At 49.5% G+C, this 284,495-nt stretch overlaps 6 protein-coding genes across 7 annotated transcripts; 3 read left to right on the top strand and 3 right to left on the bottom strand.

The window, feature by feature from the left end:
- The first annotated feature begins 2,962 nt into the window (after positions 1 to 2,962).
- Positions 2,963 to 3,797, top strand: LOC142422323 (intraflagellar transport protein 20 homolog). Its single transcript, XM_075527728.1, has 2 exons — positions 2,963 to 3,383; positions 3,546 to 3,797. Exons 1-2 carry the CDS (start codon positions 3,067 to 3,069, stop codon positions 3,553 to 3,555), a joined length of 327 nt encoding a protein of 108 aa, XP_075383843.1. The 5' UTR covers positions 2,963 to 3,066; the 3' UTR covers positions 3,556 to 3,797.
- A 64,363-nt stretch (positions 3,798 to 68,160) lies between these two features.
- On the top strand, positions 68,161 to 189,341 carry NELFCD (negative elongation factor complex member C/D). 2 transcript variants are annotated; one of them, XM_075528368.1, is made up of 15 exons: positions 68,161 to 68,289; positions 75,442 to 75,560; positions 75,764 to 75,873; positions 76,455 to 76,564; positions 184,227 to 184,334; positions 184,606 to 184,758; positions 184,892 to 185,022; positions 186,039 to 186,204; positions 187,287 to 187,421; positions 187,671 to 187,810; positions 188,108 to 188,222; positions 188,404 to 188,499; positions 188,589 to 188,729; positions 188,874 to 189,003; positions 189,088 to 189,341. In XM_075528368.1, the coding sequence occupies exons 1-15, from the start codon at positions 68,203 to 68,205 to the stop codon at positions 189,120 to 189,122; spliced, it is 1,776 nt and encodes a 591-aa protein (XP_075384483.1). In that variant the 5' UTR covers positions 68,161 to 68,202; the 3' UTR covers positions 189,123 to 189,341. The 2 variants fall into 2 exon arrangements, with proteins under 2 accessions (XP_075384483.1, XP_075384484.1); XM_075528369.1 differs by having other exon boundaries at positions 68,165 to 68,289; positions 75,445 to 75,560.
- A 65-nt stretch (positions 189,342 to 189,406) lies between these two features.
- CTSZ (cathepsin Z) lies at positions 189,407 to 198,403 on the bottom strand. Its single transcript, XM_075528370.1, has 6 exons — positions 198,130 to 198,403; positions 197,547 to 197,710; positions 193,100 to 193,279; positions 191,695 to 191,845; positions 190,593 to 190,755; positions 189,407 to 189,786 (listed from the first exon to the last, which is right to left on the bottom strand). The coding sequence occupies exons 1-6, from the start codon at positions 198,279 to 198,281 to the stop codon at positions 189,676 to 189,678; spliced, it is 921 nt and encodes a 306-aa protein (XP_075384485.1). The 5' UTR covers positions 198,282 to 198,403; the 3' UTR covers positions 189,407 to 189,675.
- Positions 198,404 to 222,185: 23,782 nt separating this feature from the next.
- TUBB1 (tubulin beta 1 class VI) lies at positions 222,186 to 227,683 on the top strand. Its single transcript, XM_075527685.1, has 4 exons — positions 222,186 to 222,242; positions 225,301 to 225,409; positions 225,978 to 226,088; positions 226,623 to 227,683. Exons 1-4 carry the CDS (start codon positions 222,186 to 222,188, stop codon positions 227,681 to 227,683), a joined length of 1,338 nt encoding a protein of 445 aa, XP_075383800.1.
- Positions 227,684 to 230,697: 3,014 nt separating this feature from the next.
- Positions 230,698 to 234,776, bottom strand: ATP5F1E (ATP synthase F1 subunit epsilon). The gene is made up of 3 exons (XM_075528366.1): positions 234,619 to 234,776; positions 232,217 to 232,343; positions 230,698 to 230,800 (listed from the first exon to the last, which is right to left on the bottom strand). Exons 1-2 carry the CDS (start codon positions 234,648 to 234,650, stop codon positions 232,220 to 232,222), a joined length of 156 nt encoding a protein of 51 aa, XP_075384481.1. The 5' UTR covers positions 234,651 to 234,776; the 3' UTR covers positions 230,698 to 230,800; positions 232,217 to 232,219.
- A 547-nt stretch (positions 234,777 to 235,323) lies between these two features.
- Positions 235,324 to 243,538, bottom strand: PRELID3B (PRELI domain containing 3B). The gene is made up of 6 exons (XM_075528365.1): positions 243,385 to 243,538; positions 239,739 to 239,907; positions 239,151 to 239,240; positions 238,632 to 238,702; positions 238,406 to 238,508; positions 235,324 to 237,213 (listed from the first exon to the last, which is right to left on the bottom strand). Exons 1-6 carry the CDS (start codon positions 243,414 to 243,416, stop codon positions 237,094 to 237,096), a joined length of 585 nt encoding a protein of 194 aa, XP_075384480.1. The 5' UTR covers positions 243,417 to 243,538; the 3' UTR covers positions 235,324 to 237,093.
- Positions 243,539 to 284,495: the final 40,957 nt, after the last annotated feature.

Genomic DNA, 284,495 nt, shown 5'->3' with positions numbered 1-284,495 from the left:
AGGTCCAGGTCATTAATGGATTGACCTTTAAATGGTGGAGATGAAACAAATCGAAGCTGCTAAAGAAAAATGATAAAAGGTGAAGGAGAAACCAGGCTGTCAGTACCTATGATTGTGAACAAAGATCCAAGTTTTCTTGACTAATTCTCAAAGATGAGAGTTATTATCATTGGAACACAGCTAAAATATTTCTTATTTGTCTCCACGGTACGAATCAAATGTAGAAAGGACCACATTTCACAAGAGACCTTTCCTTAATTAATGAGTAATTGGAAATCTAAAAATCAGCAGGTAATACAGGCTACATGAAGAGGGACAGGATGTGATAATAAGGCATTTAACCTTTACCCATAAAATTACAGACCTTGTACAACCCACTGAGAAGTTATTCCATGTGAAATTTTATAATTGCCTCCATGCCCAACCGTCAACATTTCCATGATCTTGTTATAATGGTTAGAAAATTCTTATCATGGTTTCCGCCATAGGTTGAGGTTGTGATAGCCGGTTATCTTTCACTATCCACCATTTACTTCTGTTAAGTAGGAGAGAAGCCATGGAGTTTCTGCATCCGCGTCTGTGACAAGGCAAGTTCCCTCACCAAGCTCTAACCCTTGTGTTCATCACAAAGACAGAATGTGCTTTCAAATTAAGCACGAAGGCATTGTATTTATTTCTATGTAAATGATACAGGGTTTCTTTTACAGCCACATGCCTCGTAGCAAAGGCCTAATATTTTATGATTTTTTTTCCAATTTGGAGTTACATTTCAACTAGGAATTAGCTTCTCCAAGCAAAATTCAGTGCATCTGCAGAGATTTGAAAGTTAGTTTCTGTCAATGCCCACACAATAAGCATTTCTAGCAAATGTGCCTGTACCTTTTACTGTGGACTCTATGCAGCCAAGCGAGTCCAACAACCAGGTAAGGGCAGGAAGGACACCACTGTGTTGGATTTGCTTCTTGACTACCCAGTCCTAAAAGGATGCTGATGCACCGAGTCTCCTTCCTCTGTACTTGGCTCATGTCATTATGCAATAAGAGGGGAGTGAACAGACAGCAAACTAGATTCAGGCTGTGTGCATCTGGGTGCACCATGGGGAATAAAGTATGAGCGCTATACAATAGGCCAATATAACACTCCATTTTCATGGGGCAAAAGAGAAGATCCATTTGACACTCAATTGGTGCTAATAAGGCATTTGGGAGTCTGGGATACCTTCCAGTTTTCTTTTAAAGCCTTTGATAAGTGGCAATAAAAATATGTGTGTACCTATACTCTTAGTAGTTGGCAATATTTTAAAGATTTTATTGAGATGTAATTAATATACTCTATAATTCATCCTTCTAACAGTGTGCAATTGAACAGACAGTTCCACTAGTGCATTCTATACCACATTCAGAGAAGACCTGACACTGATTCTACCCAACTCTTCTAGAGTAGGGGAATTCCCCAATCATTTTGTGAAGGAGCAAAGCCCTGGTCTTCCACACAGGCAGAGACATTACCGAAGAAAGAAAACTATAGACCACCATCCCTCAGGAACACGGATATAAACATTCTCAATAGAATTCAACAATATCCAACAAATATATATATTATGACTAAGTGGGGGTCCTACCAGCTATACAAGATGGCTCCACACGTGCAAAACAAACAAAAAGTTTCAAGATTAGAAAAACAAAGGGAAAAAAAAACACATGGTCCTATCAACTGATACAGAAAAGGAATTTAACAAACTCCAATGTTTGTTTCTAATTTTAAGAAGCTCAGCAAAATAGGAACAGAAGATAAATTCCTCGACCCAATACAGAGTATATATACAAAATCAATGGATGTCATTACTCTCAGCTGAGAGAAACCGAAAGCATTCTCCTTGCAAAGGAGGGCCAGACCAGGATGTCCTTTATGACCAACCCTAGTCAGTATTGGGCTGGAGGTCTTAGTAAGGGCTAGAAACTAAGGAAGGGCAACCAAAAGTATCCAGATTGGCAAAAAAAGAAGCAAAATGCTCTCTATTTGCAGATGATGTGATTACATACATCCCAAATCCCAAAGGCTCAGCAGTAAAGTCATTAGAACCACTTAGAAGATTCAAGAAAGTAACAGGATACAAGGCCAACCTACAAAACTCAGTGGGATTTCTTGATGCTAACAAAAGAGTTCTGAAAACCAAGTAAGGACAACACGGTTTGCAACGCTCAGCAAAGGATAACATACTTAAGGATACATTTGAACCAGAGAAACGAAAGACCTGTACAAACAAAATGACAAAACACGTCTACAAGAAACCAAAAGAGGTCTAACTAGATGAAAGACTATATTATGCAAAGATGTCACTACTCAAAATGATTGACAGAGATAATGAAATTATGATCAGGTTCCACACCGTTTGTTAAAGGATGGAAAATGTCATCTCCAACTTTTAGTGGAAAGGAAAGAGATCCTAGACAAACAGAGGTCTATGCAAAAGAATAGAGTAGGAGGCTTCTCCCGCCCCAATCTTAACACCTGTTACACTGCCACAGCAGTCAGAATGGTGTGGTTGTGGCACAACAGACACATGGCCACGGAAACAGAATTCAGACCCCAGAAAGAAATCGATCCACTTACGCACAAGGCCCAAACACATTCATTGGGGACAAGATCGTCTCCTTAACAAATGGCGCTTACAAAATTGGATGTCAATTTGCAGAAGAACAAACCACCACTCATATCTCACACCATATACAAAAGTAAACTCGAGATGGGTCAAAGACTTACATGTAAAACCAAAAACTATAAAGATCATCAGTGAAAGCACAGGTGCACAATTAGGGGCTCTAATACATGACATAAATACAATATTGAACATAATAAAAATACACAAACACCAGACAACACAATAGATGACTGAAACCTCCTAAAATTAGACACTTAGGTATAGTGAACGCGGTCACTAAAAGAATTAATAAGGGTGGCAGCGGCCGAGGCAGCCAGACTGGCAGGGAGGCACCGGCCCGAGGGCTTAGCTGGCACAGGCAGCAGCCTGGCCCGCAGCGCACCCCTGTTACGTGTCTTGCAGCTATGGCCAAGGACATCCTGGGGGAAGCAGGGCTGCACTTCGATGAGCTGAACAAGCTGCGGGTGTTGGACCCAGAGGTCACGCAGCAGACCATAGAGCTCAAGGAGGAGTGCAAGGACTTTGTGGACAAAATCGGTCAGTTCCAGAAAATAGTTGGTGGCTTAATCGGGCTGGTGGACCAACTTGCAAAAGAAGCAGAAAATGAGAAGATGAAGGCCATTGGTGCTCGGAACTTGCTGAAGTCTATAGCAAAGCAGAGAGAAGCCCAGCAGCAGCAGCTCCAGGCACTAATAGCAGAGAAGAAAATGCAGCTAGAAAGGTATCGGGTTGAATATGAAGCTTTGTGTAAAGTAGAAGCAGAACAAAATGAATTTATTGACCAATTTATATTTCAGAAATGAACTGCAATGTGATTCATTTTTATAGCAGGAAGGCAAAAACTAAAGTAAAAGAGACCAAACAAACCTCTGTGCCCTTCCAGTGATGGTTGAGCCACGCCACGTGGGCTGCGCATAAGGAACCCTTCCCTGAAGGCAGGGATACCCGCTTGGGGAAGCCTGTTCTAGAGTGCCAAAGCCTCTGCTGCAGATGGAGGCGTGGTGGCCACCAGCCGTCACAAGTCCCCACCTCTTCATGCTAAGTCTGAACTAAGCAATCTGTAAACTTTTATCTTTTTTTTTTAAGTCCACAAAACTTTTGAGGGGAAAGCAATGAATGACTTTTCAAATGGAAAAAAAAAAGAATTAATAAGAACTCATTTTACTGAAGAAAAAAAACTGCTAATGACATCCATGTCTGTCCAAGGATTAATCTCTAAAACTGGTAGCAAACTTCAAAACAACAACAGCAAAGACAAGCAATGCAATTAAACAATCAACAGAGGACATGACAAACACTTCGCCAAAGAAGATGTTCAGGTGGCCAACAAACATACGAAAACATGCTTGCAGTCATTTGTCATTCGAGAGATGCAAGTCCAAAGAACAGTGAGCTATCGCCTCACTGAGGCATTAATAGGAGAGTAGATCCATTCAATGATGGCAGTAGTGACGAATATTGAAATGACTGCCTGCTACAACAAGAGGAGACGACTCTGTCTTGATAGAATTGCAGCACGGATGCGCCTAAAAGTGAGGATGGGAAGTCCTTTAGACATGAGATCAGGAAAGACGAGTCCCTGGGAAAGGACATCGTGCTTCGTAAAGTAGAGGATTATTGAACAAGAAGAAGACCCTCCCCTAGATGGACTGACACAGGGGCTGCAGCAATGGGCTCCAACATAACAATTGTGAAGAGAATGTAGGACTGATGAGTATTTCATTCTGTCGTGCATAGGATTGCTACGAGTCAGAACTCACTCTACACAACGCTCGCTGAAAGAACACTCACCTAAAAACAACACCCACAGGGGAAGGAGGAAAAGGGAGGGAGGGAAAATCACAGATTAGAGATAGACAAGTCTTTACTTGGGTGAAGGGAAAGGCAGTCTATGAGGAAGGTTAGGGGGAAATAGTGAAGGCAGTGGAAAACACTGGGGAAATTTGTAAGAGCTAAAGGCAATAGAAGCAATTACTGGAACATATATAATCCTGCAATAGTGGAGACCTATAAGAACATCCTTGGTATTATTGTCTCTGCATATCTATCTAGATAAAATAGGCGGGATAAACAATCCGAAGGAGAAAACAACTGGACCGATGGTTCTGGGGGGACACAGAGAGGGTGGGGGGGTGGGTGTTAAAAAACCCAGAGACAAGGGAACAACAAGTGATCTAAAATTGATGGTGAAGAGGGTGTAGGAGGCCTGGTAGGGACTGATCAAAGGCAATGTAACTGAGAGGAATTACTGAAACCCAAATGAAGGCTGAATATGATGGTGGGACAAGAGGAAAGTAAAAGGAAATAGAGGAAAGAACTAAGAGGCAAAGGCATTTATAGAGCTCTAAATACAGGTATGTACATATGTAAATACATTTATATATGACAATGGGGAAATGGATCTAAGTACATATATTTACAGGTTTAGTATTAAAGTAGCAGATGGACATTGGACCTCGACTCAAGTACGCCCTCAATGTAAGAACACTTTGTTCTATTAAACTGGCATTCCATGATGCTCACCTTCACAACACGATCGCTGAAGACTAAGTGGGTGCATAAGCAGATGTGGTGAAGAAAGCTGATGGTGACCGGCTATCAAAAGATATAGCGTCTGGGGTCTTAAAGGTTTGAAGGTAAACAAGCGGCCATCTAGCTCAGAAGCAACAAAGTCCACATGGAAGAAGCACACCAGCCTGTGTGATCACCAGGTGTCGATAGGGTCAACTGTCAGGCATCAAAGACCCAGAACAACAACAACAAAACCACCCAGAACAAATGGTCATATCATTGTGAATGAGGGGGAGTGAGGAGTGGAGACTCTAAGCCCATCTGTAGGCAACTGGACATCCCCTTTCTGAAGAGTCTCGGGGATGAGATGAGCCATTCAGGGTACAGTGTAGCAACGATGAAACATACAACTTTCTTATAGTTTTTTACTGCTTCCTCCCCCTACCCACTATCATGACCCCAATTCTAGCTTACAAATCCAGTTAGAGCAGAGCATGTTCACAGGTACAGATAAGATCTGGAAACAGGGAATCCAGGATAGATAAACCCCTTAGGACCAATATTGAGAGTAGCCATACCAGGAGGGTAAAGGGAAGGTGGGGGAGAAAAGGGAAACCAATTACAACGGTCTACATATAACCCCCTCCCAGGGGGAAAGACAACAGAAAAGGGGTGAAGGGAGACATCAGTCAGTGTAAGACATGACAAATAATAATAATTTATAAATTATCCAGGGTTCATAAGGGAGGGGGGGAATGAGAAACTGATACCAAAGGCTCAAGTAGAAAGAACATTTTTTGAAAATGATGATGGCAAAAAATGTACAAATGTACTCGACACAATGGATGGATTTATGGATTGTGATGCGAGTCATATGAGCCCCCAATAAAATGATTAAGAAAAAAAAGGGGGGGAAGATATTTACCTGTGTTAAGTGACTATGCAAAAGCATTTGGACTAATAGACAACATCATGATAAATAGGGAAAAGACTGAAGTTGTCAAGGATTTTCTTTAACTCGGATCCGTGGTCAATGCCCATGGACAGCAGTCAAGAAATCAAAGGACCATTGCATTGGCAAAGCTTCTGCGCAAGACCCCCTTAGTGTTACAGGGAGAGATGACCCTTGAGAACTAAGGTGTCCCTTGCACAAGCGATGGTATTTTCAATGATGTCATGTCCATGTGACAGCCAGAAAAAGAATAAAATAAAAAAGACCAAAGAATCCATGCATTTGAATTGTGGTGCTGGTGACAAATACGGAAAGTACCACGAACTGCCAAAAGAACAAACAAATCTGTCTCAGTTGAAGTACTGCCAGTGTGAAGTTCCGCCAGTGTGAAGTACCGCCAGTGTGAAGTACCGCCAGTGGAAAGTACAGCCAGTGTGAAGTTCCGCCAGTGTGAAGTACCGCCAGTGTGAAGTACCGCCAGTGTGAAGTACCGCCAGTGGAAAGTACAGCCAGTGTGAAGTTCCGCCAGTGTGAAGTACCGCCAGTGTGAAGTACCGCCAGTGTGAAGTACCGCCAGTGTGAAGTTCCGCCAGTGTGAAGTACCGCCAGTGGAAAGTACCGCCAGTGGAAAGTACCGCCAGTGTGAAGTTCCGCCAGTGTGAAGTTCCGCCAGTGTGAAGTACCGCCAGTGTGAAGTTCCGCCAGTGTGAAGTTCCACCAGTGTGAAGTACCGCCAGTGTGAAGTTCCGCCAGTGTGAAGTTCCGCCAGTGTGAAGTTCCGCCAGTGGAAAGTACAGCCAGTGTGCTCCTTAGAAGTAACGATGGAAAGACACCAGTTCACATTCTTGTAATTCTATCAGTAAAGAGCAGTCCCTGGAGAAGACATCATGCTTGGGAAGGTAGCGGGGTCATTGAAAAAGAGGAAAGCTCTCAAGAAGATGGATGGATGGACACAGTGGCTGCAACAATGGACTCAAACACAGCACCTGTGAAGATGGCGGAGGACCGGGCACTGTTTCATTCTGTTACCCATGGGGTTGATGTGAGATGGGACTGCTTTGCTGGCAACGGACAACCTTTCTTCCTCTGGTTTTCAGTTAAAGACCATGTGCGGTCTGGATAAATAATTCCGTTAAAGCACATTAAGAATATTGTGTATTGATCAAATGTAGCTCAGTTGGGTTTCATACTCTAAATTATTTCATCCATCAAGCTTTTAAAAAAAAAAACTTCTTTGTATCCTGTAGGTTAGCGCCACTCAGTCCATTCCAAGCTGGTTGTGAGGCCATTCCGCCATAGTTTGCCTTCCTCCTCCAGTACGATGGTCAAGGTCTCAGTTCCAGTAAGATCAGCTGTGAATAAAGTGTTGTCAAATATGGGGAAGGAAATGGGAATTCCTATTTTTTTTAATATTCAATATTCCTAATATTCAAATGACTTTTCTTCTTTACACAGTCTTGCCAAACCAGTTTCTTCATTGATCGTCACTTCAGGTACCTTTTGCATGAGGCTTTCTACTGCTGGAAAGAGTTACAATTTCAGGAATCCCAGGGGGCAGCTTGATCCTGTCCTACATGGTCCCTCTGAGTCAGAAATGGCAGTGAGCGTTTAAATCAGCAAGCATACAGGTAGGAATCCCAAAGCCTGCCACCATCACCAAGGCAGAGGGAACCACCGTCTAGAACCCATGCTAGTACATCCTCTTTCTGAATGATTTATGCCTTTTCAATGACATCAAAACGGACTCCCTAGCCACTTGGGCCACCGCCCCAGGCAGTCCAGATGGAAATCTCAATGAACACAGGAGTGCCACATGCCCTTGATCAGGGACAGCTGTTGGTGACGTGGCACATTCTGCTGTCTTCTCACAAACTCCTGCAGTATTTCCTCACGTCACTGAAGCAGAACCATCTGCGGTGCTGATTGAACCTGTGTTGACGGTGGTGGTCCCGAATTCACCACGTTTTCTTCCATTCTCAAATCTCATCTAACGCACCAGAGGCTCCACGGTGGTTAGTAATTGTGCACACTTAACCCTCTGCACGCCTCCTCAGACAAGCTCAGGAGGACCCCGGTCCTCGACGGCATCTGTATTTGACGTGAAACATCCAGAAACTGCATCAGAGCTCAAAGCATCGGCATCGACCCGACGCACGTGATTGTTGTTAACAAAAGCAGTCAGTGTTTGTGTCCCTGGGTGTTAATTGGCGTTCTTGGTGCGCGTTGTTTAAACCTTTTGCAGCTGTTTCGAGCGTTTTGCTATGATTTTCTTAGTTTTTTGTGACTTTTTGTACTGTTTTAGATTAAAAAAAAAACAACTCATGGGTCCTAAGAAAGTTATTTTAAAAGAATCATCATGATAAGGAACTGATTAACCATGTTAATGATATTGCTGATGATAATTCAGTGAACCCTTTCAGAAAGCAGTTAAGGAAACGCTAACGGCAGACCACGTTACAGAGATTTTCTTTTAGAGAAAGCCAACCGGGTCCTAGTGAAAAAAGGCAAAGAAGGGGGAAAAAACCCTCCTGAAAAGCAGCTCCCAGTTGATTTTATGGAAGGGGATTCCCCTTCCAAACAATCTCAATCAATCTCTCTCTCTCTCTCTCTCTCTCTCTCTCTCTCTCTCTCTCTCTCTCTCTCTCCATACCTTTTTTCCACAGCTGAGTCCAGATCCTCATCAATCTCAAGGTATGGGCCAGACTGTAGTTGTTACATATTTTTATTGTTATGTTTCTTATTTAAATTATATTATTTAACTCTGAACTAATTTACTTTGAAATTTCTGTGTAATGTTTTGTATAAAAAAGGAAGATTAGTGTAAAAACTTGGTGGTCGTGAATGGATTGATCCGTGTCCAGTTACTTCTTATGGGAAAAATTGATTCAGAACTCGGCTGCATTGCATCTCAAGGCTCCTTCTAGAATGGATTAGTGGCAAGGCCCAGGCTTCTGCTCTATAGGATGAGACCAAAACCTTTGGGCATCTTTAAAAATGGACTGATCTAGGTGTTGAAATAACCACGGCATTCACGCAGTGAGGCTAACTGTTAACTCTCAGCGGGACACCACAGAGAGCTTTGCTTTGCTATTTTAGTTGCCTTCATCTCCTTATTTGAAACTCCAGTAGTCACTAGAATCACCAGTTGATCTTGTTGCTTATGTTAGTCCATTCTTAAAGCACACGGGTTCTCAAATCTAACCACCATTTTCCCCAGTCTCAATTTTAAATGGTTGAGGAAAGTCAAAAGTAGATTTCTTAACACATGAGAATTACACAGAATTCCACCTTGGACAACTATAAATATATCTTATTGGAGCACAGCCACACTCTTTGTTTATGTTCTAGGGGGTCTTTAAAAAGCTCTTGGGGAAAAAATTTTTTTGAAAAGTTCTTGGGAAATAGAATTAAAAATAGAAATAAAATATATAAACTTTACTTCCCAATATGAGTTCTATCAAGATCAACATGATTTTGCACCAGCCACTTAGTCTAATGAGCTGGGGGGTCTGGGATTTAACCATGTCAACAGGGACTTCTTTTACTTTATTAACAGAAGAAAGAGAAATGTCTTTTAATATAGAACCCAAGTCTACTTTCCTTGAGAAATGCATGTCTTCTTTCTGAATTACCTGTGACTTTTCAGTGACATCAACAATGAACTGGTTAGCCACTTGGGGCCACCTTTTAAAAGATTTTTTTTTAAGGTCAGGAAACAAAAAGAAGTCAAAAGGTACCAAATCAGGGCTGTAAAACCCAAAACCTCACTGCCATCAAGTTGATTCTGACTCATGGCAACCCCATAGGACAGGGTAGACTGCCTCTTTTGTTTCCCCAAAACTGTAACTCTTCAGGGGAGGAGAAAGCAGATCGAAATGACTGATCTTGTGTTAGCAGAGCCAGCACGTAACCACTGCCACCAGGACGGCAACCGAGAAAGTTCTAGAAAGGTTTCCCAGTTTGATGATGAGGGAGAGGAAAAGGGGCACTGTGGTGGTGGAGAGGAACTCTCTGGCGAAGCTTTCTGGATATTCTTTGACTAAAGTTTTGGGTAGCTTTCTCAAAACTCTCTTCTATAATAATCTGATATGATCTCTCTTCGGACCTCATAAAGTCAACAAGCCAAATGCCTGGCTATTGTTGGTAGGCGCCTCATACTGGTTCCCACTGCTCACGACCCTCCGTACAACCGAATGAAGCACTGCCTGGTCCTGCGTCATTCATTCTCACAATCATTACTATGTACACGCCCATTGTTGCCGCCACTGCATCAGGCCATCTCCTTGGAAGTCTTTCCCTTCTTGGCTGAAATGCTCCTCTCCCAAACAGATGTTCCTTTCCAGGGACTCGTCTCTTTGGATAACATATCTGACGTCTAGGAGACTAAGTTTCACCAGCCTCACTTCTTTCCAGAAAATTGTTTGTTCTTCTAGCAGCCCATAGTACTTTCAGAATCCTTCATCCACACTGTGACTGAAATACACCGCTTCTCCTGCACTTGCCTTATTCGCTGTCCAACTTCCACGAGCAGATGCGGCAACTGAAACCGCTAAGGCTTGGGTCAGATACACCTCAGTCCTAACGTGACATCCTAGCTGATCGAAGATTTAAAGAGATCTTGTGCAGACAACATACCCCATGCAACATGTCTTTTGATTCCTTGACTGCTGTTTCCATAAGTATTGACTGTAGATCCAAGCAAAATGAGAAATTTAACAACTTCATCTTTGAGCCATTTCTCCTGATGTTGTCCATTGGTCCATTTAGCAGTGTTGGTTCCCTTACATTGACTGCAGTGCATCTAGAAGGCCTTGATCTTCACCCATTGCTTCCGGCAAGCAAGATTGTGTCGTCTGCATCCCATGAATTGTTAATAGCCTTCCTCCCATCCTGTGCCACATTCTTCTTCCCATAGTGCTGCTCTCAGTTGACTTGCTCAGCACACACATGGCTCTTGGTTGAATGTTGACCCGTTCTTTTAGATGCAGGCACTGAGCGCATCCCTGCCATCTTCCTGTGGCGCCTCCTGCATTGGACAACATGCTGAGCACAGAATTCTTTAGAAGCATCTGAGGTTCAAAGTTTTTCTTCAGTTCATTCAACTTGAAATACACTGAGCATATTCTTATTCCTTTTTTTTTTTTTTTGCTGCAGGTTTTCCACATTTTCTAATAACCCTTTCCTTTGTCTTCCAGAGCTGCCCGATGGCATTTTGTGTTCAGCGTTGACTTCATTGTTTCTTTCTTTGCTCAGCTACTCTCCATTCAAGAACAATTTTCAGAGTCTCTCCTGACATCAACTTTGGTCTTTTCTTGCCTTCTTGTCTTTATAATGACCGTTTGCTTTGTTCACATGTGACGTCATTCTACAGCTTGCCAGATCTTCTGTCATTCTGGCTCAATGGGTCAAATGTGTTCTCGAGAAGCTTTATAAATTCAGGTGTGATATACTAACAGTTGTATTTTGGCTCTCATGAACTTGTTATAATTTTCTTCAGTTACAACATGAACTTCATATGATCGATTGATGGTCTATTGCATAGTCAGCTTCTGGCCTAGCTTTTTTATTTTTAAGAAAAGTTTTTTTTGGCACATAATCTACATATCATACAGTTCAATAATTCAATTATATAGAGAAGAGTTGTACAATCATTACCACATTCATGTTTTAAACATTTTCTTTCTTGTACTCATTGTCATTAGTACCCTATTTTCCCGTCAACTTCCCGTGCCGTACTCCCAAGAAACCATTAAGACAGTTACTCTCTATATAGATTGACCTGTCCTGGATTTCACATACAGAAAAATATCCAAAAGAGAACAACAAAAGAACTGTCAATAACAACAAAGTAAGACAGAGAGAAACTTCAATAGAATAGAAAGCAGAAAATGTTTAAAACTACAACAAATTTAAAATGGGTCAAAAGGGAGATCAGATGATAAGGTGCTAACTTCTAATCGAACTGCATCTTCAATAATCCACTTTCCAACTCACTCTGCATGACAACAAAGCTACTCACATCCTCCGAGGGTCAGAGGGGGTTCACGCAGAGGCTTAAGCCACATGGATTTCCCCTTCAGTTTGATTTATTTTTTAAAAAACGGACACAACTTTTAAATGGGTCAAAAGGGAGATCAAATGATAACACGTTACATTTTCACCTCTATTTTAACATTGTAAAGCCTACCTGCCATAATCGACTTTACAATGCTCTCTGTTTGACAACAAGCAGCCCTGGACGGCGATCGGAGGGGACTCACCGGAAGCATAATCTATATGTGGACCCTACAAAGGACTTTGAGCTTCCACTGTCAGCGTAGTCTTCTGCCAGCCAGATGTTCCTAATTTAAACTCTCACACCTTCCTTCCTTCAGGCGTGGGTTATATTATTTATCATTCTGGGATCACACACTTAGATGGCTGCTTGTTTGAAGATAAGCCTTTAAGACTCCAGAGACTGTTCTTTCTGCTAGCTGGGCACCATCTAGTTTCTTCACTACCCGTTGCTATAGCACCCCAGAGATCATCTTCATTGATCTCTCCATGAAGGTGAGCATCAAGCAGGTCTGGCCTGGTTTGGGGTGCGGATACTAAGCTTCTCCAGTGTCTGCTCCCACAGAGATAGTCCATTGAGTCCTTGTGCATTCCATCTGCCAAAGTCTGTTTGTACATTTGCTGTTTATGTTGTTGAAAACGGTCTTTGTCAATAGGTGGCTGTTCTTGAAAAATTCTATTATGGGATCTTCCAGCATGGTTTCTGTCACCAAGGATGTATTTTCCAATGATTGTTCCTTCCTATTTGTTTCCAAATTTTGCATTACAGTTGCCGATAATTACCGATGTGTCTTGGTTGCATGTTTGATCAATGTATAAGTTGGTGGAGTCCTTGAATTTCTTCATAATAGTGCTAGAGTAAGAATTCACTCAACGACAGTGAACTTGGTTTGAACTCTAGTGGTCGCTGCATGAAATTGAATAATAATTATATTGATGCAATCGAAATGCATTGATAATTATTGTTAATTGGACTGCCGAAGTTGGAAGCAAAGAGGAAAGTACAACAGTTGAAAAATATGGTCTTTGTGCCAGCATACGCCAGAATCAAATAGACTGCTCTGTGGGTAATAAAATAGCTGAACAGAAAACTCAAAGGCCTAGTCGAGAAGCCAAAATCAATGGTTATAAAATGGGGAAAGACCGGAGTTGGAAAATCACGAAGGAAGTCCACACTTCCAGCAGATCACACGCAGAAAAAAACTGAAGAAAAGATTAATTTCAAGTTACATTATTGAAGAATCTTGTGGGGAAATACTGAATGATTCAGGAGATATTAAAGGATGATGGTAGGGGCAACAGATGACAAGGATCTACATAAAACCTCCAATACAATGAAATTTTAAAAAGACGATGGGAGGAATACAGAGTCACTGAACCAAAAAGAACCGCTGGACATAAAGCCATTTCGAGAGTTAGCATACGACCAAGAGTGAATGGTACTGAAGCAAGAAGTCCAAGTTGCATTATGGAGAAACAAGGCTCCAAGAATGGATTTAATTAACTCATGCCTCATATGCTGGCTGCAAGAGCTTCTCTTTGGTGAGCTGTGTGATATTAGCTGGTATTGATGATTTCTTGGGGCTTTCATGGTCCACAGGACAGAAGTTTCCCATTTCTGTACTACTCTATGCCAAGAAATTTGGAAGACAGATACCTGGCCAGCTGATGGGAAGAGATCCATATTTGTACACGTTCCAAAGAAAGGTGATCCAACAGAATCTGGAAATTATCTAACGATACCATTACTATAACATGAAAGTAAAATTTTGCTGAAGATGATCCAACCATTTCTGAGGTAGTGCCTCATCAGGGAGCTGCCAGAAAGCCCAGGTGAATGCAGAAGAGGATGTGACAGTAGGGCTATCTTTGTTGATTTCAAGTGGATCTTTTCTGAAAGCAAAATACTAGAAAGATGTTTACATGAATTTTATTGACTATACAAAAACTTTGGTATTTTTCTGGTTTTTTAAATTTTTATTTTGCTTGCTGTGTGTGCATATGAGGGTTGAAGTCACTGTGTTCCATTACTTGTGCATGCCTCTTTCGTCTTGATTTTGTTTGGCTTTGTCAGCAATTCCTTCTTGTCATTGGCTATTGCTGCATGACCAGGCATCCAAGGACTTCCAACAGCTGCCACTGCTGGTCAGGAAACAGAGCGTTTTCTAACAACATTATTAACAAATAAAAATAAACACAAAAGCAATACGCTCTCTCAAAAAACAGCAGGCAATCTTGGTACAAACAAGAAAGCAAGATAGGGTGCACAAACAGGTGGCCACAACACAGACCCAGTGGGATTTTCTGAGTAAGAAAGGCCATTGGAACTAGCCAGGAGGGAGATCAACAAAACGATCCTCAGCAGTTTTCAATGGATGGAGGAAAAGGTCAAGCTACCGAAAAACAAACAGATAGAAGAGAAGAGAGAACTCAGGAAAACCCAACAACGGCAATCTAATTAAACAAATGAAAATTTAGAGATCAGACACTCCAAATGTAAGTCCAGAAGATAAATACTACGATATTAGAACTAAATGGCTCTCTGAACGATCCAAGCAAGAGAATTGCAGCAATGGTAACCCGAATTAGTGATCCTGAAGACAGATGAATCACGACCAAGCTACGCGAAGAACAGTTTATACAAAAAACAACAGGAGAGGGAAGGTAAAAAGAGGAGCTGATACCAAAGGCTCAAATAGAATGTAAATGTTTAGAAAATAATGGTGGCAACATAAGTACACATATGCTTGATACAATTGATACATGGATTTGTGTAAGAGCTGTAAGAGCCCCCAATAATCTAAAAAAAGAAAAGAAAAGAACAACAGCAACAAAATCTTACCAAAACCTAAGAAGCATGTGAAACACCCTCAGAAGGAAGCCTTGCATCTGGAAATATCCGAGAACAGGAAGGAGCAAAAACAGAACAGACAAAATGCCTCGGAGCCACTGGGAGGAAATGCTCTTACCATCATGACAGAAGATGAAACAGCCGTTCAAGAAGCTGAAAGAGTCCAAACAGGATTGACCCCCACACACCAAAAAACCCACAGCCCCCAAATCTCCATGACATATCACAGTCAAACTTTGCAACATCAAAAAAAAGGAAAGAACTCTGAGTACGACCAAACTCTGGGAGTGTGGGGGAACCCCAAAACTATCAATCGATAATCTTATATCCAGAAAAAATCAGTCCTTAAGCAAAAGAGCAAAATTTAAAAAATTTAGTCAAGGAAAAATTAAATAATTTGTAAATATATATATATCAATCTTTTAAAAAATTACTAAAGGGAATGATTTGAACCACAGCAGACAGCAACTTGAAACTAAAGACTCTTTCATCAAAAAATCAAACAACTAACGCAACATCCAAAGGGAATATACGTACAAAACTGAAAAGAAGGAATCAGAGACAACATCCCACGGTGAAAACAACAATAAAGAACTAGAAGGAGTAGAACAGAGATAAAGAATGGGGTGGGGAGTTAAGTAGTTCACAAGAAAAATAAGCTCCCTTAAATCTAGAAAGAAAATAATTTGAAAACAAGTTAACCTTAAAGCTTGCTTACCACTGCAAACCCCTGTCACAGTAAGAGAGAAACCACAGAAACCTAGTACATAGTAAAATAAAAACACAGAATAACAAACAATGAACTCGGCACACAAAATCATAATGAATAAAGAAACCAAAAATACCACAAAACAAAGTGCCAGCAATAAAATCATACCTATCAATAATGACACCGAATGGACACTGATTAATTGCATCAGTCCAGATACAGAGTACAGAGTGGAGAAATACACATTAGGTATAAAGAAAAACAGGTTAAAAATCAAAGGATGAAAAACATATCAAGCTAATGGCAACAATAGCAAAAAAGCAGGAGTGGCAATATCAATTTCTGATAAAATAGACGTCAAAGTCAAATCCATCAGGAGAGACAGAGAGACATTATATAAATGATTAAATGTACAGTTGAACAAGAAGACATAACTATAATACATACCTATTCACCCAATTAAAGACCCTTAAAACACCATAATAAAACTCTTTTGGAGAAGAAAGAGACAATACTACAATAATAGTAGGAGACTTTAATACATCACTCCCATGTAGAACAGATAAGTTAGAAGGAAGATCAACAAAGACACAGAACTAAACAACACAACTAATGAAGTTGATCTTTTAGACATATTTAGAATATTCCATCCCCAGACAGTACAATATACATTTTTATACAGCGAACATGGAACATACTCCAAAATAATCATATGTTAGGCCACAAAGCAAACATGAACCAAATTTAAAACAGAGCTATAACAGGGGAGCGGGAAGGGAGAGGGGAAAATGAGGAGCTGATGCCAGGGGCATACGTGGAGAGCAAATGTTTTGAGAATGATGAGGGGGTAATGCATGTACAAATGTGCTTTATGCAATTGATGTATGTATGGATTGTGATAGTAATTGTATGAGCCCCCATTAAAATGATTGATAAAAAACTTTTTAAAAAGAGCTATAATAAACTATTTTTCAGGTTACAATGCTGTAAAATTTGTAATGAGAAGATTGAGCAAAAGAAACAAAACAAAACAGAAATACATGGATTTGAACAACACATTGCTTAATAACTACTGAGAAATTGAAATAAAGAATATAGAAAAAAATTCCTTGAAACAAGCTAGAACAAAAATAAAATATACCCAAACCATTGGGACACAAAAAAGTAGTGCTCAGAGGACAGTTAATAATAACAAGTATTCATAGAAAAAAAATAAGAAAGAACCAAACTCAGCACCTTAACCCAACATCTTTAACAATTTAAACAAGAACAGTGCAAGAAACCACTAGAATTAAAGAAATAATAAAGATTAGACTAGAAGTGAATGCAGCTGGAAACAAAAACAATAGAAAAATCAACAAGACAAGAAGTTGATGGCTTGAAAGGATGAACAAAAACGACAGACTTAACCAAAGAAAACAAGAAGATCCAAATAAGTAATAAAATGGGTGACATAAAAACAGAACCAGCTAAAATAAAAATATCATCACATAATATCCTGAAAGACTGTACTTCAACAAAGTTGACAACCTAGATAAAATGAACACATTTCTAGAAACACACTACCTTCCTAATTAACCGATGTAGAAATCTTTAACAGACCCTGTCATACAAGAAGAAATCCACCGAGTCCTTTAAAAACTACCTCCTCCCCCAAAACTCAGGGCTAGACAGTTTCATGGGGAATTGTACCAAGGATTCAGAGAAGAGATGATACCAATTCTACTCAACTATTCCAGAATATTAAAAAGGATAACAGACTCCCAAACCAATTTTATGAAGCAAGTATAATCCCAGGCAAAGACATGAGAAGAAGAGAAGGTACAGACCCATGTGCCTTACGAACATAGATTTGAAAATTTCCACCCAATTTCTAGCCAATGGAAGGCAACGCAGCATTTAAAACAACGCAGTGTGATGACGTGGGACATTCCAGCTTTACAAGACTGGTTCAACATTTTTTCTTAAATGAAATTTACCATATAAAGGAAACAAAAGGACCATATGGTCATATCAATCAAGGCAGAAAAGGCATTTGACAAAAGCCAAAACCAATATGTATTTTACCAAAACCCCCGATAGAAATAGGAATAGAAGGGACGCGTTCTAACATAATAATGACCATATATGCAAAACCAACATACAGGACTTCACTCAGTCGGGACAAACGGAAAGCGTTCCCCCTGAGAACGGGGACAGAACTGGGGTTCTCTCGGTTACCATTCTTGTTTATTGTGATCCTGGTAGTCTTAGCCAGAGCTATTAGATAACACACAAAAATCAGACAACCTAATTAACAAAGGCGGAGCGACACTGTTTGCCGATGATATGATACTACATGAAGTGGAGAACCCCAAAGATTTGACCCCCAAAAATGCTGTGACTAGGCAATGAAAATGTTGGCAACAAGGCAAGCCATAAGATCAATCCCCCAAACCACTAAGATTTCTATGTATTAAGGAAAAGAACTTGGAAAAGGAAATTCAGAAAACAATGCCAGTTTCCCAGGATTGTCCTGCTTTTGTATCATGTCCAATGCATGCGAGGCAACGTTCTGGAAGTTCATGGTACTTACGAAGTTATTTACCAGCACCGTGATTCCTACGTATCCGCTCTTCTGTCTTCTTCATACCTTGTCCGACCTTCACATGTGTCTGAGGTGATCTAAAATGTCAAGGCTTGGGTTCGGCATGCCTTCGTCCTCAAAATGACGTCTTGGCTCTTGCAGCAGATTTGCCCAACGCAACATGTTGTTTGAGCTCCTGGCTGCTGTTTGCATGAGTAAAGGGAATTCTTTAACATCTTCAGCCATTTCTCTTTTTATCATGATGCTGTGTGACGGTTCAGTTACGGGGATTTGCTTTTCTTCACCTTGAGGGGAAGGCTGTATACTTTTATCTCCGTGAGTACATGCTTCGCGATCTTCAGCAAGCAAGGTTGTGTCAGCGGCATGTCGCAGGTTGTCAATGATGCTCCCCCTGTTCTGATGCTTCGCTCTTCTTCATATAAACCCAGTTTCCCTGATTGCATGCTCGGCGTACAGGTGTAATAAACATGGCAAAAAGATCCAACCTTAATGAACACCTTTTTCTTACCCCTAAATCATGCAGTATCCCTTCTATGCAAATGACTTTGGGGTTTTTGTACAAGTTCCACAATTAAGTGCTCTCATTCTTTACAATCCTATCCACAGTTTGGTATGGCCCACAAAATTAAATGCCTTTGCACAGCCAACCAAATACAAGTAGATCTTTCTTTCTGGTATTCTGTTTGGGGGCCAAATGTATCTGACATCAGCAATGATAAATATCCTCTTCTACTCCGGCTTGGATTTCTTGTAGCCCCCTGTTGATAAACTCTGCAACTGCTTTTGATTTATCTTCAGCATAATTTTACTTGCAAATGATATTGTTTGATAATTTCCACACTCCATTGAGTTACCTTTCTTTGGAATGGGCACACATAGGGATCCTTTCCAGTCAGTTGGCAAATTGCTTGGCATAGACAAGGGCTGCATCAGTTTGTTGAAATATTTAAGTTGATTTTTCATCAATTCTTAGAAATTTGCTGTTTTCAGTCATAGCCAGCATTGTACTTGAAGATAGATCTTGAAATGTTCTTGGTGATGCTGAATGCAACACCAATTCTCTTTGGATGTGTCACTCCTTGCACAGTAAACCATATTGGTGTCACATTCAAATGGCCGTTATCAGCCCATCTCACCTCACGAATGCCTAGTATATTGATCTTTATGCATTCCACTTCATTTCTGATGACTGCCAATTTTCCTGAATTCACACTTTCCACATTCCAATTATTAATGGATAGTTGTACCCATTTCTTCCCGCTGTAAGCGCGACCCTACCAGCAGAACTTCCAAAGGCTTTGCTTCATCCATGTCTTTAAAGCTGACTCGACTTTCAGGCGGTAGCACTTTCTCAGTTATGCTCTGAGGGCTTTACAATGTGAGGGCGCATCTGCAGGCACTGTATCTGACAATGCTCGGCTGCTCTACGCACAGTTGTCAGTGGCTAATCCCACAGAAGCCAACCTTCCCTTCCTTCTTTCTAGTTTGTTCTTAACCTGGACGCGCCACAGAAAGCTGTTCACCATGGGTGACTCTGCTGATCTATCTATCCATCCAACTATCTATATGGAATTTTATTTATTTATAGTTTACATTTTTCCCAACAAAAATACTCTAGATCTAGTGAAGTCTACAAAACATTCGAAGAAGAAATAATACACATTTTCACAGATTCTTCCACAACATGTTCCAACTCATTGTACGAAGCCATTGCCCCAGTGCTAAGTCCAAAAATAAATACTACAAAAACAAAACAAACCTCTACATTTTTTTCTCATGAACTTGGATTAGCAAATTTAATCCAGAAATATTTGCAAAAAATATAATACAACGTAACAAAATAAATTGGGGCGGGAGGTTAGCCTGGGAATTCAAAGTTGCTTCAATATCTAAGAATCACTGAATTAATCCAATCCAGTTGACCAAAGAAGAAAAGCCATATGATCACCTTAATACAAACAAGCAAAAAAACATGTAAACACTAGCGTGACAAAATGCAACATCTATTTATGATAGAATTCTCCATAAATGAAAAATAGACGGGAACTTTCCCCGCTTGGCAAAGGGGAATTATATTTAATTGCAAAGGACTGAAACTTTCCCCTAAAATCAGACTACTCCTACCACTCCTATCCAAACCATGCTGGAGCCTTCTTCCAGTGGAATAAAGCAAGAACAAGAAATAGAAGTCATCGAGATTTGAGATAAAGAAACATCACTATTTCTTTTCACAGATGACATGATTGTCTCAGTAGAAAATTCAAATGATTGTACAAAAGCTAGAATAAATGCATTTAGCAAGGTCACAGGATACAAAGTCAATGCAATCAATTTAATACTAGCAATGAACAATTAGAAAGTGAAAACTTATAAAGTACTATTGATGGAAGCATCAAAAATAGTTAAATACATAGGCTAAATTCTGTAAATATGTACAAAGTCTGTGTGCTGAAAACTACCACACCCTGATGAAAGAAATCAAAAGAGACTTAAATAAATGGAAAGATACTCTGTAACAGTGGATTGGAAGCCTCCACATAATTATTATGTGAATTCTATTAAGGTTGATTTATATATTGAATATGATTTCTATCTAAATCAGACAAGCTGGCTCTAAACTGTATGTAGAGACACAAAAGAACTAGGATTGCCAAAATAATTTTGGAAAAGAAGAAAGTTGGAAGATTCAAAAGAACTGATTTCAAGACTTGCTATAAATTCACAATAGTAAATACAGTGCAGTATTGGTGGAAGGATGGCATAGAGATCAAGGGAATTGCATAGAGTCCAAAAGAAGATCCCTCTATAGAGCCAATCAATTTTTTACAAGGATATAAAGGCGATTCGACAAATGATGGTGGAATAATTATACCTCCATATAAAAACTATGAAAATTGACTCATGCTTGATACCATATTTTAGAAACACAATAAAAATGGATAATAGACTTATAAGTAAAATCCAAAAGCGTAATACACCTAGGTAAAAACATAGGTGAAAATATCAGTGACCTTGAGTTAGGCAACATTAAAAAGACAATCCAAAGGGAAGGGATATATTGGAATGAATTAGTAGGTCAATAAAAATATTATATATAAAAAGTCCGGATTTATTAACTAGTTGAGACTAAAGGACAACTCAAAGCTATTGCCCTGAGATACTCTTTAACCCTTAAACCGAACCCCTCCACCTTGAAGTCACTGTAACTAAATAACGGATACCAGGCTCACAAAGAATACCACCCATGAGCAATGAGCTCCCTTAGATCATCCATATAAACCAAATCACACAACAGGGGCCCAGGAAGCTAGAGTGGAATCCTGGAAATGATTCAGCCACAATGAAATGAATGAGGATGATCGCACACTGTGAAACAATAGAACCAACGTTATGGAATAATTTGTGTAGAACTGTTCAGAGGAATCAAATTGTGTAAATGAACCTTACACACGATAAAATATTGTTTAAAAACAAAGACACAATCCATAAAAGAATAAATTGATTAAATGCATTGCATGAAAATTTAAACTTTTGCTCTTTGAAAGATCTTTTTTTTTAAAAAAAGAAAGTAATTCCATGTGGAAACCCCACTAAAGTGAACTGGGCTTTACCTCAAACTCACCTGTCGGCCTTTGGACTTAAGGCGACACTCCAAGTGTAAGAAGATGCAGCGACTGTACCCCATGGGTACAGAACTGATGGTCATTGGACTTTGGTTTGGCGCTCTGAGGGGGCCAATGACTGGTGAGCCAGGACTACCACCTGCTTATGTTGTAACATATGTTCATGCCGTCCTCATTTTATCAGGACATGTATTAATCTTGTAAGTGAAGTCTGATCATTGTTAATGACTATTATTGAAAGTTTTGCCCTATCACCAAGCCTCCATTGTTTGTGTAAATAATGTTCAGTCACTTAAGAATTTAATCTGTACAAGTCAACCGTTTACATATTGTCATTCATAGTTGGCTTGTTCTTGTATAATTCCCTCTTCTCAGCTGTGGTCTAAGTTTTATGTGCCGTTGGGTGCCAATGAGTCAGCTCCAACCCATAATGAGCCGGGGCGCAGCAGAAGGAAACACTGCATGGCCCTGCACCCTCCTCACAATTGGTCCCAATCCTGAACCCACTGGTGAAGCCACGGGGTCAATTCTTGAGCTCTTCGTGGCAGCCATGGTGCCAATCTATCTCCTTGAGGGCCTTCCCCTTCGTCACTTACTGTCCCCCTCCTTCCCCAACAGGATGGCCTGCTCCAGGGACTGGTCTCTCCTGATGATAGCTCCCAGGGAGGTAAGACGAAGTCTTGCCCTTGTTGCCTCTAAGGAGCACTCTGGCCGTACCCGCCCACTACAGACGGGTTTGTCCTTCTAGCAGTCCACAGTGCTTTCAATATTCTTCTCCAGCACCACAATTCAAATGCCTCGATTAGTCTATGGTCTTCCTTAGCCAGTACACAACGTTCATTTGCATAGGATGCAGTGGAGAATACCGGGCCTAAGTCAGGTGCACCTTTGTTCTCAAAGTAACATCCTTGCTCGTCAATCCTCTAAGGGGTTGGGAGCAGCAGATTTACCCAATGAAACAGGTCTTTTGACCGCTTGACTGCTGCTTCCATGAGCATTGATTGTGGAGCCAAAGAAAACAAAATTCTTGATCACTTCAACCTTTTCTCTATTTATCAGGATGTTACCTATTGGTCCAGTTGTGAGGTTTGGGGTCTTACTTACATTGAGTTGAAATCCACCCTGAAGAGCTTTATCTTTGTCAACAAGGGCTTCGGTTCCTCCTCATTTTCAGCAAGCAAAGTTGTGTCTTCGGCACAGCACAGGTTATTAATAAGTCTTCTTCCAGTCCTGATGCCATACTTGTCTCCATATAGTCCAGCTTCTCTGATGATTTGCTCAGTAAATAGAGTGAACCAGTATGGAGAGAGGATACAGCCGTGATGCACACCTTTCCGATTTTAAACCATGCAATGCTCCCTTGTCCTGTTCGCGCAACTGCCTCTTGATCCATGCCCAAGTTCTGAGGCAGCTCAACCAAGTGTCCCAGAAATCTCACTTCTCGTCCACACAGTCAAGTACCTCTGCATAATCAGCGAAACACAAGTAAGTGTCTTCCTGGTATTTTCCTCTTGGAGCCAAGATCCATCTGCCATCAGCAATGATATCTCATGTTCCAAGTCCTCTTCTGAATCTGGTCTGAACTTCTGGAAGTTCCCTGTGAAAGCAGTGCCGCAACCAGTGTTGGATGATCTTCAGCAAAGTTTCACTTGTGTGTGATATCAAATATCATTCTGTAGTTTGAGCATTCTGTTGAGTCACCTTTCTTTGGAATGGGCACAAATTTGGATCTCGTGGCCATGTAGCTGTCTTCCAAGATTTCTTGGCACACAAGAGTTATGTGCTTGCAGTGCTTCATTAGCTTTCTGAAACATTTCGATGGGTTTTCCATCAATTCCTGGAGTCTTGTTTTTGGCGAATGCATTCAGTACAGCTTGACTGTCTTCCTTCAGCACCATTGGTTCTTGCTCATATGCTCCCTCCGGAGATGGTAGGGTGTCTGCTAGGTCCTTTTGGTAGAGTTACTGTGCATTCTTTCCAACTTCTCTTGATTCTTCGTGCATCATTTCATGTTTTGCCTTTAGAATCTTTCAAAATTGCAATTCGAGGCTTGCATTTTGTTCTTGAATTCTTTCCGTTTCAAATATGCTGAGGGTTTCCTTCCCTTTTGGTTTCCTAATTCTAGGTCCATAGTTAAGGCAAATGGGAGAAAAGATGAGGTCAAGGTGCTAAAGAGAACACATTAAGGCTCAGCTGGAGGCGACAAAGGAAATGTTAAATTCTGTACCACTGCCTAAATGAAAGCCATTATCGACAGAACTACCTTATGCTACAGGGAGATGATTAATAATATTCTCTAACATAAAATTATAATGATGTCTCTAAGGTGATCCAGAGACATATATAAATCATAGATGTATTGATGGATTGGGGGCTCACACTGAATTCTAACCCCAATCTAAGAACAATTAGCTTTTATGACATAGCTCTGCTGGATACTTGGCGTCATGAAGAGATCACTGATGTTATAGGTGCTATAGAAAAGTGTGCAGAAACTAGATGGTGCCCAGCTGTCAGGAAGAATAGCATCTGGGATCTTAAAGACTTGTCTTCAAATAAGCAGCTATTATAAAAAATTATTTTTAAGGATCATTTTATTGGGGGTTCTTACAGCTCTTATAACAATCCCTATATCAATTATATCAAGCTTATTTGTACATGTGCTGTCATCATAATTTTCTAAACATTTACTTTCTATTTGAGGCCTTGGTATCAGTTCTTTTTTTTTTCTCTCCTTCCTCCAACATCTCACTCTCTCTCTCTTTTAAAAAAATTATTTTATTAGGGGATCATACAATTCTTATCACAAGCCATACATACATCAATTGTGTAAAGCACATTTGTACATTCATTGCCCTCATCATTTTCAAAACATTTGCCCTCCACCTAAACCCCTGGCATCAGCTCCTCATTTTCCCCCCTCGCTCCCTGCTCCCTCCTCCCCCCTTCCTCATGAACCCTTGATAATTTATAAATTATTATTTTGTCATATCTTGACCTGTCCGACATCTCCCTTCACCCACTTTTCTGTTGTCCATCCCCCAGGGAGGAGGTTGGTTCACTCCTCTCCAAGCCACCCTCCCTCCACCCCTCATTCACTATGATAAGGTTTTTTGTTCTGATGATGCCTGATATCTGATCCCTTTGACACCTCGTGATCACACAGGCTGGTGTGCTCCTTCCATGTGGACTTTGCTGCTTCTGAGCTAGATGGTTGCTTCTTTACCCTCAAGCCTTTAAGACCCCAGAAGCTATATCTTTTGATAGCTGGGCACCATCAACTTTCTTCACCACATTTGCTTATGCACCCGCTTTGTCTTCAGCAACCATATCAGGGAGGGGAGCACACAATGATATGATTTTTTATTCTTTGATGCCTGATAACTGATCCCTTCGGCACCTCGTGATCATGCAGGTTCCACCCTCTCGCTCTCATGAACCCTTGATAAATTATTATTACTTTCATAGCTTACATCCACTGCTGTCTCCCTTCACCCATGTTTCTGTTGTTCATCCCCCTGGGGGGTGGGGCAGGTACGTGTTTATCATCGCGATCGTTCCCACTTCCTCCCCTCCTCCTCCCATCTTTCCCCTACTCTCCTGGTATCTCTACTCTGATTTCTGTTCCGAAAGGTGTATCAGACCGGGAATCCTGTTTTGTGAGCTCTTATCTGTATCAGTGTATGGGCTCCGGTCTACCCAGACTGAAAGGCAGGACTGGGGTCATGATAGTGGAGGGTGAGGAAGCCTCAAGGAGCCAGAGGAATAGTGTGCATTTCATCTGTGCTTTACTGCACCCTAGTCGATTCAACCCTTCCTTGTGACCCTTCTGTGAGGGGATGGGGTATGGGGTCTCTGCTCTAACCTCCTTTGTTCTCAACAATATGGTTTTTTGGGAGGGATGTCTTCTGCTGCCTGTTATCTGATCCTGTTGACACCTCGTGATCACACAAATTGGTGTGCTTCTTCCATGTGGGCTTGTTGCTTCTCAGCTAGATGGCTGCTTGTTTAACTTCAAGGCTTTAAGACCCCAGGTGCTATATCTTTTGATAGCCGGGCACCATTAGCTTTCTTCACCACATTTGCTTAATGTGCCCATTTTTCTTCAGCAATTGTGTCAGGAGAGTGAGCATCACAGAATGTCAGGCTGCTAGAACAAATTGTTCTTGTGTTGAGTGGGGGCTTGATCAGAGGTCCAAAGTCTGTCCACTTCCTCAATGTATTGCCATATAAAAATTGCCATATAAAAATATATGTACACATATGAGGGCTGGAGGTACAGGGAATCCAGGGTGGATGATACTTTCAGGACCAAGGGTGTGAGGGACGATGCTGGGAGAGTGGAGGGTGAGTGGGTTGGAAAGGGGGAACTGATTACAAGGATCCACATGTGACCTCTTCCCTGGGAGAGGGACAGCAGAGAAGGGGGGAAGGGAGACTCCGGATAGGGCAAGATATGACAAAATAACGATGTATAAATTACCAAGGGCACATGAGGGAGGGGGGAATGGGGAGGGAGGGGGAAAAAAAGAGGACCTGATGCAAAGGGCTTAAGTGGCGAGCAAATGCTTTGAGAATGATTGGGGCAGGGAATGTATGGATGTGCTTTATACAATTGATGTATGTATATGTATGGATGGTGATAAGAGTTGTATGAGTCCCTAATAAAATGTAAAAAAAGAAAAGAGGAGAAAAAAATGATTAGGGCAAAGACTGTACAGATGTGCTTTATACAGTTGATGTATGTATATGTATGAACTGTGATAAGAATTGTATGAGCCCCAATAAATTGTTAAAAAATATATGTACATAGGCCAATACCTCTATTTTATTAATTAAATATATTTCCATATGTACACACCTATGTGTATACCTCTACCCATAGCTTTGCTTCCTAGATCTTTCCTCTGTTTCCTTTTACACACTCAGCTACTTAAGTGCAGAATCAACTAAGTCCACATGAAAGAAGCACCCAGCCTGTGTGACCAAGAATTGTAAATGGAAAAAATTCCAAATTCGAAGGGGAAACACTATCAGAGCTTAAATGGTGAGCGTTCATTTGCGGAAGGCTCTGGATGACAGTGGAAGCCGACATGTATTTGCAGGGTCCCCACAGAGAGTATGCTCCAAGGAGTCCCTATGCCAGTAGCTGAAAGATGGGAAGAGGGATGCTCAGACAGAGGGCCTTGTAAAGTCACCTGTGGGAGATACCGTTAGGTGACAATGTGATATTTTATCATTTGATCTCCCTTTTGACTCATTTACAGTTGTCTCAGTATTTTTTTTTTCAGTGAAGGATCAATACTCATGGGTTAAGCTTCCAGTGAAGCGCTCTTACCAGGGACGGGAATTGCCGTGTTCTCATGCAAAGTGCACTGGAAAGTGGATGATTGTAGATGTAGTTGGGTTAAAATTTAACTCCTTATCATTTCATCTCCTTGACCCATTTTAAATGTGTTCTAGTTTTCTTAATATTTTCTACTTTCTTTTCTATTGAAGTGTGTCTCTTTCACTCTTGTTATTGTTGTTAGGGTGTTTTGTTTGCTTGGGGTGTGCGCATGCTTTTCTGTATATGAATTCCAGGGTGGGTGAATTTATAGAGGCAGTAACTGGATTAATGATTTCTTGGGGGTACGGTAGGTGAGGTTGGGGGGAAATGGGGAGCTAATAATAATAAGCACAAGAAAGAAGAAAATGGTCTAAAATGGATTGTGGTAATAATTGTACAACTCTTCTTGATATGACTGAACTGTTGAATTGTATGTTATATGGATTATGTGCTGACAAAACTGTTTTTTAAATAAACATTTTGAAGGCTCGTACAGCTCTTGTAACAATCAATTGTATCACATTTGTGCATATGTTGCCATCATTATTTTCTAGACATTTATTTTCTTTTTTTTGTATAAGAAAGAACTTTATGTATAAGAGCAGTTGAATATTGAAAAAAAAAATCCCAGCTTAGTACAGATCAAGTCCATAAGTCTGATATTAGCCCATATGTCTAATGTGAAAACACATGCAATGAAGCCAAATGCAGGAAGATCACAGACCAGTGGGTGGGAAGTCTTGTGGATCCAGTGGTGGTAGAAGAATCTCATCACTAGCAGGGGTCTCCACGTGGCTTCTCCAGCTCCCAGGGCCTGGGGTCTACCAGTGCAGTGGATTTGTCTCGTCAGTAGAGCATCTCTAAGGGAGTGAGCATAGAGAGAGTGTCTTCCACATCCAAGGAGGAAAAATAAAAATTCCCCAAATTCTCAGGGGAAGGCCATGCCGACACAGAGGTCTCATTGGTTATACCTTGATTCGCAGGCCAGACTCCACCCCTTCACTCATAATCCTCTCACATTGACACCAGCTTATGTAACTCCCACAGTCACCATCCATTAGAATCATCTCCAGGACAGCTAGTTATCTTTGTTGGTAGTGGACAGTTGGATGACTAGATCACAACATGATAAATGGAGAAAAGATGGGACTTGTCAAGGGTTTCATCATGCGTGGAGACATTTATTTTCTATTGAGCCCTTGGTGTTAGGTCCTCCCCCCTCCCCCCACAGCCCCTTGATAAATTAAAAATTATTATAATTATCATATCTTACACTGACCTCTATCTCCCTTCCCCCACGGTTTCTGTAGTCCCCCCCCCCCCGAGTGTGTGTGGTTATGTATTGATCATCGTGATTGGTTCCCCTTTAATAAAACTGTTTTTAAAACACGAGTAAAAAACCCTCAGATTTGGAGAAAATATTTACAATACATGGATATGAGTTTTTTTTAAACTTACATGTATAAAGAATGATCCAAATTCAGAAATAGGAAAATGGGCAACATATTTGAACAGATGCTGACTTAAGATCGAGTCCATGTTGTCTCACAGCGATCCTCCCATGGGTTTCTGAGACGGTGGACAGCAGTAGAAAGCCCAGTCTTTCTCCCACGGAGCTGTTGGTGGTTTGACTAGGTGGCTCCCAGCCTGATGCATAGCCATCACACCACCAGAGCCCCAGTAAGATAACATGCAGATGGCAAATGAAGGCATGAAAAGATGTTCAAATGTTTCCCATTTACCCGCGACCGTCGAGTGGATTCTGACTGAGTGATCGGATCGGGGTTTCTTAGACTGTAAATCTTTATTGGAATAGACAGCCTCACCTTTCTGTCCAAAGGTAGCCAGTGGGTTTGAAAGGACAACCTTGTGGTTACTAGTTCAATCCCTAACCTACAACATCACCAGGCTCCTAAGTCATCATGGAAAGGCAAAGTAAAACCGCCCTGTGATACCGTTTGGGCAAAACCCAAATGAAACAACATAATCAACCTAACTCAAACAGCCATTCAGATCTGGGAAGATCAATTAGCAAGGCCGTGGAGTCGCAGAAAAGGACAGCTAGCTGGGGTGGAGTATGGTGGACCCCTTTGGGAGGGCTACGCCAATTCTTTTCTCTTTTCCTCTGGAAACTCAACTCTATGTGGTAAACAATAATGTTGGGGCCCTGCCAGCCGTTTTGTAGAACAAAGTACTGTCTCCTGACCATTGCTGATGGGCCTAGGTGTAGACACCAAATCTAACTTGGGCCAATGAGAAGCAATTTCTCTCTGGAGGGTTCCTGTCAGTCATTTTTTATCACATCATACTTGCCCCCAGCACATTTCCTTGATTCAGGTAGAGGTCTATTCGAGATTGGAAGATTCGTGGGAAATTTTAAAGCACTAGGTAAAAACAAAGAGCAACCAGTCCCGTGCAGTGAGGGCAGGACTGTGTTCCACGGGGCTTTGAAAGCTCCAATTTCAGACGCAGATCATCAGTCAGGCCTTTCTTCCAGGACACTTGCAAATAACGGTAGACTCCCGCCTCTAACCATGTGGTCAGCAGCTGAGCTCATCAATTGTTTGCAGTAGCCGGGGACCCAAACCCAAGCACTGTCACCACTTTTGACAATAATCAACCCAAGGCTGGTCTTGTTCCATCTGTAGCCCAGCCTCCACTGGATTCTTTTAAAGCCAAACCAAGCATCACTTTATCTTATGTATCAAAGAGTTGTAAAAAACACAATAGCATCAGATTGTAGCAATCACAGTACCATTATCACACTAAAAGATTTAACAAACACTCCTGACACCATCAAATATTCTCTCAGGATTCTCGTTACGCCCACTTCCTCAACATTTTAAACATTGGGTTCTAATCAAGAATCCCCACACTCTTGGGTGTCAGTGTGTTATATGGTGGTGGCTGGTCTGTGGCCGTGATCCTGAAAGTTAGGCTTCCAGGATTTCAGTTACCAGCAAGATCACCCAAGGTGAGCAGATTTCAGCACTTTCCTGCCTGAGAATAGACGCAGAAGGATTACTAGGTAGTCCACTTCGGAAGGATTCGGATCTGCACACCTCATGAATAGCATCAAGCTATTGTCTGATTTAGTTCCAGAAGGTGAGCCCCGTGGATTGGAAGGCACATGAAGAATTATTGGGGAAGTTGCTGCCTTCCCACCCCTCCTACCCACCAAAGTCTGTTTCTTTGGGTATGAAAACCTGTATCTTCATTTGGTTTTATAACAATGGACTCATACAATATTTGTCCTTGGGTGGTCGGGTAGCCTCCATCAGCGTAATGTCGTCCAAACCCATCCGCGTAATGAGGCGCTCCACAGTTGCATCGTTTGTCTTTAGTATGGTGTAGTAGCTTGTTGTGCGTATGCATCAAGGGTTATTTGCTTATTCTCCCACTGGTGGGCATTTTGGTCATCTTTATCTTCTTAGGAATTTACTAGTGCTGCGATGAACACGAATGTGCTTGTATCTGTACATGGCTTCTTGTTTCTTCAGGGTGTGCACCAACTAGAGGGATTGCCTGGTTATATGGTATTTCTAGTCCATTAGGAGAGAAATCACCAGACCGCTCCCCACCGTGGTAGTAGTTTTACAGTCTGACCAGCAGTGTATGAGGTTTCCAATCTCTGTGCACCCAACAGCGGTTCTCAACCTTCTTCATGCCGCGTCCCTTCCATACAGCTCCTCATGTGTGGTGACCCCAACCATCACATTATTTTCATTACTACTTCATCACTGTCATTTTGTTACTGTTCTGAATTGGGCAACCCCTGGGAAAGGGTCGTTTGGCCCCCAAAGGGGTCACGACCCACAGGTTGAGAACTGCTGCTCTACTGTGTGTGTGTGTGTGTGTGTGTGTGTGTGTGTGTGTGTGTGTGTATTTAAATCACTACCAATGCCGGTCAGAAATGGAATGTCCTCATTGTTTTGATTTGCATCTCTCCAATGGCTAGTGATGTTTGAGCATTTCTTCATATATTTGTTGGGCACCTGGATGACTTCTTTGGTGAAGTGTCTGCCCCCTTTTAAAGAGATTATTTGTATTTTTCTTGCCAACATTTTCCAGTTCTCTGTGGGTGTGAGAGCTCAGACTCTGGTCTGAAGTCTGTGCCCCAAAGTTTCCCAGTCTGTGGGTTGTCTCTTACTCTGTTGGTGAAGTCTTTGACACACACAAAGACCTTATTTTTAGGAGGTTCTAAGGTCAGCTATTCTGTTACCTACTGTGTGTGCATTTTTCATCAAATTTGTTTTTTCGCTTCTCCTTTGTGTAGGGTCCTTAAGTTTGGCACTGTCTTTTTCAACGATAATCTCTATATTTGTAGGGTTTGTATTTAAATAGTCAACCCATTGTGAGTTCACTTTTGTATATGGAGGGAGGTGTGGGCCATGTCGCACCCTTTTACAAAGGGAAATCCATTTTGCCAACACAATTTGTTGAAGAGACCATCTCTTCCTCATTTAATGTGCCTTGGTCCTTGGTCAAAAATCATTTGTCAGAAAAACACATCAGCTGTTGGTAAGCAAATGGACTTATATCTGGGTTCTTTATTCTTGATTTTTCTTTATCCTATTAATTGGTCTAAATAGCTGTTGTTGAACCAGTACCAACTGGTTTTGATTAGTGGTGCTGTGTGGTATGTTTTGAGGTTGGGACGTGAGAGGCGTCCTGCTTGGTTCTTTAGAGTTGCTTAGCTTATCCCAGACCTCTTTCCTTTCCATACGATATTGGTGATTAGCTTTTCCATCTCTTTAAGAAATAACCTGGATCAGAATTTCACTATATTTATAGATCACCTTGGGAAGGAATGACATTCTCACAATATTCAGTCTTCCCACCCCTGAATATGGAATGTTCTTCCACTTCTGTAGGTCTTTCTGTTTTCTTGCGGTTGTGTTTTGCAGGTTCCTTTGTAAATTCCTTTGTTTCTCTGGTTAGGTTTATTCCTAAGGATATTTTGGGCGGGCACTGTAAATTACACTGGTTTCTAGATTTCCTTTCTCGACTCTCTTTGATCATATGCAGGAATCCAGTTGATTTTGGTATACTGAGCTTGTACCCTGCTGAATCTTTCAATAACTTCCAACAGTTTCTTTTTTCTTATTGATTCTCTAGAGTTTTCTACAAACAGAATCATATCATCTGCAAAGAGAGCTTTACTTCCTCTTTGACAATCTGGATGCATGTTATTTCTTTTTGTTGTCTGATAGCCCGGCTAGAACTTCCAGTACCTCACTGAGGAAGGGTGGTGTTTAAGTGCACCTTTGTCTCGTTCCTGTTCACAAAGCCAGTGCTCTCAGCTTCTCCCCATTGAGCAAGATTTTAGTGGTAGGTTTTGTGTACATGGTCTTTATTATGTTGAGAAAATTTCCTTCTATTCCTATTTTGCTGAGTTCTTTGATACAGAAAGGGTGCTGGATTTTGTCAAATGTCTCTCTACAGCAATTTAGATGATCACACAGTTCATAGCCCTTGTTTTATTTATATGGTGGTTTACACTGATCGTTTTCCTAATGCTGAGCCATCTTTGTATGCCTGGGACAAAACCCCACGTGTTCATGATGCATTTATAAGTATATCCGGTGCTATTCCACTGGCTAGGATTTTGTTGAGAGCTTTTGCATCTGTGTTCGTAAGGGATACTGACCTGTGATTTTTCTAATCTAGTATTGCCTTTGCCTGGTTTGGGCCTCAGAGTGGTGCCTGCCTCACAAAACAAGGTGGGGTTACGGTTCTTCTCTGCATTCTGGAATAGTTGGGTGGGGCTGGAGTTTAACTCTTCTCTGAATGCTTGGTAGAATTCCCCAGTGAAGGCGCCTGGTCCTAAATTTTTTCTGTTGAGAGTTTTTAATGACTGGATCTATTTCTTATTTTATTACGGGGCTATTGAGGTTTTCTACATCAGTCCGTATTAATGTAGGTAAACAGGGTTTCTAGAATTTCTTCTAGGTTTTCAAATGTGTGACGTATAATTCATTGTCTTGGATTTCTTATTTTATTTCAGTTGGGTGTTTTTTCTGGGGGGGGATATCTACCTTTGCATTTCTTTTTTGTGATATTTATAAGTTCTCCTTTTTCAAGTATGTCAGTGTTTTTAAAAAATATTTATTTTTATTAGTCTTTTCAAAAAGCCAACCTCTTGTCTTATTGATGTTTTGGTTATTTTTCTGTTTTCTGCTTAATTCATTTCTACTCTAATCCTTGTCTTTCTTTTCTGGTGGCTTACGTGGGACTGTCGTTTTATTCTAGTTGTTGGTGGCTTACGTGGGACTGTCGTTTTATCCTAGTTGTTGGTGGCTTACGTGGGACTGTCGTTTTATCCTAGTTGTTGGGTTAAGGGGTTGATTTTGATCCTTCCGCCTTTTTTGGAGGAATCTGCCTCTCAGGACTTCTTTTGCTGCGTCACCAAGGCATTGGGATGTTGCAGGCTCATTCTCATTTATTTCCAGCAATTTTATGTTTTAATTCCTTATTTCTTCAATCACGTAGTACCTTCTAAGCAGGGTGTTGCCCGGCTTTCATGTATTTAATTTCCTCCCTTGATCTTCCTATTGTTGATTTCTAATTTTATAGCGTGTGACCCAAGAAAACGTTTATAATATGCGTGTACTGTAAAACGTCTTACAGCGTTCTGTGGACCTTATTGTGCGCCCTTCTGGAGCGTGTTCCAGGCACCCCCGGAAAGAGCGGTAGATGGAGTGTCAGGTATAGTCCTAGGAGGTCAAGTTGATTAACTGCGGTCTTCAGTTCTTCTGTATCTTTAGTGAGTGTTTATCTTAATAGAGATTAATATTGCCACTTCTGATATTTTTGCCATTAACTTGATCTATCTTTTCCATGTTTTGATTTTTATCTTTGTGGTTTAAGGTGTTCTTCTGAGAAGTAGTATATTGCCAGGGTCTATTTTCTTATCCAATCTGCTACTCTTGATCTGTAAGCCAAGGCATTTAATCCATTTACATTCAGTGTTATTATTGACAGGTATGAACTGAATGCCATCATTTTACTGTGTGTTTTTGGTGGAAGTATAGGTTTTTGGCTCCTCAAATTTTCTGTGCTGAATTCACATTGTCAATGCATTTTGGTGTCTTTCTTTTCTTAACTGTATTGTTTACTAAGTCTTGTTATTTTTCTCTTTTTTCATTTTAATAAGGTTTCCTCGTTTTCTTTGAGTTCAATTTGATTTTATTACTTTATTCCCAAGTGAGTAAGTCACTTTTCTTTTGCCAACTAGTTGACTCACTATCCATGAGAATGTTTTCTATTTACACAGTTCTACTCACTTTGTGATTCTCTTCACCGTGACACGATCTCTCTCCCTCCTTATGTCCAGTCTTAAAGCTTGTCTTGAATACTGCTTCCGTGGCTGGATTTCAGATTGGTGGTGTCTTGTATGTTGATCTCAGGCTGATGTATACTGCTTTGGCTAATTCTCTGACCAAAGAACTTTTCTTAGTATTTTTAAAGGTTTGTACTTTTTTATTGTTGTTTTTAATCATTTTATTGGGGGCTCATACAACTCTTAACACAATCCATACATACATCAAAAGGTTTTTATTTTTAAACAAATTCCTTTAATTTTTTCCTTATCTGGAAAGGCCCTAGTTTCTTCCCTGTATTTTGGATAACTTTGTTGGATATATGACTCTTGGCTGACACTTTTTCCTTTCTGAGTTTCATATACATCAGCAGTTCTCAACCTGTGGGTCACGACTCCTTTGGGGGTTGAACAACCCTTTCACCCTTTCACAGGGGTCACCTAAGACCACCAAGACACCACTCCTCTGTCTGTTCCAGGTGGGTCTGCCCACACGCAGGCATGCCAACATAAGAGTACCCAGTGTGAAGACTGATATCCATGCTAGACCATGCTTCAAAATTTCATTAGAAATAAATATTTCACAATATATAAATACATCTTGTTTTTTTGTGATGAATCACTATGCTTTGATTAGGTTCAATTTGAAACAACGAAAATATGTCCTGCATATCAGATATTTACATGGCGATTCATCACAGCAGCAAAATGACGTAGCAATGGAAATAATTTTATGGTTGGGGGATCACCACAACATGAGGAGCTGTATTAAAGGGTCGAGGCATTAGGAAGGTTGAGAACCACTGGTATACGTCATCCCATTGGCTGTATGGTTTCTGCTGAAAAATCTGAGCTTATTATTATCGGTTCCCCTTTGTAGGTGAGTTGTCTTTCTTCCTGGACACGTCTCAGGATTCTTTCCTTGTCCTTGATACTGGACAGTCTGCTTGTGATATGTGGTGAAGATTTTCTTTTGTGGACTATCTTGTTTTGGGTTCTTTCAGCTTGATTGGTTATTTCCCCTACCTGTTTTGGTGTTACGTCATTTTCTCTCAGCGGTTCTTGGATTTTTTTCCCTGTGTTTTTATTGCTGTTGGTTTGTCTTTTCCTGCTCTGTACTACTCTGTTCTTGCGATATTTTTTCTCTTTTTGTTGTTTGTTTCTTCTTGTTGACTGACATCAATAGATTTGTCTCCAAGTTTACTAATTAGGCCTTCCATTATGTCCTTTCTGTTGCTTTGCTTTTCAAAGTATTGTCTATGTCTAATATCTTGGCATTCATCTTGTGTATTTCTGTTTGGCGTCTTTGGAAAGATGTGACTCATCATTTATCCTGTCACCGTGCTCCCATGTGCTCCCCGAATTCGTCTGCGGTTTCTCTAGAAAGTGCTGGAGGAGCCACTGCGGTGCGACCGGGGAGCGTGCGGCACTGATGCAGAAAGCGCTTTCAGTGAGAAGAACACACTTGAAGAATCTAAAAACATCAAAATATCAAAGAGCATCTCCTCAAACCACAATACTATAAAATTATAGATCAATAACAGAGAGACGAATGGAACAAATTAAGTATATTGAACCTGAATAACACTCTGCTTAGGAATTACTGGGTAACAGAAGAAAATTTGAAATTCCTTTAATCAAATAAGAATAAAAACACAACATACCAAACCTTTAGGATACAGCAAAAGCAGTGTTCAGTGGGAAATATATAGTAGTTAATGTGCACATCAAAAAAGAAGAAAGACCATCATGAACACCTTAACCCAACACCACCAGCAATTAGATAAAGACCATCAAAATAAACCTCCAGCTACCAAAAGCAACAATAAATAGTAGTACAGAAATAAATGATCCAAAGTGAGAAAGAAAATCCGAGGACTCAACAGAACAAGAAGTTGGTTCTTTGAAAGGATACATTTACAAACAACTGTCAAATCTATTAAAGGGAAAGAAGGAGAAGATAAACTGACATGAGTAATGTGTGAAATGGCAATGTTACAACAGAACCCATGGCAATAAAATGGATAATATCAGAATAGTCTTAATAACGATCATAGGGAATGTGGAGAAGAATCCATGCATTTGGATTGTGGTGCTGGAGAAGAAGATTGAAAGGACCATGGACGGCTGAAAGGACAAACCCGTCTGATTGGAAGAAGTAAGGCCAGCATGCTCCTTAGAGGCCAGGCCGGCAAGGCTTTGTCTTAAATACTCTGGACGTATTGTCAGGAGAGACCAGTCTCTGGAGAAGCGCATCATATTTGGTGAAGTAGAGGGCCAGTGAGAAACAGGAAGGCCCTGACCGAGATGGATTGCCACCGCGGCTGCATCCATGGGCCCGAGCAGAGGGCCGATTGTGAGGACGGTGCGGGACTGGCCAGTGTTTCCTTCTGTTGGGCAGGGGGTCGCAATGGATTGGAGCCAACTCAATGCCGCCTAACAAAAGCAACAACAACCCTTAACTCTTACCTGTACCCAAAGCAAACCGTTTTTAAAAGAACCGTTTGAATGGCAAGTTTTGTCTCTATAAAGAAGCTTCAAATGGCCCACGTCACTCAGTCAGCATCCGAGAATTCCTCCCCCTTTCAAGTGGCAAGGTTTTAAACGCCAAGTCAGATGTATCACTTTAATCTGCTATAGTCGTCTCTCCGATACTCTCTGACAACTAGGCTATTCCCATCCCTCCATTATGGGCAGAGGCAAATCCCTGGAGGCGTATTCCCCGTGCTGATCCTGCAAATGTATTTTGGGCTTTCACTGCACCCCAGATTCTCACACTTTAAGCTCTGACACTATTGGCTTGCTCAGATTGGATTACCTGTATACTCGAGTATAAGCCAACCCGAATATCAGCGGGACAGCGACTTTTACCACAGAAACGGCATTAAAAATGTGCTGGGAAGCTCGGGTTATACACGAATGTACGATGTACAGTCCTTGGATCAGGGATGTTGGTGTGCTTCTTCTAGGCAGGCTTGCTAACGGCTCACTTCTCGGGGCTGCTTGTTTGGAACAAGCCTTTAGAACCCCTGACATGATTCTTTCTGATAGAAGGGCACCATCTGGTTTCTTCAGCCCACTTTGCTATAGCACCCTTATCTTCTGTATGTGTGATTTCAGTAGGGAGACATGAACATCTTTTTCCGTTACAAGAGGCTTTTCCGGGTTGCCCTCTCGTTGTTATTCTAGAAGCAGGTCGTCCAGCAGCAGGGGGTCGGGTGGGGCAGCGGGGTCTGGGCCTCTCTAAGCCCAACACTCAGAGGATGGCTGTATAATGGTGCAAACCACAGTCTGTCGCTCAAGAACTTGTTCCTAACCCCGGTGCACACGTTTCTCCTGATTGATTTGATCACTCAGGACGGTTTGTTTGGTGACTGCTGGTTGTCACTGAGTTGGATTCGATTCACAATGGCCTTACCCGCAACAGAATGAAGGATGCCTGGTCCGGCACCATGGGCACCATCGTTGCTGTCTTTGGGTTTATTGTTGTGCCTACTGCGTCAGCCCATCTCCTGAGGGTTTCTATCCCATCCCTCTTCCTTACCAAACATGCCGTTCCTTTCAGAGAGGCCTTTCCTAATGACCTGTCCGAAGCAAGTGAGGCTAAATCTTGCCATCCTCACTTTTAAGGATCGTTCTGATTTTTTTCCCCCTCCAAGACCAACTTTTGCATTCTTCTGGCCAAAAAACCAAACTCATTGCCTTACAGTCAATTCCAACTCATAGTGACCCTACAGGAGAGAGTAGAAAGTCCCCTGTGGGTTTCCTAGGCTGTAAATCTTTATGGAAACAGACAGCCTTGTTTTTCTCCCCAAGGAGTGGCTGGTGGGTTTGAACTGTTGACTTCATGGTTAGCAGCTCAATACATCACCCACTAAGCCAACAAAGCTGTCCTGTCAGTCTACCGTATATTCAGCATTCTTCACTAACATCACAGTCTAAATGCATCAGTTCTTGTCTTCCTTTTTTTGGTCCAGTTTTTGTATCCATTCGAAGTGCCTAAAAAGACCGTGACTTGGGTCAGGTGCACCATGGTCAGCAAACTGACACCTGTGCTTCTTAAAACTTGATTGACGTCTCTTGCATTTACCCGGTGCACCATGTCGCCTGATTTCTTGGCTCCACTTGGGTTTTCAGAGTAGTGTGGCGAGACCCCTATAGCTCCCTCTCCCCTCTGCACATAGTTGCTCCTATCCCTGGCATCTCGCATTCCTGTGGGACATTTGTTACAGTTGGTGAACCAGTGTCGATGTAGTATCATTAACTAAAGTCCATAGTTTACATCGAAGGTCACGCTGGTTGTTATACAGCCCTGCGGGTTTTGACCAATGTATAAGGCCATGTGTTCACAGATACAGTAGCATACGGAGCAGTTTCACGGTCCTGAGAACAACGCGCTCCGTCTATTTATCCTTGCTCTCACCTTGAGCTCCTTGCAACCACCACTCTGGTTTTGCCTTTTCCCAAAGGTCAGCTAGTTAGAACCCATTTGTTTTTCAGGCTGACTTCATCCACTTAACAAGACACCTTTCCTGTTTTTCTGACCTCTATCCTAGGGTTTTTGTTTGTTTGTTTTGTAATTTTAAAATGCTATAAAAACGAACAGAATAGTATTTCCTGAATTTTATTAAGCCTAACGTATTTACAATCTGACCTTCTGCAGAAAATATGGGTCAATGCCTGTTTTAGAAAGAATGCTTGGCATTTAATAAACGAAGAAAGAATAGCAGGCAGCAGGCACAGCGGGTCTCAGGAGTGGCCCTCGGCGCTGCTGAAGTCATTTGGCAGAACCCTGATAGGAAAGCCTTAGACCAACGGCGCCAGGGACCACACCTGGGCCTTTCCCACGGTTCATATAACACAAAGAGATGGCCACACTTCACCGGGGCCTTCGTGTGAGCTTCCAGGAAGCAGCCACTCCATCTGCAAGTGTGCTCAACTGTAGAGGCCCCCGAGATGATCGCTCAAGGACAGACAGAAGAAAGCGCAACAAAGCACCAGGAGAAGCATCAGTAAAACCGAGGGGGCGAGAGCTTCGGAGGGCCCATTTGTTTCTTTCCTTTTTTAAAAAGAACAAAGATCGTTTGCTTTTGTGATTCATATTAGTGGGCAGCACCGTGAGTGCACTCATAGGCTAGCAGACGACAGTGCTGTGCGCTGTCACTCACGTCGGGGCCGAGGAGCAGGTTCTGGTTCGTAGCCAGCCTGTACACCGGCATGAACTACGGCCTGGGACAGCCCCATCCTCACAAACCTCGCTCGGTCTGAGCCACTGTTGCAGTCTCCGGGCCAATCAGTTTCGCTGAGTCGTCCTTGTCTTTTATCCACTTTCTCCTGTACCAAGTATGAGGTCCTTTCCACGCCCTGCTCTTCCCGAAGAACGTCTCCAAATTACGTGAGATACAGTTTTACTAGTCCCACGTCTAAGAGACGTTCTGGCTGTCCTTGCACCAAGCTGGATGCGTGTGTTCTCTCGGCAGGCTGGGGAGCCTTCGGTATTCCTTCTAGCACCATCGTTCCAATGCGCCCCCTTCCTGCGGTCTCCCTGAGGGCCCGGCCTTCAATGCATAGGACGCGGTCGAAAGCACCAGGGCTTGAGTCAGCTGCACCCTGAACCTCCATGTGGCTTCCTGGCTTTTCCACACGCGAACGAAGTCTTTGCAGCCCTTTTGCCTCACACAGTACGTTGCCTCCTTTGTGACTGCCGTTTCCATGGACCTTGATTATGGATCCACTTAAAGTGAAATCCTGACAACTCCCGAGTCTTCCCTGGGTGTCCTGATGGTGTCTGTTGGCCCCGTGGTGAGGACTTTGGTTTGATTGACATTGAGTACTAATCCATGCTGAAGGCGCCGTCTTTGAGTCCCACCAGCCAGTGCTTCAAGGCCTTCTCTCTCTTTCAACACGCAGGGTTGTGTCATCTGCACGCTGCTTGCTTTCAATGTTGGAAACCACATTCTCTTCCATGTAGCCCAGCTTCTTGGATGGTTTGCTCCATGTACAGGTCGGATAATTATGATAAAAAGGATGCAGCCCGGAGGCACACCTTTGCTGATTTTAAACCACGCCCCATGCCCTTGTCCGAACGACTGACCACCTCTGGGTTCGTGTCCAGGTTCCACGTCAGCACAATGAAGGGTTTGGGGATTCCCATTCTCAAGGTTATGGCAGCTAATTATGATCCACACAGTTGAACGCCTTTGCATAGTCCACACACCACAAGTAAACATCTTTCTGGAAACGTCTGCTTTCAGTCAAGATGCATCCGATGCCAGCAATGGTCGCTTTCCTGCCGCAGCATCTTCTGAATTCATTTTTGACCGCTCTCTGTCCATGTACTGCTGAAATAGTTTCTTCAGCAGAAGTTTACTTCCATGGAAACGAATAATACTGTTCAATACTTGCTGCTTTCTACTGGATCACCTTGCTTTGGAATAGGCACCAATACGGATTTATTCAAGACACTTCCACATTTCTTATAAGTGGGTGAATGCGTCCAGTGCGTCATCAGCTCGCTGAAGCATTTCAATGCTATTCTGAAGTTTCTCGGGCTCGTTTTCCCTAGAGACTGCAGTGTAGTGTGGACTTCTTTTCGTGCCGTTGGCCCAAGCTCTTGAACTCGTGCAGCGCGGCCAGTGCTTTGTGTACTGAGACCCCGCGTGCCCCTCCTGGTGTCTTCTGATGTCTCTGTATCACTCGGACGCTCTCCAGAGTTGCCGCTGGGAGCTGTTTTTCTTCAGCCCTTTCAGCCTAAGAGACGGTGCGCGCGTTTGTCCTTTTGGACCTTCTAACTGCAGGTCTGTGCATATTTCATTATAAAACCTGCTCCTCTCTCAAGCTGCCTTCTGAAATTGCCTGTCGAGCTCTGAGGGCGTCCTTGCCTCCATGGGCTTTGCCTGTTCTACATTCAAGGCACGTGTTAGAGGCTTCTCTCACTTCTGCTTTGGTTCTTTCGTGTTCTTAGATGACTCTGCTTTCTCGCCTTGATGTCAGCTGACGGGTGTTTGGGGTCAGCGTGTCGAATCTGTTCCCATCACGTTCTCTAACTTCAGGTGGGACAGATTCAAGGTGGTGTCTTGGCCCACAGGGCCTTGTTTTCCTTTCCTTCAGCCTGGCACACAAGCTCCTGCGGTCCTTCCTCTGGCCGCTCTTGGCCTCGGCCGCCTGCTGACACTGAGCTTCTGCTTGAACTTTCCCCCAAAGGCGGTGAATTGGACTCTAGTGAGGCCCCGGTGGCGAGTCGTCGCGGCCTCCTTCCTGCCAGAAAAGTAGGAATCCCAGGGCCTCGCCTTGAAGAAAGCGATTCACAAAGTAGACATATGTGAGATCCACAAGAACAGAAGAAATAGAACTAAAACGACTGTGCCGTTTCAAAAACTGTTTGCAAAGAATACGTCGTTGGTCTCGCAAGTTCTTAGCATTCAATCTGCAGATTTGTCTCTGTCCCCACGGCGATGCTCTCCGGCTCTATTCCTTCCTCTTCGTTCCCACTGAGGAATTCCAAGCTCCAGTCACGGTCAATACCCACAGTCTTGAGGGAGGGCAAAGGACCCAGCAACGTCTCCTTTCCTTCCACGGCGGGTTCCTCTGAGCTTGAACCAACTCAGACACAGCGACCACCACAGCCACAGCAGGGGGCCACCGGGGGAGCAAGGAGAGTAAGCGCATCCTCTGGTCCACGGGCAAGTGTGAAAGTGCAGACAAGGTCAAAGGCCCCACGGAAAAGGACTTGCCTCCTGCACATTCTCTTCCCAAGCATCGCGTGCTCCTGACTTCCCAGAGGCTTCCATCCAAGCATCTAAATAATAAGTAAACTGCAGGCAATCGGCACCATCATCTCTCTCTCAGCAACTAGTGGGGTAGATCAAGGGTGAAGGGTCACACCTGGCCCGTGGTTCTCTGGGGGCAGCGTAACTGCTTTGCACCGCTTGTCCTGGGCCAGCATGAGCTGGACGCCACTGCCGTCAGCCAACCCTTCTTGGTCCAGACGCCACAACTGAGTCCCTCTTGTTACCGGATCCTGCTGGCCCCAATGGGCTTCAGATAATGGGGAGAGAGAATTCCACCGTGAACCCAAACCAGTGTTTGCCAAGCCAGGCAGCTGCAGGAGGTGGGAGAGGGAGAGATCAGGGAGACAGCCCTGAGACATTTGCCTATCACGACACACATAACCGACGATAATATTCTGTGACCACGCCCATTCAGGGTTCAGGGATGGGGACGTTCTGGAGTGGAGGACCGGCAGTCCCCATTCCTGGCCAAAGCTCCTTTTTTCTGCTCTGACTGTGCGTGGGAAGGGCTGGGAGGGGGTCATGTATTCACTCACCGAGGGTCTAAATGCTCTTTGCTGGTTCACCTGCAGAAACGCACTGTGGGCTGCAGGATGCTGAGTTCCTCTGAGGCTTGATGTGGACCAGATAACTCACTGCCAGGAAAGCAGCTCCCACCTAGCAACTGACCGGAGTCCCTCCGTGTGAGCTGCGGGGTCCCCGTGAGGTCGTGGCTGGGCTTGAGGTCCCGGAGCCCAAGGAGGGAGGGAGCTGCAGCGGCTTGGGGACCCTGACTTTAGAAGTCCCACACCAGCACTTCTCCTTCATCTACTCACTAGAAAAGACTCACAAAAGGCCCCCCATTCCCACGAGGAGGGGCACTAGGCTCCACCTCTTGAAAGGAAGAGGGTCCCAGACCTGCGGGCAAGTCTTAAAACCACCACAGTCAGAAGGTGACAAGACTTCATTTTTGTTTTTTAACCCTGAAATACCCAGCTGCAAACAAGAGCTCCAGAATCTTATCAACTTGGACATTTTGTGCTTTACTTTCTCTTTTCTACTTCTCGGAGGCCATACCCCTTCCATTAAAAAACAAAACAGAACCAACAAACAAAACCCGCTTTAGCCAAAGAAAGACAAACTGGCCCCTGGTGTTCCTACTCCTCTGGGGGATGGGAAGGAAATGAAATAAACTCACCAGCCCTGACATGTGACAACCCAAAGTTTCCGAGGAGACCGCGCTCTGTCTAGTTTTCAGTGGCTGTTTTTAGGGAGGAAATAGCTGGGCTTTGGTCCCCAAGGCACTCTGGGGTGGACTCTCACCTCCGCCCTCCAGGGAGCGGCCAAGTGCACCGGTGTTGGCAGCACACAATAACTCCCGCAAGACATCGCGGGTTTCAGAAGCCTAGCTGCTGCAAGATGAATCTGGAGGCCTTGAGTCCACGTTACTGGAACCAATTATTAGAAATATGAAAGTTGAGGCCAGCAATCAAGAGCTAGAAAGCCCTGATGCTTTACAAGGACTTAAAATCAATAGTTTTAGAACGGGACTGAAAGAAAGGGAAAAAGCCTCACATTTCGAAGTTGAACCGGCGGCTGACATTCCAAGAAAGATCTCTAGTCGTGGGATGATGCCCTGCGTCCGCACACGTCCAATTTCATGTAGCTGCGACCAAAACAGCCTTCAAAAGCCATCAGATGAAAGAACAACTACTTCAGACACAGCACTAAGAGATGCTTTGGAGGAAAATTTCCATCTCCCGGAAGCATAAAGCTGCTCTCACAAGAAACCAAAGGATGGAGAGAGAAAGCAAGTAAACTTATGATAAGGGCGTGGGGGTGGTGGTGGGGGAGTTAAAATAAAACAAAACCTTCAAAGAGAATAAAATTGAGTCTCTGAGTTGGTACTTGAGATTCAGCTGCTTGCTATCCAAGTAGAAAGCAAGACCAATGGAGGGTCGGAAGGCCATCGAGCGTCGGAGGACCATGGAGGGTCAGAAGACCATGGAGCGTCGGAAGCTGGGACTAGATCCTTGGCAGAACAGGCACCAGAACATGGAGACTCCCAGGAGGGGAATCAAAAGGAATTTTGAAAAAGTTGACTGATGAGCTAAATATTCATCTTGAAAACTCTTGAAGATGAGAGGCACTGATTGTACACTAAATTAGCTGAGGAAGGTACAGTAATTAGGGCAGGGAAGATCACGTTTAAAGTCTCCCAACGAGGAAGCCTCCCTGCACCCACACGAAACACTGTTTCGATGGGAGAGGCACAGCGTGGGAACTTTAGTCACTCCTGAGCTGGAGAATGAAAACGGACTAACCTCGAGTGAACTGACCCGGAGCCGACAGACGCGAATCTCTCTGCAGAGAGCGACGCGCTGTGTGAAGAGCGTCTGAGGAGCATCCAGGCCGTATGTACTTCCAAGACAGATTTGGTGGTTCTTTTGCCAGGCCCTGGGATTTTCAATGTTCCTCACCAGGACTCTAATTCAAATGCCTTGATTCTTTGGTTTTCCTTGTTCAATGTTGGACTTGGACATGCATACAAGGTGACTGACAACACCGTGGTTTGGATAAGGCACACTTTCATTCCCAAAGCAGCATCTTTGCTTATCAACAGTGTAAAGAGGGCACATGCAGCAAATCTGTCCGGTGCACCGCACCATCTGCTCTCTTGACTACTGGTTCCGTGAGCAACGATTGTGAATCCGTGCAAGACAGAATCCTTGACAATTTCCTCTTTTCCCTGTCTATCATGATGCTACTTCTTCTCAAAGCTTGTTGTGGTCCACCCAGTAGAATACATTGTCATAATACAAAGTAAACATCTTTCTAGGATTCTCTGCTTTGAATCAAGATACGTCTGATGTCAGCAATGCTATCTCTTGTTCCAGGTCCTCTTCTGAATCCAGTCTGAGCCTCTGGCAGCTCCCTGTCAATGTATTCCTGCAACCATGAATCTCTGGAAAAAATTTTATTTATTTTATTTTAACAATTTATTGGGGCTCATACAATTCTTTTCACAGTTCATACATATACATACATCAATTGTATAAAGCACATCTGTACAGTCTTTGCCCTAATCATTTTTTTCTCTTTTCTTCTTTTACATTTTATTAGGGACTCAAACAACTCTTACCACCATCCATACATATACATACATCAATTGTATAAAGCACATCCATACATTCCCTGCCCCAATCATTCTCAAGGCATTTGCTCTCCACTTAAGCCCCTTGCATCAGGTCCTCTTTCCCCCCCCCCCTCCCTCCCCTTCCCCCCTCCTTCATATGCCCTTGGTAATTTATACCTCGTTATTTTGTCATATCTTGCCCTATCCGGAGTCTCCCTTCCCCCCTTCTCTGCTGTCCCTCTCCCAGGGAAGAGGTCACATGTGGATCCTTGTAATCAGTTCCCCCTTTCCAACCCACTCACCCTCCACTCTCCCAGCATCGTCCCTCACACCCTTGGTCCTGAAGGTATCATCTACCCTGGATTCCCTGTACCTCCAACCCTCATATGTACCAGTGTACAGCCTCTGTCCTATCCAGCCCTGCAAGGTAGAATTCGGATCATGGTAGTTGGGGGGAGGAAGCATCCAGGATCTGGGGGAAAGCTGTGTTCTTCATCGATACTACCTCACACCCTAATTAACCCATCTCCTCTCCTAAACCCCTCTATGAGGGGATCTCCATTGGCCGACACTTGGGCCTTGGGTCTCCACTCTGCACTTCCCCCTTCATTTAATATGATATATATATACATATATACACATACATATATACATATACACATATATACACATACATACACACACTTATATCTTTTTTTTTTGCATGATGCCTTATACCTGGTCCCTTGGGCACCTCGTGATCGCACTGGCCGGTGTGCTTCTTCCATGTGGGCTTATTTGCTTCTGAGCAAGATGGCCGCTTGTTCACCTTCAAGCCTTTAAGACCCCAGACACTATCTCTTTTGATAGCCGGGCACCATCAGCTTTCTTCACCACATTTGCTTATGCACCCATTTGTCTTCAGCGATCCTATCATGGAGGTGTGCAGTCAATGATATGATTTTTTGTTCTTTGATGCCTGGTAACTGATCCCTTTGGGACCACTCGATCACACAGGCTGGTGTGTTCTTCCATGTGGACTTTGTTGCTTCTGAGCTAGATGGCCGCTTGTTTATCTTCAAGCCTTTAAGACCCCAGTCACTATCTCTTTTGATAGCCGGGCACCATCAGCTTTCTTCACCACATTTACTTGTTCACCCACTTTGGCTCCAGCCGTTGTGTTGGGAGAGTGAGCATCATAGAGTTTCTGGAAAAATTTTTACTTGCATATGCTATTGTTTTATAATTTGAGCATCCACCTTTCTTTGGAATGGGTATAGATATGGATCCTTTCCAGTCAGTTGTCCAGGTCCCTGTCTTTTAAATATCCTGATAGAGGCTGGTGCTTGCTTCTAGTGGTTCATCAGCTTGTAAAAATATTCCAGTTGGTATTCCAGCAATTCCTGAAGCCTGGGTCATGGCTAGCACCTACAGTGGAGCTTGGGCTTCGTTGGTCAGTACCCTTAGTTCTTGCTCATTTGCAACCTCTTGAAATGGATGAATTTCGACTAGTTCTTTTTGGTCCAGTGAATCTGTGTATTCTTCCCATCTGTGTTAGTCTGTTCACCTAGAGAAACAAATCCATAGACACTCATATGTGTAGAAGACAGAGCTTTATATAAAAGAGCAATTGTATATGAAGAAAACACCCTAGCCCAGTCCAGATCAAGTCCATAAGTCCAATATCAGCCCACGTGTCTGATACCAATCTGTAAATTCTCCTTCAGACTCACGAACACATGCAATGGCCCCGAACGCAGGAAGCTCACAGGTCAGTGAGTGGACAGTCTAGTCATCCCGTGGCAGTGGCAGCATCTCAGCACTGGCGTGGTCTCCACTTGGCTACGCCAGCACCTGGTCCCATCAGCATAGCTCCATGTGGCTTGTCAACGGGAAGAGGAAGCGGAGTATGGGTCTGGCTTCCAGCGAGCTATTTATCTCCACAGCGCCTCCAAATGAGGTCATCAAGCGGTGACCTGATTGACAGGCTAAACTCCACCCCTTCACTCTCCATAGTCTCAAGTTGACACCAGATGATGTAACGACCACACCATTGTCTTTTGGTGCTCCCTGCCATCACTTAATATTTTGCTGAGAGAAACCTTCAATATTTCAACTTGAGGCTGGAGTTGTTTCTTGAGTTCTTTCATTTTAAGATGTGCACACTTCGTTCTTCCTCTTTGGTTTTCTAACTAGGACTTTGAACATTGCATTATAATGTTTGATTTTGTCTTCTCGGGCTGCCCTGTGAAATGTTCTGTTCGGCTCTCCCACACCATTGTCTCTTCCATTTGCCTTAGCTACTCTATGTTTCGGAATCTCTCCTGACATCACTTTATTTTTAATGAACTTCTGTGTTCTTCATGGACGATATTCTTGATGTCCTTCCATAGCTCATCAGGGGTTCTTCGTTAGTTCTTTCAATGCATCAAATCTGTTCTTGGATGTTCTTGACATTCAGGAGGGTTAGACTCAAGGTCATATTTTGCCTCTCATGGACGTATTTTAATTTTCTTCAGCTTTAACTTGAACTTACATATGAATCATTGATAGTTTACTCCATAGTCAGCCCTGGTCATAGTGGCTGATATTAAGATGTGTCATGGTCTCTTCCCACCGATGCCTGGCTTTTGCTGCTGATATTGAACTTCTTTATTGCATCCTCCCATAGATGCAGTCACTTTGATTTCTGTGTATTCTACCTGGAAAAGTCCATGTGGAACTTCAGTCTTCTGTAGGGTTTAAAAAGTTGGTATTTGCTGTAAAGAAGTCATTGGTCTTTGAAAATTTTATCATGCAATCACCAGTCCCATTTCTATCACCAGATTACATTTCCAACTAGTGCTCCTTCCTCTTTTGCATCCCAACCACCAATAATTATACCCGTGTCTCAATTGCATGCTTGGTCGGTTTTCAGACTGAAGATGTTGGTAAAATTGTTCAGTTTCTGCATCCCTAGCTTTGGTGGTTGGCGCATAAATGTGAATAGTAGTTGTATTGACTGGATTTCCGTGTATGGGGATAGATATCATACCATCAGAGACAGCACTGTGCTTCTAGATAGATCTTCAGATGTCTGTGTTGATGACTGCAGGGCCTCCTTCTTCTTGAATCTGTCTCTCCCAGGATAGTAAACCACATTGTTTTCTCTTTCAGAATGGCCAATACCGGTTCACTTCAGCCCACGACTGCCTATAAGATATATCTTCATATGTTTCATTTCATTCTTGATAACTTGCCATTTCCCTAGGTTCAAACTTCGTATATTCCAAGTTCCATTTAGTACTTGATGTTTAGTCTGGACCCATCAGCCAATGAGGGTCCCAAAGGCTTTATTCCACCCACATTATAATCAACTCTACTTTGAGAAGGCACCTTTCTGTCAGGCATATTTTGAGTGCCTTCGGACTTAACGGCCTCATCTTCTGTTACCCTCTCTTCCACGGCTCTCCTTCTATTCAGGAGATTTCCAGGACTTGACAAGGCTTTACCCAGAAGGCCTTCAGAGACGAATTCCTCAGACACGGGCAGCCTGTTCCTTTTTCGTAGCTTGTTCTTAGTCCGGAAGCTCTGCCGAAACTTGCCCACTTTGGTCTTGTGCCATCCTCACAACTGTTAACTTTGAGCCCAGGGTTGCAGCCACCGTGCCAGTCCGTCTTTCAGAGGGTCTTCCTTTTGCTTCCCGTCACCTTTACCAAGCGTGATGTCCTTTTCCAGGGCCTGCACTCTCCTGACGACATAGCCAAAGCATGTGAGATAGAGTCTCGCCATCCACACTTCTGGCTATACGTCTTCAAGACAGCTCTGTCTGTTCTTCTGGCAGTCCATAGAACTGTTCTTCGCCAGCCCTGGAATTCAAATGCGCCCAGTATTCTTTGGTCTTCCTTAGACAATGCCAAACGTTCGCATGCATATAAGGTGAAAATATCATGGCGTGGGTCAGCTGAACCATGGACCTCAAAGTAACAACCTGTGTTTCAACACGTTAAGAGGTCTTAGGCAGCAGATTTCCCCAAGGCAATGTGACATTTTCCCTCTCTTTTAAAAAAAAATAATCTTATCGGTTTATGATTCACCTATCATACAATTCATTAGTTCAAGCATATTAGAAAAGTTGTACAATTGCCACTTGATCTATTGACTGCTTCTTCCATGAGCATGAATTGTGGATCCAAGCAAGATTAAATCTGATTTGGGAACCTCCCTAAGTGAGCCAGACTACCTTAAACACCCTAGTTGCAGATTAAAGGAATGGATAGCCAACTTTGGACTTAAAACTGAAATGCCCTCGTGTGAGAAGAAGGTGAAAGTCATGGGACTTTGGTTCAAATCTCTTTCTTTTGAGGTTGTCTAGTAATTGGAATTTTCAGACTGCCATGAGTTTGCCACCCTCACCTTTCCTTTGCCTTTTGTAGCACGCCTGAGTTCGTACCACAGTGTCACCTGAGAATGAGCTTCATGCAAAATTTCCCTGTTGTCTAATACTCATTGTTTTCTTTTTACAATTCAATGTTTTAATGTATTAAAATAGTAGTGCAATCATCACCACAATCAATTTTAGATCCTTTCCTTCATTCTTGTTTCCATTACTATTAGCTCCCCGCTTCTCCCCAACTTCCCCTATCATAACCCTGAGGAGATTTTTTCATCTAGCTACTGTCGCTATACATTTGCCTATCCTGAATTTCATTTAAAGAAAACCATATTTTAAAAAGCCTAAAAAGCAACAACAACAACAAAATAAAACACAGGAAAATAATCTCAATCCAAAAGGGAGCAGAAAACAATAAACACGAGATCAAGCTATCGATGGTTCAAAAGCGGAGGCAAAGGGGAAGATGATGACTTCTTACCTAACGAGATCCCGGTCCACTTCCATTTTGCTTCCCCCTTTTCAGCCACTGGGACCAGTATTTAGATCTGAGGGGTTAGGGATCTGGAGGATGTTTTAAAAATTCATGTAGCTATTTATTTATGTTTCCTGTTAAATCCTCCATTTGCTGTTGTTGTTGTAACCACACTTCCTGTCCCACCACTCACTTTCCCCATCCCTGGCCTCCTTGCATCCCTCAGAGTCTTGTCTGTCCCTGTATAAACCACACTTCTTCTTTCTTTCGGCTCACAACAATGGTGGGTGATGTTAAATCTTTATCCTTGTAGAACAAAAAATCATATCATTGAAAAGGTGGGTGAGTGCAGAGTGGTGACTCAAAGCCCATTGGCAGCCAACTGGACACCCCTTAATGAAGGGTGGTGGGGAGGAGATGAACCAGTCAGGGTGCAGGGAAGCAATGATGAAACATATAACTTTCCTCTAGTTCCTAAATGCTTCCACCACCCCCTCTCTATCATGATCCCAATTCTACCTTACAAATCTGGCTAGACCAGAGGATGTACATTGGCACAGATAGCAACTGGACACACAGGGAAACCAGGACAGATGACTCCTTCAGGACCAATGGTGAGAGTGGCGATGCCTGGAGGGTGGAGAGAATGTGGGGTAGAAAGGGGAAACTGATTATAAGAATCTATGTATAGCCTCCTCCTTGGGGGAGGGCCAGCAGAGAAGAAGGCGGGGGGGAGACATCGGGCAGTGTAAAATATGACAAAATAATAATAACTTATGAATTATGAAGGGTTCATGAGGAAGGGGGTAGTGGGGAGGGAGGGGGAACATGAACAGCAGATATTAAGGGCTCAGTAGAAGGCAAATGTTTTGAGAATGATGATGGCAACAAATGTACATATGTTCTTGACACAATGGATGTATGTATGGATTGTGATAAGAATTGTATGAGCCCGCAATAAAATGATTAAATAAAAAACAAAAAAATCCCCCAAAATTATACTTGTAAGATATGTATGTTTGCCAAGCATAGTGCTCTCTGGTTTTATCCACTACATGTCATGCAGTGTTTAAGAGATTTGTTGCTTTTTATGGCTGTATAAAATTCCATAATATAAATATACCAGGGTCTGTTAATCCATTCTTCTAGAGCTGGGGCTTTGGTCGTTTCCATGTTTCTGCCGTTGTGGAGATTGCTGCAGTGAGCACGGGTGTACATGTGTCTGTCCAGGCTATACTCTCAATTTCTTTGGGGACTACATCCAGTAGAATGATGGCTGATCATAAGATACTTGGACTTGAATTTATTTAAGGAAATGCCATACTGATCTCCAAAATGGCTGAATATTTCTACTGTCCCCCGAGCAATGTAAGGGTTCCTCTCTCTCCACAACCTCTCCAGCGTTTGTTGTTTCCCGCTTTGTTGAATTTTACCACAAGTGTCTATGTGAAGTGGTATCTCATGGTTGTTTTAATTTGTATTACTCGTATTGCTAATGTCATGGACATTTCTTCATAGGACACTGTAAGAAAAGAACACCTTTACAGTCATCACTAAGGGGAGTTATTTGAACTGAGAATCAACAATAGCAGACATCAACCTGAGATCAAGACCACCCAGAATCCAAATGGCTTTTAGAAGTACCCAAAGTAAAACAGTCTTATAAAGCTGAAAGTAGGGAACCGGAGATGTCAATCTGCAATGAAGACAACTAAAAAGTAAGCAGAGATAGAAGACATCCGAACAGAGAAGAAGTCACACAGATTCCAAGAGAGGTCAGACTGCTTTATGCTTTCATACCTAAAAGGTCACTTCAAATAAAATGGGTAAGCACAATAAACATTAAAAAGACTTAGAAAACACTAAAACAAAAATAGCAAGAAAAGACACAATCTAAGTGAACTCAGAACCAAAGGTTATCAGGAACAAAGAAGCAGCACCAACGACTACACACATGCACACATGCACACATGCACACGCACGCACACACACATGCGCACACACACGCACACATGCACACACACGCGTGCGCACGCACACACACATACACACAGAGTAAAATGACAGCAATCAATTCATACCTATCAATAAGGACATTGCATGTAGCTGGAATGAATGCACCAGTCAAGATAGGGAAGTCAGAATAGATAAAGCACAGGCCCTATCAATATGGGTTTTTTTGTTTGTTTTTTACAAGAAAAACACCTTAGACACAAAGACACAATTTCGAGTAGTAAAACATGACATTATATGATGATTCAAAGGACACCTGAAGAAGACATAACAAAATAAATATCTATGTACCACTAAGACCTTCAAAATACATTAATCAGCCTCTGATAGAAATGAAGAGAAAAATACACAACTCGATAGTAGTAGGAGGCCCTAATACACTGTTCTCCAGAAAGGACAGAACCACGAGAAACCAACTAAAAACTAGAAAAAAACGGAAAATCACACTCACCGCTCTCGAGTCAATTCTGACTCATAGTCACCCTACAGGACAGCACAAAACTGCTTCTATGGGTTTGTGAGACTGCAGCTCTTCCCGGGAGCAGAAAACTTTGTGTATCCCAAGGAGCGGCTGGCAGTTCTGAACTGCAGTTGGCAGCCCCAACATGTAACCCTCTGTGCCACACAGAAGAGCTAAATAACACAATCCACTTGGCATCTTAGGCATATGCAAAACACTTCACCCAACAAAAGCACAATACATTCTTTTCCAGCCACATGGAATTTCTCCAGAACAGACCATATGTTAGGCCACAAAGCAAGCCGTAATAAAAATTAAAGCATCGAGATAGGACCAAGCATCTGCTTAGCTTAGTGTTCACTATGGAAACTGAACAGCACCTGGCTTTAAAACTACTGGGTAATGAAGACATGAAGAAGGTAGACATGAAATCCCTGGAAACAAATGAGAATGAAAATGCAACGTATCAGAACCTTTGGGACACAGAAAAACAGGACTCTGAGCAATTTACAGTTCTAAATGCACGTATCAAAAAAGAAGAAAGAGCCAGAACTAACACCTTAACCCCAAACTACCAACAATTAGATTAAGAGCAGGAAATCAGCCTTCAACCACGAGAAGAAAAGAAACAATTGATTGGAGCATCAAGAAAGGAATCAAGAAAGAATCAAGACAAAAAGCTGGCTCTTTGAAAAGCAAAAGCAAAAACCAAATTCCCTGGGATAGAGCCACTGACACTCACAGAGACCCTGTAGGGCAGGGTGGAGCTGCCCATCTGAGCTTCTGAGAATGTGACTCTGTACAGGAAGAGAAAGTCCTGTCTTTCTCCCGAGGCGCTGCTGGTGGTTTTGAACTGCAGACGTTGCTGTTAGCAGCCTAATTCATACCACTATGCCACCTGAGCTCTTTTTTTCCCCTTTCTTTTTTAAAAATCATTTTATTGGGGGCTCATACAACTCTTATCACAAACCATCCATCCATCCATCCATCCATCCATCCATCCATCCATCCATCCATCCACTGTGTCAAGTATCAGCTCCTCATTTTCCCCTCCCTTTCCACCACCCGCCCTCTCATGAACCCTTGATAATTTATAAATCATTATTATTTTGTCATATCTTACACTGCCTGACATCTCCCTTCACCCACTTTTCTGTTGTTCATCCACCAGGGAGGGGGTTATATGTAGATCCTTATAATCAGTTCCCCCTTTCTACCCTCCCCTCCCATCACCATCCTGGCATCATCACTCTCACCACTGGTTCTGAGGGATTCATCTGTCCTGGATTCCCTGTGTCTCCAGTTCCTATCTGTACCAGTGTACATCCTCTGGTCTAGCCGATTTGTAACGTAGAATTGGGATCATAATGGGGCGGGGGGAGCACTACACTGCACCCTGATTGACTCATCTCCTCCCTGGGACCCTTTTGTAAGGGGATGTCCAGTTGCCCACAGATGGGCTTTTGGTCCCCAGTCTGCCCTCCCCCCTCATTCACAATATGATTTTTTGTTCCTTGATGGCTGATACTTCATACCTTTGACACCTCTTGATCACACAGGCTTGGTTCTTTGAAAAGAGTCATTACATTGACAACACACTGGCACACTTTGTAACAAAAAGAACTAGCTGACAGTCTACCATCTCAGGAGGTAGCATATGAGCAAGAACCAATGGTGCTGAAGGAAGAAGCTCTAGCGGTACTAAAAGCATTAGCCATAAATAGACTCTGGGAATTGATGGCATACCAGTTGAATTGGTAATTGAAATTTCAGGAAGCTGATAAAGCCATGGAAGCACTCATCGTCTATGCCAGGAAATTCGGAAGACAGCTACTTGGCCAACTGACTGGAAGAGATTCATGTTTTGCCCATTCCAAAGAAAAGGGACCCAACAGAATGCTCAAGCTACAAAACAGTATCATCGATATTGCATGCAAGCAGACTTTTGGTGAAGGTCACCCAACAACAATGGCAGCCCAACCTGGCCAGGGAACTGCCAAAAGTTGAGGCCAGCTTCAGACGAGCACGCGCAACAAGGGACACCATTGCTGATGTCGGATGCATCTCGGCTCAAAGCAGAGAATACCGGAAAGATGTTACTTGTGCTTTCTTGACTATGTAAAGGCATTTGACTCTGCGGCCCATAATAAATTATGGATAACCTTGAGCAGAATGATAATTCCATAACACTTGGTTGTGTTCATGAGGAACTTGTACGTGGATCCAGAGGCATTTGTGTGAACAGAACAAGAGAATACTGCATGGTTTCCAGTTGGGAAAGGTGTGTGTCAGGGCGGTGTTCACTCACCAGACTTGTGCGATCTGTACACTGAGCAAATCCTCAGCAAAGCTGGATTATCTGAAGAAGAACGTGGCTCAAGATTGGAGGACGCCCTTATTAATCAACCTGTGGCATGCAGCTGACACAACCTTGCTTGCTGCAAATGAGGAGGACTTGAAGCACTTGCAGATGAAGACCAAGGACTACAGCCTTCAGTGTGGATTACAACTCAATGTAGAGAATACCCAGGTCCTCACAACTGGACCAATAGGTATCATGATTAATGGAGAAATGGTTGGAGTGGTCAAGGATGTTGTCTTGCTTAGACCCACAATCAGCGCTCACGGAAGCAGCGGTCAGGAGAGCCAAAGATGCACTGCACGAAGTATTTCTGCTGCACAGACCTCTTTAGAGGACCGAAGAGCAAGGATGCTACTGTAGGGCCTAAGGTGCACCTGACCCAAGCCAGGGTATTCTCCATTGTCTTATATGCGTGTGGAAGTTGGTCATTGAATAGGGAAGACCAAAGAAGCATCGATGCATTTGAATTCTGGTGCTGGAGAAGAATATTGAAAGTACCATGGACTGCCAAAAGGACAACCTGATCTGTCTTGGAAGAAGTACAGCCAGAGTGCTCCTTAGAGGCAAGGATAGCAAGACTTCTTCTTTCAACCTATTGTCAGAAGATGACAGTCCCTGGAGAAAGGACATCATGCTGGGTAAAGTGGAGGGACAGTGGAGAAGAGGAAGGTGCTCAAGGAGATGGATTGGCATGGTGGCTGCATCAATGGGCTCTGCCATAGGAAGAATGGCCAGGGTGAAGCAGGGCCGTGGAGTGTTCTGTTGTCTTGTGCATTGGGTCCCTATGGGTCAGGACCTACTGGATGGCCCCTCACAAGAAGAACTGATCAACTTCACACCGGAAACAAGGAGAATATGTCGATATCATGAATAAGAAAAGAAATGGGCAACATCACCACAGAACCCACTGAAATCGAAAAAGATGACAACACCATGAAAGCCTGTATTCAATAATTTTGATAATCTAGAAGAAATGGACATTTCTAGAGAGAGACTATCTAGTTAAACTAACAGATTAATACAGAAAACCTCAACAGACTCATTCCTAGAGAAATAAATGACAAAGTCATTTTCAAATCCATACCCCCTCCCCAAATGTCCAGAATGAGACAATTTCACCGGGAAATTCTACCAAGGAGTCAACACCAAATGTGGAGTTGACACGAAGCCTACTCCAACTATTCCAGAAGATAGAAAAGATTGGCAAACTCTCAAATGTGTATGAGGTGAGCATAACCCTGAAGCCAAAAGGAGGCAAAGACACCGAAAATGACAGCCCAGTATCACTTATGAACATGGGTGCAAACACTCTAAACCAAACCCAATCCGCGAAAATCCAACAACAGTAACAAAAATACATCATGAATGCGTAGCATCTATACTGGGTGTGCAAGGATAGTTCAACATCAGAAAAATAACAAAGTAACCAATCATATAAACAACTATCAATTAATGTAAAAAAGATACTGACAACACCCAGCACTCATTCCTGATAAAAAAAACAATTGACAAAATAGAAACAGAAGGGAAATTCCTCAACATCATAAAAGGTATACAGGAAAAACCAATGGCCAGCATCTCACACAATGGAGAGAAAATGAACGCATTCCCTTTACAAATAAGACCCAGACAAAAATTGCCTGTATCACCATTCTTATTCAATATCGTGCTAGAAGTTGTAGGCAGAGTTTCTAGGTGACAAAGGGAAATTACATTTGCCAAAAAAGAAAGAAAACTCGATTTGCAGATGATCTGATTCTATACATGAGAAACCCCAAAGACACAACATAATCATTGTTGGAACCAATCAAAAGATTCAGCAACATGGCACGCTACAAGACGGGCATTCAAAGATCAATTGAATTCCTGTATACTCAGGAAGAGAACTCTGAAAAATCAATCAAGAAGACGTTACACTTACAGCAGCCACCCGAGAGATGAGCTATTTAAGAAGAAACCTAGCCAGAGAAACAGAAGACTTCTACAAAGAATGCTACAAAGCATGACTACAAGCAACCAGCGTTAGATTATAACCATAAGTCTACATGTACGTTTAAAAAATGAAATACATGTGCCCATTCTAGACCATGTTTACTGTTTAAAGCCTCCAAGATTGCCAGATGCTGGAGGTGACAATACACATGATAGAAAGCAGTGCTCATGCGCTAACCAACTTGTGAATGTCCTTCTGTTATGACTTAGGGCAGTACCGTGGACACAGAATGAGGAAGCAGCCTTTGAGCAGTATTCCTCAAGACTGCTGAGGTTCGTGCAGAAGGGCAGCAGGATGCAAAAGGGGGAGTGTATTCAGGTGTGCCCACATTTGCATATTTAGGACAACCCCTGATGTGTGTGCGTGCGTCTCTTGGCTGTACTACAGGACTACCTTACGCTCAGTGGAAACACCTTGGTGATATTTTAGTAGTTCTAAATCTGTTCATTCTCACGGAAGAATTACACTTAGTGTGTTCTTGCTTTGTCTCACTTTAAAGCGAGCATTAAGGGAATGCATTATGCTCACTGTAACTCTGCCAACAGCCTTATCCAGAGGCTTGCTACCATAACTGTCTTTGGTGCATTTCTTTCTCCCCACCAAAAGGATTTCTTGTCTGTTTGTTTTTCCTGATGGAGTCAGTATATTGTATTCTTGCTTGTCAAAACACTCCTGGTTTGGGGACTTTGAACTGGTAAATATTCTTGATGTGTGAATAAAAACATGAATCCATATTGTGTGACCGCATCCTCCTAAAGTTGTATGCTCAATCATTTATAAGCATACATAGAATGGAGAAAGTCACGGCAAACTATCACATCACCAAAATGGTTTTGGCTGTATCTTGTGTAATTTTTCTCTTTGTTTTTCAGATTTCTTTAGTGTGCAAAAAAACAACAACCCTTGAAATGAAAAAAAGTTATTTTTAAAACTTTCGTAGAGTCCTGATTGCCTATAGAATAAAGTTAGCTTGCTGACAAAAAAGGAACCCTAAGAGACACGCATCCCTGGAAGACTATGCCGTGTTCGGGGATAGGAAGACTTAAGATTATGAACATATCAATACTGGCCCAAGCAATCTATAAACATAAAGCAGACACCACGGTCACTTTTTAAAGAAATGGGAAATTAACCAAGTTTATCTGGAAAGAAAAGAGACTCAGAAGGAGCAAAGTACTGCTAAACAAAACACAGCAGGAGGGCTCTCCTTTCCCTGGCTCAAAATCTACCGCGCGACCGTGGTAGTCACGGCAGCCTGGAACTCATACAAGGATAAACGCAGAGACCAATGGAACAGAAGAGTAAACCCAGAAATAAATCCATCTATCAACAACTGATTTTTTTTTTAGACCACTGATTTTTGACCAAGAGTCGAAACATAGTTTCTAAGGGAAGAGCTAACTTCAACAAATGGTGATGGAAAAACTGGATAAATATGTGCAGAAGAATGAAACAGGACCCATATCTCACTCCATATACAAAAATGTATTAAAGATCTAAATGTAAACCCTAAAAATATAAACATGATCAATGAAAGAAAACATAAGAACATACTCAGAGTCCCGAGGACATGCCATGAACACACTATTACACACAATGAAAAACACAGACACAATAGAAGACTAAATAGATGGCTGAAACCTCCTAAACATAAAAATATATGTGCTTGAAAAGACGTCACCCAAAAACGCAAAAAGAGAACTGAGACTGGGGGTAAAAATGCTTGGCAGTGACATCTCAGACAAGTGACTAATATCTAGAATCTATAGACAATGTCAACACCTCTACATTAAAAAACCACATACGCCAATTGTAAAGTAGGCAGAGCAAACAAATAGACATTTCCCAAAGGAGACATTCAGGTGGCCAAGAAACATTTGAAAATATTCTCACAATCACTAGCCCCCCTGAAAGATGCAAGTCGAAACTATGTGGAGACACCATCTCACGCCAGCGAAGTTCAAAGACACCGAATATAACAAATCCTGGAAAGAATGCCGAGAGATTGGAACCCTCGTACGCTGCTGTGGGAACTGTACAACAGTATCATTGCTGTGGAAAGCAGGATGGCACTTCCTAAAATAAAAAAAAAAGAAGAAAAATGGAAATACCACATAGCCCAGCAATCCCTCTACTTGCTATATACTTTAACAAAATAAGACCTGAAGCACCAACTGATACATGCTTACCTGTGTTCATCGCACCACTATTCACAGTAACAAGGAGATGGAAACAAGTTAAATGTCCAGGGGTGTAAGGTTGTATGCTGAGCAAGTGATCAGAGAAGCTGGATTATATGAAGAAGAGCATGGCATCAGGACTGGAGGAAGGCTTACTAAATAACAACTTGCAATATGCAGATGACACAACCTTGCTTGCTGAAAGTAAGGAGGACTTGAAGCACTTGCTGATGGAGATCAAGAACTGTAGCCTTCAGAAGGGATTACAACTCAATGTAAAGAAGACCCCAATCCTCACACCTAGAACAATAGGTAACATCATGATTAATAGAGAAATGGATGAAGTTGTCAAGGATTTTGTCTTACTCGGATCCATAATCCATCCTCATGGAAGCAGCAGAGATCAAAAGACATACTGCATTAGGTCCATCTGCTGCACAGACCTCTTTAGGGGACTGAAGAACGAGGATGCTACTCTGAGGACTAAGGTGCACCTGACCCAAGCTGTGGTGTTCTGCATCGCATCATATGCATGTGAAAGTGGGACATTGAGTAAAGAAGACCAAAGGACAGATGCATTTGAATTGTGGTGCTGGAGAAGAATTTTGGAAGTACTGTGGACTGCTAAAAGGATATACCAATCTGGATTGGAAGAGATACAACCAGAGTGCTCCTGAGAGGCAAGGTTTGGATACGTTGTTAGGGGAGATACCATACTGGTTAAGTGGAGGGGCACCGAAAAAGAGGAAGGCCCTCGATGAGGTGGGCTGACACGGTGGCCCCAACAATGAACTCAGCATGGGCACACTGGGGAGGATGACACAGGACCAGGTAGCGTTTCATTCTGCTGTGCAGAGGCTCGCCGTGGGTCCAAACTGACTCAAGGACCCGGAACAACAATGACAACACACTGTGGTACATTAAATGTTAAAGAATAATGATGGACCTGTGAAACCCCTCGTGGCATGGAGGAACCTCAAAGATCTTTATTGTGTTGAGTGAAATTGGCCAATCACAAAGAACAAAGATTGTAAGAAACTTCTGTTAGACTTCAAAAATCAAGAATCAGGCTTTGGTGGTTCCCAGTGGCGGGAAGGAAAAGGGAGGAGGAGAGAATCAGAGGTTGGAGGGTGGGCAAGTCCGACGGGGGAAGAGAATATGCAACAGGAGGAGCATGGACAAACACATGGGGGCGGGGCAAGGGACAGGTCTAATGCTGAAGACAAAACTGCTCACCTGCTCTGAAAACTTCCACCTGATTCTCAATGAAAAGGATTTAAAAACAATAATAAAAGAACTAGGAAACAGACATGGCAAGTGTAACTTCTCTCTGAACAATGGCCTCTTTGTAACAGGCCAGGGTTAGATAGTGCTTGTCTACCAGTAACAAACATTTTGGATCAAAGATTCCATAGAAGAATTCTGCTCAAAAGGGGAGAGATGTGTAGCTGAAGTTCAAATTCTCTGAGCGCCAGACATCCTAAAGCCACGAAAGTTGAATAAGCTCCTAGAACTATGGTCCTGAAATCATCTTAAAATTTTTAGCCAAAAATATTTCTTGAAGTCTTCTTAAAACCAAGCAATATCTCATAGCTTAGCTAATAATAATTTTTTAAAAAAATCGTCTTCCTTGAACATTATGATCATTTAAAAGCTCTCTCAAACCCACTGCCATCAAGTCAATTATGACTCATAGTGACTCTATAGGCCAGGGTAGCTCTGCCCCTGTGAGTTTCCTGGACTGTAACTCTTTACGGGAGCAGAAAGCATCGTCTTTCTCCCCCAAAAAGTATCTATCTAGGATCAAACTGACAACATCGACTTGAGTCTTTAATTCTTCTGGGGCAGTGAGTTTACGGAATGGGAGGAACAACGGAGCAATGGAAGGTGAGAATGATCACAGGCACAGAAGAATGAGGTCAAGGTTATTGACTTGTACTTGGAGAAACTGTTGGGAGAAATCTACCTCAGCCAAAATCCTTTCCGAAAACCTTGTAATAATCCTGGTCTGTAAGAGACTGATGGAACTCTGGAAACTATGATTCTTCAATACCCTTCAGGACTAGAGCTGGACTTGCCCCCACTCATGGCTCAACTGTCAGTCAAATTATTGCTGCCGATACAAGATCAACAAACAGAAGTCCATTGGACTGCTACACACATTGGATAAGACCACAGAAGAGATCAAAAAGGCGGTAACGTTCACAATAGCCAAGCACAAATTGAAATATCTAGGGATATACCCGACTAAAAGAACAAAAGATCTATATGAGCAAAACTACAGAACACTATTACAAGAAACCAAGAGCGACCTCAACAAATGGAAGACTATCCCATGCTCGTGAATTGGAAAGCTCAATAAAGTCAAGATGTCAGTTCTGCCCATGGCACTATATAAATTTAATGCAATCCTGATACAATTACCCTCACCTTTCTTCAAAGAAATGGAAAAACTGATTACCAACTTCATATGGAGGGGAAGAAGCCCAGAATTAACAGAGAACTCCTCAAGAAGAAGGACACGGTGGGAGGGCTTGCTTTACCTGACTTTAGCACATACTATACAGCCATGGTTGTTCACACTGTCATTGGTACAGACCAATGGAAAAGAACTGATAACCCAGAAAGAATATCATCAGCACACGGACAACTTCATCTTTGATTAGGGCCCAAAAAATACCCAATGAAGATGCGCTCTTCAACAAGTGGTGCTGGAAAAATTGGATATCTACCTGAAGAAAAATGAAACAAGACTCTTATCTCACTCCATGCACAGGAATAAACTCAAGGTGGATCACAGACCTAGAGGTAAAACCCCTAACTATTAGGGCCATCGATGAGGGAATTGGGACCAATCTGAGAACCTTGGCACAGGGAATACATAGGCTATCGGAAATAGGGAAGGACACAAACACAGAGGAGGCAGAAATTGACAAGTGGGATATACTGAAGATAAAACACCTGCGTCCATCGAAAGATGGATTGTGATTAAGAGTTGTACAAGCCCCCAATAAAATGATTTTAAAAAAACCGATCGCTGCCATCCCGTCCACTCTGACTCGTAGCAATGATGCCCCGTGGGTTTCTGAGGCTCACCTTTCTCCCATGCAGCTCCGGGGAGCGTCAATGGAGTGATGACCCTGTGGCTAGCAGCCCAGCCAAGCGCCCAGACCTATAACACAGGCAGTTCCCAGGAGGTGCACACTCCTTAGGGCACGTCAGTCATGTGAGAGCAAAAGGGCAGCGTTTGCCCAGGGTTGTGAAGTTCAGGGGGCGGGGATAGGGAGGAAGGGCCCATGGGAACAGCAGATACAGAGGAGACGTGGGAGGAGACCTGTTATATGGCGGGGACTGCAGTCAACGCCACAGATCAAAATGCTTCCGCACCGTGAAGAGCAAAGCGAGCAGACGGCTGGCCCCACTTGCGCCCAGACCACACTGCAAAGCGAACAGGAAGAGAAAGGATGCCAGCAACGTGAGCGGCAGCACAGGACCCGCTTCCAAGCCCAGTGCCTCTCCATGTGGGGCTGTCTCTACAGAGCGCTGCCCCTGCTGGCGCATCTGCCCTCTTCCAAGCGCCAGCTCCAGCAGAGAGCAGGGGGGCTGGAAGGCACGTGTCTTCTTGTGGCCTGTCTTTGAAGCATCACCGCTGCTTTCGCCTCTCCATGAGAAGTTCAGCCCACACTCTAGAGCGGGGGAGCTAACCCCCACCCCTGAAGATGCCAGTATATATATGACGTTCCTGCTTGGAGAATAGACAGCATGCGTAGCTGTCATGGTGCTATGACCCCGTGCAGATGGTCGTAAGGACGTGCAATGGCTGCGCCAGACCGTGGAAGTGGAGAAGAGGTCCAGGGATGGATCTGGGGACACTGAAGGCCAGGAGGTGAGGTCAGCCGTTTGAAAAGGAACAGCTGATTCGGTGGGGGAAACCGGAACCGTGCGGGGCTGTGGTGAAGGGAAGGGCAGCGTCTCCGGAAGAATGGGGCTCTCGTCGGTGTGCGGTGTGCGTAGGCACAGGAGCTCAAAGAGCATGAAGGCAGACATGTAATGTCGGCGTGGTGTGAAGAAAACGGTGACACCGCAGGGGTCGTTCCGTGGTGTGAAGGGGACAGAGGGCAGGTGGGAGCAGGCTGAAGGCTGACTGGAAGGTGGAGAAGTTAACCATGGGGCCTGCATTGTATCCTGGGGAGCCCTGGTCGCGTAGCAGGTTCGGCATTGGGTTGCTAATCCAAAGGTCAGAGGTTTGAACTCACCAGATGAGGCAGGCCGCTCGGTGCCGCCAAGATTCACAGCCTTGGGAGTGCGATGGAGTAGTCCTCTGAGTAGTGGCATTAGGAGTCAGAATGGACTCAGGGCCCTGTGCTTGGTTCGATTACACAATCAGCCGGTAGGACCCTCTAAAGCCATCTGACTGGGGTCCACGTCATCCTGACGCCACTGCCTTCAGCGCCGGCACTGTGTCTGCACTGGACATCCTGCTAGCAGCCGGAAGGAGCCTCTGAACCCCACGTTTGGTCATATGAAGAAGCCTCAGTGGCTCCCGAGACTGACCTGGAAGCCCTGAGCCTAAAGCCCCCTAGTTCCTCAATAGCAGGTGAGCCCAGAAGGTCCTGAATATCACTGTGGAGCTCTGCGCTCTTTAAAAAATAACCAAACCAAACCACCACCGATATGAGCCCAAACGGCCGCCAGTACTTTAGACCCGGCCAGGCCGAGGGAGCCTGGGACTCAGTCACAAGTAGCACAGAATCAGAGCGAACTTGACACAATGTTAGCAATGTACCCAACAGTCCTGCACAGTGTGTGTGGTAGAAATGGTCAACTGAGAGCCAGCGTGTGTTTCCACTGGAACACAGTGAAATACGAATTCAATACTAATTCATTAAAAAGAAAAAAATCTGGGGCCATCCATTACCCTGGGCTACATCTCAAACTGCATGCAGGTGGCTACGTTACCTACCTCTCTGTAACCTTCCGTCAACCCCCCACCCCACTACCTTTCTCTTTTTCTCTCCCTCCCTCCCTGCTCCTCTCTCCTCTTGCTCCCTGCACCCAGGTCCTTACATTGTACTTGGGTCTTTCCTTTCCCCTGGGCCAATTCTCTTAGCAGCCTGTCTCAGGGGACGGTCCTTGCCCGGCCAGGCCCTCCTAGCCTCTCCTTTACGTCCAGCCCACCCCCGCTTTCCCCTGTCACCAATGCAGCCTTTCTCTTCTCCCCTGAGATTAGCACGAGGCGGACTCCATACCGCGTCCGTGACCCTGAGGAGATGCGCAGGACTCTCCCCTGGACTGGATTAAACCATGGCTCTTTCTTCAACAGGGACGTATTTCCGGTGGCTATAATGTTTCTTTTAAGCAACACAAGCTCCTGTGGACATTTTATAAGAAGTTTCTTTTTCAACAACAACTGGGCAACAGTCACCTCAGGAGAGAAGACCCACAGAGGGGATTCTTCTGAATCATGGTGACTTCTTAGGCTTGAATGGAATGCTTTCACGACAGGCTGTTTGGTAATCCATTGAAATAATGAGTAACCTTTGGGTTACCGAGGGCGAGGCGAGTTAAAGAATCCCGGATGCTGAAGGAGCAATTAGCTACATATATAGTAATTGGCCTGCTTTCAATTCAGGCACTATTAAAAAAAATCCAAGAAGTCTAAGCACTGTCCAGGCTTTCAAGGTTTTCAGAAAGCAAATGAAAAGAAGCCGGAGCCCAGCCAGCAGCAGGGAGACTCATTAGCTGCATACATGTTAATCCTGGGGATAGAAACTGGAACGCCATCTGTGGAACCCAGAGCCCCAGGCGCCCATCTCCAGCCACCTGCAAGGCATCCCCACCTGGAAGTGCTGGGGCCAGCTCAGCGCTCAGCACCTCCCAATCTGAACTCATTATGGTCCCCCACAGACACCTGCCTCCTCCAGGAGCCCCAAGCTCGGCTGTGCAGCAGCCCGGGTGTCAGAGATTCAACTGCATCCCCCACAGTTATGTGGGGCGACCCCCCCCCCTCAAGGTATATAGAAGTCCTAGCCACTGGGCCCGAGCCTGTTCCTCTGCCCTGAAATAAGGGGCTTCTTAGGTTGTGTTACAGAAGTCCTCGTGGCACAGCAGGCTACTAATCACAAGGTCATCAGTTTGAAACCACCGACTGCTCCAGGGGAGAAGGCCTCGATGCTGTGGTCTCCCTGCTGTTGTTTGCGTCTCTGCTGCATGCCGGGAGCTGCGCTGAGGGCTGCGGAAGCATCCTTTCCTTCTTCACAGCTACCCCATGAGGAGGTAGGTCAGCTTTTCCAGGAATGAGGTCTGACTTTTATGGGCGCGAGGCACTCGGTCTTTTCCATTGCCTCATATGCACGTGGAAGCTGGGCACCGAATAAAGGAGGCTGAAGAGCATCAGTGCCTTTGAATTGAGGTGCTGGCAACGCATATCGAAAGTAGTGTGGGCTGTCAAAAGGACAAACAGGTATGGCCGAGGGAGGAAAGGATGGAGAGACTTTTTCCCAGGTACTTTGGACATGTCTGTTGGGAGAGCCCAGTCCCTGGAGAAGGGCGCCATATTTGGTACCGTACAGGGGCTGCAACAAAGAGGAAAGCCCTCAGTGAGATGGGCGGACACAGCAGCTGCAACAGCGGCTGCAACAGGAGCTTCCAGAGGAGGAGCCATGGTGAGGACGCTACAGGACCGGGCAGTGTTTCATTCTGCTGTGCGGTCAGCATGCGTCAGACCTGACTAGATGGCAGCTAACAACAACAACAACAACAAGATACTTTTAAGGTTTCCAGGAGGCAAAGCAGCCCTAGTGGTGCAGTGGTTAAGGAGATCACTGCTGACTGAAAGGTTGGTGGTTCAAATCCACCAGCCACTCCAAAAGAGAAAGAGGTGTCCATCTGCTTCCATAAAGATGGAAGTCCCCTGGGTGAGTCCAAATCGACTGGACAGCAGTGAGATTTTTTTTTGGAGGGGTGGTGGTGACACAAACAGTAAGTGCTTGTGGAGAATGAATCCACTGAGAGAAGAAAGGCCTGATTATCGGCAGCCCTAAAAAAGATGTCATTCATGAAAACATCTTCGACATAACCAAACACCTGGGGGTCAGGAGCATGGTCAATTAGCAAAACTGTCTACTTCGGTGCATACCCACTGAGGCCTTAAAAGCTCATGATCAGCTATCACAGGTGCAATTGTGGGTCTCTCTCCATCCAGAGGGAAGGAGGGCGAGGAAAATCGAAACATGTGGACCCAATTAGCGCTGTGGATTAATGGGCCATACAGACTTCAGTCTCAAGGACGCTGAGACCAGAAGACCCCAGGGCAGTGGTTCGCAACCTTCCTCACACCGCGACCCTTGAATACAACTTCTCATGTGGTGGTGACCCACTAACCATAAAATTATTTTCGTTGCTACTTCATGACTCATTTTGCTACTGTTGTGAATCGGATGACCCCTGTGAAAGGGTCGTTTGACCCCCAAAGGGGTCGCAACCTACAAGTTGAGAACTGCTGCTCCAAAGGGAGGAAAATGTGGACCCAAGTTCAAGTTCATAAAAACCAACAGGAAACAAACAAACGAGGCTCCCTGGACTGATAGAAGAGTGCGATCCCTGAGAAGGTGGGCTTGTAATCATCCGTCAGCTCTAGGTTTGATCTCCGCCCAATTTTTGGTCAAATAAAAGGCCTCTAAGGGTGACAAGGACCCTGGAGGAACACCTACCTTGGGATGATCCAGCCCTTGGATCAGGACAAGACTCGGCAAGGTTTCGGGAGGAGGCAGAGGACCAGGTCACATGGGGAGGAATACCAGCCATTACTCAGTGGGGATTGCCATCAGTGTTACAAAAGTAGGTGTGGAATGGAGAACTGCAACACCTCCCCCATTTCACAGTGAAAGCCATTTGCTTTGTAAATTGCTGCCAGTGGGGTGCTGTTGAATTGATTTCCAATGACCCAAGGTGAGGGCAGACTGGCCCCCTGAAGTTCTCTAAGCAGCCATCTTCTCGGGAGCAGAATGTCAGGAGCTTCTGGGTAGGCTAGAGCCACCACCGTTTCATTTCGGGGAGAAGGTAACCACAGGTCACCGGAGCTCACAGCCGGGGGAACCCTGCGAAGATGCTCTGTCTGAAACACGTGGGATTCACTCCAGGGCTACCGGCTTGTGTTTTTCATAGGCACGTATACCTGGTGGGCCTTTCCTCGACGAAAAAACGTTTACAGCGCTATTTCATGACTGCATTTTTATCATTATACTAATTATAGTTACACAGATATAATCTAAGTTGGACTAATTATTATACTCCTCAATTTCCTCCCCTTCTGATTAAAACACAATAACGCAAAACGTTCTCGTGGGCTCCGCAAGGGTCCCTGGGGGGTTAAGTGCTTGAGCGAAAACTCGGGAAGGCTGGTGCTGTTCCGCAGAAGAAAGGGCAGACGGTCTGCTATGGGAAAGGCTACAGCCTAGGAAACTACTTTTGCTATAATGTTGCTCTGGGGCGGGCGTGACCCACGCAATGGGTCTGGGTACTTGATGGGCAATGGCCCTTATCCACTGTATGCACTTATGTGGTTAGATAGCGACCCGATGTACAGCAGAGGGAAACACTGCCTGGTCCTCCACGGGCGTCACCAACCTCGATAAGCGGGAGCCCGGCTAGTGAGGGAGGAGCCAGGAGCCCGCGGCAGGACTTCCCTGCACCGGAAGGTCGCCGACCTCGCCCCTCCCGCCAGGCCCCGCCCCTCCCGCCAGGCCCCGCCCCTCCACCCGGGCTCAGGCGCGCGGCCGCGGGGGGCGGGGCGGCGGGCCGCGCGTGCGCACTCCCGGCTATTCCCGCCGCGCGCATGCGCGCTGCGCTTGCTCTCGACCAGGATGGCGGGGGCCACGCCGGGTGCCGTCGCGGAGGAGGACTTTTTCGGGAATGTGGCCGAGTGGGGCGACGAGGCGGACGGCGGCCAGGTGAGGGGACAAGAATGCTGGTTCCGGTCGCCGGCGGGCCGGCCCGCGAGGTCGCCGAGTAGTTGAAGCACAGCCCGTCCCGCCCACTTCCGCGGCCGACGTGCCCCGGCCGCGCCCCCGCACGCCACCGGCCCCCCCCCTTGCCCCAGGGGCACTGTGCCCTCACTTCACCTGTAGGGCTGGGGAGGGGCAAGGGGGGACTGCCTTGCCCCGCCTAGGGGGCCCAGAGGCCCCCGCAGGGCCGGTGCCTCAGTTTCCCCTGGTGACCGTCGGGCCATGATTGGCCCATTCACCTGGAGTTCCAAGGCGAGCAGCCACCAACTCAGGAGTCTGGACCCACAGCTGTGCAGGCACCATCCCCAGGGGAAGGCCCACCTTTGGACACTACAGTCATGGGCCGACTCTCCTACCCCCTTGGGGCAGAATGATACGGGAAGGGGGCCGGGAGAGGGGCCCCACTCTGCTCTGCCCTGAAGCCTTTGATTCTGACCCTTTCACAAAAGCCATCCTTTTAGGCACATTGGGTGGGTTTGGAGCACCCATGCTGGCCTAGTGACTACTAGTTGGACGGCTAACCACAAGGGCAGCAGTTCGAAACCACGGGCCACGGAAACCACAGGGCCAGTTCTATATGTCCTCTAGGGTCACTGTCGAGGTGGAATCCACCCCATGGCATTGATAGGGCTGATTCAAACTGCCAACCCCTTGGTTAGCAACCTGGTGCTTAACCATTGCACCCCCACTGCCAGTCTCCCTGATGTTAGGGTTTAGAATGCGTACAACCTTACTCTAATGGTAAGACTCCCCTGGGGTCTCAGTGAGAAGTGCTCAGCCCCACCTGGGGACTGGGGACCAGTCACAGTCTAGGGCCCAGCCTGGGAAAGTACCTGCTCATAGGAGTTAAGATAAGCTACCTCTGGGAAACAGAAGCAGGCCTCAATTGTGGTTGCATCTGCCTTATGATGGGCTGCCCTTTGGATGTTCTGGTTTTGTTGTTGGGGTAGACGTTAGAGTTAGCAGATAGAGCCCTGGTGGCACAGTGGGTTACCTGTTGGGCTGCTAATCACAAGGTCTGCGATTTGAAACCACCAGGTGTTCCACAGGAGAGCGGATGCTTTCTACTCTTGGAAAGAGTTTACAGCCCCAGCATCCCACAGGTGCAGTTCTACCTTGCCCTATAGGGTCGCTGTGAGTTGGAATTGACTTAATGGCCTGCGTGAGTGTGATACTAATGAGGGGCCTTGGTGGCATAGTGATTTCACGTTGGGCTGCTAACCCTGAGGTCAGCAGTTTGAAACCACCAGCTGCTCCTGGGGAGAAAGAAGGTTTATGCTCTTGGAAACCCTTAGGGGCAGTTCTGCCTTGTCCTGTGGGGTTGCTGTGAGTTGGCATCAAGTTGAAGGCAATGAGTTGGTTGTTTTGTATTTTTTTTTACGGCACTTCATCCACATGTCATACAATTCAGTACTTCAATCATACCCAGAAGAGGTGTACAATTATCACCATATTCAATTCTAGAACATTTTCTTCTTCCTTGTAGTCGTTGTTACTCCTGTAATTATTTTTTTTCTAATTGTGGCAAGAATATACGCAAGAGAACGTTCTCCAGTTCCACAACCTCCACTTGTGTAATTCTTTTCATTTGTTTGCTTTTTTATACTTAGCAATATGTACTAACTATGATGCTGTGGTGCATTATTTGCTGTTGTTATTGTTCTCATGCTAACCCCCAAAGACCAAGATGAGATTGATGAAGACACTGGTAACAGAAGGCAGTAATAATGAAAACTAAAGAAATAAAAGGAGGTGTTTGACTTCACATCAGGACTGTCTTATGATGGATGAGTCATCGGATCTGAACCCTGTCGGTCAGGGCTTCGCTGTAGGATTTTTGGCAGTCCCTGGTACTTTCAGTCTTCTGCACCAGCACCGGGATGCAAATGCATTGATGCTTCTTCAGTCTTTCTTCCTCACATCCACAGGAGGGAGAGCAAAGTGTTTAGTGGGCTGCATGATGGAGCCTCCCATGGCATCATTGGAAGATTAAAGTTGAGTGGAGAAAGGGCCAGGTTTGTGCCATGGAGAGCTGGGCCAGGTGTTTCATGCACTGTCTCTTCCCGCTATCACGGTGCCCATGGTGCAAAAGCCAAGAGAGGCACACAGGACTTGGCTGTCTGTCCAAGGTCACAGAACTCATCACCAGGGGAATAGGGCACCAAACCCAGACCCACGTTGATGTCCTTGCTGGCCCCTGAGATGGTCCGTGGTGCTTTGGTGTTGGGGACATCCTGTTGAGAATGTCATAGTATTTGGCACAATGAGCCTTCAGGTCAGAGTGTAAGAACTGTAAGTGTAAGCGTCTTCAAGGCTGTCTAGACCAGTGCCCCCATTTTAGAGCTTGAACACATAAGCTACCCCAGTGTACCCCAGTGGGAATGGCAGAGCTGGGCATGGTCCCGAGGATGGACAACTTTCTGGGTGACTTTGCTTTGGCTTGTTGATCATAGAGGTCACTCATTGATGAGAGAGGTGGCCCTGATGTTCTGGTCTCATTCATTCTGGTAGGACTCTGCTTAGAGGATGGAGAGGAAGGTGACAGAAAGGTGGCAGGAGCTGGCTTTTGAAAGCTAGTGGTGGGTCAGTGTTTATGTCTCTCACCCTGTGCACTTGACTCTGTTATCTGGTTTCTTGGAGGGAGGAAGGAGCCCACTGGGATGCTAAGCCCAGAAGGCAAGCGTTCCTAAAATGTCAGGCTGCCCCAGCAGAAGCGAAGCAGCACGAATGAGCCTGGGCTGTGAGCAGTGAGGCGGGAGAGCTGTGGTTCCAGAAGATAACCGAGGCCAGCAGGGAAAGATGATTGAAGGCAGGCCAGGGCGGTAGGGGAGGATTACTAATGTGCATAAAAGCCAGAGATAAAGAGCTATGGGGCAAATATGGAAGAGGGCCAATGGGCATGATGTGTGGGCAAGATGTGGGGCGGGACATGGTGGGAGGAACTGAGGTCGGTCCCAGGTTTCCAGCTTTAGGGTAGCAAGCCGAAGGCGGAAGCTGGGGTGAGGCCGGCTGAAGGCCTGCGGAGTGAGGGCTTTGAGCAGAACAGACTGGTGAAGACATGAATCCAGAGCCCAGGGGCGAGAACGGAGCTGAATTTCCGCTTCATACACAGGGAGATTGCCAAGGGGAAGATGCGGTCTTAGCAACTGGACAGGACAGAGTCTGGGTGAAGTAGTATTGCTAAAGTCTCCCCACAAATGCCATCTTGGAGGAGACACCCCAGGCTCCCCGTGAAGACTTCATGCCCTGTCTGCACCCACAGCACGTTGGATCCCTCAATGTTTTCAACCTTGCTTCTACGACTGGTCTTGTGCATTCTCCTGGTAGCCCACGGGACCTCCATGGGTCTCTTGCAGATAGTTCATCTAGACCAGCGGTTCTCAACCCGTGGGTCGCGACCCCTTTTGGCGTCGAACGACCCTTTCACAGGGGTCATCCTGTTCATAACAATAGCAAAGTTTCAGTTATGAAGCACCAGTGAAAATAATCTTATGGTTGGGGGGCGGGGGGTCACCGCAGCGTGAGGAACTGTCTTAAAGGGTCGCGGCATTAAGAAGGTTGAGAACCACTGATCTAGACCAAGGTTGGACAAGCTGTTCTGGGAAGGAACAGAGGGTAAATACCCTGGTCTGTGGGGCTCTCCCTGGCAGTGACCGAGCTGTGTTATCGTAAGGGGTAGGCAGGTGATGCAGCTGCTGTGAGGGCCAGTGAGTCCACTCCAACTCCCAGCCACCCCTCTGACCACGCAAGGAGGCACTGCCTCATCCTCCACCGCCTGTGCAATGGCTGGCACTTTTGAGCACTGTGTTGATCCATCTCATCGAAAGTCTTCCTCTTTTTTGACGACCTTCCCTTTACCAAGCATGATATCCTTCTCCAGGGACTGGCCCCTCCTAATAACGAGCCCATCGTTTGTGAGACAGAGTCTCACAGTCCTCATTTTAAGGAGCATGCTAAAGACAATTTTTTTTTGTTATTCTGGCAGCCCACGGTTTCTTTGATATTCTTTGCCAGCACTACAATTCAAGAATGTGTCCACTCTTGGGGCCACTGAAAGTGCCACAGCTTGTCCGGTGCATCGGAGGGAGCAGCCCTCAAAGTGACATCTGTACATTTTGACACTTGAAGAAGGTCTTTTGCTGCAGATTGGCCCAATGTAATCTGCTCTCTGATACCTTGTCTGCTGCTTCTGTGCGTGTTGATTGTGGATCATAGAGGAACATGACATCCTTGACACTGTTGAGTTTTCCTCCGTTCATCGTGATGCTGTTGATTGGTCCAGGTGTGAGGATTTAGACAAGAGTGCGAGAATGAACATGGCTCTCCCAGTAAAACTTCATGTACAAAATGGGAAGGGGGGCTATATTTCACCCGGGGCCGTAGTTTGCTGACCCCTGGGCCAGTTTGTACTCCAGACGCGTTTGTGAACTCCTCGGATGGACAAAAGTGTGTCGTGTACAGTTCTCACACGTACCCTGGGATGATGAGCCACTGCTCAGGACAGAGGGAGTGTGCACAGAACACCTGCTTGTCGGTGAGCACTTCAGTCTCCAAGCTAGACAGCGCCTGGAGCCAGCACCTGGCTGTCACTTGCAGATAAAGGAGCCTGACCCTTCGGCTTGGAGCCTTGCTTGAGGGCAGTTGCCCACAAGCAGATTGAGGCAGAAATCAACCCAGCCTGCTGATGATCTAAGGCATGCCAGCGCCACCCGCTTCCTGACAGTCAACAGTGTGGTGCCTCCAAGGATCACTTTGTAAGCCTGTGGTTACGCACTGACTTCTCACAGCGGCCCTGCAGGGCAGAGGAGAGCTGCCCTGTGGAGCCTCCTTGGCTGCTGTCGGGATGGAAGCAGACTGCCGTGGCCTCCTTGGGATTGCCCAGCTTTGGGTTAGCAGCCGAGCACTTAATCACTGTGCCACCGGGGCGACTTAAGAATTTGTTTAGAAAACAAAGAGCTCTGTCTGAAATACCGGCTTTGAAAATCATCACAATAGGCCATGTATGTTGGACTCTCACATAGAATTGTATACTGTGCTAAAGCACCCACTGCCCACAAAGAAACTCTGACACGCAGTGGCCTTAGATGGGTCCTCCGGGACACTCAGTCTCTATGGGAGCAGACAGCCCCACCTTTCTCCCACCGAGTGGCGGCTGATCCTGCTAAGCATCTCCCGGTGCCCCCCGAGCTGTGCTCAGCACTTGCAGATTGAGTTCCTGGCACCCGCATAGCAGCCTGGTGGGAGGCAGGCTGTTGTGACCTTTAAGGGACAGGAGGAAGCAGAGGTTGGGTCACGCGTGCGGGCTTGAATGCAAACCAGTGCACAGGCGTTTCTGTAGCCACTCCGCACTTGTCCTGCCCACATACCTAGAGGCTTGTCCAAGTCCAGTACATTGCGTGCGTGGAGCCTTCACTGCAAGAAGCTCCACAAGAAGTGGGAAGGCTCTATGGTCATTGGTCGACAGTCCACCCTTTCAAGAGGCAGCACATGAACAACTGTTGGTGCTGAAGGTAGAGGTCCAAGCTGCACGGAAGGCATCAGGGAACAACAAGGCTCCAGGAATAGACTGAATACCAGTTGAAATGTTTCAACCAGCGGATGAAGCCCTGGAGGAACCCAGCTCACCTCTGTCAGGACATTTTGGAGACAGCTACCAGAATGCAGACATTGCCTAGCAGCATCATTAGCATCACATATAAGTCAAAGTTTGCTGAGGATAATTTAAAAACGGTTCCACCAGTGCATCAATAGGGAGCTGCCAGAAATGCAAGCTGAAGAGGATGTGGCAGGACGGAGGTCATTGCTGATGCCAGGGAGGCGCTGGCTAAAGTGCTTACTCGTGTTGGATTGGCTGTGCCATGGCATTGGGCTCTGCTTCACCACACACGATGGGTGACTTTGAAAAGACCAGAACAATTGATTTTGCTCATGCCGAATCTATTGTTCAAAAAGAACAAGAACGCTGCATGGGCTAAAATCACAGGAAAGGTGTGTGTCAGGGTTCTATCCGCTCCCCATACTTCTTCCATCTATATCCTGAGCAAATAAAGAAGCTGGAGTATATGAAGAAGAATGTGGCATCAAGATTGGAGGTAGACTTTTTTTTAGCAACCTGTGGTGCACAGGCTTGCTGCAAGTAAGACGCACTGGAAGCAACTGCTGATGAAGATCAAGGATGGCAGCCTCTGTGGATGATGACTCATGTAAAGAAGACGAAACCCTCACAACTAGACCAGCAGGCAACATCACGATAAACAGGAGGATTCACCTTGCCTGGACCACAAGCAGTCCAGAGATCAACAGATGCATTTCATTAGGTCAATCTGCTGCACAAGTCCGCTTTTGTTGCTTTGAGGATTGAAGTACGACTGATCCAAGCCATGGTATTTCCCATCACCAAGTCAGACATTGAGTCGGGAAGACTGAAGAAGAATCGATGCATGTGCATTCTGGCGCTGCTGAAGACTGTTGAAAGGACCACCAACAGAAGGAACACAAATAGGTCTGTCTGAGAAGGAGTACAGCGAGAATGCTCCTTTAGAGACAGGGGTGCCGAGACCTCGGCTCAAGTAGTGTGGACATGTCTCAGGAGGGACAAGTCCTAGAAAAGGATGACGTGTTTGGTAAAGTAGAGGGTCAGCAAGAGAGAGGTAGTCCTCTAATGAGGTAGGTGACCTGGTGCCTCCAACACGGCTCAGACACAGCAATGAGTGTAAGGACGCTGCAGGACCGGACAGTGCGTGGCTCTTGTACGTGGGGTCACTGTGGTCAGAACTGACTCAAGAGACCTTGCCACCACAGCAGCGTGGACACTTGAGAAACAAACAGGACCCAGATAGCCCAAGGAGCCCTGGGGGTGCAAATGGCTGAGCTCTTGGCTGTGGACGGAAAGGTTGGTCGTTTGAACCCACCGGCGGCTCCCTGCTCGCAAAGACGTGGTGATCACAGAAAGGTGACGAGCTGGGGCAGATAGATCCGACTCTCCCATGGGGGGGGGGGTGTGTGCCACTGGGAGCAGGGACTGTCTCAGCAGCACCCAACAAGCCACAGAGCCAGGGTGCTTGTGTCAGTGAGGTCCCCAGCTCACGGCATTTACAGCAGCAGGAGGAGGACTTTGGAGAGGGCGAGGACGACACCGAGGTCCAGCTGGAGTGTCTGCACAAGTTCTCCACCCGGGATTACATCATGGAGCCGTCCATCTTCAACACGCTGAAGAGGTAGGAGGCGTGGGTGTGGCTGAGGGAGGAAGGTGGGCGCTGCCGCAGGGTCAAAGTGAGAGGGCTGTGATGTTGGCATGGAAGGCACCGGGGGTGGCACTTGAACAGTCTATGTCACCTGCCGTCCTGCTGGCCGGTCGTGGGGCCAACCTCACGCCCCAGCGCTCCATGTGGCAGTGTAGCCGCCCCCTCTCCTTCTGTAGGTATTTCCAGGCCGGAGGGTCTCCTGAGAATGTCATCCAGCTCTTGTCCGAGAACTACACCGCTGTGGCCCAGACTGTGAACCTGCTTGCTGAGTGGCTCATCCAGACAGGTGCGGGGACCATGCCCTTGCTTAGCCCTCCCCCCACATCCCACCACCCCTTTTATTAGACCCTGGGATCGTCCCCAGGTAGAAGGAGGTCTTGAGCCTGTAATTGGAGGATAGAGAGCTCCTGCCATCTGAGCCCCTTGCCATGTTGGAGGATTCTTGGACCCCAAGTGGCCCACTCGGTAGGTCCTTCCTGAGCTCTGCAGTCCCAGGAAGTCCATGAGCTGACTTAGTGCAGTGCTCACATCACCCCTTTTACTCACTGTAAGCCCAGTGGGCGGTGCAGATGGCCATGCTGAGGCTCGGCCTCCAGGAAGCCAGGTGTCAGCCTCGCTGCCCTGCAAAGCCGGCCAGCCTATTAGATGTGAAGACCCTCCTGGTTCGTCTCAGCTGCACCCCATCCCACTCCCTACCCCCGCCTGCTTTGAATGTTTGTGCTCAGTTAGGTGTTGGGGGCTTCTCACTGAAGATACTGAGTAAACACCCATCCGTGAATGATTTTGTGCCACGCAAGCCCCCTATGTGATGTAAGTCTGCTCTCGCTGGCGGGCTGAGAGACAGCCGTCCTTCCTGCTCTCCTTCAGGTGTGGAGCCTGTGCAGGTTCAGGAGACGGTGGAAAACCACCTGAAGAGTCTACTCATCAAACATTTTGACCCCCGCAAAGCAGATTCCATCTTCACGGAGGAAGGCGAGGTGAGGAATGGGTTCCTGCCTTCAGGGCTGGTCCCCAGAGACAAAAGCTTCACAGGGTCGGCTTGGGCCCACAAGTCACAGCCAGATGGAGGTGGCCAGGAAGAGCAACAAGCTCCAGGTCACAGTCCTGTCCATCGGAGAAGCAGGGGGAAGTGGGCGAGAGATTCTACACAGCCATGAGGGAAAGTGCTGGGGGCTGGCAGAGGCCAGGATGCTCTCAGGAGGTGGGACAGTTGGTGGATCTTGCAGAGGGTCTAGGGCCCATGAGTACCTCACACACAGGCCCCCATCATCGGGCTGTGCTTACCGGGAGTAGGCTGGCCACAGGCCCAGCCGTGCCTTGCCATGGCTGTGGTGGCGCAGAGATGGCAGAGAGCTCTGGGCAGCCCTGTGCCTCTGTCACCTGGGGAACTGCTTTCATCGCCGTCACGCCTCTGGGAAAGCGGGGATGAGCTCCTGGTGGGAAAGGAGGGGCCAGTGAGCTCAGGTGAGTGGTAGGCATCCAGGGACTGACAGGTGTGATCATGGTAGGAACCCAGGGACAGTGGGATAGTGTTCATGGGGGGAAATCTAGTCCCAGTGGGCTTATGTTCATGGAAGAAAATCTAGGGACAGTGAGCTTCATTCATGGTAGGAAATGTAGGGGATGTGGGCTTACGTGCATGGTAGAATTTCTAGGAGCAATGGACTTATTCTCATGGTAAGTGTTTGAAGGGCAGTAACTTAGGTTCATGGGAGGAAATCTACAGGCAGCGGGCTGATGAGCATGGTAGGAAATCAAGGGCAGTGGGCTGTTGTTCACGGTAAGAAATCTAGGGGTAGCGGGCTTACGTCTATGGTAGGAAGTGTGGTAGCAGTGCACTTAAGTCCAAGGTAGGAATTCTAAGACTAGTGGACTTTTGTTCATGGTAGTGATTATAGAGACTGTACTCTATGTTCATGGTGGGAAATCTACAGGCCAATGGCTTGTCTGCATGGTGGGAAATCTAGGGGAAATGGGCTTATGTTTGTGGTAGGAAATACAAGGTCAGTAGGGTTCTGTTCACGGTAAAAAATAGGGAAAGAGGGCTTCTGTTCATAGTAGGACATGTGCGGGTAGTGGGCTTATGTCCCTGCTGGGAAGTCTAGGGGTGGTGGGCTGCTGTATGTGGTAAGAAATCTAGGGAAAGGGGGCTTCTGTTCATAGTAGACATGTGCGGGTAGTGGGCTTATGTCCCTGCTGGGAAGTCTAGGTAGGGGTGGTGGACTGCTGTATGTGGTAAGAAATCTAGGGAAAGGGGGCTTCTGTTCATGGCAGGTATTCGAGGAGGAGTGGACTTATGTTCATGTTAGGAATTCTGAGAGCAGTTTCCTTAGAGTTCGTGGTTGGCATTGTAGGGGCAGTAACTAACGTATGTTCTTGGTAGGAAATCTACAGGCAGAGGGATTATGTTCAAGATGTGACATCTATAGGCAGTGGACTTATGTTCATGGTGGGATAGCTATACACAGTGGGATTATTATGTTCATGGTGGGAAATCTAGTGTCAGTGGGCTGTTATTCCTGGTAGGAAATCAAGGGGTCATGGGCATATGTGCATGGTAGGGATCATAGGAACAATGGGGACATCTGTTTATGGTGAGATTTATAGAGACAGTAACTTATGTTCATGGTAGTGAATCAACAGACATATCTTATTTTCATGGGGGGAAACCTATGGGCTGTAGGATTAAGTTCATGGTGGGAAATCTATGGGCAATGGGTTAATGTTCGTGGTTGGAAATCTAGAGTGGGTGGAATTATGTTCACAGTGGGAAACCGAGGGGCAGTGGGCTGTTGTTCGTGGTAAGAAATCTAGGGGCAGTGGGCTGTTGTTCATGGTAAGAAACCGAGGGGCAGTGGGCTGTTGTTCGTGGTAAGAAATTTAGGAGCAGTGGGCTGTTGTTCGTGGTAAGAAACCGAGGGGCAGTGGGCTGTTGTTCGTGGTAAGAAACCGAGGGGCAGTGGGCTGTTGTTCGTGGTAAGAAATCTAGGGGCAGTGGGCTGTTGTTCGTGGTAAGAAATCTAGGGGCAGTGGGCTGTTCGTGGTAAGAAACCGAGGGGCAGTGGGCTGTTGTTCGTGGTAAGAAACTGAGGGGCAGTGGGCTAATGTTTATGGTGGGAATTGCAGGAGCAGTGGACTTCGGATCATGAGGAATTACAGTAACTGATGTTCATGGTGGGAAATCTATAGGCAGGGGGATTATTGTGTTCATGGTGGGCAATCTAGGGGCAATAGGATTATGTTCATGGTGAGAAATCTACAGGGAGTAGGCTTACATTCCTGGTAGGAAATCTAGGGGTAAGGGGGTTAACGTTCTAGGTAGGAAACCTAGGGGCTGTAAGAGGTTGGTCTGGTGGAGAATATAGGGGCAGTGGGCTCTTGTTCATGGTACAAAATGTAGACATTATGGGTTTGTTTCCCTGGCAGGTATTCTAGGAGTGGCGGACATATGTTCATGGTAGGAATTCTACAGGAAGATGGCTTATCTTCACAGTGGGAAATCTATAGGCAGTGGGTTTATGTTCATGGTAGGAAATCCACAGGCAGAGGGCTTACGTTCATGGTAGGAAATCTACGGCTTATGTTCATGGAACAAAATCTAGGGACAGTGAGCTGTATTCATGGTAGGAAATGTAGGGGCAGTAGGGTTATGTTCAAGTTACAAAACCTAGGGGCTGTGGGAGGTTGTTCACAGTAAGAAATCTGGGCATTGTGGCCTTATTTCCTGGCAGGTGTTCTAGAAGCAGTGGACTATGTCCATGGTAGGAATTCTACCAGGAAGGTGTCTCATCTTCATGTTGGGAAATCTGTAGGCAAAGGGATTGTGTTCATGGTGGGCAATCTAGAGGCAGTAGGATTATGTTCATGGTGAGAAATCTAGACGTAGTGGGGTTATGTTCATGGTAGGAAACCTCGGCCCAATGGGTGATAGGTTTGTTCGGAAACCTAGGGTCTTAGGGCTCTAGTTCATGGTTAGAAATTGAGGGAGAGTGGGTTTATGTTTATAAGGCAGGTATTCTAGGGGCAGTGGGCTTATGTTCATGTTAGGAATTCTAGGGGCAGTAAGGAACATGTGAATGGCAAGACATCTGCACGCAGAGTCTGCATGGTAAGAAATCCAGGGCAGTGGGCTTATGTTCATGGTGGGCAATCTGCAGGCTGGGTGATTATGTTCATTGTGGGAAGTATAGGGCAGTGTGGCTCATTTTCATAGTGGGAAATCTATAGGCAGTGTCATTCTATTCCTGCTGGTAATGAGCTTATGTTCATTATAGGAAATCTAGGTAGTATGGAATTTATTTATTGTAGGAAAGCCAGGGCCAGTGGGCTTATGGTCACAATCAGAAATCCACAGCAAGTGGGCTCATATTAATGGAAGAAAATCAGGGACAACGAGCTGTATTCATGGTGGGAAATGTAGAGGCCGTGGGCTGTGTTCATGGTGTGATACCCAGGGTCAGTGGACTCTGTTCATGGTGGGAAATGTAGAGGCCGAGGGCCGTGTTCATGGTGGGAAACCCAGGGTCAGTGGGCTTAGGTTCGCGGCGGGATATCTGTAGAGAGTGGACTTCAGTTCATGGTATGAAAACTAGGGGCAGTGGGGTTACGTTCATGGTGGGAACTCTAGGGGAAAAGCATTTTGTTCACTGAGAAATAGGTGGAGCAGGCTAACGTTGATGGTAGGAGATCAAAGGGCAGTGGGCTTATGTTCATGGTGGAAAATCTAGGTTGGAAATCTAGGGTGGATGGGATTCCTGGTAGTGGGCCTTATGTTTATGGTGGGAATTGTAGGAGCAGTGGACGTCTGATCAGGTGGGAGTTATAGAGGCAGTTACTTATGTTCAGGCAGATGGCACATCTTGATGGTGGGAAAGCTGTAGGCACTGGGGAATCTAGGGCAGTAGAATTAAGTTCTTGGTGAGAAATCTATGGGGAGTTGGCTTACGTTTATGGTAGGAAATCTAACGGTGGTGATGGTATGGTATGTTCATGGTCTGGAACGTAGGGGCTGTGGGAGGTGGTTCTAGTGGGAAAGCTGGGGCAGTGGGCTGTTGCTCATGGTAGAAAATCTAGGGGCAGTGGGCTAATGTTCATGATGGGAAGTCTAGGGACAGTGAGATGATGTTCCTGGGGGGAAATGTAGTGGCAGTGGGGTTATGTTCATTGTGAGAAATGTAGGGGTCATAAGCTTATGTTCCTGGTAGGAAATCTAGGGGTGGTAGACTTACACTCATAATGGGAAATGTATAGGTATTGGGATGATGTTCAAGTTGAGAAATCTAGGGGCAGTGGGCTTATGTTCATGATTAGAAGTCTAGGGCGGGTGGAATTTTGTTCACAGTGGGAAACCGAGGGGCAGTGGGCTGTTGTTTGTGGTAAGAAATCTAGGGGTAGTGGGCTTATAGAGGCTTATAGAGGCTGTAACTTATGTTCATGGAGGAAACTAGTTGGTTCATCTTGTTGGTGGGAAATCTAGGGTCAGTGGGATTATGTTCTTGGTGAGGAATTGACAGGGTATGGGCTTAAGTTTATGCTAGGAAATCTAGGACCAGTAGATGTACCTTCATGTTCAGAAACCTAGGGGCAGGGGAAGATTGTTTTGGTGGGAAAGCTAGGTGCAGTGGGTTGTAGTTCGTGGTAAGCCCTAGTGGGTTTATATTTATGGTAGGAATTGTAGGTAGATTGGATTTATGTTCAACTTAAGAATTCTAGGCACAGTAGACTTCTGTTCATGCTAGGAATTATAGAGGCAGTAACATGTCCGTGGTAGGAAATCTATAGACAGCTTATCTTCATGGTGGGAAAACTATATACCACTGCCTATAGATTTCCCATCATGAAGATAAGCCATACTCCTATAGAATTCCTACCATGAACATCAGCCCACTGCCCCTAGATTTCTCACCATGCACATAATCCTTATTATGTTCATCGTTGGAAGTCCACAGGCAGGGGACTTAAGTTTTGGGGAGGAAATCTTTAGGGAAAGGGGTTACCTGCATGGTAGGAAATGAAGGATAGTTGGCTTCTGTTCATGGTGGGAAGTCCATAGGCGGTGTGCCTTCCATTCATGGTAGGAAATATAGGGGCAGGGGGATTATGCTCATGGCAAGAAATCTGAGCACACTGGGCTCTTACTTGTAATAAGAAACCTATGGGCAGTGGGATCATGTTCATTGTGGGAAAGCTAGCAGCAGTGGGCCATTGTTCATGCTAAGAAATCCAGGGGAAGGTAACTTACGTTCATGGCAGGTTTTCTTTCTTTTTTTTTATTGTTAATAAATAATTTTATTGCGGCATCTTACAAATCTTATAACAATCCATGCATCAGTTGCATCAAGCACATTTTTAAAAAACATTTTATTACGGGCTCATACAACTCATCACAATCCATACATACATCATCTGTGCGAAGCACATCTGTACATTCCTTGCCGTCATCATTTTCAAGGCATTTGCTCTCCACTTAACCCCTTGGCATCAGGTCCTCTTTTTTCCCCTCCCTCCCCGCTGCCCCCTCTCTCATTAGCCTTTGATAATTTATAAATTATTATTTTGTCATATCTTGCCTGTCTTCCGTCTCCCTTCACCCCCTTTTCTGTTGTCCGTCCCCCAGGGAGGAGGTCATATGTAGATCCTTGTAATCAGTTCCCTCTTTCCAACCCACTCTCCCTCTACCCTCCCAGTATCGCCACTCACACCCCTGGTCCTGAAGGGATCATCTGCCCTGGAATCCCTGTGCCTCCAGTTCCTATCTGCACCAGTGTACATCTTCTTCTCTATCCAGACTTGCAAGGTAGAATTCGGATCATGGTGGGGGGAGGGAAGGGAGGAAGCATTTAGGAACTGGAGGAAAGTTGTATTCTTCATCAGTGCTACATCGCACGCTGACTGACTCATCTCCTCCCCTAGACCTTTCTGTGAGGGGATCTTCAGTAGCCAACAAATGGGCTTTGGGTCTTCACTCTGCACTTCCCCCCTCATTCACTATGGTAAGATTTTTGTTCTGATGATGCCTTATACCTGCTCCCTTCGGCACCTCATGATCGCACAGGCTGGTGTGCTTCTTCCATGTGGACTTTGTTGCTTCTGAGCTAGATGGCCGCTTGTTTACCTTCAAGCTGTTAAGACCTCAGACACTATACCTTTTGATAGCCGGGCACCATCAGCTTCCTTTGCCACATTTGCTTATGCACCCGTTTGTCCTCAGTGATCGTATCACGGAGGTGAGCACCTAATGATATGAATTTTTGTTCTTTGATGCCTGATAACTGATCCCTTCGGAACTTCGTGATCACATAGGCTGGTGTGTTCTTCCATGTGGGCATTGTTGCTTCTGAGGTAGATGGCCGCTTGTTTATCTTCAAGCCTTTAAAACCCCAGACGCTATCTCTTTTGGTAGCCAGGCACCATCAGTTTTTTCCACCACATTTGCTTGTTTACCCACTTTGTCTTCAGCGGTTGCGTCGGGAGGGTGAACATCAGTTAAATAGAAGAAAGTATTCTTGCATTGAGAGAGTACTTGAATGGAGGCCCAATGTCCATCTGCTACCTTAATACTAAACCGATAAATAGGCACATAGATCTATTTCCCCATCCTTATATATATTTTTTCATATGTACGTGTCTTTGTTTAGGCCTGTATAAATGCCCTTTGCCTCTCAGCTCTTTCCTCTATTTCCCTTGACTTTCCTCCTGTCCCACTATCATGCTCCATCCCCACCTGGGTTTCAGCAATACCTCTTTGTTACATTACCCTTGATCATGCCCTACCAGGCTTCCCATACCTACCTCACCACCAATTTGAATCACTTGTTGTTCCCTTGTCCCTGGGTTTAACACCGCTTCCTTTCCCCCCACTTCCCCCTATCCCATTACTTCCCTCTATCCCAGGAACTGTCGGTCCTGTTGTTTTTCCTCCAGATTGTTCATCCAGCCTATCTTACTTAGACCTGTGGAAATAATAACATGCACACACAAAAAAAGACAGAGCAAAACCAAGCAACAATATACAATAAAACAACAACAACAAATCACTGACAAAGAACAAAACAAAACACAACAAGAAAGAAAAGCTTGTAGTTAGTTCAAGGATCATTTGTTGGCCTTTAGGAGTGTTTTCCAGTCCAGTCTGTTGGGGCACCATGCCATGTCAGGTTTTCTAGTAGCAGTGGACATGGTAGGAATTTGGGGGTGGTTTCCTTATGTTCCTGGTTGGAATTTTAGGGGCAGTAACCTATGTTCTTCATAGGAAATCTACAGACAGAGGCATTATGTTCAAGATACGAAATCTGTAGAGATCAGGGGTATGTTCAAGGGCAGTGGGCTGTTTTTCTTGGTAGGAAATTTAGGAGTATTGGGCTGTGTTCAGAGTAGAACAGCTATAGGAAGTGGGATGATGTCATTTTAGGAAGTCTAGTGTCAGTGGTTTTATGTTCATGGTGGGAAATCTAAGTTCATTGGGTTTATGTTCATGGTGGGAAATCCAGGAGCAGTGGGTTTATGTTCGTGATTGGAAATCTAGGAGCAGTGGGGTTACATTCCTGGTAGGAAATCTGGGCGCAGTGGGGTTATGTTTAAGATGGGAAATCTAGGGGTAGTGGGATTAGGTTCATAGTGGGAAATCTAGGGGAAGTGGGATTACATCCTTCGTATGAAATCTAGGGGCACTAGGATTACATTCCTGGTAGGACACATAGGTGCAATGGGGTTACGTTCTTGGTAGGAAATCTAGAGGCAGTGGTAGATGGTTCATGATATGAAACCTCAGAGCAGTGGGTTTACTTTTATGGTGGGGAATCTAGAATCTGGGGGCATTTGTTCTGGTGGGAAATCTAGAAACAGTACGATTATGTTCATGGTTGGAAATTTGGGTGTAGTAGTGGTACATTCATGGCAGGAAATCTAGGGGCAGTGGGGTTAAGTTCACCATGGGAAATCTATGGGCATCGGAGCTATGTTTCTGGTTTTAAATCTAGGGACAGTGGTGTTAAATTCTTGGTAGCAAATCTAGCTACAGTGGGCTCACGATCCTGGTAGGAAACCTACTACGTGCATTCGGAGGAATTGCCTTGTGGAAAATCTAGTGACAATGGTGGTGAGTTCCCGGTAGGAAACCTAGGGCTTACGTTCACGGTAGGATATTGTAGACAGCTGGTTAGGTTCATGGTTGGAAATGTAGAAGCAGTGGTGGTATATTCAAGGTGCAAATCTAGGGGGGTAGTTGTGGTATGTTCCTAATGGAAAATCTAGGGGTACAGGGGTTACGTCCATGGTAGGAAATCTGGTGGCACTGGGGTGACGGTCGTGGAGCAAGTCCAGAGGCATTGAGGTTACGTTCATGGTCAGAAATGTAGGTGCAGTAGTGGTACGTTTAGGGTTGGAAATTGAGGGACAGTGGGGTACTTTCATGGTAGGTAATCTTGGGGCAGTCGGATTACATTCATGGTGGGAAATGTAGGTACCCTGGGGTTACTTTCATGGTAGGAAATCTGGGGGCAGTGGTGGTACGTTCATGGTGAGAAATCTAGGGGCAGTGGGGTTATGGTCTTTGTAGAAAATCTAGTTAAAGTGGGTTTACATTCCTGGTTGGAAACCTAGGTGCAGTGGGGTTAAGCTCCTGATAGCAAATCCAGAGGCAGTGGTGGTACATTGTTTTTAGGAAATCTAGGGGCCATTTGATTCTGTTCATCATAAGAAATATAAAGGCAGTTGGGTTATGATCATGGTAGGGAGTCTGAAGGCAGTGATGATATATTCCTGCTAGGAAGTTTAGGGGCAGTGGGGTTCCATTCATCGCAGGAAATCTAGGGTCAATGGCGGTATGTCCATGGTAGGAAACCCAAGATCTGTGGGAGGTTGTTCTGGTTGGAAATCTCGGGGCAGTGAGGTTAAATTCGTGGTAGGAAATCTAGGGACAGGTGGGATACGTTCATTGTAGAAAACCTAATATCTTGGAAGGTTGTTCATGGTAAGAAATCTAGGCATTGTGGGTTTATTTTCCTGGCAAATTTGTTAGAAACGATGGAATTTTGTTCATGGCAAGAATTGTCCCAGCAGTGGACTTATGTCCATGGTAGGAATTCTGCCGTGAATGGGTTTCATCTTCATGGTGTGGAAACTGTAGGCAGTGGCATCGTGTTCATGGTGGGCATCTAGGAAACGTTCATGGTCAGAAATCTGCGCGGAGTGAAGTTACGTTCATGGTGGAAAATCTAGGGCCAGTGGGGGTACATTCATGGTAGGAGCTCTATGAGTAGTAGGGTTACGGTTGTGGTAGGGAAACCTAGGGGCAGTGAGGTTTCGTTGTGGTAGGAAATCTAGGGACACTGGGGTTTCGTTCAAGGCAGGAAATCTGGCCACTGGGGTTACATTCATGGTAGGATATCTAGGGGCAGTGAGGTTACGTTCATTTTAGGAAATCTATGATCCATTGTTTATGTTCATGGTAGGAAATCTAGAGGCAGTAGGGTTATGCTCAGGGTGGGAGATCTAGGATCTGTGGAAGGTTGTTCTTCTGGGATATCTTGGGGCCATAAGGTTATGATCATTGTTGGAACTCTAGGGCCAGTGGTGTTACCTTTGTGGTGGGAAATCTAGGCACAGTGGGGTTACTTCCATGATAAATCGTGGGGCAATGGTGGTAGGTTCATGGTGAGAAATCTAGCGGCAGTGGGGCTACTTTTATGGTGGGAAATCTATTGGCAGTTGGGTTACATTCCTGGTAGGAAATCTCGGGGCACTGGGGTTAAGTTCACAGTGGGAATATAGGGGCAGAGGTGTTACATTCTTGGTAAGAAACCTAGGGGCAGTAGGGTTATGTTCCCGGTAGGAAACCTAGGGGCTGTGGGATTGCATTCTTGGTAGGAAATCTAGAGGCAGTGGTGGTAGGTTCATGGTAGGAAATCTAGAGGCAGTGGTGGTAGGTTCATGGTAGGAAATCTAGAGGCAGTGGTGGTAGGTTCATGGTAGGAAATCTAGAGGCAGTGGTGGTAGGTTCATGGTAGGAAATCTGGGGGAAGTGGTGGTGTTTATGGTAGGAAATATAGGGGTATTGGGGTTACATTCCTGCTAGGAAACCTATGTGCCGTGGGGTTCAGTTCACTGTAGAAAATCTAGAAGTAGTGGAGGTACGTTCGTGGTAGGAAATTTAGGGTCAGTGGGGTTCGTTCATTGGAGGGACTGTAGCGGCAGTGGGGCGTGTTCATGGCGGCACATTGAAGGGCATTGCTGTTACGTTCAATGCCAGAAATGTAGGTACAGTGGTTGTAAGTTTAGGGTAAGAAATCTAGGGCCGGTGGGGTTACTTTCATGGTGGTAAATCTTGGTGCAGTGAGGTTACTTTCATGGTAGGAAATCTAGGAGCAGAGGTGTTAATTTCATTTTAGGAAATCTAGGAGCAGTTGGGTTATGTTCATGGAAGGAAATCTAGAGGCAATGGGGTTATGTTCAGGTGAGAAATCTAGGATCTTTGGGAGGTTGTTCTGGGATATCGTGGGGCCATTGGGTTTCGCTCATGGTAGGACATTTAGGAGCAATTGAGGTATGTTCATGGTGGGAAATCTAGGATCTCTGGGTGGTTCTGGTGGGAAACCTAGGGCCAGTGGGGTTACGTTCCTTGTTCGAAACCCAGCAGCAGTGCAGTTCACATATGGAAGCAAATCTAGGGACAGTGGGGTTATTTTCATGAGAAATGTTGGGGCAGCGGTGGTACGTTCATGGTGGGAAATATAGGGACAGTGAACTTACGTTCATGGTAAAAATGCTAGGGGCAACGGGGTTACGTTCATGGTGCGAAATCTAGGGGCAGCAGGGTGACATTCTTAAGTACTAAATCTAGGTGTATTAGGGCTATGTTTCTGGTAGGATACATTCTCGGTAGAAAATTTAGAAGCAATGGTGGTAGGTCAATGGTAGGAAATCTAGGGGCAGTGGGATTACTTTCATGTTGGTAATCTAGGGGCAGTGGGCTTACTTTCATGGTAGGAAATCTGAGGGCAGTGGGTCTATGTTGATCGTTGGTATTCTAGGGGCAGTGGGCTTACTTTCATGGTAGGAAATCTAGACACACTGGGGTTACGTTCCGGGTGTGAAATTTAGGACCTGTGGTAGGTTGTTCTTCTAGGATAACTTGGGTCCAGGGGGTTACGTTGAGTGTAGGTAATCTAGGATCTGTTGGCGGGTGTCCCCGTGGGAAAATGAGGGGAAGTGCAGTCAGATTCCTGGTTTGAAATCCAACTCCAGTGCAGTTGGGTTCATGGTAGCAATTCTAGGGGTCTGGGGTTAATTTGATAGGAAATCTTGTAGCATTGGTGGTGTGCTCATAGAGACCCATCTAGGGACAGTGCGGTTATATACCTGCTAAGAAACCTAGGGTCAGTGGGGTTGCATTCATGTTTGGAAACCTAGGTGCAGTCGGGGTAAGAGACTTGTAGGAAATCTAGGGGCAGTGGTGGTAAGTACCTGGTAGAAAATCAAGAGGAAGTGGGGTGACATTCTTGGTCGGAAATCTAGAGGCGGTGGGGTTACATTCTTGGTAGGAAACCTAGGTGCAGTGGGCTGGAGTATCTTGTAGGAAATCTAGCAGCAGCAGGGGTAAACTCTTGGTATTAAATGTCAAGGCAGTTGGGTCACATTCTTCGTTGGAAAAATACGGAGAATTAGCTGATGTTCCTGGTAGGAAACCTAGGTGCAGTGGGTTCACGTTCTCGGTAGGAAATGTAGGAGTTGTCGGATGTTGTTCTGGTGGGAAATCTGTGGCAGTGGGGTTACATTCATGGTGGGAATCTAGAGGCAGTAAGTCAACTTTTATGCTGGGAATCTAGGGGCAGTGGGGTGACATTCCAAGTTGGAAATCTAAAGTGAGTGGGCTTACAGTCCTGCTTGGAGCCGTAGGTACTGAGCGGAAATCTAGGGGCCATGGTGGTGAGTTCCTGCTACAAAATCTAGGGGTAGTGGGTTAAAATTCATGGTAGGAAATAACTGGGCAGAGGGCTCACGATCCTGTTGGGAAATGTAGGGGCAGCGGAGTTAGGTTCCCAGTGGGAAAACTAGGGGCAGTGGGGTTACATCCTGGTAGGAATCCTCGGTGTAGCGGGATTACGTTCTCGCTAGGAATCTAGGGACCTTGGTGGCTCTTTCCTGGTAGGATTTCTAGAGTCAGTGGGGTTACGTAATCGGTAGGAAATGTAGGATTTGTGGGAGTTCGTTGTGGCAGGGAATCTAAAGGCAGTGCGGTTCCGTTCATGGTAAAAAGTCTAGGGGCTGTGGGGTTACGTTCATGCTGTGAGAAATTGGGATCATGGGGTTAGGTTCATGATAGGAAACCTAGGGTTGGTTGGGTTACGTTCATGGCAGGAAGTCTGGGCCCCTGGGGCCACGTTGATGGTGGGAAATCTAGGAGCAGTGTGGTCACATTGTTGGTAGGAGATCTGGGGGCAGTATGGTTACATTCCTGCTAAGAAACCTAGGTAGAGTGGGCTGAAGTTCCCTGTAGGAAATATAGAGGCAGTGGTGGTAGGCTCATGGGAGGAAATCTTTGGGCATTGGGTTTACTAGCATGATAGGAAATCTAGGATCTCTGGGAGGTGGTTCAGGGGGCAGTCTCGAGGCAGTGCGAGGACGTTTATGGTGGAAATTTGATGGCAGCAATGGTGCATTCACAGTAGGAAGTTCAGGGCCAGTGTGGTTATGTGCTTGGTCTTAAATCTAGTGTCAGTGGTGCTACATGATTGGGAGGAATAGAGGGGTAGTGGGCTGACTTCCAGGGTAGGCGATTTGGGTGCCGTAGTGATACATTCGCGGTAGGACATCTAGGGGCCGTGTGTTCATCTTTCTGGTAGGAAATGTAGGTGCAGTTCAGGGTAGGAAATCTGTAGGTAGTGGTGGTAAGTTGCTGGGACGAAGTATCTCGGCAGTGAGAGGTTATTCTGCTGAGAAATCTAGGTGTAGTGGGGGTATGTTCACGGTTGTAAATCTATAGGCGGTCGGCTTATGCTCATGGTATGAAATCTGAGTGCACTGTTGTTAGATTGATGGTGCGGAAGCTCGGGGCAGTGGAGCTGTGTTCCATTTGGGAAATCTAGGTGGAGTGAGGCTACGTTCCCGGTAGGACATGTATGGGCTGTAGGGTTTGTTTCATGATAAGAATGCTCGGGGCGGTGGTGGTTCGTTCAAGGTGAGCACTCTAGGGGCACTGGGGCTACTTTTATGGTGGCAAACCTAGGGGCAGTGGGGTTACATTCTTGGTCAGAAATCTAGCGGCAGTGTGGTTACCTCCTTGGTAGGAAACCTAGGTGCAGTGGGCTGGAGTACCTTGGAGGGAATCTAGCAGCAGCGGAGGGAAGCTCTTGGTATGACATGTCGGGGCAGTTGGGCTACATTCATGCCTCGAAAAATACGGACAGTGGGCCCAAGTTCCTGGTAGAAACCCTAGGTGCAGGGGCATTACAGTCTTAGCAGGAAATCCAGAGGCCGTGACGGTAGGTCCATAGTAGGAAGCATAGGGTCATCGGTATATGTTCGTGGTTGGTAGTCTGTGGTCACTGGGTTTCCATTCCTGGTAGGAAATCTAGGGACAGTGGGTTTACATGGCTGGTGAGAAACGGAGGTCCGGTGGGGTTAAGTTCAAGGTCGTTAATCTAAGGGCTGTCGTGGTGCGTTCCCGGTAGGAAATCTCGGGGCAGCGGGGTTACATTAGCGGTATGATCTGTGGCAGGTTGTTCTTAAGGGAAATCTAGGGGCAGTGCGGTTACTCTCATAATAGGAAATCTTGGGGTTGGGGGGTCACGTTCGTGGTAGGAAATCTAGGGTCAGTCGCGTTACGTACGTTTTAGGAAATCTAGGAGGAGTTGGCTTATATTTGTGGGAGGGAACCTAGAGGCAGTGGGGTTCCGTTCAGGCTGGGAAATCTAGGATGTGTGGTAGGTTGTTGTTCTGGGATATCTTGGGGACATGGGGTTACGTTCATGGTAGCACATTTAGGGGCAATAGAGGTAGGTTCATGGTAGGACATGTATGGTCTGTGGGTGTTGTCCTGGTGGGAAATCTAGGGGCAGTGGGATTAAGTCCCTGGTGTGAAATCTAGGCAGAGTGGGCTCACGATCATGGTTGGAAATCTAGGCGCAGTGGGGTAGTGTTCATAGAGGGAATGTAGGGGCAGAGGGGTTACATTCTTGGTACTAAATCTAGGGGCTCTAGGGTTCTGTTCCTGGTAGGAAACCTATGCTCATTGAGAGTACATTCTCGATAGGAAATCTAGAGGCAGTGGTCGTAGGTTCATGGTAGCAAATGTAGGGGCATGGTGCTAATTTCATGATAAGAAATCATGGAGCTCTGGTGGCATGTTCGTGGGAACCCATCTAGGGGCATTGAGGTCATATTATTGGTAAGAAATCTAGGGTCAGTGCGGTTCCATTCATGGTAGGAAACCTAGGTGCAGTCGGCGTAAGTGTCTTGTCGGAAATGGAGTGGCAGAGGTGGTAAGTGCCTGGTCAGCAATCTAGGGGCAGTGGGATTAACTTCATGGTAGCAAATCTAGGAGCAGAGGGGTTAGTTCATGTTGGGAAATCCAGGGTCAGTGAAGTTAGGTTCGCAGTGGGAAATATCGGGGCAGTGGGGTTACCTTCTTGGTGGGAAATCTGGGGGAAGTAGTTGGGTTCTTGGTAGGAAACCTAGGTGCAGTGGGAATACATTCTCGTTAGGGAATCTAGAGGCAGTGGTGGTAGGTTCATGGTAGGAAATCTAGGGAAGTGGGGTTACGTTCATGGCAGGTAATCTAGAGGCACTGGGCTTGCTTTCATGGTAGGAAACCTCTAGGCAGTGGGGCTATGCTCATGGTGAGACTGGCAGGGGCAGTGTGCTCTGTTTCTGCTTGCAAACTAGCGGCAGTTTCCTAAACTTTTGGTAGGCAATCTAGGGGCAGTTGGGCTATGTACATGTTTGGAAATGTAGGGGCAGTGGGGTTAGACTCATGGTAGGCAATCTAGTGGATATGGGTTTACATTCCTGGTAGGAAATGTAGTTGCAGTGGGGTTATGTTCTCGGTAGGAAATCTAGGAGATGTCTGATGTTGTTCTGGTGGGAAATCTAGCGCCGTGCGGTTACAATCATGGTGGGAATCTAGGGGCAGTGAGTCAACTTTTATGCTGGGAATCTAGGGGCAGTGGGGTGACATTCCAAGTTGGAAATCTAGAGTGAGTGGGCTTACAGTCCTGCTTGGAGCCCTAGGTGCTGAGCGGAAATCTAGCGGCCATGGTGGTGAGTTCCTGCTACAAAATCTAGGGGCAGTGGGTTAAAATTCATGGTAGGAAATAACTGGGCAGAGGGCTCACGATCCTGTTGGGAAATGTAGGGGCAGCGGAGTTAGATTCCCAATGGGAAAACTAGGGGCAGTGGGGTTACATCCTGGTAGGAATCCTCGGTGTAGCGGGATTACGTTCTCGCTAGGAATCTAGGGACCTTGGTGGCTCTTTCCTGGTAGGATTTCTAGAGTCAGTGGGGTTACGTAATCGGTAGGAAATGTAGGATTTGTGGGAGTTCGTTGTGGCAGGGAATCTAAAGGCAGTGCGGTTCCGTTCATGGTAAAAAGTCTAGGGGCTGTGGGGTTACGTTCATGCCGTGAGAAATTGGGATCGTGGGGTTAGGTTCATGATAGGAAACCTAGGGTTGGTTGGGTTACGTTCATGGCAGGAAGTCTGGGCCCGTGGGGCCACGTTGATGGTGGGAAATCTAGGAGCAGTGTGGTCACATTGTTGGTAGGAGATCTGGGGGCAGTATGGTTACATTCCTGCTAAGAAACCTAGGTAGAGTGGGCTGAAGTTCCCTGTAGGAAATCTAGAGGCAGTGGTGGTAGGCTCATGGGAGGAAATCTTTGGGCATTGGGTTTACTAGCATGATAGGAAATCTAGGATCTCTGGGAGGTGGTTCAGGGGGCAGTCTCGAGGCAGTGCGAGGACGTTTATAGTGGAAATTTGATGGCAGCAATGGTGCATTCACAGTAGGAAGTTCAGGGCCAGTGTGGTTATGTGCTTGGTCTTAAATCTAGTGTCAGTGGTGCTACATGATGGGGAGGAATAGAGGGGTAGTGGGCTGACTTCCAGGGTAGGCGATTTGGGTGCCGTAGTGGTACATTCGCGGTAGGACATCTAGGGGCCGTGTGTTCATCTTTCTGGTAGGAAATGTAGGTGCAGTTCAGGGTAGGAAATCTGTAGGTAGTGGTGGTAAGTTGCTGGGACGAAGTATCTCGGCAGTGAGAGGTTATTCGTGTGAGAAATCTAGGTGTAGTGGGGGTATGTTCACGGTTGTAAATCTATAGGCAGTCGGCTTATGCTCATGGTATGAAATCTGAGTGCACTGTTGTTAGATTGATGGTGCGGAAGCTCGGGGCAGTGGAGCTGTGTTCCATGTGGGAAATCTAGGTGGAGTGAGGCTACGTTCCCGATAGGACATGTATGGGCTGTAGGGTTTGTTTCATGATAAGAATTCTCGGGGCGGTGGTGGTTCGGTCAAGGTAAGCAGTCTAGGGGCAGTGGGGCTACGTTTATGGTGGCAAACCTAGGGGCAGTGGGGTTACATTCTTGGTCAGTAATCTAGCGGCAGTGTGGTTACCTACTTGGTAGGAAACCTAGGTGCAGTGGGCTGGAGTACCTTGGAGGGAATCTAGCAGCAGCGGAGGGAAGCTCTTGGTATGACATGTCGGGGCAGTTGGGCTACATTCATGCCTCGAAAAATACGGACAGTGGGCCGAAGTTCCTGGTAGAAACCCTAGGTGCAGGGGCATTACAGTCTTAGCAGGAAATCCAGAGGCCGTGACGGTAGGTCCATAGTAGGAAGCATAGGGTCATCGGGATATGTTTGTGGTTGGTAGTCTGTGGTCACTGGGTTTCCAATTTGGTAGGAAATCTAGGGACAGTGGGTTTACATGGCTGGTGGGAAACGGAGGTCCAGTGTTGTTAAGTTAAAGGTCGTTAATCTAAGGGCAGTCGTGGTGCGTTCCCGGTAGGAAATCTCGGGACAGCGGGGTTACATTAGCGGTATGATCTGTGGCAGGTTGTTCTTAAGGGAAATCTAGGGGCAGTGCGGTTACGCTCATAATAGGAAATCTTGGGGTTGGGGGGGGTCACGTTCGTGGTAGGAAATCTAGGGTCAGTCGCGTTACGTACGTTTTAGGAAATCTAGGAGGAGTTGGCTTATATTTGTGGGAGGGAACCTAGAGGCAGTGGGGTTCCGTTCAGGCTGGGAAATCTAGGATGTGTGGTAGGTTGTTGTTCTGGGATATGTTGGGATCGTGGGGTTACGTTCATGGTAGCACATTTAGGGGCAATAGAGGTAGGTTCATGGTAGGACATGTATGGTCTGTGGGTGTTGTCCTGGTGGGAAATCTAGGGGCAGTGGGATTAAGTCCCTGGTGTGAAATCTAGGCAGAGTGGGCTCACGATCATGGTTGGAAATCTAGGCGCAGTGGGGTTGTGTTCATAGAGGGAATGTAGGGGCAGAGGGGTTACATTCTTGGTACTAAATCTAGGGGCTCTACGGTTCTGTTCCTGGTAGGAAACCTATGCTCATTGAGAGTACATTCTCGGTAGGAAATCTAGAGGCAGTGGGCTTGGTTCATGGTAGGAAATGTAGGGGCATGGTGCTAATTTCATGATAAGAAATCATGGAGCTTTGGTGGCGTGTTCGTGGGAACCCATCTAGGGGCATTGAGGTCATATTGTTGGTAAGAAATCTAGGGTCAGTGGGGTTCCATTCATGGTAGGAAACCTAGGTGCAGTCGGCGTAAGTGTCTTGTCGGAAATGGAGTGGCAGAGGTGGTAAGTTCCTGGTCAGCAATCTAGGGGCAGTGGGGTTAACTTCATGGTAGCAAATCTAGGAGCAGAGGGGTTAGTTCATGTAGGGAAATCCAGGGTCAGTGAAGTTAGGTTCGCAGTGGGAAATATCGGGGCAGTGGGGTTACCTTCTTGGTGGGAAATCTGGGGGAAGTAGTTGGGTTCTTGGTAGGAAACCTAGGTGCAGTGGGAATACATTCTCGTTAGGGAATCTAGAGGCAGTGGTGGTAGGTTCATGGTAGGAAATCTAGGGAAGTGGGGTTACGTTCATGGCAGGTAATCTAGAGGCACTGGGCTTGCTTTCATGGTAGGAAACCTGGGGGCAGTGGGGCTATGCTCATGGTGAGACTGGCAGGGGCAGTGTGCTCTGTTTCTGCTTGCAAACTAGCGGCAGTTTCCTAAACTTTTGGTAGGCAATCTAGGGGCAATTGGGCTATGTACATGTTTGGAAATGTAGGGGCAGTGGGGTTAGACTCATGGTAGGCAATCTAGTGGATATGGGTTTACATTCCTGGTAGGAAATGTAGTTGCAGTGGGGTTATGTTCTCGGTAGGAAATCTAGGAGATGTCTGATGTTGTTCTGGTGGGAAATCTAGCGCCGTGCGGTTACAATCATGGTGGGAATCTAGGGGCAGTGAGTCAACTTTTATGCTGGGAATCTAGGGGCAGTGGGGTGACATTCCAAGTTGGAAATCTAGAGTGAGTGGGCTTACAGTCCTGCTTGGAGCCCTAGGTGCTGAGGGGAAATCTAGCGGCCATGGTGGTGAGTTCCTGCTACAAAATGTAGGGACAGTGGGTTAAAATTCATGGTAGGAAATAACTGGGCAGAGGGCTCACGATCCTGTTGGGAAATGTAGGGGCAGCGGAGTTCGGTTCCCAGTGGGAAAACTAGGGGCAGTGGGGTTACATCCTGGTAGGAAACCTCGGTGTAGCGAGATTACGTTCTCGCTAGGAATCTAGGGACCTTGGTGGCTCTTTCCTGGTAGGATTTCTAGAGTCAGTGGGGTTACGTAATCGGTAGGAAATGTAGGATTTGTGGGAGTTCGTTGTGGCAGGGAATCTAAAGGCAGTGCGGTTCCGTTCATGGTAAAAAGTCTAGGGGCTGTGGGGTTACGTTCATGCTGTGAGAAATTGGGATCGTGGGGTTAGGTTCATGATAGGAAACCTAGGGTTGGTTGGGTTACGTTCATGGCAGGAAGTCTGGGCCCGTGGGGCCACGTTGATGGTGGGAAATCTAGGAGTAGTGTGGTCGCATTGTTGGTAGGAGATCTGGGGGCAGTATGGTTACATTCCTGCTAAGAAACCTAGGTAGAGTGGGCTGAAGTTCCCTGTAGGAAATCTAGAGGCAGTGGTGGTAGGCTCATGGGAGGAAATCTTTGGGCATTGGGTTTACTAGCATGATAGGAAATCTAGGATCTCTGGGAGGTGGTTCAGGGGGCAGTCTCGAGGCAGTGCGAGGACGTTTATAGTGGAAATTTGATGGCAGCAATGGTGCATTCACAGTAGGAAGTTCAGGGCCAGTGTGGTTATGTGCTTGGTCTTAAATCTAGTGTCAGTGGTGCTACATGATGGGGAGGAATAGAGGGGTAGTGGGCTGACTTCCAGGGTAGGCGATTTGGGTGCCGTAGTGGTACATTCGCGGTAGGACATCTAGGGGCCGTGTGTTCATCTTTCTGGTAGGAAATGTAGGTGCAGTTCAGGGTAGGAAATCTGTAGGTAGTGGTGGTAAGTTGCTGGGACAAAGTATCTCGGCAGTGAGAGGTTATTCGTGTGAGAAATCTAGGTGTAGTGGGGGTATGTTCACGGTTGTAAATCTATAGGCAGTCGGCTTATGCTCATGGTATGAAATCTGAGTGCACTGTTGTTAGATTGATGGTGCGGAAGCTCGGGGCAGTGGAGCTGTGTTCCATGTGGGAAATCTAGGTGGAGTGAGGCTACGTTCCCGATAGGACATGTATGGGCTGTAGGGTTTGTTTCATGATAAGGATTCTCGGGGCGGTGGTGGTTCGTTCAAGGTGAGCAGTCTAGGGGCAGTGGGGCTACTTTTATGGTGGCAAACCTAGGGGCAGTGGGGTTACATTCTTGGTCAGTAATCTAGCGGCAGTGTGGTTACCTACTTGGTAGGAAACCTAGGTGCAGTGGGCTGGAGTACCTTGGAGGGAATCTAGCAGCAGCGGAGGGAAGCTCTTGGTATGACATGTCGGGGCAGTTGGGCTACATTCATGCCTCGAAAAATACGGACAGTGGGCCGAAGTTCCTGGTAGAAACCCTAGGTGCAGGGGCATTACAGTCTTAGCAGGAAATCCAGAGGCCGTGACGGTAGGTCCATAGTAGGAAGCATAGGGTCATCGGGATATGTTCGTGGTTGGTAGTCTGTGGTCACTGGGTTTCCAATTTGGTAGGAAATCTAGGGACAGTGGGTTTACATGGCTGGTGGGAAACGGAGGTCCAGTGGGGTTAAGTTCAAGGTCGTTTCTCTAAGGGCAGTCGTGGTGCGTTCCAGGTAGGAAATCTGGGGGCAGCGGGGTTACATTAGCGGTATGATCTGTGGCAGGTTGTTCTTAAGGGAAATCTAGGGGCAGTGCGGTTACGCTCATAATAGGAAATCTTGGGGTTGGGGGGTCACGTTCGTGGTAGGAAATCTAGGGTCAGTCGCGTTACGTACGTTTTAGGAAATCTAGGAGGAGTTGGCTTATATTTGTGGGAGGGAACCTAGAGGCAGTGGGGTTCCGTTCAGGCTGGGAAATCTAGGATGTGTGGTAGGTTGTTGTTCTGGGATATCTTGGGGACATGGGGTTACGTTCATGGTAGCACATTTAGGGGCAATAGAGGTAGGTTCATGGTAGGACATGTATGGTCTGTGGGTGTTGTCCTGGTGGGAAATCTAGGAGCAGTGGGATTAAGTCCCTGGTGTGAAATCTAGGCAGAGTGGGCTCACGATTATGGTTGGAAATCTAGGCGCAGTGGGGTTGTGTTCATAGAGGGAATGTAGGGGCAGAGGGGTTACATTCTTGGTACTAAATCTAGGGGCTCTAGGGTTCTGTTCCTGGTAGGAAACCTATGCTCATTGAGAGTGCATTCTCGGTAGGAAATCTCGAGGCAGTGGTCGTAGGTTCATGGTAGGAAATGTAGGGGCATGATGCTAATTTCATGATAAGAAATCATGGAGCTTTGGTGGCGTGTTCGTGGGAACCCATCTAGGGGCATTGAGGTCATATTGTTGGTAAGAAATCTAGGGTCAGTGGGGTTCCATTCATGGTAGGAAACCTAGGTGCAGTCGGCGTAAGTGTCTTGTCGGAAATGGAGTGGCAGAGGTGGTAAGTTCCTGGTCAGCAATCTAGGGGCAGTGGGGTTAACTTCATGGTAGCAAATCTAGGAGCAGAGGGGTTAGTTCATGTAGGGAAATCCAGGGTCAGTGAAGTTAGGTTCGCAGTGGGAAATATCGGGGCAGTGGGGTTACCTTCTTGGTGGGAAAACTGGGGGAAGTAGTTGGGTTCTTGGTAGGAAACCTAGGTGCAGTGGGAATACATTCTCGTTAGGGAATCTAGAGGCAGTGGTGGTAGGTTCATGGTAGGAAATCTAGGGAAGTGGGGTTACGTTCATGGCAGGTAATCTAGAGGCACTGGGCTTGCTTTCATGGTAGGAAACCTGGGGGCAGTGGGGCTATGCTCATGGTGAGACTGGCAGGGGCAGTGTGCTCTGTTTCTGCTTGCAAACTAGCGGCAGTTTCCTAAACTTTTGGTAGGCAATCTAGGGGCAGTTGGGCTATGTACATGTTTGGAAATGTAGGGGCAGTGGGGTTAGACTCATGGTAGGCAATCTAGTGGATATGGGTTTACATTCCTGGTAGGAAATGTAGTTGCAGTGGGGTTATGTTCTCGGTAGGAAATCTAGGAGATGTCTGATGTTGTTCTGGTGGGAAATCTAGCGCCGTGCGGTTACAATCATGGTGGGAATCTAGGGGCAGTGAGTCAACTTTTATGCTGGGAATCTAGGGGCAGTGGGGTGACATTCCAAGTTGGAAATCTAGAGTGAGTGGGCTTACAGTCCTGCTTGGAGCCCTAGGTGCTGAGGGGAAATCTAGCGGCCATGGTGGTGAGTTCCTGCTACAAAATGTAGGGACAGTGGGTTAAAATTCATGGTAGGAAATAACTGGGCAGAGGGCTCACGATCCTGTTGGGAAATGTAGGGGCAGCGGAGTTCGGTTCCCAGTGGGAAAACTAGGGGCAGTGGGGTTACATCCTGGTAGGAATCCTCGGTGTAGCGGGATTACGTTCTCGCTAGGAATCTAGGGACCTTGGTGGCTCTTTCCTGGTAGGATTTCTAGAGTCAGTGGGGTTACGTAATCGGTAGGAAATGTAGGATTTGTGGGAGTTCGTTGTGGCAGGGAATCTAAAGGCAGTGCGGTTCCGTTCATGGTAAAAAGTCTAGGGGCTGTGGGGTTACGTTCATGCTGTGAGAAATTGGGATCGTGGGGTTAGGTTCATGATAGGAAACCTAGGGTTGGTTGGGTTACATTCATGGCAGGAAGTCTGGGCCCGTGGGGCCACGTTGATGGTGGGAAATCTAGGAGCAGTGTGGTCGCATTGTTGGTAGGAGATCTGGGGGCAGTATGGTTACATTCCTGCTAAGAAACCTAGGTAGAGTGGGCTGAAGTTCCCTGTAGGAAATCTAGAGGCAGTGGTGGTAGGCTCATGGGAGGAAATCTTTGGGCATTGGGTTTACTAGCATGATAGGAAATCTAGGATCTCTGGGAGGTGGTTCAGGGGGCAGTCTCGAGGCAGTGCGAGGACGTTTATGGTGGAAATTTGATGGCAGCAATGGTGCATTCACAGTAGGAAGTTCAGGGCCAGTGTGGTTATGTGCTTGGTCTTAAATCTAGTGTCAGTGGTGCTACATGATGGGGAGGAATAGAGGGGTAGTGGGCTGACTTCCAGGGTAGGGGATTAGGGTGCCGTAGTGGTACATTCGCGGTAGGACATCTAGGGGCCGTGTGTTCATCTTTCTGGTAGGAAACGTAGGTGCAGTTCAGGGTAGGAAATCTGTAGGTAGTGGTGGTAAGTTGCTGGGACGAAGTATCTCGGCAGTGAGAGGTTATTCGTGTGAGAAATCTAGGTGTAGTGGGGGTATGTTCACGGTTGTAAATCTATAGGCAGTCGGCTTATGCTCATGGTATGAAATCTGAGTGCACTGTTGTTAGATTGATGGTGCGGAAGCTCGGGGCAGTGGAGCTGTGTTCCATGTGGGAAATCTAGGTGGAGTGAGGCTACGTTCCCGATAGGACATGTATGGGCTGTAGGGTTTGTTTCATGATAAGGATTCTCGGGGCGGTGGTGGTTCGTTCAAGGTGAGCAGTCTAGGGGCAGTGGGGCTACTTTTATGGTGGCAAACCTAGGGGCAGTGGGGTTACATTCTTGGTCAGTAATCTAGCGGCAGTGTGGTTACCTACTTGGTAGGAAACCTAGGTGCAGTGGGCTGGAGTACCTTGGAGGGAATCTAGCAGCAGCGGAGGGAAGCTCTTGGTATGACATGTCGGGGCAGTTGGGCTACATTCATGCCTCGAAAAATACGGACAGTGGGCCGAAGTTCCTGGTAGAAACCCTAGGTGCAGGGGCATTATAGTCTTAGCAGGAAATCCAGAGGCCGTGACGGTAGGTCCATAGTAGGAAGCATAGGGTCATCGGGATATGTTCGTGGTTGGTAGTCTGTGGTCACTGGGTTTCCAATTTGGTAGGAAATCTAGGGACAGTGGGTTTACATGGCTGGTGGGAAACGGAGGTCCAGTGGGGTTAAGTTCAAGGTCGTTTCTCTAAGGGCAGTCGTGGTGCGTTCCCGGTAGGAAATCTCGGGGCGGCGGGGTTACATTAGCGGTATGATCTGTGGCAGGTTGTTCTTAAGGGAAATCTAGGGGCAGTGCGGTTACGCTCATAATAGGAAATCTTGGGGTTGGGGGGTCACGTTCGTGGTAGGAAATCTAGGGTCAGTCGCGTTACGTACGTTTTAGGAAATCTAGGAGGAGTTGGCTTATATTTGTGGGAGGGAACCTAGAGGCAGTGGGGTTCCGTTCAGGCTGGGAAATCTAGGATGTGTGGTAGGTTGTTGTTCTGGGATATCTTGGGGACATGGGGTTACGTTCATGGTAGCACATTTAGGGGCAATAGAGGTAGGTTCATGGTAGGACATGTATGGTCTGTGGGTGTTGTCCTGGTGGGAAATCTAGGAGCAGTGGGATTAAGTCCCTGGTGTGAAATCTAGGCAGAGTGGGCTCACGATCATGGTTGGAAATCTAGGCGCAGTGGGGTTGTGTTCATAGAGGGAATGTAGGGGCAGAGGGGTTACATTCTTGGTACTAAATCTAGGGGCTCTAGGGTTCTGTTCCTGGTAGGAAACCTATGCTCATTGAGAGTGCATTCTCGGTAGGAAATCTCGAGGCAGTGGTCGTAGGTTCATGGTAGGAAATGTAGGGGCATGATGCTAATTTCATGATAAGAAATCATGGAGCTTTGGTGGCGTGTTCGTGGGAACCCATCTAGGGGCATTGAGGTCATATTGTTGGTAAGAAATCTAGGGTCAGTGGGGTTCCATTCATGGTAGGAAACCTAGGTGCAGTCGGCGTAAGTGTCTTGTCGGAAATGGAGTGGCAGAGGTGGTAAGTTCCTGGTCAGCAATCTAGGGGCAGTGGGGTTAACTTCATGGTAGCAAATCTAGGAGCAGAGGGGTTAGTTCATGTAGGGAAATCCAGGGTCAGTGAAGTTAGGTTCGCAGTGGGAAATATCGGGGCAGTGGGGTTACCTTCTTGGTGGGAAAACTGGGGGAAGTAGTTGGGTTCTTGGTAGGAAACCTAGGTGCAGTGGGAATACATTCTCGTTAGGGAATCTAGAGGCAGTGGTGGTAGGTTCATGGTAGGAAATCTAGGGAAGTGGGGTTACGTTCATGGCAGGTAATCTAGAGGCACTGGGCTTGCTTTCATGGTAGGAAACCTGGGGGCAGTGGGGCTATGCTCATGGTGAGACTTGCAGGGGCAGTGTGCTCTGTTTCTGCTTGCAAACTAGCGGCAGTTTCCTAAACTTTTGGTAGGCAATCTAGGGGCAGTTGGGCTATGTACATGTTTGGAAATGTAGGGGCAGTGGGGTTAGACTCATGGTAGGCAATCTAGTGGATATGGGTTTACATTCCTGGTAGGAAATGTAGTTGCAGTGGGGTTATGTTCTCGGTAGGAAATCTAGGAGATGTCTGATGTTGTTCTGGTGGGAAATCTAGCGCCGTGCGGTTACAATCATGGTGGGAATCTAGGGGCAGTGAGTCAACTTTTATGCTGGGAATCTAGGGGCAGTGGGGTGACATTCCAAGTTGGAAATCTAGAGTGAGTGGGCTTACAGTCCTGCTTGGAGCCCTAGGTGCTGAGGGGAAATCTAGCGGCCATGGTGGTGAGTTCCTGCTACAAAATGTAGGGACAGTGGGTTAAAATTCATGGTAGGAAATAACTGGGCAGAGGGCTCACGATCCTGTTGGGAAATGTAGGGGCAGCGGAGTTCGGTTCCCAGTGGGAAAACTAGGGGCAGTGGGGTTACATCCTGGTAGGAATCCTCGGTGTAGCGGGATTACGTTCTCGCTAGGAATCTAGGGACCTTGGTGGCTCTTTCCTGGTAGGATTTCTAGAGTCAGTGGGGTTACGTAATCGGTAGGAAATGTAGGATTTGTGGGAGTTCGTTGTGGCAGGGAATCTAAAGGCAGTGCGGTTCCGTTCATGGTAAAAAGTCTAGGGGCTGTGGGGTTACGTTCATGCTGTGAGAAATTGGGATCGTGGGGTTAGGTTCATGATAGGAAACCTAGGGTTGGTTGGGTTACGTTCATGGCAGGAAGTCTGGGCCCGTGGGGCCACGTTGATGGTGGGAAATCTAGGAGCAGTGTGGTCGCATTGTTGGTAGGAGATCTGGGGGCAGTATGGTTACATTCCTGCTAAGAAACCTAGGTAGAGTGGGCTGAAGTTCCCTGTAGGAAATCTAGAGGCAGTGGTGGTAGGCTCATGGGAGGAAATCTTTGGGCATTGGGTTTACTAGCATGATAGGAAATCTAGGATCTCTGGGAGGTGGTTCAGGGGGCAGTCTCGAGGCAGTGCGAGGACGTTTATGGTGGAAATTTGATGGCAGCAATGGTGCATTCACAGTAGGAAGTTCAGGGCCAGTGTGGTTATGTGCTTGGTCTTAAATCTAGTGTCAGTGGTGCTACATGATGGGGAGGAATAGAGGGGTAGTGGGCTGACTTCCAGGGTAGGGGATTAGGGTGCCGTAGTGGTACATTCGCGGTAGGACATCTAGGGGCCGTGTGTTCATCTTTCTGGTAGGAAACGTAGGTGCAGTTCAGGGTAGGAAATCTGTAGGTAGTGGTGGTAAGTTGCTGGGACGAAGTATCTCGGCAGTGAGAGGTTATTCGTGTGAGAAATCTAGGTGTAGTGGGGGTATGTTCACGGTTGTAAATCTATAGGCAGTCGGCTTATGCTCATGGTATGAAATCTGAGTGCACTGTTGTTAGATTGATGGTGCGGAAGCTCGGGGCAGTGGAGCTGTGTTCCATGTGGGAAATCTAGGTGGAGTGAGGCTACGTTCCCGATAGGACATGTATGGGCTGTAGGGTTTGTTTCATGATAAGGATTCTCGGGGCGGTGGTGGTTCGTTCAAGGTGAGCAGTCTAGGGGCAGTGGGGCTACTTTTATGGTGGCAAACCTAGGGGCAGTGGGGTTACATTCTTGGTCAGTAATCTAGCGGCAGTGTGGTTACCTACTTGGTAGGAAACCTAGGTGCAGTGGGCTGGAGTACCTTGGAGGGAATCTAGCAGCAGCGGAGGGAAGCTCTTGGTATGACATGTCGGGGCAGTTGGGCTACATTCATGCCTCGAAAAATACGGACAGTGGGCCGAAGTTCCTGGTAGAAACCCTAGGTGCAGGGGCATTATAGTCTTAGCAGGAAATCCAGAGGCCGTGACGGTAGGTCCATAGTAGGAAGCATAGGGTCATCGGGATATGTTCGTGGTTGGTAGTCTGTGGTCACTGGGTTTCCAATTTGGTAGGAAATCTAGGGACAGTGGGTTTACATGGCTGGTGGGAAACGGAGGTCCAGTGGGGTTAAGTTCAAGGTCGTTTCTCTAAGGGCAGTCGTGGTGCGTTCCCGGTAGGAAATCTCGGGGCGGCGGGGTTACATTAGCGGTATGATCTGTGGCAGGTTGTTCTTAAGGGAAATCTAGGGGCAGTGCGGTTACGCTCATAATAGGAAATCTTGGGGTTGGGGGGTCACGTTCGTGGTAGGAAATCTAGGGTCAGTCGCGTTACGTACGTTTTAGGAAATCTAGGAGGAGTTGGCTTATATTTGTGGGAGGGAACCTAGAGGCAGTGGGGTTCCGTTCAGGCTGGGAAATCTAGGATGTGTGGTAGGTTGTTGTTCTGGGATATCTTGGGGACATGGGGTTACGTTCATGGTAGCACATTTAGGGGCAATAGAGGTAGGTTCATGGTAGGACATGTATGGTCTGTGGGTGTTGTCCTGGTGGGAAATCTAGGAGCAGTGGGATTAAGTCCCTGGTGTGAAATCTAGGCAGAGTGGGCTCACGATCATGGTTGGAAATCTAGGCGCAGTGGGGTTGTGTTCATAGAGGGAATGTAGGGGCAGAGGGGTTACATTCTTGGTACTAAATCTAGGGGCTCTAGGGTTCTGTTCCTGGTAGGAAACCTATGCTCATTGAGAGTGCATTCTCGGTAGGAAATCTCGAGGCAGTGGTCGTAGGTTCATGGTAGGAAATGTAGGGGCATGATGCTAATTTCATGATAAGAAATCATGGAGCTTTGGTGGCGTGTTCGTGGGAACCCATCTAGGGGCATTGAGGTCATATTGTTGGTAAGAAATCTAGGGTCAGTGGGGTTCCATTCATGGTAGGAAACCTAGGTGCAGTCGGCGTAAGTGTCTTGTCGGAAATGGAGTGGCAGAGGTGGTAAGTTCCTGGTCAGCAATCTAGGGGCAGTGGGGTTAACTTCATGGTAGCAAATCTAGGAGCAGAGGGGTTAGTTCATGTTGGGAAATCCAGGGTCAGTGAAGTTAGGTTTGCAGTGGGAAATATCGGGGCAGTGGGGTTACCTTCTTGGTGGGAAAACTGGGGGAAGTAGTTGGGTTCTTGGTAGGAAACCTAGGTGCAGTGGGAATACATTCTCGTTAGGGAATCTAGAGGCAGTGGTGGTAGGTTCATGGTAGGAAATCTAGGGAAGTGGGGTTACGTTCATGGCAGGTAATCTAGAGGCACTGGGCTTGCTTTCATGGTAGGAAACCTGGGGGCAGTGGGGCTATGCTCATGGTGAGACTTGCAGGGGCAGTGTGCTCTGTTTCTGCTTGCAAACTAGCGGCAGTTTCCTAAACTTTTGGTAGGCAATCTAGGGGCAGTTGGGCTATGTACATGTTTGGAAATGTAGGGGCAGTGGGGTTAGACTCATGGTAGGCAATCTAGTGGATATGGGTTTACATTCCTGGTAGGAAATGTAGTTGCAGTGGGGTTATGTTCTCGGTAGGAAATCTAGGAGATGTCTGATGTTGTTCTGGTGGGAAATCTAGCGCCGTGCGGTTACAATCATGGTGGGAATCTAGGGGCAGTGAGTCAACTTTTATGCTGGGAATCTAGGGGCAGTGGGGTGACATTCCAAGTTGGAAATCTAGAGTGAGTGGGCTTACAGTCCTGCTTGGAGCCCTAGGTGCTGATGGGAAATCTAGCGGCCATGGTGGTGAGTTCCTGCTACAAAATGTAGGGACAGTGGGTTAAAATTCATGGTAGGAAATAACTGGGCAGAGGGCTCACGATCCTGTTGGGAAATGTAGGGGCAGCGGAGTTCGGTTCCCAGTGGGAAAACTAGGGGCAGTGGGGTTACATCCTGGTAGGAATCCTCGGTGTAGCGGGATTACGTTCTCGCTAGGAATCTAGGGACCTTGGTGGCTCTTTCCTGGTAGGATTTCTAGAGTCAGTGGGGTTACGTAATCGGTAGGAAATGTAGGATTTGTGGGAGTTCGTTGTGGCAGGGAATCTAAAGGCAGTGCGGTTCCGTTCATGGTAAAAAGTCTAGGGGCTGTGGGGTTACGTTCATGCTGTGAGAAATTGGGATCGTGGGGTTAGGTTCATGATAGGAAACCTAGGGTTGGTTGGGTTACGTTCATGGCAGGAAGTCTGGGCCCGTGGGGCCACGTTGATGGTGGGAAATCTAGGAGTAGTGTGGTCGCATTGTTGGTAGGAGATCTGGGGGCAGTATGGTTACATTCCTGCTAAGAAACCTAGGTAGAGTGGGCTGAAGTTCCCTGTAGGAAATCTAGAGGCAGTGGTGGTAGGCTCATGGGAGGAAATCTTTGGGCATTGGGTTTACTAGCATGATAGGAAATCTAGGATCTCTGGGAGGTGGTTCAGGGGGCAGTCTCGAGGCAGTGCGAGGACGTTTATGGTGGAAATTTGATGGCAGCAATGGTGCATTCACAGTAGGAAGTTCAGGGCCAGTGTGGTTATGTGCTTGGTCTTAAATCTAGTGTCAGTGGTGCTACATGATGGGGAGGAATAGAGGGGTAGTGGGCTGACTTCCAGGGTAGGGGATTTGGGTGCCGTAGTGGTACATTCGCGGTAGGACATCTAGGGGCCGTGTGTTCATCTTTCTGGTAGGAAATGTAGGTGCAGTTCAGGGTAGGAAATCTGTAGGTAGTGGTGGTAAGTTGCTGGGACGAAGTATCTCGGCAGTGAGAGGTTATTCGTGTGAGAAATCTAGGTGTAGTGGGGGTATGTTCACGGTTGTAAATCTATAGGCAGTCGGCTTATGCTCATGGTATGAAATCTGAGTGCACTGTTGTTAGATTGATGGTGCGGAAGCTCGGGGCAGTGGAGCTGTGTTCCATGTGGGAAATCTAGGTGGAGTGAGGCTACGTTCCCGATAGGACATGTATGGGCTGTAGGGTTTGTTTCATGATAAGGATTCTCGGGGCGGTGGTGGTTCGTTCAAGGTGAGCAGTCTAGGGGCAGTGGGGCTACTTTTATGGTGGCAAACCTAGGGGCAGTGGGGTTACATTCTTGGTCAGTAATCTAGCGGCAGTGTGGTTACCTACTTGGTAGGAAACCTAGGTGCAGTGGGCTGGAGTACCTTGGAGGGAATCTAGCAGCAGCGGAGGGAAGCTCTTGGTATGACATGTCGGGGCAGTTGGGCTACATTCATGCCTCGAAAAATACGGACAGTGGGCCGAAGTTCCTGGTAGAAACCCTAGGTGCAGGGGCATTACAGTCTTAGCAGGAAATCCAGAGGCCGTGACGGTAGGTCCATAGTAGGAAGCATAGGGTCATCGGGATATGTTCGTGGTTGGTAGTCTGTGGTCACTGGGTTTCCAATTTGGTAGGAAATCTAGGGACAGTGGGTTTACATGGCTGGTGGGAAACGGAGGTCCAGTGGGGTTAAGTTCAAGGTCGTTTCTCTAAGGGCAGTCGTGGTGCGTTCCCGGTAGGAAATCTCGGGGCGGCGGGGTTACATTAGCGGTATGATCTGTGGCAGGTTGTTCTTAAGGGAAATCTAGGGGCAGTGCGGTTACGCTCATAATAGGAAATCTTGGGGTTGGGGGGTCACGTTCGTGGTAGGAAATCTAGGGTCAGTCGCGTTACGTACGTTTTAGGAAATCTAGGAGGAGTTGGCTTATATTTGTGGGAGGGAACCTAGAGGCAGTGGGGTTCCGTTCAGGCTGGGAAATCTAGGATGTGTGGTAGGTTGTTGTTCTGGGATATCTTGGGGACATGGGGTTACGTTCATGGTAGCACATTTAGGGGCAATAGAGGTAGGTTCATGGTAGGACATGTATGGTCTGTGGGTGTTGTCCTGGTGGGAAATCTAGGAGCAGTGGGATTAAGTCCCTGGTGTGAAATCTAGGCAGAGTGGGCTCACGATCATGGTTGGAAATCTAGGCGCAGTGGGGTTGTGTTCATAGAGGGAATGTAGGGGCAGAGGGGTTACATTCTTGGTACTAAATCTAGGGGCTCTAGGGTTCTGTTCCTGGTAGGAAACCTATGCTCATTGAGAGTGCATTCTCGGTAGGAAATCTCGAGGCAGTGGTCGTAGGTTCATGGTAGGAAATGTAGGGGCATGATGCTAATTTCATGATAAGAAATCATGGAGCTTTGGTGGCGTGTTCGTGGGAACCCATCTAGGGGCATTGAGGTCATATTGTTGGTAAGAAATCTAGGGTCAGTGGGGTTCCATTCATGGTAGGAAACCTAGGTGCAGTCGGCGTAAGTGTCTTGTCGGAAATGGAGTGGCAGAGGTGGTAAGTTCCTGGTCAGCAATCTAGGGGCAGTGGGGTTAACTTCATGGTAGCAAATCTAGGAGCAGAGGGGTTAGTTCATGTTGGGAAATCCAGGGTCAGTGAAGTTAGGTTCGCAGTGGGAAATATCGGGGCAGTGGGGTTACCTTCTTGGTGGGAAAACTGGGGGAAGTAGTTGGGTTCTTGGTAGGAAACCTAGGTGCAGTGGGAATACATTCTCGTTAGGGAATCTAGAGGCAGTGGTGGTAGGTTCATGGTAGGAAATCTAGGGAAGTGGGGTTACGTTCATGGCAGGTAATCTAGAGGCACTGGGCTTGCTTTCATGGTAGGAAACCTGGGGGCAGTGGGGCTATGCTCATGGTGAGACTTGCAGGGGCAGTGTGCTCTGTTTCTGCTTGCAAACTAGCGGCAGTTTCCTAAACTTTTGGTAGGCAATCTAGGGGCAGTTGGGCTATGTACATGTTTGGAAATGTAGGGGCAGTGGGGTTAGACTCATGGTAGGCAATCTAGTGGATATGGGTTTACATTCCTGGTAGGAAATGTAGTTGCAGTGGGGTTATGTTCTCGGTAGGAAATCTAGGAGATGTCTGATGTTGTTCTGGTGGGAAATCTAGCGCCGTGCGGTTACAATCATGGTGGGAATCTAGGGGCAGTGAGTCAACTTTTATGCTGGGAATCTAGGGGCAGTGGGGTGACATTCCAAGTTGGAAATCTAGAGTGAGTGGGCTTACAGTCCTGCTTGGAGCCCTAGGTGCTGAGGGGAAATCTAGCGGCCATGGTGGTGAGTTCCTGCTACAAAATGTAGGGACAGTGGGTTAAAATTCATGGTAGGAAATAACTGGGCAGAGGGCTCACGATCCTGTTGGGAAATGTAGGGGCAGCGGAGTTCGGTTCCCAGTGGGAAAACTAGGGGCAGTGGGGTTACATCCTGGTAGGAATCCTCGGTGTAGCGGGATTACGTTCTCGCTAGGAATCTAGGGACCTTGGTGGCTCTTTCCTGGTAGGATTTCTAGAGTCAGTGGGGTTACGTAATCGGTAGGAAATGTAGGATTTGTGGGAGTTCGTTGTGGCAGGGAATCTAAAGGCAGTGCGGTTCCGTTCATGGTAAAAAGTCTAGGGGCTGTGGGGTTACGTTCATGCTGTGAGAAATTGGGATCGTGGGGTTAGGTTCATGATAGGAAACCTAGGGTTGGTTGGGTTACATTCATGGCAGGAAGTCTGGGCCCGTGGGGCCACGTTGATGGTGGGAAATCTAGGAGCAGTGTGGTCGCATTGTTGGTAGGAGATCTGGGGGCAGTATGGTTACATTCCTGCTAAGAAACCTAGGTAGAGTGGGCTGAAGTTCCCTGTAGGAAATCTAGAGGCAGTGGTGGTAGGCTCATGGGAGGAAATCTTTGGGCATTGGGTTTACTAGCATGATAGGAAATCTAGGATCTCTGGGAGGTGGTTCAGGGGGCAGTCTCGAGGCAGTGCGAGGACGTTTATGGTGGAAATTTGATGGCAGCAATGGTGCATTCACAGTAGGAAGTTCAGGGCCAGTGTGGTTATGTGCTTGGTCTTAAATCTAGTGTCAGTGGTGCTACATGATGGGGAGGAATAGAGGGGTAGTGGGCTGACTTCCAGGGTAGGCGATTTGGGTGCCGTAGTGGTACATTCGCGGTAGGACATCTAGGGGCCGTGTGTTCATCTTTCTGGTAGGAAATGTAGGTGCAGTTCAGGGTAGGAAATCTGTAGGTAGTGGTGGTAAGTTGCTGGGACGAAGTATCTCGGCAGTGAGAGGTTATTCGTGTGAGAAATCTAGGTGTAGTGGGGGTATGTTCACGGTTGTAAATCTATAGGCAGTCGGCTTATGCTCATGGTATGAAATCTGAGTGCACTGTTGTTAGATTGATGGTGCGGAAGCTCGGGGCAGTGGAGCTGTGTTCCATGTGGGAAATCTAGGTGGAGTGAGGCTACGTTCCCGATAGGACATGTATGGGCTGTAGGGTTTGTTTCATGATAAGGATTCTCGGGGCGGTGGTGGTTCGTTCAAGGTGAGCAGTCTAGGGGCAGTGGGGCTACTTTTATGGTGGCAAACCTAGGGGCAGTGGGGTTACATTCTTGGTCAGTAATCTAGCGGCAGTGTGGTTACCTACTTGGTAGGAAACCTAGGTGCAGTGGGCTGGAGTACCTTGGAGGGAATCTAGCAGCAGCGGAGGGAAGCTCTTGGTATGACATGTCGGGGCAGTTGGGCTACATTCATGCCTCGAAAAATACGGACAGTGGGCCGAAGTTCCTGGTAGAAACCCTAGGTGCAGGGGCATTACAGTCTTAGCAGGAAATCCAGAGGCCGTGACGGTAGGTCCATAGTAGGAAGCATAGGGTCATCGGGATATGTTCGTGGTTGGTAGTCTGTGGTCACTGGGTTTCCAATTTGGTAGGAAATCTAGGGACAGTGGGTTTACATGGCTGGTGGGAAACGGAGGTCCAGTGGGGTTAAGTTCAAGGTCGTTTCTCTAAGGGCAGTCGTGGTGCGTTCCCGGTAGGAAATCTCGGGGCGGCGGGGTTACATTAGCGGTATGATCTGTGGCAGGTTGTTCTTAAGGGAAATCTAGGGGCAGTGCGGTTACGCTCATAATAGGAAATCTTGGGGTTGGGGGGTCACGTTCGTGGTAGGAAATCTAGGGTCAGTCGCGTTACGTACGTTTTAGGAAATCTAGGAGGAGTTGGCTTATATTTGTGGGAGGGAACCTAGAGGCAGTGGGGTTCCGTTCAGGCTGGGAAATCTAGGATGTGTGGTAGGTTGTTGTTCTGGGATATCTTGGGGACATGGGGTTACGTTCATGGTAGCACATTTAGGGGCAATAGAGGTAGGTTCATGGTAGGACATGTATGGTCTGTGGGTGTTGTCCTGGTGGGAAATCTAGGGGCAGTGGGATTAAGTCCCTGGTGTGAAATCTAGGCAGAGTGGGCTCACGATCATGGTTGGAAATCTAGGCGCAGTGGGGTTGTGTTCATAGAGGGAATGTAGGGGCAGAGGGGTTACATTCTTGGTACTAAATCTAGGGGCTCTAGGGTTCTGTTCCTGGTAGGAAACCTATGCTCATTGAGAGTGCATTCTCGGTAGGAAATCTCGAGGCAGTGGTCGTAGGTTCATGGTAGGAAATGTAGGGGCATGATGCTAATTTCATGATAAGAAATCATGGAGCTTTGGTGGCGTGTTCGTGGGAACCCATCTAGGGGCATTGAGGTCATATTGTTGGTAAGAAATCTAGGGTCAGTGGGGTTCCATTCATGGTAGGAAACCTAGGTGCAGTCGGCGTAAGTGTCTTGTCGGAAATGGAGTGGCAGAGGTGGTAAGTTCCTGGTCAGCAATCTAGGGGCAGTGGGGTTAACTTCATGGTAGCAAATCTAGGAGCAGAGGGGTTAGTTCATGTTGGGAAATCCAGGGTCAGTGAAGTTAGGTTTGCAGTGGGAAATATCGGGGCAGTGGGGTTACCTTCTTGGTGGGAAAACTGGGGGAAGTAGTTGGGTTCTTGGTAGGAAACCTAGGTGCAGTGGGAATACATTCTCGTTAGGGAATCTAGAGGCAGTGGTGGTAGGTTCATGGTAGGAAATCTAGGGAAGTGGGGTTACGTTCATGGCAGGTAATCTAGAGGCACTGGGCTTGCTTTCATGGTAGGAAACCTGGGGGCAGTGGGGCTATGCTCATGGTGAGACTTGCAGGGGCAGTGTGCTCTGTTTCTGCTTGCAAACTAGCGGCAGTTTCCTAAACTTTTGGTAGGCAATCTAGGGGCAGTTGGGCTATGTACATGTTTGGAAATGTAGGGGCAGTGGGGTTAGACTCATGGTAGGCAATCTAGTGGATATGGGTTTACATTCCTGGTAGGAAATGTAGTTGCAGTGGGGTTATGTTCTCGGTAGGAAATCTAGGAGATGTCTGATGTTGTTCTGGTGGGAAATCTAGCGCCGTGCGGTTACAATCATGGTGGGAATCTAGGGGCAGTGAGTCAACTTTTATGCTGGGAATCTAGGGGCAGTGGGGTGACATTCCAAGTTGGAAATCTAGAGTGAGTGGGCTTACAGTCCTGCTTGGAGCCCTAGGTGCTGAGGGGAAATCTAGCGGCCATGGTGGTGAGTTCCTGCTACAAAATGTAGGGACAGTGGGTTAAAATTCATGGTAGGAAATAACTGGGCAGAGGGCTCACGATCCTGTTGGGAAATGTAGGGGCAGCGGAGTTCGGTTCCCAGTGGGAAAACTAGGGGCAGTGGGGTTACATCCTGGTAGGAATCCTCGGTGTAGCGGGATTACGTTCTCGCTAGGAATCTAGGGACCTTGGTGGCTCTTTCCTGGTAGGATTTCTAGAGTCAGTGGGGTTACGTAATCGGTAGGAAATGTAGGATTTGTGGGAGTTCGTTGTGGCAGGGAATCTAAAGGCAGTGCGGTTCCGTTCATGGTAAAAAGTCTAGGGGCTGTGGGGTTACGTTCATGCTGTGAGAAATTGGGATCGTGGGGTTAGGTTCATGATAGGAAACCTAGGGTTGGTTGGGTTACGTTCATGGCAGGAAGTCTGGGCCCGTGGGGCCACGTTGATGGTGGGAAATCTAGGAGTAGTGTGGTCGCATTGTTGGTAGGAGATCTGGGGGCAGTATGGTTACATTCCTGCTAAGAAACCTAGGTAGAGTGGGCTGAAGTTCCCTGTAGGAAATCTAGAGGCAGTGGTGGTAGGCTCATGGGAGGAAATCTTTGGGCATTGGGTTTACTAGCATGATAGGAAATCTAGGATCTCTGGGAGGTGGTTCAGGGGGCAGTCTCGAGGCAGTGCGAGGACGTTTATGGTGGAAATTTGATGGCAGCAATGGTGCATTCACAGTAGGAAGTTCAGGGCCAGTGTGGTTATGTGCTTGGTCTTAAATCTAGTGTCAGTGGTGCTACATGATGGGGAGGAATAGAGGGGTAGTGGGCTGACTTCCAGGGTAGGCGATTTGGGTGCCGTAGTGGTACATTCGCGGTAGGACATCTAGGGGCCGTGTGTTCATCTTTCTGGTAGGAAATGTAGGTGCAGTTCAGGGTAGGAAATCTGTAGGTAGTGGTGGTAAGTTGCTGGGACGAAGTATCTCGGCAGTGAGAGGTTATTCGTGTGAGAAATCTAGGTGTAGTGGGGGTATGTTCACGGTTGTAAATCTATAGGCAGTCGGCTTATGCTCATGGTATGAAATCTGAGTGCACTGTTGTTAGATTGATGGTGCGGAAGCTCGGGGCAGTGGAGCTGTGTTCCATGTGGGAAATCTAGGTGGAGTGAGGCTACGTTCCCGATAGGACATGTATGGGCTGTAGGGTTTGTTTCATGATAAGGATTCTCGGGGTGGTGGTGGTTCGTTCAAGGTGAGCAGTCTAGGGGCAGTGGGGCTACTTTTATGGTGGCAAACCTAGGGGCAGTGGGGTTACATTCTTGGTCAGTAATCTAGCGGCAGTGTGGTTACCTACTTGGTAGGAAACCTAGGTGCAGTGGGCTGGAGTACCTTGGAGGGAATCTAGCAGCAGCGGAGGGAAGCTCTTGGTATGACATGTCGGGGCAGTTGGGCTACATTCATGCCTCGAAAAATACGGACAGTGGGCCGAAGTTCCTGGTAGAAACCCTAGGTGCAGGGGCATTACAGTCTTAGCAGGAAATCCAGAGGCCGTGACGGTAGGTCCATAGTAGGAAGCATAGGGTCATCGGGATATGTTCGTGGTTGGTAGTCTGTGGTCACTGGGTTTCCAATTTGGTAGGAAATCTAGGGACAGTGGGTTTACATGGCTGGTGGGAAACGGAGGTCCAGTGGGGTTAAGTTCAAGGTCGTTTCTCTAAGGGCAGTCGTGGTGCGTTCCCGGTAGGAAATCTCGGGGCGGCGGGGTTACATTAGCGGTATGATCTGTGGCAGGTTGTTCTTAAGGGAAATCTAGGGGCAGTGCGGTTACGCTCATAATAGGAAATCTTGGGGTTGGGGGGTCACGTTCGTGGTAGGAAATCTAGGGTCAGTCGCGTTACGTACGTTTTAGGAAATCTAGGAGGAGTTGGCTTATATTTGTGGGAGGGAACCTAGAGGCAGTGGGGTTCCGTTCAGGCTGGGAAATCTAGGATGTGTGGTAGGTTGTTGTTCTGGGATATCTTGGGGACATGGGGTTACGTTCATGGTAGCACATTTAGGGGCAATAGAGGTAGGTTCATGGTAGGACATGTATGGTCTGTGGGTGTTGTCCTGGTGGGAAATCTAGGAGCAGTGGGATTAAGTCCCTGGTGTGAAATCTAGGCAGAGTGGGCTCACGATCATGGTTGGAAATCTAGGCGCAGTGGGGTTGTGTTCATAGAGGGAATGTAGGGGCAGAGGGGTTACATTCTTGGTACTAAATCTAGGGGCTCTAGGGTTCTGTTCCTGGTAGGAAACCTATGCTCATTGAGAGTGCATTCTCGGTAGGAAATCTCGAGGCAGTGGTCGTAGGTTCATGGTAGGAAATGTAGGGGCATGATGCTAATTTCATGATAAGAAATCATGGAGCTTTGGTGGCGTGTTCGTGGGAACCCATCTAGGGGCATTGAGGTCATATTGTTGGTAAGAAATCTAGGGTCAGTGGGGTTCCATTCATGGTAGGAAACCTAGGTGCAGTCGGCGTAAGTGTCTTGTCGGAAATGGAGTGGCAGAGGTGGTAAGTTCCTGGTCAGCAATCTAGGGGCAGTGGGGTTAACTTCATGGTAGCAAATCTAGGAGCAGAGGGGTTAGTTCATGTTGGGAAATCCAGGGTCAGTGAAGTTAGGTTTGCAGTGGGAAATATCGGGGCAGTGGGGTTACCTTCTTGGTGGGAAAACTGGGGGAAGTAGTTGGGTTCTTGGTAGGAAACCTAGGTGCAGTGGGAATACATTCTCGTTAGGGAATCTAGAGGCAGTGGTGGTAGGTTCATGGTAGGAAATCTAGGGAAGTGGGGTTACGTTCATGGCAGGTAATCTAGAGGCACTGGGCTTGCTTTCATGGTAGGAAACCTGGGGGCAGTGGGGCTATGCTCATGGTGAGACTTGCAGGGGCAGTGTGCTCTGTTTCTGCTTGCAAACTAGCGGCAGTTTCCTAAACTTTTGGTAGGCAATCTAGGGGCAGTTGGGCTATGTACATGTTTGGAAATGTAGGGGCAGTGGGGTTAGACTCATGGTAGGCAATCTAGTGGATATGGGTTTACATTCCTGGTAGGAAATGTAGTTGCAGTGGGGTTATGTTCTCGGTAGGAAATCTAGGAGATGTCTGATGTTGTTCTGGTGGGAAATCTAGCGCCGTGCGGTTACAATCATGGTGGGAATCTAGGGGCAGTGAGTCAACTTTTATGCTGGGAATCTAGGGGCAGTGGGGTGACATTCCAAGTTGGAAATCTAGAGTGAGTGGGCTTACAGTCCTGCTTGGAGCCCTAGGTGCTGAGGGGAAATCTAGCGGCCATGGTGGTGAGTTCCTGCTACAAAATGTAGGGACAGTGGGTTAAAATTCATGGTAGGAAATAACTGGGCAGAGGGCTCACGATCCTGTTGGGAAATGTAGGGGCAGCGGAGTTCGGTTCCCAGTGGGAAAACTAGGGGCAGTGGGGTTACATCCTGGTAGGAATCCTCGGTGTAGCGGGATTACGTTCTCGCTAGGAATCTAGGGACCTTGGTGGCTCTTTCCTGGTAGGATTTCTAGAGTCAGTGGGGTTACGTAATCGGTAGGAAATGTAGGATTTGTGGGAGTTCGTTGTGGCAGGGAATCTAAAGGCAGTGCGGTTCCGTTCATGGTAAAAAGTCTAGGGGCTGTGGGGTTACGTTCATGCTGTGAGAAATTGGGATCGTGGGGTTAGGTTCATGATAGGAAACCTAGGGTTGGTTGGGTTACATTCATGGCAGGAAGTCTGGGCCCGTGGGGCCACGTTGATGGTGGGAAATCTAGGAGCAGTGTGGTCGCATTGTTGGTAGGAGATCTGGGGGCAGTATGGTTACATTCCTGCTAAGAAACCTAGGTAGAGTGGGCTGAAGTTCCCTGTAGGAAATCTAGAGGCAGTGGTGGTAGGCTCATGGGAGGAAATCTTTGGGCATTGGGTTTACTAGCATGATAGGAAATCTAGGATCTCTGGGAGGTGGTTCAGGGGGCAGTCTCGAGGCAGTGCGAGGACGTTTATGGTGGAAATTTGATGGCAGCAATGGTGCATTCACAGTAGGAAGTTCAGGGCCAGTGTGGTTATGTGCTTGGTCTTAAATCTAGTGTCAGTGGTGCTACATGATGGGGAGGAATAGAGGGGTAGTGGGCTGACTTCCAGGGTAGGGGATTTGGGTGCCGTAGTGGTACATTCGCGGTAGGACATCTAGGGGCCGTGTGTTCATCTTTCTGGTAGGAAATGTAGGTGCAGTTCAGGGTAGGAAATCTGTAGGTAGTGGTGGTAAGTTGCTGGGACGAAGTATCTCGGCAGTGAGAGGTTATTCGTGTGAGAAATCTAGGTGTAGTGGGGGTATGTTCACGGTTGTAAATCTATAGGCAGTCGGCTTATGCTCATGGTATGAAATCTGAGTGCACTGTTGTTAGATTGATGGTGCGGAAGCTCGGGGCAGTGGAGCTGTGTTCCATGTGGGAAATCTAGGTGGAGTGAGGCTACGTTCCCGATAGGACATGTATGGGCTGTAGGGTTTGTTTCATGATAAGGATTCTCGGGGCGGTGGTGGTTCGTTCAAGGTGAGCAGTCTAGGGGCAGTGGGGCTACTTTTATGGTGGCAAACCTAGGGGCAGTGGGGTTACATTCTTGGTCAGTAATCTAGCGGCAGTGTGGTTACCTACTTGGTAGGAAACCTAGGTGCAGTGGGCTGGAGTACCTTGGAGGGAATCTAGCAGCAGCGGAGGGAAGCTCTTGGTATGACATGTCGGGGCAGTTGGGCTACATTCATGCCTCGAAAAATACGGACAGTGGGCCGAAGTTCCTGGTAGAAACCCTAGGTGCAGGGGCATTACAGTCTTAGCAGGAAATCCAGAGGCCGTGACGGTAGGTCCATAGTAGGAAGCATAGGGTCATCGGGATATGTTCGTGGTTGGTAGTCTGTGGTCACTGGGTTTCCAATTTGGTAGGAAATCTAGGGACAGTGGGTTTACATGGCTGGTGGGAAACGGAGGTCCAGTGGGGTTAAGTTCAAGGTCGTTTCTCTAAGGGCAGTCGTGGTGCGTTCCCGGTAGGAAATCTCGGGGCGGCGGGGTTACATTAGCGGTATGATCTGTGGCAGGTTGTTCTTAAGGGAAATCTAGGGGCAGTGCGGTTACGCTCATAATAGGAAATCTTGGGGTTGGGGGGTCACGTTCGTGGTAGGAAATCTAGGGTCAGTCGCGTTACGTACGTTTTAGGAAATCTAGGAGGAGTTGGCTTATATTTGTGGGAGGGAACCTAGAGGCAGTGGGGTTCCGTTCAGGCTGGGAAATCTAGGATGTGTGGTAGGTTGTTGTTCTGGGATATCTTGGGGACATGGGGTTACGTTCATGGTAGCACATTTAGGGGCAATAGAGGTAGGTTCATGGTAGGACATGTATGGTCTGTGGGTGTTGTCCTGGTGGGAAATCTAGGAGCAGTGGGATTAAGTCCCTGGTGTGAAATCTAGGCAGAGTGGGCTCACGATCATGGTTGGAAATCTAGGCGCAGTGGGGTTGTGTTCATAGAGGGAATGTAGGGGCAGAGGGGTTACATTCTTGGTACTAAATCTAGGGGCTCTAGGGTTCTGTTCCTGGTAGGAAACCTATGCTCATTGAGAGTGCATTCTCGGTAGGAAATCTCGAGGCAGTGGTCGTAGGTTCATGGTAGGAAATGTAGGGGCATGATGCTAATTTCATGATAAGAAATCATGGAGCTTTGGTGGCGTGTTCGTGGGAACCCATCTAGGGGCATTGAGGTCATATTGTTGGTAAGAAATCTAGGGTCAGTGGGGTTCCATTCATGGTAGGAAACCTAGGTGCAGTCGGCGTAAGTGTCTTGTCGGAAATGGAGTGGCAGAGGTGGTAAGTTCCTGGTCAGCAATCTAGGGGCAGTGGGGTTAACTTCATGGTAGCAAATCTAGGAGCAGAGGGGTTAGTTCATGTTGGGAAATCCAGGGTCAGTGAAGTTAGGTTCGCAGTGGGAAATATCGGGGCAGTGGGGTTACCTTCTTGGTGGGAAAACTGGGGGAAGTAGTTGGGTTCTTGGTAGGAAACCTAGGTGCAGTGGGAATACATTCTCGTTAGGGAATCTAGAGGCAGTGGTGGTAGGTTCATGGTAGGAAATCTAGGGAAGTGGGGTTACGTTCATGGCAGGTAATCTAGAGGCACTGGGCTTGCTTTCATGGTAGGAAACCTGGGGGCAGTGGGGCTATGCTCATGGTGAGACTGGCAGGGGCAGTGTGCTCTGTTTCTGCTTGCAAACTAGCGGCAGTTTCCTAAACTTTTGGTAGGCAATCTAGGGGCAGTTGGGCTATGTACATGTTTGGAAATGTAGGGGCAGTGGGGTTAGACTCATGGTAGGCAATCTAGTGGATATGGGTTTACATTCCTGGTAGGAAATGTAGTTGCAGTGGGGTTATGTTCTCGGTAGGAAATCTAGGAGATGTCTGATGTTGTTCTGGTGGGAAATCTAGCGCCGTGCGGTTACAATCATGGTGGGAATCTAGGGGCAGTGAGTCAACTTTTATGCTGGGAATCTAGGGGCAGTGGGGTGACATTCCAAGTTGGAAATCTAGAGTGAGTGGGCTTACAGTCCTGCTTGGAGCCCTAGGTGCTGAGGGGAAATCTAGCGGCCATGGTGGTGAGTTCCTGCTACAAAATGTAGGGACAGTGGGTTAAAATTCATGGTAGGAAATAACTGGGCAGAGGGCTCACGATCCTGTTGGGAAATGTAGGGGCAGCGGAGTTCGGTTCTCAGTGGGAAAACTAGGGGCAGTGGGGTTACATCCTGGTAGGAATCCTCGGTGTAGCGGGATTACGTTCTCGCTAGGAATCTAGGGACCTTGGTGGCTCTTTCCTGGTAGGATTTCTAGAGTCAGTGGGGTTACGTAATCGGTAGGAAATGTAGGATTTGTGGGAGTTCGTTGTGGCAGGGAATCTAAAGGCAGTGCGGTTCCGTTCATGGTAAAAAGTCTAGGGGCTGTGGGGTTACGTTCATGCTGTGAGAAATTGGGATCGTGGGGTTAGGTTCATGATAGGAAACCTAGGGTTGGTTGGGTTACATTCATGGCAGGAAGTCTGGGCCCGTGGGGCCACGTTGATGGTGGGAAATCTAGGAGCAGTGTGGTCGCATTGTTGGTAGGAGATCTGGGGGCAGTATGGTTACATTCCTGCTAAGAAACCTAGGTAGAGTGGGCTGAAGTTCCCTGTAGGAAATCTAGAGGCAGTGGTGGTAGGCTCATGGGAGGAAATCTTTGGGCATTGGGTTTACTAGCATGATAGGAAATCTAGGATCTCTGGGAGGTGGTTCAGGGGGCAGTCTCGAGGCAGTGCGAGGACGTTTATGGTGGAAATTTGATGGCAGCAATGGTGCATTCACAGTAGGAAGTTCAGGGCCAGTGTGGTTATGTGCTTGGTCTTAAATCTAGTGTCAGTGGTGCTACATGATGGGGAGGAATAGAGGGGTAGTGGGCTGACTTCCAGGGTAGGGGATTTGGGTGCCGTAGTGGTACATTCGCGGTAGGACATCTAGGGGCCGTGTGTTCATCTTTCTGGTAGGAAATGTAGGTGCAGTTCAGGGTAGGAAATCTGTAGGTAGTGGTGGTAAGTTGCTGGGACGAAGTATCTCGGCAGTGAGAGGTTATTCGTGTGAGAAATCTAGGTGTAGTGGGGGTATGTTCACGGTTGTAAATCTATAGGCAGTCGGCTTATGCTCATGGTATGAAATCTGAGTGCACTGTTGTTAGATTGATGGTGCGGAAGCTCGGGGCAGTGGAGCTGTGTTCCATGTGGGAAATCTAGGTGGAGTGAGGCTACGTTCCCGATAGGACATGTATGGGCTGTAGGGTTTGTTTCATGATAAGGATTCTCGGGGCGGTGGTGGTTCGTTCAAGGTGAGCAGTCTAGGGGCAGTGGGGCTACTTTTATGGTGGCAAACCTAGGGGCAGTGGGGTTACATTCTTGGTCAGTAATCTAGCGGCAGTGTGGTTACCTACTTGGTAGGAAACCTAGGTGCAGTGGGCTGGAGTACCTTGGAGGGAATCTAGCAGCAGCGGAGGGAAGCTCTTGGTATGACATGTCGGGGCAGTTGGGCTACATTCATGCCTCGAAAAATACGGACAGTGGGCCGAAGTTCCTGGTAGAAACCCTAGGTGCAGGGGCATTACAGTCTTAGCAGGAAATCCAGAGGCCGTGACGGTAGGTCCATAGTAGGAAGCATAGGGTCATCGGGATATGTTCGTGGTTGGTAGTCTGTGGTCACTGGGTTTCCAATTTGGTAGGAAATCTAGGGACAGTGGGTTTACATGGCTGGTGGGAAACGGAGGTCCAGTGGGGTTAAGTTCAAGGTCGTTTCTCTAAGTGCAGTCGTGGTGAGTTCCCGGTAGGAAATCTCGGGGCGGCGGGGTTACATTAGCGGTATGATCTGTGGCAGGTTGTTCTTAAGGGAAATCTAGGGGCAGTGCGGTTACGCTCATAATAGGAAATCTTGGGGTTGGGGGGTCACGTTCGTGGTAGGAAATCTAGGGTCAGTCGCGTTACGTACGTTTTAGGAAATCTAGGAGGAGTTGGCTTATATTTGTGGGAGGGAACCTAGAGGCAGTGGGGTTCCGTTCAGGCTGGGAAATCTAGGATGTGTGGTAGGTTGTTGTTCTGGGATATCTTGGGGACATGGGGTTACGTTCATGGTAGCACATTTAGGGGCAATAGAGGTAGGTTCATGGTAGGACATGTATGGTCTGTGGGTGTTGTCCTGGTGGGAAATCTAGGGGCAGTGGGATTAAGTCCCTGGTGTGAAATCTAGGCAGAGTGGGCTCACGATCATGGTTGGAAATCTAGGCGCAGTGGGGTTGTGTTCATAGAGGGAATGTAGGGGCAGAGGGGTTACATTCTTGGTACTAAATCTAGGGGCTCTAGGGTTCTGTTCCTGGTAGGAAACCTATGCTCATTGAGAGTGCATTCTCGGTAGGAAATCTAGAGGCAGTGGTCGTAGGTTCATGGTAGGAAATGTAGGGGCATGATGCTAATTTCATGATAAGAAATCATGGAGCTTTGGTGGCGTGTTCGTGGGAACCCATCTAGGGGCATTGAGGTCATATTGTTGGTAAGAAATCTAGGGTCAGTGGGGTTCCATTCATGGTAGGAAACCTAGGTGCAGTCGGCGTAAGTGTCTTGTCGGAAATGGAGTGGCAGAGGTGGTAAGTTCCTGGTCAGCAATCTAGGGGCAGTGGGGTTAACTTCATGGTAGCAAATCTAGGAGCAGAGGGGTTAGTTCATGTTGGGAAATCCAGGGTCAGTGAAGTTAGGTTCGCAGTGGGAAATATCGGGGCAGTGGGGTTACCTTCTTGGTGGGAAAACTGGGGGAAGTAGTTGGGTTCTTGGTAGGAAACCTAGGTGCAGTGGGAATACATTCTCGTTAGGGAATCTAGAGGCAGTGGTGGTAGGTTCATGGTAGGAAATCTAGGGAAGTGGGGTTACGTTCATGGCAGGTAATCTAGAGGCACTGGGCTTGCTTTCATGGTAGGAAACCTGGGGGCAGTGGGGCTATGCTCATGGTGAGACTGGCAGGGGCAGTGTGCTCTGTTTCTGCTTGCAAACTAGCGGCAGTTTCCTAAACTTTTGGTAGGCAATCTAGGGGCAGTTGGGCTATGTACATGTTTGGAAATGTAGGGGCAGTGGGGTTAGACTCATGGTAGGCAATCTAGTGGATATGGGTTTACATTCCTGGTAGGAAATGTAGTTGCAGTGGGGTTATGTTCTCGGTAGGAAATCTAGGAGATGTCTGATGTTGTTCTGGTGGGAAATCTAGCGCCGTGCGGTTACAATCATGGTGGGAATCTAGGGGCAGTGAGTCAACTTTTATGCTGGGAATCTAGGGGCAGTGGGGTGACATTCCAAGTTGGAAATCTAGAGTGAGTGGGCTTACAGTCCTGCTTGGAGCCCTAGGTGCTGAGGGGAAATCTAGCGGCCATGGTGGTGAGTTCCTGCTACAAAATGTAGGGACAGTGGGTTAAAATTCATGGTAGGAAATAACTGGGCAGAGGGCTCACGATCCTGTTGGGAAATGTAGGGGCAGCGGAGTTCGGTTCTCAGTGGGAAAACTAGGGGCAGTGGGGTTACATCCTGGTAGGAATCCTCGGTGTAGCGGGATTACGTTCTCGCTAGGAATCTAGGGACCTTGGTGGCTCTTTCCTGGTAGGATTTCTAGAGTCAGTGGGGTTACGTAATCGGTAGGAAATGTAGGATTTGTGGGAGTTCGTTGTGGCAGGGAATCTAAAGGCAGTGCGGTTCCGTTCATGGTAAAAAGTCTAGGGGCTGTGGGGTTACGTTCATGGTGTGAGAAATTGGGATCGTGGGGTTAGGTTCATGATAGGAAACCTAGGGTTGGTTGGGTTACATTCATGGCAGGAAGTCTGGGCCCGTGGGGCCACGTTGATGGTGGGAAATCTAGGAGCAGTGTGGTCGCATTGTTGGTAGGAGATCTGGGGGCAGTATGGTTACATTCCTGCTAAGAAACCTAGGTAGAGTGGGCTGAAGTTCCCTGTAGGAAATCTAGAGGCAGTGGTGGTAGGCTCATGGGAGGAAATCTTTGGGCATTGGGTTTACTAGCATGATAGGAAATCTAGGATCTCTGGGAGGTGGTTCAGGGGGCAGTCTCGAGGCAGTGCGAGGACGTTTATGGTGGAAATTTGATGGCAGCAATGGTGCATTCACAGTAGGAAGTTCAGGGCCAGTGTGGTTATGTGCTTGGTCTTAAATCTAGTGTCAGTGGTGCTACATGATGGGGAGGAATAGAGGGGTAGTGGGCTGACTTCCAGGGTAGGGGATTTGGGTGCCGTAGTGGTACATTCGCGGTAGGACATCTAGGGGCCGTGTGTTCATCTTTCTGGTAGGAAATGTAGGTGCAGTTCAGGGTAGGAAATCTGTAGGTAGTGGTGGTAAGTTGCTGGGACGAAGTATCTCGGCAGTGAGAGGTTATTCGTGTGAGAAATCTAGGTGTAGTGGGGGTATGTTCACGGTTGTAAATCTATAGGCAGTCGGCTTATGCTCATGGTATGAAATCTGAGTGCACTGTTGTTAGATTGATGGTGCGGAAGCTCGGGGCAGTGGAGCTGTGTTCCATGTGGGAAATCTAGGTGGAGTGAGGCTACGTTCCCGATAGGACATGTATGGGCTGTAGGGTTTGTTTCATGATAAGGATTCTCGGGGCGGTGGTGGTTCGTTCAAGGTGAGCAGTCTAGGGGCAGTGGGGCTACTTTTATGGTGGCAAACCTAGGGGCAGTGGGGTTACATTCTTGGTCAGTAATCTAGCGGCAGTGTGGTTACCTACTTGGTAGGAAACCTAGGTGCAGTGGGCTGGAGTACCTTGGAGGGAATCTAGCAGCAGCGGAGGGAAGCTCTTGGTATGACATGTCGGGGCAGTTGGGCTACATTCATGCCTCGAAAAATACGGACAGTGGGCCGAAGTTCCTGGTAGAAACCCTAGGTGCAGGGGCATTACAGTCTTAGCAGGAAATCCAGAGGCCGTGACGGTAGGTCCATAGTAGGAAGCATAGGGTCATCGGGATATGTTCGTGGTTGGTAGTCTGTGGTCACTGGGTTTCCAATTTGGTAGGAAATCTAGGGACAGTGGGTTTACATGGCTGGTGGGAAACGGAGGTCCAGTGGGGTTAAGTTCAAGGTCGTTTCTCTAAGGGCAGTCGTGGTGCGTTCCCGGTAGGAAATCTCGGGGCGGCGGGGTTACATTAGCGGTATGATCTGTGGCAGGTTGTTCTTAAGGGAAATCTAGGGGCAGTGCGGTTACGCTCATAATAGGAAATCTTGGGGTTGGGGGGTCACGTTCGTGGTAGGAAATCTAGGGTCAGTCGCGTTACGTACGTTTTAGGAAATCTAGGAGGAGTTGGCTTATATTTGTGGGAGGGAACCTAGAGGCAGTGGGGTTCCGTTCAGGCTGGGAAATCTAGGATGTGTGGTAGGTTGTTGTTCTGGGATATCTTGGGGACATGGGGTTACGTTCATGGTAGCACATTTAGGGGCAATAGAGGTAGGTTCATGGTAGGACATGTATGGTCTGTGGGTGTTGTCCTGGTGGGAAATCTAGGGGCAGTGGGATTAAGTCCCTGGTGTGAAATGTAGGCAGAGTGGGCTCACGATCATGGTTGGAAATCTAGGCGCAGTGGGGTTGTGTTCATAGAGGGAATGTAGGGGCAGAGGGGTTACATTCTTGGTACTAAATCTAGGGGCTCTAGGGTTCTGTTCCTGGTAGGAAACCTATGCTCATTGAGAGTGCATTCTCGGTAGGAAATCTCGAGGCAGTGGTCGTAGGTTCATGGTAGGAAATGTAGGGGCATGATGCTAATTTCATGATAAGAAATCATGGAGCTTTGGTGGCGTGTTCGTGGGAACCCATCTAGGGGCATTGAGGTCATATTGTTGGTAAGAAATCTAGGGTCAGTGGGGTTCCATTCATGGTAGGAAACCTAGGTGCAGTCGGCGTAAGTGTCTTGTCGGAAATGGAGTGGCAGAGGTGGTAAGTTCCTGGTCAGCAATCTAGGGGCAGTGGGGTTAACTTCATGGTAGCAAATCTAGGAGCAGAGGGGTTAGTTCATGTTGGGAAATCCAGGGTCAGTGAAGTTAGGTTTGCAGTGGGAAATATCGGGGCAGTGGGGTTACCTTCTTGGTGGGAAAACTGGGGGAAGTAGTTGGGTTCTTGGTAGGAAACCTAGGTGCAGTGGGAATACATTCTCGTTAGGGAATCTAGAGGCAGTGGTGGTAGGTTCATGGTAGGAAATCTAGGGAAGTGGGGTTACGTTCATGGCAGGTAATCTAGAGGCACTGGGCTTGCTTTCATGGTAGGAAACCTGGGGGCAGTGGGGCTATGCTCATGGTGAGACTGGCAGGGGCAGTGTGCTCTGTTTCTGCTTGCAAACTAGCGGCAGTTTCCTAAACTTTTGGTAGGCAATCTAGGGGCAGTTGGGCTATGTACATGTTTGGAAATGTAGGGGCAATGGGGTTAGACTCATGGTAGGCAATCTAGTGGATATGGGTTTACATTCCTGGTAGGAAATGTAGTTGCAGTGGGGTTATGTTCTCGGTAGGAAATCTAGGAGATGTCTGATGTTGTTCTGGTGGGAAATCTAGCGCCGTGCGGTTACAATCATGGTGGGAATCTAGGGGCAGTGAGTCAACTTTTATGCTGGGAATCTAGGGGCAGTGGGGTGACATTCCAAGTTGGAAATCTAGAGTGAGTGGGCTTACAGTCCTGCTTGGAGCCCTAGGTGCTGAGGGGAAATCTAGCGGCCATGGTGGTGAGTTCCTGCTACAAAATGTAGGGACAGTGGGTTAAAATTCATGGTAGGAAATAACTGGGCAGAGGGCTCACGATCCTGTTGGGAAATGTAGGGGCAGCGGAGTTCGGTTCTCAGTGGGAAAACTAGGGGCAGTGGGGTTACATCCTGGTAGGAATCCTCGGTGTAGCGGGATTACGTTCTCGCTAGGAATCTAGGGACCTTGGTGGCTCTTTCCTGGTAGGATTTCTAGAGTCAGTGGGGTTACGTAATCGGTAGGAAATGTAGGATTTGTGGGAGTTCGTTGTGGCAGGGAATCTAAAGGCAGTGCGGTTCCGTTCATGGTAAAAAGTCTAGGGGCTGTGGGGTTACGTTCATGCTGTGAGAAATTGGGATCGTGGGGTTAGGTTCATGATAGGAAACCTAGGGTTGGTTGGGTTACATTCATGGCAGGAAGTCTGGGCCCGTGGGGCCACGTTGATGGTGGGAAATCTAGGAGCAGTGTGGTCGCATTGTTGGTAGGAGATCTGGGGGCAGTATGGTTACATTCCTGCTAAGAAACCTAGGTAGAGTGGGCTGAAGTTCCCTGTAGGAAATCTAGAGGCAGTGGTGGTAGGCTCATGGGAGGAAATCTTTGGGCATTGGGTTTACTAGCATGATAGGAAATCTAGGATCTCTGGGAGGTGGTTCAGGGGGCAGTCTCGAGGCAGTGCGAGGACGTTTATGGTGGAAATTTGATGGCAGCAATGGTGCATTCACAGTAGGAAGTTCAGGGCCAGTGTGGTTATGTGCTGGGTCTTAAATCTAGTGTCAGTGGTGCTACATGATGGGGAGGAATAGAGTTGTAGTGGGCTGACTTCCAGGGTAGGCGATTTGGGTGCCGTAGTGGTACATTCGCGGTAGGACATCTAGGGGCCGTGTGTTCATCTTTCTGGTAGGAAATGTAGGTGCAGTTCAGGGTAGGAAATCTGTAGGTAGTGGTGGTAAGTTGCTGGGACGAAGTATCTCGGCAGTGAGAGGTTATTCGTGTGAGAAATCTAGGTGTAGTGGGGGTATGTTCACGGTTGTAAATCTATAGGCAGTCGGCTTATGCTCATGGTATGAAATCTGAGTGCACTGTTGTTAGATTGATGGTGCGGAAGCTCGGGGCAGTGGAGCTGTGTTCCATGTGGGAAATCTAGGTGGAGTGAGGCTACGTTCCCGATAGGACATGTATGGGCTGTAGGGTTTGTTTCATGATAAGGATTCTCGGGGCGGTGGTGGTTCGTTCAAGGTGAGCAGTCTAGGGGCAGTGGGGCTACTTTTATGGTGGCAAACCTAGGGGCAGTGGGGTTACATTCTTGGTCAGTAATCTAGCGGCAGTGTGGTTACCTACTTGGTAGGAAACCTAGGTGCAGTGGGCTGGAGTACCTTGGAGGGAATCTAGCAGCAGCGGAGGGAAGCTCTTGGTATGACATGTCGGGGCAGTTGGGCTACATTCATGCCTCGAAAAATACGGACAGTGGGCCGAAGTTCCTGGTAGAAACCCTAGGTGCAGGGGCATTACAGTCTTAGCAGGAAATCCAGAGGCCGTGACGGTAGGTCCATAGTAGGAAGCATAGGGTCATCGGGATATGTTCGTGGTTGGTAGTCTGTGGTCACTGGGTTTCCAATTTGGTAGGAAATCTAGGGACAGTGGGTTTACATGGCTGGTGGGAAAAGGAGGTCCAGTGGGGTTAAGTTCAAGGTCGTTAATCTAAGGGCAGTCGTGGTGCGTTCCCGGTAGGAAATCTCGGGGCAGCGGGGTTACATTAGCGGCATGATCTGTGGCAGGTTGTTCTTAAGGGAAATCTAGGGGCAGTGCGGTTACGCTCATAATAGGAAATCTTGGGGTTGGGGGGTCACGTTCGTGGTAGGAAATCTAGGGTCAGTCGCGTTACGTACGTTTTAGGAAATCTAGGAGGAGTTGGCTTATATTTGTGGGAGGGAACCTAGAGGCAGTGGGGTTCCGTTCAGGCTGGGAAATCTAGGATGTGTGGTAGGTTGTTGTTCTGGGATATCTTGGGGACATGGGGTTACGTTCATGGTAGCACATTTAGGGGCAATAGAGGTAGGTTCATGGTAGGACATGTATGGTCTGTGGGTGTTGTCCTGGTGGGAAATCTAGGGGCAGTGGGATTAAGTCCCTGGTGTGAACTCTAGGCAGAGTGGGCTCACGATCATGGTTGGAAATCTAGGCGCAGTGGGGTTGTGTTTATAGAGGGAATGTAGGGGCAGAGGGGTTACATTCTTGGTACTAAATCTAGGGGCTCTAGGGTTCTGTTCCTGGTAGGAAACCTATGCTCATTGAGAGTGCATTCTCGGTAGGAAATCTAGAGGCAGTGGTCGTAGGTTCATGGTAGGAAATGTAGGGGCATGATGCTAATTTCATGATAAGAAATCATGGAGCTTTGGTGGCGTGTTCGTGGGAACCCATCTAGGGGCATTGAGGTCATATTATTGGTAAGAAATCTAGGGTCAGTGGGGTTCCATTCATGGTAGGAAACCTAGGTGCAGTCGGCGTAAGTGTCTTGTCGGAAATGGAGTGGCAGAGGTGGTAAGTTCCTGGTCAGCAATCTAGGGGCAGTGGGGTTAACTTCATGGTAGCAAATCTAGGAGCAGAGGGGTTAGTTCATGTTGGGAAATCCAGGGTCAGTGAAGTTAGGTTCGCAGTGGGAAATATCGGGGCAGTGGGGTTACCTTCTTGGTGGGAAATCTGGGGGAAGTAGTTGGGTTCTTGGTAGGAAACCTAGGTGCAGTGGGAATACATTCTCGTTAGGGAATCTAGAGGCAGTGGTGGTAGGTTCATGGTAGGAAATCTAGGGAAGTGGGGTTACGTTCATGGCAGGTAATCTAGAGGCACTGGGCTTGCTTTCATGGTAGGAAACCTCTAGGCAGTGGGGCTATGCTCATGGTGAGACTTGCAGGGGCAGTGTGCTCTGTTTCTGCTTGCAAACTAGCGGCAGTTTCCTAAACTTTTGGTAGGCAATCTAGGGGCAGTTGGGCTATGTACATGTTTGGAAATGTAGGGGCAGTGGGGTTAGACTCATGGTAGGCAATCTAGTGGATATGGGTTTACATTCCTGGTAGGAAATGTAGTTGCAGTGGGGTTAAGTTCTCGGTAGGAAATCTAGGAGATGTCTGATGTTGTTCTGGTGGGAAATCTAGCGCCGTGCGGTTACAATCATGGTGGGAATCTAGGGGCAGTGAGTCAACTTTTATGCTGGGAATCTAGGGGCAGTGGGGTGACATTCCAAGTTGGAAATCTAGAGTGAGTGGGCTTACAGTCCTGCTTGGAGCCCTAGGTGCTGAGGGGAAATCTAGCGGCCATGGTGGTGAGTTCCTGCTACAAAATGTAGGGACAGTGGGTTAAAATTCATGGTAGGAAATAACTGGGCAGAGGGCTCACGATCCTGTTGGGAAATGTAGGGGCAGCGGAGTTAGGTTCCCAGTGGGAAAACTAGGGGCAGTGGGGTTACATCCTGGTAGGAATCCTCGGTGTAACGGGATTACGTTCTCGCTAGGAATCTAGGGACCTTGGTGGCTCTTTCCTGGTAGGATTTCTAGAGTCAGTGGTGTTACGTAATCGGTAGGAAATGTAGGATTTGTGGGAGTTCGTTGTGGCAGGGAATCTAAAGGCAGTGCGGTTCCGTTCATGGTAAAAAGTCTAGGGGCTGTGGGGTTACGTTCATGCTGTGAGAAATTGGGATCGTGGGGTTAGGTTCATGATAGGAAACCTAGGGTTGGTTGGGTTACGTTCATGGCAGGAAGTCTGGGCCCGTGGGGCCACGTTGATGGTGGGAAATCTAGGAGCAGTGTGGTCGCATTGTTGGCAGGAGATCTGGGGGCAGTATGGTTACATTCCTGCTAAGAAACCTAGGTAGAGTGGGCTGAAGTTCCCTGTAGGAAATCTAGAGGCAGTGGTGGTAGGCTCATGGGAGGAAATCTTTGGGCATTGGGTTTACTAGCATGATAGGAAATCTAGGATCTCTGGGAGGTGGTTCAGGGGGCAGTCTCGAGGCAGTGCGAGGACGTTTATGGTGGAAATTTGATGGCAGCAATGGTGCATTCACAGTAGGAAGTTCAGGGCCAGTGTGGTTATGTGCTTGGTCTTAAATCTAGTGTCAGTGGTGCTACATGATGGGGAGGAATAGAGGGGTAGTGGGCTGACTTCCAGGGTAGGCGATTTGGGTGCCGTAGTGGTACATTCGCGGTAGGACATCTAGGGGCCGTGTGTTCATCTTTCTGGTAGGAAATGTAGGTGCAGTTCAGGGTAGGAAATCTGTAGGAAGTGGTGGTAAGTTGCTGGGACGAAGTATCTCGGCAGTGAGAGGTTATTCGTGTGAGAAATCTAGGTGTAGTGGGGGTATGTTCACGGTTGTAAATCTATAGGCAGTCGGCTTATGCTCATGGTATGAAATCTGAGTGCACTGTTGTTAGATTGATGGTGCGGAAGCTCGGGGCAGTGGAGCTGTGTTCCATGTGGGAAATCTAGGTGGAGTGAGGCTACGTTCCCGATAGGACATGTATGGGCTGTAGGGTTTGTTTCATGATAAGGATTCTCGGGGCGGTGGTGGTTCGTTCAAGGTGAGCAGTCTAGGGGCAGTGGGGCTACTTTTATGGTGGCAAACCTAGGGGCAGTGGGGTTACATTCTTGGTCAGTAATCTAGCGGCAGTGTGGTTACCTACTTGGTAGGAAACCTAGGTGCAGTGGGCTGGAGTACCTTGGAGGGAATCTAGCAGCAGCGGAGGGAAGCTCTTGGTATGACATGTCGGGGCAGTTGGGCTACATTCATGCCTCGAAAAATACGGACAGTGGGCCGAAGTTCCTGGTAGAAACCCTAGGTGCAGGGGCATTACAGTCTTAGCAGGAAATCCAGAGGCCGTGACGGTAGGTCCATAGTAGGAAGCATAGGGTCATCGGGATATGTTCGTTGTTGGTAGTCTGTGGTCACTGGGTTTCCAATTTGGTAGGAAATCTAGGGACAGTGGGTTTACATGGCTGGTGGGAAACGGAGGTCCAGTGGGGTTAAGTTCAAGGTCGTTAATCTAAGGGCAGTCGTGGTGCGTTCCCGGTAGGAAATCTCGGGGCAGCGGGGTTACATTAGCGGCATGATCTGTGGCAGGTTGTTCTTAAGGGAAATCTAGGGGCAGTGCGGTTACGCTCATAATAGGAAATCTTGGGGTTGGGGGGTCACGTTCGTGGTAGGAAATCTAGGGTCAGTCGCGTTACGTACGTTTTAGGAAATCTAGGAGGAGTTGGCTTATATTTGTGGGAGGGAACCTAGAGGCAGTGGGGTTCCGTTCAGGCTGGGAAATCTAGGATGTGTGGTAGGTTGTTGTTCTGGGATATCTTGGGGACATGGGGTTACGTTCATGGTAGCACATTTAGGGGCAATAGAGGTAGGTTCATGGTAGGACATGTATGGTCTGTGGGTGTTGTCCTGGTGGGAAATCTAGGGGCAGTGGGATTAAGTCCCTGGTGTGAACTCTAGGCAGAGTGGGCTCACGATCATGGTTGGAAATCTAGGCGCAGTGGGGTTGTGTTCATAGAGGGAATGTAGGGGCAGAGGGGTTACATTCTTGGTACTAAATCTAGGGGCTCTAGGGTTCTGTTCCTGGTAGGAAACCTATGCTCATTGAGAGTGCATTCTCGGTAGGAAATCTAGAGGCAGTGGTCGTAGGTTCATGGTAGGAAATGTAGGGGCATGATGCTAATTTCATGATAAGAAATCATGGAGCTTTGGTGGCGTGTTCGTGGGAACCCATCTAGGGGCATTGAGGTCATATTATTGGTAAGAAATCTAGGGTCAGTGGGGTTCCATTCATGGTAGGAAACCTAGGTGCAGTCGGCGTAAGTGTCTTGTCGGAAATGGAGTGGCAGAGGTGGTAAGTTCCTGGTCAGCAATCTAGGGGCAGTGGGGTTAACTTCATGGTAGCAAATCTAGGAGCAGAGGGGTTAGTTCATGTTGGGAAATCCAGGGTCAGTGAAGTTAGGTTCGCAGTGGGAAATATCGGGGCAGTGGGGTTACCTTCTTGGTGGGAAATCTGGGGGAAGTAGTTGGGTTCTTGGTAGGAAACCTAGGTGCAGTGGGAATACATTCTCGTTAGGGAATCTAGAGGCAGTGGTGGTAGGTTCATGGTAGGAAATCTAGGGAAGTGGGGTTACGTTCATGGCAGGTAATCTAGAGGCACTGGGCTTGCTTTCATGGTAGGAAACCTCTAGGCAGTGGGGCTATGCTCATGGTGAGACTTGCAGGGGCAGTGTGCTCTGTTTCTGCTTGCAAACTAGCGGCAGTTTCCTAAACTTTTGGTAGGCAATCTAGGGGCAGTTGGGCTATGTACATGTTTGGAAATGTAGGGGCAGTGGGGTTAGACTCATGGTAGGCAATCTAGTGGATATGGGTTTACATTCCTGGTAGGAAATGTAGTTGCAGTGGGGTTAAGTTCTCGGTAGGAAATCTAGGAGATGTCTGATGTTGTTCTGGTGGGAAATCTAGCGCCGTGCGGTTACAATCATGGTGGGAATCTAGGGGCAGTGAGTCAACTTTTATGCTGGGAATCTAGGGGCAGTGGGGTGACATTCCAAGTTGGAAATCTAGAGTGAGTGGGCTTACAGTCCTGCTTGGAGCCCTAGGTGCTGAGGGGAAATCTAGCGGCCATGGTGGTGAGTTCCTGCTACAAAATGTAGGGACAGTGGGTTAAAATTCATGGTAGGAAATAACTGGGCAGAGGGCTCACGATCCTGTTGGGAAATGTAGGGGCAGCGGAGTTAGGTTCCCAGTGGGAAAACTAGGGGCAGTGGGGTTACATCCTGGTAGGAATCCTCGGTGTAGCGGGATTACGTTCTCGCTAGGAATCTAGGGACCTTGGTGGCTCTTTCCTGGTAGGATTTCTAGAGTCAGTGGTGTTACGTAATCGGTAGGAAATGTAGGATTTGTGGGAGTTCGTTGTGGCAGGGAATCTAAAGGCAGTGCGGTTCCGTTCATGGTAAAAAGTCTAGGGGCTGTGGGGTTACTTACGTTCATGCTGTGAGAAATTGGGATCGTGGGGTTAGGTTCATGATAGGAAACCTAGGGTTGGTTGGGTTACGTTCATGGCAGGAAGTCTGGGCCCGTGGGGCCACGTTGATGGTGGGAAATCTAGGAGCAGTGTGGTCGCATTGTTGGCAGGAGATCTGGGGGCAGTATGGTTACATTCCTGCTAAGAAACCTAGGTAGAGTGGGCTGAAGTTCACTGTAGGAAATCTAGAGGCAGTGGTGGTAGGCTCATGGGAGGAAATCTTTGGGCATTGGGTTTACTAGCATGATAGGAAATCTAGGATCTCTGGGAGGTGGTTCAGGGGGCAGTCTCGAGGCAGTGCGAGGACGTTTATGGTGGAAATTTGATGGCAGCAATGGTGCATTCACAGTAGGAAGTTCAGGGCCAGTGTGGTTATGTGCTTGGCCTTAAATCTAGTGTCAGTGGTGCTACATGATGGGGAGGAATAGAGGGGTAGTGGGCTGACTTCCAGGGTAGGCGATTTGGGTGCCGTAGTGGTACATTCGCGGTAGGACATCTAGGGGCCGTGTGTTCATCTTTCTGGTAGGAAATGTAGGTGCAGTTCAGGGTAGGACATCTGTAGGTAGTGGTGGTAAGTTGCTGGGACGAAGTATCTCGGCAGTGAGAGGTTATTCGTGTGAGAAATCTAGGTGTAGTGGGGGTATGTTCACGGTTGTAAATCTATAGGCAGTCGGCTTATGCTCATGGTATGAAATCTGAGTGCACTGTTGTTAGATTGATGGTGCGGAAGCTCGGGGCAGTGGAGCTGTGTTCCATGTGGGAAATCTAGGTGGAGTGAGGCTACGTTCCCGATAGGACATGTATGGGCTGTAGGGTTTGTTTCATGATAAGGATTCTCGGGGCGGTGGTGGTTCGTTCAAGGTGAGCAGTCTAGGGGCAGTGGGGCTACTTTTATGGTGGCAAACCTAGGGGCAGTGGGGTTACATTCTTGGTCAGTAATCTAGCGGCAGTGTGGTTACCTACTTGGTAGGAAACCTAGGTGCAGTGGGCTGGAGTACCTTGGAGGGAATCTAGCAGCAGCGGAGGGAAGCTCTTGGTATGACATGTCGGGGCAGTTGGGCTACATTCATGCCTCGAAAAATACGGACAGTGGGCCGAAGTTCCTGGTAGAAACCCTAGGTGCAGGGGCATTACAGTCTTAGCAGGAAATCCAGAGGCCGTGACGGTAGGTCCATAGTAGGAAGCATAGGGTCATCGGGATATGTTCGTGGTTGGTAGTCTGTGGTCACTGGGTTTCCAATTTGGTAGGAAATCTAGGGACAGTGGGTTTACATGGCTGGTGGGAAACGGAGGTCCAGTGGGGTTAAGTTCAAGGTCGTTAATCTAAGGGCAGTCGTGGTGCGTTCCCGGTAGGAAATCTCGGGGCAGCGGGGTTACATTAGCGGCATGATCTGTGGCAGGTTGTTCTTAAGGGAAATCTAGGGGCAGTGCGGTTACGCTCATAATAGGAAATCTTGGGGTTGGGGGGTCACGTTCGTCGTAGGAAATCTAGGGTCAGTCGCGTTACGTACGTTTTAGGAAATCTAGGAGGAGTTGGCTTATATTTGTGGGAGGGAACCTAGAGGCAGTGGGGTTCCGTTCAGGCTGGGAAATCTAGGATGTGTGGTAGGTTGTTGTTCTGGGATATCTTGGGGACATGGGGTTACGTTCATGGTAGCACATTTAGGGGCAATAGAGGTAGGTTCATGGTAGGACATGTATGGTCTGTGGGTGTTGTCCTGGTGGGAAATCTAGGGGCAGTGGGATTAAGTCCCTGGTGTGAAATCTAGGCAGAGTGGGCTCACGATCATGGTTGGAAATCTAGGCGCAGTGGGGTTGTGTTCATAGAGGGAATGTAGGGGCAGAGGGGTTACATTCTTGGTACTAAATCTAGGGGCTCTAGGGTTCTGTTCCTGGTAGGAAACCTATGCTCATTGAGAGTGCATTCTCGGTAGGAAATCTAGAGGCAGTGGTCGTAGGTTCATGGTAGGAAATGTAGGGGCATGATGCTAATTTCATGATAAGAAATCATGGAGCTTTGGTGGCGTGTTCGTGGGAACCCATCTAGGGGCATTGAGGTCATATTATTGGTAAGAAATCTAGGGTCAGTGGGGTTCCATTCATGGTAGGAAACCTAGGTGCAGTCGGCGTAAGTGTCTTGTCGGAAATGGAGTGGCAGAGGTGGTAAGTTCCTGGTCAGCAATCTAGGGGCAGTGGGGTTAACTTCATGGTAGCAAATCTAGGAGCAGAGGGGTTAGTTCATGTTGGGAAATCCAGGGTCAGTGAAGTTAGGTTCGCAGTGGGAAATATCGGGGCAGTGGGGTTACCTTCTTGGTGGGAAATCTGGGGGAAGTAGTTGGGTTCTTGGTAGGAAACCTAGGTGCAGTGGGAATACATTCTCGTTAGGGAATCTAGAGGCAGTGGTGGTAGGTTCATGGTAGGAAATCTAGGGAAGTGGGGTTACGTTCATGGCAGGTAATCTAGAGGCACTGGGCTTGCTTTCATGGTAGGAAACCTCTAGGCAGTGGGGCTATGCTCATGGTGAGACTTGCAGGGGCAGTGTGCTCTGTTTCTGCTTGCAAACTAGCGGCAGTTTCCTAAACTTTTGGTAGGCAATCTAGGGGCAGTTGGGCTATGTACATGTTTGGAAATGTAGGGGCAGTGGGGTTAGACTCATGGTAGGCAATCTAGTGGATATGGGTTTACATTCCTGGTAGGAAATGTAGTTGCAGTGGGGTTAAGTTCTCGGTAGGAAATCTAGGAGATGTCTGATGTTGTTCTGGTGGGAAATCTAGCGCCGTGCGGTTACAATCATGGTGGGAATCTAGGGGCAGTGAGTCAACTTTTATGCTGGGAATCTAGGGGCAGTGGGGTGACATTCCAAGTTGGAAATCTAGAGTGAGTGGGCTTACAGTCCTGCTTGGAGCCCTAGGTGCTGAGGGGAAATCTAGCGGCCATGGTGGTGAGTTCCTGCTACAAAATGTAGGGACAGTGGGTTAAAATTCATGGTAGGAAATAACTGGGCAGAGGGCTCACGATCCTGTTGGGAAATGATGTAGGGGCAGCGGAGTTAGGTTCCCAGTGGGAAAACTAGGGGCAGTGGGGTTACATCCTGGTAGGAATCCTCGGTGTAGCGGGATTACGTTCTCGCTAGGAATCTAGGGACCTTGGTGGCTCTTTCCTGGTAGGATTTCTAGAGTCAGTGGTGTTACGTAATCGGTAGGAAATGTAGGATTTGTGGGAGTTCGTTGTGGCAGGGAATCTAAAGGCAGTGCGGTTCCGTTCATGGTAAAAAGTCTAGGGGCTGTGGGGTTACTTACGTTCATGCTGTGAGAAATTGGGATCGTGGGGTTAGGTTCATGATAGGAAACCTAGGGTTGGTTGGGTTACGTTCATGGCAGGAAGTCTGGGCCCGTGGGGCCACGTTGATGGTGGGAAATCTAGGAGCAGTGTGGTCGCATTGTTGGCAGGAGATCTGGGGGCAGTATGGTTACATTCCTGCTAAGAAACCTAGGTAGAGTGGGCTGAAGTTCACTGTAGGAAATCTAGAGGCAGTGGTGGTAGGCTCATGGGAGGAAATCTTTGGGCATTGGGTTTACTAGCATGATAGGAAATCTAGGATCTCTGGGAGGTGGTTCAGGGGGCAGTCTCGAGGCAGTGCGAGGACGTTTATGGTGGAAATTTGATGGCAGCAATGGTGCATTCACAGTAGGAAGTTCAGGGCCAGTGTGGTTATGTGCTTGGCCTTAAATCTAGTGTCAGTGGTGCTACATGATGGGGAGGAATAGAGGGGTAGTGGGCTGACTTCCAGGGTAGGCGATTTGGGTGCCGTAGTGGTACATTCGCGGTAGGACATCTAGGGGCCGTGTGTTCATCTTTCTGGTAGGAAATGTAGGTGCAGTTCAGGGTAGGACATCTGTAGGTAGTGGTGGTAAGTTGCTGGGACGAAGTATCTCGGCAGTGAGAGGTTATTCGTGTGAGAAATCTAGGTGTAGTGGGGGTATGTTCACGGTTGTAAATCTATAGGCAGTCGGCTTATGCTCATGGTATGAAATCTGAGTGCACTGTTGTTAGATTGATGGTGCGGAAGCTCGGGGCAGTGGAGCTGTGTTCCATGTGGGAAATCTAGGTGGAGTGAGGCTACGTTCCCGATAGGACATGTATGGGCTGTAGGGTTTGTTTCATGATAAGGATTCTCGGGGCGGTGGTGGTTCGTTCAAGGTGAGCAGTCTAGGGGCAGTGGGGCTACTTTTATGGTGGCAAACCTAGGGGCAGTGGGGTTACATTCTTGGTCAGTAATCTAGCGGCAGTGTGGTTACCTACTTGGTAGGAAACCTAGGTGCAGTGGGCTGGAGTACCTTGGAGGGAATCTAGCAGCAGCGGAGGGAAGCTCTTGGTATGACATGTCGGGGCAGTTGGGCTACATTCATGCCTCGAAAAATACGGACAGTGGGCCGAAGTTCCTGGTAGAAACCCTAGGTGCAGGGGCATTACAGTCTTAGCAGGAAATCCAGAGGCCGTGACGGTAGGTCCATAGTAGGAAGCATAGGGTCATCGGGATATGTTCGTGGTTGGTAGTCTGTGGTCACTGGGTTTCCAATTTGGTAGGAAATCTAGGGACAGTGGGTTTACATGGCTGGTGGGAAACGGAGGTCCAGTGGGGTTAAGTTCAAGGTCGTTAATCTAAGGGCAGTCGTGGTGCGTTCCCGGTAGGAAATCTCGGGGCAGCGGGGTTACATTAGCGGCATGATCTGTGGCAGGTTGTTCTTAAGGGAAATCTAGGGGCAGTGCGGTTACGCTCATAATAGGAAATCTTGGGGTTGGGGGGTCACGTTCGTGGTAGGAAATCTAGGGTCAGTCGCGTTACGTACGTTTTAGGAAATCTAGGAGGAGTTGGCTTATATTTGTGGGAGGGAACCTAGAGGCAGTGGGGTTCCGTTCAGGCTGGGAAATCTAGGATGTGTGGTAGGTTGTTGTTCTGGGATATCTTGGGGACATGGGGTTACGTTCATGGTAGCACATTTAGGGGCAATAGAGGTAGGTTCATGGTAGGACATGTATGGTCTGTGGGTGTTGTCCTGGTGGGAAATCTAGGGGCAGTGGGATTAAGTCCCTGGTGTGAAATCTAGGCAGAGTGGGCTCACGATCATGGTTGGAAATCTAGGCGCAGTGGGGTTGTGTTCATAGAGGGAATGTAGGGGCAGAGGGGTTACATTCTTGGTACTAAATCTAGGGGCTCTAGGGTTCTGTTCCTGGTAGGAAACCTATGCTCATTGAGAGTGCATTCTCGGTAGGAAATCTAGAGGCAGTGGTCGTAGGTTCATGGTAGGAAATGTAGGGGCATGATGCTAATTTCATGATAAGAAATCATGGAGCTTTGGTGGCGTGTTCGTGGGAATCCATCTAGGGGCATTGAGGTCATATTATTGGTAAGAAATCTAGGGTCAGTGGGGTTCCATTCATGGTAGGAAACCTAGGTGCAGTCGGCGTAAGTGTCTTGTCGGAAATGGAGTGGCAGAGGTGGTAAGTTCCTGGTCAGCAATCTAGGGGCAGTGGGGTTAACTTCATGGTAGCAAATCTAGGAGCAGAGGGGTTAGTTCATGTTGGGAAATCCAGGGTCAGTGAAGTTAGGTTCGCAGTGGGAAATATCGGGGCAGTGGGGTTACCTTCTTGGTGGGAAATCTGGGGGAAGTAGTTGGGTTCTTGGTAGGAAACCTAGGTGCAGTGGGAATACATTCTCGTTAGGGAATCTAGAGGCAGTGGTGGTAGGTTCATGGTAGGAAATCTAGGGAAGTGGGGTTACGTTCATGGCAGGTAATCTAGAGGCACTGGGCTTGCTTTCATGGTAGGAAACCTCTAGGCAGTGGGGCTATGCTCATGGTGAGACTTGCAGGGGCAGTGTGCTCTGTTTCTGCTTGCAAACTAGCGGCAGTTTCCTAAACTTTTGGTAGGCAATCTAGGGGCAGTTGGGCTATGTACATGTTTGGAAATGTAGGGGCAGTGGGGTTAGACTCATGGTAGGCAATCTAGTGGATATGGGTTTACATTCCTGGTAGGAAATGTAGTTGCAGTGGGGTTAAGTTCTCGGTAGGAAATCTAGGAGATGTCTGATGTTGTTCTGGTGGGAAATCTAGCGCCGTGCGGTTACAATCATGGTGGGAATCTAGGGGCAGTGAGTCAACTTTTATGCTGGGAATCTAGGGGCAGTGGGGTGACATTCCAAGTTGGAAATCTAGAGTGAGTGGGCTTACAGTCCTGCTTGGAGCCCTAGGTGCTGAGGGGAAATCTAGCGGCCATGGTGGTGAGTTCCTGCTACAAAATGTAGGGACAGTGGGTTAAAATTCATGGTAGGAAATAACTGGGCAGAGGGCTCACGATCCTGTTGGGAAATGTAGGGGCAGCGGAGTTAGGTTCCCAGTGGGAAAACTAGGGGCAGTGGGGTTACATCCTGGTAGGAATCCTCGGTGTAGCGGGATTACGTTCTCGCTAGGAATCTAGGGACCTTGGTGGCTCTTTCCTGGTAGGATTTCTAGAGTCAGTGGTGTTACGTAATCGGTAGGAAATGTAGGATTTGTGGGAGTTCGTTGTGGCAGGGAATCTAAAGGCAGTGCGGTTCCGTTCATGGTAAAAAGTCTAGGGGCTGTGGGGTTACTTACGTTCATGCTGTGAGAAATTGGGATCGTGGGGTTAGGTTCATGATAGGAAACCTAGGGTTGGTTGGGTTACGTTCATGGCAGGAAGTCTGGGCCCGTGGGGCCACGTTGATGGTGGGAAATCTAGGAGCAGTGTGGTCGCATTGTTGGCAGGAGATCTGGGGGCAGTATGGTTACATTCCTGCTAAGAAACCTAGGTAGAGTGGGCTGAAGTTCCCTGTAGGAAATCTAGAGGCAGTGGTGGTAGGCTCATGGGAGGAAATCTTTGGGCATTGGGTTTACTAGCATGATAGGAAATCTAGGATCTCTGGGAGGTGGTTCAGGGGGCAGTCTCGAGGCAGTGCGAGGACGTTTATGGTGGAAATTTGATGGCAGCAATGGTGCATTCACAGTAGGAAGTTCAGGGCCAGTGTGGTTATGTGCTTGGCCTTAAATCTAGTGTCAGTGGTGCTACATGATGGGGAGGAATAGAGGGGTAGTGGGCTGACTTCCAGGGTAGGCGATTTGGGTGCCGTAGTGGTACATTCGCGGTAGGACATCTAGGGGCCGTGTGTTCATCTTTCTGGTAGGAAATGTAGGTGCAGTTCAGGGTAGGACATCTGTAGGTAGTGGTGGTAAGTTGCTGGGACGAAGTATCTCGGCAGTGAGAGGTTATTCGTGTGAGAAATCTAGGTGTAGTGGGGGTATGTTCACGGTTGTAAATCTATAGGCAGTCGGCTTATGCTCATGGTATGAAATCTGAGTGCACTGTTGTTAGATTGATGGTGCGGAAGCTCGGGGCAGTGGAGCTGTGTTCCATGTGGGAAATCTAGGTGGAGTGAGGCTACGTTCCCGATAGGACATGTATGGGCTGTAGGGTTTGTTTCATGATAAGGATTCTCGGGGCGGTGGTGGTTCGTTCAAGGTGAGCAGTCTAGGGGCAGTGGGGCTACTTTTATGGTGGCAAACCTAGGGGCAGTGGGGTTACATTCTTGGTCAGTAATCTAGCGGCAGTGTGGTTACCTACTTGGTAGGAAACCTAGGTGCAGTGGGCTGGAGTACCTTGGAGGGAATCTAGCAGCAGCGGAGGGAAGCTCTTGGTATGACATGTCGGGGCAGTTGGGCTACATTCATGCCTCGAAAAATACGGACAGTGGGCCGAAGTTCCTGGTAGAAACCCTAGGTGCAGGGGCATTACAGTCTTAGCAGGAAATCCAGAGGCCGTGACGGTAGGTCCATAGTAGGAAGCATAGGGTCATCGGGATATGTTCGTGGTTGGTAGTCTGTGGTCACTGGGTTTCCAATTTGGTAGGAAATCTAGGGACAGTGGGTTTACATGGCTGGTGGGAAACGGAGGTCCAGTGGGGTTAAGTTCAAGGTCGTTAATCTAAGGGCAGTCGTGGTGCGTTCCCGGTAGGAAATCTCGGGGCATCGGGGTTACATTAGCGGCATGATCTGTGGCAGGTTGTTCTTAAGGGAAATCTAGGGGCAGTGCGGTTACGCTCATAATAGGAAATCTTGGGGTTGGGGGGTCACGTTCGTGGTAGGAAATCTAGGGTCAGTCGCGTTACGTACGTTTTAGGAAATCTAGGAGGAGTTGGCTTATATTTGTGGGAGGGAACCTAGAGGCAGTGGGGTTCCGTTCAGGCTGGGAAATCTAGGATGTGTGGTAGGTTGTTGTTCTGGGATATCTTGGGGACATGGGGTTACGTTCATGGTAGCACATTTAGGGGCAATAGAGGTAGGTTCATGGTAGGACATGTATGGTCTGTGGGTGTTGTCCTGGTGGGAAATCTAGGGGCAGTGGGATTAAGTCCCTGGTGTGAAATCTAGGCAGAGTGGGCTCACGATCATGGTTGGAAATCTAGGCGCAGTGGGGTTGTGTTCATAGAGGGAATGTAGGGGCAGAGGGGTTACATTCTTGGTACTAAATCTAGGGGCTCTAGGGTTCTGTTCCTGGTAGGAAACCTATGCTCATTGAGAGTGCATTCTCGGTAGGAAATCTCGAGGCAGTGGTCGTAGGTCCATGGTAGGAAATGTAGGGGCATGATGCTAATTTCATGATAAGAAATCATGGAGCTTTGGTGGCGTGTTCGTGGGAACCCATCTAGGGGCATTGAGGTCATATTATTGGTAAGAAATCTAGGGTCAGTGGGGTTCCATTCATGGTAGGAAACCTAGGTGCAGTCGGCGTAAGTGTCTTGTCGGAAATGGAGTGGCAGAGGTGGTAAGTTCCTGGTCAGCAATCTAGGGGCAGTGGGGTTAACTTCATGGTAGCAAATCTAGGAGCAGAGGGGTTAGTTCATGTTGGGAAATCCAGGGTCAGTGAAGTTAGGTTCGCAGTGGGAAATATCGGGGCAGTGGGGTTACCTTCTTGGTGGGAAATCTGGGGGAAGTAGTTGGGTTCTTGGTAGGAAACCTAGGTGCAGTGGGAATACATTCTCGTTAGGGAATCTAGAGGCAGTGGTGGTAGGTTCATGGTAGGAAATCTAGGGAAGTGGGGTTACGTTCATGGCAGGTAATCTAGAGGCACTGGGCTTGCTTTCATGGTAGGAAACCTCTAGGCAGTGGGGCTATGCTCATGGTGAGACTTGCAGGGGCAGTGTGCTCTGTTTCTGCTTGCAAACTAGCGGCAGTTTCCTAAACTTTTGGTAGGCAATCTAGGGGCAGTTGGGCTATGTACATGTTTGGAAATGTAGGGGCAGTGGGGTTAGACTCATGGTAGGCAATCTAGTGGATATGGGTTTACATTCCTGGTAGGAAATGTAGTTGCAGTGGGGTTAAGTTCTCGGTAGGAAATCTAGGAGATGTCTGATGTTGTTCTGGTGGGAAATCTAGCGCCGTGCGGTTACAATCATGGTGGGAATCTAGGGGCAGTGAGTCAACTTTTATGCTGGGAATCTAGGGGCAGTGGGGTGACATTCCAAGTTGGAAATCTAGAGTGAGTGGGCTTACAGTCCTGCTTGGAGCCCTAGGTGCTGAGGGGAAATCTAGCGGCCATGGTGGTGAGTTCCTGCTACAAAATGTAGGGACAGTGGGTTAAAATTCATGGTAGGAAATAACTGGGCAGAGGGCTCACGATCCTGTTGGGAAATGTAGGGGCAGCGGAGTTAGGTTCCCAGTGGGAAAACTAGGGGCAGTGGGGTTACATCCTGGTAGGAATCCTCGGTGTAGCGGGATTACGTTCTCGCTAGGAATCTAGGGACCTTGGTGGCTCTTTCCTGGTAGGATTTCTAGAGTCAGTGGTGTTACGTAATCGGTAGGAAATGTAGGATTTGTGGGAGTTCGTTGTGGCAGGGAATCTAAAGGCAGTGCGGTTCCGTTCATGGTAAAAAGTCTAGGGGCTGTGGGGTTACGTTCATGCTGTGAGAAATTGGGATCGTGGGGTTAGGTTCATGATAGGAAACCTAGGGTTGGTTGGGTTACGTTCATGGCAGGAAGTCTGGGCCCGTGGGGCCACGTTGATGGTGGGAAATCTAGGAGCAGTGTGGTCGCATTGTTGGCAGGAGATCTGGGGGCAGTATGGTTACATTCCTGCTAAGAAACCTAGGTAGAGTGGGCTGAAGTTCCCTGTAGGAAATCTAGAGGCAGTGGTGGTAGGCTCATGGGAGGAAATCTTTGGGCATTGGGTTTACTAGCATGATAGGAAATCTAGGATCTCTGGGAAGTGGTTCAGGGGGCAGTCTCGAGGCAGTGCGAGGACGTTTGTGGTGGAAATTTGATGGCAGCAATGGTGCATTCACAGTAGGAAGTTCAGGGCCAGTGTGGTTATGTGCTTGGTCTTAAATCTAGTGTCAGTGGTGCTACATGATGGGGAGGAATAGAGGGGTAGTGGGCTGACTTCCAGGGTAGGCGATTTGGGTGCCGTAGTGGTACATTCGCGGTAGGACATCTAGGGGCCGTGTGTTCATCTTTCTGGTAGGAAATGTAGGTGCAGTTCAGGGTAGGAAATCTGTAGGTAGTGGTGGTAAGTTGCTGGGACGAAGTATCTCGGCAGTGAGAGGTTATTCGTGTGAGAAATCTAGGTGTAGTGGGGGTATGTTCACGGTTGTAAATCTATAGGCAGTCGGCTTATGCTCATGGTATGAAATCTGAGTGCACTGTTGTTAGATTGATGGTGCGGAAGCTCGGGGCAGTGGAGCTGTGTTCCATGTGGGAAATCTAGGTGGAGTGAGGCTACGTTCCCGATAGGACATGTATGGGCTGTAGGGTTTGTTTCATGATAAGGATTCTCGGGGCGGTGGTGGTTCGTTCAAGGTGAGCAGTCTAGGGGCAGTGGGGCTACTTTTATGGTGGCAAACCTAGGGGCAGTGGGGTTACATTCTTGGTCAGTAATCTAGCGGCAGTGTGGTTACCTACTTGGTAGGAAACCTAGGTGCAGTGGGCTGGAGTACCTTGGAGGGAATCTAGCAGCAGCGGAGGGAAGCTCTTGGTATGACATGTCGGGGCAGTTGGGCTACATTCATGCCTCGAAAAATACGGACAGTGGGCCGAAGTTCCTGGTAGAAACCCTAGGTGCAGGGGCATTACAGTCTTAGCATGAAATCCAGAGGCCGTGACGGTAGGTCCATAGTAGGAAGCATAGGGTCATCGGGATATGTTCGTGGTTGGTAGTCTGTGGTCACTGGGTTTCCAATTTGGTAGGAAATCTAGGGACAGTGGGTTTACATGGCTGGTGGGAAACGGAGGTCCAGTGGGGTTAAGTTCAAGGTCGTTAATCTAAGGGCAGTCGTGGTGCGTTCCCGGTAGGAAATCTCGGGGCAGCGGGGTTACATTAGCGGCATGATCTGTGGCAGGTTGTTCTTAAGGGAAATCTAGGGGCAGTGCGGTTACGCTCATAATAGGAAATCTTGGGGTTGGGGGGTCACGTTCGTGGTAGGAAATCTAGGGTCAGTCGCGTTACGTACGTTTTAGGAAATCTAGGAGGAGTTGGCTTATATTTGTGGGAGGGAACCTAGAGGCAGTGGGGTTCCGTTCAGGCTGGGAAATCTAGGATGTGTGGTAGGTTGTTGTTCTGGGATATCTTGGGGACATGGGGTTACGTTCATGGTAGCACATTTAGGGGCAATAGAGGTAGGTTCATGGTAGGACATGTATGGTCTGTGGGTGTTGTCCTGGTGGGAAATCTAGGGGCAGTGGGATTAAGTCCCTGGTGTGAAATCTAGGCAGAGTGGGCTCACGATCATGGTTGGAAATCTAGGCGCAGTGGGGTTGTGTTCATAGAGGGAATGTAGGGGCAGAGGGGTTACATTCTTGGTACTAAATCTAGGGGCTCTAGGGTTCTGTTCCTGGTAGGAAACCTATGCTCATTGAGAGTGCATTCTCGGTAGGAAATCTAGAGGCAGTGGTCGTAGGTTCATGGTAGGAAATGTAGGGGCATGATGCTAATTTCATGATAAGAAATCATGGAGCTTTGGTGGCGTGTTCGTGGGAACCCATCTAGGGGCACTGAGGTCATATTATTGGTAAGAAATCTAGGGTCAGTGGGGTTCCATTCATGGTAGGAAACCTAGGTGCAGTCGGCGTAAGTGTCTTGTCGGAAATGGAGTGGCAGAGGTGGTAAGTTCCTGGTCAGCAATCTAGGGGCAGTGGGGTTAACTTCATGGTAGCAAATCTAGGAGCAGAGGGGTTAGTTCATGTTGGGAAATCCAGGGTCAGTGAAGTTAGGTTCGCAGTGGGAAATATCGGGGCAGTGGGGTTACCTTCTTGGTGGGAAATCTGGGGGAAGTAGTTGGGTTCTTGGTAGGAAACCTAGGTGCAGTGGGAATACATTCTCGTTAGGGAATCTAGAGGCAGTGGTGGTAGGTTCATGGTAGGAAATCTAGGGAAGTGGGGTTACGTTCATGGCAGGTAATCTAGAGGCACTGGGCTTGCTTTCATGGTAGGAAACCTCTAGGCAGTGGGGCTATGCTCATGGTGAGACTTGCAGGGGCAGTGTGCTCTGTTTCTGCTTGCAAACTAGCGGCAGTTTCCTAAACTTTTGGTAGGCAATCTAGGGGCAGTTGGGCTATGTACATGTTTGGAAATGTAGGGGCAGTGGGGTTAGACTCATGGTAGGCAATCTAGTGGATATGGGTTTACATTCCTGGTAGGAAATGTAGTTGCAGTGGGGTTAAGTTCTCGGTAGGAAATCTAGGAGATGTCTGATGTTGTTCTGGTGGGAAATCTAGCGCCGTGCGGTTACAATCATGGTGGGAATCTAGGGGCAGTGAGTCAACTTTTATGCTGGGAATCTAGGGGCAGTGGGGTGACATTCCAAGTTGGAAATCTAGAGTGAGTGGGCTTACAGTCCTGCTTGGAGCCCTAGGTGCTGAGGGGAAATCTAGCGGCCATGGTGGTGAGTTCCTGCTACAAAATCTAGGGGCAGTGGGTTAAAATTCATGGTAGGAAATAACTGGGCAGAGGGCTCACGATCCTGTTGGGAAATGTAGGGGCAGCGGAGTTAGGTTCCCAGTGGGAAAACTAGGGGCAGTGGGGTTACATCCTGGTAGGAATCCTCGGTGTAGCGGGATTACGTTCTCGCTAGGAATCTAGGGACCTTGGTGGCTCTTTCCTGGTAGGATTTCTAGAGTCAGTGGGGTTACGTAATCGGTAGGAAATGTAGGATTTGTGGGAGTTCGTTGTGGCAGGGAATCTAAAGGCAGTGCGGTTCCGTTCATGGTAAAAAGTCTAGGGGCTGTGGGGTTACGTTCATGCTGTGAGAAATTGGGATCGTGGGGTTAGGTTCATGATAGGAAACCTAGGGTTGGTTGGGTTACGTTCATGGCAGGAAGTCTGGGCCCGTGGGGCCACGTTGATGGTGGGAAATCTAGGAGCAGTGTGGTCGCATTGTTGGCAGGAGATCTGGGGGCAGTATGGTTACATTCCTGCTAAGAAACCTAGGTAGAGTGGGCTGAAGTTCACTGTAGGAAATCTAGAGGCAGTGGTGGTAGGCTCATGGGAGGAAATCTTTGGGCATTGGGTTTACTAGCATGATAGGAAATCTAGGATCTCTGGGAGGTGGTTCAGGGGGCAGTCTCGAGGCAGTGCGAGGACGTTTGTGGTGGAAATTTGATGGCAGCAATGGTGCATTCACAGTAGGAAGTTCAGGGCCAGTGTGGTTATGTGCTTGGTCTTAAATCTAGTGTCAGTGGTGCTACATGATGGGGAGGAATAGAGGGGTAGTGGGCTGACTTCCCGGGTAGGCGATTTGGGTGCCGTAGTGGTACATTCGCGGTAGGACATCTAGGGGCCGTGTGTTCATCTTTCTGGTAGGAAACGTAGGTGCAGTTCAGGGTAGGAAATCTGTAGGTAGTGGTGGTAAGTTGCTGGGACGAAGTATCTCGGCAGTGAGAGGTTATTCGTGTGAGAAATCTAGGTGTAGTGGGGGTATGTTCACGGTTGTAAATCTATAGGCAGTCGGCTTATGCTCATGGTATGAAATCTGAGTGCACTGTTGTTAGATTGATGGTGCGGAAGCTCGGGGCAGTGGAGCTGTGTTCCATGTGGGAAATCTAGGTGGAGTGAGGCTACGTTCCCGATAGGACATGTATGGGCTGTAGGGTTTGTTTCATGATAAGGATTCTCGGGGCGGTGGTGGTTCGTTCAAGGTGAGCAGTCTAGGGGCAGTGGGGCTACTTTTATGGTGGCAAACCTAGGGGCAGTGGGGTTACATTCTTGGTCAGTAATCTAGCGGCAGTGTGGTTACCTACTTGGTAGGAAACCTAGGTGCAGTGGGCTGGAGTACCTTGGAGGGAATCTAGCAGCAGCGGAGGGAAGCTCTTGGTATGACATGTCGGGGCAGTTGGGCTACATTCATGCCTCGAAAAATACGGACAGTGGGCCGAAGTTCCTGGTAGAAACCCTAGGTGCAGGGGCATTACAGTCTTAGCAGGAAATCCAGAGGCCGTGACGGTAGGTCCATAGTAAGAAGCATAGGGTCATCGGGATATGTTCGTGGTTGGTAGTCTGTGGTCACTGGGTTTCCAATTTGGTAGGAAATCTAGGGACAGTGGGTTTACATGGCTGGTGGGAATCGAAGGTCCAGTGGGGTTAAGTTCAAGGTCGTGAATCTAAGGGCAGTCGTGGTACGTTCCCGGTAGGAAATCTCGGGGCAGCGGGGTTACATTAGCGGCATGATCTGTGGCAGGTTGTTCTTAAGGGAAATCTAGGGGCAGTGCGGTTACGCTCATAATAGGAAATCTTGGGGTTGGGGGGTCACGTTCGTGGTAGGAAATCTAGGGTCAGTCGCGTTACGTACGTTTTAGGAATCTAGGAGGAGTTGGCTTATATTTGTAGGAGGGAACCTAGAGGCAGTGGGGTTCCGTTCAGGCTGGGAAATCTAGGATGTGTGGTAGGTTGTTGTTCTGGGATATCTTGGGGACATGGGGTTACGTTCATGGTAGCACATTTAGGGGCAATAGAGGTAGGTTCATGGTAGGACATGTATGGTCTGTGGGTGTTGTCCTGGTGGGAAATCTAGGGGCAGTGGGATTAAGTCCCTGGTGTGAAATCTAGGCAGAGTGGGCTCACGATCATGGTTGGAAATCTAGGCGCAGTGGGGTTGTGTTCATAGAGGGAATGTAGGGGCAGAGGGGTTACATTCTTGGTACTAAATCTAGGGGCTCTAGGGTTCTGTTCCTGGTAGGAAACCTATGCTCATTGAGAGTGCATTCTCGGTAGGAAATCTAGAGGCAGTGGTCGTAGGTTCATGGTAGGAAATGTAGGGGCATGATGCTAATTTCATGATAAGAAATCATGGAGCTTTGGTGGCGTGTTCGTGGGAACCCATCTAGGGGCACTGAGGTCATATTATTGGTAAGAAATCTAGGGTCAGTGGGGTTCCATTCATGGTAGGAAACCTAGGTGCAGTCGGCGTAAGTGTCTTGTCGGAAATGGAGTGGCAGAGGTGGTAAGTTCCTGGTCAGCAATCTAGGGGCAGTGGGGTTAACTTCATGGTAGCAAATCTAGGAGCAGAGGGGTTAGTTCATGTTGGGAAATCCAGGGTCAGTGAAGTTAGGTTCGCAGTGGGAAATATCGGGGCAGTGGGGTTACCTTCTTGGTGGGAAATCTGGGGGAAGTAGTTGGGTTCTTGGTAGGAAACCTAGGTGCAGTGGGAATACATTCTCGTTAGGGAATCTAGAGGCAGTGGTGGTAGGTTCATGGTAGGAAATCTAGGGAAGTGGGGTTACGTTCATGGCAGGTAATCTAGAGGCACTGGGCTTGCTTTCATGGTAGGAAACCTCTAGGCAGTGGGGCTATGCTCATGGTGAGACTTGCAGGGGCAGTGTGCTCTGTTTCTGCTTGCAAACTAGCGGCAGTTTCCTAAACTTTTGGTAGGCAATCTAGGGGCAGTTGGGCTATGTACATGTTTGGAAATGTAGGGGCAGTGGGGTTAGACTCATGGTAGGCAATCTAGTGGATATGGGTTTACATTCCTGGTAGGAAATGTAGTTGCAGTGGGGTAATGTTCTCGGTAGGAAATCTAGGAGATGTCTGATGTTGTTCTGGTAGGAAATCTAGCGCCGTGCGGTTACAATCATGGTGGGAATCTAGGGGCAGTGAGTCAACTTTTATGCTGGGAATCTAGGGGCAGTGGGGTGACATTCCAAGTTGGAAATCTAGAGTGAGTGGGCTTACAGTCCTGCTTGGAGCCCTAGGTGCTGAGGGGAAATCTAGCGGCCATGGTGGTGAGTTCCTGCTACAAAATCTAGGGGCAGTGGGTTAAAATTCATGGTAGGAAATAACTGGGCAGAGGGCTCACGATCCTGTTGGGAAATGTAGGGGCAGCGGAGTTGGGTTCCCAGTGGGAAAACTAGTGGCAGTGGGGTTACATCCTGGTAGGAATCCTCGGTGTAGCGGGATTACGTTCTCGCTAGGAATCTAGGGACCTTGGTGGCTCTTTCCTGGTAGGATTTCTAGAGTCAGTGGGGTTACGTAATCGGTAGGAAATGTAGGATTTGTGGGAGTTCGTTGTGGCAGGGAATCTAAAGGCAGTGCGGTTCCGTTCATGGTAAAAAGTCTAGGGGCTGTGGGGTTACGTTCATGCTGTGAGAAATTGGGATCGTGGGGTTAGGTTCATGATAGGAAACCTAGGGTTGGTTGTGTTACGTTCATGGCAGGAAGTCTGGGCCCGTGGGGCCACGTTGATGGTGGGAAATCTAGGAGCAGTGTGGTCGCATTGTTGGCAGGAGATCTGGGGGCAGTATGGTTACATTCCTGCTAAGAAACCTAGGTAGAGTGGGCTGAAGTTCACTGTAGGAAATCTAGAGGCAGTGGTGGTAGGCTCATGGGAGGAAATCTTTGGGCATTGGGTTTACTAGCATGATAAGAAATCTAGGATCTCTGGGAGGTGGTTCAGGGGGCAGTCTCGAGGCAGTGCGAGGACGTTTATGGTGGAAATTTGACGGCAGCAATGGTGCATTCACAGTAGGAAGTTCAGGGCCAGTGTGGTTATGTGCTTGGTCTTAAATCTAGTGTCAGGGTGCTACATGATGGGGAGGAATAGAGGGGTAGTGGGCTGACTTCCAGGGTAGGCGATTTGGGTGCCGTAGTGGTACATTCGCGGTAGGACATCTAGGGGCCGTGTGTTCATCTTTCTGGTAGGAAATGTAGGTGCAGTTCAGGGTAGGAAATCTGTAGGTAGTGGTGGTAAGTTGCTGGGACGAAGTATCTCGGCAGTGAGAGGTTATTCGTGTGAGAAATCTAGGTGTAGTGGGGGTATGTTCACGGTTGTAAATCTATAGGCAGTCGGCTTATGCTCATGGTATGAAATCTGAGTGCACTGTTGTTAGATTGATGGTGCGGAAGCTCGGGGCAGTGGAGCTGTGTTCCATGTGGGAAATCTAGGTGGAGTGAGGCTACGTTCCCGATAGGACATGTATGGGCTGTAGGGTTTGTTTCATGATAAGGATTCTCGGGGCGGTGGTGGTTCGTTCAAGGTGAGCAGTCTAGGGGCAGTGGGGCTACTTTTATGGTGGCAAACCTAGGGGCAGTGGGGTTACATTCTTGGTCAGTAATCTAGCGGCAGTGTGGTTACCTACTTGGTAGGAAACCTAGGTGCAGTGGGCTGGAGTACCTTGGAGGGAATCTAGCAGCAGCGGAGGGAAGCTCTTGGTATGACATGTCGGGGCAGTTGGGCTACATTCATGCCTCGAAAAATACGGACAGTGGGCCGAAGTTCCTGGTAGAAACCCTAGGTGCAGGGGCATTACAGTCTTAGCAGGAAATCCAGAGGCCGTGACGGTAGGTCCATAGTAGGAAGCATAGGGTCATCGGGATATGTTCGTGGTTGGTAGTCTGTGGTCACTGGGTTTCCAATTTGGTAGGAAATCTAGGGACAGTGGGTTTACATGGCTGGTGGGAAACGGAGGTCCAGTGGGGTTAAGTTCAAGGTCGTGAATCTAAGGGCAGTCGTGGTACGTTCCCGGTAGGAAATCTCGGGGCAGCGGGGTTACATTAGCGGCATGATCTGTGGCAGGTTGTTCTTAAGGGAAATCTAGGGGCAGTGCGGTTACGCTCATAATAGGAAATCTTGGGGTTGGGGGGTCACGTTCGTGGTAGGAAATCTAGGGTCAGTCGCGTTACGTACGTTTTAGGAAATCTAGGAGGAGTTGGCTTATATTTGTGGGAGGGAACCTAGAGGCAGTGGGGTTCCGTTCAGGCTGGGAAATCTAGGATGTGTGGTAGGTTGTTGTTCTGGGATATCTTGGGGACATGGGGTTACGTTCATGGTAGCACATTTAGGGGCAATAGAGGTAGGTTCATGGTAGGACATGTATGGTCTGTGGGTGTTGTCCTGGTGGGAAATCTAGGGGCAGTGGGATTAAGTCCCTGGTGTGAAATCTAGGCAGAGTGGGCTCACGATCATGGTTGGAAATCTAGGCGCAGTGGTGTTGTGTTCATAGAGGGAATGTAGGGGCAGAAGGGTTACATTCTTGGTACTAAATCTAGGGGCTCTAGGGTTCTGTTCCTGGTAGGAAACCTATGCTCATTGAGAGTGCATTCTCGGTAGGAAATCTAGAGGCAGTGGTCGTAGGTTCATGGTAGGAAATGTAGGGGCATGATGCTAATTTCATGATAAGAAATCATGGAGCTTTGGTGGCGTGTTCGTGGGAACCCATCTAGGGGCACTGAGGTCATATTATTGGTAAGAAATCTAGGGTCAGTGGGGTTCCATTCATGGTAGGAAACCTAGGTGCAGTCGGCGTAAGTGTCTTGTCGGAAATGGAGTGGCAGAGGTGGTAAGTTCCTGGTCAGCAATCTAGGGGCAGTGGGGTTAACTTCATGGTAGCAAATCTAGGAGCAGAGGGGTTAGTTCATGTTGGGAAATCCAGGGTCAGTGAAGTTAGGTTCGCAGTGGGAAATATCGGGGCAGTGGGGTTACCTTCTTGGTGGGAAATCTGGGGGAAGTAGTTGGGTTCTTGGTAGGAAACCTAGGTGCAGTGGGAATACATTCTCGTTAGGGAATCTAGAGGCAGTGGTGGTAGGTTCATGGTAGGAAATCTAGGGAAGTGGGGTTACGTTCATGGCAGGTAATCTAGAGGCACTGGGCTTGCTTTCATGGTAGGAAACCTCTAGGCAGTGGGGCTATGCTCATGGTGAGACTTGCAGGGGCAGTGTGCTCTGTTTCTGCTTGCAAACTAGCGGCAGTTTCCTAAACTTTTGGTAGGCAATCTAGGGGCAGTTGGGCTATGTACATGTTTGGAAATGTAGGGGCAGTGGGGTTAGACTCATGGTAGGCAATCTAGTGGATATGGGTTTACATTCCTGGTAGGAAATGTAGTTGCAGTGGGGTTAAGTTCTCGGTAGGAAATCTAGGAGATGTCTGATGTTGTTCTGGTGGGAAATCTAGCGCCGTGCGGTTACAATCATGGTGGGAATCTAGGGGCAGTGAGTCAACTTTTATGCTGGGAATCTAGGGGCAGTGGGGTGACATTCCAAGTTGGAAATCTAGAGTGAGTGGGCTTACAGTCCTGCTTGGAGCCCTAGGTGCTGAGGGGAAATCTAGCGGCCATGGTGGTGAGTTCCTGCTACAAAATCTAGGGGCAGTGGGTTAAAATTCATGGTAGGAAATAACTGGGCAGAGGGCTCACGATCCTGTTGGGAAATGTAGGGGCAGCGGAGTTGGGTTCCCAGTGGGAAAACTAGTGGCAGTGGGGTTACATCCTGGTAGGAATCCTCGGTGTAGCGGGATTACGTTCTCGCTAGGAATCTAGGGACCTTGGTGGCTCTTTCCTGGTAGGATTTCTAGAGTCAGTGGGGTTACGTAATCGGTAGGAAATGTAGGATTTGTGGGAGTTCGTTGTGGCAGGGAATCTAAAGGCAGTGCGGTTCCGTTCATGGTAAAAAGTCTAGGGGCTGTGGGGTTACGTTCATGCTTTGAGAAATTGGGATCGTGGCGTTAGGTTCATGATAGGAAACCTAGGGTTGGTTGTGTTACGTTCATGGCAGGAAGTCTGGGCCCGTGGGGCCACGTTGATGGTGGGAAATCTAGGAGCAGTGTGGTCGCATTGTTGGTAGGAGATCTGGGGGCAGTATGGTTACATTCCTGCTAAGAAACCTAGGTAGAGTGGGCTGAAGTTCACTGTAGGAAATCTAGAGGCAGTGGTGGTAGGCTCATGGGAGGAAATCTTTGGGCATTGGGTTTACTAGCATGATAGGAAATCTAGGATCTCTGGGAGGTGGTTCAGGGGGCAGTCTCGAGGCAGTGCGAGGACGTTTGTGGTGGAAATTTGATGGCAGCAATGGTGCATTCACAGTAGGAAGTTCAGGGCCAGTGTGGTTATGTGCTTGGTCTTAAATCTAGTGTCAGTGGTGCTACATGATGGGGAGGAATAGAGGGGTAGTGGGCTGACTTCCAGGGTAGGCGATTTGGGTGCCGTAGTGGTACATTCGCGGTAGGACATCTAGGGGCCGTGTGTTCATCTTTCTGGTAGGAAATGTAGGTGCAGTTCAGGGTAGGAAATCTGTAGGTAGTGGTGGTAAGTTGCTGGGACGAAGTATCTCGGCAGTGAGAGGTTATTCGTGTGAGAAATCTAGGTGTAGTGGGGGTATGTTCACGGTTGTAAATCTATAGGCAGTCGGCTTATGCTCATGGTATGAAATCTGAGTGCACTGTTGTTAGATTGATGGTGCGGAAGCTCGGGGCAGTGGAGCTGTGTTCCATGTGGGAAATCTAGGTGGAGTGAGGCTACGTTCCCGATAGGACATGTATGGGCTGTAGGGTTTGTTTCATGATAAGGATTCTCGGGGCGGTGGTGGTTCGTTCAAGGTGAGCAGTCTAGGGGCAGTGGGGCTACTTTTATGGTGGCAAACCTAGGGGCAGTGGGGTTACATTCTTGGTCAGTAATCTAGCGGCAGTGTGGTTACCTACTTGGTAGGAAACCTAGGTGCAGTGGGCTGGAGTACCTTGGAGGGAATCTAGCAGCAGCGGAGGGAAGCTCTTGGTATGACATGTCGGGGCAGTTGGGCTACATTCATGCCTCGAAAAATACGGACAGTGGGCCAAAGTTCCTGGTAGAAACCCTAGGTGCAGGGGCATTACAGTCTTAGCAGGAAATCCAGAGGCCGTGACGGTAGGTCCATAGTAGGAAGCATAGGGTCATCGGGATATGTTCGTGGTTGGTAGTCTGTGGTCACTGGGTTTCCAATTTGGTAGGAAATCTAGGGACAGTGGGTTTACATGGCTGGTGGGAAACGGAGGTCCAGTGGGGTTAAGTTCAAGGTCGTTACTCTAAGGGCAGTCCTGGTGCGTTCCCGGTAGGAAATCTCGGGGCAGCGGGGTTACATTAGCGGCATGATCTGTGGCAGGTTGTTCTTAAGGGAAATCTAGGGGCAGTGCGGTTACGCTCATAATAGGAAATCTTGGGGTTGGGGGGTCACGTTCGTGGTAGGAAATCTAGGGTCAGTCGCGTTACGTACGTTTTAGGAAATCTAGGAGGAGTTGGCTTATATTTGTGGGAGGGAACCTAGAGGCAGTGGGGTTCCGTTCAGGCTGGGAAATCTAGGATGTGTGGTAGGTTGTTGTTCTGGGATATCTTGGGGACATGGGGTTACGTTCATGGTAGCACATTTAGAGGCAATAGAGGTAGGTTCATGGTAGGACATGTATGGTCTGTGGGTGTTGTCCTGGTGGGAAATCTAGGGGCAGTGGGATTAAGTCCCTGGTGTGAAATCTAGGCAGAGTGGGCTCACGATCATGGTTGGAAATCTAGGCGCAGTGGGGTTGTGTTCATAGAGGGAATATAGGGGCAGAGGGGTTACATTCTTGGTACTAAATCTAGGGGCTCTAGGGTTCTGTTCCTGGTAGGAAACCTATGCTCATTGAGAGTGCATTCTCGGTAGGAAATCTAGAGGCAGTGGTCGTAGGTTCATGGTAGGAAATGTAGGGGCATGATGCTAATTTCATGATAAGAAATCATGGAGCTTTGGTGGCGTGTTCGTGGGAACCCATCTAGGGGCACTGAGGTCATATTATTGGTAAGAAATCTAGGGTCAGTGGGGTTCCATTCATGGTAGGAAACCTAGGTGCAGTCGGCGTAAGTGTCTTGTCGGAAATGGAGTGGCAGAGGTGGTAAGTTCCTGGTCAGCAATCTAGGGGCAGTGGGGTTAACTTCATGGTAGCAAATCTAGGAGCAGAGGGGTTAGTTCATGTTGGGAAATCCAGGGTCAGTGAAGTTAGGTTCGCAGTGGGAAATATCGGGGCAGTGGGGTTACCTTCTTGGTGGGAAATCTGGGGGAAGTAGTTGGGTTCTTGGTAGGAAACCTAGGTGCAGTGGGAATACATTCTCGTTAGGGAATCTAGAGGCAGTGGTGGTAGGTTCATGGTAGGAAATCTAGGGAAGTGGGGTTACGTTCATGGCAGGTAATCTAGAGGCACTGGGCTTGCTTTCATGGTAGGAAACCTGGGGGCAGTGGGGCTATGCTCATGGTGAGACTTGCAGGGGCAGTGTGCTCTGTTTCTGCTTGCAAACTAGCGGCAGTTTCCTAAACTTTTGGTAGGCAATCTAGGGGCAGTTGGGCTATGTACATGTTTGGAAATGTAGGGGCAGTGGGGTTAGACTCATGGTAGGCAATCTAGTGGATATGGGTTTACATTCCTGGTAGGAAATGTAGTTGCAGTGGGGTTATGTTCTCGGTAGGAAATCTAGGAGATGTCTGATGTTGTTCTGGTGGGAAATCTAGCGCCGTGCGGTTACAATCATGGTGGGAATCTAGGGGCAGTGAGTCAACTTTTATGCTGGGAATCTAGGGGCAGTGGGGTGACATTCCAAGTTGGAAATCTAGAGTGAGTGGGCTTACAGTCCTGCTTGGAGCCCTAGGTGCTGAGGGGAAATCTAGCGGCCATGGTGGTGAGTTCCTGCTACAAAATCTAGGGGCAGTGGGTTAAAATTCATGGTAGGAAATAACTGGGCAGAGGGCTCACGATCCTGTTGGGAAATGTAGGGGCAGCGGAGTTGGGTTCCCAGTGGGAAAACTAGTGGCAGTGGGGTTACATCCTGGTAGGAATCCTCGGTGTAGCGGGATTACGTTCTCGCTAGGAATCTAGGGACCTTGGTGGCTCTTTCCTGGTAGGATTTCTAGAGTCAGTGGGGTTACGTAATCGGTAGGAAATGTAGGATTTGTGGGAGTTCGTTGTGGCAGGGAATCTAAAGGCAGTGCGGTTCCGTTCATGGTAAAAAGTCTAGGGGCTGTGGGGTTACGTTCATGCTTTGAGAAATTGGGATCGTGGCGTTAGGTTCATGATAGGAAACCTAGGGTTGGTTGTGTTACGTTCATGGCAGGAAGTCTGGGCCCGTGGGGCCACGTTGATGGTGGGAAATCTAGGAGCAGTGTGGTCGCATTGTTGGTAGGAGATCTGGGGGCAGTATGGTTACATTCCTGCTAAGAAACCTAGGTAGAGTGGGCTGAAGTTCACTGTAGGAAATCTAGAGGCAGTGGTGGTAGGCTCATGGGAGGAAATCTTTGGGCATTGGGTTTACTAGCATGATAGGAAATCTAGGATCTCTGGGAGGTGGTTCAGGGGGCAGTCTCGAGGCAGTGCGAGGACGTTTGTGGTGGAAATTTGATGGCAGCAATGGTGCATTCACAGTAGGAAGTTCAGGGCCAGTGTGGTTATGTGCTTGGTCTTAAATCTAGTGTCAGTGGTGCTACATGATGGGGAGGAATAGAGGGGTAGTGGGCTGACTTCCAGGGTAGGCGATTTGGGTGCCGTAGTGGTACATTCGCGGTAGGACATCTAGGGGCCGTGTGTTCATCTTTCTGGTAGGAAATGTAGGTGCAGTTCAGGGTAGGAAATCTGTAGGTAGTGGTGGTAAGTTGCTGGGACGAAGTATCTCGGCAGTGAGAGGTTATTCGTGTGAGAAATCTAGGTGTAGTGGGGGTATGTTCACGGTTGTAAATCTATAGGCAGTCGGCTTATGCTCATGGTATGAAATCTGAGTGCACTGTTGTTAGATTGATGGTGCGGAAGCTCGGGGCAGTGGAGCTGTGTTCCATGTGGGAAATCTAGGTGGAGTGAGGCTACGTTCCCGATAGGACATGTATGGGCTGTAGGGTTTGTTTCATGATAAGGATTCTCGGGGCGGTGGTGGTTCGTTCAAGGTGAGCAGTCTAGGGGCAGTGGGGCTACTTTTATGGTGGCAAACCTAGGGGCAGTGGGGTTACATTCTTGGTCAGTAATCTAGCGGCAGTGTGGTTACCTACTTGGTAGGAAACCTAGGTGCAGTGGGCTGGAGTACCTTGGAGGGAATCTAGCAGCAGCGGAGGGAAGCTCTTGGTATGACATGTCGGGGCAGTTGGGCTACATTCATGCCTCGAAAAATACGGACAGTGGGCCAAAGTTCCTGGTAGAAACCCTAGGTGCAGGGGCATTACAGTCTTAGCAGGAAATCCAGAGGCCGTGACGGTAGGTCCATAGTAGGAAGCATAGGGTCATCGGGATATGTTCGTGGTTGGTAGTCTGTGGTCACTGGGTTTCCAATTTGGTAGGAAATCTAGGGACAGTGGGTTTACATGGCTGGTGGGAAACGGAGGTCCAGTGGGGTTAAGTTCAAGGTCGTTACTCTAAGGGCAGTCCTGGTGCGTTCCCGGTAGGAAATCTCGGGGCAGCGGGGTTACATTAGCGGCATGATCTGTGGCAGGTTGTTCTTAAGGGAAATCTAGGGGCAGTGCGGTTACGCTCATAATAGGAAATCTTGGGGTTGGGGGGTCACGTTCGTGGTAGGAAATCTAGGGTCAGTCGCGTTACGTACGTTTTAGGAAATCTAGGAGGAGTTGGCTTATATTTGTGGGAGGGAACCTAGAGGCAGTGGGGTTCCGTTCAGGCTGGGAAATCTAGGATGTGTGGTAGGTTGTTGTTCTGGGATATCTTGGGGACATGGGGTTACGTTCATGGTAGCACATTTAGAGGCAATAGAGGTAGGTTCATGGTAGGACATGTATGGTCTGTGGGTGTTGTCCTGGTGGGAAATCTAGGGGCAGTGGGATTAAGTCCCTGGTGTGAAATCTAGGCAGAGTGGGCTCACGATCATGGTTGGAAATCTAGGCGCAGTGGGGTTGTGTTCATAGAGGGAATGTAGGGGCAGAGGGGTTACATTCTTGGTACTAAATCTAGGGGCTCTAGGGTTCTGTTCCTGGTAGGAAACCTATGCTCATTGAGAGTGCATTCTCGGTAGGAAATCTAGAGGCAGTGGTCGTAGGTTCATGGTAGGAAATGTAGGGGCATGATGCTAATTTCATGATAAGAAATCATGGAGCTTTGGTGGCGTGTTCGTGGGAACCCATCTAGGGGCACTGAGGTCATATTATTGGTAAGAAATCTAGGGTCAGTGGGGTTCCATTCATGGTAGGAAACCTAGGTGCAGTCGGCGTAAGTGTCTTGTCGGAAATGGAGTGGCAGAGGTGGTAAGTTCCTGGTCAGCAATCTAGGGGCAGTGGGGTTAACTTCATGGTAGCAAATCTAGGAGCAGAGGGGTTAGTTCATGTTGGGAAATCCAGGGTCAGTGAAGTTAGGTTCGCAGTGGGAAATATCGGGGCAGTGGGGTTACCTTCTTGGTGGGAAATCTGGGGGAAGTAGTTGGGTTCTTGGTAGGAAACCTAGGTGCAGTGGGAATACATTCTCGTTAGGGAATCTAGAGGCAGTGGTGGTAGGTTCATGGTAGGAAATCTAGGGAAGTGGGGTTACGTTCATGGCAGGTAATCTAGAGGCACTGGGCTTGCTTTCATGGTAGGAAACCTCTAGGCAGTGGGGCTATGCTCATGGTGAGACTTGCAGGGGCAGTGTGCTCTGTTTCTGCTTGCAAACTAGCGGCAGTTTCCTAAACTTTTGGTAGGCAATCTAGGGGCAGTTGGGCTATGTACATGTTTGGAAATGTAGGGGCAGTGGGGTTAGACTCATGGTAGGCAATCTAGTGGATATGGGTTTACATTCCTGGTAGGAAATGTAGTTGCAGTGGGGTTATGTTCTCGGTAGGAAATCTAGGAGATGTCTGATGTTGTTCTGGTGGGAAATCTAGTGCCGTGCCTTTACAATCATGGTGGGAATCTAGGGGCAGTGAGTCAACTTTTATGCTGGGAATCTAGGGGCAGTGGGGTGACATTCCAAGTTGGAAATCTAGAGTGAGTGGGCTTACAGTCCTGCTTGGAGCCTTAGGTGCTGAGGGGCAATCTAGCGGCCATGGTGGTGAGTTCCTGCTACAAAATCTAGGGGCAGTGGGTTAAAATTCATGGTAGGAAATAACTGGGCAGAGGGCTCACGATCCTGTTGGGAAATGTAGGGGCAGCGGAGTTGGGTTCCCAGTGGGAAAACTAGTGGCAGTGGGGTTACATCCTGGTAGGAATCCTCGGTGTAGCGGGATTACGTTCTCGCTAGGAATCTAGGGACCTTGGTGGCTCTTTCCTGGTAGGATTTCTAGAGTCAGTGGGGTTACGTAATCGGTAGGAAATGTAGGATTTGTGGGAGTTCGTTGTGGCAGGGAATCTAAAGGCAGTGCGGTTCCGTTCATGGTAAAAAGTCTAGGGGCTGTGGGGTTACGTTCATGCTGTGAGAAATTGGGATCGTGGGGTTAGGTTCATGATAGGAAACCTAGGGTTGGTTGGGTTACGTTCATGGCAGGAAGTCTGGGCCCGTGGGGCCACGTTGATGGTGGGAAATCTAGGAGCAGTGTGGTCGCATTGTTGGTAGGAGATCTGGGGGCAGTATGGTTACATTCCTGCTAAGAAACCTAGGTAGAGTGGGCTGAAGTTCACTGTAGGAAATCTAGAGGCAGTGGTGGTAGGCTCATGGGAGGAAATCTTTGGGCATTGGGTTTACTAGCATGATAAGAAATCTAGGATCTCTGGGAGGTGGTTCAGAGGGCAGTCTCGAGGCAGTGCGAGGACGTTTGTGGTGGAAATTTGATGGCAGCAATGGTGCATTCACAGTAGGAAGTTCAGGGCCAGTGTGGTTATGTGCTTGGTCTTAAATCTAGTGTCAGTGGTGCTACATGATGGGGAGGAATAGAGGGGTAGTGGGCTGACTTCCAGGGTAGGCGATTTGGGTGCCGTAGTGGTACATTCGCGGTAGGACATCTAGGGGCCGTGTGTTCATCTTTCTGGTAGGAAATGTAGGTGCAGTTCAGGGTAGGAAATCTGTAGGTAGTGGTGGTAAGTTGCTGGGACGAAGTATCTCGGCAGTGAGAGGTTATTCGTGTGAGAAATCTAGGTGTAGTGGGGGTATGTTCACAGTTGTAAATCTATAGGCAGTCGGCTTATGCTCATGGTATGAAATCTGAGTGCACTGTTGTTAGATTGATGGTGCGGAAGCTCGGGGCAGTGGAGCTGTGTTCCATGTGGGAAATCTAGGTGGAGTGAGGCTACGTTCCCGATAGGACATGTATGGGCAGTAGGGTTTGTTTCATGATAAGGATTCTCGGGGCGGTGGTGGTTCGTTCAAGGTGAGCAGTCTAGGGGCAGTGGGGCTACTTTTATGGTGGCAAACCTAGGGGCAGTGGGGTTACATTCTTGGTCAGTAATCTAGCGGCAGTGTGGTTACCTACTTGGTAGGAAACCTAGGTGCAGTGGGCTGGAGTACCTTGGAGGGAATCTAGCAGCAGCGGAGGGAAGCTCTTGGTATGACATGTCGGGGCAGTTGGGCTACATTCATGCCTCGAAAAATACGGACAGTGGGCCAAAGTTCCTGGTAGAAACCCTAGGTGCAGGGGCATTACAGTCTTAGCAGGAAATCCAGAGGCCGTGACGGTAGGTCCATAGTAGGAAGCATAGGGTCATCGGGATATGTTCGTGGTTGGTAGTCTGTGGTCACTGGGTTTCCAATTTGGTAGGAAATCTAGGGACAGTGGGTTTACATGGCTGGTGGGAAACGGAGGTCCAGTGGGGTTAAGTTCAAGGTCGTTACTCTAAGGGCAGTCCTGGTGCGTTCCCGGTAGGAAATCTCGGGGCAGCGGGGTTACATTAGCGGCATGATCTGTGGCAAGTTGTTCTTAAGGGAAATCTAGGGGCAGTGCGGTTACGCTCATAATAGGAAATCTTGGGGTTGGGGGGTCACGTTCGTGGTAGGAAATCTAGGGTCAGTCGCGTTACGTACGTTTTAGGAAATCTAGGAGGAGTTGGCTTATATTTGTGGGAGGGAACCTAGAGGCAGTGGGGTTCCGTTCAGGCTGGGAAATCTAGGATGTGTGGTAGGTTGTTGTTCTGGGATATCTTGGGGACATGGGGTTACGTTCATGGTAGCACATTTAGAGGCAATAGAGGTAGGTTCATGGTAGGACATGTATGGTCTGTGGGTGTTGTCCTGGTGGGAAATCTAGGGGCAGTGGGATTAAGTCCCTGGTGTGAAATCTAGGCAGAGTGGGCTCACGATCATGGTTGGAAATCTAGGCGCAGTGGGGTTGTGTTCATAGAGGGAATGTAGGGGCAGAGGGGTTACATTCTTGGTACTAAATCTAGGGGCTCTAGGGTTCTGTTCCTGGTAGGAAACCTATGCTCATTGAGAGTGCATTCTCGGTAGGAAATCTAGAGGCAGTGGTCGTAGGTTCATGGTAGGAAATGTAGGGGCATGATGCTAATTTCATGATAAGAAATCATGGAGCTTTGGTGGCGTGTTCGTGGGAACCCATCTAGGGGCACTGAGGTCATATTATTGGTAAGAAATCTAGGGTCAGTGGGGTTCCATTCATGGTAGGAAACCTAGGTGCAGTCGGCGTAAGTGTCTTGTCGGAAATGGAGTGGCAGAGGTGGTAAGTTCCTGGTCAGCAATCTAGGGGCAGTGGGGTTAACTTCATGGTAGCAAATCTAGGAGCAGAGGGGTTAGTTCATGTTGGGAAATCCAGGGTCAGTGAAGTTAGGTTCGCAGTGGGAAATATCGGGGCAGTGGGGTTACCTTCTTGGTGGGAAATCTGGGGGAAGTAGTTGGGTTCTTGGTAGGAAACCTAGGTGCAGTGGGAATACATTCTCGTTAGGGAATCTAGAGGCAGTGGTGGTAGGTTCATGGTAGGAAATCTAGGGAAGTGGGGTTACGTTCATGGCAGGTAATCTAGAGGCACTGGGCTTGCTTTCATGGTAGGAAACCTCTAGGCAGTGGGGCTATGCTCATGGTGAGACTTGCAGGGGCAGTGTGCTCTGTTTCTGCTTGCAAACTAGCGGCAGTTTCCTAAACTTTTGGTAGGCAATCTAGGGGCAGTTGGGCTATGTACATGTTTGGAAATGTAGGGGCAGTGGGGTTAGACTCATGGTAGGCAATCTAGTGGATATGGGTTTACATTCCTGGTAGGAAATGTAGTTGCAGTGGGGTTAAGTTCTCGGTAGGAAATCTAGGAGATGTCTGATGTTGTTCTGGTGGGAAATCTAGCGCCGTGCGGTTACAATCATGGTGGGAATCTAGGGGCAGTGAGTCAACTTTTATGCTGGGAATCTAGGGGCAGTGGGGTGACATTCCAAGTTGGAAATCTAGAGTGAGTGGGCTTACAGTCCTGCTTGGAGCCCTAGGTGCTGAGGGGAAATCTAGCGGCCATGGTGGTGAGTTCCTGCTACAAAATGTAGGGACAGTGGGTTAAAATTCATGGTAGGAAATAACTGGGCAGAGGGCTCACGATCCTGTTGGGAAATGTAGGGGCAGCGGAGTTAGGTTCCCAGTGGGAAAACTAGGGGCAGTGGGGTTACATCCTGGTAGGAATCCTCGGTGTAACGGGATTACGTTCTCGCTAGGAATCTAGGGACCTTGGTGGCTCTTTCCTGGTAGGATTTCTAGAGTCAGTGGTGTTACGTAATCGGTAGGAAATGTAGGATTTGTGGGAGTTCGTTGTGGCAGGGAATCTAAAGGCAGTGCGGTTCCGTTCATGGTAAAAAGTCTAGGGGCTGTGGGGTTACGTTCATGCTGTGAGAAATTGGGATCGTGGGGTTAGGTTCATGATAGGAAACCTAGGGTTGGTTGGGTTACGTTCATGGCAGGAAGTCTGGGCCCGTGGGGCCACGTTGATGGTGGGAAATCTAGGAGCAGTGTGGTCGCATTGTTGGCAGGAGATCTGGGGGCAGTATGGTTACATTCCTGCTAAGAAACCTAGGTAGAGTGGGCTGAAGTTCCCTGTAGGAAATCTAGAGGCAGTGGTGGTAGGCTCATGGGAGGAAATCTTTGGGCATTGGGTTTACTAGCATGATAGGAAATCTAGGATCTCTGGGAGGTGGTTCAGGGGGCAGTCTCGAGGCAGTGCGAGGACGTTTATGGTGGAAATTTGATGGCAGCAATGGTGCATTCACAGTAGGAAGTTCAGGGCCAGTGTGGTTATGTGCTTGGTCTTAAATCTAGTGTCAGTGGTGCTACATGATGGGGAGGAATAGAGGGGTAGTGGGCTGACTTCCAGGGTAGGCGATTTGGGTGCCGTAGTGGTACATTCGCGGTAGGACATCTAGGGGCCGTGTGTTCATCTTTCTGGTAGGAAATGTAGGTGCAGTTCAGGGTAGGAAATCTGTAGGAAGTGGTGGTAAGTTGCTGGGACGAAGTATCTCGGCAGTGAGAGGTTATTCGTGTGAGAAATCTAGGTGTAGTGGGGGTATGTTCACAGTTGTAAATCTATAGGCAGTCGGCTTATGCTCATGGTATGAAATCTGAGTGCACTGTTGTTAGATTGATGGTGCGGAAGCTCGGGGCAGTGGAGCTGTGTTCCATGTGGGAAATCTAGGTGGAGTGAGGCTACGTTCCCGATAGGACATGTATGGGCAGTAGGGTTTGTTTCATGATAAGGATTCTCGGGGCGGTGGTGGTTCGTTCAAGGTGAGCAGTCTAGGGGCAGTGGGGCTACTTTTATGGTGGCAAACCTAGGGGCAGTGGGGTTACATTCTTGGTCAGTAATCTAGCGGCAGTGTGGTTACCTACTTGGTAGGAAACCTAGGTGCAGTGGGCTGGAGTACCTTGGAGGGAATCTAGCAGCAGCGGAGGGAAGCTCTTGGTATGACATGTCGGGGCAGTTGGGCTACATTCATGCCTCGAAAAATACGGACAGTGGGCCAAAGTTCCTGGTAGAAACCCTAGGTGCAGGGGCATTACAGTCTTAGCAGGAAATCCAGAGGCCGTGACGGTAGGTCCATAGTAGGAAGCATAGGGTCATCGGGATATGTTCGTGGTTGGTAGTCTGTGGTCACTGGGTTTCCAATTTGGTAGGAAATCTAGGGACAGTGGGTTTACATGGCTGGTGGGAAACGGAGGTCCAGTGGGGTTAAGTTCAAGGTCGTTACTCTAAGGGCAGTCCTGGTGCGTTCCCGGTAGGAAATCTCGGGGCAGCGGGGTTACATTAGCGGCATGATCTGTGGCAAGTTGTTCTTAAGGGAAATCTAGGGGCAGTGCGGTTACGCTCATAATAGGAAATCTTGGGGTTGGGGGGTCACGTTCGTGGTAGGAAATCTAGGGTCAGTCGCGTTACGTACGTTTTAGGAAATCTAGGAGGAGTTGGCTTATATTTGTGGGAGGGAACCTAGAGGCAGTGGGGTTCCGTTCAGGCTGGGAAATCTAGGATGTGTGGTAGGTTGTTGTTCTGGGATATCTTGGGGACATGGGGTTACGTTCATGGTAGCACATTTAGAGGCAATAGAGGTAGGTTCATGGTAGGACATGTATGGTCTGTGGGTGTTGTCCTGGTGGGAAATCTAGGGGCAGTGGGATTAAGTCCCTGGTGTGAAATCTAGGCAGAGTGGGCTCACGATCATGGTTGGAAATCTAGGCGCAGTGGGGTTGTGTTCATAGAGGGAATGTAGGGGCAGAGGGGTTACATTCTTGGTACTAAATCTAGGGGCTCTAGGGTTCTGTTCCTGGTAGGAAACCTATGCTCATTGAGAGTGCATTCTCGGTAGGAAATCTAGAGGCAGTGGTCGTAGGTTCATGGTAGGAAATGTAGGGGCATGATGCTAATTTCATGATAAGAAATCATGGAGCTTTGGTGGCGTGTTCGTGGGAACCCATCTAGGGGCACTGAGGTCATATTATTGGTAAGAAATCTAGGGTCAGTGGGGTTCCATTCATGGTAGGAAACCTAGGTGCAGTCGGCGTAAGTGTCTTGTCGGAAATGGAGTGGCAGAGGTGGTAAGTTCCTGGTCAGCAATCTAGGGGCAGTGGGGTTAACTTCATGGTAGCAAATCTAGGAGCAGAGGGGTTAGTTCATGTTGGGAAATCCAGGGTCAGTGAAGTTAGGTTCGCAGTGGGAAATATCGGGGCAGTGGGGTTACCTTCTTGGTGGGAAATCTGGGGGAAGTAGTTGGGTTCTTGGTAGGAAACCTAGGTGCAGTGGGAATACATTCTCGTTAGGGAATCTAGAGGCAGTGGTGGTAGGTTCATGGTAGGAAATCTAGGGAAGTGGGGTTACGTTCATGGCAGGTAATCTAGAGGCACTGGGCTTGCTTTCATGGTAGGAAACCTCTAGGCAGTGGGGCTATGCTCATGGTGAGACTTGCAGGGGCAGTGTGCTCTGTTTCTGCTTGCAAACTAGCGGCAGTTTCCTAAACTTTTGGTAGGCAATCTAGGGGCAGTTGGGCTATGTACATGTTTGGAAATGTAGGGGCAGTGGGGTTAGACTCATGGTAGGCAATCTAGTGGATATGGGTTTACATTCCTGGTAGGAAATGTAGTTGCAGTGGGGTTAAGTTCTCGGTAGGAAATCTAGGAGATGTCTGATGTTGTTCTGGTGGGAAATCTAGCGCCGTGCGGTTACAATCATGGTGGGAATCTAGGGGCAGTGAGTCAACTTTTATGCTGGGAATCTAGGGGCAGTGGGGTGACATTCCAAGTTGGAAATCTAGAGTGAGTGGGCTTACAGTCCTGCTTGGAGCCCTAGGTGCTGAGGGGAAATCTAGCGGCCATGGTGGTGAGTTCCTGCTACAAAATGTAGGGACAGTGGGTTAAAATTCATGGTAGGAAATAACTGGGCAGAGGGCTCACGATCCTGTTGGGAAATGTAGGGGCAGCGGAGTTAGGTTCCCAGTGGGAAAACTAGGGGCAGTGGGGTTACATCCTGGTAGGAATCCTCGGTGTAACGGGATTACGTTCTCGCTAGGAATCTAGGGACCTTGGTGGCTCTTTCCTGGTAGGATTTCTAGAGTCAGTGGTGTTACGTAATCGGTAGGAAATGTAGGATTTGTGGGAGTTCGTTGTGGCAGGGAATCTAAAGGCAGTGCGGTTCCGTTCATGGTAAAAAGTCTAGGGGCTGTGGGGTTACGTTCATGCTGTGAGAAATTGGGATCGTGGGGTTAGGTTCATGATAGGAAACCTAGGGTTGGTTGGGTTACGTTCATGGCAGGAAGTCTGGGCCCGTGGGGCCACGTTGATGGTGGGAAATCTAGGAGCAGTGTGGTCGCATTGTTGGCAGGAGATCTGGGGGCAGTATGGTTACATTCCTGCTAAGAAACCTAGGTAGAGTGGGCTGAAGTTCCCTGTAGGAAATCTAGAGGCAGTGGTGGTAGGCTCATGGGAGGAAATCTTTGGGCATTGGGTTTACTAGCATGATAGGAAATCTAGGATCTCTGGGAGGTGGTTCAGGGGGCAGTCTCGAGGCAGTGCGAGGACGTTTATGGTGGAAATTTGATGGCAGCAATGGTGCATTCACAGTAGGAAGTTCAGGGCCAGTGTGGTTATGTGCTTGGTCTTAAATCTAGTGTCAGTGGTGCTACATGATGGGGAGGAATAGAGGGGTAGTGGGCTGACTTCCAGGGTAGGCGATTTGGGTGCCGTAGTGGTACATTCGCGGTAGGACATCTAGGGGCCGTGTGTTCATCTTTCTGGTAGGAAATGTAGGTGCAGTTCAGGGTAGGAAATCTGTAGGAAGTGGTGGTAAGTTGCTGGGACGAAGTATCTCGGCAGTGAGAGGTTATTCGTGTGAGAAATCTAGGTGTAGTGGGGGTATGTTCACGGTTGTAAATCTATAGGCAGTCGGCTTATGCTCATGGTATGAAATCTGAGTGCACTGTTGTTAGATTGATGGTGCGGAAGCTCGGGGCAGTGGAGCTGTGTTCCATGTGGGAAATCTAGGTGGAGTGAGGCTACGTTCCCGATAGGACATGTATGGGCTGTAGGGTTTGTTTCATGATAAGGATTCTCGGGGCGGTGGTGGTTCGTTCAAGGTGAGCAGTCTAGGGGCAGTGGGGCTACTTTTATGGTGGCAAACCTAGGGGCAGTGGGGTTACATTCTTGGTCAGTAATCTAGCGGCAGTGTGGTTACCTACTTGGTAGGAAACCTAGGTGCAGTGGGCTGGAGTACCTTGGAGGGAATCTAGCAGCAGCGGAGGGAAGCTCTTGGTATGACATGTCGGGGCAGTTGGGCTACATTCATGCCTCGAAAAATACGGACAGTGGGCCGAAGTTCCTGGTAGAAACCCTAGGTGCAGGGGCATTACAGTCTTAGCAGGAAATCCAGAGGCCGTGACGGTAGGTCCATAGTAGGAAGCATAGGGTCATCGGGATATGTTCGTTGTTGGTAGTCTGTGGTCACTGGGTTTCCAATTTGGTAGGAAATCTAGGGACAGTGGGTTTACATGGCTGGTGGGAAACGGAGGTCCAGTGGGGTTAAGTTCAAGGTCGTTAATCTAAGGGCAGTCGTGGTGCGTTCCCGGTAGGAAATCTCGGGGCAGCGGGGTTACATTAGCGGCATGATCTGTGGCAGGTTGTTCTTAAGGGAAATCTAGGGGCAGTGCGGTTACGCTCATAATAGGAAATCTTGGGGTTGGGGGGTCACGTTCGTGGTAGGAAATCTAGGGTCAGTCGCGTTACGTACGTTTTAGGAAATCTAGGAGGAGTTGGCTTATATTTGTGGGAGGGAACCTAGAGGCAGTGGGGTTCCGTTCAGGCTGGGAAATCTAGGATGTGTGGTAGGTTGTTGTTCTGGGATATCTTGGGGACATGGGGTTACGTTCATGGTAGCACATTTAGGGGCAATAGAGGTAGGTTCATGGTAGGACATGTATGGTCTGTGGGTGTTGTCCTGGTGGGAAATCTAGGGGCAGTGGGATTAAGTCCCTGGTGTGAACTCTAGGCAGAGTGGGCTCACGATCATGGTTGGAAATCTAGGCGCAGTGGGGTTGTGTTCATAGAGGGAATGTAGGGGCAGAGGGGTTACATTCTTGGTACTAAATCTAGGGGCTCTAGGGTTCTGTTCCTGGTAGGAAACCTATGCTCATTGAGAGTGCATTCTCGGTAGGAAATCTAGAGGCAGTGGTCGTAGGTTCATGGTAGGAAATGTAGGGGCATGATGCTAATTTCATGATAAGAAATCATGGAGCTTTGGTGGCGTGTTCGTGGGAACCCATCTAGGGGCATTGAGGTCATATTATTGGTAAGAAATCTAGGGTCAGTGGGGTTCCATTCATGGTAGGAAACCTAGGTGCAGTCGGCGTAAGTGTCTTGTCGGAAATGGAGTGGCAGAGGTGGTAAGTTCCTGGTCAGCAATCTAGGGGCAGTGGGGTTAACTTCATGGTAGCAAATCTAGGAGCAGAGGGGTTAGTTCATGTTGGGAAATCCAGGGTCAGTGAAGTTAGGTTCGCAGTGGGAAATATCGGGGCAGTGGGGTTACCTTCTTGGTGGGAAATCTGGGGGAAGTAGTTGGGTTCTTGGTAGGAAACCTAGGTGCAGTGGGAATACATTCTCGTTAGGGAATCTAGAGGCAGTGGTGGTAGGTTCATGGTAGGAAATCTAGGGAAGTGGGGTTACGTTCATGGCAGGTAATCTAGAGGCACTGGGCTTGCTTTCATGGTAGGAAACCTGGGGGCAGTGGGGCTATGCTCATGGTGAGACTGGCAGGGGCAGTGTGCTCTGTTTCTGCTTGCAAACTAGCGGCAGTTTCCTAAACTTTTGGTAGGCAATCTAGGGGCAGTTGGGCTATGTACATGTTTGGAAATGTAGGGGCAGTGGGGTTAGACTCATGGTAGGCAATCTAGTGGATATGGGTTTACATTCCTGGTAGGAAATGTAGTTGCAGTGGGGTTATGTTCTCGGTAGGAAATCTAGGAGATGTCTGATGTTGTTCTGGTGGGAAATCTAGCGCCGTGCGGTTACAATCATGGTGGGAATCTAGGGGCAGTGAGTCAACTTTTATGCTGGGAATCTAGGGGCAGTGGGGTGACATTCCAAGTTGGATATCTAGTGTGAGTGGGCTTACAGTCCTGCTTGGAGCCCTAGGTGCTGATGGGAAATCTAGCGGCCATGGTGGTGAATTCCTGCTACAAAATCTAGGGGCAGTGGGTTAAAATTCATGGTAGGAAATAACTGGGCAGAGGGCTCACGATCCTGTTGTGAAATGTAGGGGCAGCGGAGTTAGGTTCCCAGTGGGAAAACTAGGGGCAGTGGGGTTACATCCTGGTAGGAATCCTCGGTGTAGCGGGATTACGTTCTCGCTCGGAATCTAGGGACATTGGTGGATCTTTCCTGGTAGGATTTCTAGAGTCAGTGGGGTTATGTAATCGGTAGGAAATGTAGGATTTGTGGGAGTTCGTTGTGGCAGGGAATCTAAAGGCAGTGCGGTTCCGTTCATGGTAAAAAGTCTAGGGGCTGTGGGGTTACGTTCATGCTGTGAGAAATTGGGATCGTGGGGTTAGGTTCATGATAGGAAACCTAGGGTTGGTTGGGTTACTTTCATGGCAGGAAGTCTGGGCCCGTGGGGCCACGTTGATGGTGGGAAATCTAGGAGCAGTGTGGTCACTTTATTGGTAGGAGTTCTGGGGGCAGTATGGTTACATTCCTGCTAAGAAACCTAGGTAGAGTGGGCTGAAGTTCACTGTAGGAAATCTAGAGGCAGTGGTGGTAGGCTCATGGGAGGAAATCTTTGGGCATTGGGTTTACTAGCATGATAGGAAATCTAGGATCTCTGGGAGGTGGTTCAGGGGGCAGTCTCGAGGCAGTGCGAGGACGTTTGTGGTGGAAATTTGATGGCAGCAATGGTGCATTCACAGTAGGAAGTTCAGGGCCAGTGTGGTTATGTGCTTGGTCTTAAATCTAGTGTCAGTGGTGCTACATGATTGGGAGGAATAGAGGGGTAGTGGGCTGACTTCCAGTGTAGGCGATTTGGGTGCCGTAGTGGTACATTCGCGGTAGGACATCTAGGGGCCGTGTGTTCATCTTTCTGGTAGGAAATGTAGGTGCAGTTCAGGGTAGGAAATCTGTAGGTAGTGGTGGTAAGTTGCTGGGACGAAGTATCTCGGCAGTGAGAGGTTATTCGTGTGAGAAATCTAGGTGTAGTGGGGGTATGTTCACGGTTGTAAATCTATAGGCAGTCGGCTTATGCTCATGGTATGAAATCTGAGTGCACTGTTGTTAGATTGATGGTGCGGAAGCTCGGGGCAGTGGAGCTGTATTCCATGTGGGAAATCTAGGTGGAGTGAGGCTATGTTCCGGGTAGGACATGTCTGGGTTGTAGGGTTTGTTTCATGATAAGAATTCTCGGGGCGGTGGTGGTTCGTTCAAGGTGAGCAGTGTAGGGGCAGTGGGGCCACTTTTATGGTGGTAAACCTAGGGGCACTGGGGTTACATTCTTGGTCGGAAATCTAGTGGCAGTGTGGTTACATCCTTGGAAGGAAACCTAGTTGCAGTGGGCTGGAGTACCTTGGAGGGAATCTAGCAGCAGCGGAGGGAAGCTCTTGGTATGACATGTCGGGGCAGTTGGGCTACATTCATGCCTCGAAGAATACGGACACAGGGCCCAAGTTCCTGGTAGAAACCCTAGGTGCAGGGGCATTACAGTCTTAGCAGGAAATCCAGAGGCCGTGACGGTAGGTCCATAGTAGGAAGCATAGGGTCATCGGGATATGTTCGTGGTTGGTAGTCAGTGGTCACTGGGTTTCCAATTTGGTAGGAAATCTAGGGACAGTGGGTTTACATGGCTGGTGGGAAACGGAGGTCCAGTGGGGTTAAGTTCAAGGTCGTTACTCTAAGGGCAGTCGTGGTGCGTTCCCGGTAGGAAATCTCGGGGCAGCGGGGTTACATTAGCGGCATGATCTGTGGCAGGTTGTTCTTAAGGGAAATCTAGGGGCAGTGCGGTTACGCTCATAATAGGAAATCTTGGGGTTGGGGGGTCACGTTCGTGGTAGGAAATCTAGGGTCAGTCACGTTACGTACGTTTTAGGAAATCTAGGAGGAGTTGGCTTATATTTGTGGGAGGGAACCTAGAGGCAGTGGGGTTCCGTTCAGGCTGGGAAATCTAGGATGTGTGGTAGGTTGTTGTTCTGGGATATCTTGGGGACATGGGGTTACGTTCATGGTAGCACATTTAGGGGCAATAGAGGTAGGTTCATGGTAGGACATGTATGGTCTGTGGGTGTTGTCCTGGTGGGAAATCTAGGGGCAGTGGGATTAAGTCCCTGGTGTGAAATCTAGGCAGAGTGGGCTCACGATCATGGTTGGAACTCTAGGCGCAGTGGGGTTGTGTTCATAGAGGGAATGTAGGGGCAGAGGGGTTACATTCTTGGTACTAAATCTAGGGGCTCTAGGGTTCTGTTCCTGGTAGGAAACCTATGCTCATTGAGAGTGCATTCTCGGTAGGAAATCTAGAGGCAGTGGTCGTAGGTTCATGGTAGGAAATGTAGGGGCATGATGCTAATTTCATGATAAGAAATCATGGAGCTTTGGTGGCGTGTTCGTGGGAACCCATCTAGGGGCACTGAGGTCATATTATTGGTAAGAAATCTAGGGTCAGTGGGGTTCCATTCATGGTAGGAAACCTAGGTGCAGTCGGCGTAAGTGTCTTGTCGGAAATGGAGTGGCAGAGGTGGTAAGTTCCTGGTCAGCAATCTAGGGGCAGTGGGGTTAACTTCATGGTAGCAAATCTAGGAGCAGAGGGGTTAGTTCATGTTGGGAAATCCAGGGTCAGTGAAGTTAGGTTCGCAGTGGGAAATATCGGGGCAGTGGGGTTACCTTCTTGGTGGGAAATCTGGGGGAAGTAGTTGGGTTCTTGGTAGGAAACCTAGGTGCAGTGGGAATACATTCTCGTTAGGGAATCTAGAGGCAGTGGTGGTAGGTTCATGGTAGGAAATCTAGGGAAGTGGGGTTACGTTCATGGCAGGTAATCTAGAGGCACTGGGCTTGCTTTCATGGTAGGAAACCTGGGGGCAGTGGGGCTATGCTCATGGTGAGACTTGCAGGGGCAGTGTGCTCTGTTTCTGCTTGCAAACTAGCGGCAGTTTCCTAAACTTTTGGTAGGCAATCTAGGGGCAGTTGGGCTATGTACATGTTTGGAAATGTAGGGGCAGTGGGGTTAGACTCATGGTAGGCAATCTAGTGGATATGGGTTTACATTCCTGGTAGGAAATGTAGTTGCAGTGGGGTTATGTTCTCAGTAGGAAATCTAGGAGATGTCTGATGTTGTTCTGGTGGGAAATCTAGCGCCGTGCGGTTACAATCATGGTGGGAATCTAGGGGCAGTGAGTCAACTTTTATGCTGGGAATCTAGGGGCAGTGGGGTGACATTCCAAGTTGGAAATCTAGAGTGAGTGGGCTTACAGTCCTGCTTGGAGGCCTAGGTGCTGATGGGAAATCTAGCGGCCATGGTGGTGAGTTCCTGCTACAAAATCTAGGGGCAGTGGGTTAAAATTCATGGTAGGAAATAACTGGGCAGAGGGCTCACGATCCTGTTGTGAAATGTAGGGGCAGCGGAGTTAGGTTCCCAGTGGGAAAACTAGGGGCAGTGGGGTTACATCCTGGTAGGAATCCTCGGTGTAGCGGGATTACGTTCTCGCTAGGAATCTAGGGACCTTGGTGGCTCTTTCCTGGTAGGATTTCTAGAGTCAGTGGGGTTACGTAATCGGTAGGAAATGTAGGATTTGTGGGAGTTCGTTGTGGCAGGGAATCTAAAGGCAGTGCGGTTGCGTTCATGGTAAAAAGTCTAGGGGCTGTGGGGTTAAGTTCATGCTTTGAGAAATTGGGATCGTGGGGTTAGGTTCATGATAGGAAACCTAGGGTTGGTTGGGTTACTTTCATGGCAGGAAGTCTGGGCCCGTGGGGCCACGTTGATGGTGGGAAATCTAGGAGCAGTGTGGTCACTTTATTGGTAGGAGATCTGGGGGCAGTATGGTTACATTCCTGCTAAGAAACCTAGGTAGAGTGGGCTGAAGTTCACTGTAGGAAATCTAGAGGCAGTGGTGGTAGGCTCATGGGAGGAAATCTTTGGGCATTGGGTTTACTAGCATGATAGGAAATCTAGGATCTCTGGGAGGTGGTTCAGGGGGCAGTCTCGAGGCAGTGCGAGGACGTTTATGGTGGAAATTTGATGGCAGCAATGGTGCATTCACAGTAGGAAGTTCAGGGCCAGTGTGGTTATGTGCTTGGTCTTAAATCTAGTGTCAGTGGTGCTACATGATTGGGAGGAATAGAGGGGTAGTGGGCTGACTTCCAGTGTAGGCGATTTGGGTGCCGTAGTGGTACATTCGCGGTAGGACATCTAGGGGCCGTGTGTTCATCTTTCTGGTAGGAAATGTAGGTGCAGTTCAGGGTAGGAAATCTGTAGGTAGTGGTGGTAAGTTCCTGGAACGAAGTATCTCGGCAGTGAGCGGTTATTCGTGTGAGAAATCTAGGTGTAGTGGGGGTATGTTCATGGTTGTAAATCTATAGGCAGTCGGCTTATGCTCATGGTATGAAATCTGAGTGCACTGTTGTTAGATTGATGGTGTGGAAGCTCGGGGCAGTGGAGCTGTATTCCATGTGGGAAATCTAGGTGGAGTGAGGCTATGTTCCCGGTAGGACATGTCTGGGCTGTAGGGTTTGTTTCATGATAAGAATTCTCGGGGCGGTGGTGGTTCGTTCAAGGTGAGCAGTGTAGGGGCAGTGGGGCCACTTTTATGGTGGTAAACCTAGGGGCACTGGGGTTACATTATTGGTCGGAAATCTAGTGGCAGTGTGGTTACATCCTTGGAAGGAAACCTAGTTGCAGTGGGCTGGAGTACCTTGGAGGGAATCTAGCAGCAGCGGAGGGAAGCTCTTGGTATGACATGTCGGGGCAGTTGGGCTACATTCATGCCTCGAAGAATACGGACACAGGGCCCAAGTTCCTGGTAGAAACCCTAGGTGCAGGGGCATTACAGTCTTAGCAGGAAATCCAGAGGCCGTGACGGTAGGTCCATAGTAGGAAGCATAGGGTCATCGGGATATGTTCGTGGTTGGTAGTCAGTGGTCACTGGGTTTCCATTCTTGGTAGGAAATCTAGGGACAGTGGGTTTACATGGCTGGTGGGAAACGGAGGTCCAGTGGGGTTAAGTTCAAGGTCGTTACTCTAAGGGCAGTCGTGGTGCGTTCCCGGTAGGAAATCTCGGGGCAGTGGGGTTACATTAGCGGTATGATCTGTGGCAGGTTGTTCTTAAGGGAAATCTAGGGGCAGTGCGGTTACGCTCATAATAGGAAATCTTGGGGTTGGGGGGTCACGTTCGTGGTAGGAAATCTAGGGTCAGTCGCGTTACGTACGTTTTAGGAAATCTAGGAGGAGTTGGCTTATATTTGTGGGAGGGAACCTAGAGGCAGTGGGGTTCCGTTCAGGCTGGGAAATCTAGGATGTGTGGTAGGTTGTTGTTCTGGGATATCTTGGGGACATGGGGTTACGTTCATGGTAGCACATTTAGGGGCAATAGAGGTAGGTTCATGGTAGGACATGTATGGTCTGTGGGTGTTGTCCTGGTGGGAAGTCTAGGGTCAGTGGGATTAAGTCCCTGGTGTGAAATCTAGGCAGAGTGGGCTCACGATCATGGTTGGAAATCTAGGCGCAGTGGGGTTGTGTTCATAGAGGGAATGTAGGGGCAGAGGGGTTACATTCTTGGTACTAAATCTAGGGGCTCTAGGGTTCTGTTCCTGGTAGGAAACCTATGCTCATTGAGAGTACATTCTCGGTAGGAAATCTAGAGGCAGTGGTCGTAGGTTCATGGTAGGAAATCTAGAGGCAGTGGTCGTAGGTTCATGGTAGGAAATGTAGGGGCATGGTGCTAATTTCATGATATGAAATCATGGAGCTTTGGTGGCGTGTTCGTGGGAACCCATCTCGGGGCAGTGAGGTCATATTCTTGGTAAGAAATCTAGGGTCAGTGGGGTCCATTCATGGTAGGAAACCTAGGTGTGTTTTTGGTAAGTGCCTTGTCTGAAATCTAGTGGCAGAGGTGGTAAGTTCCTGGTCAGCAATCTAGGGGCAGTGGGGTTAACTTCATGGTAGGAGATCTAGGAGCAGAGGAGTTAGTTCATGTTGGGAAATCCAGGGTCAGTGAAGTTAGGTTCGCAGTGGGAAATATCGGGGCAGTGGGGTTACCTTCTTGGTGGGAAATCTGGGGCAAGTAGAGTTAGCTTCTTAGTAGGAAACCTAGGTTCAATGGGATTACGTTCTCGTTAGGGAATCTAGAGGCAGTGGTGGTAGGTTCATGGTAGGAAATCTAGGGAAGTGGGGTTACGTTCATGGCAGGTAATCTAGAGGCACTGGGCTTTCTTTAATGGTAGGAAACCTGGGCAAGCAGTGGGGCTATTCTCATGGTCAGACTTCCAGTGGCACTGGGTCTATGTTGAGTTTTTGTAATCAGGGAGCATTGGAGTTACACTGTTGTTAGGAAATAGAGGAGCAGTGGAGCTGTGTACACAGGTGCCTCTCAAGATACAGTGGGGTTAGACTCATTGGAGGAGATCTAGTGAATATGGGTTTACACCCCTGGTAGTAGTTCTCCAGGCAATGGGGTGACATTATTGGTAACAAATAGAGCATTTGTGAGAGCTTGTTCTGTGGGAAATCTGAGTGGAATGCACTTAATTTCCTGATAGGAAATCTATGGGCAGTCGTCTTACGTTCAAGGTAGGGACCTAGGGCCTTAGGAGGTTTTTCATGGTCAGAAATCCAGGCATTGTGGGCTCACCTATCTGCCCAGTTTTCTACTAACAGCAGACTTACGTCCGTGGTACGAATTTTCCCAGCAGTGGACTTACTATGTCCTTGTTAGTAATTCTCCCATGGATGTGTTTTACCTTCATGGTGGGACGTAAATAGGCAGTGGGATCAAGTCCAGTGTGGGCAATCTAGTGAACGTACATTTATATTCCTGGTCGCAAATCTGCAGGTAGCGGGGTTACGTTCATGGTAGAAAATCTAGGGCCAGTGGGGGTACCTTCATGGTAAGAAATATCTTGAGTAATGGGCTTCCATTTAGGTAGGATACCTATGGACATTGAGGTTTTGTTTATGGTAGTAAATCCAGGGACAGTGGGCTTTCAGTGAGAGGTTGTTCTGGTGGGAAATCTCTGTGTAGTGGGCGTATGTTCATGGTTGGAAATCTAGAGGCAGTGGGTTATGCTCACAGTGTGAAATCTAAGTGCAGTGTTACATTTGTGGTGGGAAATCTCGGGGCAGTGTTGCTGTGTTCAGTGTGGGAAATCTAGAGGCAGTGGTGCTATGTTCTATGAGGGAAATCTCGGGGCAGTGGTGCTGTATTCAATGTGGGAAATCTCGGGGCATGGTGTTACATTCTTGGCTATAAATCTGATTACCATGGGTTTTCATTCCTGGTTGGAAACCTAGGGGCAGTGGGTTTACGTTCCTGCTATGAAATCCAGAGGCATTGGTACATTTCTTGTAGGAAATCTAATGGCATTGGGGCTCCATTCATCTTGTGGTACAGTTCTCGTAGGAAACCTATGGGCAGTGGGGTTCCATTCATCGTAAGAAATCTCGGGGCTTTGCGAATGATGATGGCAACAATGTTCAAATGTGCTTGACACATGGATGTTTGTATGGATTATTATAAGAGTTGTACGAGTCCCAATGAAATGATTAAAAAACATAACCCAAACTCAAGATGTATCAAAGACCTAAATGTAAAACTGAGAACAGTAAGGTTCATTGATGAGGGGGCAGGGGGGCTATGTTCCAGATAGGAAATCTAAAGGTTGTGGTAGTACTTTGTGCTAGGAAATCCAGGGGCAGTGGGACTCTGTTCATTGTAGGAAATACAAGATCTGCGGGAGGTTGTTCTGGTGGGAAGTCTGAGGGCAGCAAGGTTACTTTCATGGTAAGAAATCTAGCGCCAGTGGGTTTATGGTCAAGGTAGGAACCTAGGGTCTTAGGAGGTTGTTCACTTTCAGAAATCTAGGCATTGTGGGCTCATTTTCGTGGCAGGTTTTCTAGAAATGGTGAACTTATGTTCATGGTAGGAGTTTTCCCTGCAGTGGACTTCTGTCCATGGTAGGAATTCTACCATGAATGTGTTTATCTTCATGGTGGGAAATCTATAGGCAGTGGGATCATGTTCAGGGTGGGCAATCTAGGGATCTTAAGTTTAAATCCATGGTCTGAAATCTCTGCAGAGTGAGGTTATGTTCATGGGAGAAAATCTAGGGCCAGACGGGTTACGTTTATGGTCGGAAATCTCCGAGTATTGGGGTTCCATTTATGGTAGGAAACCTAGGGCCAGTGTGGTTTCGTTTATGGTAGTAAATCTAGGGGCAGCAGGTTTACATTAACGGTAGGAAATCTAGGGGCAGTTGAGTTACATTCATTTTAGGAAATCTAGAAGAATTTGTGTTATGTTCATGGTAGGAATTCTAGAGGCAGTGGGATTACGTTCAAGGTGGGAAATCTAGGGTCATTGGAGGTATGTTCATGACAGGAAATCTAGGATCTGTGGGAGATTGTTCTGGTGGGAAAATTAGGCACCGTGGGGTTATGTTCATGGTTGGAAATCTTGTGGCAGTGGCGTTCCATTCATGATAGCTAATCCGAGAGTAGTGGGGTTACTTTCATAAAAAGAAATCTTGGGCCAGTGGTGGTACGTTCATAGTGGGATATCTGGGGGCAGTGTGGTTGGAGTCTTGGTAGGAAATCTATTGGCAGTGGGGTTACATTCCTGGTAGGAATCCTAGGTACTTGGGGGTAAGTCCCTTGTAGGAGATGTAGCGGCAGTAGGTAAGTTCTTGGTGTGAAATCCAGGGGCAGTGGGGTTACATTCCTGGTATAAAACCTAGGTGCAGTAGGGTTACATTCCTGGTCGGAAACCTAGCTTCAGTGGGATTACATTCTTGGTAGGAAATCTAGAGCCAGTGGTGCTAGGTTCGTGGTAGGAAATCTAGTGGCAGTGGGGTTACTTTCATGGTAGGAAATCTGGGGGCAGTGGTGGTATGTTCATGGTGGGAAATCTAGGAGCAATGTGGCTATGTTCATGGCAGGAAATCTAGGAGCAGTAGGGTTACATTTTTAGTAGGAAACTTAGGGACAGTGGGGTTAGACTCATGGTAGGAAATCTAGTGAATATGGGTTTACATTCCTGGTAGGAAACATAGGTGCAGTTAGGTTAAGTTCATGGTAGGAAATCTAGGGGCAGTGGGGTTACATTCTTGGTAGGAAATCTAAGATTATTGGCAGGTTGTTCTGCTGGGAAATCTTGGGGCAATGCAGTTATGGTCATGGTAAAACATCAAGGGGCTGTGGGGTTACGTTCATGGTGGGGAAAATCAGGACAGTGGGGTTACCTTTATGGTAAGAAATCTAAGAGCAGTGTGGTTACATTCTTGGTAGGAAATCTAGGGGCAGTATGGTTACATTCCTGCTAGGAAACCTAGGTGCAGTGGGCTGAAGTTCACTGTAGGAAACCTAGAGACAGTGGTGGTAGGTTCATGGAGGATATCTAGGGGCAGTCGGCTTACTGCGTTCAAGGTAGGAAATTTACGGGAAGTGGGGTTTCGTTCATGGTAGGAAATTAAAGACAGTGGGGTTATGTTCTTGGTAGGAAACCTAGGGGCACTGTTGTTAAGTTCATGGTAAGGCTAGGTGCGGGTTGCTGAATTCAACCTGGGCGATCTAGAGGCAGTGCAGTTACGTTCATGGCAACAAATCTAGAGGCATTGAGGTTACGTTCATGGTCAAAAATGTAGGTGCAGTGGTAGTACGTTTGTGGCAGTAACTCTATGGCCAGTGTGGCTACTGTCATGGTGGGTAGTCTTTGGGCAGCGACATTATCTTCATGGTGGGAAATCTAGGTGCAGTGGGGTTACTTTTGTGGTAGGAAATCTGGGGACAGTGGTGGCACATTCATGGTGGGAAATCTAGGGTTTAGTTGGGTAATTTTCATGGTTGGAAATCTAGCGGCAGTGGAGTAACATTCTTGATAGGAAATATGGGGCCAGTGGAGTAACATTCTTGGTAGGAAGTCTAGGGCAGTGGGTTTACATTACTGGGAGGAAACGTAGGTGCAGTGGGGTTAAGTTCCTGGTAGAAAATCTATGGGCAGCAGCCTTCTGTTCATCGTAAGAAATCTAGGGACAGTTGAGCTTTATTCATGATAGGAAATCTAGAGGCAGTAGGGTTCCGTCCATGGTAGGTGGGAAATCTTGGGGCCGTGAGGTTTTATGTTCATGGTAGGAAATCTAGGGGCAGTGGCATTATGTTTACGGTGGGAAATCTAGGGGCCATGGGGTCATGTGCGTCATAAATCTAGGGGCCATGGCATTACGTCATGGTAGGAAACCCAAGATCTGTGGGAGGTTGTTCTGGTGGGAAATCTCGGGGCAGTGAGGTTACATTCGTGGTAGGAAATCTAGGGACAGTTAGGTTATGTTCATTGTAGAAAACCTAATGGCTTGGGAGGTTTTTCATGGTAGGAAATCTAGGCCCTGGATTTGGGATTGGAAGGCCTGAAGTCTAATTTTATACATATCACTCTGTGCTGTGTGGTACTGAGCAATCACTTAACCTCTCTGTGCTCCAGGGCTTTTTTTCATTGCTATTTTTAAACTTAGATCTGGAAGTTACTTAAGTTTTTTAATTTGTGGGAAATGTCGCATTTCTGCCTCTCTCTCGCCTCCGTTTCTCTAATATTACCATCACACATAACTCTGGCTCATTTCTTAAAGCTGCAAGGCCAGCACTCATATGGACCCAAACTGTGGTAGTCACACAGTTTCATGTCAACGTGATAAAAGAATGAAGGGGTGGAGTCTAGCCTGTCAATCAGGTCACAGCCTGATGATCCCTCCTTGTGGCTGTGGCCTTCTCATGAGGATTCTGAGAACTCTCCCTCAGCCTCCCCTTCCTGGTGACAAGCCAGATGGAGCCACACTGATGGCAGCCAGAGACCTGGAGGTGCTTCCACTGCCACTGGATCCATAAGACTTTCCACCCACTGGCCTGTGATCTTCCTGCGCTTAGTGTCATTGTGTCTATTACATGAGTCGGAAAAGAAATTTACAGACTGGTATCATGCATATTGGCTAATTTCAGATTTATGGACTTGATTTGGACCGGGCTGGGATTTCTTTTAATGTGCAATTGCTCTTCGATATAAAACTCTTATACATAAAACAAAGAAAGAAAGAAATCTAGGCATTGTGGGCTCATTTTCGTGGCAGGTTTTCTAGAAACGGCCACTTCCCAGCAGTGGGCTATGTCTGTGGTGGGAATTCTACCGTGGATAGGCAGTGGCATCATGTCCACGGCAGGTGTTCATCTAGGAAGCGTAGGATGATATTGATGGTCAGAAATCTGCAGGGAGTGAGGTTACATTCATGGTAGAAAATCTAGGGCCAGTGGGGGTACATTCATGGTAGGAAATACATGAGTAGTGGGGTCTCGTTTATGGTAGTAAATCTAGGGCCAGTGGGCTTACATTCATTGAGACACTGGGTTCACGTTCATGGTGGGAAATCTAGGGGCAGTGGAGTTAGGTTCATAGTGGAAAATATATGGTCAGTGGGGTTACATTCTTGATATGAAATCTAGGAGCAGTAGTAGGTTTATATCCTGGTAGGAAATCTGTGACCAGTGGGATACGTTCATTTGGGAAATCTAGGGGCACTTGTGGTACATTCATGGAAGCAAATCTAGGGGCAGTGGGGTTACTTCCATGGTAAGAAATCTTGGGGCAGTGGGGTTACTTCCATAATAAGAAATCTTGGGGCAGTGGGGTTACTTCCATGGTAAGAAATCTTGGGGCAGTGGGGTTACTTTCACGGTAGGAAATCTTGGGGCAGTGGTGGTAGGTTGATGGTGGGAAATCTAGGGGCACTGGGGTTACATTCTTGGTCAGAAGCCTAGTTGCAGTGGGCCTAAGTGCCTTGTAGGAAATCTACAGGAACTGGTGGTATGTACCTGGTAGGAAATCTAGGATCTGTGGGAGGTTGTTCTGGTGGGAAATCTAGGAGCAGTGCGGTTACCTTCATGGTAGGCAATCTGGGGACACTGGGATTATGTTCATGGTGGAATATCTAGGGGCAGTGGTAGTATATTCAAGGTAGGGAATCTATGGGGAGTGGGCTTATGCTTATGGTAGGAAATCTAGGGGAAGTGGGGTTACTTTCATGATAGGAAATCTAGAATCTGTGGGAGGTTGTTCTGGTGGATAGTCTGGGGAGCACTGAGCTGCTCTTGACGGTAGGAGATCTAGGGGCAGTGGGCTCATGTTCATGGCAGGTATTCTTGGTGCAGTGGACTCTTGTTTGTGGTAGGAATTCTACAGGAAGATGGCTCACATTCATGGTGGAAAATCTATAGGCAGTGGGATTATGTTCGTGGTAGATAATACAGGGGCAGTGAGCTAAGCTATCTAGGGAAATTGCCTTACGTTCCTGGTAGGGATTCTAGGAACAATGAACTTATGTTCATGGTAGGGATTCTAGGTCCAGTAATATATGTTCACAGTAGGAAATCTACAGGCAATGGGCTTATGTCCATGGAGTGAAATCTATAGGCAGCAGGACTCTGTTCCTGGTAGGATCTAGGGGCAGCGAGCTGGTGTTCATGGTAAGAAACCTAGGCGTAGTGGGTTTATGTTTATGGTGGGAATGTAGGAGCAGTGGACTCATGTTCTAGGTGGGACTTCTTAGATTCGTAGACTTCTGTTCATGCTAGGTATTACAGAGTCAGTAATGTAAGTTCATGGTGGGAAATCTGTAGACAGTGGATTTTGTTGATAGTGGAATATCAAGGGTGAGGGTGCTTATTTTCATTGTAGGATAACTGGAGCGGTGGGCTTATTTTTATGGTGCGAAATCCGTAGGCTATGGGATTATGTTGTGGTGGGAGACCTTGGGGCAGTGGGCTTCTCTGTTCATGGTTGTAAATCTAGGGCACGCGTCTCTAGTTTGTGGTGGGAAATAGTGGCACTGAGCTTATGTTCATGGTAGGAAATCCATGGCTAGGCATGGTGGGCTTGTGTTGACGATCGTTAATCTTTGACAAGTGGGCTTATGTTTATGGTTGTAAATTTAGGGGAGTAAGTTTTATTCATTGTAGGAAAGCTAGGGATAGTGTCTTAATGTTCACATTAGGAAATCTACGACAAGTGGGCTCATGTTCATGGAAGAAAATCAGGGACAGCAGGCTGTATTCATGGTGGGAAATGTAGAGGCCGTGGGCTGTGTTCATGGTGGGACATCTAGGGACAACGAGCTGTGTTCGTAGTGGGAAATGTAGAGGCCGTGGGCTGTATTGATGGTGGGAAATCTAGGTGGTGGCCTTCGGTTCATGATGGAGAAGTATAGGCAGTGCGGTTACATTCGTGGTGGGAAATCCACAGGCAGAGGGCTGTGTGCATGGTAGGAAATCAAGGACGGGGATTATGTTCATGGTGGGAAATCGATATGCAGTTGGGATTATGTTCATGGTGGAAAACTAGTAGCGGTGGGCTTGTTTTCTTGGTGGGAAATCTATAGATATTGGGATTATGTTCATGGTAGAAAATCTAGGCACAGTGGGCTACTGTCCTTGGTACGAAATCTAGGGGAAGTGGGGGTATGTTTATGGTAAATCTAGGGGTGGTGGGTTGATGTATATGGCAGGAATTGTAGGAGGAGTGGACTTCCATTCAAACCAGGCATTCTAGGAGCAGTGAACGCCTGCTCAAGGTAGGAATTATTGAGGCAATAACTTCTGTTCGTGCTAGGAAATCTACAAGGCAGACGACTTCTCTTTATGGTGGGAAATCTACAAACAATGGGATTATGTTCGTGGTAGGAAAGCTAGGGCCAGGGTGGTTATGTTACTGTTGGGAAATCTTTAGGCAGTGTTTATGGTATTAAATCTAGGGGCAGTGGACTGTGTGTTCATTATAAGAAATATGGGGTAAGTGGGCTTATGTTCATGGAACTAATTCTAGTAGCAGGGGACTTACATTCATGATTGGAATTCTAGCACCAGTGGACTTGTGTGCAGCATGGAAGGAATTTTAGGGAAGTAACATGTCATAGTAGGAAATCTACAATCAGAGGGATTATATGGTTTAGGTTCATGGTAGAGAATCTAGGGAACGTGGGTTTATCTTCATGGTAGGAAATCTAGGGTCAGTGGACTTATGTCCATGGTGGTAAATGTATATAGACAGTGGGATTATGTTCCTGGGGGAATCTATAACAGGAGATTATGTTCATGGAAGGAAATTTATGGGCAGGAAGATTGTTTAGTCAGAAACCACGGCGCACTGGGCTGTAGTTCATGACAGGACATCTAGGGGCAGTGGACTGTAATTCAAAGGTAAGCAATCTAGGAATGATGGGCTTCTGTTCATGGTAGGAATTCTAGGAGCGATGGGCTTCTGTTCATGGTAGGAATTCTAGGAGCAGTGGGCTTCTGTTCATGGTAGGAATTCTAGGAGCGATGGGCTTCTGTTCATGGTAGGAATTCTAGGAGCAGTGGGCTTCTGTTCATGGTAGGAATTCTAGGAGCAGTGGGCTTCTGTTCATGGTAGGAGTTCTAGGAGCAGTGGGCTTCTGTTCATGGTAGGAATTCTAGGAGCAGTGTGCTTCTGTTCATGGTAGGAATTCTAGGAGCAGTGGGCTTCTGTTCATGGTAGGAATTCTAGGAGCAGTGGGCTTCTGTTCATGGTAGGAGTTCTAGGAGCAGTGGGCTTCTGTTCATGGTAGGAATTCTAGGAGCAGTGGGCTTCTGTTCATGGTAGGAAATCTAGGGGAAGTAACTTAAGTTCATGGTAGGAGATCTACATGCAGTGGGCATACGTTCATGTAGAAATTCCTAGGGGAGCAGGCCTGTGTTCATGGCAGGAAATCTAGGGACAGTAGGCTTATGTTCTTGGGGGGGGGGGAGGGGTGGAGGAAATTGTGCCATAGGCCTCCTGTTCATGCAGGAAACCTAGGGGCAGTATGCTATGTTCTTGGTGTGAAACTTAGGCACAAGCTTTCTGTTGTCGTTGAAAATCTAGCTGCCGTAGAATCATGTTCTTGGTTGGAAATCTTGGGGCACAAGCTTTCTGTTCATGATCAGAAATTCAGGTTAGTAGGCTCATGTTCTTGGTGAAAAAAATGGGGTGCAAACTTTATGTTCATGATACAAAATCTAGAGACCATACTCTGTTCTTGGTGTGAAGTGATGGCACACAAAGTTTTTCTCTTCATGGAAGAAATATGGGGGCAGGAGGACTAGGTCCTGGGTGTGCAGTCTTGGTGCACAGGCTTTCTGCGCATGATGGGAGATCCGGTGTCGGTAGCCTTACGTGCCTGGTGGGAGATCTTAGGGCACCGGTTTTCGGCTCCTGTGGGACGTCTGCGGGCAGGAGGCTTCTGTTCTTGGTGGGAAATCGTGGGCGCAGGCTTTTGTCGTGGTAGGAAATCTAGGGGCAGTCGGCTTCTGTACGTTGTGGAAATACTTGAGCCATAGGATCTCTGTTCACAGAAGTTGACTGCTCTTGGTGGTAAATCGTGAGGCCCCATGTTTCTGGACATGTAAGAAATCCAAGGGGGTAGGAGGCTTAGGTTCTTGGTGGGAAATCTTAGGGCAAAGGCTTTCTGTTGATGTGGAAATCCAGGATAGTTGGCTTGAGTTCATGGCAGAGAAAGTATCTGGAAAAGGAGTGTGGAACTGGAGCACAATCTGAAGAATGGCATCCGTGCCCATGATTGGGTCTTGGAGACCTGCTCTGGGGCCCCTGGGATAGAGCCATCGCCTGTCCCAGGGTGGAGCCCAGTCAGACCCTTACCCTGAGGTGCTTGTTGCAGACCCCGGCATGGCTGGAGCAGATGATCGCGCACACTACGTGGCGAGACCTTTTCTACAAGCTGGCCGAAGCCCACCCGGACTGTCTGATGCTCAACTTCACTGTGAAGGTGGACTCATCGGGTGTGGGCTGGGCTCTTGTGGGGCTCCTGCCCTGCGTTTAAGGATGGGGCTCCATCCTCTCTCTTGGGTACACCTTCTTCCTGGGAAGGCATGGCCTTAGGGGAGGCTCCACAGGGCTAGGCCTGAGGTAAGGCAGGTCCCTGTAGTTTCACATGAGAACACACATCTCACATGTGGTCAGCCCGGGCCATGTGTAGAGTTGATGGGAATCAGGTGTGGTGCCTGTGTGCTGACTGTGACCCGCACGGGGTGGGCCAGCTCATCTCCGATGCAGGGTACCAAGGGGAGATCACCAGCGTCTCCACAGCGTGCCAGCAGCTGGAGGTGTTTTCTCGGGTCCTCCGCACCTCATTGGCCACCATCCTTGACGGAGGGGAGGAGAACCTGGAGAAGAACCTCCCCGAATTCGCTGTGAGTTCTCTCCCCTCCCCCCACTCTGACCCCAAGGAGGCTGTCCTCTCCCCCAACCAAAAGGGAGGCCACTGGGGGGGGGGGGGTGCTCTGGCTGGACCCCTCTTCAGGCCCAGCTCCCTGCGTTTTCCAGAAGATGGTGTGCCACGGGGAGCACACCTACCTGTTCGCCCAGGCCATGATGTCCGTGCTGGCCCAGGAGGAGCAGGGTGGCTCCGCCGTGCGCAGGATCGCCCAGGAGGTCCAACGCTTCGCCCAGGAGAAGTGAGAGCCATGCTGCACCCACTATACCCCAAGCACCCAGAGCTCCTTCCCAGCCTGCCCCTCCACCTTTCCTCAGTATCCCCACCCCACCCCCACTGTCCAGGGAGGGTCCGTCCGGCTCATTTAAAGCCCTGGGAGCTAGCTTGTTGAAGCATCAACATGGGGACTCTGGTGAAATGAATGCTGGGCTTCACTTCAGCTCGCTGAGGCCTAAGAACTGTTTCTTGGGCCTCCTCACAGAGGAGAGAACAGCCCAGAACTCTGGAGCCAGTCTGGTTACGCTTGCTGTTACATTGTGTTAGGCAGCTGGTGGCCCAGGCCCTGTGGGTGTTACATTGTGTCAGGTAATGTTTCCTGCTTTGTACACAGGACTGTTGGAAATGGGAAGCCACTGGGCTGCCCTAACCACTACCACCACACACTGCAGTCCCTGGGCTTCTACACCAGAACAAGCTCTTCAACCACTCTTGTTGTAGGGTGCCACCCCATAGGTCCCCACTCCCAGCAGCCCTGTAGGACAGAGAGGGCTGCCCCACAGGGTGTCTGAGCAGAGCGCCCTTCAATCAGCAGCCAGGCCTGGGCTACCTTTTCCTACTAGCAATGGAGTCTCGGAAAGCCCAAGCCCACAACCATCAACTTGATTCTGACCCCGTGACCGTGTAGGATGGAGCAGAATTGCCCCCGTGGGTTTGCAGGGCTGTCAGTATTTCTGGGAGCCTCTTTCTCCCTGGAGCGCCTGGTGGATTTAAAGTACCCAGCTGTGGTTAGCAGCCCAGAACTTAACCTGCCTTGCCCACCCAGCACATGATGCCGGAGCCCTCCTCCTGAGGCATTCGCACCGTGTGGCCTCTGCTGGTGGCCGGCCTCTCCCGCTTGTTCTGTGGTGTGTCAGCTGCCCAGTGGTCTAGGAGAGGTGGGGGGCGGGCAGCAGGTCAAAGCACCAAGCACAAGAAAGGGGACAGCACCGTGGTTCATACCAGGGTGTGTGTGTTTACATGTCTGCCTTTCTTCTGCAGGGGCCACGATGCGAGTCAGATCACACTGGCCTTGGGCACGGCTGCTTCCTACCCACGGGCATGCCAGGCCTTGGGCGCCATGCTGTCTAAAGGCGCGCTGAACCCTGCTGACATCACGGTCCTCTTCAAGATGTTCACCAGCATGGACCCGCCTCCCGTGGAGCTGGTGGGCTCTCTTGCTCTCTGGGGTTCACGTGGCAAGTCCAGAGGTGGGGGCACAATGGCCTGAGCATGGGCTGCTAACAGCAGTCAGTGGTTCAAAACCATCAGCCACTCCAAGGGAGAAAGAAGAGGCTTTTGACTCCCATAAGAGCTGCCCCCTTGGGGACCCACAGGGCATTTCACCTCAGTCCGTCAGTGTGGCAGCAGGGACAGTGTGTGCAGCAGCATGGAGGAGCCCTGCCTGACGCTCTGGCTTCCCTGGTGCCGTGAGGCAGCGCCAGACAATGCCCCACCCTCCACCGCTCAGCTCCCACTGACACCAGCAGCTCCTCGCACAGCACCTTGCTCTCCGCTGGGCGTAGTGACTCACAGTGATGGGGTGTCCAGGAGCAAAGTTAACTGGTTACCCTAAGTCAGGACCAGGAAACAGTGAGGATAGTCATGGGCCCACAGCAACGCCTCCTCGATGAGCTGCCAAGTGTCTCTCTCTGGTCCTTGGCCTCGGCCTCTGCGGACCAGGAAGCCTGCCTTTTGCTCCGTCTCACAGCCAGTCTCTTCACGGTTCCTCTGCTGTCTCATGGTCTCCTTGCTTAGCCATGGCTTCCGCCATCTGACTGGGGCTCGTCTGTCTTCCCGTGGCCCTGGGATTTCTCTCCCGGGCGTGGCTTTTGTGTTTCAGCTGCCCATACTCCCAAGGGCACAACGGGTGGGTCTTGGTTTACACCCTCTACTTCATTCCCCACTAACTCTGCACCTCCTCATAGCAAAGCTCCTCCCAAAGGGGGTCACGGCCACAGGCACAGAGGACAGACTGGCGCATCCCTGAGGGGTGAGGAAGGCCAGCTTCCTGGAGCACAGCCCCAGCAGCGCTGCGCCCACCGGCCTGTCTTCCTCTCGCTGTAGTTCAGTGACGAGGGTGCTCACCACCAGAAGGGTGACTTTGGGGTGTCTGTGTTTCATTCCTGATGGGAAGCCCCGTGGTTGCTCAGGCACAGCACCGCCAGTGCTGCCCTCGGGCACGGGCGCCTCCACGCGTGAGCGTGCCTGCTGGCTCTGCCTGCATCGGTGCTGCACATGTCTCTGCAGATCCGGGTGCCGGCCTTCCTGGACCTGTTCATGCAGTCCCTCTTCAAGCCAGGGGCCAGGATCAACCAGGACCACAAGCACAAGTACATCCACATCCTGGCCTACGCAGCCAGTGTGGTGGAGACCTGGAAGAAGGTACTGCGCTTTTGTTGGGGTGTGGTGGGCGTGGGTAGTGGGAGGTCAGGCTGCAAGAACCCAGCCCCCCACCCCCACCCCTGAGTTAGTGCTCCAGGGCTTGCATGGGACAGGGCCTGTGCCCCAGCTGCCTATGGCAGTGCCAGGCCAGACCATCTAAGTGGGCATTTGTCCCTGGACACTAGGAGTGTGGCATCAGAGGGGGAGGGAGGTATGCAGAGATCCCTGGAGCCCCTCCGTGTGTTCCAGAACAAGCGTGTCAGCATCAACAAAGATGAGCTCAAGTCCACGGCCAAGGCTGTGGAGACAGTCCACAACCTGTGCTGCAACGAGAACAAGGGGGCAGCCGAGCTGGTGGCTGAGCTGAGCACGCTCTATCAGTGCATCCGGTGAGCCCCGACCGTTCTCCCTCTGGGTCTCCCGACTGCCCGTTGACACTTCTAGAGCCTCACAGACTGGACTTGGGGAACAGCCAGAGACTGATCAGAAGCCCGGGGATCGCATGGGCATGATGGGGTGGGGTAGTGAGAACCAGGCTTCCCCAGTGGTGGAGGGGATGGATGGAGCAGCCTTGGGGGGGTACTTTTGTGCGTGTGTGCAAGCCTCCCTGGCCCTGTGCTCGCCTAGCGTGGATTCAGGCGTGCCTTCAGGTCTGTGGCAGCAGCACCCTGCCTTGGGCACTACAGGTTCCCAGTGGTGGCAATGGGTGTCCTGAAGTGGGTGGATTGGACGGTATCAGAACCAAGGTACTTCCAGCTGCAGACTGACCACACCCCTGTCCACCTGGCGTTACTGGATGAGGTAGGTGGCAGGGCCGCCCGTGCCTGCCCTGAAGGAGGGTTGTCAAGGAGGGCCCTGGGGGGTGGGAGCAAGAAAGGGAAGCTGCTGGCTTTGGTGTTGGGGCAGGGACAGCCCCTCCCTGGGCCCTGCTTGGGCCTGGGGCTCAGCCCCGTGCTCACTGAGGCTTCCGGCCTCTCTGCAGATCAGCACCTGCCACCAGCTGCTGCACCCCCAGGTCCTGCAGCTGCTGGTCAAGCTCTTTGAGACGGAGCATTCCCAGCTGGACGTGATGGAGCAGGTAAGCAGGGACCCTGGGCTTGCTGTGGGACTGGGCTCTCATCCTGACGGCTCCTCTCTCCCTCCCCCTGTCCTACCGCCCGCCTGCAGCTGGAGTTGAAGAAGACTCTGCTGGACAGGATGGTCCACCTGCTGAGCCGAGGCTATGTCCTGCCCGTGGTCAGTTACATCCGGAAGTGTCTGGAGAAGCTGGACACAGACATCTCCCTCATCCGCTACTTTGTCACTGAGGTCAGCACCACTCACCCCTGACCTGACAGGTTTGCTGAGAACAGGGCAGGCACTCTTCCCTCAGACCCTGCTCCTCTGGGGGGGTCTCACTCCCCAGCACGGCATCCGTCCCTCAGCTTGCTCGTGTGAAACACCACCCACCAGGTGCTAGACGTCATTGCACCCCCGTACACGTCGGACTTTGTGCAGCTCTTCCTGCCCATCCTGGAGAACGACAGCATCGCGGGCACCATCAAGACCGAGGGCGAGCACGACCCCGTCACCGAGTTCATCGGTGAGTCCTCGAACAGTGTCCACACCGCCCACTGCAGAGGCCACTCCTCTTCACTAACCAGCCACCCCTGCCCTTCCGTTACAGCCCACTGCAAATCCAACTTCATCATGGTCAACTGAGCCTGAGCACCGAGGAAAAGCCCTCCCTGGGCACACCCCGGAAACGGACTCTAGGGAGGAGGCGCGACAACTCAAGATCTGACCTTGTGACTTGCCAGAACAGGTCAGAGGTGCTGTACCTCCCAGTTGACCGTCCAGTTTCTCGACGGAAGTAAATTAGTGACTTGACATCTTATTGTACCCTCTGCTGGTGAATAAAAGTGACTTTTTAAAGAGTGAGTGCTGGTCAGGTGCTGACCCCGCGGTCCCGTGGCACGAACGCTCCTGTGACTAAGGCATGCACATGCGTGAACACACCCATTTTATTCATCTCCTGTGATTACACGTTGCCGACCCTCTCCCCAGTGATTCCAGGGTGCCAAATCCAAATCGCTTCACCATGTACAAATGCCACCTGACAAAGTGCAGGTGCCAGAGACCCCGCAGAGCCCTCCGTTGGCATATCCTCTCCCACCCCCCCACCCCCCGACACAGGCGGCAGTGTGCAGAGCTGCACAGCGGCCAGTCCCCAGTGCGCGCAGGATGGCCTCCCGGGCAGTGCTGCGGAGCCGGCTCAGACGATGGGGTCCCCGAAGGAGCAGGAGTTCTCAATGGCCAGGTTGTAGCTGCTGCCCGTGCCACCTTTGTAGGTACTGGTGACGATCCGCATCCAGCCCCTCTCGCCCTGGGAGGAGGAGGAGGAGGAAGAACGGCCTGTAGGGGTGCCTCATCCCCTACCCCACCCCTCTCCTGACTGACGGAAAGGTGGGCGCTCTCTGGCGGCCCCTCAGCTTCCCCAGGACTGCGATTTGGAAATCGCTTTTGCAAAATACTGCACTTGCCTGATACTGGACTGCATGGCCCTGTGTGTCAGAGCTAATTGACGGGACAGACCAGGTGGATTTCTCCAGACAGATGCCTTCTCTCTGTATTAATACCCTGCTCATGAGCACTTGGCACACACGATCAGCACTCTGCCCCCACATTCGTCACCCCCCATTCAGTACGCATTGTCTCTCCCCAACACTGGCAATGGCAGATACCAGCCCTCGAAATCCCATTCTGATGGCTAATTATCTCCCGGCTCTGCAGCCCCACTCCCAAGCAGTTTTGAAAAAACAACAACCGTGGTTGTAAAGGGAAAAATGGGAGTGGGGAGCCTAATACTGCAGTTCTCACGCAGGGGCCACTTTACCCCTCTTCCCCAGGTTACTGGGCAAAGTTCAGAGACATTTTTTTAGGTCAAGATGAGGAGGCGGGTCGAGGGCACAAAAACTACTGACTTGGAGATGCAGAGGCCCAGAAAGCTGTTCGTGTCTGCCCTACAATGGGGACGGCAGCCCCCCACAGGGTCCTTCAGTCCACAATGCTAGCGCCGGGGCCCACAGCCTGGGACTGGAGCAGGGGCTCTGGTCAGTCATGAAATTCCCAGGACCCCAGAAGTGAGGGTACAGCACCCTAGATGAGTGCTGTAGGGAGGGAGCTCCTTACCCATGGCTCCCCCCAGGAGTTCCGGACGATCCAGTACTCAGTGCCGTTGCTGATGCCCCACCCGGCCACGGAGACGATGTGGTTTATGAAGGGCTTGTCCTGATACTCGGCGTAGATGCCTCCGCTGTACTGATCCATGCCTTCTGTCGCCATAATCCCACAGCTGAGGGCAGGCAGTGCAAGAGGAGCGCTTTAGAGACCTGGCCCTGCTTAACAGGCCGGTCAGCTGTAAACCCCACTCGGGCTGCTAGACGTGGTTGCCCTTGCTTCCCCTCTTGGCTAGTGAACCAGCTTCCACAGCCCTCGGGTGGCTCTGGGCCCCTTTTCCACGTGTCTGCTATGTGTGTGGATGTCGGGGGCTCATAGCAACCCTGTGCTGACAGGGTGGGGCCTAGGTCCTCCTACATGGCCCCTTTATGGAGAGGTTCTGGGGGCACCGGGGTGAAGCGCTCAGCTGGGGACCGAGACGGTGGTTCAAACCCAGCAGCTGCTCTGTGGGGGAGCTGTGGTGCCTACGTCTGTAGATGACCGCCCACGCAGCTCGTGGGCAGTCCACTTGGTCTCCTTGGGCTGCTGGGAGTCCGAACCGCCACCCTCTTACTCCGGCAGGGCCGCTGGGGGCTCAAACTGCCAACCTCAGCACCCAAGTGCTTCCCCTTGGCACCATCTGGGCCCACGGGGGTTTCTAAGTGTCTGTGGGGAACTGAAAGGTCACCGAAGTTTTCCAGGCACTTTTGAAGCCCCCTCTCAGGTCCACGTGTCAGCCCTGGTGGCACATTGGGTTCCACGTTGCACTGCTAACTGAAAGGTCAGGTGTTCGAAACGATCAGCTGCTCCCTGGGAGAAAGACGAGGCGCTCTGCCCCTGCAAAGATGGCCAGCCTCGTGTGCGCGCGCTCGTGTGTGTGCGTGTGCGTGCATTTGAACTCACCATCCTGTGAGGAGACAGAGTTGCTCTGTCTTCCAAGAAGATGGCAGGATGGAGAGTTGAACCTGAGTCAAGCTGTTCAAAGGGCAGGCGCAGCAGCTGCATGGGTGGCCGCTGGCTCTGACTCCACACAGAGGCAGACCCCTCCTCCCCGGCAACAGCCTCCAGGGCCTACCTGATGGGACCGTTGGTGAAGATTTCTGCCATCATCTTGTCCCGCCCGGACACAGAGCCATAGTCGCCGACCCTCCAGAGGGTGTAGTTCTGAATCGTGTGGCACACTTTGAATTCTGTGCACGTGCCACACTGGTTAAACTTGTCACAGTCTGTGGGGAGCGGGGGAGAAGGTCAGTGGGGGGCCGTCTCCTCATTACCGCTCAGCAAGAGCCCCGGCCCTTCCAACAAGGTTCCTCCCCAGAGCCCTCGCTGATTGAGCCTCCCACTCATTAGCTAATAGCGGAAATCCCGGTGCGTTCAGGTGCTGTCTAATTACGCCCCGCTTTCAGCCGCTGAGGACTCTGGAGAAGCCCCATCCCGGCTGCGGCCCAAAGAACCAACACATCTGTCTGTCCTGGAAAGGGGGGTCCAAGCCAGCATGCTCCTGGGCAGTGGGATGGGCAGACTTCGCCTCCCGTGCTTTGCACATTATCAGGAGGGACCCGTCCCTAGACAAGGGCATCCCGTTTGGGAACGTGGGGTCGCCGGGAGCCGGCCGGACGGCAGTGATGACAACCACGGACTCGTCCTTTGAAGGCCATTGCACGGCCCCCGGAGCCAGAGATTGTGAGTCTGCGCACGGTCAGAGAGTCTGTGTGGCCTAGTGGGTCCACGAGACCCTCCCTCCTCTTAAAACGGCAATAACTGCTGCTGGTTGTCGGTTTCAAGAACTAAGGAAAACCTGGGCTGTGATCCCCTGTCCAGCCTGGCTCCCAGCTCCCCTCACCTGCCCCTCCTGCCCTGCGCCGTCAGCCACACACCTGCCCCCTCGTCACCTGGACAGTGTCTTCTGGAGGATGACACTGGGGGTAGCGTCCCTTGAACTTGAATGCTGGGTGCCACCCAGGCAGTACACTCTAGGTCTGGCTATTGCAAAACCCTTGGGTGCCTGTGGGTCCCATCAGCTCTGTCAGGCTGGGGGAGGGGGTCAGAGGGGCCCCCATGGGTGTGCGGGGTACCACCATCTGAGGGACACTGGTCTCATGGCTTGGGGGCTGGGTGGTGGGAGGAGAACGTGCCTTCCCTGTTTGCTAGCACGGCCAGAGGACCCCTCTGTTGGGAGGGAGGGCTGAGAGGGCTCATGGCCTAAAACCTCCGCGCGTAGGTGCGGACTCAATGCTCCTTTAGTGTCCATGGGGAACAGGGTCCCAGCTCTAGTGCACAGAGGCCCAGCACTGGGCGGCATGGAGCCAGGTATGGGCTGCTTCCCAAGCTGCTGGCTCTGGCTCCAGGCACCTGCCTGCCCACCACCCCGTATCCTGGCTCCCCTCTACCTGGCTCCCCACACAGCACCACACTGCACCAGGAGTCTCCCCCTCGAGAGACCCAGGGCTGACTCCGGGCCCTGGGGCGGAGGTGCCTACCCTGGTCCTTGGCCTGGTAGTTGTTGCAAGTCTCGTCGGGAATGCCATGCTTGTGGGCATAGGCCCACACCAGCAGGTCATCTCCCCCCTCGCAGGAGCCCGCGTCGCCGCAGTCAATAACGTTCTGCACAGACAGCAAGGTGGAAGGCCACGCACCCTTCCTCTTGATGTTGATCCGGTCTGCAGAGAAGGGTTAAGTCAACCCAGGCAGCACCCCTGCCACCCACCTGCCCCACCTGGCCTGATGTCCATACCCGGGGGCCTCCCAGTACAGATGCCCAGAGATACAGGACATGAGGATGACAGAGCCTGCCCCTGGGGGCCCTTGTGGAGAGGGTGGGTTGGGGAGGGGGGGAATTTCTAGTTTGCGGGTCAGTGCCCCCTGCAGCTGGTGCCAGGCTGTGTCAAGGGTGGGTCTGGGCCTGGGTGCCTAACAAGCCCTTTACCAACAAGGAGCCTCCTCCGTCTCCATACAAATGCCCAAGAAGAGGATCCCCGCAGCCCCAATGGCCCCACCTCAGTTCCCAGACCACGTCACTGCCCCCTCCCAAGGCAAGGACTTCATGCCGGGACCCCCCTACCCCCACCCCTGCTTCCTCTCACCCAGTCCCACCTCCGTCTCAATCCTGTTTTCTCTGCCCACCAGTAGCCCCTCCACAGTGCTCCTCACATTTCTGGGGTCTCTGTGTGCAGCCCCTGCCTCAGACACTGCTCCCCCATCTCTGTGCCTTCTGGAAGACCATCAGCAGCCACACCCCCAGGCCCTCAGCCCCATCCCCAAATGCTCCGTCTGCATCCTCTCTGCCTGGCTGGCTCTGTCCCCTGCAACAGGCCTGCTACCATGGAGCGGGCTTCCACGGTGGACATGTCCCTCCACAGGTCACACCTGCCTGCAACCTCAGAGTGCAACCAAGCCTGTAAGAGGGTCCTTCCAAACCCAAAGCGCCACACTCCCTGCCATCGAGTCAATGCCGATTCACAGTGACCCGCAGGACAGGGTCAAACTGCCCTTGTGGGTTTCTGAGACTGAAACCCTGTACAGGTGTGGAAAGCCTCATCTTTCTCCCTCGGAACAGCTCGGGGCTTCAAACTGCTGACCTTGTGATTCGCAGCCCAACTTGTAACCACTACGTTGCCAGGGCTCCTAAGAGGGTCCCTGCAGAAGTAGAATTAGCTAAGGATCCTGAGGTGAAGTCAAGCTGAAATTCAGTTGGGTCCTACCCTTCACTGGATGACTGGTGTCCCCGTGAGAAGACAGGCAGAAGCCAAGACTGAAGCGATGAGGCCACAAGCCGAGGGGCACCTGGAGCCCCAGCAGCTGCAACAAGGACGGTGCCTTCCATCCGAGATCTCAGAGAGCACAGCCCAGCCACCAGGCCGACTCCAGAACTCGGCTCCCAGGAATGGAGAGAATAACTGGTGTTTTAAGTCCCCCGTCCCCGTTTGGGGGTCATTTGTTAGGGTGGCCTTAAGAGGCTAATAGGGTGGGGCAGACGAGACAGCAACGAGCAGTGTGGCAAAATGGAGTGGAAAAAAACCAGCATTACCAACTGCTCTGACAAGGATCGAAAGAATAGTTCCAGAGGAGTGGAACCAACTCAAGGTCTTGAGAGACCAGGCCGGCTGGTCTGATAGACGCTGGCGGGAGGCCAGGACATGGCCCTGAGTCACCCTCAGGCCAGGTGTGGAAATGAACTCAGCCCAACAGTAGACAGGTCTGTAACAAGAACAATCGTGCTCAGAAGAATCAGCTGGTTGAGATCAGGGGACAAAGCACCAAGTCTAGAAGGCCTGGGTGAGGAGGGGGCGTGGCGGCAGGAAACAGCGTGGGGTGGCGTGAGTGACGTCACGGAGGGGATCTTCAACCACTGAGATGAAGCGAGGTGAGCTGCGAAGGTAACGATGACAAACCACTCTAAGCCTCCTCCCGATTCACAACAAAAAAGGTTGGAAGATGGCGGTGGGATTTCTCCATGAGCTTTTTGAAGCCTCCTTGCATATGTATGAATAAAACTAGAGGGCTTATGCATCAAGAAGACCTCGCGGAAGCGAGGCCCTTTAGACGCAGGGAGGGAGCCATGAAGATATGTCTGAGAGAAGGTTCTAGACGGTGGCCTTGGCGCCAGAAGAACCACATCTAAGCCCTTTGGAGAGAGCAGGGGATGAGGGAGGAGTCGGAGGCGCTGCTGCAGCTCCAGCTTCCACAGCCTCACACTCGGGGCGAAGCCCAGCAGGAGGACGCAACCCAACTGGGGAGCAGGCAGACGAGGAAGGGAAAGACCCGGCACTAGAGTGCCCGCGGGTGAGTTCTGAAGCGTCCTGAAGGTGCAACGAGCACCTTATCAGTGGGTGGCCTGAGGGCCATGCAGTAGGAGTTCATGGGGACAGGCCGGCCCCCTCTGAGGAGCGGGCTCCGCCAACCTTTCATGCCCCAAAATGGAGAGGCTGAAGAAGGTGAGGCTGGGAAGGAGGACCGCTCAGATGTGGACCGTGAGGGCGAGGCTGAGTTTGGGAGCAGGGTCTCAAAGAGAAGTCCAGGGACCCTGATGCCAGAGGCTGGGCAGGAAGCTCATGGGAGGAGGGTAGAAAGTCGAGACGTGCTCCCAGAAGATATGGCCACGCGCACCCAGGAGGAGGTGGCTGGGGCCTGACCACTGCACGGTCCTGGTGGCCGCGGCATGGTGGGCTGACGGCGGACTCAGAGCGACTGTGGTGAGGTGGTATCAGGTGCAGGGGCTCGGGGTGCCAGACTCTTGTCGAGGACTCAACCTTGGTTGCCAACATGGTTGCCTTGGTCTGTGACATGGGCCAGAGGGTGGGTATCTGTTTCCAGGGCACAGTGACCAACGCCCTGCTGTGCTAGGAGACCACGGACGTCCCTTCTGGGGGGTCGGCAGAGACCTCAGGAGAGCTAAAGGGTGAAGTGTCTGCTAGAAAGGACCTCACTCCAGAACAGGGTGGGTGGAACCCCTGGGCCCTCCCAGCCTCCTCCCCCCAAGGCACTCTTCTCTACACAGCCCACAGAACAAGCCCCTCCTCCCCAGGTCCCTCAGAGCAGGGCCCCAGTCAACTGTGCCAGTTCTCCCCTTCTCCCCACCCCACCCTGGCCTTGCCCCCAGAGGCCTTTCAGTTCCCCAGTCTGCCTGGCCTGATGACACCCACTGCTGCACCCGCACCCGCACTCAGTGGTTCCACTTTCTAGAGGGCTGGCTCCACCCACCCCAGCCAGAGGGGTCTGCCCAGTCTCTGGTGCAGTCCACCAGTGCCCTGCCTCGACCTTCTGGGAGGTTCCGAAGTAGGATTCATCCAGGGGTCCCCTCACAGGCCACCCAGGAAACGCTGCTACCATGGGAGCTGGCCAATCAGGATCTAGACACGGCCCATCACCACCCACCAGGGTCCTGACCAGCCATCTCTCAGCATCACAAAGCCGCCCATCCTCCAACAAGAGCAGGGTTTCCACATCTGAAAGGAGGGGCCAGCAGGACAGGTGGCACACATACAAGGGCTGGTCACCACACCTGGGCAAGGGGCAGTGGCCTGGGCACATCCAGTGAGGAACCCTGATCCCAGGGTCCAGGGCTGGCCAGGCCTGGGCTGACCACAGCCCCAGGCTCAGCTCTGCTACAGAAGGAATATACTTAGCTAAGCAAGTCCCCTTCCCTGAAGGCTGGGCACAGCGGCACCCGCTGCTGGAGGGGAGAGTCTCCACTACACCTAGACCTCCCTCCTTGCGGTGAGCCCCCCAGCCACTGCGGTCAGATGCTAAAGTTCACATTCAACCTCAAACCAACCTTATCACCAAGACCGTTGGAACCCCTGGCATCTCCACAGGGCAGAGTACAGCTGTCCCCACAGGGTTCCCAAGGCAGTTACATGATTCCCTTGCAGAGCTTCTGGGGGAGGGGGTAGCAATTGAACCACCAACCTTTCCGTTCGCAGCTTAATCACCTTCCACACCCCAAACCAACCCCACCGCTGTGGAATCAGCTGCGCCTCACAGGAACCCTACAGGACATGGCAGAGCTGCCTCTACAGGGCTCATCGGGGAAGGACGACGGGGGTTGTACATCTTCATGGGAGCAGACAGCCACCTCTCCTTCCTCCACCCTGGTGGTGTCTCAAACTGCAGAGCCACCAGAAGCAAAGTCCACATTAGGAAACCAATTTGTGGGCATGGCCAGAACAGGGCAAAGGGGGGGGGGGGCGGTAGGGGCCTCAAGTCATCCTCTCAAATATTAACTGCAGCTGGGCAGTTTCGCTTCTCCATTCCCAAATGCAGCAGGGGGCTGGGCATCGCCCTAGGGGCAGGGGCACCTGGCAGCCATCTTTCCCTCCCTCCAGGACAGTGTCCCCAAGAGCCCTTGGCCTCAGACTGTGAACAAGGGGTCAGCTTCGTGGGCTCCCGGGCCCCTGGGTGGCTGGCCAGAGGCCCTGTTGCTCCCACCTGCCATGGCGCTGGTGCTGCCGTGGGCCCAGCAGGAGCCGCAGTACTGCGGGATGTGCTGGTTCCGGGTGATGCTGGCGTAGTTGACGCCCTTCACGTTGCGCCAGTCCCAGCTCTGCGGCAAGTCCTTGGCGGACAGGTACTCGTGAGGCCGGGGATAGGTCCTGGGGAGGCACAAGACACAAAGTCACTGCTGACCCCAAGCATACAGGGACCCCGCCCCAGAATGTGCCCTGGAGGGCCAGGATCACCTACCAGCACCCAGAGCACTGACTGGGAAGGAGGCCCCCTGCCCGAGGGGCTGGGCAAGTCCCCCCCAAATGAGGAACTGGGGGCCGAGTTCCCCACAATGAGGGGGTACTGGGGACAAAACACCCAAAAGTGAGTGCACAGGGGGCGAAGAGCTTCCAAAATGAGGGATTTGGGGCAGGACGCAGGGGCTCCCCGGGGCCTGGGCCTGGCCAGGTCAGCAAACGCCAGGGCGATCACCAACCACGGGGGCCCTGACCCCAAGGTCAAGGGAGGCAGGTTTGGGGGCCCCCCACCCCCACCCCAGGGCGCGCTCCCCACGCCAGGCTCCGACCTGAGGCCCGGTGCCACCAGCGGGTCCCCGCGCCGGGGGCGGTAGCAGCTGCGGCCCGGGCGGAAGTGGAGGCCGGCCTGCGCCGTGCCCGCCAGCAGCACGAGCAGCGGGAGCAGCCGCGGCAGCGGCGCCCGCGCCCCGCACGACGCCATGCCGGCACTGGGGTGTGCTGCTGTGGGAGGCAGGGGGTGCTCCGTCCGGCCGGTGCTGCTCAGGCTCCGCCACACGTCCTCCAGCCACCGCCCGGGCCCCGCGCCACGAGCCTTAAGACGGAGGCCTCGCCCGCTGGGACACTCCCCCAGGGCGGGGCCGTCCCACTCCGCTTGGCCCCCGTGACCCCTGCCCCGCCCGCACCTGCTGGGCGCCTGGACTCCAAAAGTCACCTGACCCCAAATGTAAAGCCCGCCAGGGGATGGGGGTAGGGGGCACGGAGGCTTGGTGATTGAGGGGCCCCGGCTGTCAGACTAGACTGTCCATGGGGGCAGGGAGGGGGGGGCCGGTCCTGAAGGACACCCACCCACACACCTCCATGCACCACACGAGGGTCCAGATCTCCCCAGGGATGGATGGGGCTCCACCAACTCCAGGGACGAGGTCATAGCCCCATCCCCCCAGAATTATGCCTGGCTTGGCTCTCTGAAACCCCCTCACTGTCCGCCCAGCCCGTCCCCCCGCCCAGAGGAGGAGGGCTCCTTCTAGAAAATGCCTCGAAGGGAGTGTTCTACTTGCAGATGAATCATCAGCTGCCAGTGAGCTGACTTCCCATATGTCTGAAGTAACCTCTGTGTGTGTGTGCAATAGGGAACCGAGAGTAGGGGGTGGGGGGGCTTGGTTTCCTAACTTCATGCTCTCTCTCCCTCTCGTACCCCGCAATTGGTCAGCAGGCCAGAAAATGGCGAGCAAGGTCCCCCTGCCTGTCCCACCAACTGTCATGGAGTGACACTCAGTGGGACTTCAACTCCCGCTCGTGGACCATAGAGGGGGTTCCCAGAGGGCCGCTCCTTCCTCCGGATGAGCAGTTGGTGAGCCTGAACCACTGACCTTGCAGTTAGCAGTTCAAAGATTACCCAACTAGGCACGTTGTCAGGAGAGACCAGTCCCTGGAGAAGGACAGCATGCTTGAAGCAGAGGACCAGCAACAAAGAGGAAGGCCCCCCACAAGATGGAGGGGTGCAGTGTTGTGAGGATGGCGCAGGGCCGGTGGTGTTTCCTTCGGTTGTACACGGCCACACTATTGGTAGCAACCCACCCAAGGCCACCTAACCACCACCACCGCGGGATCCTGCCTGATCCCACCCAGCTTACAAGTCAGGGACATGGGAGCTCTGGCAGGGATAGACTCTTCAAGATTGAGACCTGACAGATAGAGATGGCCCACCCATTCATGTCCCGTTCAATGTCTAGGATGTGGACTTGGGATGCTCTGAAGGGGCCCTGAAGTGCCCGGAGAACGTCTAGCATGTGGAGAAGGTATAAGACAAGGAGGGCCAGCTCGCTGGGTCCACAAGCTGGGCAGAAACCCAGAGGGCACCAGACTCAGAAGAGCCACATGCGGGGAAGCTGTTTTGGCCCTGGGACCTGAGAACCAGGTGTGTCCTCCAGACAAAAGGGATACAGCCACTAGAGGCCTAGCCCAGAAAGCATCTCTTTTGCTTGGGCCAAGACATTCCTACCCTGCCTGGAGACGCCAGGGCAGGTGGCAGAACCAGCAAAAGGTGGCCCATTCTGGGCTTAAATGAACATTTCATCACGGAAGAAGTTCAAACGGCCAACAAGCAGATGAAAAGATGCTCCTGAGCGCCCCCCCCCCCCAAACAAGCCAAACTCGTTGCATGGAGTCTAGTGTGAACTCCTAGCAACCCACAGGGCACCGACCGGAAAACTACTTCCCAGGGACAGGCTGCTTCCTCTTTCCCCTGTGACTCAGCAAGTCCACTCCCAGGTGTATCCCATAAGAAGGACAAGAGGAACCCAAACAGATACTGTATGTCATTCACTATATCCAAAAGTGGAAATGGAATGTCCATCTACGCCTGGTCGGATGAAACACAATGTGGCCCATTCATCCAGCAGAACATGACTCCGCCATCCAGTGAAATGAAGTTCACTGCAACACCGAGGGCCTCGGAAACAGTGCCTTGGTCCAACTCAGAGTAGCCTGTCTATAGATGGCAGAATGCAAGCTGCCTGCACCGTCCTCACAGTGTTTCATGTAAGCCCACCGACACGGCCACTGAGTCATGCCACCTCTGATAGTTGCCCTCTGGTCCGAAGCATGATATCCTTCTCCAGGGACTGACCTTTCCTGATACCGTGTCTAAAGTATGGGAGATGAAGGGTCCCCATCTTCACTTCTAAGGAGCCTTCTGGCTGTACTTCTTCCAAGAAGGTGCGTCTGTTCAGGCAGGCAGGTCACGGGTGTCCCTTAGTCTTCGCCCGCACCCTCATTCAAATGCATTCTTCTTCTTCAGTCTTCCGCATTTACTGTCCAACTTGCGATGCCTGTGACATGATTGAGAACACCATGGCCTGGGCCAGGCCCACTTTAGCTCAGCAACCTGTCAAGAGGTCGTGGGTGGCACATTTCCCCACAGTGACGTGCAGCTTGCTTTCTTGAGCGCCATGCCCACGGGCACTGGCTGTGGGTGCACGCACAATGAAATCTTCACAACCTCCGTCTTCCCTGTCTGTTATGGTGTCGTCTAATGGTCGGCTTGTGAGGGCTTGGATCTGCTTTCCATTGGGTGGGAATCCATTCGGAAGGCTGCAGTCCTTGATCTTTATCAGCAAGCGTCCCAGCTCCTCTTGCAGTAAGCCGGTCTGTGGAAAACATGATGCTGAAGGAAATAAGCCCGCCACCAAAGGACGCTCCGCTCCGAAAAGCTTAAATCCCAAGCACCTGGTTTGCAGAAGATCGTGGGTGACAGTGAAACCCCGCGTCCATGGCAGAGGCCTCTTGTGGATTAAGCCTCCCTTGACTGGCTTCTGACCCTTCACCTCATGCAGGGTGCCTTAGAAAGTGGATTTGCAGCTTTCGCAAGCCCAGGGTGGGGCAGTCTCCCTAAGGGCTTGCATGGGTGTGTCCTTGATGGAGGTCATCTGACTGGGGTCACTAGTAATGAGTCATGACTGCCTGCCCTGGTCAGGAGGCCCTGGACCAGTCCCGTAAAGTCTGCTTTTAAACATCGAAGCACCCTAAGGCTCATTTGCTAACCTGCTGACTCTCATTTCCATATTTTTCCATTGCTTAAGCTTGCTCTTTCCGCAGTTTTCCCGCCCAGAGTCACCGGATTCAAAATTTTGGCGGCTGATGCCCTCCCACCCCCATATCAAATATTGGAGGGAAGTTCCCTGGCTGTTCCCCACTCCCCCCGAGTCCGAGTGTGCAGTTGGGATTAGACCAGACCAGTCACCCTGCCGCTCTGTAAACCAGTGTGAGTCCCGCTCTGGACCGAGAGACCACATTGAGCCATAGCTGACTCCCGGGTCGCCAGCTCCAATCAGCTGCCCATTGCACCAGTACCGTGTGGTCCCGATCAGCTTGGAAACCAGGCACAACATCACGTGTGTCCAAAGCATGGTTTCCCTTCTGCTTCTGCAATCCCACCAGCCGTGGTGATGCCCTGATCTGCCACCCTGCCCTGCGCCTGTGACCGGCTCCTCTGCCCTCCTAGGTCTTTAAAAAAAACACGGTGACAGTGTCACGGCCATAGGACTCACTTATCATACGGTGCAGTGGCTTAGACATATTCTTTTCTTCATTCTTGGTGGGGCAGTGGGTCACACAGTGGGCGGTGGCGATCCACAAGGTCAGCGGTTCAAAATCACCGGTCTCTCTTCAGAGAAAGAGGAGGCTTGTGACGCCCATAAAGAGCTGGAGACTCAAAGTCACAGGGGCAGGCAGTCCCACCTGTGCTTCAGAGCCACCGTGAGTCGGCATCAGCTCAATGGCGGTGAGGTTTATTATTATCAGCTCCCTATGTCCCTTCAGCCTCGCCTGCCATAACCCTGTATTGAAGGGTTATCCAAGGCTGCGGATGACAGCGACAGCCACAAACTCGTTTGCAGAGTCCCCTGAGGGAGTAAGGCTCCGGCATCCATCAAGGATGCAGAACATCTCGCTCGCTCACAGGCAGAATAGAAGGCCTTGGTGAGTGGCCGACCTCCAGCCCTTTCCGGCCAGCCCAGGGTGGTCACTGTCCTTGATGTGCTCATAATCACGAGTCATGCTTATCAGTTGTCCCCCACAGCCTAGGTTGGAAGACCCCGGGCAATCTTGTAAGCTCTTCTATCTGACAGTGTCGGTGTCCCGACCGTGGCCCTGTTCCTGCTTCCATAGCCCCACCTGTACATGTGCTGCGTTGGTCCGCCATCCCTCGTGCGCTTGTGACGATTGTCTTGGCTCCGTGCCTCATTGACCAGCCTCTTGACTGTGATCCTCAGACACCATTTCACCTCACACGAATGACTGGGTCATGTGTCCGTGTCTTTGTCTCTTTTAAGACAAATGTTCTCCTTAAAATATATTTGAGGTTGGGGGTCCCTTTTGTACCCCTAAACCACCCTGAGAAACTATTCATCCAGTTACTGTCTCTCTAGACCTCCCTCCTGTGCCCTATTGAAGTTCCCAAAGCTCTGAATAACCCGTGGACACTATGACCCCAAGCTAATGGCCTCTGTCATCGAGAGGAGGGGTCTGTCTTGGTCTGGCCGTTTCCTGCTGAAGACAGAATAGATGTTCTCCTTCCAGGACATCCCACATTTCAGGTCTCTCTTGTACCTCGCACAGAGTCCGCTCCAACTCAGTGAGCCTAGAGGACTGGGGGAGCTGCTCCTGTGGGTTTCTGAGTCTGTAACTCTTTACTGGAGAAGCAAGTCTCATCTCTTTCCCGAGGAGCTGCCGGTGGTTTCAAACTGCTGACCTTGCCATTGGCGGCCCAACAAGTGACCGGGAAGGCAGCAGGACTGTGCCTTGTACCCTAAGAGGTCCTGGTGGTGCGGTTATGAGTTGGACTGCTGATCTTACATCCCTGCTCCTCGGGAGAGACAGGCGTTCCATTCTCACCAAGAGCTGCTGTCTCAGAAACTGACAGGGCCACTAGGACTCGAAGGCAGTGGGCTTGGTTGTTGAGATTTGTGTGCCCTAAATTGTGACAAATATTGTATGATCCCGCTTATACAAACTATCTAGAACAGGCAAGGGCATGAAGATCAAAGGCTCTTGGTGTTTCAAGGGGTGGGTGTGAGGGAGTGGGAGAGGAAGACAGTTATTAAGGGACACTGAGCTTCTGCTAGAGGTCATGGAAACCTTTGGGACGGGCTCACCGCGTGCTGAACAACATGGTGAATGTCATCGATTGCCACAATGACCATGGAAGGAATGGCCACTGATCGTTTACCTCTACCCATATCGTCGCAAAGGGAACACACAGCGGACCAATCCAGGAAGTGTCCTGCTGTCCCCGGGGGCTCAAGACTCACCTCTCCTTCCTTGGGACACAGGTCAGCTGCTGAGTATCGGGCTCAGCTGAGCAAGCGTTCCTTCGGCAGATGAAGCTGATAATGGGCCTCACAGGGCTGACGGGGAGGCCTCTCCCTCTGCGCACATCCAACCTGTCACAATGAACCAGTCAGAGACAGGAAGGCCACCGAGGGGAGGGACTCAGCCGCTGACCGAGAGAACACAGACCCTCGAGGGAGGAAGGTGGGGCAGCCTGCTTCCTTCTGCAGGGCTTCCCTCAGTCGAGCCGCTCTGCTCTGTCCTTTGAGGTTGCGGTGAGCTGTAAGCAACTCAACAGCCAGGGGTTAGTTGGTTTGGAACGGGGGCACTCAACAGACTCTGGGGGAGTAGGCGCCTGTTACCCTATGGCACGTATGTAGAGAGGGAAGGGGCAGTTCTAGAGCCAGAGATGACGAGGGGTCCCCGGCTGACAGGTTCGAGGGAGTTCCCTCGAAATAGGCGCAATCCACGCTCAGAAAATGAAGGAGCAGTAGGGCAAGGCAGGGAGGAAGATGGGGGTCAATCCAGAAAGCCCTGCTACGGAAGCACAGCGAGCTCTCTTGCACAAACATGCCGGACGGGAAGCCGGCCTTGCTCCGCCTGTCTGCCTCGAGCACTGCGGGCGCCTGAAGGTGGGGCTTCCCCCCTCAGGCCTCCCTTCCTCTCAGAATTCTTTGCCTCAATGGACACCATCTAAAGACACCACTTTGGGCATCCCCGGGGTGGTTGTGGGGGGTCGAATGGGGCTCCTTTTCAATCTTTGAGTTCGGGGATCAAACAGTCCGAGGGGCAAGAGCAGGGCTGGTGGGTGGCTGGAGTGCGGCTTGCCAATAGGAATCTCCCCGGCAGCCCGTGCTGCCCACTAAGAATGGGAAGTTGCTTTGTCCTGATACCCAGAGTCCCTTCCCCTTTTCCTCGCCAATACAACTTTCAGTTTTCTTAAAATGTCTTCCTAATGAGCCTCCCCCGCACCTGTCTCCCATGACCCTTCCTAGTTAGACCCCATGACTTGGAGAAAATCGATCCAGAAGTTTCCATCTTGATCTCTTAAAAAGCGTTCACCCATTGGACAGTGTACATGACAAAATCATAATTTACAAATTATCAAAAGTTCAAGAGGGAGGGGAAAATGAAGAGCTGATACCAAGGGCTCAAGAAGAAAGCAAATGCTTTGAGAATGATGGCAATAAATGTACAAATGTGCTTGACACAACGGATGGATTTGTGGATTGTGATGAGAGTTGTACGAGCCCCCAATAAAATGATTTTTTTTTAAGCGTTCACCCATCATCTTCGGAAATGAGCTGAGCAAAGGCCTTGGATTCCACTAGCCCATCACATCCCCTCGGACGAGGAGGGAACCTTCCTTTGAACCCTCCCCCCCCCCCTCCCAGGAGACTCAGACTGGTGTGTTCCTGAGGGAACTTGTCTGCAGCCACCCCCTGATCATGGAGACATGGCTACACAAGCCGGACCAGGGACTCCAGGGACCATGTTTTCTGACTGCTCTCAAATGCTTGAAGCCCCAACTGTGGAGCCAAGGAGGGGCAGCAAGATCCTCCCCTCCACCCCCCAACTCACTGGCCATCTTTTGTGGGATCAGCCCATCTCAGGATGGGCCCTGCGGGACAGCTGTGTAATAGAGGAAAAGAAATTAAGAGGCAGACAAACATTTTGGGGTGCTCACCTCCTGTGTGGCACCAGGAACAGAGAGAGAGAGAGAGAGAGAATGAATGAATGAATTCGTACACCGCCTTATACAGTCTTCGGCATGCAAGCCCCCCTAATTACAGTCAACCACATACATAGCACAGTGAGCAGTATCTCAACCCTGGGGTCCCTGGGGAAGTAACCTGAGAGCTGGGGCAGTTAGGGGGGGCAGCTGTCCCGAGTGGGGGGAAGACCAACAACACGTCTGCTTCCATAGACAAAGCTGCCCTGCCCGCAGGAGAGCAATCAGTCATGTGCTTCAAAGAGGTGACATCCAGGAAGCACTGTAATGGGAGGGTGTTGTGGGCATGCTGTTTAATTAGGAGAATGTGACGGGGACTCATTTCCAACTCACAAATGTGAAGGCCTCCCTCCACCCAGAACCCTGGCCTCCCAGGGGTCTTAATTCTGAGAGTTAAGAATTTGTCCACACCATTGTCACCATTAAAGGTAGGGCAAATGCCAGTCGGGGTGCAGGGTAGTACCACAGAAACATATAACTTTCCTCTCGTTCTTTAATGCTTCTTCCCCCTCCCACTATCATGACCCCAATTCTACCTTACAAATCTGGCCAGACCAGAGCATGTGCACAGGTACAGATCAGAGCTGGAAACACAGGAATCCAGGACAGATGAACCCCTCAGGCCATTCATGAGAGTAGCCAATGCAAGGAGGGGAAGGGGAAGGTGGGGGAGAAAGAGGGAACAGAACACAATGATTTACATATAACCCCTCCCAGGGGGATGGACAAAAAAGTGGGTGAAGGGAGACATCAGACAGTATAAGACATGAAAAAATAATAATTTATAAATTATCAAGGGTTCGTGAGGGAGGGAGGGTGGGAGGAAATGAGGAGCTGATACCAAGGGCTCAAGTAGAAAGCAAATGTTTTGAGAATGATGATGGCAACAAATGTACAAATGTGCTTGACACACTGGATGGAGGGATGGATTGTGAGGAGTTGTATGAGCCCCCAAAATGACAAAACAAAACTCGATAGGGCAAATGCAGCGAGGCCAGAGCCGGGGCTCTTCAGCATCTGAACTTCCTGGCTCTGGGGGTGGATGCGTGTCCACTTGCTGGACTCACTCGCAGAGGCTGGCCGGCCGTGCTTTCAGCAGCACCTGCGGGCTTCAGGGCGGGGCCGCAGCAACCCCAGGCCTTCGATGATCAGCCACACACGCAGTCCTCCTGAGCTGGGTACTGGGCTCCATGAACCCCCTCCCCCCACAAGTCCTTGCTGGGGAAAGTGACCAAGGGACTGAGAAAGGCGCGAGGGCTGGGTGGCGCCGTGGTAGACTTCCTTCCATGTGGGAATTCTTCCACTGCTTGGCCAGTTGGTCCCCATGGTGGCTTCCGTGATGCCGCGCTGCCGGAAGCTCTGCTACTGGTGTTTTCAAAACCCAGCAGGGTCGCCCAGCATGACAGGTCCCAGATCTCCCAGGCGAAGAACAGACTGCGGAGAAGGAAGCAGGTGTCCACGTCGAGGAACTGGTCACCGAGGACCTGATGGAGGGCAGCGGAACACGGCCAGATACTGACAAGCCCCGCGAGGACGGCAGCGCAGTGTTGCAGGTATCACGGCGGTGGAGGAGCCCCATTCAGAAGGTCTGCCAAACAGGACCGAGGACGAGCCACCTTCTGAGAGGAGAGCAGGCCACAAGGAAGCAGACGGAGCAGAGCCTTCCAGAGCAAGGTCTTCAGGGGGCGTTTGCTGATGGGGCAGGACTCAAAACGGGAAGAATGAGCTGCCCACACCTAGTCATGGTTGGGACTTGGAATGTACAAAGTATGGATCGAGGAAAATTCGAAGTCATCAAAAATGAAATGGATACATGAATATTGACATCTTTGGTATCGTTACATAACCTGGCATCAGCTGGCGAAGGGGTGGGATTTAGCCTGTCAATCGGGTCGCAGCTTGATGACCTCATTTGGAGGCGCGATGGAGAAAAATAGCTTGCTGGAGGCAGGACATTTTCTGTTTGACATTGCTGTTGACACGATTCTCCCTGGAACTATGGCCGGAGGAGCCACGAGGAGACTCAGACCAGCACTGAGATGCTTCTACCACCCTGGATCCACAAGACTTCCCACCGACTGGCCTGCAATCCATCTGCGACATTACTGCAGGGTTCTGTGATCTGAAGAGGAATCTGTAGACTGGTATCGGATCTATGGGCTAATCTTGGACTTAGGGACTTGAACTGAACTGTGCTGGGCTTTCTCAAGGTACAATTGCTCTTTGATATAAAGTTCTTCCTCATACACATTAGCATCCTGGATTTGTTCCTTTAGTCAGCCCGACTAACACTTGGTATTAGTGAGCAGAAATGGACTGGCGTTGGTCATTTTGAAGCAGAAGATCCTATGGTCCCCTCTACCCAGGATGACAGATTCAAGAGGAAGGGCATCACGTTCATCATCGAAAAGGACATCCCAAGATCTATCTGGAAGTACAATGCTGTGATGGGATGACATCTAACACAGACAAGAAAATCGAATAACGCTCTCTGCTTGGACCTGGCTCTTAAAGTCCCGGCTGAAAGCCCAGTCCCACTCCAGTCCATGGGTCCCATGCTACCGTGAGGTTTCTTCAGATTCATGCAGCCGCAGGTTGATGATGCAGAAAGGTGAAGCCGGATGCCAGGAGACCACAGGTCAGCGGGTGCAGAGTCACCTGGATCCAAGGATGGAAGCCATGGGGCTACAAATGATTTTGCAGCCAATACCCTCTAGCCTAACCCCCAGCTCCTGAGATCAGGCTGTCTCCAGGTTCCATGGGGAGCCTTTCCCCATAACCCTTTCCCTCAATGGGGAGTTAGACCGTGCCATCTTTAAAAACCAGCTTTAGGCTCCTCTCCAGCAGGAAGCAGACACAGAAGGATGCTTTTTTGCCTCTCGATTTCCAAAATAACGTGATGGTATCACTTCAAGGGAGGCTGTCAGCTAGACAGGTTTTGGACAAGGGGAGTGAGGGGCAGCAGCAGGCATTTCCAGCATCGAGAGAGGTCGTGGCACGGTTTCCTTTATCAGCAGCTCCCAAGCACAGAGGAGGGAAGACCCGTTTCCTTATCAAGTTTCCTTGTAGGGAAGGAGACAGTGAAAGGGTGTGGACGGAGATAGGCGGGGTACTTGCACCAGCCTCACAATGACTGGTGACCCTTGCTTTCAGACTGGACAGAGGACACCCAGGACACTCTGGTTGGCTTCCATGTCACACTGCAAGAAGCCAGCCAGTGACAGAAGATCGTCCATCAGCAGTATGACAATGTTGACCTTCCTTTTTTTTATGACTCATTTTGTACTGGGGGGCGGTGTCTTACAAATCTTCTGACAACCCACCGCTCACTTGTATTAAGCACACTCGTACGTATGTCACCATCAACATTTCCAAAACAGTTGCTTCCTGCTTGAATTGTCTATCAGACTCGCTGTGGTACCCTGCAGCGGATACAAAGTTACTTCTGTTCAAATCTCTTTTCTCTCTCTCATCTGAGTTCTTCCCTAGGGGTGAGGATGACAAGAATGGAGGGAACAGGGGCCTGAATCATTGAGTCCCCGCTGAGAACAAACACACGACTCAAGGGCTGGGGAAGTAGATGTTGGGCTGGGGCAGGGACTGGCTCATGGTGGCAGGCCCCTTATCCCTGCCTCCCTTCCTTCAATGGCCTGTGAAAGAACCAGGACGGTGAGGGTGGCTGCGGTAGTCACAGTGTCATGTCAACTTGAACGTACGCAGAAGTGTAGGGGTGGCCTCCGTGTGGCTGTGGTCTCATAAGGAGGACCCGGGAACCCCCCTCCCCCCGCCCTTCTCTCTGCTGTCACCTTCCTGCTGGCTGACCCTGATCGCTGCCAGAGCCACTGCCACTGGATCGACACGACTTTGCGCCCACCGGCCTGTGATCTTTCTGCATCACTGTATGTGGCTGCGTGACTCTGAACATGCACGTATGGACTTGAGTTGGACCGGGCTGGGATGTTCTCTTGATAAATAATTACATCTTGATATAAAGCTATTTCTTATAAATATTTTTAAAGGAAATCTAACAAAAAATAATAACGAAAATCTAGTCATTACAACGATCATTCAGATTTATGCACCAACCACTAAAGCTAGTGATGCAGAAAAGGAAGGGTTTTGCCAAGGTCATCAGTCTGAAATCGATCGGACACGCAATGAAGATGCATTGCTAATTATTGGCGATTGGAATGCAAAAGTTGGAAACAGAGAAGAAGGGAGAGTATTGGAAACTATGGACTTGGTGATAGAAACGGAGCTGGAATCACATGATAGAACTTTGCACGACCAACGATTTCTTCATAACCACTTTTTTCAACGACAGAAAAGGTGATGGTATACATGGACTAGAGAAATCAAAGGGACTCCATCTGTGGGCAGAGGCCCGGGAGCAGCTCACTATCAGCAGTTAACACAGGGGAAGGCCTACTGTCAATTGGCTCTTATGCAAGTGTGGGTTGAAGTTGATGAGAAAGCAAGTCATGAGAGTCAAAAGACGACTTTGAGAAAGTCCCACCGGAATCTCCAGAACGTCTCTGAGACGAATTTGATGCAGTGAACACTGAGAACAGGAGACCTGGGGAGCTGTGGGAGGACATCAATAGCATCACACAGGAAGAAGCAAAAGATGGTTAAAAGGACAGGAAAGAAGAGATCAAAGTGGGTGTGAGGAGAGGCTCTGAGACGTGCTCTTCATCAGAGTTGCCCGGGCAAATAGAAGTAACGGTAGCGTTAAACAGCTGAGCAGAAACTTCAAAGGGCAGCTCAAGAAGACAAAGTCAAATATTACAATGAAATGTGCCAAGACCTAGAGTTAGAACTGCTCAGCAGATCGTAAAACGAAAGAACTGAAGAAAAAATAATCAAGTCTCGAGATGTAATATTAAAAGATTCTATGGGCAAAATACTGAATGATGCAGAACACATCAAAAGAAGATGGAACGAATACACGAAATGGTCGACCTTCAACCATTTCAGGAGGTGGCATATGACCAAGAACCCACGGTGTCGACTGAAGACGTCCAAGCTGCGCTGAAGGCACCGACCAACAAGGCTCCCGGAAGTGATGGACTTCCAGTGCACATGTCTCAACCAGCTGTGTAGCCCTGGAAGCACCCGTTCGTCCGCGTGGAGGAATGGGAAGGTGGCTACCTGGTCAGGGGACTGGAAGAGTAACGGTTGCAAAGCGAGGCGACCCAACAGAGTGCTCAACTTGTAGGGCAACATCACTGAACGCACCTGCATGTACAATCGTGCTGGAGATCTTCCCGCAGCGGTGACAGCCGCGCACGGACAGGCAGCTGCCGGAGTGCGGGCCGGATTCGGAAGAGCATCTGCAACAGAGGATACCATTGCTGCATCAGATGGACCACAGCTGAAAGCTGCTGGGGCCAGGAGCCACCTGGGGGTCCCAACCCACAGCCCAACAAGACTGGCAGGCCCTCACACCCCTTCCTATGCCGGAGCCCGTCCATGCAGCCGCTGCGTCAATCATTTCACCGAGGACCTGCCCCTCTACTCTGCCAAGCATGCGGTCTCCTTCCAAGGACTGGTCTCTCCTGGCAACGGGGCCAAAGTAGGCAAGACCAAGTCTCACCACCCTTGCCTCTGATGGAGCCCTCTGGCTGTACTTTCCAGACAGATTGTTTTTAGCAGTTCATGGTACTTTCTATATTTCTCACCAGTGCCGTAATTCAAGCACATCAAGTCCTCTGTCTTCTTTATTCAAAGTCAACTTTCTCATGCACAGGAGGCAATGGAAAACACATGGCTTGGCCCAGGCGCCCCTTAGTCCGCACAGTAGCACCCTTGCTTTGGAATACTCTAAGGAGGTCTTGTGCAGCAGAGGGACCCAGTGCCACGCACTGTTTGATCTCCTGACTGCACTGATTGTGGGTCCAAGCAGGACAAAACCCGTCACGTCAACTTTGTCTCCATTCGGCGTGTAACCTCTTGGTCCAGTTGTGAGGGTGTGGGTCTTCTTTATATTGAATTGCTGTAATCCTGGCTCTTCATCAGCAAGTGTTTCAAGTCCTGCTCACTTTCAGAAAGCAAGGTGGTGTCATCTACACATTGCAGGTTGTTAATAAGCCTTCCTCCTATCCTGATGCCGCACTCTTCTTCATATAACCCCATGTCCCTGACTTTCGCCCGGCACACAGATTGAATACATATGGTGAGCGGATACAACCCTGACACACACCTTTCCTGGTTTTAAACCACGCCATATTCCTTTGTTCGGGTGCCACAGCTACCTCTTGATCCACGTACAAGCTCCGAATGAGCACAATGAAGTGTTCTGGAATTCTTCTTCTCAAGGCTGTCTCACGGTTTGTTATGATCCATACAGTTGAATTCTTTTTTAAAAAATTTATTTATTTTAACAATTTATTGGGGCTCATACAATTCTTTTCACAGTTCATACATATACATACATCAATTGTATAAAGCACATCTGTACAGTCTTTGCCCTAATCATTTTTTTCTCTTTTCTTTTTTTACATTTTATTAGGGACTCATACAACTCTTACCACAATCCATACATATACATACATCAATTGTATAAAGCACATCCATACATTCCCTGCCCCAATCATTCTCAAGGCATTTGCTCTCCACTTAAGCCCCTTGCATCAGGTCCTTTTTTTTTTCCCCTCCCTCCCCATTCCCCCCTCCTTCATGTGCCCTTGGTGATTTATACATCGTTATTTTGTCATATCTTGCCCTATCCGGAGTCTCCCTTCCCCCCTTCTCTGCCGTCCCTCTCCCAGGGAAGAGGTCACATGTGGATCCTTGTAATCAGTTCCCCCTTTCCAACCCACTCACCCTCCACTCTCCCAGCATCGTCCCTCACACCCTTGGTCCTGAAGGTATCATCCACCCTAGATTCCCTGTGTCTCCAGCCCTCATATGCACCAGTGTACAGCCTCTGTCCTATCCAGGCCTGCAAGGTAGAATTCGGATCATGGTAGTTGGGGGGAGGAAGCATCCAGGATCTGGGGGAAAGCTGTGTTCTTCATCAGTACTACCTCGCACCCTAATTAACCCATCTCCTCTCCTAAACCCCTCTATGAGGGGATCTCCATTGGTCAACACTTGGGCCTTGGGTCTCCACTCTGCACTTCCCCCTTCATTTAATATGATATATATATACATATATACATATACACATATATACACATACATACACACACTTATATCTTTTTTTTGCATGATGCCTTATACCTGGTCCCTTGGGCACCTCGTGATCGCACTGTCCGGTGTGCTTCTTCCATGTGGGCTTATTTGCTTCTGAGCTAGATGGCCGCATGTTCATCTTCAAGCCTTTAAGACCCCAGACACTATCTCTTTTGATAGCCGGGCACCATCAGCTTTCTTCACCACATTTGCTTATGCACCCATTTGTCTTCGGCGATCCTATCATGGAGGTGTGCAGTCAATGATATTTTTTGTTCTTTGATGCCTGGTAACTGATCCCTTTGGGACCACTCGATCACACAGGCTGGTGTGTTCTTCCATGTGGACTTTGTTGCTTCTGAGCTAGATGGCCGCTTGTTTATCTTCAAGCCTTTAAGACCCCAGTCACTATCTCTTTTGATAGCCGGGCACCATCAGCTTTCTTCACCACATTTACTTGTTCACCCACTTTGGCTCCAGCCGTTGTCGGGAGAGTGAGCATCATAGAGTTCCAATTTAATAAAAGAAGGTATTCATGCATTGAGGGAGTGTTTGAGTAGAGGCCCAAGGTCCTTCAGCCACCTTAATACTTGACCTATAAATATAGACACATAGATCTATTTCCCCATCCTCCTATATATATTTGCATGTACATGTCTTTGTCTAGACCTCCATGAATGCCCTTTGACTCCTAGCTCTTTCCTCCATCTCCCTTGACTTTCCTCCTGCCCTACTACCATGCTTCATCGCCACCTGGGCTAGAGTATACCTCTTCTCTAAGCAACCTTACCCTTGATCATTTCCCACCAGGCCTGCCACTCCCCCTTCTCTACCATTTGGGGTTCCATGTTTTTCCCTTGTCCCTGGGTTTGTTAACACCATTTCCTTACCCCCCCCTACACCCCCACCCCAAGTCCCCCCAGAACTGTCGGTCCCGTTGTTTTTCCTCCAGATAGTTCATCCAGCCTGTCCTATTCAGACAGACCTGTGGAGTCACTAACATGCACGAAAACAAGACAGAGGAAAACAAAGCAACAGTATACAACCAGACAACAAAACAACAAAAACAAACCACTGACAAAGAACAGAACAAAACAGTTCACAAGAGAAAAGCTTGTAGTTAGTTCAGGGATCATTTGCTGGCCCTCAGGAGCGTTTGGTGTGGTCCATGGAACACAAGTAAACATCATTTTGCTATTGTCTGCTTTCACTGAAGATCTGTTACGTAGCAAGATTTAGGGATAGGAGGGTTGTCCCTCCCAAGCCTGCAAAGGCCCCTGTGATAGTTATGTAATCTGTTGTCAACTTGAGACTTAAAGAGTGAAGGGATGGAGTTTAGCCTGTGGATCAGGATGAAGCTTGATGACCCAATTTGGAGGCGCTAAGGAGATAAATAGCTTACTGGAGGCAGGACACACACACACACACACACACACACACTCTGAGAGACATTCCTGTTGAGCAGACACATGGAGCTACCTTGATGGAGCCAGAGACCTGGAGCTGGGGGAGCCACGTGGAGACCCATGCCAGTATTAAAATGAGTTGCTTCTACCCCCACTGGAGCCATAAGGTTTTCCACCCACTGGCCTGTGATCTTCCTGCATTCAGCATCATTGCATATGTTGCGTGAGTCTGAAGAGGAATTTATAGACTGGTATCAGACATATGACTAATATAGGACTTATGGACTTGACCTGGATAGGACTGGGATGTTTTAATATAAAATTACTCTCTGATATAAAGTTCTTGATTATGCACATGAGTGCCCATGAATTTGTTTCTCTAGTCTACCCAGACTAACATAGCCCCCATAGAGGAGACTGCAAAGAAATCAGGTAACCAATAGAAACCCGTGAAGACCCAAACTGAGCATCATCATACTCAGGCCTCCAGCCAGGTGGGCAGTACACCTGGGTGATCCAAACTAGGCCCAGACTCATATCACCCAGGTGGGCTTAATTCAGCCAATGGGGTTAACCAATACCTTCAAACATGCCTTCCCCCAGCTAGGAAAAGGGCAGGGAGCATGCCCTTGGTGGCTCTCTCACCCCCAAATGCTTGCCCTGGTTCTCTTGACCACTTGGCCTCTGGGATCCCCGCACCCCCAGTTCCACACACGTGGGTGCTCTTTTCCACGAGCTTGCTCCTGCCCAGTTGTGAACCCTCTTGAGACTGTAAAACCTGAAACTTGTCCTTTCCTTCATGAAAAACCACATGTATTGCAATACAGACTTCGGTGTGAATTCTTTCAGGCCTTACCCACTCGAGAAGCCTCACCGCTTCATCTGCTCTCAGTAAGGATAGCACTTGTGTCTCAGCCTCTGGACCGCCGGCAGCTCCCTGCCAATGTGCTGAGGCTCCTCCTCTTGTTGGAAGATCTTCAGCACAATTTTACTTGCACGTGAGATGAGTGACACGGTTCTATAATGTGAGCCTTCGGCTGGGGCGCCTTTCTTTGGCATGGGTACATTCCGTTGTGCTCATGCAGTACCTGCCCATTCAAAGTGGTTATTGACTATGCAAAGGCGTTCAACTGCGTGGTCAATAACCAAGTGTGGGTCACTTTGAATGGGAATTGCAGGACATTCCGTTGTGCTCATGCAGTACCTGCACGTGGATCCACAGCAGTGGTGGGGACAGAACAAGGAAATACTGCATGGTTTAAAACAAAGGGTGTCAAGGTTGTGGCGTCTCACCATACTTACTCATTTGGTCTGCTGAGCACCTACGCAGAGAAGCTGGACTACGTGAAGAAGAATGTGGCTCCAGGATTGGAGGAAGGTCGTGAACAACCTGCCTTCAGCAGATGGCACAGCCTCGCCTGCTGGAAGTGAGGAGGCCCCGAAGCACCTGCTGATGAAGCTCAAGGATGGCAGCTTTCAGTGTGGATGATGGCTCAAGGTCAAGAAGACCAACATCCTCCCAACTGGACCAATGGGGAATGTCATGGTAAATGGAGACAAGATGGACATGGTCGGGGATTTCCTCTTGCTTAGATCCATCATCAATGCTCACTAAAGCAGCTGCCAAGAGATGAAAAGATGCCTGGCATTGGGCAAATCTGCCGCATGAGCCCTCTTTAGAGTGTTGAAAGGCAAGGGCGTGTCTTTGAGGACTACGGTGTGCCTGACCCAAGGCACTCTCTTCCCCGGACGGTTTTCTCTTGAGCCTGCGTGTGCTGCTCAGAGGCTGCCCCTGGGCCAGGGTCTCTGCTCACGGTGGTACCAGGGCTGAGGAGACCATCAAGCCCACACAGACACCAAACCCACTCGGCGGCCCCAGAGTGGATTCTGATTAAGTGACCCTCAGCGGGTCACTTAGAATTCACGCCGAAGCCCATTTGCAATCTAAGTGGGTTTGTTATGAAGGATGGGAAGAGTTTCAGGTTTTAGTCTCTGAAGCGTAGGCTCTCTTTCAGGGAAGCGTGCCAAAGCGCATGTGAGCCACGCTGGGGTCCACAACTGGACACGAGCAACCTCATGGGACAACGCACCCACACGTGGTGAACTGAGGGGCAGAGGCAGCAGCTGGGGGGGGGGAGGAGGAGGAGGGAGAGGGAGAGGGAGAGGCAGGCTGTAGGTCCCGAGGAGGCCCAGAGCGGGAACTGAGGGGGCTCCTCAGGCGGCGAGTGTGCCCCTCTTACCTCTACCGTCCTCTGACCAGGAGCAGGATATCAAGGGAGTAGCCTTTCGACTGCCAGGGTATTTCAAGCCTCTGGCTGGGGAGGTGTGATTGAGGATATTGGTTGGTCCCATTGGCTGAATTAAGCCCACCTGGCTGGGGTCATAAGCCTGGGCCTAGTTTGGGCTAGCCAGGTATACCGCCCACCTGGCTGGGGGCCTGACTTTGAGCATGCCCAGTTTGGGGGTCTTCATGGGTGGCTAATGCTTGCCTGATTCCCTTCAGCCTCCTCTAGGGGCCTGTGTGGGCAGGGGGATGGGAGTGGGGGTGGGGACAGCCCTGTCCCTGTCTCTAGCTCCCTGATAGAGCTACTCACCTTGCAGGTCAGCGCTGGCTTTGCTGGCCTGGTCTTGTGAGCCGTGCCTTGTCCCCGTGACTCTTCTCAGTCTTTGAGGGGGCAGGACCATGAAGAAGGGACCCAGGCACCTCCGGGAGTTGTCCCCATGTAGGCTCAGAAGGGCAGCGTTTGCTTGAGGCCAAGTGCAGAGGGCGAGGAGAGGAAGCAGGAAACAGGGGTCGGGAGTGGGAGTCGCGCTGCTAAGTGGAGGGCACTGGAGTCGATCGATCAATGAAACAAAGTGCCTGCAGGTGGTTGAGTGGAAGACGGATGACCTGCTCTGCAAACCTTCATGGCATTCGCAATAAGAAGTGAAAAACCCAAGCCCTGTATGTGGGGTTGGAGCTGCGGGAGTCCTTGGTGCCCGGGTCAGGTTCTGGTCCCCCCGCTCCATGCCGAGACTTGAGGGTATCCACTGCCCTCCCTCTCTGCCTCCCGCAGCCTCACTGCTGCTTCCATCAGATGGAGGAGAGCTGGCCTGGCTCTGAGCTCTCGGCCTCCCAGTAGATTCAGATGGGTTTCCAAGTCTATAGATAGGTCCTCACGGGAGTGGGAAGCCTCATCTTTCTCCCTCAGGCTGGCTGGTGGTTTCAAACTGCTGCCCTCAAGGCTAGCAGTCCAGTGCGTAACCACTATGCCACCAGCGCTGCTCAGAGGGAGTCCGTGGAACTGTCAGAAAGAGAAGCTGCGTCCCACTCTCGTCCATTCGGACGCCCCTTTCCTGCTTCTCCGGGGTCCCTCCCTGGTGTCCCTGAGTGGTCCTGGGCCAAACTGTCAGATAAAGGAATGGGTTTCAGAGGTAAGGGAGACAGACCCGCATCAGGTGGAAGAGGGCTTTGGTTTGATTGTAGGTGTGGGCTCCCTCCTAGCCCCGCTCATCTGGGTCAGAACCGGCTCTCTGCTACCAACCATAAGGCTCGTGGTTTGAACCCCATCAGGGGCTCTGCCCCCATCAAGAGGGCCGTGGAGGAAACCCCGGGGCAGTTCTGCTCCCATGGCCTTGCTGTGAGTCAGAATCATCTTGGTGCACACACCTGGGGGCAGAGCTTGAGGGAGATGCATCTAGGGAGGCCAGTGGGTCCCTGGGGACTAGAGGCCATCCAGCAAGCTGGAGTGTTGACCATCATCGTCCTCAGTGAGTGGGGAGGCTGCAGCTGTGATGTCAGCCGGCTCCATAATCAACACCAGCCCCCCTTGCCCCTTTCCTCACCTCCCCCTCCCAGAACTTACTGTCTCAGTGCAGGACGGAGCATCGCAGGGCAGTGCAGGAAGGGTGTGTGTGTGTTGGTGGGGGGCGAGCCTCACATCATCTGCCCCCACTCAGCTGACAGGGCATAGTGGTCCCTCATGGGTGGTCTTCCTGCCAAGACACTTGGAAGCTTTTCTGCCTCTGAATCACAAGTCAACCCTGCAATTCAGCCCTCTCCCTGGAGTTGGTCACGGGACCTCCACATTGGGACCTGCCCTGAAGTGGAAGCTGCGGGCTAGTGGAGTGTTGTATTACATTTGCCAAATTGAGAGGGGGAGGGCGCACGCTCTGACCGCGAGGGGAAGTCTGGGCGCGGCTGATGGGAGCTCTCTGAGTGATGCTGTGTCTCCTTATCTCCTCAGCTCTCCCCAGAATAAACCCAAGAGTCATGCGGGACGCTGGCGGCCTCTGCACTCCTCAAGGACGCTGACCAGCCTGCAGAGGCCAGGGCCAGCCGTCTGTCTCCGAGTCCACTGGGCCAGATGCAGGGAGCCCTGGCTGCCTTCCTTGGCCCCCTCAGCCACCGCGGGCCATGTGGGTCTGTGGGGAAGTGCCACTCCGCTCTGGGCCTCCGGCATTCAGCCCCGCAGGCCACTCGCACCCCCTTGCAGCAGCTCAGCCTTTCTGGAGCCCCTACCTGAGTCTGGGAGAAAGGCTGTGGTGATCATCACCCCCTGGTTTAGGGGAGAGTGGCGGTATGGGGACCAGAGGCCACCATGCAGACAGAGCAGGACCCTTCCCAGAGTGCTGGCTGCCTCCCTCACCATCTCCCTTCCCCACCACCGGGCTGGTAGTGCAGTGGTCAACCCCTGGCTGATAACCAAAGTATTGGCCGGTCAAAGCCGCCAGCTGCTCCCCGGGGTGTCCGTAAGGACTGGCAGCCTTGGGTATTTGATGGGGGCAGTTCCTCCCTGCCAGGAAGAATTGGGTTCTTTGACAAGGGTTTACGGGTTCAGTTGTCAACAGAACAGTCTGAAGTTCAAAGCCACCAGCTGCTCCTTGGGAGAAAGAGGAGGCAGATTGCTCTGTAAGATGACAGTCTCAGAAGCCCTCAGGCGGCTCCTCCTGTCCCACAGGGAGTCGGCTTGAAGACAGTGTGCTTGATTTTGTGGTTGATGTTCTACCCAAACCCCCGGCCATCGAGTTGGCTCCGACTCATGGTGACACTAGGGGACAGAGGAGGACTGCCCTGAAGGGCCCTGAAGCCGACTGTCACATGTTTCTCCCTTGGCTCCACTGCCTAGACTTCCAATTCAGACAGTGGTCCTGTGGGTCCACGAAGGGTCTGTGGGACACACAGTTTGCTCCTACAAAACAGGTCGGTGGTCTGCGCCTGCCACCCCCAGGGGGCCGTGACAGAGGAGTGCTTCTGTAAGGCTTGATGCACGAGGTCAGAGATCACCATGAGGCGGAGTCACCCGTGGGCAGTGGGTTTGGTCTTGGCATTTACTGACCCCGCCCCGCCCCCCGCAGTAAGTCCCAGCTCCCCCAGGGCTCTGTTATGCACTGGCCATAGCCTGGAAAGCCCTGGGGTGAGCACTGCTCAGACACACAGGGTTCGGTTTGATTCGACACCAGCAGATCTGCATTGGGGCCCCACCAGCTGCAGGGCGGGAGAAGGTGGCCGTCTGTCCCTACAGAGGGCAGCTTTGGGACCGATGGCGCACAGTCAGGCGCTGCACCACTAGCTGGAAGGTGGAGCTTTGGATCCACCCAGGGGTCCATGGCAGAAAGATGACCCCATGTGCCCTGCTTCCACAGCGGTGAGCGGCACGACTCCATGAAAAGTGGAGTCTCACGTTCTCACTCAGCTTCCTGCCATGCAGCCGACCCACTGGGACAGGGCAGAACCACCCCTGTGGGTGTTCTGAGACTGTAACTGCAGGAGTGGAAAGCCTCCTCTTTCTCCCGAGGAGCACCTGGGGGTTTTGAACAGCTGAACCTGGGACCTGACGTGTAGCCGACCACGTGAGCTCCCAGGCTCCTCATCCTGATTCATGGTGACGCCCCAAGACTCCAAGGCTGTCTTCGTTTGGGGGAGCACACTGCTTCATCTTTCCCCTGAGGAAGAGCAGGTGGGTTTGAACCACCCACCTTCTGGTTAGCAGCAAGCACGTCACCACGGCACCCCTGCAATGTCCGTAAATGACAGCCCGGAACACCCTAGGGGCATCCATGAATGGCTTGGCGGGATCTGTCCCCCCTGTGCTGGCAGGAAGTAGGTGCTGAGCTCAGGGGCTGCGCAGAAGGGCCTGGGACTGAAAAGCCCGCCCCGTCTCCCAGCCAACCCTGGAGAGCCTGCCCCACCTGTGTTCCAGGGGCAGACACACAGCCCGGGGTGGGGGGGCTCCCCTCCAGCGAGGAGAGGAGTACAGGCAGGCTCGGGGTGATGGACACACTCTGGGGACCTGCAGACACCTCCCGCAGTCTCTCCAGAGCCTCATGTCCGACATTCAGCACCCAGGGGCCTAAGTAAGCCTCACCTGTGGCTGGGACTCAAGGCAAACAGCTTTCTTTCTTCCCCCTATCATCTCCCACCCCAACCATTTTGTTTGTTTGTTTGTTTGCCAACTGCCCTATTAACGGAAAAACCTTTAAGCATACATCTGGGAAGCTGGCTTTTCCCCTCCTCTGGTGGCAGATTGGGTTATGCATTGGGCTGCTAACTGCAAGGTCAGCAGTTCAAAACCACCAGCTGCTCCTTGGGAGAAAGGTAAGCCTTGTGACTCCTGGGCAGAGACCCACAGGGCTGGCTCTTTTCTGCCTATAGGGTCACTGTGAGTCGATGGCAGTGGGTTTGGATTTGGGGAGTCAACTTGGAAACCCGTGGGGAAGGCCATGCTGGCTCTTGCCCATCAGCGAGGAATGGACCCTGCTGAGTCCATTCTGACAAGTTTCACGTGGGTTTCCAAGACTCACTCTTATCCGGGGTAGAAGGCCTCATGGCAGCGACCCTATGGGACAGAGTACAAGGCTCCTGCCAGAGGAGACCCTACAGGGCAGACGACGGCTGCTCCAGTGGGTTTCTGAGCCTGTCACTCTACAGGAGTAGAAGGCCTGCTGGCAGAGCCCCTTCAGGGCAGAGTAGAACTCTCCTGTGGGCTTCCAGACATGGGCCTTCCCGGCAGCTCTCATCCCTCCCACATTCCAGGTTCCACCCAGGCCAGGGGGGGCTGCCAGGGAGGACAGAGTGGCAGGCCAGTCTCAGCCCCACCTCTGGCCCTTTCAGCTCGGGGCTGAGTCAGCAGACGCAGCTCCCGGACCATGTCCCCTCGTTCCACAGCATCACCTGCTTCACAGGACTGCGGTCAGTCTCCATGGAGAAAGTCCAGGGCACCCGTGGCCTTCACCTCCGCGTCCCGTGGGGTGATGTCCTGGGTCTCTGCTCAGCTGGGAGACATGCACTTCTCACACAAGCCAGCTCCCAGAGAGCTTTCTGGGTGCAGGCTGACTGCACGGGCCTCCTTCCCTGGGCTGCTCGGACTCGCAGGCCGGCACACGACCACTTGGCACTGGTGGCTGAGTGAAGAGTGAACTTTGGCCGTGGGACACAGGCACTGAAGAGAGGCCTGCAGGTCCCTGGGGTCCAGGAGTGTGTCCTCGCCCCACCTGTCCCCTTCCCTTGGGTGCTGGAGCATCCCAGCTTCCTCTTCTCCAAACCAGAACCATGCTCCCTGAGGATTTCAAAGCGGTGACCTCTGGGAGGCCGATCACCAGGCCTTTCTTCTGAGGTGCTGGTGGGGGGACTCAAGGCTTCCAGCCAAGGGGAGCATGTCCCTTGTTTGCACGCCCAGGGACTTCTCATTCTTGGTCGAGGGTCACAACTCTCAGGGCTTTCTCCGTGATGAACAAGTAAGTACACCTTTTCAAATCAGTGCCAGGCGTGCTCCCCCCCAAAGCCAGCGGGTGGCACTGGGGGCTTCCTGCCACCTGCAGGAAGCAGGTGGAAACAGAGGGGCCTGGCGGAGGGGTGCAGGGAAAGTGGGCACTCCCGCTGGCCAGGGGAACCTGGTCCCAGCCCTTCCCGCTCCGGGAATCATGGCCTCGTGCTCTGTGGGAGCGGGCTGGTCCAAATGGCTTCTGGCCATTTGGGTGGGGACACCCTTGGAAATGGATCTCATCAACGTGGCGAGCTAGGGTCTGCCACTGCAGGCCCTCCGCACTGGGCAGAAATGCCCTTCGGTTTTGCTCTCTAGGAAATGACGAGGCAGTGCTCTGTGGGGAGCAGAAACACACCCCTTCCAGGGGCTGATAGGCTGGGGCTGGGCACACCCTGGGTTGACTGGTCATCTGGCCCTCTCCCTGAAGTGCCCAGAGTGGTGTCGGGCTCACACGGGTGACCAGCAGCTCTCGCAGATTCCAAAGACCCCAAGCAAGGATGCGTGAAATCGTGCACATCCAGGTCGGCCAGTGTGGGAACCAGATCGGAGCCAAGGTGAGTGAGGTCGGTGACCTGGCCCGGCTTCACCACAGCCAGGTGGCTGGAAGGCAAGCTCCCGGCAGCTCTTATGCACTGGCCAGAAGCAGGTCAAGTAGGCACTACCCCTAACTGGAGACCCAGGGAATAGGAGGGGCCTTCAGGGAGCTCTGGGTGGTGGTGATAGTGGTTACACGTTGGGCTGCTAACCGTAAGGTCAGCAGTTCAAATCCACCAGCTGCCCGTGAGAGAAAGAGTGGACTTTCCCCTCCCGTAAAGTTAGTCTTGGAATCTCTCAGAGTCAGTCCCCTGTCCTCTAGGGTTGCCGTGAGTCAGCAGTTACTGGGGGAAGTCCATGGTCTCTCTCTTTTTCTTAAAATCCGACTCAGTACTCTCATTTATTTTTGGTTGGTTTTTAAACTTCGTATTCTGAAGGAAGTACTATCTATCTACATATCCTATCATCATTTTTGCATTCAATCACTCCAACGATGTATCAAACTTCCCCATGGGCTGTCCTACCTCCTTCTGGCTTCTTCTCCTATCTCCTTCTCATCCCCTTCACCCAAGTTCATGTCTGTCTATCCTCCAACCTTCCCTTCCATCCAGGCCCTCCCTCCCACCCTCTTCTCCAGCCAAGTCTGTTTCTTTCCACAGGAGTCTCTTTTCCTGATGTTCTTCCTCTACCCTCAGACAGTGGTCTCACACAATATTTGTCCTTTGGTGATTAACTTCACTTGGTATAATCCATTATCTTTTCATCCCACGTCCCCCACCTTTACAGGCACAGAAAGTTACATTTTAGGGGGGTTGGTTAATGGTTACTTTGCATCACACATAAATGAAGGGTTACAGTTTACCTGGGAGTTGGTTAATGGTTACTTTGTATCACACATAAATGAAGGGTTACAGTTTACTTGGGAGTTGGCTAATGGTTACTTTGTATCACACATAAACGAGGAGCTTTACCCATCTGGGGGCAGAGGGGAGTCTGGCAGCAACATGGGCTTCCTTGGTTGGCTGACAACCCCTGCCACCCTGCATGCACTGCGTGGTGTCACCCAGGAGTCTGCCCTTCCGCACCTGCCCGCCCATCACACAGCAGCGTCCCTCAACCATGGTATCAAGAAAGGAAAGCGTCAGAGAGGGACCTACGAGAAAGGCTTTTTGCCCAGTACAGAAGGTCATCGCAACACACCCTCTGGGACATCCAGGGACTCCTTCCTCCCCACGCTTTACGTCTTCCCAGAAAGCACCTCATTCAGGGAGCCTTCAGGGTCGCCCACGCACTGAAGACGACCAGTAGGGCTGCACTGCATCTGCCTGACTTGCGAGTACTGACAAAAATGTACAGAAGTTTGAGGTTCAAGTTCACCGGCTGCACTGTGGGAGAACACCGTGCCCATCTGCTTTGCTCCGTCTAGGCTACCAGTCCTGGAAACGAACCCATGGGGCGGGCCACAGGTCTTCGGTTCAACCCCCCACCCCAACCCCAGCCGCCCTGCAGGAGAAAGATGAGGCTTTCCACTCTTGTTAAGAGGTACAGTCTCGGAGACTGTCCCAGAGGGACAGACGGACAGTCCCGCCAGCCCTGTGGGGCCGCTGTGCATTGGGAGGAACTGGAAGGCAGTTGTGCTTTTGAGACGAGTCAGAACGGAGGGCAGTGAGTGTGTTGGGTTTGTGTGTTTGGGAGAGGAACATCTTTCTCTCTCTTTGCTTGTCTTTTCTGTGTCGTGGCTGAAAATGTGGGGAGCATGCATGCCTGCTCTGAAGTGTCCGCACACCAACTCGGTCCGTGACACCCGTGACCCGCTTCCAGGCGCGCCACCAGCCTGGCCGCCCTTGCCTGCTCACGTGAACTGGGTGCTCCCAGGCTGCTGCCCATCTAGTCTTTCCCGCCGCCACTGCCCCTTGGGTCCTGCCCAGATGGCTCTTTAAGGAGCTAAAGGCAACAGCGTCTTTAGTGCAAGTGGACATAAAAGCTGGGGCAGAGAAGCCCCTTGGAAAGCCGCCAGCCTTCTCTGCCAGTGTCTAGGCAACGGGATGACCAGGCATGCCGGGCTGGGTGGAAGAGGATATGCAGAGAGGGCACGGGAAGGCCTGCAGGGCCCAGATAAGGGTCTTAACTTTCACCCCACACTTGGGTCGCCTGATGGCGTAGAGCCCTGGTGGGGACTTGCAGTTCGAAGCCATCCCAACTGGAGGACACATTTAGTTTGTGGCGTCAGGGACCTTGGGTTTACTTCTCCCACTTCCTGGACACTGCAGACAATTGACTATAAAACGTGGCCGGAGTGGAGCACCTTTTTACGAGCTCTGGCTGGGAAAGGTCCTTTGGGGATTTCAACCTACGTGGGTAGATTTACATTGCCCTTCAAGATGTGCTTCTTCGGGGCAATCAGAGGGGCCATCGTGGGGCCCTGCCCCCAGGTGAAGGGCTTGGAGCGTGTCTACAGTCATGTGTGACCCAAGCGTGGCCCCAAGGGCAGGGAGCCGTCCCTCGGAACCTTGGGTGATGGTGGGTCTGCCCGGCACAGACGTGGAGAGAGGCCGATGTTACTGTGGCAGGGGAGGAAGGAGGACACGTCTCATTTTTACTTTCTCCCTGTGTTGGGTACCACGCTCAACTGGTAGGGAGCGCTTCAGGTGAAACCAGAGAGACCGTTCTGATGCGGAAGTCGGAAACCACGGCTTTCAGTGGGGACAACGGGCTGAATTTTAATAGGAGCAGAATCCAGTTTCATACGTTATGTGCTTGGCGATTTATGTCAGGAGCTGGGGTGGGCACAACACCCAGCTTTCTCCACCACGGTGGCCCTGCTGGTATCACCAGTCATCGCCAAGTGCACGGGGGCAGAGCTGACCCCGGTGTGTTTCCCTGGGTGGCACCAGGCCTTGATGCACAGAGCCCAGTCCCCAGTCTTCAGGTTCGCCGGCCAGGTGCATGTACTGTTAGTGAAGGTGAGAAGCCAATGCCAGCGTTAACAAGGCCACTTAGTCCAGTCACTGTCTTGGGGAGGAGTCTGTCAGTGGGCGCTGACCTCTACCCTGGACCCTGCTCCTCTTCTGTTTCCAGTTCTGGGAGGTGATTGGCGAGGAGCATGGCATCGACCCGGTGGGGAGTTACCACGGTGACTCGGCCCTGCAGCTGGAGAGGGTCAGCGTGTACTACAACGAAGCCCACGGTACAGACCACTTGCCCCAGGATGCACCGAAGTGGAAGGGAGGCCGTGGAGGGAGGGCAGTTGAAACCCCCACTGCCCAAGAGTCAAGTGCAACTCATAGAGACCCAGAGTGGGACTGCCCCCTAGGGTTTCCAACCCAGTCATTTTCAGAGAGCAGATGGTCTCATTTTCTGCTGCAGAGTGGCCGGTGGGTTCGAACCCCTGCCCTTGCAGCTAGCAGCCAAGTGCTTGAACCCCTGCCCTTGCAGCTAGCAGCCAAGTGCTTGAACCATGGTGCCCTAGGGCCCCTTGTTCAAGCACCTTCTTCCCTTTTGTGTTTGAAATGACAACTGGGACAGTTGGATTGGTGACCAGGCGAGTGGTAGTCCTTCTGAGGAACCCCAGAGACCCCTGTGATGTGGGGGGTGGGTGGGTGGGGTGGTAAAAACCCCACTGACCAGACACCCCCTGCCCAGAATACCCTTTGGCTTCCTCTCCTCTTTTGGACCAGTAGCACAGGGTTTTGATTTGGTGAAATATTAGCTTTTAGGACAGCAATGCTTCGGCTGACTTCTACTTCTCTCTGCAGATAAGAAATACGTGCCCCGGGCGGTCCTGGTGGACCTGGAGCCGGGGACGATGGACAGCATCCGGTCCAGCAGGCTCGGGGCCCTCTTTCAGCCGGACAGCTTTGTCCATGGTAGGCATTTCCAGAAGGTTCCATCGGCCTGGGAGTGATGAGGCTGCCTCCTAGTGGTGCCCTTTCTCCCACCACCCATCCCTGTACTTGAGGAGCCCTGGGAGCAGACCTCAGGCGGTGGGCTGCTCCCGCCAGGCCAGCAGTTCAAACCCAACAGCTGTTCCTCTGAGGGAGAAAGATGGGGCTTCCTGCTCCTGTCTCGTGGAGGCCCTGTGCTGTAGGGTCTTATGAGTGGGAATTGATTGGGCGGCAAGGGGGTGGTTTTGGCTTTGACCCCTTTGCTCTGGGTGAGTCAACCCTCTTGTTTGCTGCTATTGGATGCAGTGGAGTGGACTAGGATTTGGGGAGGCCCTCTGGGACAGAGCAGAACCATCCCACTGGGATTCCTAGACGGCCTTTTTTCCGTGTGTGCCAGATGGCTAAATCTTTCTCCCCTGGAGCTGTGGGTGGGCCTGAATTGCCACCTTCCAGGTTGGTGACCCGGCCACGGGGGCTCCTCGGGGTCACTCACTGGATGCCCGCTCTTTGCCACAGGGAACTCCGGGGCTGGCAACAACTGGGCCAAGGGCCACTACACAGAGGGGGCGGAGCTGATGGAGAGCGTGATGGACGTGGTGCGCACAGAGAGCGAGGGCTGCGACTGCCTGCAGGGCTTCCAGGTGGTGCACTCGCTGGGCGGCGGCACGGGCTCGGGCATGGGCACGCTGCTCATGAACAAGATCCGCGAGGAGTACCCCGACCGCGTGCTCAACTCCTTCAGCGTCATGCCCTCGCCCAAGGTCTCGGACACGGTGGTGGAGCCCTACAACGCCGTGCTGGCCGCGCACCAGCTCATCGAGAACGCGGACGCCTGCTTCTGCATCGACAACGAGGCGCTCTACGACATCTGCTTCCGCACCCTCAAGCTGACCACACCCACCTACAGCGACCTCAACCACCTGGTATCGCTGACCATGAGCGGCATCACCACGTCGCTGCGCTTCCCGGGCCAGCTCAACGCCGACCTGCGCAAGCTGGCCGTGAACATGGTGCCCTTCCCGCGCCTGCACTTCTTCATGCCGGGCTTCGCGCCGCTCACCAGCCGGGGCAGCCAGCAGTACCGCGCCCTGACCGTGGCCGAGCTCACCCAGCAGATGTTCGACGCTCGCAACGCCATGGCCGCCTGCGATCCCCGCCGCGGCCGCTACCTCACGGTGGCCTGCATCTTCCGGGGCAAGATGTCCACCAGGGAGGTGGACGAGCAGCTGCTGGCCGTGCAGACCCGGCACAGCGGCTGCTTCGTGGACTGGATCCCCAACAACGTCAAGGTGGCCGTGTGCGACATCCCGCCCCGGGGGCTCAGCATGGCCGCCACCTTCATCGGCAACAGCACGGCCATCCAGGAGCTGTTCACCCGGGTGTCCGAGCACTTCTCAGCCATGTTCCGGAGGAGGGCCTTCGTGCACTGGTACACGGGCGAGGGCATGGACATCAGCGAGTTCGGAGAGGCCGAGAGGAACGTCCACGACCTGGTGTCCGAGTACCAGCAGTTTCAGGATGCTAAGGGGGGCGAGGAGGAGGAAGAGGCCTCCGGAGGGGAGGAGGCGGAGCCGTAGGGCGGGGCACGTTAACGAGGGATGCGGGGCTGTGTGCACGTGGCTGGGAGGGGCGGGAGGGCGCAGAGCAAAGGCTGGGGTCTTGAGCTGGCAGGCGCTCCGAATTCAATAGCAAAGTTAATCTACTGTAAAGTGCTTTCCTTCTTAAAACAAAACCACCCCTCAGGTATTTGCTGTCTGCACACCCGGGCCAGGCTGTGTCGCCACCACTGTGGGGGCAACTGACCTTTCCCTGGGACCCTTCCCGGTGGCTGGCTGGGAGGCTACATCTCTGGCCTTCCAGCCGGCTCTCCCTCCCCAAGGGCTGACCTCCATCCTGGACATCGCTGAACCCTTGGCCTGCTCGGGAATCCCCGGCCCCCCAATCCCTTTTCTTTCTCGGACTGCAGGAGGGTACAGCCCCTGCAGCCCCTCCTGTCCTCACTGCAAGCCGGCTGCAGCCAGACAAGGGCCGCCTGCGTTTCTCCAGAGTGAAGCTTTGCACAGGTCTCCTCACCACCTGGAAACTCATTATGCAGAGAGCGACCTTTCACTCTGGAGAAAGGGCAAGGCCAACTTCCCGGAGGCAGCTCCTTCCTGGGCCAGGGGACACCGCCTCATTAGGGGGCTGTGACAGTTCAAATTGCTGGAGTTGTCACCCACGTTTGTGCACTGACACAGCTTTTTAGCCATTACACGGATGTAATCTGTGAACACAGACAGGCCCACATACACGCATGTGTCATCAGGCAGTGAGGGGGGTCTCGGCCCTCTGGAATTATCACTGAGCTCTGGGGTGAGGGATGGGAAGATGGGGAGGCCTGGGATCTGCACTCCGACCTACACTGGGAACTAACAAAGGGACCCTCTCTCTCCACATCAGCATGTGGGGTGGGTACCCCAAAATGTACACAAACTCCAGCCTCGCAGGCTGTGGGCAGGTCAGACCAGTGTCCTCCAACACACACACACACACACACACACACACACACACACACACACACACACTTCCACACACCCCAAAAAAACCCCAAACCCAACCCAAAACACCCCTCCAAACTATCAAAGAAACAAGCAAACCCAGTGTTTCAAACACTATCTGGGTTGATGAGGCAGATTACTGAGGATGGGCAGCTCTACAGTGGCAGCTCGGCAGAAGCTCCTGGCTCCCGATGGACTGATTTACAACCTGGGCTAATGTAAGAATTGAGGCACACACTTCCTTAGGCGCGTTCTCACAATCAGACAGTAGAATCATATAGATGCACGGCAAGACACAGATTTAGCGCTTTAGGGGGAAAAAAAACCACTGGCTGATTTATGTGGCTGCAAAGATTTGTTTGCTCATTGGTGCTCATTAAAGGAGGAGGAGATTCAATTTTAAACGGCTAAATTGCTTTATTTCAGACTAAATAAATTCCTTTTCTTGGAGCTTAACAGCTCAGACTGATTAATTTTAGTAGTTAAAAATATCGCAAATGCATCTCATCATGCTATTCCCTCGTGTGGCAGAAGTGTTGTCCGTGCATGTGTGTAAATTAACTAGAAACAGGAGAAAGGGCTCCTCTGGTTTTGACAAGTGGGGGTCCTTGTGCCGTCTGGTTGCTAATGGCGACCTTGCTCTGCAAGGAGTAACAAGGTGGAATCCCAGGACTGCCAGCTTGCCTGACACCTTCACCCCTTTAGGGATGGGACAGCCACCTCAGAACCCCCAGCCTGTGTTTGCCTGGGGCCCCCTAAGTAGACTAGGGTGTGGGAGCCCACGTCATGTGTATGCCATCCGAGAAAGAGGCTGTGAACGTCTTCACTGGGCAATTCACCATCGCTTTCCCTGACAGACACCCAGTGCCTAAACCTCACCTCTCCTCAGACCTGCCTCCCTAACTGATGGGCCCTAGTCGGGAGTCACGCAGGCCTTCCTTTGCCCAGTCCCAAATGGGCCCTACCATCTCATCTCAACTCAAGGCTGCTTATTCGTCCCTGGTGCCAAAGGGCACTTCTGCAGCCCCGATGCTGACACTGAGGTCCTCAGGCTTCAAAACAGGACGACCACCTGGAAGCAATGGACTCCAGGGACTCCTGACCCTGGTGGGGCTGGGGCACTGCTTCCCCATTCAGCCGGGAGCCCCTCCTCCCAAGCCTGGAATGAGCAGAACCAGGATGTCAAGGGCTGGGCCTGGGGCCAAAGTCGCCTCAGGAAACGCTGGACAAAGGCGTTTCCGCCAGCCAGGCCCTGAGCTGTGACCGGGATTGCAGGTCCCACCGGGCAGGTGGGGCAGGGCAAGTGCACAAGCTGGCCGGGGCTCCAACCTTTCCTGTTGAAGTTTTCTCCAAACAGTGAACACCCCAGCCCCCCGCTTTGTTTTACTTGGCCCAGTGCTTCCTGGTGTTGGAGGGCGATAACAACACACCACCTGCAACAATGCTTCCCTGAATGAGTGAAGGAACGAATGACTGGCCCTGCACACGCCCTGCGGCTGTCCCGAGACCAAGCCTGATCCTGCCTGCACCAGCCTTCGGCCACTTGGACTAGGCTGTTAACTCAATCAGCAGATGATGGGCAGCATGGGCCCCTTCCCAGTCAGAGGCCACGGGTGCAGGGCCGTGTTCACGCCCCTGGGGCTGGGATCCTCTGCACCAGGCCTTCTGCGCACAGCACGGTACTGCTTCTTCCCTCACCTGTGCCTGGTGAGGACGGGCACTCAGCCTTCTGGCTGAACTGCGTCTCCAGATGCAGGCGGGGAGACAAGGGGCTACTAACCCCTCTGTGACTCTGGTGTGATTTCTGCCATGCAGATAAGGGACCCGGCAGTCAAGTGACCATGGAAGACTCAGACCACAATGCCTGTCACCTAAGCCCTCTGGGTACTAGATATTAATGCTGTTCTCTCTTCTTCCCGAATCCCAGGCCATGGGTCAGAATCCCACTGCTGCTGCCATGCACACCTGTATCAAGACTGAGTCGGAGAGAAACCAGTCAATCACACTTCAGTTTACTGGCTTTATTGTCCATCTCTCACTGAGACAGCCCCCCCCCGCCCGCCCCCCCTCCACCCGAGAGATGCCGTTCAATCCGCCACAAGATGGGCCCACACATCTTCACCTTGGCCAGGTGGCATTTCAGGCTTTAGTCTGGGTCTAGGAGGAAAGAGAAAATGCAACAGTTGCTTGTCCTTGTTTCTCTTACAGAACCCGCCATGACTGTGGGCAGCATCTTCCTCTGTAGCAGGGACCCGGGACAACAGAGCGAGCTGCCCCTCAGCCCCTGGGCCAGGGGTTGGGCAGGTACTTCCTGGTTCAGGGCCATTAAACCCTCTCCAGGCAATGAAAAATCCTCTGCTTTTACAAGAAGTGACTCACTTTTCGTGTTCTAAGGAGTGGTGGGCACCACCCCTTGGGGGGACAATAAAGGAGAGGAGCCATTATTTTTCCTGCAGGGACTGGACAGGACTTCATGACCGCAAGGGCATCAACAGAGTGGAGTGAGTCGGACCCCAAGCCTGGCTCAGCAGCAAGGCAGACAGGGGGGGCTAAGTGATTTTTCTCAGCCAGCTCATTGCAACTCCTGCCCTGCCTCCTCTCAGGTATCATTTCACACTGATCAGATTAGAGGGCTCATAGTGAGGGGGGTGAAAAAAGGGGGCTCATTTCAAAACACCCCACCTCCAGCCTTTTAATAAAATATTTACTAATTTGAAATGAAAATGAAAAAGTGCTGAGGGGACAGTTCCAGAAGTGAAATTGCTCACAAGCCCGAGCTGCCAGAAGATTAATATTTATTACCCTGCCTTGCTACTGTGGATCTGAGGCCCTCCTAAAACAAGACACAAAAATTAATCTGAGACAAAAGAAAACAAAACCACTCCTCCGATAATTTGCCTGGCTTCTCTCTGAAATAACCACGCCAAGAAAGACCAAAGCAGCGCCCAGGAGTGTGGTGCACACAAGCCCCCCCACAGGAGACTTGCACAGGGCTCTCTGCTCTGTGGTCTGAGAAGGGAACCGGATGATGCTGAGATCTTGGGAGAAGTACCAGGCAGCCTGGTGGCTTTTAGGGCCGGTGCTTCCAGCCTCTGCGTGCAGGAAGGGTGGCTTGTGAGAGCACTGGGAGGCGCGGGGCAAGAGACAGCGATGCACGGATTGGCAATTCTCGTGCTCCTGGCAGCTCCAATAGGCCTAGGCCTGCCGTGACCACAAAGCTGGGGAGCTCCTCTTCCCGACAACCAGGTGGCGTGCAAATGAAACACCTCTAATTACAAGTGGCCGCCTCTCGACCTGGCCCAAGCTAAATCACCTGAAAACCAATGTGTCAACTACCCCTTCCTTGCCGGGCTGGGGCAACATTCCTTTATTACGCCAGACCTCTGAAAGCTGCGAGCTGTCAACTACTCCCCCACTAACGAACTTCTAAACGGACTTATTGATTAAAAAGACCAAAAAAAGAAAGAAAAAAGGGGGGGCGTTTTGGGAACATCCTGAGAACTAAAACTGCTGAGTTTTAAAACACAGACACCAGTTTCAGGATGCATCTCTTTTCCTCAATAAGCTACTTACAGATTAGTCCTTCTTCACTTTCACAATCTTCACGCTGTGGCCAGCAGTCTTCTCAGCATTGGCTTTGAATTCGGCCTTCAGGGCGTCCCTGACGGCTTTTGCACAGATCTGCGAGTAGCGGATGTAGCTGGGGAAAGAAAAGTAGGAGAGAAAGTTAATTATCGGTGAACAGCCAGACTGCTGGGCTACTGTGCTGGCTTCTCTGCCCATACCTTCCCATTCAAATTGGCTCTAGGTTATCACAGAGAAGATTTATAAAAGACTAATACCATCTCAGGGGAGAGAAAATAAAAAAGACTGCTACTAGGAAGAGATGTACACACAGTGTCTGGATAGGGGTTCTTTGGTGTTTCTTTTCTGTAGGGTACTTTCTCTTTAAGTTATTCATTTCAAGTGGGTGAAGGGAAACATCAGACAGTGTAAGACAAATTTATAAATTATCAAGGGTTCATGAGGGAGAGGAAAAATGAGGAGCTGATATCAAGGGCTTATGTAAAAAGAAAATGTTTTGAGAATGATGGCGACAAATGTTCAAATGTGCTCGACACAACGGATGTATGTATGGGTTGTGGTTAAGAGTTGTTTAAGCCCCCCCAAAAATGACTTAAGTCCCCAGAATAGGAAAGACCAAAACATTAGCAGAGATCCAACAAAGACCATGCCCCCTAACTCTTTTATTTAAAATCACCCATCTGATTATTCTGAAAAGGTACATGGATGGCTATGGATTGTGTAAGGGCCCGACAGGCTCTGTGCACTTGGATGGCAGGTGAATGGGATGTTGGGTAGACCCTGTAATAGATGACTGGCAGCCTCCTCCCCCAGATAACGAACACCCTCCCTCCCAAGGTTTGCCTGTAAGTTGCAGTTGTGCTTGAGCTGGAACAGTTAGGTGTGGCTCATATCTAACGTCAACTAGTCCAATTTTTGTCTTCCTTAGTATACCTTGTTCCTTTCCATGATTAGAAAATAAATTTAAAATGCTTCCAGAGGCAGTGAGAGACTTCCTTGTAAGGAGAACACAGTAATAACGTTTTGATGGCTGGTACAGAGCAGGCCCCCCCCCTTTGTTATTAAGGATCGCTATCTATCCCTCAGATTTTTAATATCACTGGCTTTCCGGGGGTGGGGGCCATGACCGAGGATGTGGTCGGGCAGACAGCGCCTGATCAGATGTTATGCAGAGCTTGGCTGTAATTAAAAAAACTTCTGAATTAATACAGCTTTCCCTCTGATAAATGATTTAAAGGCTTTCCTGGGAATATTGGATTCTGCTCGGCATGCCTGCCATCGAGAATACTTCCTAATCAAGGTTTCTAAATTAAACGGCCAAGTCTCCAGAGGATGTCATCAATTCTGGTAAGATATCGAAAAACTGGCTTCTTGTTGGTAGATGGTCTCCCATGAACATCTTATTTCCCCAAAGATGTCAGCTTGCTTCTTTACACTTTTTTGAGAACAGGTTGGTGGGAGGGATACAGGTTTCCTTGGCCCCCTCCCTCCAGTTCTGAAGTTTGGGCCCGGGCTAAGAGTGCCTGTTTCCATCCTCTCCAGTGACCTTCCGCCCCCCTGGCTTGTTCAGTCATCGATGAAAGCAATATAAGAAAGCCAAGGAGGCGTAGACTGCCTTCATGGTGGGGTAAACAATGGCGTGTCACAGTTGTCACATGAGTTGGCGGGTAGCACGGGGGTGCAGCCAAGGACGAGGACCCTTTCAGCTCCACACAGCGGGCTTGACCTCGGCAGGCTGGGGGCCTGGTAGTGATTCGCCCACAGGACGCTGCTCCTGCAAGGCAGCCTTGCACCTCCGTCAGCGTGTCCCCTGTTCAGTCGGTGAGGATCTGGGGTGACACCTCCACCACCTCCGAGGGCCACTCACCTTTAGCGCATCCATTCTACAGTGTAGCCCACTTTACACGAAGGAAAGAAAGCCGATCGGCCAGGGGTTAGTTGGAAACAAACAAACAACAAAACAGGCCAGGTTATTCGACGCCCCGCCTCCGTGCTGGAAAGGTCTGCGCGCTCAGCACGGATGCCGGCACCTTGCTTCCAGTAGGAAGCTGCACGCCATGCACAGCGCGCAGGAGCCCTCTCGGTAAGAACTGCCCACGTTGACCAGCCTCTCCGTCCCCTCGGGGCCTCCGTCGGTTCTGGGCCAGGCGCCAGGAGGGGGGCCGGGCAGGCCTAGGCCGGACCCCGAGGTCGCCCAGTGGAGGGGCCGTGGGCGGCGGGCAGGTCCGTCCTTTGTGCAGGGCCGCCATCTTTGCGACGGTTGGGCCCCGAGGGCAATGTGCACGCGGGGTCACTGCGGTCCGGTCGCGGGGTCACCGCCCCCTACCCCGCCCCCGCGTGACCCCTGGGACCGCCCCCCCAGCACCCTCCCACCACGGGTGCGGGCCTACCTGAGCCCAGCCTGTCGCCAGTACGCCACCATGATGTCGCGAGGGGGGAGCGCGTGGGAGTGAATCGCGAGGACGCCTTCAATGTCGGTGTAGCCGGCTGCCCAGCGACGGAAGGTCAGGCCGCGGAGCGGAAGGGGCGGGGCCGCGCGGACCTGCCAATCCCGCCGTTGCCCCGCCCCGCCTTCTGGAGCGGACCCTGCTGCCCCGCCGCGGAAACCCCCCGGCGCCGCAGCCAATAGGGGCGAGCGGTCCGGACCCAGGGGCCAATCCCCTCGCGGGACGGCCGCCCGCGCTCGCCGATTGGCTCCGCGAGACCCCGGGTTTGCGTCCCCCGGGCTTCCGTAGCGCCCCCGGCGGGGCAGGAGCCCTCGCCCCTCCCAGCCCGCGACAGCAAACGAACCGGCCAGCTGGGCCCCGCCTGGTCTCGGGGCCGCGCGTCGCCTTGGGCGCGCGCCCGGCGGCCCAACTTCTCCCCGCCCGCGCTCGGCATACGCGGGTGTCCCCCCAGCGGGTCTCCGAGACCACCCAGGCCCGCCCCCACAGCACACGTCGGGGGTCGCGGGGGCGGGGTTCGACCCGAGGTCCAGCCGGCCGTTCAGGGACCTTGGCATCCTGAAGCAATTCCATGGCTTTCTTGTGTGGAAAAAGCCCCTAGTTTTTGCAGCTCTTCACCTTTACAAAAAAGAAATAATCAGGAAAACATCATAGTTAACAGGGCGTTTTTATTAACGAGATAGCTTTCCCTTGATCCACACATCGTACATTTTAAAGATGAACACGATGTTCGACAGTGTATTCGTTTGTCCTCTAAAATGCAATTGCTTGCTGTGTATTATTTCTAGGGTAAAAGCTGTGGACTATTTTAAAAAGATGATTGTTTTAGAAAACTCATAACATTAGGACATTGCACCTTTTTTGAAGTCCAATTTACAAAAACACGCAAGGCAACTTAAAAATCAACTATCACTAGCAATGCTTTTTGTTTGGCTGAAGTGTTAATTCGGTTGTAAAAACCATCTCTGGTTAACAAAACTCAGAAACCTTATTGGATCTAATTTTACAAATGTCCTATGATGCCTTAAGCTAAACAATGTTCTACATAAAAATAAACAACTTCTAATAGGTCTGTGTGCTCTGTGGCTTCTGGACATGGATCAGCTGGTCTTTTTCATAGGAAACCTGATACAAGGCTTACCGCTTACAGTGTCAACATAAAGGCAAGAGCAAATCACCTTTTCACAAAAAGCCCCCTGGATGCAAGTCGCAAGTACATTATTTAGTGCCGATAATTACCTGCTACCAAGCAAGAAACAAAATATATTTACTGCATTGCTTTCCCACCTGCCGCTGCCCTCTGGCATGCCGAATAAGAACTTTCCGTAACTAAGAGGAACCGGGCAATGTCATCAGTGCTTAGCTTAGGTCAATCCCTGTCTGATGCTCTTCTTCGCCCCCACGCCTCAGTGACACCGTATTATTAAAGACATCAAGCGCCTGGAACTGATGCTTCAGCTCAAGACATCCTTTGAGTAATTTCAAATGATGTACAGCTCCTCACGGAAAAGAGATGTTTTGTGGTCACAATTACTTCAAAAAGTAATTATATTCAAATAACCTGACATATCATGCTTTAGCAATTACAGAACTATGGTTTTGACACATGGCAATTTATAAGTTAGGCAAATGTGAAATGCTAAGAGATGTGAACAGCTGTTCTGTTTATGTTCCAAGTGCTGCAAACTTCAGGTAATGACTTTTATTTTTCAGCTCAACGCACCGCACACGCCAGCAGCAGGGACGGTGGCAAGCACACACGGCTTTTACTCAGGTAAGCAGCTTCGGCAAATCAGTACAGTACTCTTTAATACAATACAAATCTCCCTTTTTGGGCGGTGGGGTAGGGTGGGTTTGGGATCATATAGAACTTGTGATTACCTTGACTTCAAAAATAGCATTTAGCTGCCCAATCAAAACACTGTGGCTTTCTTTCATGGTGGTCAATAGCAGAGCTAGATCTTGCAGTCAAGTGCCGATGGCTTTTAAAGTCGGATTGTTTCTGCCTTGGCGGGAAGGTTCCCTGGCATCCTGTGAAAGTCAGGGCAGCAGCACTGCTTTGTTCCAGGTTGGTCCACAGCCAGGTGTTCCCGGTACAGACAACTTGCAGATCTACCTTCATGAAATTTAGTATGCCAATGCCAATCTCAGAGCATCCCCTCCCGCCCCAGCCCCATTGTTCTATTTTCCCATAAACACTGGCACCCTCAAAATTTGATGGTCATTTCAAACAACAATATTGGAGAATGATCCCTTAAGTTAGCAGCCCTCTGTACTTTGTGGTGTCGACCAAAAGTTACATAGACTCTAGATTTTTTTTAAAAAAGGTCTACATACAGTAAGAGTCGTGTTTGTTAAATAACAAATAAATATCCTGCCAACGTGGAGCCCAGGACCCAGTGCTGCAGCCAGGTCTCACTGTCATTCTTCCACCAACGCCGCTGCCGCCATCGGCGCCCTGATGCTTCCTCTGGCGGAGGCCGTCAGCTCCTCAATCTCGGCGTTTAATTTGTGTATCACCCACTCCATGGCTTCCCGGCCCTGCGAAACAAGTAGGCATGGTTACCGCTGCTGGGTGAGAGCCTGAGTAATCAACAGCACAGCACGGCGGGTGGTTCGGAGGAGCGGGTGGCACCGGGGCGAAGGGGGACAAGGCCATGGCTTGAACCCTTCTCTCTCCCTCAAGCCAACCCCCCCTCGCCCCCCGATGGCAGCTGGGTTGTAATCTATACACCCATTTAATTTTGAATGCAAAAGATGTTCTCAAAAGAACCCACAATTAAGTGACAGGGAGTCTATTTCACGGTGTTTTGGGGGTGAACACAATTCACACCCTGAGACGCTGCAGGATCTAGCCCCCCCCCTTAGAAGAGGACACTCTCTGTCTTGGTTCTTGGCTTGTCAGCTCCTTTCCTGATGCCCTCCCAGCGACCCCTCTTCCTTCCTGCCATCAGCAGGCACACCGTGGGAAGAAACCCACGAGGCTGCAGCCTCATCCCCTTCTCTCTCTCCTTTCCCCTCGACACACGTGTCTAGATCCATGTGCTTTGCTCCCTCGTGTCCCCAGACTGGCACAGAGCAGCTTCTAAACCAAACCCACGGCCATTGGGTATCCCCACTCAAGTGACCCTGTAGGGTTAGGAGCAGAGTGCCGCATTGTTCTCCTGCGGGGGCCTATGGGTTTGAACTGGTGGCCTTGGGCTGAGCTGTCCGTCCATCCATTGCGGAGTTCTGGATGAAGGAGTGATGACACCAGGTGTGTGCTGTACAGCAACGCTGCAGCCTGCGGCATTTTCCTTAAGCTCTGCTACCAACCACGCATGCCAAAACAGGGACAAGACCTAGAGGTGGTGAGGAAACATCGTCCTCTTTCTGTATTTGCGGGGCACACATTTATTCCTGTGGTCCTGATATCTCATGGGGGGCTGAGAAATCGTTTCTCCCGAGCCTCAGGCCTCGGCCCTTTCAGACAGTTCCCCAACCATAACATGATTTCTGTTGTTACTTCATCACTGTCATTCTGCTACTGTTAGGAATTGGGTGACCCCTGTGAAAGGGTTGTTGGACCCCCGGTACCCCCAGTGGAGTGCTGAATGGCTGCCAGAAAAGCCCCAGTCCGGCAGAGTGGTCAGGGTGGCAGCCAGAGCCCAGGCAGTGAAGGCTGCCTTCTGGTGGCGACTCCTGCCGCACAGCGGGCTGGGTATCAGCTTCCAGGACAGGCAGCCTCACTCACTTTACTAGCGTTGGACGAGATCGTATTTGCCATCAGGCCCTCGAGGTAGCTGCTGAGGCTCACTCCTTTCACGGTGATGATGGCTTCCTGAGTCAGCACGGTTCTAGAGCAGAGACATGCCCACAGAGCTCCAGACCCACCTCGTGATGGTGGCGAAAAGCCACCCCCACCCCCCAACCAGGCAAACCACCCAAAAAGTCGTTCCTTCCGCATGTTTTCAACTTACCTCCCTGGGTCCTGAGGGTGGGGTTTGTATATGAGTCTCTCATCAACTGACACCATGTTTGTAAAGGAAATCTGTGGAGTGGAAAAACCCACACCAGTAAGCCCAGTCAAATCATTTTGGAAACTACGAGGAAAAACATTTCCAGAACGAACACCCATACCCCACACCCTACTAGGTGAACACCCACGCAAACCCCACGGCCGTGGGACGATGACCCGCTCACGTCACGCAGAGCACAGGGCGAGGTCACTGCTCTTCGCCAACGCCTAAGGAAGGTCGGTAGCTTTGAGAAAAGGCACAGGGATGTGCCTAGTATACACAGGTCCCCAACTCATCTCTGGGTTCGTCCCCTCCACCAGCAGAGGCATGGGTACAGAGGGAAGGTGGCTGTGGGCTCCCCGAGACAGGTGTGTGGCCACCGTCTATGACTAAACACTCATTCAGAGACCAGCTTCGCAGGAGATAAAGACCAAGCCAAGTGAACGTGTTCAAACTCCAGCAAACGGGAGCCCAACTTACATTCGTCGACTTCAGCTCCATTGTTTTCTCCACGGGATCAACTACAGAATGCTCCTGAACGTACGTTTTGGTTCTTGCTGCACCAATTATCTAGGCAAAACATCCAGAAACTGCCGTCAGCCTAGGGTGGCGTTCCCAGCAAGTGCAGCGGCACTTTGTGGTGGAGGGAAAACGTGGCATGTCTTGGACCCACCATCGGTGCCATGAGGAAGCCAAAGGTCCCAATAGAGGGGCGCCTCCCAGAGCGGGCCATCAAGGACCCTTTCCCAGAGGCATGCACTGGAGCTCACGGTGGAAAGCAGGGATCTAGGGGAGACCTCTGCGTCGAGGGGGCTTCCGGACGCAGGCATCTCGTGGTGGTAGGGTGAAGCGCCGCTGACACATTAGCTGCTTCCTTCTAAGTGTCTGAGTGCTGCCTGCACTGAGGTGGGAATGATGGTCCTGACTCCCAAGGCCAGTGTATGACAACAGTCCGGCTGGACGCTGGTCAGTCACCCAGTACCCTCCCAGCCCCCCCCCCCCCCAACCCATCAACAGGTCTCCTGGGGCAGCAGCAGCCTCTGTGGGCGGCTCTGTGGCGTCACTCACCGACCGCACGACGGAGGGTAGGCCCCATTCGGTGCTGAGCAGCCGCTGGCTGTGCAGCTTCCCGGCTGGGTCCACGTGCCTGTGCAGGACGTCGACGCCCACCACACTGGGGTTCATCGGGTTGGGGTATTTCTGCATCGCTGCCATGGTGACTGTTTCCCAAGGGTGCCTGCCAGCACCAAGCAGAGATCCATCACTCAAGAGGCACACAGTGGCCACAACCCACCCTTTCATTCCACAGTCGACGCAGTCAATTCGGTGACCCAGGAATCCTTTCAGGAATGGCAGCAATTGTGACAGAAATGGCCCCTAGGGCGAGGCTGTGGGTCCCCACAGAGGACCACTACCCAGTGTCTACAACGGTGCTGCCTGTTGCTCACCCCCTATGCCCAGGTCTAAGTTTTTCCCCATAATTGATAAGCCAAAAAAGTGCTGATGAGACTGTTTACGGGGGGGGGGGGGGGAAGGGAAGACACAACTGGTGGGTTCGAACAGCCGACTTGGAGATTAGCAGCCAACACCTAACCAGAGAGGCGCAGTCAATGCTCGGAAGTCCTGACACAGAGCTGACACTGAGGGTCCTCTGAGCCCGTTTCTACAACTCCTCTGGCTGCAGTGCCCCTGGTTTGTCTCTGCGTGGTTTGTCCCGGACACGCGAGCACATCCTTAGGGCGCTCTTCCCGGCGCCACGAAACCCCCACCCCCGCCCTGCGGTCTCTGTGGCACTTAGGACCAGAGGAACTTGCACCTGTGCTTTTCTTGAAAAGGTGCACTTGGGTGATGCAAAATGTGATGTCTTGCTGTCCCGCGCGCGGGCACCTCCCGTGACCAAGGCACACTTGGAGAAGGCAGCCTTCCTGAGAACCCTGGGGAACCACGATGGGCACCAGGACCACGTGGCCTACGTGGTCCCAGTCTGACAACTGGAACCCTCGCGCTCCCACGTGCCCAGCATTCAGGGAAAGGAGAGTGCTACTTTCAATGCTCTCTCTGCCCAGAGCCGCAGACGACAATCCCACTGTGTTGTCTCCTCCCTGAATCCGGACCACCAGTGACATCACGTCCCATGTCCGTGCTCTCAGTGGCAGCCTGCAGGACGAACCTCATGGCTTTCAAACTCGAGCTGTTGCCGGCCATCAACGCAAGTTCGACATGGAGCTGCTTCATACATCTCACCTGTCCCCAACAAGGGGGCGATGCAGGCCCAGCACTCTGATTGTTACCAAGGCAACTATCTAAAATGAGAATCAGGCAAACCTTTCCCGGTCTCCATCCAGCCATATGCCACTGTTAGCTGACTTCTATGTACTCACCTCCTCCCCGACCCCCTCAAAAACATGAATCATTGCATGGCTGCAGGGGGGCTATGCATGAATTATAATTTCATGCTGGCTTGCTTCTCTGTGACACACAGGAAACACCCATGTGGACTTAGCTTGGGCCCAGTCTTCTCCCACACCAGGATAATGAATGCACATGGTGATTGTCTGCCACCAATGAGCTTTAACTGTACTGTGAGCAATGAGCTTTCCGGTCGTCAGGTTAGATGACCTCATACTGTACGACACTGAGCCTTGGGGCCACAGCTCCAAAGTGGACTTGGAAAAGCCTGCTGTGACCTGCTGGCCTGCCTGGTTGTTCACCTCTAACTCAGGGTGGGCTCAGCGTGAAAGCCATTGAAGCAGCACCACCTTCTGACTGACTGAACAAAACGTAGCACAATGCCTGTTACTCAGGTTTTTCAAGAGACTCAATGAGTGGGTTCAACTGGGCAGCACCATCGACAGGCGGGGCTTGCTGTCAAGTGTTGGTACATCCAAGATGGAGAAGACACGGGAACATGGAGATCGGCTGTTAAAGCGTTCCCTCAGGTGAAAAAAGCAAGATGGAAAATGGAAGAGGAGAGAGGACATCTCAGAGATGCTGTGTGATGAGCCACCTGGTAAGGTCCTGAGGACAAGGATTTGACGTTTGTCAGAGGTCAGTGCTGATGGTCCAGAGGTGGGCGCCATACACGTGTCAGATGGGACCTGGGCTCAAGCGGCCTGGGGACTGGGGAGTTAGGCAGCACAGGGCAGTGCCGCTTCTCCCAGAACTTCTAACAACCTCAGAGATCTTTAACGAGAAAAATGAGACAGCGTTAAGAAAGACCGACAAGATGGTGGAGGATGGGAAAGCCAATGCCTAACCCTTCCCGCTGAGGGGGAAAGTCAAAAGAGGCACACAAAGAGCAGAAAGTTGGGGAGGGGGCTACACAGAGAAGAGGATTTTGGGAGATGATGGAAGGGAGTTCCAGGGAAACAGTGTCAAGAACTTCTGAAGCACTTTAAGTGGGACTATTATTGAAGAGACTGTCCAGGGCTCTAGGTGCTGACGTTGAATAGAGAAAGAACAAAAAGACTACAACATCAGACCCCCACCCCACCCCCAACTAAGATGATAGAGTTTAGGGCAAAAAGTTCCTCATGATCTAGATAGTCTGTACTTTCCAGACAGTGTGGACCCTTAGATTGTGTCAGATTCACTGAGTATGTAAACACGTTTCAATGTCTTTTATTATTATTTTTCCTTTAAAAATCATTTTATAGGAGGCTCTTACTGCTCTTATAACATTCCATGCATCACTTGTATCAAGCATATTTGTACAGACATTGTCAGTGCCTTTAAAAGCTGCTCTCAGGCAGCTATAACACAAAAACTATAACACAAAAACACAAGTATTAAAACAGCGTGGCAAGGAGTGAGATCAGTGGAGCAGAGGCGATAGCTCAGAAAATGATTCACATCAGAGTCACAACCGGTGTTTAAGACAAAGGGCGCGTCTCAAGAGTGTCAGAGGCCGAATAGAAAAACGAGTATTGGACTGGCGTGGCGGGGGCGGGGATACATCGCACCTGTGACTCTTGGGCATGGCATCATGGAACTGGAAGGGGGCTTCCATTGTGATGGTCGACCTGGGCTAAGGCCTATTTCTGTTGTGAAAACTTTCACACAACCCAAAAGGTATTAGTGACCATGGCCCCGAAGCGACCTGAAGGCACCCTCCCGTCGGGTGGAGTGGCAGTGAGTAATGCGGGGTACCACCGCTTGTTGGATGGAGTTAGCTAAACTCTGGGTTCTGATTCCACAGCTGGCTCCCTAAGTCATCGAGCCGCGGCGAGGACTGGCATCCCGGTGGCCCGAGCTCACCCCGAATCCATTCTCAGTGAGGTAAGTGCTCCCTCTGCCCTGAGGGCGGCTGGCCAGTTGCACCCTCTGGAGCCCACGCCTCCTTAGATCCTTGGGTCCTCGTTCCAGCATTGTTTCCAAAGCCCGGAAGTTGCTCCCGAAACCGTGAGCGCTGTCCACCCACGTGCTCTGCGACGCCCCGGTCCTCAGGCCGCAAGTGGACACTACTTGTCCCACTGAGCCCGAGGCACGTCTGTGGGTCCTTGGTCTCCTCCAGTAGGGCCAGCTACGGTGCGCGGGGCGGCAATGGGCACCCCGGGGTCGTGACCTTGACGCCCCCTCCCCCCTGAACCCTGTGGGGCCTAGGCTTGGCTGCCCCTTCCCGAGGCCCGACTCCTGGAAGTTCTGGGGGCACTCCCCCCGCCCCGCCCCGCCCCGCCTGCAGGCCCGCACGTGTGCCCTCACCCCGCAAACTCACTCAAAGACGTGCTCAGAGGTCCAGATCTTCATGGTGCCGGCGACCTGCGCGATGTCCGGGCGGCGCTGGGGCACAAGGAGGCAAAAAGGGAAAACTTGCCCCTGCCCCGCCCCCAGCCGCCCCAGCCGGCTCGCAGCGCGCAGGCGCAGTGGGCCGACGCGCGGACGTCCGCGACGCGCTGCCCCACGCCCTATCCCGTCCGGGTTTTGCCCCGGCTTAGCGCGCGGCGCAGCGAGGCCCCGCCCCTTAGCGCCCGGCGCACTGCGCCGGCGCAGTTCCGGGGTAGCTCCGGGGGCGGCCCCCGCGGGCGCTGTGCTGCGCAGGCGCGGCAGGCGGGTGCGCTGACCTCTGGCCCAGTTGGGGCTGGCCCAGCTCAAGGTCAGGCTGGTTGCTCTGCCCTCTGGTCTTACTCGCCCTTAGCGTCGGTCAGGAGACCGGTGGACATTTGCACCTAAAACCTCCTTGCTGCCCACTTTGGTAAAGTGACTAAAGTCGCATGCCATCCCTGATAGAAAGTGCCTGATTCCACGAAGGCTGTTTGTTGGGTCCAAGGCCAACGAAACCGCCCACCAACCTCCCATCTAGTCAGCCAGCCCCGGGCTGTGGCCCCGCTAATCAACTAGTCCATCAGTCCTGGGCTCTGACCCAGCTACTCAACGAGTCCACCAGCCCCGGGCTCTGGCCCAGCCGATCAGCTAGTCCGCCCAGCCCAGGGCTGTTTCCCCCTGCTCTCCACTCGATGATGACTTTGGGTGGGAAGATGATAGAAACGCGCAGTGGAGCCCAGGGGTTATGGCCAAGTGAGGGTTGAGTTGGAAAAGGGGCATGCAGGTGTTCCTGGGTAGACTGAAAAGCTTGGAGGTGGTGGGCAGGCATGGCACTGGTCTTAAGATGGGGGTATGTGTCTTGGCTAAGAAGTACATCTCCCCCACCCCACCCCCAACTTCTGTGAGCCCTGATTCTGAGTAGATCTTCTGGGCAACGAGTTCCTTCATCAGGATGTTGGTTTGAGTTTTGGTTTTTTTTAAATCATTTTATTGGGGGCTCTGTACAACTCTTATCCCAATCCATACATTGTGTCAAGCACATTTGTTGCCATCATCATTCTCAAAACATTTGCTTTCTACTTGAGCCTTTAGTATCAGCTCCTCATTTTTTTCCCTCCCTCCCTGGACTGCCCCCTCATGAACCCTTGATAATTTATAAACTATTATTATTTTGTCATGTCTTACACTGTCCAATGTCTCCCTTCACCCACTTTTCTGTTGTCTGTCCCCCAGGGAGGGGGTTATATGTTGATCCTTGTAATTGGTTCCCCCTGTCTACCCTCCACCCTCCCAGTATCGCCACTCTCACCACTGGTCCTGAGGGGTTCGTCTGTCCTGGATTCTCTGTTTTCCAGTTCCTATCTGTACCCGTGTACATCCTCTGGTCTAGCAGATTTGTAAGGTAGAATTGGGATCCTGATAGTGGGTCGGGGTGGGAGGTGGGAAGCATTAAAGAACTAGAGGAAAGTTGTATGTTTCATCGTTGCTACACTGCACCCTGACTGGCTTGTCTCCTTCCCACAACCCTTTTGGTAAGGGGATGTCCAGTTGCCTACAGATGGGCTTGGAGTCCCCACTCCCCACTCCCCCTCCTTCACAATGATGTGATACTTTGTTCTTGGATTGCGGTTTACTGAGCTATCTTCCTCCTTGGAGACACCAAAGGTCATCGTGTTTGTTTCCCCCCCACTCAAATGTCTGTCTTTGAAGGCAAGGGTCTTGACTGTGTCGCTCAATGAAGGGCTCTCGGTGCCTCGTGTTCTGTAAAGGCTCACTTGTGACTGGTTGACAGATGACGGGATCGGTTGTTATTTACGGAAGGAATGGCATCAGCTGGTTGACTTGTGTAACTTCCACTAGAACGGGAGTCTCGGAGGGCGAGGCTCTTGCTGGACTGGTTCGATGATCTCCCTCCAATTCAGTAACAAGTACTCATTGCATAAATGAATGGGTGATTAAGGAGGGAGGGGCAGGAGGAGAAGAGCCTTACCCATGAACTTGTTTGCCTCAGAAGCCCCTTCCTCTCTCTCCCTTCACCTCCCACACCCACACCTTGTCCCTCTGAGGGAATGCATTGCCATTTCAAATGAAGATGGTGGAGGCAAGAAACCTTTACATCTCGTTACTTAGAAGGTAGTTAGAAGCACTACCTCACTCTCACGCTCAGCTCATTTGATTGTGAAGAACGAATAGAAGTCAGGTTAATTTTAGAGGGAGGCTGAAATGGTAAAATTGTCGAAACCCAGAAAAATTACATTAGGTAGGAAATAATATGGTTGGGACGTTGCTAAATGCAATCTGTGAACCCTAGGATCCTGCACCTTTTCATCTACAGGACTTAGGTGAATTCTTGGGGAGGTGATGCTCAGAGGGCTGTGACGAAGAGTGCTGCTGCTGCCTTCATTAGGATGCTAAAGGAACACCTGGGCATCACAAACACTGGCTTAGGAGCCCTCGGCGGGCAACAGCCTGTCTCTGGGACACCGGGAGCCACCCCCCCCCCAGCTGTAACCCCCGCTGCCCCCCGGATTCCTGTGGCGCTCACTTTAGAGAATGTCTTCTGCATGTGCCCGCCACCTCTGCTCAGCATTTCTTTAAGTTGTGGAAATTAATCGGCAACCCCACATGCCTGTGCTCAGTGCATCTGCACCCTTGGGGACGTGGGCATGAAGGGGGAAGAGCCATGACCTGGGTCACGGTGCCTGGGGATCTCCCCAAGGTGGCAATGACACCCACCCCACCCTTGGACTAAGGAGCCCTGTGGGTGCATGAGAATATGTGTTGTGAGAGGGCTTCAAAACATCCGTGGGAAAATTCCATTAGCTTCCAATTCCATTCCCCCCACGAGTGTTTGAAAGCCCCTCCTGTCAGCTGTGGGTGTAGTGCCCTTCCCGACCCACTCAAAACAGCCAAGACATTAGCAGGCCATTAACTTGACTTGCAATTAAGCAGGTGAGTGGCCTGGTGGTGGGAGGAATGACTCACAATCTAGTCCCCACACCCTTCCTCTTGGGGTCCCTCCCACCTGGGCAGGGAACGAAGGCAGTTGTCATTCCCGACTGCCGGAAGCTACACAAGTCTGGCCTGAGGGACCAAGATGCAAGGGCTGAAGGACTGTTCCCGGCTGAGCACAGCGTGCCCGACCTCGCTCAGACCCTGGACTGCCGAGTGCAGCTCTGTGGGGCTTCGTGGAAGATGGCAGGAGGGCTGGGCACCTGGCTGAGTGGCAGAGGGGCTGGAGGCATCATCAACCTCAGTGGGTCCCGGTGACAGGTCTGGCCGTGCCCTGGGCCAGGCCTCCTCATTCCAAACCTCGGTGGCTCACACGCTGTCCTTGTGATCGTGCGATCCATGCCCCGTCAGTGGCTCTATTCTTTATTGCTAACGGTCCCGCTACAAAGACAATACCTGCCTTTTTACATTTTCGCAAACAGACTTTATAGGGAACGTTTCACCATTGTCAGTAGAAAACCAGTATTTCCGCCCCCGCTTCTGAAACACATGAACTCTAAGGCCATAAAAACCAGACAGGAAGCCCGGTGGAGCCCTTACCATCTTCTCAGATGCTCCAGCTCCGGACACAGCTCCCTTTAGGCTGATTTCCAAGCGGCTCCTCTGCTCTTTTAACTTCTGTCTATTCTCTTCAAATCCCAAGGCCATCTCTTCTCTCTGAACTTCTGAAAATGACTTTATCCTGAACCCGCCTCTCACTTCCTCCACTTGTCTCTCCTTAAAGTGCCTTCTAGCTTCGTCAATTCGTTTTGTATCACTTCTTTGGTTTGTTTTTACTTTATGACAGTTCGATTCCTTGACTTCCTGTCTCTGAGAGCATTCCCTTTCTCCTTTAGGACCTTTGCCTTTGGTTCCCTCCGGGATGCATTCAAAAGACAGTGGAAAGGGCCTGGAGAATGATGCGATAGGAAAGTGGTTGGCCTCTAACCAGGAGGTTGGTGGTTCGAGCCCACCAGGGACTCCAAGTGAGACAAGGCTTGGGGGTTTGCTCCCAGGAAGATGGCAGCCTTGAGGACTCACTATGAGGCGGAGTCAGCAATCCTACACGGCTGATTCCCCACCAGGGTGATTTCCCCCAGGGGCCGTTTGGCGATGCCTGGAGACCTTTTTGATGACAGGAGTGGAGGGGGAGGCTACTGGGACCCAATAGGAAGAGACTAGGGAGGCTGCATTTTACAAAGCATGGTCAATGACGGTGCCACCACCAAGACCTAGCTAGATCCCAGTTTCCATCCTGTAGAGGAAACCGTGGCTGGCCAGCTCCCTCGTCTGTGTCTCTGTCCTTGGTCATCCCTTCCACCAGTTCTAAAGCAGCCCCGGAGAACCTGCTACTGAAAGGTACAAACCTCTCTTGGGGGAAAGATGTGACAGTTTGCTTCCATAAAGATTTGGGGGCTTGTAGCCCCTGCGGCGCAGTTCTCCTCTGCTCGACAGGGTTGCCGTGAGTCAGAATAGATCGACTCTTCTCAATCCAGCCATCACTCACTGGCCCTCCAGAGGCCACGTATGTCCACACCCTTGAACTTTGTACGTCGTGCTCTCTCTATCCGGAAAGCACTTTCCCTGGTTTGCTGTGAGAAGTCTAATTCAGATTTCAAGACTCTGCACAGACTCCACTCCTTCCGACCTCCTCCATGACACCCTGTCCTCCAGCTCAGCACAAGGCCTTGCTGCTGCTGCTGCTGCTGCGCCCGGTTGCTGTTTTAGATCGCCCTTTCGAGGGCGGCAGGGTGGCAGGTTGCTGTGAGTGTTTGCAGCTGCCATTTGATAGACAAACTTTGATATATAAAATGTCACCTTAGACAAAATAATGATATACCAAAAGGTGACTTTGTGTGAAAGGGATGGGGGCCATCCTGCACTACCTCTTCGTGACGTTAGCTCTCAGTGTCCTGGAGCCACACAGCCAGCAGCGCCCTAGCATGAAAATAGTCACTACTGAGCCCACTGCATCTAAGATTGGTGCCTGAACTTGTAACAACAATGGGTTGGAAAGTGAAAAGTGGAGAACGAAGGACTTCATCAAGTTGAAGGGAGTCAGGTTCAAGAACTCTTCAATCACCTGTGAACATAGTGGGGCGCACCGCAGGTGGGTACGCTATGAAAACTTTCTAGCCTGAACCAAACTCCTTAAGGGAATGAGTGGCTGGGCCACCGTCGTTTCAGGAGCCCCTGAGGTTGACCATTGTCCAAAACGACAACGCTGCGGTCTTGGAAGCTCACGAGCAGCCATCTAAGGTACAACGACTGGCTCCTTCCCATCGCGAGCCAAGAAGATTAATCAAATCAAAGAAGCAACTAGTCCGAAGGAGTGATGGCCACACCAGCCCCAGCCGCCAAAGCCCAAGGCCAGAGCAAGTAGGCGGTGCCAGGCTGTTACTGCTGACCACGCTGGAAGGATCCCCACAGCAGGATAGTAAGTGAAACACGGGCCACAAAACTCAACGTCACAGGAAAGACGTTCAGCGTCCTGGTTGGATGGTCTGGGGGAGCCTCTGAGACGAGACCCGTGGACACCCTTCCCTCCCCGAACAGAGACCATCCCGGGGCCCAACTTTCAGGCAGCGCTAGACCGGCCTATGTGGCAGCAACCTCACCAGGGAGGGGCGCCCTCCTTAGAACAGTCAGCCAGGTGAGAGCCAAAGGGCAGCATTTGCCCAGGGACGCGGCTCCGAAGACCGGAAGGAACGGAAGACAGATGGGAGGAAATGGGAAGAGTCCTGCGGCATTGTGGGGATTGTCATCAGAGTCATGGGTCAAAGCCTGCACCGACTGTTGGATGGAAAAGCCATCTGCTCGTCAAGCTTTTGCTGAAACCCCATAAAAAGCTGAAGCAAAACAAAATAAAACCAAACAAAAGAGCTCTTCCTTTCGACGCTGAGCCCCCGGCATGTGAGATTCAGGCCGTTAGAGCTGGAGAGAATGGACAAAGAATGCTTCCCAATAAACACCGAGGCCCTAAGACAATGGTTTGCGTGGACAAGCCAAGGACTGGGCACCGAGCTTGGGAAACTCACTCACCGCCAAGAGTCAATGCTGATGTACAGCGACCCCCTGTGGGGTTCCCAGACGAACCGTGGGCCAGAGTACCAAGCCCATTCTGCCTCCCGAGGAGGAGCTGCTGATGTAACCACTACCCCACCAGGCTCCTGGGGGAAGCCCATCCTGCTCTAGTTCTGTACCGATGTCTGTCGCCAGAATTGGACTTTGAACTTCAATCCTGAAGTGTGGGGCTAACGCATAGTTTGATGGTGAAAATTAGGTCTCCCCAAATAGCACTTCTATTCTGCGAGATAAGGATTTGCACAGTTAAAAGTTTTGTCTAAGTTATTCCACCCCCCAAAACTTTTTATTGTGAATGGAGTGAAAGCTTACAGAGCAAACTAGCTTTCCTTTAAAAAACATGCCCCCCTTTTAAATTTATTTTTAAAAATGTTAATAAGTCATTTTGTTGTGGGGTCCCACAGCTCCCACAACGAGCCACACACCAATTGTGTCCAGCACACCGTACACATGCTGCCATCTAAGTGTTTAAAAATGCATACCATAATATATATTTGTCTATTAATATCTCTCTATGAACAGGTATCATTTTATATCTATTTTTTCCCCAAATACTCAGACACTCCCCTCGCTCACCGTTATATTTGCTCTGAAGTTGTGTTCTCTGTGTTTCAGAGGATTCACAGTACTGGGCCTGTATGTGGTGCGAACTACACCCAGAACATCAGAGTCCTTGTAGCCCTCGGGAGCCATGACTACCCTGAGAAAGGAGTGGCTGACTTCTTGGAGAAGTTTTCTTGGACTCTGAACTTGGGTTTTAAATAATGAAGAGGAAATTCACTAGCAAAAGGGGGAAAAATATATCCCAAACAGAGTGAGTCGCGTAAGAGAAGGCCTTGGGGCTTGGTTGCTGCTGAGGCTCGGCAAGTCGATTTATGGGCTGGAGGTCAGGGTCTGGACAGTCAGAGGAAAGATAAGCCGGCCAGGCTGGAGAGTGTGAGGCACTGGGGGGATCATGGAGGGCGTTGTGGCAGATGAATGGTCTGATGGGAGCTTCGATTAGACTAGTAGTTCCCAGAATGCACTTTGTGGTAGGCTGAAGATGGCTGAAAGCTCTGTACCACATCTCTTAGTGCAGAGGGGTGTGTTTGATTCTTGGTAGGTCCTGTGTTTGATTCTGTTTGATTCTTGGTAGGTCCTGTGACTTGTTTACGTCAATAGGATGTGACAGAAATGACTCTGTGTAGTTCCTGAGGCTAATTCGTAGGAGACCTGGCGACACCGGGATAAACCTTGGACTGATAACCACAAGGTCATTGGATCAACTCTCCCCCACACCCCCCAGCGTCCCCAAGGCTCTGCTGGGGAGAGATGAGGCTGGCTGCTCTTGTGAAGACTTGGTCTCAGAAACCCTTTGGAGACAGTCCTACTCCATCCCGTAGGGTCACTGTGTTAGGCTGAGTTTTCTAGAGGAAGAAACCCAGTGACACTCATAGATGTATAAGAAAGAACTGTGTATCATTTTATAGCAAGAAAATGGCCCAGCCCAGCCCAATTGAAGTCCATGGGTCAGATGCTGGTCAGACGCGGGCTTGAAACAAACCCTCAGATGCACGCAGCTCCCAGCAGGTGAAGCAGGATGGTGTAGAGGGGAGCGGGGAGAGCTCAGGCTGGTGGGGGCAGAGGTGTGAGGGTCCACGGATGGCAGAATGTGACCGGGCACCACAGCTCCTAGGATGGACAGGCCTCACGGACCGCCAACCCCAGAGCCAGACACACAGTTCAGGCGAGCAGGATGGCCGAGAGGGCCAAGGGAGAGAGACGATCTGCGCAGTGTCTCTCTTTTCACAAGGCCTCACTCCTGGGAGCATCACCAAGCTACCACCTGATGGACAGGTTGTACTCCACCCCGACCTCCACACAGGTACCAACAAGAGGGCCTAAAGTCTAAGATCCCAATGAGTCCACTGTGACCGTAGTGGGTTCGGGGTTTGGGTCTTGGGAGTGTTCCATTTTGGGGCATCGGATGCTCCTACCTGGAATGGCGAGGCCGAGCCTGAGGAAACACGGCCCACGGTTGCCATGAGCACCTGGGATAATCCAGCCCTGTCGAGTTCCCCACCAACTTCAGTCCCGGGTGGCGTCCCAGATGACAGAATCCATGGAGATAGTTCATTGTTGCTGTCGTTTTAAGCCACTAGAGCAGCGGTTCTCAACCTGGGGGGCGTTACCCCGTTGGGGGGCGGCCGAACGACCCTTTCACAGGGGTTGCTCTATTCATAACAGTAGTAAAATGACAGTGATGAAGTAGCGACGAACACAATTTTATGGTTGGGGGAACTGTATGAAAGGATTGTGGCATGAGGGAGGTTAAGAACCACTGGACTAGATTTTAGTGACACCCCCCACCCCCACCTCAAGCAAACCTGGGTGCAGCCGATTCCCACTCATAGCGACCCTGCAGCAAAGGGTGAGACTGCCCCATAGGGTGTACAAGGCTGTCACCGTTACAGGGCAAACCGATCTCTCTTGGAAGAAGGACCGTCAGTGCGCTCCTCAGAAGCAAGGACGGTGAGACTTCGCCTTCCATACGTTGGACCTATTGCCGGGAGAGACCAGCCCTAGAGAAGGTCACCGTGCCTGGGAAAGTGGAGGGGCAGCGAACAAGAAGCAGGCCCTGGATGAGATGGGTGGCCACGGCGGCTGCACCGAGGAGCTCAGGCATCGGGAAGAGTGTGAGGAGGGCGCAGGACTGGGCGGGGTTGTGCGCAGGCCCCCAAGAGCCTGCCGACTTGATTGCCCCTGACAACAACAACAACAACAACATCTGTACAGAGGCAGACGCACACAGGCTCCTCCTGCCGCTGGAGAGTGGCAAACAAACAAACCAAGATTAGTGCCCCCCGTGGGTAATCAAGATGAATTTCCAGGGTCTGCAGAGACGCGTTGTTGTGCATGCTGTGTTTTAGACGTGATTTCTCAGTCGACCGTTCTTTAGGAAAACACTGCCTTTCCAACTTAGGCAAAGACATGGAATGTCCCTTCGCAAGCAGTCCAAGGGACTGGATTAGAGAGTGTCCCATTGGTACTGTGGCCGTCACCACAGACAGGTGACATGAGACATCACAAATTTATGATCTGACCAGAACCTGGTATCCAGAAGGCTGAAACAGGTTTACGCAGCTCAGGTCAGGGCACCCACTGGGCTGTGTCCCCTCCTTCATCACCGGGGGCTCCAGGAGGGGGTCTGCTTCCCTGCCCAGTTCAGCTTCTACACCCCACCCACTCTCCTCGGCTCCCACAGCACCCTCTAGTTCCATCATCACCTCTCCCGTTCCTGTCTTTGACTCGCCAGCCGGTCCCTGAGGACCCTGTGTGGTGACAGTGAGCCACGCAGCTCATCAGGACCACCTCCAGCCCCACAGTCACCATCCCTGGCTGTGCAGGACAGGATATGGGCCGCTCTTTTCAGCAGGTGGCCTGCCAACCAGAACGCCAAATGCCCTGCTGGAGAGCCCGCTCCCAGTCCTCCGTAGCAGAGTAGAAGGAGCTGAGTACACAGAGTAGATGACCAGAGTCAAGTTTAAAGGAGTCCTCCTCTGGCAGCTCCTTAACAGGGGCTCGGCCAACAAGCACGGGGCTGCCATGGCAAGAAGTGCAGTTGGGGACGGGACAGCTGGGAATGGAGGGTGGGCTTGAGCGCTAGGGTGGGTGGCAGTTGTATAGGTCAAGGAGCTAGGAGGAAGACCCAGTGTGGGCGTCGGTGGGAGGCAGCAAGGGCACAGGGGGGCGAGGGTATGGAGGAGAGCCTGGGTGTCCTCACTTGGCCAGCAAGTTTTGTGTGGTCGCTAGTGGCCCAGCGATGCCCTGTGCGCAGGGTGGAAGGGCTCTGCAGGCCAGTCAAGGTTATGACCTTTCCGAAGCAGGTCTCCAGGCCTTTGGTCAGTCACATGGAAGGCTCAACCGTTCCCAACAACCCAAACTCAGCTCCCTGCCATCGAGTCGATTCCGACGCATCGCCACCCACTCGGACAGAGTAGGGCTGCCCCTGGGGCTTTCTGAGACAGGAGTAGAAAGCCTCATCTTTCTCCTAGGGAGCGACATCAGGTTTTGAACTGCAGACCTCGTGGTGAGCAGCCCAGGGTCCTGATAAAACAGGGGGCTGGGGCTTGGGGGGGGAGGAGAGGTCTGAGCCCACAGAGTAGGTAGGAAAGGAAGCTGCTTAGCACAAGCAAAGATTTCAGCATCTGTGGTCACTCCTAGCTAGGGGGTCTCAGCAGTCTTAGACAGAGAGACCACATAGCAGAGGGACTCGCAGAGCCACTTGGAGCCCACCCACTCATCTCTGCCAACAGGACCTCTGAGTTTTGGGGAGTCTCATATTACTCATCATTTAACAAGGGCCCAGAGTCAAATTCAATAGAATTCCCATTAGTGGTGGGAGGTTTCGGATAATTGTCCAGAACTTCCTATCCGTGTAATTTTCTCCCTCTTCTGTTTATCTTCTGTTTTCTGTTTACTTAAACCTCGAACCAAGTTCTCCCTAAAGTCCTGTCACGAGAAATGAATCTCTTCTCCTGGGCGGACTTCGGCTCTTCCAGTAATTCCTCATCTTGATAAATTAAGGGTAATTTCTTAATGCTAAACCAATTTGTCTTATTAGCAATCTTCCCATCAGTGAGCTGGCCATCTCGAAATTAGCTTGACTCTCTTTCTATGTTAAAAGCTTTTTCTATGAAAGAATCAACACACACACACACACTCACACTCACTCACTCACACACGCACACACACACAATCCACCCAAGAATCCTTTGTCACCAGGGCTTGTGTAACCCCCTCAGGTGAAGAGGCCTTGTTATCCTTTTGCTGCTGGGTCCCTAGGCCCCACACGAGGACATGGCCAAGGTGGCCGAGGCGTCCCGGGCAGCTCCACGCTCACCGTGCCCGAGTGGGGACCTGGCAGGTGCACCTCTCTTCACCCTGTTCTCTAGGAGAAGATGGGTCTTGTTTGAAGTCGCCTGATGGTGACCTGCTGCTCAGGGCCCACAGCCCACACATGGGGCCATGTCCCACCCTCCATGTCATCAAGGGGAAGAGGTGCCCGCCTCTGTGCTGACCACTTCTCCCGAAGCGTAATGGGGTTTGCCCGGTGGCAGGCCCTCGAGAGAAACCCGCTTTCTGCAGGAAGGCCAGACTCCTGGGATGGACAGAGACGAGAGGGACCGTGGAGACTCTCCTCCGAAGATCCCCTCGGTGTTCGGACTTGAGGTCACTCCCACCGGTCACGGTCACCTTTCAGCTAAACAAGGGATGAGCTTATCCCACAGACATGAGCCCCATGGGCGCTGTGCTCGCTTTGATGATCAGCTGCGGTTCTTGGGTGCCATTCAGTCTATTCTGACTCATGGGACCCTCTCTGTGTAACAGAGGGGAACGCGGCGGCCCCGCGCCGCCTTGGACGGCTATGTTGGGGTCTTGCTGCGGCCACGGTGCCAGTCCAGCTCGTTGAGGGTCACCTTGTACTTTCCTGATAATGAACTAGCTGAGGCCAGCCTGTCCTCATTCTCCCTGGCACAGAGAGGGGTTGCTCAGGAGGGGCGGGGAAGCTCGATGATGGGGCGGAACAAGCAGAACCCCCGTGAGGAGACAGTGGACACACAGTGGGAACCGTGGGTGTGTAGACTGTCTGTGGGGAACCAGGTTTGCTGTACTGTACACATTTACCCGAAACACAACAGGTCTGCCTCTCAGAAGCGCTGGCAGGGGTGCGGCTCCTGGCTCTTCTCAAAGAGCTTGACGGTGCTCTCCCTTCTGCCGGGGCCAGAGTCCCTCCATGTCTTTGCTGGAGGCTGAGTGGACCCACCCGGAAATAGCGTGGGCCTCGCCGGGGGCACCCTGTCGACAGGAGGCCTTGGGAAGAGGGAGGTACCCACAGGGTCACACGATGGCCGGGATGGGGTCAGACAGCCCCTCTGTGGGTGGCCCGGCTTGCTTGCCATCACTTCAGGACAGAGCAGGTCCAGGCAGGACATCTAAGGGTCCCCGTCTGAGCGCAGAGGGAATCTGCTTGGAGAAAGCAGTTCCTCTGAGCTGTCGTTTCAAAGGACCACTCCCTTCAAACCCTGGCGGCCAGACCCAGCCGACCCATGGAGTCGTGAGAGTCTGCGCAGTTCCCGGGGATTCATAAATCCCGTCTCTCTCCAAAGCAGCTCAGTGCCCTCCCACAGGGCCTTTTGTTTGCTGTTGGGATATCTTGTCGAGAAGGGAAAGGGGCACTATTGTTCTTAACAACTAGAAGATGGAGGTAAAGAGAGGCGAAGGCCATCTCCATCCACGTTGTTTTCTGTATCCCAGTGTGGGGACCAGTCCCCACCATCAAACAGGTCCAAGGGGCGCTTAGGTGATTGAGGGGTAAAATTAAAGAGACACCAGACAGGATAAAGCATGTAAGCGCTCACCTCCGGATTGGCCACGATCTCAGCAGCCAGATCTACTCAGAGAGAGTGAATCTATTTCCAACCAAGCAGTTGACCTCCAAGTGTATAGTCGATGGCCATGTGTTAGCAAGCAGCACCTTAGGCTTGGCGTATAATATGGGGGGACACCTGGAGAATAACTTTTCTGTTTCCCATATCCCTGCCTTATTTTCCTGCCACTAAATCTCAGGCCAGGAAGGGGGGGGGGCAACAAAACGCAACTTTATTAAACACCTGTCCCTTGCAAGGGCAGCAGAGGCCAAAGTCAAGGATTTGACATCTGAATGTGAGGGTTCCCATCTTCATCCTGTAAGAAACATGAGTTGTGAAGTGCTGAACAGAGATGGACAATGCTGGACCCTGGACACCCAGCCTGTGGTGGGGCCGTGTGCTGTGGAAGCGATGCTGACTCACGGTGGCCCTCCCAGACAGAGTGGAACTGCCCCATGGGGTGCGGATGGCCGTCCTCACAGTTTTCTCCCAAGGAGCTGCCGGTGAGTTCAAACTGTCGACGTTTCCATTACCAACAGAGCTCTTAACTCGTGCGCCACCAGGACTTTTGAAAATTGGGGGTGCAGTCAACTCTGGGCTCAGCCAGTTTTCTGAGGGCGTTCTGGTGGCAGCTGGCAGCCTTAGAAAACCTGTGGGGCAGTTCTACTCCATTCAACAGAGTCCCTGTCGGGTGGATTGGATCCACTCAACAGCATCAGGCTTGACATCTGGTTTCATGTCTTCCTAAGAAGTCCTTTCTGTACAAGTGTGACACTTTAAGACCATTTGCTCAGGGCACGCGCATGCACACACACACAGCAATCAGAGGGTGGAAGGAAAATCAGTTGCTTGTCACGAGCCAATTTGTGAAGGCAGTAGACCTTTTCAAACAAAGTATTTCCTCAGCTGTGTGGCCCTGAACCCCCAGCACAGGAGAGTGGGGTGCGTGGAGGATAGCGAGGATCCATGCCGCTTGGGGGCAGGTCCCAGAAAGTGACTCCCAGAGGTACAGGGGTTCTGGGAGTCAGCAAGTACCTGACAGTGGATGCCTGTGGGCCTGGGAGGTGGCCTCTCTCCACCCACAGGGGAACCCGCTGTCTTCCACAGTGCCACGAAGTCCCAAGGGGCAGGTTCAGTCCGCTCAGTGGAAGAAATGAAGCTGGGTCATCAGCATCCACAATGGAGCCAAGGCAGTTGGATGAGCAGTTTTTGTGGCAATGGGTAGACTCAGCCTTTGTCCGCTGGACATCTTGTTGGAAGGCCGTGTCCCACCATCCAGTGTCTGCTCCCATTCCCATCACGTGTTCCTCTCCCCACAAACACGGCCGGGAGCTGTGTCCGTTGCAGCCGAGAAGGCCTAGGTGCCCCCCCCCCATGGGGATGGAATTTGTCAAGAGAGTCTCCCCCTCCCACACAAAGTACGTCATCCTTGCTGGTTGAGGGGGCGTTCATTTGACTCATGGAGACACCCCCCCACCCCCGCGTTTCAGAGCCGAATCGTGGCTGTGAGCGTCCAGCCTATCTTGCAAAGGGCCCCTTTGGAACCGCCCGCCTGGTGGGTTTGCGCCGCCAGCCTTTAGGCCACTAATCCAGCTGCTCAGTGACGTATAGTCACTGGATGGATGATGCTCTAGACAACTGAGCAAACCACACCCCAGCACTTGGGGTCAGGGGGCTCTGGGGCCTGCAGAATCCAGGGTTTCCGTGTTGGTTCTGGCCAGAGATAGCACATGGGCAGCGAGAGCCCGAGACTGCCCTCTGGGAGAGGTTGGCAATCCAGGCTGTCTCGTTCACGGCTGCCTCTCTGATCTTCTCTGGGGTGCACCAGTGCCACACTCAGCAGCGACACCGGTTGAGGAGATCGGAGAACGAATAGAATCCAAACTCACATTCGGGGGACCCCGTGAGTTGTAATCAACTCAGCAGCAAGGGGTTTGAAGCCATATTTCCACCCCACCCCCACCTCATCAGTGTGCCAACCTGTGTGTTGCCCGGTGTGCTGGCACCAGGATTTCACATGCTCTCGGAGTCACCCAAGGTGGACAGTGTCAATGGGGCTTCTAGACCAGCGGTTCTCAACCTGTGGGTCACCACCCCTTTGGGGGTCAAATGACCCTTTCCCAAGGGTCACCTAAGACCATTGGAAAACATATTTCTGATGGTCTTATGAATGAGACAACGCTCCTCTATCTGTTGTCTCCAGGTGGGTCCACTCACATGCAGATACGCCCACATAGGAGTACCCAGCGTGAAGACCGTTACCCATGCTACACCATGCTTCAAGGCAAGAAATCATTTATTTGTCACTAGAAATAAATATTTCAGCATATATAATGACTTTTTTTGTGATTCATCACTACGTTTTTATGATGTTCAATTTGTAACCATGAAAATCCATCCTGCCTATCATATACCTACATGATGATTCATCACAGTAGCAAAATGACAGTGATGAAGTAGCAAGGGAAATGACTTTATGGTTGGGGGTCCCCACCACATGAGGACCTGTGTGAAAGGGTCGTGGCCTGAGCAAGGTTGAGAACCACTGCTGTAGAAGAAGGTGGACTAGGAAGGAAGGCCTGGTGATCTACTAAACAACAGCCAACGGAAACCCCATGTGTCACAAAGAGCACATATCCAACGTCGTGATGAAAGACGAGGCCCTGAGCTGGAGAGCTTGCGGAGCACACAGTGACCGAAACAATGGGCCAGAGCATGCCAGCCATTGTGAAGATCAGGCAGGACGGACGGGTCCATCTGTCACTCTGCTGGATGTCAGGTGGCCGTGAGCCATAGCTGAGTGGGCCGACATGCAGAACAACAACATGCCAGAGTTACTGATTGGGGTCAACAAAGTGTGGACAGGTTTATGAACCTGGATCAGCCTTCCCAAGTGGAATGTACGATCCACAAAATGGAGATCCCAGGGGCAGAGAACACACAAGGGGATGGTGGGGTGGGGGGGGCTGTAGGTGCCTGAGTCTGAGCAGGGCCTCCCATCCCCTCTATGAATCCCAAGACCATGTCTAGGGAGCTTGGTCTTTGAGGCCAGTGTGAATCAGAACAACTGAGCAAGGGGTGGGGGTGGGGGCAGCTCAGAGCCGGCCTATAGGGAGGGGTGTGCCCGTATGTCCAGCTGTCTTCGTTTTTGCCTCCCGAGAAAATGCTGAGCTGTTCCCCTGTCCTTAGGAAATCAGTGCCTGGCCCTATTAGAAGTTTGGGAATGATGGATTATAAGACCCCCAGCCAGCCCCGCTATGTAATGCTTCCCTTGCGTTGTGCTGCAGGCTTGTACCCCAATTCACCCTGCTCCCGGCCCTCCCATTTTTCATCAGAGAAATAATTGACAAGTGCATGCACCATGACCACTGGGGAGGAGAGTACTGAGCGGTGAATTGTAAACTCTAAGGGGGCCGATGGTACATTCCACAGCAATGACAATGTTACGAATCCTAAATTCACTTAAAACCTGTCTTCCCAGCCCTCCAGACACTTCCCCGATGGGGAAACTGAGGCACCAGGACCCCCGTGGTGAGTGAAATGCCCCACGACCCAGGGCACGGCTCTCTAATTCTTCCGACTCGCCTGCTCCCTGGAAGACGTTAATGTGGAGTTGATTGGAACACGTGGTGGCCCGTGGGTGCAGACCAGAACCATGATCTGTAGGGTCTCCACAGCAGCGACTGTGGGAAAACAAATTCCTACACCTGCCCTCTAACGTGCCCCCGGATGGGTTCAAACTGCTAACCTTCCAGTGAGCTGTGGAGCACCACCCAGGGACCCCCTTCCCAAGAGTGTTGCTCAGAGAGGCCGTTGAGGTCCTAGTGGCCCAGAAGGTCCGACAGTCAGATGGGGCTTCCCAGGCTGTCATTTTTACAGAAGCCAGTTTCTCCCCCTCTCCTGGGGCAGCTGGTCCCTAAGGGTAGTGACAGGGGGGAAAACAAAACCCAACTACCAGAGGAAGCAATTTCAGGGGGTTCCCATTTCTCCAGATGGTGTTGGATATACGTCTGAATAAGATACCCCCCCCCACCCCTGAGAGAACTTTGGTGCTTACTCTAGCCAGCTGGTCCCTTCACATAAAGACAATCAGGTCTTCACATCGTTAGCAGGTGGCTGTCTGGAGCTCTGGGGTGTAGTGGTTACCGAGGGGCTGCAATCCGCGTGGCTGGCACTTTGAGACCACCAGCCGCTTCCAGGGAGGAAGACAGGGCTCTCCATCCCTGGAGATGGCACAGTCTCCGAAGCCCCCTGGGACGGATCGCCTCGGTCCTGCAGGGCCACCGTGAGTTGGAATCGACTCGATGGCAGTGAGTTTGCGTGAGTGAGTCGTCTATGAAGAGCTCACCTTGAGGGGCTGGGATACATTCGAAAAAGCTAACAGAAACATCTTCAAAGTGGTATTCAACATTTAATTGACAAGTTAAAAACGTATGTCTTTGGTTACTTTCACGTAGCACCGATCAATGGTGAACTCCAACGGGAAGTGGCTTAAGATACGAAGCACACAGCAGGAAGTCTGGATCGGAAACAAGTGAGCGCTCGCTGAAGAGACGCACAGACGTGTCCAGAGAGGCTTCAGAGGCAACGGGCGAGCAGACGGAGGCTGGCCAGGCTCTCAGACAGAAAGATTGAATGTTTTGATGTTGTCAATTCTCCCCAAATTAGATGAATGAACTTCCAATCAAAATCCCAATAGGATGCCTTTGGAAGAATACCGTGCCGGGAACCCCCAAGGTAGTTTGAAATGGCAAAGAGGAGGATTCGATTTGCCAGCCATTGTGATACATCGTCCATCTCTCACACCTAAAACAGTGATTTACTGCACACCCCTGGGCAGAAAGAAACAGCCTCAAAGTCAACCGGAGGCCTGCGACCCTTCAGCATGTGGTTGAAGTTGGCATTTCTTCTTTTTTTTAATCGTTTTATGAGGGGCTCATACAACTCTTATCACAATCCATACATACATCAATTGTGTAAAGCACATTTGTACATTCATTGCCCTCATCATTCGCAAAACATTTGCTCTCCACGTAAGCCCCTGCCATCAGCTCCTCATTTTCCCCTCCCTCCCCTCTCCCCTCCCTCATGAATCCTTGATAATTTATAAATTATTATTTTGTCATATCTTGTCCTGTCCGATGTCTCCCTTCACCCCCTTTTCTGTTGTCCGTCCCCCAGGGAGGAGGTCACATGTAATCAGTTCCCCCTTTCCAACCCACTCTCCCTCCACCCTCCCAGTATCACCACTCACACCACTGGTCCTGAAGGGATCATCCGCCCTGGATTCCATGAATTTCCAGTTTCTATCTGTACCAGTGTACATCCTCTGGTCTAGCCAGACTTGCAAGGTAGAATTGGGATCATGATAGTGGGGAAGGGGGGAAAATATTTAGGAACTAGAGGAAAGTTGTATTTTTCATCGTTGCTACATTGCACCCTGAGTGGCTCATCTCCCTGAGACCCTTCTGTAAGGAGATGTCCAGTGGCCTACAAATGGGCTTTGGTCTCCACCCTGCATTCCCTCCCTCATTCACTGTAAGATTTTTTTGTTCTGATGATGGCTGCTACCTGATCCCATTGACACCTTGTAATCACACAGGCTGGTGTGTTCTTCCATGTGGGCTTTGTTGATTCTGAGCTAGATGGCCGCTTGTTTAACTTCAAGCCTTTAAGACCCCAGACACTATCTCTTTTGATAGCCAGGCACCATCAGCATTCTTCACCACATTTGCTTATTCACCCACTTTGTCTTCAGCGGTTGTGTCTGGATGGTGAGCATCATAGAATGTCAATTTAATAGAAGAAAGTATTCTTGCATTGAGGGAGTACTTGAGTAGAGGCCCAGTGTCCTTCTGTCACCTTAATACTAAACCTATAAATATATGCACATAGATCTCTTACTCCATCCTCATATATAAATATATTTGCATATGTACATGCCTTCATTTAGACCTCTATAAATGCCCTTTGCCTCCCAGCTCTTTCCTCTGTTTCCTTTGACTTTCCTCTTGTTCCACTATCATGCTCAGTCTTCATTTGGGTTTCAGTAATTCCTCTTGGTTACATTACCTTTGATCACGCCCTACTGGCCCTCCTACACCCTCCTCACCACTGATTTGGATCACTCGTTGTTCCCTTGTCCCTGGGTTTGTTAACACCACTACCTTTATCCCCTCCTCCCCCTCTCCCACGTCCCCCCGGAACTGTCGGTCAAGTTGTTTTCTCCTCCAGATTGTTCATCCAGGCCATTTTATTTAGAGAGACCTGCGTAGATAATAACATGCACAAAAACAAGACAGAGCAAAACCAAGCAACAATATACAGCAAAGAAACAACAAACCAATGACAATAAACAAAACAAAACACATCAAGAAAGAAAAGCTTGTAGTTAGTTCAAGGATCGTTTGGTGGCCTTTAGGAGTGTTTTCTAGTCCAGTCTGTTGGAGCACCACGCCTTGGCCCCAAAGTCCACCTTCAGCATTCTCTGGGGACCTTGCCGCTCCATTCCCTTGCTATTCTGTTGCACCCCCTTAGTGTTTTGCCTTGGTGTGGCAGGATCAGATTGGGTGCAATTCCAACACTGTGTCTCTGGTGTTGTCCCCGAAGTTGGCATTTCAATCCAGGGGAATGGGCAGACTGTCCCACATATGCTTCTCAGAGAAGTTGGGCAGCTCTCTGGTGAAAAAAACCCAGTGTTGTATGATTTCAGGCTATAGAATTAATCAACTCTAGCTGAACTAATGGCATCATTTTCCCCTCCCATTTTAACCTTTTCTTTTTTGCCTTTGAAACCATTTTATTAAGATCTAACCCAGATATCATATCATTCCATCCCTCAATCATATCAAGCAGTGTTTCACAATTTCTACACAATCAGTTTCAAAATCAGATCATGTTGCCGCGGTCTCTACAGGTGCCGCCCGGTGTGTTGGGGATATCTTTTAAGCTGCGCCACCACCCTCAGCAACTTTTCCAGGCCCTCACCCCCACCCCCCCACTGGTCCCCGCGCTTCCCATCTCACCCTGAGAGCTGCTGTCTGTCCTCAGTTTGATCCCGTGCAGACAGGTCCTCCAAAGACAGCAGGGTTGAGGCCCGCAGGCTTAACTCACGAAGCTACCTCTGCTTGGTTTAAGGAAGATTGCATGGAACGATTTTAGTCCCAAGTTCAAAGACGGTCTCGGGGCACTAGCTTGCAGGTTTCCTTCCGTCTCAATGGCCCCAGAAAATCTGGAATTCCATGAGAATGTGAAATTTGGTTCCTAAATTCCCTCCATTTTGAGAAAGGATTCTTTAAAAAAGAAAGAAAGAAAAAAAGTCAGAGGGAACATTTTTATTGTGGAACAAGGGAGAAATACTTCAACCTGGGACAAATTCAGGGAGGGTCAAGTGGGAGGTCCGCTGACCAGCGATCCTATTATACCCTAGTGCCATCTACGATAAGTTTATAATCATCTCTGTCCGAGAGCTAAGCTCTCTGTGGCCAGAGCGGATCTGCCAGGCACTTCATCCAACTCTGCACATGGGTTTTGGGCTCCCACTGTCCTCCACTGCCGTCTACAGATTGGGGGTTCACAATGCAATCTCTGATACCTTTCCCTTCATCATATTTGAATTCTGTTCATTGTCATCTTTGGATCACACGGGCTGGTGGGCTTCTTCCGCGTGAACTTAGTTGGCGCCTCGCTTACATGGCTGCTTGTTTGCGTACCAGCCGATCGACGATTCTGGATCAGAATGGTCAGTCGGGGCAGTGGGGGCACACCCCGTTCTTCTGGCCTCATGGCAGAAGAGCCACCCAATCCTCTTCCTTGTTCTCCTTCCTCTGTGGCTCCAATCAAACGGAAACCAGCTGGTTGACCTTGGATGGTGACTTCCAAGCCTTTAAAAACCACAGGTGCCACTGAATGACTACGAGGTAGAACAGGTGCACTGGACATCCGAGGTCCGCAAACAGGCCTGTCCTAAGAAGTCACGAGCCTGCATCTCCACACCAGGGAGCCAACTCCCAGGTGGTGTCTAGTTCCCCAGGAGCAGCCCCAGCAGTTACGGCTCATCTTCGTTCTTCTTGCTGTTGGGAGATCCAGGTCTCCGTCCACAGCATCTGTATCTGTATCTAGCTCTATCGCTTATCTCACAACATCTGCCAGTTCCGGTGTTTGTTTTTTGCATGTCTGTAGCCGAGTGAGGTCAATAAGGTGAATGGTCTGTACCACCTCTACTATAAGAGAACTCCGGGGGTTCATGAACACCAGCCTCCTTCCGCCATCTCTCCTGCCCGGCAGTAACCACTAATAAAGGTTGGCCGCTCTACATTTTCACGTTCTGGGCTTTGTACATGAAGTGAGGTGGCCTAGTGGTGGTCCTGCTGTGATTGGCTTATTTCCCTCAGCACGATGTCTTCAAGTTCCTGCATCTGCGGTCGCCTGCCTCTTTCTGGACAGAGTCTTCCGTTAGTATGTCAGTAACTCGCTTTGTTTCTTCACTCGCCTCTTGGAGGACCTTGGAACCGGCGTGGGTCGAGTTCAGGCCATGGCCGGCGGGTTCACAAGGCTGCTCTCAAGTCCTTGGGTTTATTCCTAGCAGTGGGACTGCTGGGCCACATGGCAACTCTGTCTTCCATGGTTTTGTTTGAGGAATGGCCCTGCTGGTTTCCACAACAGCTGTATCACTTCACATTCCCACCCGCAGTGGGGAGGGTTCCAGTCCCCCCACACCGTCACCAACACTGCGAGTTTTCCGTTTGGCATCTCAACGTAGCCTTTGAGGGAGTGAAATGGTGTCTTACTCAGATAGTTAAAAGGAATTGCTATGGAACGCCAAAGGAACATCTGCACTTAATGCTCAAAATGGATTCGGAAAGGGTGAAGCACTGTTGGATCTCCCTGCCATCAAGTTCATGGGTGATGACCTTGTTCGTTTACTTAACTTTTTTTTGGTTTGTTTTTTAAAAATAATTTCATTGGGATTCGTACAACTCTTATCACAATCCATATATACATCCATTGCATCAAGCACATTTGTCCATTTGTTGCCATCATCATTCTTTTTTTTTAAATAGGATTTTTTTTATGATGCCTTATACCTGATCCCTTCGACACCTCATGATCGCACAGGCTGGTGTGCTTCTTCCATGTGGGCTTTGTTGCTTCTGAGCTAGATGGCCGCTTGTTCACCTTCAAGCCTTTAAGATCCCAGACACTATCTCTCTCTTTTTTTTTTGACACTATCTCTTTTGATAGCCGGGCACCATCAGCTTTCTTCGCCACATTTGCTTATGCACCCGTTTGTCCTCAGCAATTGTATCATGGAGGTGTGCACCCAATGATACGATTTTTTGTTCTTTGATGCCTGATACCTAATCCCTTCGGAACCACGTGATTACACAGGCTGGTGTGTTCTTCCATGTGGGCATCATTGCTTCTGAGCTAGATGGTCGCTTGTTTATCTTCAAGCCTTTAGGACCCCAGACGCTATCTCTTTTGATAGCCGGGCACCATCAGCGTTCTTCACCACATTTCCTGTTCACCCGCTTTGGCTTCAGTGGTTGTGTCAGGAGGGTGAGCATCATAGAATGCCAATTTAATAGAAGAAAGTATTCATGCATTGAGGGAGTGCTTGAGTAGAGGCCCAAGGTCCTTCCGCCACCTTAATACTAAACCTATAAATATAGACACATAGATTTATTTCCCCATCCTCATACATACATTTGCATGTACATGTCTATGTGTAGACCTCTATAAATGCCCTTTGCCTCCTAGCTCTTTCCTTCATTTCCCTTGACTTTCCTCCTGCCCCACTATCATGCTCCATCCCCACCTGGGTTACAGCTATACCTCTTCATTACATTACCTTACCCTTGATCATTCCTTACCAGGCCTGTCACTCCCACCTCACCACCAATTTGGATCCCATGTTTTTCCCTTGTCCCTGGGTTTGTTAACACCGCCTCCTTATCCCCACCACCTTCCCCTATCCCAAGTCGCCCCGAAACAGTTGGTCCCGTTGAATTTCCTCCAGATAGTTCATCCAGCCTATCTTATTTAGACAGATCTGCAGAGATAATAACATACACAAAAATAAGACAGAGAAAAAAAAAGCAACAGTATACAACAAAACAACAACAAACCACTGACAAAGAACGAAACAAAACACATCAAGAAAGAAAAGTTTGTAGTTAGTTCAAGGATCATTTGTTGGCCTTTAGGAATGTTTTACAGTCCAGTCTGTTGGGGCACCACGCCCTGGCCCCAGAGTCCACTTTCAGCATTCCCTGGGGACCTTGCCACTCCATTCCCATGCTGTTCCGCTGCACTCACCCAGTGCTTTGCCTTGGTGTGGAGGGATCAGGTCAGGCGCAATTCCCACAATGTGTCTCTGGTGCTGTCCCCTGTAGTGCCATGGGTCAGTGAGGGGGCATCATATCTCACAGTGGGGCCAGCCATGTTGTCCTCTCTGTGGACTGGCGGCCCTAATCAGGAACATCATCCTCACGGCCTGGTGGGTCAGGCTGTGCTCCACTCTCTCCTCCTCCCCCTTCATCTGCTCCCGTGTGCTCTAATCAGATATGTCCCTCTACTGGAGCTGCAGAATCAATGTTGTCCTTTGAAACAAATTCTTCTCAGGGGAGGGGCAGGCATCCACTTAATATTTGGTACTGGGGCCAGTCTCCCAGACCTCTCCACTGGTTCCCTACTCCATGCCGGGATGTTGCATTCACACCTTGTGGCACTGGGTTGAAGTCTGGTCCCTCTTTCCCTGTGGTGGCTTAGTTCCCCATGACCCCGCTCCCCTTTTCTTCCTTATATTCATCCTTTTTTCCCCCTTTCCCCACCTCCTCCCCAGTTGTCTACTATGTACATCCCTGGATTTAATCTGCTCTCTGCCATATTACACAGTCCTCTTCCCAAAAATGTTTGTATACAGTAACTTTTTCCCTATGCCCTGTATTGGACAGGGTTCTCTAGAGAGACAAACCAGATTGCTAGTAATTATATATAAATATATTTATAAAGATAGATATATAATTCAAGAAATAAACCGTTAAATAATATACAGATAGATAGTACAAGAAATTAACAGTTAAATCATGAAGCAGTGAGACACTAGCAGTCTTTCACGTTTTGAGAGCTGCCAGTTGCCAGTCCACTTCTGTAGAGAGAGCTGGGCTATATATACCCAGGCAGCAAACAGCAAGGCAGGTCCCCAACTGTCATCAACTGTCAGTCCCCAGCTTCAGAGATGAACATTCCAATCGTGTGTTCTTAAAGGGACCTCAACTTACAGCGACACAGTCCACAGGCTAGGCATCCCACAGGTAGTGTACCTCTTTAAACTGAGGCACAGAACAACCAAGGTGAGGCTCACTGAGCCATTTATCCCTCTGCCCTTCAGTTAATCCTACTTGTGTTTATCGGCCAGGCTGGCACAATAAACTATAGCAATCCACCCCTTGCCAGCCTGGCACCTGTACACAATTCTTTACCCATACATACTTATATAATTTGCAGATATTAATGAAATCACACTTATACTTATCATCAATCATCTATCATACATATAAATGAAAACACACGGAGTCAAATTCTATCTGATATAACATACTTGAGCAAAGGAAATATACGCAATAATCACATACAAAGAAAATACATCGACAATTACAAGCCTCGCTTTTGCAATTGATCACGTGGTCGTAATTGATAGGTAGAACTACCTTCTACTGCTACCCATTCTGTATTACCTTTGCCCTCAGCAAGCACCTCAGCTGGCTGTGGTTTTTGGCCTGGCGGGGTGACCCAGACCTTCATTTCTGAGGGGTCTGGGTCATTATAAGTCCTGTTAGGATTGGGTTGCTGCAACTTGCCATTTACTTTAATCACAGGACATGGTAACACTAAGAGTCGGCCTATGGGATCTCCTGGATTCCAGACATATTCTTCTTTACCTCCATTATGTAGCACCAGTCCAATTTCTCCTTGGTAATCAGGATCAATCACACCACTTGGTACGGTGCCATTCTTCCTGACCTGCTGATCCAAAGGCATGAGAAGTCCAAAGTGCCCAGGGGGCATTCTCAGCTGCCAGTTCAGTGGAATCCGTGCTGTGTTTCCAGGTGGGAGAGTTCCTTTCTTCGGGACCAGGATCTCCAGGCCTGAGGAACACAGGGTTGCTGGGACAGGAAGCAAAATGCTGCAAGGGGATCACAAGGAGTAATAGTGAGTGGTGCCACTCCAGCTTCCACCCCTTGGTTCCTGGACCCATGAATTCTGGCTATTGGAGACACAGCACCATATATTGGCCGTTGGTTTAGAGAACATTGCCCCAGCCCCGCGAGTTGTTGCCCCCTAGTTGGCGCCGTAATTGTGTCTTTAGGAGCCCATCCCATCGTTCTATCAGGTCGGCAGCTTCAGGATGATGAGGAACTTGATACGACCAGTGGATTCCATGGGAATGGGCCCATTGCCACACTGTATTTGCTGTAAAGTGAGTTCCTTGATCTGAAGCAATGCTATGCGGGATGCCATGCCGGTGGATGAGGCATTCTGTGAGTCCATGAATAGTAGTTTTGGGAGAAGCATCACGTGCAGGGAAGGCAAATCCATATCCAGAGTAGGTGTCTATTCCAGTAAGAACAAAACGCTATCCCCTCCATGATGGAAGTGGTCCTATGTAATCAACCTGCCACCAAGTTGCTGGTTGATCTCCCCGAGGAATTGTCCCATATCTTGGACTTAATGTTGGTTTCTGTTGCTGGCAAATGGGACACTCAGCAGTGGCAGTGGCCAAGTCAGCCTTGGTGAGTGGAAGTCCATGTTGCTGTGACCATGCATAACCTCCATCCCTGCCGCCATGTCCACTTTGTTCATGTGCCCATTGGGCGATAACGGGTGGCAGAGGAAAGAGGAGGACCAGTCTCCACAGCGTGTGTCATCTTATCCACTTGATTATTAAAGTCCTCCTGTTCAGAGGTAATCCTTTGGTGACCGTTCACGTGAGATACAATTAACTTTACTTCCTTGGCCCATTCAGAGAGGTCTATCCACATACTTCTTCCCCACACCTCCTTGTCACCAATTTTCCAATCATGGTCCTTCCAATTCCCTGACCATCCAGCCAATCCCTTAGCCACAGCCCATGAATCAGTATGTAATCTCACATCTGGCCATTTTTCCTCATATGCAAACTGAGCGGCCAGGTACACTGCTCGAAGTTCTGCCCATTGGGAAGATCTCCCTTCAACCACTGTCCTTTAGGGAGATCCCAGAAAGGGGCTGTAGTGCTGCTGCTGTCCACTTATGAGTGGCACCTGCATATCGTGCAGAGCCATCCATTTACCAAGCATGACTTTTTTGGTCTTCACTTAAAGTATGGTAAGGAACTCCCCAGGAGGCTGTAGGTGAAGACTGGGAGAAAGGAGGCAATGTGACAGGAGTGGAGACTGTGGGCATTTGGGCCACTTCTTCATGCAGCGTTCGTGTTCCTTCAGGTTCTGCTTTGGCCCGATCTCGTATATACCACTTCCATTAAACAATGGAGTGTTGCTGCGCACGTCCAACTTTATGATTACGTGGGTCAGACAATACCCGGTTCATGATAGGAAATTCAGGCCGCATGGTGACTTGGTGGCCCATGGTGAGGCGTTCAGTCTCCACCAAGGCCCAGAAACAGGCTAACAGCTGTTTTCAAAGGGGGAGTAGTTGTTTGCAGAGGATGGCAAGACTTTACTCCAAAATCTCAATGGTCTATGCTGTGATTCACCAATACGGGTCTGCCAAAGACTCCACACTGCATCTTTATCTACAACTGACACCTCTAGCACCATCGGGTTAGCTGGATCATATGGTCCCAGTGGCAAAGCAGCTTGCACGGCAGCCTGAACTTGTTGAAGAGCCTTTTCTTGTTCTGGGCCCCACTCAAAAATGGAGGCTACTCGTGTCACTTGATAAATAGGTCGAAGTAGAACACCCAAGTGAGGAATATGTTGCCTCCAAAATCCGAAGAGGCCTACTAGGCATTGTGCCTCTTTTGTAGTCATTGGGGGAGCTAAATGTAATAGCTTATCCTTCACTTTAGTAGGAATATCTCGACATGCCCCACACCACTGGACCCCTAGGAATTTTACTGATGTGGAGGGTACCTGAATCTTTGTTGGGCTAATTTCCCAACCCCTTGTATGCAGATATTGTACCAATGAATCTAGAGTCTTTGATACATCCTCCTTGGTGGGTCCAATCAGCATAATGTCATCAATATAATGGACCAGTGTGACATCTTGTGGAATAGACAGGTGGTCAAGGTCCCTTCGGACTAAATTATGGCACAGGGCAGAGGAGTTGATGTACCCCTGGGGGAGAGTTGTGAAAGTATATTGTTGCCCCTGCCAGGTGAAGGCAAACTGTTTCTGGTGGTCCTTTGAGACTGGTATGGAGAAGAAGGCATCAGCCAGATCAATAGCTGCATACCATGTACCAGGAGAAGTATTAATTTGCTCAAGCAATGTAATCACATCTGGGACAGCAGCTGCAATTGGAGTCACCACCTGGTTAAGTTTACGATAATCCACTGTCATTGTCCAGGATCCATCTGTCTTCTTTACAGGCCAAATTGGTGAATTAAATGGGGATGTAGTAGGAATCACCACCCCTGCATCTTTCAAGTCTTTGATGGTGGCACTAATCTCTGCAATCCCTCCAGGAACGCGGTACTGCTTTTGGCTTACTATTTTCCTACGTAATGGCAATTCTAATGGTGTCCACTTGGCCTTTCCTACCATGATAGCCCTTATTCCACATTTTAGGGATCTGATATGGGGGGTTCTGCCAGTTACTAAGTATGTCTATTCCAATGATGCATTCTGGAACTGGGGAAATAACCATAGGATGGGTCCAGGGGCCCACTGGACCCACAGTGAGGCGTACTTGAGCTAAAACCCCATTGATAACTTGACCTCCATAAGCCCCCACTCTGATTGGTGGGCCTTCGAAACATTTTGGGTCTCCTGGAATTAGTGTCAGTTCTGAGCCGGTGACTAGTAATCCCTGAAAAGTTTGATTATTTCCTTTCCCCCAGTGAACAGTCACTCTTGTGAAAGGCCGCAGGTCCCTTTGGGGAAGGCTAGGAGAAACACTAACAGTATAAACCTTCAGTGATGTAGCAGGATCCTCCTTACAAGGGACCCGGCCTCCCCTTCATCCAACGGGTTGTGGGTCTGTAAACTGGCTCAGGTCTGGGAATTCATTGAGCGATCGTGACTGTCTATTCTGCTGTTCACCTGATCTACCATTCTTCTGCCTGTACAGATCACGTAAATATTTAGTAGGCTTCCCATCTATTTCATTCCTAGGGACACCGTGGCTAAGTAGCCAATGCCACAATTCCACACGAGACAGGTTGCTTTGATTATTATTGAAAACTTGTTGTCTATCATAACCACGCCCACCCTGTCTCTGTTGATTCAGTGCTGACACCTGCCCTCTACTATCACGGGGACCAATCAGCCCCATTGTGGGCAAATGTCGGAGTTCGTTTAGGGCAGTGCCCACTGTTAATCCTGGTGCACATAGAATAGCAATTACAGGAGTCTTAAGAGATGCTGGGGCCCACTTCACAAACTTTTTCCTTATGGTTGTGGTAAAGGGTATGTCCTCAGGACACCCCCTTTTTGGGTCTATGGGAATATCTTGATAGATCCATTCTAACTTACCAATTTCTCTAAGCTTTTGAATGCCTTCCTCTACAGTGTACCAAGGGAGGTCAGGTACTTCAAGTTGGTCTAATCTAGGCCATCTGGCAGTCCATACTTCATTGAACCAACCAAATCAAGACTTAGATCCTTTTTTAGCCTGTCTCGCAGAGACATTGAAAGAAGAGTCTGTGCTTAGGGGTCCCATATCCAGAAACTCAGACCGGTCTAATATTACATTTCGTGCACCAGTATCCCACACCCTGAGTAACCATTCCCAGGGGTATTCCCCAGGCGTTTGCTTGTACGTATTTGAGAACTCGAGCAGGTCTTTATGAGTGTAGCGCACTTCTTCTTGGAAAATCCTCTCAACCTCACCTTTATGAGGTTTCTGAAACTTAATTCTAGTGACAGGTCTTGCGGAAATAATGGGTGGTGAGGGTGTTTCCTGGGTGCTCAGCAATATCTTGCGAGGCATCTTCCTCAGGTAATGCTACTGATGCAGCCCCACCTGGCACATCAACTTGAATAGTTTGGCTAATCTGCTCAGGTGTTTCTAAGGGCTTAATATCCTCTTCTTCTGGATCATCAGCCCATATGTTCCCATCCCATGTCTCAGGGTCCCAACTTTTCCCAATTAATGCCCTTACTTTGGTTTCAGACACTACTCTAGATCTGCAATGCAGCTGCCGTTGTAATTCAGCCACTCGTATAATGAGACTCTGGACCTGGTTCTCAGCAATGTCAGCTCTTTTACTAGAGGAGAGAAGGCTCTCCTTTGTAGCACAGATGGAAGTTTTCAAATCTGTTAGTCTGCACCTGAGGCGTGCTTTTGAGGCTCTGAGATCATCCCTCTCCTTAATGACACTTTCCATTGTACCAAGGACCAGCCAACGAGCTTCCCTATACTTGTCATTATCACAAAACTCCTGGAAAATATCAAACATACGATTGCCTAGAGCATCTCCTTTATCCAGCACGTCATCTACTTTAGGTGCTACTTTAGGTATTATCTTTGCTATTTCACACCATGGATTAGTACGGGTAGTAGACGTATCCCCATCAAGACTAAATAGGTTGGAAAACCAATTTAAGAAATCCATATTTATAGTTTATTTCTCTAGAAGCACTCCTGTACCAAATGTATTGGACAGGGTTCTCTGGAGAGACAAACCAGATTGCTAGTAATTATATATAAATATATTTATAAAGATAGATATATAATTCAAGAAATAAACCGTTAAATAATATACAGATAGATAGTACAAGAAATTAACAGTTAAATCATGAAGCAGTGAGACACTAGCAGTCTTTCACGTTTTGAGAGCTGCCAGTTGCCAGTCCACTTCTGTAGAGAGAGCTGGGCTATATATACCCAGGCAGCTACAGCAAGGCAGGTCCCCAACTGTCATCAACTGTCAGTCCCCAGCTTCAGAGATGAACATTCCAATCGTGTGGGCTTAAAGGGACCTCAACTTACAGCGACACAGTCCACAGGCTAGGCATCCCACAGGTAGTGTACCTCTTTAAACTGAGGCACAGAACAACCAAGGTGAGGCTCACTGAGCCATTTATCCCTCTGCCCTTCAGTTAATCCTACTTGTGTTTATCGGCCAGGCTGGCACAATAAACTATAGCAATCCACCCCTTGCCAGCCTGGCACCTGTACACAATTCTTTACCCATACATACTTATATAATTTGCAGATATTAATGAAATCACACTTATACTTATCATCAATCATCTATCATACATATAAATGAAAACACACGGAGTCAAATTCTATCTGATATAACATACTTGAGCAAAGGAAATATACGCAATAATCACATACAAAGAAAATACATCGACAATTACAAGCCTCGCTTTTGCAATTGATCACGTGGTCGTAATTGATAGGTAGAACTACCTTCTACTGCTACCCATTCTGTATTACCTTTGCCCTCAGCAAGCACCTCAGCTGGCTGTGGTTTTTGGCCTGGCGGGGTGACCCAGACCTTCATTCCTGAGGGGTCTGGGTCATTATAAGTCCTGTTAGGATTGGGTTGCTGCAACTTGCCATTTACTTTAATCACAGGGCATGGTAACACTAAGAGTCGGCCTATGGGATCTCCTGGATTCCAGACATATTCTTCTTTACCTCCATTATGTAATGCCAGTCCAATTTCTCCTTGGTAATCAGGATCAATCACACCACTTGGTACGGTGCCATTCTTCCTGACCTGCTGATCCAAAGGCATGAGAAGTCCAAAGTGCCCAGGGGGCATTCTCAGCTGCCAGTTCAGTGGAATCCGTGCTGTGTTTCCAGGTGGGAGAGTTCCTTTCTTCGGGACCAGGATCTCCAGGCCTGAGGAACACAGGGTTGCTGGGACAGGAAGCAAAATGCTGCAAGGGGATCACAAGGAGTAATAGTGAGTGGTGCCACTCCAGCTTCCACCCCTTGGTTCCTGGACCCATGAATTCTGGCTATTGGAGACACAGCACCATATATTGGCCGTTGGTTTAGAGAACATTGCCCCAGCCCCGCGAGTTGTTGTCCCCTAGTTGGCGCCGTAATTGTTTCTTTAGGAGCCCATCCCATCGTTCTATCAAGTCGGCAGCTTCAGGATGATGAGGAACTTGATACGACCAGTGGATTCCATGGGAATGGGCCCATTGCCACACTGTATTTGCTGTAAAGTGAGTTCCTTGATCTGAAGCAATGCTATGCGGGATGCCATGCCGGTGGATGAGGCATTCTGTGAGTCCATGAATAGTAGTTTTGGGAGAAGCATCACGTGCAGGGAAGGCAAATCCATATCCAGAGTAGGTGTCTATTCCAGTAAGAACAAAACGCTGGCCCCTCCATGATGGAAGTGGTCCTATGTAATCAACCTGCCACCAAGTTGCTGGTTGATCTCCCCGAGGAATTGTCCCATATCTTGGACTTAATGTTGGTTTCTGTTGCTGGCAAATGGGACACTCAGCAGTGGCAGTGGCCAAGTCAGCCTTGGTGAGTGGAAGTCCATGTTGCTGTGACCATGCATAACCTCCATCCCTGCCGCCATGTCCACTTTGTTCATGTGCCCATTGGGCGGTAACGGGTGGCAGAGGAAAGAGGAGGACCAGTCTCCACAGCGTGTGTCATCTTATCCACTTGATTATTAAAGTCCTCCTGTTCAGAGGTAATCCTTTGGTGACCGTTCACGTGAGATACAATTAACTTTACTTCCTTGGCCCATTCAGAGAGGTCTATCCACATACTTCTTCCCCACACCTCCTTGTCACCAATTTTCCAATCATGGTCCTTCCAATTCCCTGACCATCCAGCCAAGCCCTTAGCCACAGCCCATGAATCAGTATGTAATCTCACATCTGGCCATTTTTCCTCATATGCAAACTGAGCGGCCAGGTACACTGCTCGAAGTTCTGCCCATTGGGAAGATCTCCCTTCAACCACTGTCCTTTAGGGAGATCCCAGAAAGGGGCTGTAGTGCTGCTGCTGTCCACTTACGAGTGGCACCTGCATATCGTGCAGAGCCATCCGTTTACCAAGCATGACTTTTTTGGTCTTCACTTAAAGTATGGTAAGGAACTCCCCAGGAGGCTGTAGGTGCAGACTGGGAGAAAGGAGGCAATGTGACAGGAGTGGAGACTGTGGGCATTTGGGCCACTTCTTCATGCAGCGTTCGTGTTCCTTCAGGACCTGCTTTGGCCCGATCTCGTATATACCACTTCCATTTACCAATGGAGTGTTGCTGCGCACGTCCAACTTTATGATTACGTGGGTCAGACAATACCCGGTTCATGATAGGAAATTCAGGCCACATGGTGACTTGGTGGCCCATGGTGAGGTGTTCAGTCTCCACCAAGGCCCAGAAACAGGCTAACAGCTGTTTTCAAAGGGGGAGTAGTTGTTTGCAGAGGATGGCAAGACTTTACTCCAAAATCCCAATGGTCTATGCTGTGATTCACCAATACGGGTCTGCCAAAGACTCCACACTGCATCTTTATCTACAACTGACACCTCTAGCACCATCGGGTCAGCTGGATCATATGGTCCCAGTGGCAAAGCAGCTTGCACGGCAGCCTGAACTTGTTGAAGAGCCTTTTCTTGTTCTGGGCCCCACTCAAAAATGGAGGCTACTCGTGTCACTTGATAAATAGGTCGAAGTAGAACACCCAAGTGAGGAATATGTTGCCTCCAAAATCCGAAGAGGCCTACTAGGCATTGTGCCTCTTTTGTAGTCATTGGGGGAGCTAAATGTAATAGCTTATCCTTCACTTTAGTAGGAATATCTCGACATGCCCCACACCACTGGACCCCTAGGAATTTTACTGATGTGGAGGGTACCTGAATCTTTGTTGGGCTAATTTCCCAACCCCTTGTATGCAGATATTGTACCAATGAATCTAGAGTCTTTGATACATCCTCCTTGGTGGGTCCAATCAGCATAATGTCATCAATATAATGGACCAGTGTGACATCTTGTGGAATAGACAGGTGGTAAGGTCCCTTCGGACTAAATTATGGCACAGGGCAGAGGAGTTGATGTACCCCTGGGGGAGAGTTGTGAAAGTATATTGTTGCCCCTGCCAGGTGAAGGCAAACTGTTTCTGGTGGTCCTTTGAGACTGGTATGGAGAAGAAGGCATCAGCCAGATCAATAGCTGCATACCATGTACCAGGAGAAGTATTAATTTGCTCAAGCAATGTAATCACATCTGGGACAGCAGCTGCAATTGGAGTCACCACCTGGTTAAGTTTACGATAATCCACTGTCATTGTCCAGGATCCATCTGTCTTCTTTACAGGCCAAATTGGTGAATTAAATGGGGATGTAGTAGGAATCACCACCCCTGCATCTTTCAAGCCTTTGATGGTGGCACTAATCTCTGCAATCCCTCCAGGAACGCGGTACTGCTTTTGGCTTACTATTTTCCTACGTAATGGCAATTCTAATGGTGTCCACTTGGCCTTTCCTACCATGATAGCCCTTATTCCACATTTTAGGGATCTGATATGGGGGGTTCTGCCAGTTACTAAGTATGTCTATTCCAATGATGCATTCTGGAACTGGGGAAATAACCATAGGATGGGTCCAGGGGCCCACTGGACCCACAGTGAGGCGTACTTGAGCTAAAACCCCATTGATAACTTGACCTCCATAAGCCCCCACTCTGATTGGTGGGCCTTCGAAACATTTTGGGTCTCCTGGAATTAGTGTCAGTTCTGAGCCGGTGACTAGTAATCCCTGAAAAGTTTGATTATTTCCTTTCCCCCAGTGAACAGTCACTCTTGTGAAAGGCCGCAGGTCCCTTTGGGGAAAGCTAGGAGAAAGACTAACAGTATAAACCTTCAGTGATGTAGCAGGATCCTCCTTACAAGGGACCCGGCCTCCCCTTCATTCAAGGGGTTGTGGGTCTGTAAACTGGCTCAGGTCTGGGAATTCATTGAGCGATCGTGCCTGTCTATTCTGCTGTTCACCTGATCTACCATTCTTTTGCCTGTACAGATCACGTAAATATTTAGTAGGCTTCCCATCTATTTCATTCCTAGGGACACCGTGGCTAAGTAGCCAATGCCACAATTCCACACGAGACAGGTTGCTTTGATTATTATTGAAAACTTGTTGTCTATCATAACCACGCCCACCCTGTCTCTGATGATTCAGTGCTGACACCTGCCCTCTACCATCACGGGGACCAATCAGCCCCATTGTGGGCAAATGTCGGAGTTCGTTTAGGGCAGTGCCCACTGTTAATCCTGGTGCACATAGAATAGCAATTACAGGAGTCTTAAGAGATGCTGGGGCCCACTTCACAAACTTGTTCCTTATGGTTGTGGAGAAGGGCATGTCCTCAGGACACCCCCTTTTTGGGTCTATGGGAATATCTTGATAGATCCATTCTAACATACCAATTTCTCTAAGCTTTTGGATGCCTTCCTCTACAGTGTACCAAGGTAGGTCAGGTACTTCAAGTTGGTCTAATCTAGGCCATCTGGCAGTCCATGCTTCATTGAACCAACCAAATAAAGACTTAGATCCTTTTTTAGCCTGTCTCGCAGAGACATTGAAAGAAGAGTCTGTGCTTAGGGGTCCCATATCCAGAAACTCAGACCGGTCTAATATTACATTTCGTGCACCAGTATCCCACACCCTGAGTAACCATTCCCAGGGGTATTCCCCAGGCTTTTGCTTGTATGTATTTGAGAACTCGAGCAGGTCTTTATGTGTGTAGCGCACTTCTTCTTGGATAATCATCTCAACCTCACCTTTATGAGGTTTCTGAAACTTAATTTTAGTGACAGGTCTTGCGGAAATAATGGGTGGTGAGGGTGTTTCCTGGGTGCTCAGCAATATCTTGCGAGGCATCTTCCTCAGGTAATGCTACTGATGCAGCCCCACCTGGCACATCAACTTGAATAGTTTGGCTAATCTGCTCAGGTGTTTCTAAGGGCTTAATATCCTCTTCTTCTGGATCATCAGCCCATATGTTCCCATCCCATGTCTCAGGGTCCCAACTTTTCCCAATTAATGCCCTTACTTTGGTTTCAGACACTACTCTAGATCTGCAATGCAGCTGCCGTTGTAATTCAGCCACTCGTATAATGAGACTCTGGACCTGGTTCTCAGCAATGTCAGCTCTTTTACTAGAGGAGAGAAGGCTTTCCTTTGTAGCACAGATGAAAGTTTTCAAATCTGTTAGTCTGCACGTGAGGCGTGCTTTTGAGGCTCTGAGATCATCCCTCTACTTAATAACTCTTTCCATTGTACCAAGGACCAGCCAACGAGCTTCCCTATACTTGTCATTATCACAAAACTCCTGGAAAACATCAAACATACGATTGCCTAGAGCATCTCCTTTATCCAGCACGTCATCTACTTTAGGTGCTACTTCAGGTATTATCTTTGCTATTTCACACCATGGATTAGTACGGGTAGTAGACGTATCCCCGTCAAGACTAAATAGGTTGGAAAACCAATTTAAGAAATCCATATTTATAGTTTATTTCTCTAGAAGCACTCCTGTACCAAATGTATTGGACAGGGTTCTCTAGAGAGACAAACCAGATTGCCAGTAATTATATATAAATATATTTATAAAGATAGATATATAATTCAAGAAATAAACCATTAAATAATATACAGATAGATAGTACAAGAAATTAACAGTTAAATTATAAAGCAGTGAGACACTAGCAGTCTTTCATGTTTTGAGAGCTGCCAGTTGCCAGTCCACTTCTGTAGAGAGAGCTGGGCTATATATACCCAGGCAGCAAACAGCAAGGCAGGTCCCCAACTGTCATCAACTGTCAGTCCCCAGCTTCAGAGATGAACATTCCAATCGTGTGGGCTTAAAGGGACCTCAACTTACAGCGACACAGTCCACAGGCTAGGCATCCCACAGGTAGTGTACCTCTTTAAACTGAGGCACAGAACAACCAAGGTGAGGCTCACTGAGCCATTTATCCCTCTGCCCTTCAGTTAATCCTACTTGTGTTTATCGGCCAGGCTGGCACAATAAACTATAGCAATCCACCCCTTGCCAGCCTGGCACCTGTACACAATTCTTTACCCATACATACTTATATAATTTGCAGATATTAATGAAATCACACTTATACTTATCATCAATCATCTATCATACATATGAATGAAAACACACGGAGTCAAATTCTATCTGATATAACATACTTGAGCAAAGGAAATATACGCAATAATCACATACAAAGAAAATACATCGACAATTACAAGCCTCGCTTTTGCAATTGATCACGTGGTCGTAATTGATAGGTAGAACTACCTTCTACTGCTACCCATTCTGTATTACCTTTGCCCTCAGCAAGCACCTCAGCTGGCTGTGGTTTTTGGCCTGGCGGGGTGACCCAGACCTTCATTCCTGAGGGGTCTGGGTCATTATAAGTCCTGTTAGGATTGGGTTGCTGCAACTTGCCATTTACTTTAATCACAGGGCATGGTAACACTAAGAGTCGGCCTATGGGATCTCCTGGATTCCAGACATATTCTTCTTTACCTCCATTATGTAGCACCAGTCCAATTTCTCCTTGGTAATCAGGATCAATCACCCCACTTAGTACGGTGACACTCTTCCTGACCTGTTGATCCAAAGGCATGAGAAGTCCAAAGTGCCCAGGGGGCATTCTCAGCTGCCAGTTCAGTGGAATCCGTGCTGTGTTTCCAGGTGGGAGAGTTCCTTTCTTCGGGACCAGGATCTCCAGGCCCGAGGAACACAGGGTTGCTGGGACAGGAAGCAAAATGCTGCAAGGGGATCACAAGGAGTAATAGTGAGTGGTGCCACTCCAGCTTCCACCCCTTGGTTCCTGGACCCATGAATTCTGGCTATTGGAGACACAGCACCATATATTGGCCGTTGGTTTAGAGAACATTGCCCCAGCCCCGCGAGTTGTTGTCCCCTAGTTGGCGCCGTAATTGTTTCTTTAGGAGCCCATCCCATCGTTCTATCAAGTCGGCAGCTTCAGGATGATGAGGAACTTGATACGACCAGTGGATTCCATGGGAATGGGCCCATTGCCACACTGTATTTGCTGTAAAGTGAGTTCCTTGATCTGAAGCAATGCTATGTGGGATGCCATGCCGGTGGATGAGGCATTCTGTGAGTCCACGAATAGTAGTTTTGGGAGAAGCATCACGTGCAGGGAAGGCAAATCCATATCCAGAGTAGGTGTCTATTCCAGTAAGAACAAAACGCTGTCCCCTCCATGATGGAAGTGATCCTATGTAATCAACCTGCCACCAAGTTGCTGGTTGATCTCCCCGAGGAATTGTCCCATATCTTGGACTTAATGTTGGTTTCTGTTGCTGGCAAATGGGACACTCAGCAGTGGCAGTGGCCAAGTCAGCCTTGGTGAGTGGAAGTCCATGTTGCTGTGACCATGCATAACCTCCATCCCTGCCGCCATGTCCACTTTGTTCATGTGCCCATTGGGCGATAACAGGGTTGGCAGAGGACAGAGGAGGACCAGGCTCCACAGCGCGTGTCATCTTATCCACTTGATTATTAAAGTCCTCCTCTTCAGAGGTGATCCTTTGGTGACCGTTCACGTGAGATACAATTAACTTTTCTTCCTTGGCCCATTCAGAGAGGTCTATCCACATACCTCTTCCCCACACCTCCTTGTCACCAATTTTCCAATCATGGTCCTTCCAGTTCCCTGACCATCCAGCCAAGCCCTTAGCCACAGCCCATGAATCAGTACACAGTCTCACATCTGGCCATTTTTCCTTATATGCAAACTGAGCGGCCAGGTGCACTGCTCGAAGTTCTGCCCATTGGGAAGATCTCCCTTCACCACTGTCCTTTAGGGAGATCCCAGAAAGGGGCTGTAGTGCTGCTGCTGTCCACTTACGAGTGGCACCTGCATATCGTGCAGAGCCATCCGTTTACCAAGCATGACTTTTTCGGTCTTCACTTAAAGTATGGTAAGGAACTCCCCAGGAGGCCATAGGTGCAGTCTGAGAGAAAGGAGGCAATGTGACAGGAGTGGAGACTGTGGGCATTTGGGCCACTTCTTCATGCAGCTTTCTTGTTCCTTCAGGTCCTGCTTTGGCCCGATCTCGTATATACCACTTCCATTTAACAATGGAGTGTTGCTGCGCACGTCCAACTTTATGATTACGTGGGTCAGACAATACCCGGTTCATGATAGGAAATTCAGGCCGCATGGTGACTTGGTGGCCCATGGTGAGGCGTTCAGTCTCCACCAAGGCCCAGAAACAGGCTAACAGCTGTTTTCAAAGGGGGAGTAGTTGTTTGCAGAGGATGGCAAGACTTTACTCCAAAATCCCAATGGTCTATGCTGTGATTCACCAATACGGGTCTGCCAAAGACTCCACACTGCATCTTTATCTACAACTGACACCTCTAGCACCATCGGGTCAGCTGGATCATATGGTCCCAGTGACAAAGCAGCTTGCACGGCAGCCTGAACTTGTTGAAGAGCCTTTTCTTGTTCTGGGCCCCACTCAAAAATGGAGGCTACTCGTGTCACTTGATAAATAGGTCGAAGTAGAACACCCAAGTGAGGAGTATGTTGCCTCCAAAATCCGAAGAGGCCCAGTAGGCATTGTGCCTCTTTTGTAGTCGTTGGGGGAGCTAAATGTAATAGCTTATCCTTCACTTTAGAAGGAATATCTCGACATGCCCCACACCACTGGACCCCTAAGAATTTTACTGATGTGGAGGGTACCTGAATCTTTGTTGGGCTAATTTCCCAACCCCTCGTATGCAGATATTGTACCAATGAATCTAGAGTCTTTGATACATCCTCCTTGGTGGGTCCAATCAGCATAATGTCATCAATATAATGGACCAGTGTGACGTCTTGTGGAATAGACAGGTGGTCAAGGTCCCTTCGGACTAAATTATGGCACAGGGCAGAGGAGTTGATGTACCCCTGGGGGAGAGTTGTGAAAGTATATTGTTGCCCCTGCCAGGTGAAGGCAAACTGTTTCTGGTGGTCCTTTGAGACTGGTATGGAGAAGAAGGCATCAGCCAGATCAATAGCTGCATACCATGTACCAGGAGAAGTATTCATTTGCTCAGGCAATGTAATCACATCTGGGACAGCAGCTGCAATTGGAGTCACCACCTGGTTAAGTTTACGATAATCCACTGTCATTGTCCAGGATCCATCTGTCTTCTTTACAGGCCAAATTGGTGAATTAAATGGGGATGTAGTAGGAATCACCACCCCTGCATCTTTCAAGTCTTTGATGGTGGCACTAATCTCTGCAATCCCTCCAGGAATGCGGTACTGCTTTTGGCTTACTATTTTCCTACGTAATGGCAATTCTAATGGTGTCCACTTGGCCTTTCCTACCATGATAGCCCTTATTCCACATTTTAGGGATCTGATATGGGGGGGTTCTGCCAGTTACTAAGTATGTCTATTCCAATGATGCATTCTGGAACTGGGGAAATAACCATAGGATGGGTCCAGGGGCCCACTGGACCCACAGTGAGGCGTACTTGAGCTAAAACCCCATTGATAACTTGACCTCCATAAGCCCCCACTCTGATTGGTGGGCCTTCGAAACATTTTGGGTCTCCTGGAATTAGTGTCAGTTCTGAGCCGGTGTCTAGTAATCCCTGAAAAGTTTGATTATTTCCTTTCCCCCAGTGAACAGTCACTCTTGTGAAAGGCCGCAGGTCCCTTTGGGGAAGGCTAGAAGAAAGACTAACAGTATAAACCTTCAGTGATGTAGCAGGATCCTCCTTACAAGGGACCCGGCCTCCCCTTCATTTAAGGGGTTGTGGGTCTGTAAACTGGCTCAGGTCTGGGAATTCATTGAGCGATCGTGACTGTCTATTCTGCTCTTCACCTGATCTACCATTCTTTTGCCTGTACAGATCACGTAAATATTTAGTAGGCTTCCCATCTAATTCATTCCTAGGGACACCGTGGCTAAGTAGCCAATGCCATAATTCCACACGAGACAGGTTGCTTTGATTATTATTGAAAACTTGTTGTCTATCATAACCACGCCCACCCTGTCTCTGTTGATTCAGTGCTGACACCTGCCCTCTACCATCACGGGGACCAATCAGCCCCATTGTGGGCAAATGTCGGAGTTCGCTTAGGGCAGTGCCCACTGTTAATCCTGGTGCACATAGAATAGCAATTACAGGAGTCTTAAGAGATGCTGGGGCCCACTTCACAAACTTGTTCCTTATGGTTGTGGTAAAGGGCATGTCCTCAGGACACCCCCTTTTTGGGTCTATGGGAATATCTTGATAGATCCATTCTAACATACCAATTTCTCTAAGCTTTTGGATGCCTTCCTCTACAGTGTACCAAGGGAGGTCAGGTACTTCAAGTTGGTCTAATCTAGGCCATCTGGCAGTCCATACTTCATTGAACCAACCAAATAAAGACTTAGATCCTTTTTAGCCTGTCTCGCAGAGACATTGAAAGAAGAGTCTGTGCTTAGGGGTCCCATATCCAGAAACTCAGACCGGTCTAATATTACATTTCGTGCACCAGTATCCCACACCCTGAGTAACCATTCCCAGGGGTATTCCCCAGGCTTTTGCTTGTATGTATTTGAGAACTCGAGCAGGTCTTTATGTGTGTAGCGGGCTTCTTCTTGGATAATCATCTCAACCTCACCTTTATGAGGTTTCTGAAACTTCATTTTAGTGACAGGTCTTGCGGAAATAATGGGTGGTGAGGGTGTTTCCTGGGTGCTCAGCAATATCTTGCGAGGCATCTTCCTCAGGTAATGCTACTGATGCAGCCCCACCTGGCACATCAACTTGAGTAGTTTGGCTAATCTTCTCAGGTGTTTCTAAGGGCTTAATATCCTCTTCTTCTGGATCATCAGCCCATATGTTCCCATCCCATGTCTCAGGGTCCCAACTTTTCCCAATGAATGCCCTTACTTTGGTTTCAGACACTACTCTAGATCTGCAATGCAGCTGCCGTTGTAATTCAGCCACTCGTACAATGAGAATCTCTGGACCTGGTTCTCAGCAATGTCAGCTCTTTTACTAGAGGAGAGAAGGCTCTCCTTTGTAGCACAGATGAAAGTTTTCAAATCTGTTAGTCTGCACGTGAGGCGTGCTTTTGAGGCTCTGAGATCATCCCTCTCCTTAATAACTCTTTCCATTGTACCAAGGACCAGCCAACGAGCTTCCCTATACTTGTCATTATCACAAAACTCCTGGAAAATATCAAATATACGATTGCCTAGAGCATCTCCTTTATCCAGCACGTCATCTACTTTAGGTGCTACTTCAGGTATTATCTTTGCTATTTCACACCATGGATTAGTACGGGTAGTAGACGTATCCCCGTCAAGACTAAATAGGTTGGAAAACCAATTTAAGAAATCCATATTTATAGTTTATTTCTCTAGAAGCCCTCCTGTA

Source organism: Tenrec ecaudatus, chromosome 12, assembly GCF_050624435.1.
Source record: "Tenrec ecaudatus isolate mTenEca1 chromosome 12, mTenEca1.hap1, whole genome shotgun sequence".
NCBI classification, from domain to species: domain Eukaryota; kingdom Metazoa; phylum Chordata; class Mammalia; order Afrosoricida; family Tenrecidae; genus Tenrec; species Tenrec ecaudatus.
This window is presented reverse-complemented; position numbering and strand designations above follow the sequence as displayed.

What these genes read in the sequence shown, in the direction of transcription:
- TUBB1 (XM_075527685.1), top strand. Translation starts at nt 222,186, where the DNA reads ATGCGTGAAATCGTGCACATCCAGGTCGGCCAGTGTGGGAACCAGATC. An exon ending in GTACTACAACGAAGCCCACG is followed by an intron (nt 225,410 to 225,977) that starts GTACAGACCACT and finishes TTCTCTCTGCAG; the next exon opens with ATAAGAAATACGTGCCCCGG. An exon ending in GCCGGACAGCTTTGTCCATG is followed by an intron (nt 226,089 to 226,622) that starts GTAGGCATTTCC and finishes TCTTTGCCACAG; the next exon opens with GGAACTCCGGGGCTGGCAAC.
- PRELID3B (XM_075528365.1), bottom strand. Translation starts at nt 243,416, where the DNA reads ATGAAGATCTGGACCTCTGAGCACGTCTTTGA. An exon ending in ACCTCTGAGCACGTCTTTGA is followed by an intron (nt 239,908 to 243,384) that starts GTGAGTTTGCGG and finishes TGGTGCTGGCAG; the next exon opens with GCACCCTTGGGAAACAGTCA. An exon ending in CACCCTCAGGACCCAGGGAG is followed by an intron (nt 238,509 to 238,631) that starts GTAAGTTGAAAA and finishes TCTCTGCTCTAG; the next exon opens with AACCGTGCTGACTCAGGAAG.
- ATP5F1E (XM_075528366.1), bottom strand. Translation starts at nt 234,650, where the DNA reads ATGGTGGCGTACTGGCGACAGGCTGGGCTCAG. An exon ending in TGGCGACAGGCTGGGCTCAG is followed by an intron (nt 232,344 to 234,618) that starts GTAGGCCCGCAC and finishes TTCTTTCCCCAG; the next exon opens with CTACATCCGCTACTCGCAGA.
- NELFCD (XM_075528368.1), top strand. Translation starts at nt 68,203, where the DNA reads ATGGCGGGGGCCACGCCGGGTGCCGTCGCGGAGGAGGACTTTTTCGGG. An exon ending in CAACGCTTCGCCCAGGAGAA is followed by an intron (nt 185,023 to 186,038) that starts GTGAGAGCCATG and finishes TTTCTTCTGCAG; the next exon opens with GGGCCACGATGCGAGTCAGA. An exon ending in TGGTGGAGACCTGGAAGAAG is followed by an intron (nt 187,422 to 187,670) that starts GTACTGCGCTTT and finishes CGTGTGTTCCAG; the next exon opens with AACAAGCGTGTCAGCATCAA.
- CTSZ (XM_075528370.1), bottom strand. Translation starts at nt 198,281, where the DNA reads ATGGCGTCGTGCGGGGCGCGGGCGCCGCTGCCGCGGCTGCTCCCGCTG. An exon ending in CAGCACCAGCGCCATGGCAG is followed by an intron (nt 193,280 to 197,546) that starts GTGGGAGCAACA and finishes CCTTCTCTGCAG; the next exon opens with ACCGGATCAACATCAAGAGG. An exon ending in TTCACCAACGGTCCCATCAG is followed by an intron (nt 190,756 to 191,694) that starts GTAGGCCCTGGA and finishes GCCTGCCCTCAG; the next exon opens with CTGTGGGATTATGGCGACAG.
- LOC142422323 (XM_075527728.1), top strand. Translation starts at nt 3,067, where the DNA reads ATGGCCAAGGACATCCTGGGGGAAGCAGGGCTGCACTTCGATGAGCTG.